The sequence below is a fragment of the Archocentrus centrarchus genome, chromosome 16, assembly GCF_007364275.1.
Source record: "Archocentrus centrarchus isolate MPI-CPG fArcCen1 chromosome 16, fArcCen1, whole genome shotgun sequence".
In the NCBI taxonomy this organism is placed as follows: Eukaryota; Metazoa; Chordata; class Actinopteri; order Cichliformes; family Cichlidae; genus Archocentrus; species Archocentrus centrarchus.
The window spans coordinates 22,344,583-22,596,060 of NC_044361.1; the positions used below are offsets into that span (position 1 = coordinate 22,344,583).

At 40.9% G+C, this 251,478-nt stretch overlaps 13 protein-coding genes and 1 pseudogene across 18 annotated transcripts; 8 read left to right on the forward strand and 6 right to left on the reverse strand.

The window, feature by feature from the left end:
• Positions 1 to 1,043: 1,043 nt before the first annotated feature.
• setd2 (SET domain containing 2, histone lysine methyltransferase) lies at positions 1,044 to 25,451 on the reverse strand. Of its 3 annotated transcripts, none has more exons than XM_030749434.1 (22): positions 25,059 to 25,451; positions 23,524 to 23,645; positions 18,017 to 18,038; positions 13,917 to 17,885; positions 13,676 to 13,806; positions 13,363 to 13,491; positions 12,960 to 13,083; positions 12,782 to 12,859; positions 12,587 to 12,684; positions 12,286 to 12,418; positions 11,378 to 11,512; positions 11,155 to 11,283; positions 9,990 to 11,063; positions 9,814 to 9,862; positions 9,483 to 9,738; positions 8,633 to 9,365; positions 6,290 to 6,412; positions 5,573 to 5,709; positions 5,343 to 5,454; positions 3,692 to 3,766; positions 3,465 to 3,566; positions 1,044 to 2,895 (listed from the first exon to the last, which is right to left on the reverse strand). In XM_030749434.1, the coding sequence occupies exons 2-22, from the start codon at positions 23,550 to 23,552 to the stop codon at positions 2,734 to 2,736; spliced, it is 7,800 nt and encodes a 2,599-aa protein (XP_030605294.1). In that variant the 5' UTR covers positions 23,553 to 23,645; positions 25,059 to 25,451; the 3' UTR covers positions 1,044 to 2,733. The 3 variants fall into 3 exon arrangements, with proteins under 3 accessions (XP_030605294.1, XP_030605295.1, XP_030605293.1); XM_030749435.1 differs by lacking the exon at positions 25,059 to 25,451 and adding an exon at positions 22,747 to 22,787; XM_030749433.1 differs by lacking the exon at positions 23,524 to 23,645.
• Positions 25,452 to 27,850: 2,399 nt separating this feature from the next.
• Positions 27,851 to 32,245, forward strand: rbm12bb (RNA binding motif protein 12Bb). The gene is made up of 2 exons (XM_030750424.1): positions 27,851 to 27,969; positions 29,916 to 32,245. The coding sequence occupies exon 2, from the start codon at positions 29,938 to 29,940 to the stop codon at positions 31,840 to 31,842; it is 1,905 nt and encodes a 634-aa protein (XP_030606284.1). The 5' UTR covers positions 27,851 to 27,969; positions 29,916 to 29,937; the 3' UTR covers positions 31,843 to 32,245.
• Positions 32,246 to 33,078: 833 nt separating this feature from the next.
• Positions 33,079 to 39,415, forward strand: gra (granulito). 2 transcript variants are annotated; one of them, XM_030750919.1, is made up of 7 exons: positions 33,079 to 33,143; positions 34,380 to 34,462; positions 34,569 to 34,618; positions 35,583 to 35,640; positions 38,029 to 38,135; positions 38,232 to 38,290; positions 38,546 to 39,415. In XM_030750919.1, exons 2-7 carry the CDS (start codon positions 34,381 to 34,383, stop codon positions 38,571 to 38,573), a joined length of 384 nt encoding a protein of 127 aa, XP_030606779.1. In that variant the 5' UTR covers positions 33,079 to 33,143; position 34,380; the 3' UTR covers positions 38,574 to 39,415. The 2 variants fall into 2 exon arrangements, with proteins under 2 accessions (XP_030606779.1, XP_030606778.1); XM_030750918.1 differs by having other exon boundaries at positions 33,101 to 33,243.
• Positions 39,416 to 39,671: 256 nt separating this feature from the next.
• upp1 (uridine phosphorylase 1) lies at positions 39,672 to 45,787 on the forward strand. 2 transcript variants are annotated; one of them, XM_030750917.1, is made up of 8 exons: positions 39,672 to 39,826; positions 40,151 to 40,192; positions 40,569 to 40,680; positions 40,788 to 40,946; positions 41,081 to 41,195; positions 44,262 to 44,471; positions 44,573 to 44,719; positions 44,829 to 45,787. In XM_030750917.1, the coding sequence occupies exons 2-8, from the start codon at positions 40,155 to 40,157 to the stop codon at positions 44,978 to 44,980; spliced, it is 933 nt and encodes a 310-aa protein (XP_030606777.1). In that variant the 5' UTR covers positions 39,672 to 39,826; positions 40,151 to 40,154; the 3' UTR covers positions 44,981 to 45,787. The 2 variants fall into 2 exon arrangements, with proteins under 2 accessions (XP_030606777.1, XP_030606776.1); XM_030750916.1 differs by having other exon boundaries at positions 39,743 to 39,877.
• Positions 45,788 to 46,560: 773 nt separating this feature from the next.
• stmn2a (stathmin 2a) lies at positions 46,561 to 50,594 on the forward strand. The gene is made up of 5 exons (XM_030750332.1): positions 46,561 to 46,696; positions 48,364 to 48,459; positions 48,627 to 48,799; positions 48,945 to 49,136; positions 49,220 to 50,594. Exons 1-5 carry the CDS (start codon positions 46,678 to 46,680, stop codon positions 49,277 to 49,279), a joined length of 540 nt encoding a protein of 179 aa, XP_030606192.1. The 5' UTR covers positions 46,561 to 46,677; the 3' UTR covers positions 49,280 to 50,594.
• A 1,985-nt stretch (positions 50,595 to 52,579) lies between these two features.
• LOC115794534 (hairy/enhancer-of-split related with YRPW motif protein 1-like) lies at positions 52,580 to 54,678 on the reverse strand. Its single transcript, XM_030750094.1, has 5 exons — positions 54,510 to 54,678; positions 54,238 to 54,310; positions 54,062 to 54,145; positions 53,886 to 53,967; positions 52,580 to 53,775 (listed from the first exon to the last, which is right to left on the reverse strand). Exons 1-5 carry the CDS (start codon positions 54,593 to 54,595, stop codon positions 53,162 to 53,164), a joined length of 939 nt encoding a protein of 312 aa, XP_030605954.1. The 5' UTR covers positions 54,596 to 54,678; the 3' UTR covers positions 52,580 to 53,161.
• A 10,714-nt stretch (positions 54,679 to 65,392) lies between these two features.
• On the forward strand, positions 65,393 to 66,352 carry fabp4b (fatty acid binding protein 4b). Its single transcript, XM_030749510.1, has 4 exons — positions 65,393 to 65,554; positions 65,693 to 65,868; positions 65,960 to 66,061; positions 66,230 to 66,352. The coding sequence occupies exons 1-4, from the start codon at positions 65,482 to 65,484 to the stop codon at positions 66,281 to 66,283; spliced, it is 405 nt and encodes a 134-aa protein (XP_030605370.1). The 5' UTR covers positions 65,393 to 65,481; the 3' UTR covers positions 66,284 to 66,352.
• Positions 66,353 to 70,292: 3,940 nt separating this feature from the next.
• Positions 70,293 to 73,627, forward strand: LOC115794454 (protein FAM8A1-like). The gene is made up of 5 exons (XM_030749979.1): positions 70,293 to 70,788; positions 71,245 to 71,365; positions 72,512 to 72,635; positions 72,749 to 72,888; positions 72,987 to 73,627. The coding sequence occupies exons 1-5, from the start codon at positions 70,293 to 70,295 to the stop codon at positions 73,129 to 73,131; spliced, it is 1,026 nt and encodes a 341-aa protein (XP_030605839.1). The 3' UTR covers positions 73,132 to 73,627.
• Positions 73,628 to 84,937: 11,310 nt separating this feature from the next.
• Positions 84,938 to 97,440, forward strand: atxn1b (ataxin 1b). The gene is made up of 3 exons (XM_030750708.1): positions 84,938 to 85,262; positions 88,669 to 90,732; positions 92,204 to 97,440. The coding sequence occupies exons 2-3, from the start codon at positions 88,927 to 88,929 to the stop codon at positions 92,897 to 92,899; spliced, it is 2,502 nt and encodes an 833-aa protein (XP_030606568.1). The 5' UTR covers positions 84,938 to 85,262; positions 88,669 to 88,926; the 3' UTR covers positions 92,900 to 97,440.
• A 1,483-nt stretch (positions 97,441 to 98,923) lies between these two features.
• On the reverse strand, positions 98,924 to 142,417 carry itga8 (integrin, alpha 8). Its single transcript, XM_030750673.1, has 30 exons — positions 142,081 to 142,417; positions 141,593 to 141,723; positions 138,522 to 138,622; positions 137,664 to 137,787; positions 135,613 to 135,674; positions 135,097 to 135,142; positions 133,154 to 133,279; positions 131,663 to 131,707; positions 130,307 to 130,350; positions 128,864 to 128,920; positions 128,663 to 128,715; positions 128,359 to 128,564; positions 123,927 to 124,124; positions 119,395 to 119,440; positions 119,197 to 119,304; positions 113,689 to 113,744; positions 113,220 to 113,377; positions 112,921 to 113,052; positions 111,885 to 111,952; positions 111,196 to 111,343; positions 110,448 to 110,540; positions 106,750 to 106,829; positions 106,213 to 106,293; positions 103,927 to 104,032; positions 102,645 to 102,803; positions 101,073 to 101,189; positions 100,845 to 100,958; positions 100,606 to 100,707; positions 100,390 to 100,512; positions 98,924 to 100,303 (listed from the first exon to the last, which is right to left on the reverse strand). The coding sequence occupies exons 1-30, from the start codon at positions 142,269 to 142,271 to the stop codon at positions 100,214 to 100,216; spliced, it is 3,165 nt and encodes a 1,054-aa protein (XP_030606533.1). The 5' UTR covers positions 142,272 to 142,417; the 3' UTR covers positions 98,924 to 100,213.
• Positions 142,418 to 144,544: 2,127 nt separating this feature from the next.
• mindy3 (MINDY lysine 48 deubiquitinase 3) lies at positions 144,545 to 168,479 on the reverse strand. 2 transcript variants are annotated; one of them, XM_030750231.1, is made up of 16 exons: positions 168,354 to 168,479; positions 167,374 to 167,700; positions 167,023 to 167,102; positions 166,135 to 166,195; positions 165,820 to 166,026; positions 165,575 to 165,626; positions 164,756 to 164,870; positions 164,457 to 164,530; positions 164,232 to 164,311; positions 163,907 to 163,977; positions 161,829 to 161,909; positions 152,657 to 152,729; positions 149,143 to 149,215; positions 147,371 to 147,458; positions 146,446 to 146,517; positions 144,545 to 145,445 (listed from the first exon to the last, which is right to left on the reverse strand). In XM_030750231.1, the coding sequence occupies exons 2-16, from the start codon at positions 167,462 to 167,464 to the stop codon at positions 145,296 to 145,298; spliced, it is 1,368 nt and encodes a 455-aa protein (XP_030606091.1). In that variant the 5' UTR covers positions 167,465 to 167,700; positions 168,354 to 168,479; the 3' UTR covers positions 144,545 to 145,295. The 2 variants fall into 2 exon arrangements, with proteins under 2 accessions (XP_030606091.1, XP_030606090.1); XM_030750230.1 differs by lacking the exon at positions 168,354 to 168,479 and adding an exon at positions 168,218 to 168,350.
• LOC115795157 (uncharacterized) lies at positions 150,565 to 150,696 on the reverse strand (annotated as a pseudogene).
• Positions 168,480 to 168,499: 20 nt separating the features above from the next.
• On the forward strand, positions 168,500 to 196,151 carry LOC115794626 (probable assembly chaperone of rpl4). The gene is made up of 11 exons (XM_030750232.1): positions 168,500 to 168,874; positions 169,040 to 169,149; positions 169,263 to 169,409; positions 169,529 to 169,681; positions 170,468 to 170,577; positions 170,668 to 170,791; positions 171,808 to 171,900; positions 172,550 to 172,618; positions 179,183 to 179,236; positions 186,366 to 186,518; positions 195,339 to 196,151. Exons 1-11 carry the CDS (start codon positions 168,808 to 168,810, stop codon positions 195,519 to 195,521), a joined length of 1,263 nt encoding a protein of 420 aa, XP_030606092.1. The 5' UTR covers positions 168,500 to 168,807; the 3' UTR covers positions 195,522 to 196,151.
• A 6,109-nt stretch (positions 196,152 to 202,260) lies between these two features.
• Positions 202,261 to 234,523, reverse strand: LOC115794665 (G patch domain-containing protein 8). The gene is given in 6 exon segments (XM_075074431.1): positions 202,261 to 203,385; positions 203,387 to 207,122; positions 207,940 to 208,070; positions 212,905 to 213,042; positions 233,986 to 234,288; positions 234,472 to 234,523. Coding segments are annotated over 5 exon segments (4,320 nt in total). The 5' UTR covers positions 234,139 to 234,288; positions 234,472 to 234,523; the 3' UTR covers positions 202,261 to 203,223.
• Between the last annotated feature and the right edge of the window lie 16,955 nt (positions 234,524 to 251,478).

The window sequence follows — 251,478 nt, forward strand, 5'->3', positions numbered from 1 at the left end:
ACAAAGCAGGGAAAAGTTACAGAAATATGTAAATGTGATGGTGAAAGGCAGAAAGAGCACAGCTGACAAGAGATTCAACAGGCCCTATTGGTTTCACACAGTGTAGTTTAATATTCATCTTTTTCTCATCTTTCCAAAACCCCAAACACTTACGGCATTGTTTATGTAATAATGTTACAGTGTTTTATGACCTAGTAGTGAAAGGCAACAGTGAAAAGTTGTACTTGAACCAAATGGGAAGTCTTTTTTTTTTTTTTTTCTCCAGCTTACGTAAATGAAATTTATTGCTAAAGAACCACAGTCCCATAGACAAACGTCTATCATCTTTAGTCAAAGTATAAAGCCCCTCTGATGGGCTAGAGTAACAAAATTTGGACATACTTGGAATAAACTACCTCTTTTCAAGGGATTTAGCGTATAAGGATATTTCCTGTCCAAAACCCTGAGGGGAAATCATTTAAGAGGTATTTAATAATTTGAGGGCAAGACGAAAATAATCTTCAGGAGGGAAAGTTCTCTCTTTCTCACTGAGACACTATCTCCATTCCTGCTCCCCTTCTGCTGTGAACTCAAATCTGTTTGCCTTCAGTTCTAAGTGGGAGCAGGCATCGTGCATCGCCTAGAGCAGCATTACATGCCATCACACACTCCAGAAGGGACTGCTTAACTGCGGTCTGGAGCACACAGGCATGAGGCTGCGGAATGTGCATATACTGGAAAGGGGGGGTTGGGACACAGAAGAGAGAGGGGAAGCGCAGCAGCGCCACTCTACTCCTCACAGGTCTCCATATTTAGAGCGCACTGAATGTCTCTAATGAAGGCAGTCCATCACTTTGTTTCCTTTTAGTGGGGCCGAACATCTGGCTCAGCGCTATGCGAAAGTGCCATAGTGGCATTCATACCATATGCACCCTTTATTAGAGGCGGGAGCAGATCTAAAAATGGGATTGGGTGTGCACTAAGCTGTTAATCAATAAGCACAAGGCAGTCACGTTTGCTTAGAGATATTCTGATCTATTTAATTGATGCTCAAATGAACCTAATTCATTTTACAAAAAAAGGTTTATTATCTTTAAAATGTTTTTACACTCGGTATGACAATGTGCTTACACAATACTTACAGTTGGGTGAAATTTAATTTGTACATAGAAAAATAATAAAAAAACACCACCAACAATAACAACCCCCCAAAAAAACCCAAAAAACAAAAAACACAGAAAAAAACAAAACAAAACACATGAACATCTCCCAGGCCACTGAAATAAAATAAGTTGGCTGTGAGTCAGCGGGGTCCTAAGTTTGACTGACTGATATGGGAACTGCATCAGGAGGAATAAGCTGGTGAGGATGGATGGGCTCACTGTGCTCCATCACCCTACTTCTCCTGTGTACAGCTTTGGTAATTTTACATATTATTTACATTTTCAATCACCAAATGATAATCCATTTACAAAGTGTCTGCTAAATTAAGCATTCCAAAAACTATTATTCAGTATATTCACATATAAAGCAATGTACATATGTCGGACTTGTTTAATGCAATTTTATGGGATGCAAAATTGGTGACCTAATGCTAAAGAAACAACTTTTTAGTGCCAACTGTAAAAATCTCAGAAATTAAAGAGCGACAGTTTGTCGACCAAAGTGTCTCAACTGTCTGCTAGGATTAACTCTGGTAAAAAAAAAAAAAAAGACTGAACACACAGGATGTTTAGAAATGGTTAAAACTGCAACGCTACAACCTTCATTCTCAGAATCATTCCTGCAGGAAGGGGAAATCAGGCAAAACAAGTTGGGAGCGGGGCCGGATAAGAAATGGGATGGGGTGGTACACAGCTAAACAGCATGTCAAACATAGCAATCAAACCCTGCTTCCACTATTACACATTAATTGATAAAATTCAAGAAAAGACTGATCAATAACCCCTTTTTGTCAGCCTGATTGCCACTGATTGATCCCTCAGTATATTGTGAGCAAAAGCTCATCCCCGTGAGGGAAGATTAATTGAAGTAGGAGACATGGAAAATGTCGGGATTTCCATAAGGACCACTCTGACCTCAGGTTACATCATGCATTCATAAAACAACATAGGCTCCCAAGTCTTGTGGTTAAGAAGGCAGGGTTTGAGGAGTGGAAGCTTGGACCTCCACAGCCCAGTTAAAAGCAGCACCAGATATGGTCAGTGGCAGGGGGTTGAAGCGTGTACAGGGATGGAAAAAGGATGCTGGGGAGAGAGGGAGGACTTGACCATTCGGTCACTGATCCTTTTTAACAGTGGAAAGTAACAGAACTTTGATAAATGTGATACCAAAGCTGATTCCTGTGCACGATCCTCATTTGGGGATAGAACAGTTTAAAAATTGGAATTGAGGTGATCATCTTTTAAGAGCCACAAATGAAAAAAAAACAAAAAACAAATTGTTAAAAATAAAACAGTCAGTGAAAACAGTCTCTGTAGCACCCCTCAGTGTAATCCTTTGAAAACACTGCACCTGGAGTCTTGGGTTGTTCAGCAACTCTCAAGTCTCCCACAGTCTGTAGAATGGGGCTCCTGCGCGATCTGCAGGGCCCGGAGAACTTCAGCAGTGCAATTCATAGACATAAATAGAAATAAAGAAACTACTTCACTGTTCAGGCTGGACAGTTCATACATGTGGGAGTGAATGGAAAGGCAAATCTGTGCTTCTCCTGTGTTAGCGCAGACAAAGTGTAACATCTGTGGCCTGAACGGTTCAATACACCTCTGTGTCTTCCTTGGGTCGGTACACGGAGCCGAATCTCAGCATGTACTTTTTGATGTATTCCTTGGTCTTGTGCTTCACATTTTCATTGCACTCGAGGTCCTCAGGATTCTTGCAAGCTTTCAACTCCTTATTCATAACGCCGTGAGTTAGCTAGAAAACAGAGCAGAAGTTAAAGAGTTGGGCATTTTTCTTGCCCTCAGACAACAATAAACTGATATTGAAGTTGCGGTGGAGTGGCTAAACTCCTTTAGTGACTTTGCCCCTTATAATTTGAGAGAATACAATGCAGCAGTCTTTAAAAGAATAAAGCCCAAGTCGTCTTTCTGTTTACTGTGCCCATGTTCTCAGAGTCCTGGTATGTCCGAGTGGCACTCAGTGCAAACCACTCCTCACAATTCATGGGCCTACTGAGAATCATGATGGGGGACAAAAAAAAATTGCTCTTTGAAGAAATGCTGGTTGAAAACAGCTTTTTAGGAGGGGCTGTGCTAAACAAAAGAGAGAGTGATAATAGCTAGCATGTACAACTTTTGTTCTAGAGGCAGAATACAAAAGACATTTGGCTGGAGACAGAAATCGGAGTTCAATTATTTTGTTATGGTTTGGGGGAAAATTTGAAAACTTCCTGTCTAAATTAAAAGCTAAAGAACACTCTTTCACTGTGCTGTGATTCAGGGAAAACTAAATCCACGCATCAACATTATATTGTTCAATCTTACCTTCCTAGCCAGGTGTTTGAAATCTTCTGTGTTGCTGATGCGTCCAGATTTGCAGTCTGGCTTCCGATAAGGATTCAGGCATTGCACTATGAACTGCGACATCTGATTAACAAACAGGCAAAAGGTCAAGTTAAGGTCATGCAGGTAAAAGCGAAGATACTGACAAAATTCAAAAAGCTGGAGTTGAAAACATTGCTCTTAATGCTGTTTGCAGACACTCTGCTCACCTCTTTGCGAAATGTCTCTTTACTTTTTTTAGCCAGTTCACTGGAAGTGTCTGCTTCAGCTGTCTTTGTGGAAAACTGCAACAGCAACAACAACGACACCATAAGAGAAACAATTCATCGATAGGCTTGGGTGTCAACTAATATAACTTTGAAATACTGCAAACCAGAATTAGTATACAACATTGCAAATTTATTTTCTACACTGCAAACCCAACCCTGCACTCGCTCAATTAAATATAGCTACTAGCTGCAACAGCAGCTAGTGAAGTCAGTGGGCAGTCACACAGCACATGTTCACTAGTTACTTCACAAAAACCAGGGACATCCTGCCAGGGTGTTGCTTCGTCTCTGGCCCCAGCCTTCAATATCAAAGCCAAACAGGCAGAAGTTAACTGCCTACACCCACTAAAAAGTGGCGAGTATCAAGAACAAGCACAAAGGATTCGCACTCACACAATCTCTCTCTCTCACAAACACACACACACACACACACACAGTGCCATGAGCAGGAATCCAGACAGTGAAACTGAACGCTTTCCAAGTACAGAGCATGTGTCACAGTTTTGAGCCCTGGAGGTGGGCACCACCACTGTTGAAAGTCATATTAGCACATAGTTCATATCCATGCAGTGGTTCCTGGTTTAATGAAACATTTAATGAAAAACATGGATGTTTTATCTCAGCCTTGATGCCTAAATTATTCATGAAGATGTAACAGCTAAATCGAGGAATCTCTGTACGCGTGTCAGTGTGTTTTCTCTTTGCTTTTCCTCAACAGCTGTTTTATCTCACGACTTTGAGGTTGCTCAGATGATGGGTGGTCTCATTTCTGGGGTGCTGTTCACTGACAACATTAAGATTTGTGACCTCCTGGATGATGGTACATGCCTCTGTGCTGTCACCAGCTAAGATGACATAAGTTTATAAATAAACTTCCATGGACTCCCACGTCTACCTTTGCTGTGGGTTGCATGCCTGTGACTGTAAGTCTTTTTCAAAGAGACACAGACACAGTTGTGGAGTTAAACTATAAAACCAGAAACTGCAAATAAATGAAGGCTAGATCTTCCACATGGTTTCCATTATCCTTAAAGACAGAATAAAAAAATAAGGGGGGGGAGACAAAGGAGGCAGAAGAGACAAGACGAGCTTAGCCATCCCCTCCTCTGTCTGTCTGTCCTTTAGCTTCAAGGCTAAAGGACAGACAGCTGAGCAGGGGGCGGGGTGTACGGACACACTCTTCAAACTTCTGCCTCCGTGTAGATTCTGATGCGGCCATTTTGTGAGGCGTAGTCATCGCCAAGTTTATATGACTCGCCTGATCATGGTGTTGTGCAGAGGGCTGTTTTTTTTTTTCCTAGTTGAGAAACAGCTGAAAGCAATCACTGGTGCAGCATCTTCAATTACCTCAAGGAACAAACACTATAATCATGTTTTGCATCCAAGCGCAAATCTTCTGGGAAACTAACGAAAAAGTGAAGTGGATTCTCTCTCATTGTCAAATGAAGGAATGCAGAGTTTCCTTTCCACTCTGTGGCATCTGTTAATAAACCCCACTGTTTCTGTCCACCCACCCCAAATTAGAGGACAACAGCTATTTTTTTTTAATGTTTCATAAGCCAGTGAAGAGTGATCCATGCTAAAAGCTTACTTTCGAAGGATTTTCATCATAGGTGGGTGTTCCCAGGTCCATCTCTGATTCATGGTCCACACTAGTGTTATCACTACTTCCTTCCCAGGTTGGTGGATCCCATTGTGTTTGCCTAAAGTAAAATAACACAATTTGCATGATGCATGTGGGGACCTTCTCAAGGCACACACACACACACACACACACACACAAAAAAAAAAAAAAAAAAGACTACACACAGCTACACCAACCTTGTAACAACATGGTAGTAGTAGATTTTGCCTTCAGGGTCCCGAGCCACTTTCCAGTTAGGAGGTAGGACAATAGTTTTGGGTTTAGGGGGAGAGGGTGGAGGCAGGTCTATCACACTGTTGGGTACAATCATTTCCTGGAGGAGAAAATAATTTTAAAATAAGTATGAGCATAAAGTATATACATATAGCTTCACTTTACAGTGCTTAAAAAGGCAGCCACAATTACTGGCACCCTTCCATTTAAAAAGAGTAAATAAATAAAATGACATCTACTATTTTGTGATTTATACAGCCATTGTGTAACAACATAAATTAATCACTATAACAACTGTACATTAAAGTCATACATATTTGCATTCTTATAATCAAATGGGACCCATTTAGCTGTCCTCTGTCTCATCTTAAAAGGCACTTTGGACTAATGGAGCTTTTAACAGATGCATAATTCAGATCTATACTACCCCCATGTGGCCACAATAACACAGAGGGTTGCTCAAAACAACAGAATTAAACTGTCTCATAAAAACCCTTCAAAACAGTGAATATTTAAATATGCCCACTTCCTGTAAAAAAAGAATTAAAATAATACACAAGACTGCATAAAAATGTTAGGCAATCCTCCTGTTCCCCAGTTAACTAAAATCTATTTGTTTACAGCAGTGTGTCATCCCTCTGTTTTATGTATTGCCTCAACAGGTAAATATATATTAGCACCTGCTGCACAGTTTGAGATGTGACAATGGTGGTGACCGTGCCTCCCTGCTGCACCACCACTCCCTGCTGACCAGGATATACCGGCTGGCCATGTAGGTAGCTGGCTGTGGGCTCAGTGTACGCCTTCAAAAATAACAGAGTACAATCAGTACAATCACATAAGTCCTATAAAATTTAAGAACTTTATTAATTATACTGCACAAAAAAATTAAAGGAACACTTTTTAATCAGAGTATAGCATCAAGTCGCTTAAACTTCTGGAATACTGAGCTGGTCAGTTAAGTAGCAGAGGGGGTTGTTAGTCAGTTTCAGCTGCTTTGGTATTAATGAAATTAACAACAGGTGCACTAGAGGGGCACCAATGAGACAACAACCAAAACAGGAATGGCTTTACAGGTACAGCTACACCTCTGTAAGTCACTAATTTTCATTTCCATTAAATGGTGAGGCACCTTTCATTCCTAACACATTACCCAGCCCATATCAGTCTAGATAGCCAGCATGACTTTTTCCCCACTGAGATCTGACGTGTTTTCAAAGTGTTCTTCTAATGTTTTTTGAACAGTGTAAAAGTATGTGCTGCATTGGGTTGTAACTAGGGCTGCAACTAAAGATTATATTGGTAGTCGAATAATATGTCAGTTTTTTTAATCAATTAGTCAAAGATTATTTCAATCTTACCTCACCTGTTCAAGCCTGCCCACCTGTTAACATCACCTTGTTGTCTCTTATCACAATTAAAATGACCCATAAAAATACGAGTTTGAAACTAATCCAGTGTATTTTAACATTAAACAATGCATATTAAAGTGAATGCAATTTCTATTTTTAAATGAAAATATAATGTGCAAATAAAAAAAAATGGTCTCTGTCCAAAAGTGCAAATAAGGCTTCAAATTAAATTAAATCAAATCAAGTTTTTTCCGTCCAAAAAAGCTGAAAAGTTTACAAATGATTCAGTTCATACAGAGGTTTACTATTCAGAATGAACTCTAATATTAATGTGAGAAAAAAATAGTAGCCAATGTAGCTGCTCCTATTGTCCTTCCCTCGATAGCTAACATAACTGAAATGGTGGCGCTAAACAAACATCATCCACGAGAGCTTGTTTCCAACAGGTAAACTAACAGAAACATTACTGTACAAACATTAACAGGTATCTGCGACGCACTAACGTACCCATCCAGAGCGGACGTCACAGCTTCAGGGTGCCGGCGTTTATGGCAGGCCGTTTTAACATAAAATCCAATTCACCACACTTACATTCCATATATAATAATCTGAAATTCATTTATGACGTATTAGTAAATTAAGATATCTCTAATTACATTCTGACTAGTAGAAATGACGTCAGATTTACCATTGAGTTGAATGGAGGCTTCAATTCATATCTACAATGAATTACTATATCTGAAACACTATGGCATTTGGCAGGCTGTTTTACCATAAAATCCGTTTGTCTGACTATCCGTAATTACATTTAAGATATCTAAAACTACACTTTGACTATCCAGAATTATTACAATTACATTTTGACAAGTCAAAATTCCTTTCAAGATATCTCAAATGACGTCACCGGATTCGTCATTTGACGGGTCACACATCAGTATTTACAATTCAAGATATCTCAGACGTAATTATGACTAGTCATAATTACATTTTTAGATATCTGAATTAAGAGATTGCGTGTAAACCCCCTTGTGCTGTACTGAGCTGTCCAAACAATTGCCCGTAGTGTAGAATTTAAGGTGGCTGCAATGGTGCTGGCCATTCTGGACAAAATTGTAAGAATATCAAGATATCTTGAATGACACAAAAAGTGAGGCATCTTGAATTTACTTTATGATTAGTCATAATTTAATTGTAGATATCTGAAATATGTGTTTCAGTGGCAGGCCATTTTAACATAAAATCCGTTTGTCTGACTATCTGTAATTACATTTTAGATATCTAAAAATGCATTTTGACTAGACAAAACTACATTTTGACTATCCAGAATGGTAATTTAATATATCTGCATTTACATTCTTACTAGCAAGAATAATGATTTAAGATATCTTCAGTTACATTTTAACGATTCAAAATTCCTTTCAAGATATCTCAAATGTAACTGAAGATATCCTGAATTATTATTCTTACTTAAAAGATTGGTCAGGAAAACCACCATTTCTCAAATTTTATATATATATATATATATGTGTGTGTGTGTGTGTGTGTCTGTGTGTGTGCGTTTTCAAAGGGTCCAACAACTCTATGATAAATACTAGATATGATAGATCTAGATACTCTATGCCTTTTACGGTTGCAATGAGCAAATCTATAACCAGAGCAAGAAGAGTTTACCTGTATGACTGGTGTGTTGGCCTGGGGGTAGGGAGTGGGGATACTGTAGATGGTTTGGCAAGGCTGGCCCTGGTAATAGATCGCCGTCTGAGTTTGACCCTGTCCCGGGGCTGTGGCATACTGCTGTGTAGGCTGTGTCTGTACAGTCACTGCCTGCTGAGTGGTAGGGTCCCAGAGAGTGGTGTAGCTCTGTTGCCCCTGTACCTGAGGGGCAGACTGTGCTGGTACAGACAGGACTGCTACACCTGCATCCTGGGTTGCTACAGTTGGCTGGGCATACTGCTGGGGGTTGCCAGTGGCAAGGTTGTTGGTGGTGACATGCTGAGAGAGACTGGAAACTGGGGTGGTCTGGGGAGTGGAAGATGGAGAGGGCAGTCCCAGGTCTGAGACGAGCCGCTGAGGCGGAGTCTGTTCATAGCTGAGGGTCGGCTCCACTGAAGGGGTTGGGAGAAGTACTTTTCCTGCATTGGGGTTGGAAGGATCCACAAAAGTCTGTATGGGATATCCAGGTGGGTATGTGATGAAGCCAGGGCTGGAAGCATAGGCTAGAGCAGGCTCATAAGCCATAGTTTGAAGCTGTTGCTGCTGCTGCTGCTGTTGAAGTTGCTGCTTCTGGGCTTCCCGCTGAGCAACTTCCTGTTCAAACAGCTTCCTGCGCTCCTCTGTAGACAGTTTGTTGCGCTCTTTGCCAGCAACTCCTCTTGGTGTCTTGTTGCTGTTAGATGGGTCAAACCTTAGAAATTCAGAGAAGATGAGCACACTTGAGTACCAAAAATTCACTAGAATAGAGTTGGGGAAAAGTCAACAGTATGCTTGGAGTACACAATCCACAAATCACATGAATTCCTACCGTTCCTCAGTGCGTCGGCTGCTCCTCTCGTAGGATGAAGGTGGAGATGGGGAGCGTCTCCTCCGTCGCTCAGAGCTACGTGGAGTTTTGTCAGAGCCTCGATCACGGTCCCTGTCTCTGTCCCAATCTCGATCCCTGTCTCTGTCATAATCTCTGTCTCTGTCCCGTTCCCTCTCCTTCTCTCGCTCCCTTTCACGTTCTCGGCTGCCTGACGCAGCACGTGGTGTGAAAGCCATATCTCGATCTCGGCTGCGATCTGCCAGAAAAATTTAATTAGTTAAAATTATACAAAACATTTTAAAGGCAAAAATAAACTCTGGAATAACCTTACCTCTTCCTTCTTTATCCACTTGACTCTTCTTTGGTATCCTGTAGACCTCCTGAAAAGACCAGAGCAACTCTGACTTTAGAACACAATGGTGAGCACATTGCAAACATTTGGGTAATATACATTTCGATGCATATTTGTCAATGTTTGTCTTTGATGGTGACGATTTATGAATCTACCTTTAGATCCTTCCAGCTTTCTAGAAGTCTTGCAGCCATGCCACTAATGTCCAAAACACTGAGTTGGGGTTCCTGACTCTTCTCGCTCTCCACATCTGAGACGCCTTCCTCTTCATCTTGAGAAGGAGTTCCTATCACTGATGGATCCACAGGGGTTGCAGTGACCTCAGAGGGAATTGTGGCCTCTGGGGCCTCAGAGCCAGGTGGAGCATCAGCAGTTGATTCACCACTGGGTGGCTCACTGTTAGGCGGTGTTTTCTTAGCCTCTTGTGCCTCTGCCTGAGATTCCATATTCTCTGAAGGCTGCGCAGGTGGAAGATCAGAGACACCTGCTTGACTGGATTGAGCCTCTGGCTCATGGACTTTAACAGTGGGCTGGCTTTCTTCTAATTCAGCATTTTCTGTCACTGACTGGCTGTCCTGCATCTCACCACACTCGTGTGTTTCAATCGACTCTATTGGTGGATCCAGCTCATCTGCCATACTCTCGCTTCTGTCTTCTTTCATATCCGTGTCCTTCTCTTCCACAACCAATTCAGATTTTTCTTTCACCTCCTCAGCTTGAGGTTGATGTTCACTGCTTGAAGTCATCACTGCCTCTTCTTGTTTCTCTCCTATGACTTCTTTTACCAGCTCTTCCGCTGAATCTGTGTTTGGATCTGCAGCATCCCCCAGTGGGTCTGCCTTCAACTCTTTTCCATCAGGAAGCCCTGCATGCGAGTTTTCATCTTCTTCCTCATCATCCTCCTCCTCCTCTTCCTCCTTCCCATCAGATGCCTTGCTAGCATCAGAAAGAGCGCTGTCCAGACTGTTTTCGCTGATGATTTTAAGGCGTCGGTATACAGCAGGCTTGGACGCATCACCTTCTAGTTCTGGTCCCATTTTAGCGGATGAACCATCAGGAGTGTTAAGGGGAGTTTGGGCACGGGAGGTGTTCTCACTGGAGTAACCATCCATCTCAGCATGCTGAGGAAGAGTTTTTGTCTGAGCCCACCGCTGAATGAAGGTCAGGACTCTGCTCTCTTCCAACATGTTCTTAGTTGAGATGGGCAGCACACTGAGGGTCTTCATAATCTACAAACAAGATAGACTATCAGTGCTCAAACAGCAAGTGGCTGTATACAGACCATACAATGAGATATGATAACATTATGACATAGCTCACCTGTAATTGCAGTTTAAAGTTATTGGCACTGTTGCCTTTTGCTTCAGAAAGCTCTACCATAAAAATCCACAGCAAAGACAATCCATGATGGTCTAAGAACTGCTTCAGGCATGATGGATTTTGTGTATTCTGTGCAAAACAAACACATCACATTATAATCCAAAAAAACATGACAATAACAAAACCAACAATATAAACAAGATTTTGGCAATTCTGTTTATACCTGTATGAGCTTCAGACAGATGAGTTTCTGTTCCATGGTTTCCACTCGGACCATTAGTCTGCAGAGAGACACGACCTGTTTCTCATCATATAGGCCTTCTCCATTCTCCAGTAATGCCTCCAGCTCTTCATCAACCTGTGAAAGGACAAGATAAAAATAAACCTTTCAAAAGCACAATATATACAGTATATAGCTACAATGGTGGCTGCTCATATTAAATGTGGCCCAAGTTTCAGCTAAACAGTTATGTTAGAAGACGAACTGAGTGTCTGCACCAATGTTCAGAATCCAAAAATAAAAATACTGGACTTCAAACAAACATCTACTTTAAGAAACATGTACTGGCAGTGTAATACAGGCTGTGTTATAAATTTACTGTCGTGACTACCCCACCCTTTGACTTCAAAGGCCACTACAATTAGCCTGTTAATGAAGCATTAAATACCAAGGAATCAATTATCTTGGCGTTCTGGAACATGACTAGCACATTTTCAATGAATTGTTGAAGCAATTACTTATTATAATCAATAACAGAAAATAAACTGATCAGAATTTTTGGCGTTTATTTATTGTGTACAGTTAATGAGTTTACAGCTTCTGTTATTTTGGACATAAATAATTTTTAACATGTTTATATACATGATTATCAATTATATAAAAGAGAATTAATAACCACTAGTACACAGACTAACAGATCTAGCAAATCACTCAGCTTACACAAATCTGTAAATCTTTAAATTCCCTCTCTTTGTTGTTCTGTTTGCTTTAGCTGTGTACCAGCCACTAAAGTGTTGGAAACATTTAGCTGGCCTCCATACAGACCTGATAAAGCTGATTATACTTAATTGCAGAGCTGTGCAGTTTTTTTGGTCAAGAAATTACTTTTAAATATTACTAGAAGAACTGACCGTTGTGAGAGCACTCTTTCGACTGCGGTCTTTCTTCATCTTCCCTCCAGCTGCTCGAACACTAACTCTGTTCTCTCCACCCAGGAAGCCTCTGCAGCTGGGTGCGCCACAGAAGCATTTCTGTGCTTCTTTCCTGGAGGGCGAGATTAAACAGAGATTAAATTATTACAGTTAAACCATTAAATAAAAAGATTAACCAACCATTCTTTTTCAGCATACTTGAGCACATCTATTGATATATTACATGTCTAATGCATGCAACAAATATAGACTACACATAATAACTGAAGAGAAACAGTACCCATATCTCTGAAACTGGTAGTCAAATGTTAGCTCAGTTGCTGCAGTGACGGCCTTGGTGGTGAAGAACCCAACTCGAAGCTGGCCATTGACTGTCCACTGAAACAATTTAAAACAACAACAAAAAAAAACAAACAAGTAAGACAGCTGTACAAACTAAAAGAATATACTGAAGAGCCTTCTTTTGCCATCATACCTTTTGGGTTTCACAGTTGGGCTCACAGCTGTGGTTCATGAACCGAGAGCAATTACCCTTCAGCGTTGCATCAATAATCTAGGAGAAACAATACAGCTTTAAGTATTTCCCTCAGCCACCGCAAATAACCATTAAAACAGTTTACAGATATTATTTAATGTGTCAAATCATCATTTACCTCATTATTCTTCAGAGACATGAAATAGTAGTGGATGTTCTTATTGCGAGCATACTCTTTCACCCTTGTTTTGAACTCTTTGTGGTCCAAAACCTCACCGCAGTATTCCAGTACAAAGGTGTTTCTAAGATAATAAACAGTTTGACATGTATCATGCCTTTTTTCTTTCCACCCAAAACACTGACAACTTATACTGCAACAGTACAAAAACTTTTCCCACTGCTAATATCTTAAAATGTCTTAGGAAGCATTGTCTAAACCTTAAATTTTGCTCCCTTATTATACACAGAATTATGCAATGAAATAAAAAGCCTCATAATACATTGCAGTTTTGTTAACTATTGAATGTTATTTCCTAAAAATAATTTTACAATGTTATATTAAAAACCGATAAGTATCTTACGGAGCCAAGTCTTTAGCTGCTCGTAGACCCCAGCCCTTGTCTTCTGTGAGGATCACTTCAAAGTCTGCGTGCTGTTTCATCTGAAAGCGGCGATTTGAACAGTAGGCTCCATTCAGGCACCGTGATGAACTATGAAGAAAAAAAGATCAAGAGGAGAAAAGATGTTACAAAAAAGATGTAAATAATTAGAATAGTGGTACAAGAACAGAATAGTTGTGCAATCCTTTTAATACTATGGATATCCAAGTTTTTAATTAAGGAAACCTATGAACTATTTAATAATATGAAAGCTGTGCGACAATAATCTACTTACCACTCGATCATCAGCAGCCGGTTTAAACAGTCATCCCCACATGCTAGTACTCCCCTTGCCCGGTCCTCTCTGGGTAGCACTGGGCACTCGCACTGCATTCGTTTGATGTCTCGGTGAGATTTACTTTTTTTTCCTGCAAATTAAATTTAAAAACTTTCAAAGATCAAGTCTGAAAATGCTTTGCTAGTAAGTTATTCTTTGCATAAATTTGGATGCTCTGTCAATCTGAGTGGACGTCTTACCTCTCTGTTAGGTACATGTTCTCCTCAATCAAGTCAAAGTAAGGGGGCATCTTTTTAGACTTGGCCAACTCTTTCCATCTATTAGGATCTGTAAAATCCTGCAGAGTGAGTGACGGACGGTCCATTACAGATTTTACAAGAGTTTCCTTAGCGACTTCAGTATCTCCTTGCCGCTCCCTTTTAGCTGCAGGACCAGCCTCTGCCTCATTGTCTGAATCAGACTCTATCTCTGGACGCCTTTTCTTGGGAGGGCCCCTTCCTCTGTGTGGCTTAAAACTGTCTTCTCTAGAGGGATCAGGTACAGTGGAGCCCCTGCTATTGCTGCTTATTTCATGACCTTGCACAAAGCATGATGACCCTTGAGTGTTAGGCCCACTGCACTCAACAGCTGTTTTGCTAAAACTTGATTTATCCCCACTGTAGTCGTCGTGGTCATTAGTGAGGGAGTCAGGATGGATTTCACCTGAAAGATCGTGATCATTTACACTCGCATGGAGGTAGAGTTTTCTGCTAGTCTGCATGTTTTGTGACTGGTCGGTGCAGGAGGCAACACTTTGTCTGTGTTCTTGTTCTTGCCCCTTGGAAAAGGTTCCTGACAGTTTAGTGTTTAACTGTGGCCCATGGCTGCTATCAGGCTGCTGGTACGTACTACTAGGCTGTTCTGGTTGTGAAAAATCCCACCCCAGGCTGAATCCATTCTTTTCATTAATATTGTCAGCACTGGAGAAATCATCTTGTTGGTAACAAGCGTGCATCCGATCTCCTCTGCTCCTTATATCATGTTGTTTGTGCCCTTGCTCACACTGTTTGGAATCGTCATGTATGTGGGTGGAATCTGTGGGACTTCCATGGGCACTAGTATGACCAGCTGTGTAAGACTGAGCACTAATGGAGGTGGAACCCTCTGAGTGACTGGTGCTATCAATCATATTGCTCTGGGACTGACACAACACACGGCTACTGAGTGAATCGCTTATACTGGCCTTTGTTGTGGGTTGTCTTTGCTGTGGGCTGACTTGAATTGGGGTATCACTGATATTTTTGTCAGCTGCTGTGGGAGCATTCTGCTGTTCTGAAATACTCGCAGGTCCCCTCTCCTCTGTATTCACTATTAGACAAGAATTCTTTGGCACCACTACTACAGAGTGCAACTGTTTTATAGCCTCGTCACAATCAGAGTCATACTCTGAGTTATCACTATCACTGGCCTCACTCTGTCCTGATGCATCCTGACTGGGTGACATTCTCTTACTCAATTTGCTCTTGCAAGCGCTGTCCTTGGATTTGTTTTCGGAATTTTCATTATTCGAGCTCTGTGACGTTGTGGGCGAGTTGATCTGTGGCTCATCATTTATGTGTAGAGACTGATCTGTGTTTGATTTTTGAGAAGCAGACAGTTCTGAGTCACAGTGGTCGTTGCTGGTGCTGGCTTGTGAAGGCTCACTTTGGTCTTTGTAATTAAAGGTCACGAATGTGTTGTCTGATGGGATTTCCTGCTTTGAGATCTCTGTCTGCTTTACCAGTTTGGAATGTGTTTCAGCTTCCTGCTGAATATCATCTTTAATATCACAGTCTTGTTGACTATTATCTTTAGAAAATTCAATTTTTTTGACAGAGATCACCTTTTTAATAGTAGGCTTACTCTCTGTACAAACAGTTCTCTGTGAATTATCACTTTCTGAGGAATCTTGCCCAACAATATCCCACCGCGACTTTCGGGTACTGCAGCTGCCCTTTTTAACAGCATCGGTAGGTACCTGTTCTAGACAATTCTCAGACTGAAGACAAGATGAATCAGATTTGAGTGGCACATTTGTGTCAGACTCCTTAGTGACCATCTTAGCGTTATCCAGCTCAACATTTTCTGGTTTAGTGTTTTGCTGGACATCATGTGTGACAGCTTTATCCACTGAATCAAGTAGGGACTTTGGCCCAGGTGAACAGTCAAAAATGTTCTTGTCCTTATTGCACGTTGTACTGTCATTACTACTGCATAAATTTACGACAGATGCATTTGAGTTCACATGTGTTGGATTATTAGAGGAAAGGCTATCCTTCATATTAGACACATTTTCCAGGGTGGCATTTACATGCTTTAGGCTCTCACCTGAGGTGACATCAGAGGCAATTTCATTTTCTGTTTCAAGACCTGACGTTAAATCTGTTTTAAGCGACACTTCTTCCGAACTCTTACCAGCACAAGACCTCATCTCCCTATCATCTGTATTGCCATGTTCATTTCGAACTGGTTGGGAGTCAGATTTTTGTTTTGAACTCGGAGAGCACGATTCTGTTGTGGCTGCACAAGATAGTGCTTTCCCGGGACTATGAAATAAATCATCTGATTGTCTTTCTTGCCCAGTCAATTTCACAGAAGATCTAGAGGGGATCTGTTTTGATTCAGCCCTACTGCTTTTCTTTTGGGAGTTTTTGCAGTTCTCTAAGGAGCTGGAGCTTTTGTAGGATGACTGTAACTTTCCCTTGTGGTCCGCTTCAGAGTCACTGGGGCTGCTTTTCTGACGTTTTTCATATGTTTGAGAGTGTGTATGACTACTGGAAGATGAGGATTTATTGTTGGCCTCTGACTTGTGATGGGTGCTAGATTTACGATAACTGGAGTCCAGATCAGGAGAACCCTTGCGTAGGGTATCAGAGTCTGATAACCGCTTTGAATTCCTTTCGGACTTTGAGGATTGTGTTCTTTTATCCAACTCAGAAGAGTGAGGAGAATCTACAGATTTTGAGGATTTTTCAGATTTTGAGTAAGAACACGATTTTGACTCCTTATGTGAACTTGAGTGGTTGGATGACCTACTGGTGTCATTTGTCCTTGACCTGGTTTTTCTATGGTCATCTTCAGAGTCAGAACTATCCCGGGTTCTGTCAGTCCGAGACCGAGAACGTCTTCTGTCTCTGCGTGGAGAACTCCTGTGCGATCGCCGGTCTGATTCATGATAGTAGGACCTTTCAGAGCGTGATCCTCTATCACTTCTAGTTCTGTCTGATCTGGAGTGGGATGAACTTGTTCGAGAACCTCTTGATCTAGACCGTGATCTAGACCTAGACCTTCTGCGATCCTTCTCTGATCGGGATGAGCGTGAGGAGGTGTGCCTGGAATCACGGTCTGATTTAGAGTAACTAGAAGACCTTTCATAGTTCTCTGAGCGCTTTGAAAAACTTTTTTCCCTTTCCTCTGCATGTGAACCAGAGGAAGACTTTCTTACATCTTTGCTTCTGCTATCAGAATGCGCTTTACTTTTGGAATCAACTGATTTGTGGCTGGAAGACATCTGGGCTGAATCCCCATCAGATTCTGAGCCAGGAGGAGCACAATCTGACTGTGACCTGGTTTTCCTTTTGTGTATCTTATCATCCTGCTCAGTACTGCTGAACGTCTCCCCATCTTTTCCTGAGGAAGCAGCTGGTTTCTTGAGGCTTGAGGTGTCCCTCGTCTCAGAGGTTTCAGTGTGAGCACTTTCAGAGGGGCAGACACTGATGAGATTCTGGGGTACTGGGAATTCATTCTGAGATTCAGTGGTGTGCGGCTCTTCTGGTGTAACAGACGGTTTTTCTTCAGTCACAGAATCATTAAGAATTTGCTTCTTGAAATGCATCATTTTCATTTTAGTAGTGGGGATTGGCGTCTGAGGAGGTGTCTCTGCTTTTGAGGCTGGCAACAAGGGTGTCTGCCTTTGCTCAGTTTTGCTGTCTGTACCCTTTCCTGCTTTGTCTGAGGTTGACTGTGACAAGGCAGAATGCGGATCAGACTTATCAGGACTGAGAGGGACGAAGAACGGACTTTGGAGTGGCTTCTTTGTCTGTGAGAAGCTGAAGGACACTTTCTGACGACCCTGATCTTCTAGGTTGACCTTCATCTTGGTCCCTTTAGGCAAAAGGTGGTTGGATAGCATCACTCTGGGAGACAGGCTTTTGAGTAGAGCTGCTTTAGATAGGCCCTCCACCTTTACCTACAATGCAAGAGAAACCACATATAAACATGCCGCCTCATTTTTTTTAATACGCCAGTATAATAACGAAGGCTGCTAAAATTCTCAATAGACAAATATTTATACTCATTAGCTATATTTAGTTAACTTACCGATGCACCACTCCCTTCCTCTCTGGATTTACATAAGAGCACCATGGGAAAATAAGAAAGAAGAAAGTCAGAAATTAATTTATATAAGTCACGCATCTTAACATACAGAAAAAACACAACGAAAAACTTTAAGATGGCCAGGATGCCAAAATTCTCAAAGTAACCACATTTACCTGAACATGTTCTCTGTGCTAATGACAAATTACTTCAAAACAACTGTTGTCCAATCTGAAACAGTCTGAGAGTATATACACTGCTCAAAAAAATTAAACAAACACTTTGAAAACACATCAAATCTCAGTGGGGAAAAAAAAAAATCATGCTGGATATGTATGGACTGAGCAATGTATTGGGAATGAAAGGATACCATATCGTTTGATGGAAATGAAAATTATCAACCTACAGAGGGCTGAATTCAAAGACACTCAAAAAATCAAAGTGAAAAAATTATGCAGCAGGCTTGTCCAGTTTGCCAAAAGTTCATGGCAGCAACTCAAAATAGTTTGTATGGCCCCCATGTGCTTGTATGCATGCCTGACAACGTTGGGGCATGCTCCTAATCAGATGACCATAGTGTACTGGGGGATGTACCTGTGCAACCTCTGTAGGGTCCAGGGATCACCTCATGATACCCGTAGTGACACTGACCCTAGCGAAATGCACAACTAGTGAAAAAAAAGAGTCAGAAAACATGAGAAGGGGAAAAAATGTCATTGGCCTTCATTCCTGTTTTATGGGGGTTGTTGTTAATTTCAAGAACACAAAAGCAGCTGAAACTGATTAACAACCCTCTATACTGACCAGATCAATATCCCAGAGGTGCAATTAACTTGATGCTGTACTCTGAATAAAAAGTGTACCTTTAATTTTTTGAGCAGTGTACTTTCAACTACCTGTTATTTTTAACTCATTTCCCAATATTTGAAGTTCAAAGGGAATTTTATGCCATGTGTAATCATACTTCTGATTTCGATCACTTTAAATAAAGCGTCATATCAACAATTTTAAAAACAGTAGACAGGAAATAGGAGGAACAATCAAGAAAACCTCTAGAACAGATTACGACTCAGGGCAGCCATGTGATCATATTATTTAGTCTACTAGTGGCAGATAGGCAGTGTTAGGCAGCAATGGATTTGACTGGTAGGTAAATGAATGGAAGTGTTGCGGCTGTGAGGTTGACTGCCCTATAGAGATCACATATCTAAAGGGGGGGGGGGGGGGGGGGGGGGGGGGGGGTAATATGTACTAATGGGGGATGGGTATATGTACTATGTCTATATCAAGTCCTGTAAATTCCATATTCCTAGAAAGCATGATTTTGGTGTATAAGAATGTGACATACTTGGAATGTGCCCATGCAAATATGGTATGAGCATGCAAACTACAACAGGATAAACAGAACAGACATTCAGCCTTAGGGCCTGTCACTAAGAACAAGACAATGAGCTACTAAGTAGAGAAAAACTATTTTGCTAACAAAAAAGCATGTTCAATGAGATTACTTTCACAGTAAGAGCTGACTCTAGCGTCCAATATAAATGTTAAAGGTCTTAGTTATTTACATTGCCTGCTTAAGTCAGAAAACCATTTCTGTCAAACATAAATACAGGAAAAGTTTAACAATCTTTGAACTTTCAAAAGTGAGATGGGGGTGATTCACTTTTCACATGACACCATCCCTCCAAAAATAACCACTATGGTTCCAACAGATTCTTAGAGCTGAAATACTTGGAGGGAAATCAGTGAATATTTCAGTGAAGACCAAACGATAAAAAATATATCTAGAATTCAATGTACAGTAGAGCTACAACTAAAGATTATTTTGGTAGTCAAATAATCTGTCAATTATTTTATCAATTAGTCAATGATTATTTCAATCTTACCTAACCTGTTCAAGCCTGCCGATCTGTTAACATCACCTTGTTGTCTCTTATCACAATTAAAATGACCCATAAAAATACAAGTTTGAAACTAATCAAATGTATTTTTAACATTAATGTGACCATCACAATAAATGTCAAATAATGCATATTAAAATGAATGCAATTTTTATTTCTAAATGAAAATATGTGCAAATAAATAAAAATGTCCTCTGTTCAAAAGTTCAAATAAAGCTTCAAATTAAATCAAAAAGATTTTTTCATGCAAAACAACTGAAAGCTTGAAGATGATTCAGTTCATGAAGAGGTTTACTATTCAGAATGAACACCAATATTTATGTGTTAAAAAAAAAACAGGAGACAATGTAGCTGCTCCTATTGTCCGTCACTTGTTAGCTAACATAACTGAAATGGTGCCACTTAGCAGACATCATCTATGAGCCCTTGTTTCTGACAGCTAAACTAATATAAACATTACTGTACAAACATTAACAGGTATCTACAACACACTAACTCTACAAAATGTACCCATCAAGAGGTGACGTCACAGCTCCAGGGTGCCGGCGTTTTAAACACTCAGCACTGCAGTGATGCTGCCGTGGAAGGAAAGCTCTGCTTTGCACAGTCTGCATTCAGCTTTATTTTTGTTTTCTGTGAAACGCTCCCACACCTTTGACAGTCTGTCTCTACTTTCTTTCATTTTCTCCACCCTCCTCTCTGTTCCACCATTATGTCGTTCATGTTACGTTCTTCTTCGTTGGTATTGTTGTTACTGGCAGACAATGGAGGCAAAACTGCCCCCACATCTTCCTGTAGCATATTGTAGTTAGAAAATCCCATGATAAACGGAAGAAAATGGATAGATAGGTTTTAAAATATGACACTTCGACGATAAAAATTCCACGTCGACTAATTTTTGTAGTCGACGTCATCGATTACGTCAATGAATTGTTGCAGCCCTACTGTACAGGCTGTAGTTTAGGCTGACAGAAATGTGTGCTTTTTTAAACATATGCAGTTCAGATTATGTCTAGCTGTGCCGGCCTCGTGGGTTGACCCACATCCATCTTTAGGCCCCACTGATTTTGTCGCAAGCCAAATGTGATGTCACCACAGCCCTATCACCATTTACACTAGCACTGAGGGCACAAAAGATTCACTGCAATACTCTAATGAACGATAACTGCTGCCACTCAGAAAAAAAAAAATTTACACATTGACACTGATATAGGAGATGACAAAACAGGAAAGAAAGTGATTGCTGAGGTTTTTTCCCCCAAAGCTTTCTCCAGAAAGTCTCATCTTTTCAAATCTCTGAGCTCCTGCACTGATATATTATTGGAATGGCAGTAGAACACAACATGATCCGGCCACCACCACCTGTGCAAAGTTATAAAAACTGAGAGGTGTACGACCAACCAAAGTTACACCAAAGCACAGCTTGCATTAGGGGATGTGACATCATTTTTGGTGTGTGCCACCGTTCACGTGGGATGTAACAGCAGGTATAATAGGCCCTTTACTCAGTTCATTCTGTGCTAAACTATACTGAAGGACAAAACCTTCAGATTTCACCCCTTCTACTATGAGGTAGTGCAAGTAAGATTTTCTAGCAGAAATTAGTTTGTTTCATCATGCTTTCAATAGAACACTGAAAAAAAATCTGAGTTGGTGAGATAATCGTGGAATGACCATGAGTTCAAATACTTTTACACTTGTTCTGAGATGATTATGTTCTAATAAACTGATTCATATTTACTTCTAACCCCGAATTTAAATAAACAGAGCTCCAACTCACATAACACAGTGACAGTGAAAGTGAAAACTAGCCAACTCCTTTTGCCAGATTGGGTCATATATGTTAATGAAATACATATAGCTATTGCATCTTCAGCAGCTTATCTGCATAAAGCAGTAAATCATCTCCTATATTTGCATGGGTACATTCCAAGGTTTTTCACACCTTGGTTCATGTGACATTAATAGTGGGTCAACAACCACCTCCAAAGGAGACAACCCCCACTAGGGTTTAAACAGCTGGGACGCCACCTTTTGGTTTTAGAACTGAAGAAGCCTCTTGTATGTCACGTGAAACATCTCCAAAAACTTAAAGCCCGGTCACCTTGTTTTTGGTTTATTTTTTGTTTTTTAAGTTCTTGAGATTACCATGACCTGGATGACTGAGAACCTACACAGGCATAATTTTTGTGTCAGTGAAATATTAACAGCTTACTATGTCAGAGCATTGGCTTGCTGGTGTAGATGTAGATATAGTCACACACTACAGAACAAGGAGACTGGCACACCAGGGGTATTTTTTTTAATCTCTGTGCTGCTGTTATAGAGGTTTACATTTATTACTGAGACTAGTAACTGGTGTTGTTTGGGAACACCAGTTACTGAGACTAGTAACTGGTGTTCCCAAACAACAGCAAAAGCAAAGAAATGTAAGCGTTCAATATGTAAAAAGACTGTCAGTAAGTGACATTTTCTTTCTTTCTTTTTGCTCTAATAAAATGTGCTTGTTTTCCTTAGGCTAAGTTTGATATGAGTGATGGGGAAAAAAATTGGGTCATCTATTCCTTTAGGATTTCATTTTTTTTTCTTTTTGTCTGTGACCTTCAATATGAGACACATGCACAGGGACATTCAGCAATAAAGAAAGAACTCTGACATGGAAGAATGGGAATTAACAACTGATTCCTGTTAAGAACTGCTTCCAAAGTGCCTCGATTAAGTGCTTCTAAGCCAATCATTTTCATGAATTAGTGCTGGCATGTTTTCCTTACAGCTGCCCATCACAAGACAATGATTTCAAACTATAATAACAGTGGAATTTTTGCTCACCTCAGTCAAATCCAAGCCATTTTTTCTACTCTGTCTTTGCACTGAAAAGATAATAGATCAGTTACTCTGATGCTAAAAACATGAGTAGGCCAACTTTTTTCCCTGCAAAAATTGAATCTGGAATTAATAAGGGCAATCAATAAAAAATAATGGATTATAACATGAGTTTCAGTCAATATCTATCCCTTTGCAAACAGCATTCCATTGCATCCTCACAACATCTTAGAGTCACAAAGTGAGACTTTTGTTTCTAATTGTAGTTTACAATCATTATAGTTTATTAGCATTTTACAAGCTAATAAATAAAACTATAAAAATGTTTAAAAATTGTTTTTGCTAAAAGAAATGCATCTTTATATAACATTTTTTTTTCAGTTTGTTCAATATATGACTTGCTTGATTTTTTTTCTGCCTTTACTATCCTGTATTACTACCACAAGCACTAACAAACTATAATAACTATAGGAACTGCACAAAAACCCACAATCTAGACAATGACCAACAATTAATAAATAAACAGATGAAAGAATGTAAAGACACCATATTGTCAGTTGTCCAGATCAAAAAGTCCAGAACGGTTTTTGTTGCAGAACACTTTAGTGCTTGAATTGTCAAAAAAAACCCCAAAAAAACATGTTATTGTTCTTTGTATGAATAATAACATGGCTATGGATAGGACGAGGTAGAAGTCAACACGTTTTAAAAGTAGAGTGCCAAACTGTAATCATAAACATATGACAACTGGGTAACCATTCTACAGTTTCTGCTGTCTAATACCTGATCTCTGACTTGTGCAGAGTGTCCATAGAGAAACTCGTCTAGGATTAGTAGGCCTGAAGGCGCTGCTGGCCAAGAATAATCCAAATCAGAGAAATGAGCCCTCCAAAGTGACGCCACACCTGACAAAAAGAAAGACAAAGCAATGAACTAAGTCTCTCTGTATCCATAACAACTTTCAGCTGATCAGTCAGGAACTTGCACACTTTTGACACCATTAAAATCTGAGTAAAGTTCCTACTAATAACTTTTCAGTTTGTCCGGGTCACCCAGCATACATTATATATTCAGCACACAATGTCAGAAAGCACATTGTGTCACATGCATTCAACCGTTGCACAGTAACGACTTCTGCAGACGCCCCTTCCTTAGATTTCTGTTACCTATCTTTGCAATGTGGCAGTACCTCTTCTTCCTCCCATTAGACATGGACCCCCCCCCCCCCCCCCCCCCCCCCCCCAATTTTAAGTGCATTTGGCTGTAAATTTCCGCTGTTATCGCTTTGGGTGACAAACATATAGGAGGTTACACTTGCCCATTGTTTATTAACAGCAGTTTCATGGTCGAAGATAAATGGAAAAACATGGATGAATGCAGGGCGAGCATAGAAGATGCAGCTGATTACTGGACATGGCAAGAACAAACATGTGGACTACATAAAACAAAATGCTGTTTGCTGAACGACGACTTATGTGAATGTGACCACATCGACATTTTAATGAGACAAAACGTAACTTTGGATGAAAACTAAGTAGCTACATTAAAGGCATGGCCTGTGCAGTGAGTGTATGCTTCAAAACATGGCCTTTTAAAAGACAGCCACTTCGAGAATTAGCTAAATGGTTGCTATAAAGCAAATTATCTAATATTTCCGTCAAAATTACTTATACTACACCAGTATTGAAAAGGCAGAAAACACGTCATATATTAGTTATTAGACGGTGACCTTAACTTTATTCAGACTATAGCAACTCGGCTAGCTTGCTTATGCTAGCAAAGAGAGCTTTCATGGGCCATCTTTAATAACAGAATTAGCTCGTCTATTCCTTGTGTGTAACGTACGCTATTACTATCGACTAGATAACAATTGTGTACTTTGACATGTTACAAATATGACTTTCAGTGTGTTTTCGGCTGCCTGGTGGGAGGTAAACAATCACGTTTGTTTCTGTAAAGGGCTAGCCGAGGACATGGGCTAGCATCAAGTGGCTAACACTAGCTATGTTAGCTAAGCCTCGAACTGTAGGCTAACGTGGCTGTCGTAAACTTGTTCTACTTTGACCCCTACCCGGTGTGTTAACTGAAAAATAATTGGAGCTTTCTCGAAAGTGTGAACGCCTTACCTTTCTAGTTGTTTTACAAAAAAGAAGGGAAGATTTGACACACATTTTCATTTTAGGATACAATGGACCCCATAGTGGAGTCTGTGACCCGGCTTTGCTAGCATGTTAGCTAATGTTTTGTTTTGTAGTGAGGTGGTTTCGCCAGAAATAACGTCCCGCTAACCAAACACGACCGGCTCACAGGGTACTCACTTTACGAAGTGTTTAAGGTCACAAGGTTCCCCCATCTTCGAAATCACCAGTGATCGGCTTTCTAAAACATCAGGCAGCAACCTATACCGACGTTAAATCCATACGGAGCTGTCGGAAATGGTCGTCGGTTCAGTGGCTCCGCTACTGCTGCGCCCTAGCTTCAGCATGGGTGAATGGTGGTGCGACCGAGCTAGCATGCGCTCACATAGTTGGAGAAGAGTTGTGGAGGAGATCTATAACGCAAATGATCACGAATGTCGAGCCTTGGGAAACGTTTAAATTACACGGCTGATACTCTGATCCCCTCCCGAAATGTTTTGAGCATCTATTTAGAACACTTTTTGTTCGTCTCAGCAACTAATCGGAGTGCCTCTCGGTCTGAAGCTCCTGTGTTCAGCATCACATGATGTGGGCGCACAGCTGGCGCGAACCCCGGAGCGCACTGCGGCTCAAACAGTGTACCACATAACACCGAAAAGTAAATAAAGATATTTAAAAATATATATATATATCGACCTTGTTAGAAAGTATGAAATAGTGATTAAGATTGAGATAAAATCTCAATAATAAAAATCTTACTGTTTTGAGAAACATATTTCATGCTGAACCCCAAAAAAGGGAGATGTCAGAAATAATTACAGTTAAACTAAAAAGAAAGCAAAAATTAAAAAATAACTTAAACTTTAAATGAAAATATACAGGAAATGTCTTTCATTTGGATAAAATGTGTTAATACAACAACGAAGAGCCATTCTTGAGATTTTTGAGATCAAGATGTCAACACAAGTGTGTGTCACTGTGTCTTTGATTAGCTTCTACTTTATTTCATAGTAAATGTTTTTTACTGTAAAAACTTACTTTATCTTTTATATCATGTATGTAGATATTTAATTAATAGATTTTTACCTCTTTTATTATTTCATCTATTTTCTGTTTGTAAAGGTAAAGTTGCAAGGAGTAGAGACAGTGAAGGTAGAAGAGTTTAAATACCTGGGGTCAACCATCCAAAGCAGGATGATGCACAAAAGAGGTGGAGAGTGCAGGCAGGGTGAAGCGGGTGGAGACGAATGTCAGGGGTGGTTTGTGACTGAAAGCTAGCAGCAAGAGTGTAAGGGAAGGTTTAGAAGATTGTAGTGAGACCTGCTATGATGTATGGTTTGGAGATGGTGGCTCTGACAAAAAAGATGGGAGGCCGAGCTGCAGGTGGCAGAGCTGAAGATGCCAAGATTTTCATTAGGAGTGACCAGGATGGATGGGATTAAAAATGAATACATCAGAGGGACAGCTCCGGTTGAGAGGTTTGGAGAAAAAGTTGAAGAGCCAAAGCTGAGGTGGTTTGGACATGTGCAGAAAAAAGACAATGGCTATACTGGACAAAGGATATTAAATATGGAGCTGCCAGTCAGGAGGAAAAGGAGAAGACCACAGAGGAGTTTTCGTGGATGTAGTGAAGGAGGACATGCAGAGTGTTGGTGAGACAGAGGAGGATGCTAGGGATAGGGAGAGGTGGAAGTAGACGATCCACTGTGGTGACCCTGAAGAGAGCAGCCAAAAGAAGATCTATTTTCAATTTATTCTCAGTTTCATACTCTTATTATAGCCTGTTTTGAGGATGAATCTACTTCTTTTATGGTTTTTCCCTTTTCATTTATTTGAACTTGCTTATTATTGCGTATTCTTTGCTTTGTTTTATTACTTTTTGTTGTCTCTTTTCAGGCTGCCAGTGATCTGTGAAGCAGTTTGAACTGTACTAATGTAATGATATGAGAAATACTTCATTTATTCCATATTTTGGAAATTCTTACAGCATCAGTTGAAATTAATAAGGATGATGATGTTGATATCTGGCGGCTGATTCTCTGCCAGACAGATATACTGTATTATCGAGCGTGAGAGCATGTTGCATGAAAGATTTCCCACATATGTCCTTGTGGCAGTGGAGCTGAGAAAGTGTTCTGCTGCCTGTCCAGTAAGTGGTGCAGAGGGTTGTGGATAACAGTTATTGTATGCATACATTTGTTCAGTGACCCTCTCAGCACCACAGCTTGAAAACTGTCCACTTGCAGTCAATCACAGAGGTAGTTTTCTCAGTCAGTTTATTCAGTCTGTTGGTGTTATCAGCTCCAAAGCAGTAGCAGTACCAGCAGTATTCTGTACTCATCACAATTGACCGATTAAAAAAAAAATAAATAAAAAATCTCCATCATTTTACTGCACACACTGAAGTATCTCAGCTTATTTGGGAAATAAACATGCATGAAAACAAAACTCAGGCACTGGAAAAGTTTGATTTATTGACAACCAACAATAAACAACGCTATAACAATAAACATCAAAAGGTATACTAAATCATTTTTAAAACAGTAAAATCAAGAAAATACAAAAAAAAAATCAAACTTCAAAATACTGTGATAGCGGAATATAATTTCTCTGCTATCAGCACCAGCTGAATGTAACTCTGGAGAAGGCTGTAAATATGTTGAACTTCATCATAGAAAGGACAGAAGGCACAGAAATTAAATGGGAACTGACGATTAGGTTCTGAACGGGCTACTAACGTTTTTATACAGAAAAGCCTTAGTATTAGCGAGGCAAAAGCTTCTAGTCCCAGCCTGTGCCCTTTCCCCATCTCTTCTCCTGCTTTCCTGTCATAACCTACACTGTCAATAAAGCCGCTGTGGCCAAAAAATAAAACAAAAAGCCTTAGTCGCGTCAGTAACGTTTCCATGCCGGTACACTAGATGGCAGCGTGCACCTTCGACCTCGATTGGCAGCACGCCGTTTGAGGAAGAAGGAGAAGAAAGCCATTTTCCCTTAAATTCTGGCAGGGGAACGAGAACGCAGAGCTTAATTGTTCTCAATATCTCTACTGTTCTCGGTATTTTAACAAGAGTCTTTGGTTGTCTTCTGTGTAAGTTTTGCCGTTGGTTACGTGGTTATATCTTGAGAATATATATTTTTAAGTTTCATCGTCATTGCTGCTGGTCGGTCTCGGTTATCAAACGAGCTAGCGCTAAAGCTACAGGCCTAGCTGGGTGTAAAGCTGAGTGTAGCTAAGCTCGACATTTTGTTGTTGGTTTGAGTGGCAAATGTGTTTGTGAAATGTCAGCACTCACGTTGGCTAACGAACCACGTAAGTTAAATAAATTGCACACAAGGTTACGACCATTACAGGTTGTGTGTATGTTTTTGCGTATATTTTGTCAGCGGTGCATTGACGAGGACGTCCCCGTGTCAGTAATGGCGACGTGGCTGCTGTGTGCTCTGAGCACCGTGCTTTTGATTAGCTCCACGAAAGTGATACAGATAATTAGTAACTTACTGTACACGTTGGGGGGTTTCACTACACGGATGGCCAACCTGGAAACTTCGTCTTTACTCCTTTTTCCTTCTTCAGTGAGTGTTTTCCAGTTGTATCTTCCAAAGTATCTGGCTAAGCCTCTCTGAGATCTCCTGGCTGTGCATGAAAGTAATGCATCAAGATGCCATGTTAGTTTGTTGTCTTCTTGGGATTGGTGGTATAAAGATATAAAATTATTTTTTCAGTCATCTGGTGTGTCTGTGGTTATAGGTAGCCATTGTACCACTGGGTAAACAAGCTGAGGTACTGTGTGATTGCATTATGGTTTAATGGTCTGGAACCGAGCAGTGACCCAGGTTACCTCTGCGTAAGGATGAGCTCATGAAATCCTACTTGCTTCATTTAGACAAGGCTGAAAAACAGTTGTTTCTGCAGTGAACTGAACATTTTGGAATCACTGGGAGAAGTGGGATCAAAACAGCAACATAGTGGAGAAACCTTGATGAGGAGCAACATCTGGATTCCAGTATTTTTTTTTGTCTTTTTTTTTCTCCTTTGTTCATCAGAAACATGACAGACTAGATGGACCCATCGGAACTACTTTAAAACAAGAAATCTGAACCACTAATAACACAAAGGACTGCACCAGAGGAATGTGATTGTTCATCATGGAATTGTTTTTTGGATAAAAGATCAAATCCATAATTCCATTTAATTATGATTTGAGGTGGGGTCTATGGTGGGAGAAGCATGAAAGTTTCTAGCTGAATCAATCAGCTGGTAGAGTTTAGAAAAAAAATGTTTTGCACAGTTTTGAACCTAAAATATGCATAATGCAAACATTAAGGGATCATTGTAAGTAACAGCAAGTAAGCAGCTAGGACTTATTTGCCCAAAATATGGAAAAACTGCTGCTTTGGACTTTAACCACTGTTAGCTCTAAAGCAATATTGGAAGGGTTGCAGGGTTGATTAGACAGCGTTGTAAATGTACAGCCCAATATTTTTCAGTGTGAGAAGTCTGAGTCTCTGATTTGGAGCTGCTTTGGGTGGATCATTGCTGGTGCAGATGAAGTGGCAGTAAAAGATTGGTGATGTTATGCACTGTATACAGTGATTTAGTCCTTTGTTAAATCACAGTGCCAGATGAACCTTTTTCTGTAAAGTGAGTTTATTTTTTTTATTTATTTTTTTTGCGTGGACCTTGAGTCAGATATTTTATAGTCAGCAAAATTTTATTTGGAAAGTGGGCTGCATCTTATTTCATTAATTTTGCTGTGATTTCTACATAAAGGCCTTCAGTCTTGAGGCTTTGCTTTCTGGAACGTGAGGTGGATTTGGGATTAACTGTTGCTGGTAACCTCTGTGGCTTTTATTTTGCTATCTTGGGTGTTTTAAAAGTGGCTGTTTGGGGCATTAGTGTAATGGTGTCTGTAATGCCCCTGAGATTGCATTGCTATTTAGGTTTTATGGTGGTATATTGAAATGCCGGGAAATTTGCGCGGAGCTACAGATGCTCTGTTGCAATAATATTATTTTATATCCTTCTGTCTACAGGTGCTGTTATTTGTGCTTCAGCATGGCGGTCGTCATCCGTTTACAGGGACTGAGAGTCACAGCGGGTGCTGAGGATATTCGCAGGTTCTTCACTGGCCTCAAAATTCCGGATGGAGGGGTGCATATAATTGGTGGGGAGCGAGAGGAGGCTTTCATTATCTTTGCTTCAGATGAGGATGCAAGAAGAGCCATGACCCGGTCAGGTGGGCTCATTAAAGGCTCACCTGTTACATTGCTGTTAAGCAGTAAAACAGAGATGCAAAGCATGCTTGAAAGAACTACAAAAATTGTGGAGCTGGATCAGAAGAGGCGACTTGAAGATGATGTAAGACATCCTCGCAGGTCTATGGACCCCGAGATGGGCAGGAGATCAGGCAGCAGGTCAGGTGACACACCTCCACCCCTGCTTCAGAGCGCCTCAAACACAGATGATGTGTTTTTGTTTCTAAAAGGACTGCCTTTCTCTGTGACTGAAAAGGAAATCTGTGACTTTTTTAGTGGGATACTTGTTGAGGAAGTTGTTTTGGTTAAAAATCGAAAAGGATCGAACAATGGGACAGGTTTTGTCAAATTTGCAACGAGACAGGATGCAGTGGAAGGGTTGAAGAGAGATAGGGAATACATTGGATCAAGGTATATTGAGATCTCCACGACAACTTTAAATGATTGGTATCGGGCTACTGGTGGAGTGCAGACAGCTGTCATGGGTGACAGTTTTCAAAGGGGGAGATCACCCATTCCCAATCAGAGGAATCCACAACACCGTGCAAGGTCACGATCGCCTGTTGCCCAGAGACACATAGCTCCTTCTGATGAGGAGTATTGTGTTGTGTTGGAAAATCTGTCATTTGCAGTGGAAAAAGAAGATATAAAACAGCTTTTTCATAATGCAAAACTTGAAGATGACCAGATCCTGCACTTGATTGACAGAGATGGGAAACGAAAAAGATCTGCACTGGTTCTGTTCAAGAGTTTGCGTGACTATTGTGAGGCTTTGGCTCATGAAAAAAGACAGTTTCTCAATCGACTAGTGCATACCCGTCCAATCTCAAGAGAGAACATGATTGCCCTTCTGAAACCTCAAGGTGTCACTGTCCAACCTTCTGGAAACTCTGAAAGATTTCAGGAGAGGCCTTCATCTTACTCCAGTGATCCTTATGACTCTGAGAAGATTTGCATATTTGTGCGGAACCTGCCTTTTGATGTGCGAAAAGTTGAGATTATCGACTTCTTCCAGGGGTTTAATATCACAGAGGACAATGTGCATGTGCTACAGGATCGAGAAGGTGCTGGGGTTGGAAAGGCTTTGGTGGTTTTTGGATCTGAGGCAGAGGCTATGAGGGCACTATCTCTGGATGGACGGCGGTTTCTTGGGTCAGAAGTCATACTAAAGTGCATTTCACGTTCTCAGATGCAGCAGTTGGGTGTTGATCCGCCAGTGGTGCAAAAGCCACTGTCGAGAGGGGAGCGGTACTTGGGCAAGAGCGGTGAAGCATCTTATCGCAGTGGTGATGCTTCGTATTCTAACTTCAGGATTCCTCGTGATGGTGATGTAACAGTGACTAATGCACGGGACCGCATCCGTGGAGGCTTTGATTATGAGCCTCGTGCAGTGCGGTCTCGGTCTCCAGAAGATAGGGGTAATGGAGTTCATGACAGTTTCCGCTCCCCAGTGGAGCCTTTTGATGCTCCCACTTGTGTACAGTTAGTTAACTTACCTTTCCAGATCAGAAGCGAAGAAATCTATGATTTTTGTTATGGATATCACATAATACCTGGATCTGTGTCGCTGCAGTATGACCAGAGTGGAAAACCTAAAGGCTCTGCTACTTTGGTATTTGAGTCTCGTCGGGAGGCATTAACAGCAATTGAAGAACTAAGCGGAAGACCAATAGGGCCGAGAAAAATAAAGCTACAACTTGTGTGAAAGTCACATTGCTTTTCATTGGAAATGTACACAATGTTGTTCTGAAACAAAGTGAGTTTAAAAACTACTGGCTTGTTTGGGGGGAGGGCGACTGCTGCTGTTGACATGGCTTTATGATTCTGATTATAAAACCTTGCATGTACTCAGTCGTATTTCTTATTGTGATTAGAGTTGTTTTTGATTTAACCTGAGTGGTAAAAGAAATATTTGATAAATCTTTTTTGTTTCAGCTTATAGCAGTGTAAATGTATGTTCTATTTCATCTCACTCTTTTGTACAGTGTGTCATTTTAAAATAAAAATGCATACATTTGATTTGTTCACATTAAATTAGGACCTGCTGACATAAAGCTTGTCTGTAGAGGATGCAGGTTAACTGAATAAAAACCAAACTTTTCAATTTTGTTCAGTGGTGTGAGCTTCTTTTGTTTCCTCATTGAAGACGTGATATTCAGTTTTTATTTTTTACGACACTGCAGAGCAAGATCTCAATATGATCGTTGGTGTGTCTGTATTTCAAATATTTAGCTATCCTTCTGGTATAATTTTTTTCACCATCAGCAGCAAGTAAAGCATTCAGTGTATGAGTGTGAAAAATGCAAAGATGCCAGAACACAATTGCTATTGCACTGGTTTAGTTTCATAAGTCAGTATTTACTGTTTTTACATTTTAAGTGTTCACGTTTGGCTACATATCCATTTAAGACCATTAGAAGTACTTTTATGCTTGTTGGCAGCAATTTGTAAGCAGCATTGGGAGAGCTACTTAATGACCACAAACCATGGGAGGAAACGAGTTGGTTAAAGGATCAATTTGAAAATGTAGATCATGGAAAAAATTATAATTTATAAGAAGGATCATACAAAAGGCTTTAGTTTTGTATATAGTGTTGATCAGGAAGTTAGCAGCTGGCGGTAGACAGCAGTAATTTATATTAAAACATGTTCTGTATTTGCGTATGTGATTTGCTTACCCAGCCTAAACAGCACTAGTCCAATGTGAGGTGGCTACCGGACAAATGCATTGCCTGGGTGTGGCTTCACAACGAAGATGGTTCAGTGACATTATACAAATAATACAATAAAGACATCCCCCTTTATTGTTCTAATGTTGCTTGTAGGTTCATTATGCAACTAAAAAAATATTAAACATTATACAGATATTGATTGAACTGCTTATTGTATTGTATTATATGCATCCTTCTCAACTAGTCTTTCGAATTGTGCGGTTGAACCAGAGTTAATACACGCTCGGGTTTTATTTTGAAAGTTAATACAGGAAGCTTTTACGACGCAGTTGAGGTGAGGAGGCAGAATTCCACGCTGAGGGGTTTTTTTTTTTAGAACTAGAAGTAAATAAACATATCCTTGTAAAATTTTTAAAAAAAGACTACTTCGACAGGTAAGATTTCGCGCTACGAGTTTCCAGCGTTGCTAGCTAGATTTTAATGGTAGTTTATGAGAGTTGAAACTTTTGCATCATTCAATGTCAAGTTGCGGTTTCCATCACTTGTGTTAGTTTTCTGCCTCGTCGTGGGGGTTTAACGTTATCAAGCTATGTGTAGATACGGTCCCAGCCATTAAATAAGCACGGGATTGTGGACGCTAACATCAACCGCTAACGTCAACGTTAGCTGCTCGCCGTTCCCTTGAAGCTTTACGCAGATTCATTTTGCCATAAGTGCGTTTCAGTGGATAACAGGAACGTTACACCTGGCTTTAAAAGTTGTTTCTTTAATGCAGTTAAACAGGGAATTTTTATAAAAGGCTTTGTACCACTATTGTGGACAGTTTCACAAAGTTTGAGAAGTTCGCTTACACCCAGCGTGATAAAGTTAAGCTAATAACCATGTTAAGTACACACACGAAACAAACAAAATCCACAATTTTATGCTAGCTATTACACTATATTCAACCAGGACATCTAAAATGAGTGACTATGTGTTTTTTTTTCAGTTAATATTAAGAACCCAAGTAATTTTTTTGTTGTTGTTAATGTAATGAGCTATCTTATCTAATTATTTTATATAATTTTCTGAATGCTAAACATTAGGAGCTTGATGTTGAAACCCTCTAACCTTGACTAAAATGACTGAGTGGGGTAATTTATGGCTATTCCGTTTTATATGGGAATGCTGTTTAATTTTTAATTGCTCTGTCCGTGTTTATCATACCTGCAATTCTTCCATTTTTATGACTGATGTCTCACTGCAGTTAATGGTTTTCAGTCATTTTAAACAAAAGATGGAAAAAAAAATAGTTTGAACAGAATTTTTCTTAATTATTAACAAATGACAATAAAAAAAGCCAATAATGTCAAAACAAAATTTCAAGGGTCATAAATCATGGGCCATTTCCTGACATGCAGCCTTGGCTTTGGCCCACTACAGGATTCCTAATGGACTCCAAACTCCTCTCTGAAAAACACTGAAAAGTAATATACAAGTGACTAATGTCTCCTTCTATAAATGCAACACTTCTCAGTAGGCCTGTAGAAATTAGTAGGCTTAAAGCATGTTTGAACCTTACTGACACCAGAATGGAGGTATCAAGGAGAAGAGTCCTTCAGAAACACCTGGAGCCAGCGAGACCCCTGCGTCGCTGCATCCATGCTGACAGTTGTAAGTCATCAGCACAAGTAAACAGGATCAAAGGTGTGAGTTTGAAATTCATGTTGGAGTTCATATTTAATGACTGTTCATATGAGAATTTTATCACTTTATTTAGACCTACCAGTACATCCTGCTGCACATTCCCAGCTGTTCATGAATGAAGAGGTAAGAAAAAAAAAGGGGGACAATTTTTATAGTCAGCACTGACATGCATCAATTATTCTAGCAATGACAAACACCTAAAAGTCTTTTTGTAAATATCCAGCTTCTTCACGCAGGATTTAGTTGAACTACAGCAAATTCACAGAAATATAGTTTTGTTAAACTAAACCTACTTCCAAAACAGTAGTTTAAACTACATTTTTACCAAAGAATGAGACTCACAGTGTATATGTGATATGAGCACAATGCAAATACCAACAGAAAAAAGTATAAATGTATTAAAAAGTTCTCACTTTTTTACAGGTCATTCATAAACAACAAAAGAGTATTCATTGGGAAGTGCGCAAATTGTTAGCTTTGGCTTTGGATACTCTGTCCATCAGGCTCTAGCTCACAACTATGAATACAGGTCTTGGAGTGTAACATATTTGCCATAGCTATAGTGGTTCTTTGACAGGAAACGATTCAGGGGATTTACCTAAGATTTTGTCACTGTATGAGTAACTTAAGCCACCTTTTTAAATGGGCTACACCACTGGTTTGCAAACGTTTTCTGGTATGCCTCACTTCAAATTAAAAAAGGATCCAAGTTGAATTTTACTTAAATTAATATCAGTACAATAATATCAACAAACTCCCTTTTTCATTCAACATAACTTCACTTCTTGTGTTTCCACCTGGGTTTCTGTGACCCACCTGCAGTGGTGCCACACCACCAAATGTGAACTCCAGCGCTACACAAAAATGACACATAATATACTAGTTCTTAAATTTTATTTTAACTTAGTTGCTTATTTCAATTGTTTGTAAAGCAGTCGCAAGTAAGAATTTCATTGCTCAGCATAACCACAGTGTTTTGCGGTGTACATGACAATAAACTTCTTGAATCTTGAATCTTGAATTGAAGTAGTTGATTTAAGCAAAATTAAGTTTTTCTAAAACTTTTCTGAAATATTGTTCTTGACAGACAAATATTGGTGTGGAGCAGTTGTACAAGATTGTCAACCTCCAGAAAGAGAAAAAAGGTACGGTCTTTTTTTTTTAAGTTTATGGTTTTTTTACGTCAAAAATAAAAATCACCTAGAAGTGACTCTTTCTATCTGTAGTGCTTACAGTTTCAAGGAAAATTTTTGAACCCTTTAGAATTTACAGGATTTCTTTGCTAAATATTGATAAATGGGCTGATCTCTTATCAATCTTAGACATACAGTACCAGTCAAAAGTTTGGACACTTACCCTGGGTGAGTGTGTCCAAACTTTTGACTGGTACTGTACATAATTTTACTACCTCGTCTTCCTTTGGCTGATTCCTTTCGAGGTCACCACAGTGGACCACCTGCCTCCTAGCATCCTCCTCTGTCACACCAACCCTCTGCAGGTTCTCCTTCACTATATTTATGAACCTCCTCTGAGGTCTTCCTCTTGCCTGGCAGCTCCATGTTCATCATCCATTGTGCAATATATATCATCTCTGTACGTGTCCAAACCGTCTCAATCTTGCCTGTTTAACATTGTCTCCAAACTTCTCAGCCCAAGCCGTTCCTCTGATATACTCATTTCTAATGCTGTCCCTCCAGGGCTTTATACTATGAGTTCAGCATACCCAGGGTGTCTTTCTGTTGTCAGAGTTGTCACCCTGACATTGGCACATCCCATTGCACATTGGGATAAGCGGTCACACGAAGCTGGTGATCAGCTTGCTAAGTTAACCCAGGGTTTCCCCCTGCACACTTAACATGAAAGGGGTGGTGTTTGCAGCATCTGACCAATCTAAAAGGGGCTTTTCACCAATCGTGTGACTCTTCTTCTACAGAAAATGATCCCTGTTGGTGCCACCTACTCCAGAGACCATATCAGATGATGATAAATTGGTGATCAGAAATCTCTAAAAAAAAAAAAAAAAATTTTTTTAAATCTAACTGCAAAATGCAACACTGTTGCAAAAACCACATGCAATTAAAGCTACAGAAACTCATTAATCTGGTGATTTTAAATTTAATCTGAGAGCTTTAAGATCAAAGAGGTAAAATAAACATTTTAGTTCATTTTATTTATTTTGTTACTGACTGCACTCTCTCAGTGCTGCTGTTGTATTTCTAAGGTGATGGCTGCACATTAGAGCTCTGAAAGTTTAAACTGGATACATTTAAACATTGGCAGTGGCGCAGAGGGTAGGCACTTGCCTTGCAGCTGAAAGGTTGCACGTTCGAGCCCCTGTCCCTGCGCTGCGTTGTGTCCTTGGGCAAGACACTTAAACCACATTGCCTAACGGTAGCGCTGGTCTCTGGCTGCATGACCGCAGACGCTCGTCTCTGGATGAGTGATCTGGAACATTGTGTGCCTTGTGTGCACAATGACAATGAGTTGAATCTAACATCTAAAGCTTACTGTCCCACAGCCTGATAAAGGAGATGTAGAAATCACTTCGTCAGCAGATCAAAGTGAAATTAATATGATTGATTGAACAGGTATTTTTGGTGTGTGTTCTGTGTTCTAGTAGCTGGAATTGCAGCAGTGTAAAAGATACTCAGCAGCTGAGTACCAGATAACCTGTTCCAGAGATGGTTAGGTTCAGAGCATAAGTTACAATGGTGATGTACCCCAGTAAGACATGAACCACCTTCGTAGTACAGAAAACCCAGGGTTAACCCCTGAGTTACCTGGATAAGACAAAATCCTGCTTCATAGTGCAGGCCTCTGGTTACAGTCAGTAAATCGTAGCATCTTCAACTCTGCCACCTCCAGCTCAGACTCCTATCCTTTTGTCAGAGCCACCGTCCCCAAACCATACATCATAGCAGGTCTTGCTACCATCTTGTAAACCTTCCCTTGCACTCTTGCTGTTATCCTTCTCTCACAAATCTCCCTGGCACTTGTTTCCACCAACTCCACCCTGCCTGCACTCTCTACTTCACCTCTCTTGTGCACCGTCCGTTGCTTTGGATGGTTGACCCGAGGTATTTGAATTCATCTACCCTCACTACCTTTGCTCCTTGGAACACCACAGTTACACCTGTCAACAAACCCTGAATTCATCAACTCCTCCTTTAGCACCACCGATCCCCATCAGGTGTTTTGTGTCACTGCTGACGAGGCTTTCACAATGATGAGGAGGAATTCTGGACCAAAGGCATCACAGATTTTTTCCTCAGTTCAGTTGATATTCTGTGGAATGACCTCAAGAGGGCCTTAAAATCCAGTAATCACAGAAATAAACAGCTTGTGCTCGATGTAAGATCAGACCACATTTTATAAGAAGCCAATGCAGATGTGTTGGTGAATCTCAAAGGATCACAAACTTCTTTTAAATTTTTTGGCAACTTTATTACCTTTGAACTGAGAGGTTATTAAAGTATCAAACAGATTCTTTTGGATGTGGCTAACGTGAACTCTTCTACTGTTTGTATCTTTAGACAGAATATCTTACACAAGGGATTTCTTAATTGCTCTGGCCTGTTGTCCTGAGGCCAAGAAGAAGCCAGATTTCTTGCCAGAGCACCCGATAGTGTTAACTGAGGCAGTAAGTGTTATATTGTTGTTGTTTACTTACTAAATGGTCCAAATAATAAAACTTGTAGTGTTTGGATTTAATAACGCTTTTATACAATCTTAACAGAGAGATCCAAAGCACCTAAGGCTCCATGAAATGAGGATGACTGGTGGGAAAGATGAAATGTGAGTTTAATATTATAAATTTGTTACCACAGTTTGACTTTATCATACTGTAGAAAGAAAACTCAGTATAGGTTATGATGTGAATGGAATGCAGATTATTCTTTAAAGGCTAATATTAATATTGCACATTTATAAAACTAATTAAGTTTTTATTTGTATTAACATAAAGCACAGAAAAAAAAAAGGAATTCACTCTGGTATTTTGTTAAAATTAATTCACTAACATAAACATAATTTGTCACCTTCTGTTTTTAGGGCAGCTGAAGGGCTTCACTCACCTTGAGAAACTTGTCTTGCTGTTTTGTGCAGTGTTTGTGTTTGCTGTTCTTTATTTCAGTTTAATTTATCTTGTGACATTTTTTATTTGCCTATTTATTATTTTTGCATGAGTGTGACAACAATTTCATTTTCTGATATCACCCTGAGAGTGCTGTGGTGTATTCACTCTGTGTAAACATGTTTTTGAAACATATAAAAAAAAAAAAAAAAAGGCTACTTTTCAACGGCGGTGCCAATGTTTCATTTAGAGAAACAAACCTGACCTAAAGTGACTCTGGGAATTATGTTTATAATGTGGGGGTTACATGAGCATAGAATGCTGACATTTTTTAGTATGTGTGGTTTTATAGTAATAGTCTAATCTTAGTGTTGTAGAGATCAAAACACTTAATTAGTAGTTCTCCGGAGTAAAGATGAGCATTTTTCTACAATTTGATTTTGATTTTCTGTCCTACAGTTCTGCTGTTATCAACCTGATTCAGCAGCAGCTTCCAGCAGAAATAACACACTTGTGTGTCGTACAGCTCGTGAACGTATCAGAGCATTAAACAGCTTAAGAAACCGGCTTAAATGGGGGGACAGTCTTGCATCAGTCAAACAAATACGAACATGAACACTAATGAAAAATTTGATGCTTATCTATTGGTTATGTGTGCTGCATTCATAAAACGATTGTTTGCCAACATATTTGCAATAAAAAAGATTAATGGTCAGCATGAAACCTTGTATTCTTAAGTTTAGGTGAAATTGTATTTCATAAGAATGAACACTGTCTTGCATTATCTTTTTCAACTTTTTTTTTTCAACAGACTCTTCAGAATATAAAGAATTTCTACACTTTTGGTATTCAAAGATAAAACCACCAAATCCCACTATGTGCAGTGTTTTTTTTTTTTTTGTTTTGTTTTTTAATCCTCTACTCAATGAATTTAATCCTTTTTCAGCCTTTTTCATTTGGTTAAACTCACCCACGCAACAACAAATTCTGGGGAAAATGCAGTTTTTCACATCTGCGGTTTCCCTGCGGAAGTCCTTTCATAGCGCCGCAGTGACTGCACATCTGTGGCACTTTATTGACCTCTGTACGTGATCGGAGGCTAGTAGTCAACAACATGAGTGGGTGAGGAGACTCGTTGGGACGGCTGTGACTCATGTGATGTCACGCCAGTTGGGCCGGCTTTTAGCGTAAACGTCAAATCTTCATAGTGGAAAGAGAAGCGGAAGAGAAATCGCTCAAAGAGCAAGCATCTGTATCAGGTGATTTTACTATTGTTTTGGCTTCGAGTATCTCCTTGGCTGATCTTTAAGGTAAAGATGAGGCTCAACACTTTTTGCTTTGCTTTGCTTTGCTTTGCTTTTTTGCTACTATTGCTTAATAACGTGCCGAGTGTGCATTTTTTGTCATTAATTATCCATGGTGACAGTTAATTTTAATTAATAAGCCTTAATTGTGCGAATTTGAGACCTGGGGGATGTGAGAGAGGAATCCTAGGCAAAGTGTGAGCCTGAGCTTTCTCAGTTAGCAGTTAGGTGTTGGTATGCGGTTGTTTCATTCTGCTCACTGAAAAATTTGGTTCGCAGGAAAATGGACACGAAGGACGAGCGAAGCGCGCCGTGGAGCAGGTGAGAAGTTCCAGTTAACATAATTTCGAACATATTTGTTTAAAAACGCAGGTACTACTCGGCAAAACCGCTTGCCGCACGTCTTGTGCCAGCTCATCTTGGAATGAGGAAGCTGGGGTCGGACAGGATATATGGCCATTGATCTTTTTCCTGAAAGTCCTGGCGGTTATATTATTATTAACGATCACCGATCGCGATGATTTTTACAGAACTACACATTTGGAATACTATCCTGTGAGCCACCCAACATACACAATTATTACTATGTGATTTTTTTTACTATGTGATTCAGTGTTATAAACAATGGAGCAATTCAGCCTGATCATGAGGTTAAAACTGAACTTTTCATATCTGTCCTTTTCCCCCCCTCTTAAAGCCCTGTTCATATGCACAACCCACACCTTGATGCACTAGAAGAAGACATCCTCTACCACTTCAGTCTAGGAACTGGAACTCATAACCTACAAGAGATGTTTGGTGATGTCAAAGTAATGATCGTCTTTGGAAATATAACATGCCATATTCATCTTTATTTAAAAAGCTTTGAGCCTGTCTTTGTCTGTCCTTATTTGTGTGTGTCTGCGGTTTATTGTAGTTTGTTTGTGTGGGTGGGAGTCCCTGGAGAATGAAAGCATTCATTGAGTACATGGCTGCTGAGCTTGATATGGAAGACCCCAATTTGGAGTATCCGAATATCTGTGCTGGAACGGACCGTTACGCCATGTACAAAGTTGGCCCTGTCCTCTCTGTCAGTGTATGTAAAAACACTATTCTATATATAACTTTGTTTTTCATAGGATTGTTCTAAAAATGTATTTGTATATTTACTTGAATACAAGACAACCTCCCAAACTTCATTTAAAAATTGTGTCTTGCTTGTTTTTGCAGCACGGCATGGGCATCCCGTCTATTGCCATAATGTTGCATGAGCTAATAAAGCTCCTCTATCATGCAAAGTGCACAGATGTTACAATTATAAGGATTGGGACATCAGGTGGAATAGGTAAGTGTATTTGTTTGTTTGTTTTTGTTTGTTACTGCCATATCAAGAACAGGGAAAGGGACACTTTGGAACTGTGTACTGTTCAGCATTAATTTATAAATCAATACTATAGGCTGGCTTGTGATAGGATCAGTTGCCATGATGCTAATTAGATGCCATACCGGACCTATATAAAATATAAACACTGCAAATGTTCTCAAAACTAGTAGTTCCTGCTGTAGTAGGTGTGTCCAGGAGGACATTTGCCCTGATGCTACAGACACACACATACACAAACAAACATATAAGACTTATAAGGTGAAAGCATTTCTAACTCCTTATATGAAGTAATTAACTTGGCACAAAAGGCAAGGAAATTTGTGTTTGGTCAATTTTTTCCTTTGTTGTAACAATGCGTCTTGACAATTAATCTCATACCACTGGAAAGCCTGTTTATTTCCCTTAAATGGTGCCACATTTGTAAGGAAGATGCATTTGAGGGTTGAGCAGCAGAGTTGAGTATGGGGTTTGTGGCCATAAAAACTTGCCAAATCGTCTCTGCCAACGCCAAACAGCTTATTCAGCTATTGACTCTTGTTTGGTGTCATTTACTGGACTAGATGATTGAAATCTGAAGTGATAAGACATACTGGCAATTTGAAAGCTTATTCATTTACCAACCAGGGCCTCAGTAACATGTGGAAGAACCATACACAGCCACAACAGTCAGGCATGGGTGTTGTCATCAGAGTTCGGTCCTAGACTTTGGAGATATGGGAATGCCACTGGTTGCAGAATCTCATCTCGATAGCTCTCTGCATTCAGATTGCCTCCAGTGATGACAAGCCTTGTTTTCCAGTGAGGGAGATGCCGTCCTACAGCATCACGCTGCCTCCACCAAAAGCTGTTATCTTGTCGGTGCACATGTTCAGATTCCAGTGCACGTTACTGACACCAGTGCAAACTGGCCTGATGGTAAAGGGCAGTCATGGCAAGCCACCTGGCAGCCTTATGAGACAGAGATTGGCTGTATGCAGTCTGTTCCAGATTGTCTGGGTTGTCAGCCATGTTGTCCTGCAAACCTTGAAGACTGCCTATGGTTCCTAAGTGCTGACAGGGTGAGGAAATGGTCTCCTTGTGGTGACATTGTCTTTGGGATGGTCACTTCACAGCCTGTTTTTGACATCCCCCATTATATGAAACTTGGTCTTCAATTTGGAGGTGGTACTAGGGCCCTACCATGACTGCCCTTTACCACCAATGTTATAAAAACTGTGCAAGATGCAGTCACAACATTTTATCAGAGTATATTTGACATTAGAATGAAGGCTTAGTTTAAAGATTGGAGTGGCGTGAGAAGTCACTGACATTGCAGGGGGAATGATCCTATAGCAAGATGGTCATTAGGTTAATGATTATATTTCTCAATACAGGCAAAAGTAAGACAAAGGTTACTGTGTTATTAGTTAAATTTTAACATAGATCAAGGTCTGACCATATTTTATTGAGTGCAGTGGAGGCAGAAAGTAGAAGGGCCGAGAGAGAGATCAGGTATTACAACTAGTGGGAAAAGTAAGGGAAATTCTGTTAATATACTAATGTTCCTGTGATTGTGTCACATGTACTTTCCAGTAGATGGAATGCGTGATGACACAATAGATGATAACAGAGTCCTTTGTTTTGTTGAAAAGGACACTTTTTCTATTTTTTTTATCCCAAGCAACAGCCCAAAGACCCTTAAAAAATAAAACTACAGAATTAAAAAGTTTCCATAATTGTTTCTTACTGATTCTCTTCCTTCCTTCCTTCCTTCCTTAAAGGGAGAGCAGCTGATCTTTTTGGCTTTCTTCCCTATGAAGGCTGTTTTTGAAACCTTGGCCTTACGCAAACACTGACAGGAAGGTTTGCGTGTTGTCCTGTGTTTTTTTTTTTTTTTTTTTGCGTTTTTGGCCACAGCAGCTTTTGTAGACAGTAGAGAGACAGGAAATGGGGGAAAGAGACAGGGGAAGACACGCGGGCAAACCGGCGATGGGCCGGGATGCGAACCACTAAGCCACCCAGGCGCCCCGAGGGTGTTGTCCTGTGTTTTCCCACATACAAAGAATGGAGAGGTCTGTCATTTTTATTGTAGGTACACTTCAACTGTGAGAGACAGAATCTAAAAAAAAAGTCCAGAAAATCACATTGTATGATTTTTAAATAATTTGCATTTTATTGCATGATATAAGTATTTGATACAAAAGAAAAACGGAACTTAATATTTGGTACAGAAACATTTGTTTGAAATTACAGAGGTCAGCTGTTTCCTGTAGTTCTTGACCAAGTTTGCACACACTGCAACAGGGATTTTGGCCTGCTCTTCTATACAGATCTTTCTTCAGGTCAGACCAGGTCTGGGCTGATTCCTGATCTTTCTCAGAATCATGCTTACCAAACGAGGTGAAATCTTGCATGGAGCCCCAGTCCAAGGAAGACTGACATTCATCTTGTGTTTCTTCCATTTTCTAATAATTGTGCCAACAGTTATTGCCTTCTCACCAAGCTGCTTGCCTATTGTCCTGTACCCCATCCCAGCCATGTACAGGTCTACAATTTTGTCCCTGGTGTCCTTAGACAGCTCTTTGGTCTTGGGCATGGTGGACAGGTGTCTTTTATAAAGGTAACCAGTTCAAACTGGTGCAATTAATACAAGTAATCAGTGCAGAATAGGAGTGCTTCTTAAAGAAAAGGTAACAGGTCTGTGAGAGCCAGAATTCTTGCTGGTTGGTGGGTGACAAATACTTATTTCATGCAATAAAATGCAAATTAATTATTTAAAAATCATAAGTGTACGTACAATAAAAATGACAGACCTCTCCATTCTTTGTAGGTAGGAAAACTTGCAAAATTGGCAGCATATCAAATACTTATTTTCCCACTGTATATGCTCTACGAAGTACTTTAGAATAAGAGGTCCAAAAATCTTTTGAACTTAGTAAAGTTTTATTAATCAATCACAATGGTTCAGTTTACATGAAAAATGCCTTTTAAACAGAGCAGTACTTTCAGTCTAAAACTGGATGATCTCACTTCTTTTTTGGCTTTCAGGACTTGAGCCTGGCACTGTTGTTGTCACCAAGCAGTCTGTGGATGCCACCTTTCAGCCCAAGTTTGAGCAGGTGATCCTTGGCAAGACTGTGGTGCGCAATACTGATCTGGACCAAAGCCTGGCTGAGGAGCTGCTGCAGTGCAGCAAGGAGCTAAAGCAGTTTAATACAGTTATAGGCAACACCATGTGTACACTGGATTTCTATGAAGGTTTGAGTTCTGATACACTGACGTGTTAGCGAGTCAGCTGTTTGCCAACATCTACAGTCTTTAACAGTCTTTCTGTGTTCTCTATTTGATCACATACACAGGGCAAGCCCGTTTGGATGGTGCCTTCTGCTCCTACACTGAGAAAGATAAGCAAGACTACCTCAATAAAGCTCAGGAAGCAGGCGTGTATAATATAGAGATGGAATCATCAGTGTTTGCTGCTATGTGCAAACTGAGTGGTGTACGAGGTAAGAAAATTCAATAACGGCATCGTAGTCCTGATTTTCAGGGTCTGAAAGGAGCATGTTGTCCTAAAATCACACTGGATTCTAACTTTTTATTTCTCTTTGTGAAAAGCGGCTGTGGTTTGTGTAACGTTGCTGGATCGGCTGAAGGGAGATCAGCTGCACAGCCCTCACGATGTCCTTCACAGTTACCAGCAGCGTCCTCAGATACTGGTCGGCTACTACATTAAGAAGCAGTTGAAAGCCAAAGCGCAACGTAGCTAAATGCAAGCATGCAGTAGATTCTTGGTATCATTCCTAGCAGCCATACATACCTTTACATATCTCCACAAGACTTAAATGATGCCTCCTCTTTATGCTTTGACACTGATTTAGTTGATACACATGATATAACAACAGGCACTGCTACACATTTGTTTTCTTTTCTATTTAACTTAAGTACACTTTGACAGAGAATTATTAATGTAGCACTCCATCTTAGTTAAATACACATGTAATACTTATTTAATTTAAGGTTCGCTTTGTTTTACTGGACATGCAAAGTTTCTGCTCCATAAATCTTGAACCTGAAAATAAGTTTTAGTAAGTCTAAGTTTACAATGGTGCTATAACAGAAACACCTTTACAGCCATTATAGAAATTTTGATTTGTTGGAGATGTATTATTATTATTATTATTATTATTATTCAATTTTTTTACTAAAGACTTTGTATATTTGCTCATAATGTCCGTCAGAATGTAAACACTCCATTTGAAAAAGATTTCTGATTTGTGCTATAAATAAAAAGGAAAGCCATATGCAGTCTGAAATTTTACATGTGACTAGAATAATTCTTTATGCAATAACCACCGTGGCATGAATGAAATGTAAAGTTTGTCATTTGTGATCTGCCAATGTTTGCACCTCCGAAGAAGTCTGGCGAAGTGGTGACTATCATCCTGACAAATAAACAAGCCAAAGAAATGACTAAATGGTGTTCCTTAGTGTGATATGTACTGTTTAATCATTTTGGATGATAAATTATAAATAAAAGAAAAAGATTCCTACATTTAATTTGTCACTTAAAAATAGCTTTATGGGAACCTCGCTTTTAATAAGGATAAACTCCAGTGGTTTTAAGAAGTTCAGCTGGTGTCACTGGGTACAGTTTCCACAAAGATCTGCTGAGACTGAAGTTATTTTGGCTACTTTGATCAGAGAAATAACTGTAGTACACTCATTCCCTCTTTTGTCTAATACTGATGATAAATGACACATTAAAGGTTAAGATAAAACAACACTGAGTGATGGCGAATGTCATTGCTTATATTTTTGATCAACAGGCATAGCAGCCTACATCCGCTCATGCCTTCCTACATGCCTATATTCTTTATATATGGCTAACTGAAAAAGTTTAATAGATATTTTCCACTGCCATCACTTTTACATGAAATAGCATGTAAATGCAGGTGTTACTAATCACTTTAGGCCTAATTAAGACTTTTTGTCTAACCTTTACTAATTAGTAACTCCTGTTAATACTCCTGTAACGTCCTACTGCACTATATCATGCAGCATATATCAATATATCAGCAGGTTGTGGAAATGTGTGTTATTGCCAGGATGATAAATCCTCTTCACAGAAGGATTTTTTTCTTTCTTTGGTAATTTGGGTACATTGGACAGCAGGCCTATATTTTTGCATTATTAACCTGGATCATTCTCAAGTAGACCATGTTATTCAGCCTTGAGTCTAAATAACACATTTGTTATTCCGTGGCGTGTCAGTATATAGCCTGTATTGCATGCTGAAAACCGCGCGGCACGTCAGAGGTGGGTCTGTTTGCGCGCTCCCGTGCGTGCCCACCTCCTGTCTGCTATCCGATCCTTACTCGGTCTATTCGCTGACTCAGTGCCTTAAACAGCATCACCGCTCACCAGAACAGCTCTACAGCATCCTCTGCGGAGAAATACATTAGCCATGGCCAAAACAGCAACCGGTAAGCATTAGTGTGGACGGGTTCAAATGGATTAAAACAGCATGGATGGATGGATGGATGTTCAGGTGCATGATTTTTGCGGAAGGTCTGTGTCGGCCCGGTGTAGCCTACCGGCTGGTGGTCGTCTATCTGTTAAGGCTCCACAAAATAAATAAATTAATAAAAAAAAACCCACTCTTTTCCATTATTAGAACTAAATTGCATTAAATTATCGTCTGATATATTTCTACTGATTATTGTCTCATCACAGGACTCTATTGATGACACGAATGTGGGCTCACGCCGAGCATCCTCTGTCGTTAGGTTACTGAAATATCTCCTATATTATCCTACCTATGTGAACATATTAATTCTTGTGTAAAATATGTGTTGTAACAGTGGGCAATTAAACAATACGGATTGCCCGAGAGAGATTTATTTACCTTATAATGCTGCACCTGGGGTTCACGCTACAGCGGCCCCAACATGCAGCATAATGCAGACGGACCCCACCCAAGATGCTGGGTTGCCGATCATTTAGCCGACACCAAAGCAATGGGGGCTTCATCTGTTTGACTTTTCCATTCCGTGGCGATAATGAAAGGTGCACATTACTATAATTATTATTATTTTGCGTTTTTTGGTCACTGAAACGTCTTCTGAAGATGATTGTTTCATCGGTTCATTTATGAGATTGCACCTTTTTCGTGTCTTTAGCTTTCCTTACCTATTCCGTGCCAAGGATGCGCCAGCTGTGGCAGAAACGCTGCAGTTCATTTTGGAAAAATGTATTATTGGTATATTTTCCAAAAACATAGGCATAGTTAGCACACTGATATTCAGAACTAGATTACATCCTACACTAGTCATCTCTTCTGATGGGCAGCTATTGTAGTAGGCCAGACATCTAGCAGGGGTTTGTTTGTTTTTGTCTACATATTTTACAAAAAACTTAATATAAGAAGCCAATTATTCTGGCTGCTTATATATTTCATAAACTATATTGTTCCGACTGCCCTCATTGTGCTGTGTGTGGTATTATAGATGTGTAGTGGACTAGACAGGTGTATGGCAGGGTGGGAGGCAGGCCAGCCCTGCAGCAAGGGGTTGCTTCACAGGCTGGCCTTTGCAGCAGAAGGCTTAGCAGCACTCACAATCTGTAGTCCTCTTTGGGCACTTTGTCAAATATGGAAAGAGCACAAAAAAGTAACAGAATTGACAGTAAAGGTTAAAAATAGTCTGAAGATTTGGTGAAAGTTAATTAAAAAAAAGAAAGTTTGGGCCATTAATCAGCTGTATTTTATGACTATGAATCACAATGACCTAGGTGCATCACAGAAGAGGTGCTTCTTATTATCATGAGGGAACTGAATAATTTAAAAGTTTGCAAAGGAATATTTGAAACAGCTGTTTCATTTCCTTAATTTAAGCTCTTATTTTAACTTCAATAAAAGTAATGCTTGGTATGCTATTAGTTTGATAAGGCTTACAGAATACATTCACCCAATGAATTATTAAGCGGTGTGGCACTTAGATACATTTCATACTTTTAAAGGGATCATTAAGGCATCATTAACTGGTTTGTTGTGCATTTTCCTTTTCTTAACAAGTAGTCAAATTAGAAATCTCAACTATATGTATTCATTTGTGACAATGTTTGTTGTTTTATGGTTTTCATGTTCCTGCAGCATACAAAGAGAAGATGAAGGAGTTGTCTGTCCTCTCCCTTATCTGCTCCTGCTTCTACCCAGAGCCACGCAACAAGCTTGTGTGCGAGTTTGAAGGTATAAATCAGCTCAAATATGGATTTTCTTTTAGATTAAACAAATTTGTTCCACGTGGATGTTTTCTCTAATAAAGATCATAGAAAAAAAAAGTATATGTCATTGGACTGATACAAAATTATATATTGATTTTTCTGCCATTAGCGTTATAATTGTATTATTTACAGACATGGAGGTGAAACCTATAAACAAGCGGGCCTCGGGACAGGCCTTTGAGGTGATTCTCAAGCCTTTGTCTCCAGTGTCAGATGTGGCCCACAACCTTCCCTCACCCCCAAAGAGGGATATCTCCTTGGAGGACATTGAGAAGAAGCTAGAGGCAGCTGAAGATCGGAGGAAGGTGAGTATTACACCTGTTTCAAAAGGCTTTAGTTGTTCAAAATGTTTTAAAAAAATAAAGTAGACATTAAACTAGGGAAAAAGAATAATTCCCACTACACTATGGATCCATAAATAATTCAATATGAATACTTTTGTATATTTAGTACCAAGAGGCCCAGGTGCTGAGGGCTTTGGCAGAAAAGCGAGTACACGAGAGGGATGTGTTGCTAAAGGCCATGGAAGAGAACAGTAATTTCAGCAAGATGGCTGAGGAGAAGCTCCAGATGAAGATGGAGCAGATCAAGGAGAACCGTGACGCCCATCTGGCAGCCATGATGGAGCGTCTACAAGAGAAGGTGAGTCGTCAGCTCAGCATCAAAGGCGCTGGCCAATGTCCTGGTGAGTAATCATTTTCATTGTGCTGTTGTGATGTTTCCAGGAGAGACACGGAGCTGTGGTGCGCAGAAACAAAGAGCTGAGGGACGAGCTGACAGCATGAGCCTCACACAAGTCCAGACTTCCTTGATCCATCCATCCACCCAGTCCTGTCCCCTTCCACAGTAGAGCCTTCACCCTCTTCGTAACAGACACTCAACCCTGGAGGCTGAGAGGTTCAAGAACCTCACCACTATATCACAACACACCACGCCACCAGTAGTCACTATTATCAGTATTATCAGTGGATACAAACATGAATAACACTCATCTTGAGAATTGAATGGATTTGTTGATTTAAAAGTAAATGAAAGAATATGGCTTTTCTTGGCTTTTATTTTGTCAGTACTTTTTTCTATCTATCTATCTATCTATCTATCTATCTATCTATCTATCTATCTATCTATCTATCTATCTATCTATCTATCTATCTATCTATCTATCTATCTATCTATCTATCTATCTATCTATCTATCTATCTATCTATCTATCATTTTCTTTGTCTTTGATTAATGTTTAATTCTTGAAGTTTGACTACCATCATTTTCTTGTGGAAGCCCTCAGTGGTGTGAGTTGGCTGTAGACAGGTATTTGCATTGTTTCCCAATGATGTCCTGATAATGATGTTTCTGTGTCTTTTGTGAAGAATGATGGTTGGTGTTTCCAGATTACAGACTCGGCAAGATATCAACGTATCTCATCTGTATCCCTCTCACACGCACCTACTCATTCTCAACATGCACACTTGGAACTTAACAATAATCTAAACCCCACAGATACATAAAAGTCCACTTCCTCTGAAATGAGCTTGATAGGTGCTTTATTGTTATTAAGAATGTCTATGCCCAGTGGAAGCAACTGTTTATACACTTGCAGATTACCACTTACCCTGACAACGCCATTTTTCGACAAATCCATCTTTACCCAAATGAATAGCTCTGTTAAGAACATGGTACTGGGGATAAATCTTATGAAGTTGTGAATGTTATGACACCATACTGGTATCATGGATAGTGTCTTGGACAGTAGAATGTGCTGTTGCTCCCATCTTGATATTGATAGTGTGAACATAATGTATGTCTGTGTGGGTGTGTGTGAATGCAGATTTAACTTGAGGCATCATCAGCATCTTCTCTTATTTAGGGGGTTAGATAGAGAATGGATGCAGGATGCTTTACATTCAGCACACTAAACTAGTCTCTTTTTAATATACAGTCCCACTGATATCTGCCTGCATCTTCTGCTTCTCGTTTTTCTCCCTTCATATATTTCTCTGTGAAAGCTTTGCTGAATAAAAGTTTGGGGTTCTGTGAACATGGCATGCACCATCTAAAACTTTTCTGTAAACTGCCAAATAAAAGAACCAGTTATCTACACATCCTGAGAATTACTCCTCCTGTAGCTTACTTTTTTTAATGTTTGTTCCAGTCTGATTTGAATTGATTTTTAACATCTGGACTAAACCTAGTCCTGGACTACAGTCATATGAAAAATAAAGTACAGCCTCTTTCGAGGTTTCAAGGTTTTTATGTCTCAGGAAATATATATATATATATATATATATATATATATATATATGTTATCTGACCCCCAGGAGATCTTGAAAAGAGGTAAATACAGCCTCAGATGAATAACAACACATTATATTACACCATGTCATTATTTAACAAAAAAAAAGCCAAAATGCAAAACAATGTGTGGCAAAACTAAGAACTCCCTGATTGTTTCCATAGGAATTAAGAGGTAAGTAGCAGCCAGGTGCTGCTAATCAAATGCCCTTGATTAACTGATCATGAGCAGGTGTGAGCACCTCTGTAAAAGCAGAGACATGTTGATACAGGCAAACGTGAACTGAAGACGAGTCTTCTATTGACCATTGTAGGAAATCCAGCAAAACACAAAGTCCAAAGGAGTGACTGGAAAACCATAACAACTGAAAACCTAAAATCAGAGAAACATACAAACTGAAATGACCAGCCAGGGAAACACAGGAGCAAAGGAACAGCTCAAAATGCTGAGTAACAGACCCAGGACTATGACACAGCACCACATTTGGAGAAAACCAAACACAGCATATCAGAAGATACCAGCTGTCAGCATGGTGGTGGCGGGGCAATGATTTCAGCTTGTTTTGCAGCTATAGCACCATGCAGTCATTGATTTGACCCTCAGCTCCTCTGTACATCAAAGTATTCTAGAGTCACATGAGGCCAACTGTCTGACAGCTAAAGCTTGTCTGAGAATAAGCTTATTCCATATCTAAGAAACTGAGACCCAGTGTCCTAGTAAAGGCTTTTCACCACCATTGCACTGATTTTTTTGGACAGCATATGATTCACATCATTTTTATACTCATCTAATTATTCAGTGAGCCAGAGTGCATTATGGATGGGGCCACTATTTCCTCTCAGGAGTGAAATATTTCATCACATTTTGTATCAAACTGCAGTGACCCTTCCCTGTAAGGGGAATAGTGGGTCCAACTCACCCCAGCAAAGTTCCCCCATGGCACACCTGAGGCCCCAAATTTCACCAGGTTCAGTTCTTCAAATTGTAATGACACTTTTCCACCAGTAGGTGGCAGTGTCAGATTTATTTTGGACATTAACAGCGTGAACCCCACACTCCTCCAAAGTGGGCCAAACGGAAATATATACAAAAATTTTAACACTAATACTGACTGGATTAGAATCTGAAATTCCTCAAAATCCATAGTCTAATCTGCTTTGTAGACATTTTAGTTTTCATAATCTAATTTATTATTTACAGCATGTGATTTAAGGCCCTAGGGGAACAAAAGACAGACAACAGATGCATCACCTGAATGCCCAGTGTGCTTCACACATGCATAAAACTGAGCCATTAAAACAATGAACCCCTTAAAAGCCGCGTCTCTAAAAGACAGCACCTCAAATGCTGAGCAGTGATTTATTGGTCCAGCTGCCTGAGTGTTGTTACTTTTCAACCTCTTTCCTCTAATCTCACACTGTTCACACTATTGTCTCCGTTCCAGACCAACCCGAGCTGGTGAGGTCAGGGCAACATTGTAAAGGATTTCCTCTGGCTCTTAATGATTTCCTGTGTATTCATAAGGGCAACAATGCTGTCGAATTTGGTTACTTACCTGGCACACAGTAAAGGAATTGCCTTTCAGTCAATAGCCAGGACCTCATTAGCTCATGATTGAGTTCTATGAGACTGCAACAGAAATGCACCTGCAGATTATATGTCATTATAGGAATGTGGGCTTTACAAGTAAAGGTGTTTGTCTGCTTCTATGTAGGACTTGGCTACATGAATGTAAAAAAAACAGCAACATGATGCATGTAATTAAAAAAAATCAAACAGGAATGAAAGAAGCAAATGCAACAGAAATATACACTGATTTATAACCATGTTTTATATATTTAGAATCAATTTATTGGTACAAAAATATTACAAATAGATACAAGAATCCAAGTTTCCAAACCTCAAAAAGTTAGTTTCCCAACAATGGTGCACATAATATGCATATTTATTGTCACTGTAGTTCTAAAATCATAAAAAAAAAGCTGACATAATTAAGTTAATCTATGTTATGCCAGTTGTAGATATTTTGATGTTTCAGTATATGGCCTATAAAAACTTACTTCTAAATTTGTGCTTACTGTAAATCAATCCATGGCTCATATATCATACCATTACAACAATCCTCAACCTGGAGGCAGTGCACGCTAGCTAAATTAGTTTTTGTTTTTAATCAATAACATAAAAATCTTTTTTTTCTTGTTAAAAGTAAATGACAGAGGAAATTACATCCTCCAGCAACCTCTCCAACTTATTCCTTATGCTTAATAAAATGAAATCAGTTTTGTTCCTCTGTATTTTCTTGCTATAAAACAGTTAAAGCAGTCTGTATGTGATGGTGGGCACAGCTCAGCTGTTGCCTTCAGTCTAGTGATTGGCTTCAGAAGGCCCCGATCTCCATACCCCATGGCCTGTAAGGTTTTGACAGTGTGGAGGAGGGACTCACGGTGCTGACGGCCGTCGGGGAAAGGAGAGGGAAAGCACTAAAGGAGAGAGGGAAGGCTGAAAGCGAGGACAAAGATGAGACCAGTGGTGGAGAAAGCTTAGTTGTTGGTATGGGAAGACTGAGAGGTAGTGAGCCATTGGAAGGAACCCTGAGGGACTCTGTGGGGGGCATAACACCGAGTCTGGATGTCCCAGATGTCTCAGCGGAGGAGGAGGAGGAAGATGATGAGGAAGAAGAGGAGGAGGAAGGGGGCTGGCTGCTGGTGGTTCTGGATGCAGGTGTCCTGCCCTGGGGGTGCTGTACAAGGAGAGGGTGGGGGAGATGGACAGGGGCAGCCCCAAAGGCAGAGCCCCAGGCTAAGTGTTCCAGTCCAGTGTGCACCTCCCTCTGAGAGGCATAGTTGCTGAGGTGGGACACTAAACGCACACGGAGGGAGTCTGTACTGTCCCGACCCTCTACGACGCTCAGGTAGCGAGCGGTCTCTGCCAGGCACTCCCTGAAGCCCAGGCTGCGGTAATCCTTAGCAAGAGCATGAGCCTCAAAGTAACCTGCAGGGAAGGAAGAAATATGTTTAAAGGATATCTCATATTTATTAATAAGGAAGCTGAAACATGGATTTATTTATCAATGATCCAATGCCAAAGAAAAGCTCTGCTACCTTTCCCACCAGAAGCATGAAGCATCTTCAAATGGTCCACTGTCATTTGGAGTATTTCTGCTTTCTCCAGTTTAGCTGATCCCTGTAAAGACATTGAAATAGTATCACTTTCTGTTAGCTTATATATTGTTTATCAAGAAAATTGTGTGTACCAAATAAGATTAAGAATTATGTACCTGTTTCTCAAAAGCACTTGGCACCAGCCTTCTCAGCTCTGACAAACTGTTATTGATCCGGTCACGTCTCCGTTTCTCAATAATCTGTGTGAAAAAATATTTTAACATTGATTCAGTCATTCAGATGATAAACTTTGGACTGTATTAAACAAGAGCAGGAAACGCAGTTTACATACCCCTCTGCGCCTTTTTCTGGCTTGGACTTGTGTGGTTGTGGAGGGTGACATCGACCCGTGGGAGTCAAGTTGACTGAAAGATAAAACAATCATTTTATCTTTTTATTTTAATCAGTTTTTTAAAAAAAATAAAAACAACAAAAAAACGAAGGCAAAGCAATACATTAAAATGTACATAAAATGAATAGCTGCAGGCAATCAAGCAAAAACTATTCTTACTTAAAACTGATCATATAGTTTAATTTTCTTTTATTAAAGGAATGTTAACGTACCCATTTTCATCCCCACTGTCCTTCTCCACCTCAACGTTGTCGTCCAGGTCGCTGTCCGATGAGCTGTAATTGTGGCTTCGCTTCATTTTGCCTTCAAGCCTTCAGTCTCTCCTTCCTGGGAAAGCTCCAGAGGCGCACAGACAGCACGAGGTCTGCGCCACAGCTTAAAACGGTCTGATCTGCAGCTGCTGTGATTATTTTGACACGGCGGAGAAGAGGGCGGGGTGCCCGGAATGAAGTGGGCGGGGCTCTGCAATACTTGAGCCAGTTGGAATCGAGCTGACGCTTGATTGACAGGCGCCTTAAAAATATCAATGAACAAGTCTAAGGGCTCACAGATCATCATCCTAATGAAGGTAGTCTGATGAAAATCATATTTGAAATATATATATAAGTAACGGATTCAAGTAACTGTGACATTTTAATCCAGATCTGTGAGGTTTTGTGAGCTCAGACTGGAAAATCCCAGGTCCCAGTTTTCTCAGTGATGCCCCACTTCATGAGTGACCAGAGCCCAGATTTGTCTCTGGCATTGTGGAGGACGGATGGTCTATTAGCTGACTGTGCTCATCTATGTGGTTCCATGATGCTACTGATCAGCCAGGAGGCTCCGCAGAGCTCCTAGGAAACTCCATCCTCTCCACCTTCTGCAAACACAGGCAGACCTTCCCATGGAGTCATTCACCCGCTGGTTGAACATTCTTCTCTCTGTGGTGTAGTGTGAAAGAGAATCACAAATGTTTTCATAAGCTTGAGCTACATGTAGCTATACAAACTATAACAACATGCAAAGCTACTTCAGGCATAAAAGATGAAACATGAGGGGCGCAAGGGTGGTATGCAGGAGTATGACAGGATGACCCTACTAATGCACGTGGGTCAGGGGGCAAACTATGAAACACAGGAGCTTTCAGTTTTTGTGCTACTGTGTAACTGATTCCTTTAGGCAGATTTTTTTTTATGGGGTCTGGGATCTGGTGGCTGTGTTGCTTTGCTTCCATGGTTTGCCATGGTTTCTGTCTTTGGAGGGAAGGGTGCATAAAAGTTGTTCTAAGTGACTGCTTTAATTGTATGATGAAGCAGTTCTGTCTTGATTGGATTGGTCGCCTCCAGAAAAGCAATGCCTTCATTCATAGGATGCAAAGGCTTGATGAGTATGAAAACTATGCAAATCATATACGATGACCCTCACAAGCCACAGGATCTTCTGCTGGGAAAATGATATTCATCTTCCCAGTGGAGTTCGAGGACTTGGAGAAGTTGTGCCAAGCTGCACTGATGCTGTTCTAGCAACAAACTGTGGCCCACTAAGAAATGATGACTTTTACTTTAATTTGTAACCAGTATGTATATTTACACATGTGGGATGTTAGTATTGTACCTCAGGACATATTTTAGGCATCTGCACTTTATTTGATGTTTTACAATTTCTGTAACAGTTTTAGATATTAGTTAGTTCTCACATTGGTTTGATTCTTTTGTGTCCCATGAAACCCAAAACAGTATCTCCTATCCTTTCATGATTTTAAATTTGAATTATTCTTTTTGGTGTACAAATATATGATATTTAAACTAATAAAACCCTTCTTGGGTTAACTGTGAAATGCATAGAAACAGAGCTGAAAATAGGGATGTTTGCCTTAGATGTTGACTTTTTAATGTTTCCTGCAGGGCAGTACCATGTTGATCTCACATAATATGATGCATCGCTTTATTTAATCTACCCAACAATATGTGGTTAAAGTTAGTAGTTAAAATAAGCACAACTCTATACATACTTCACAGATTTAAGGCTCTTTGATTATTGCAGTGTAGACAGTAATGAAGGAGGACTATCAATCCATATACATTGTATATTACACTAAAACATTCACAATTAATATTTTTCTGCAAAATACTACTGTTTACTCATGATACTTTATGTAATAATACATAGTTAAGTAAGTTTTTCAGTGTAGGACTTATTTTATTTTTGCATTTTGGCTTTGCTACTTTCATTTAAGGATCTCAATACTTCTCCACCATTGTGCTGTATAGGCTATATCTATGAAAACATGAATAGAATGTAACATTTGTACATTTACTCAAGTGCTACATGATGGTGCAATTTTTAGGTAACAGTACATAATTGAGTATTTCAATTTTGTGCTATTTTATGCTCCACAAAGTAGGAAATATGATGCTTATATATCATTTGTCTAACAAATAAAATTACTGGTTACCCCACAGATAAAACTTTTCTGCATATGATATATGGTAGGCTGTGATCCAGTTGAACAAAGGGTACTTTTATGGTCATATTATAAGTACATTTAATTGCTACATCTGCAATCATTTTCTCTTTGTAATAGAGTATTAGTATTTATTTATTAAAATGCAAAGATCCAGCACCATCATCTAACCAGGCATTTGAAAAATACACAATTAACCACAAAGAATGACTTGAAGTTGGGATATAGTTCCTGGTCTGACATGTCTGTTAAGGCTATCAGTGGGGGTGCAAGGCCCTGCTCTCTTTAATTCCACTACCTTGTAGAGAAACAGCTGTTTCTCTACTCTGTCCATCAGGTCAGTTGTTAACTTTGTACGATGGGAGCCAGACAAGTGCGGGTGAGAGCTTGATTCTAGGGAGCAACTGGAGGCTAACACGCTGGTCCCAGAATGTCAGAGGGGCTTCAGTGGTGACAGATACAATGTGCAAGCTTCAGTCATTCTGTTGATGCAGTGAGCACGGATGAGCCTTCACGCTATCCCTGACGCACAGATACATACACAGACCCCCCACCCTATCCCATCTCCTCTCCTTGTCATGCCTACCTTCAACCATTTCATGCATTTCCACATTCCCATACTCCCACTTGGTGGATTTATAGATCCTAACATGTGTTTAATCCAGTGCTGAAAAATACTCAAGGCCTGCCTGCTCCCTTTTTGGACATAATTTCTCATGCAAGAATCAAATACAGATCCATGAACTGTGCCTTCATGGCCTTTCCATGACTCTGCTAAATGTCAGTCTGAATGTATTTATGCTCACTCTTTGTACTGTTTATGATACTATTATGGAAATAGGGTCATTATGCCGACACAAACCACTCTACTCACACCTGACCGTCAAGGTCATTCACATTAGTTCTGACATTCCTGTGGCCCATTAAACATAATTGCGCTTCGTCTTTTAAAAACCTTGACTTTTCACCTGTGGTATCACAACATCTCCCTGCCTTTCCCGGTCCACGTTTGGTGATGCTGGATGTGAATGTCCTGTTCTATTTGAGTGTGTTTGGTTTTGGCTCATTTGTGTTTGACTACCATCTTTACATTTAATAACTCCAACAGCTTACCAGTCTGCCCATTGACCGTGGGCGTAACTCAGCACCAATTTCAAGAAAGCACTCTCAAACCAGTGCCAGGAAGCTAAAAGGTATAAGAAAGCATTTGTTTGAAACTGGCGTGTGCCCAGCTGCCTTCCTCAATCTTCCCTCAGGTTTCCCTTGGTGACTCTTTGTGTGCAAGAGCACGGCCTGAGTGTGTGCTGGTGTGTTTGCATGTGTTTATGTGTGTGCGACTGAGAGTGTGCAAGTGTGTTTAGGAGGTGCTGTTTCCCACAACCCTGATCTAATTCCGTGGTAACTCAATCTCCGTGTGAGCGCTTCCCGGCGAGTGTTCTCCCACCCGTCGGCCGTCTCTCTGGCTGGCTGAGTGGCTGAGTGTGTCTGACGGAGGCCGGCTCAGTCCCATTGGACCCTCCACCCCCACCTACTGCCCCTCCTGCCTTCATCCTACCCACCCTCCCATCAGGATTGATTTACTATGTCAACCGTTGGGGCTGTCGGCAGCAGCGACGCTCACAGCCGTGCCTGCATCCTGTGTGCACACCATCCTGACATCTTATACCTGTCATTCAGCGACTGCTGCAGTGAATTTTGGATTTGTGTGTGTGGATGGGGTGGGAGACGTTTGTGTATGTGAGATAATTTCCTCATCCGTGTTTGGGTAAGGCTTGCAAAAAGGTGTGAGTTTTGCTGCCTATTTACACGTGATGTGACATTATTATGTAAGGCAAAGCAAATGCCACCCATGCTGGTCCTAAACAGGTTGTCTGACCGAGGGAAATGTCTCCCAGACAGCTTTCATGCAACAATGTTATCCTATGGGCCACAGTTTCCTGTCTGTCCCTTCTCTTTCTAGTCAGCACCCAGGCGCTATATTGGGCAGGCTTGAGACCCATTCCCATTGCTTAACCGTAATACACCCGCCTTCTCATTCTTTACTTTCCTGTCTTTGTTGGCATCCACTCTGCTTTTTGCTTTTTGGATAGGTAAAGCCAAGGAGGATGTGTTGACTTCCCCCTTTCTTTGTTTAGCAAAGTTTGTTCGCTTTTTTTTTTTTTTTTATGAGGACATCTCCGCAGGCCTCAGGTCATAGTACTGACAACAGGATTTTGGCACCAGCTGCCAATTACAGTGCTTGGAGTCAATTACAGGGCATGGACAGCATTTAGGAAAGAATTAGACAATACTTTGAACTCAATATGGATGACCTTATGAGCTGGTTGGAAAAAAAAAAAAGATGATCTGAGTCATTCCTGAATAATAAAATTTCTTTCACCCTTTTTTTCCACAATGCTGCACACTCCTGTACAAAGGCCCCTCACAATTATATTGTTCGTAAGGTTTATCAGAATGCTTCAAATTACCAGTTAACTTATGCAAGTTCACAATGGGGGGAAGGCAGATCACAAGACTGGTTCCCAAATAAGCGCAACAGGAGACGGCACGTGATGTCCTCACAGAGAAAGGAGGACCACGGAGCAAGCTACTTTTAAGGCCACACATTGTGCTGCCACAGGAAAAACATTGTTTGCATATCAATGGTCTGTGTGTGTGTGTGTGTGTGTGTGTGTGTGTGTGTGTGTCTTAATGTGGAGGACTTTGGGGGCTCTAATTGAAATGTATCTCCTGGTTTACATCACAAGCAAACCTCACTGACACCAGCCATATGAATTATTAGTCAAGTCAAGCTGTAGAGTCTCTATTTCTGTGTCTTTGTGTGCATGTGTGCGTGTGTGTGCACAAGACATGTTTGGTCATTACCGTGGGAAATCAGTGTTTCAGAGCAGGTCTCTCTCTGAAGGTCAGCTATCATGTTATGAGTGACTCTTTACATTACCTCAAACAACCTCTTCCAAAGTATTTTTTATTTTTTTTGTCACTCACATGCAGATTTATTTTCCCTTCCCAGTGCAATTCCAAATAAAATCTGATTAGCAATGGGTATAACCACCAAAAATTTTAGACATAATAGAGAAATTGAAAAGAAACATTTTATGGTGTGTCACAAGTTTATCGAAAAGGGGGGAAAAAAAAGTCGTCTTTTTTTTCGAGAGCCGGCTCCTTTCCCAGTGGATGCTCTGTGCCAGCTGTCTGCTCTGCAGTAAAGTACTGCTTTCCCAAGCTCTGACCTGTGGGAAAATCTGTTGTGGCCAGTAATTGATTCCGCCCTGCCAGCCCCATTACTCTCCACTGCAGTCAAACTGCCAGTGATCTGCAGAAAGCCTGTTAGAACAGCACCTCTTATTCTTTCTCTCTCCACTCACACAAGCATGCCTCAGGAAACAAGCAGGTCCGACTGTTACAGCCAATATTATTTTGCTTTCTGTGTAATTTTGCTCTATAATTCACAAACATTTATTTTGTTTCTGTCCATTCTTAATTATTATTATTTTTTTTATTGATTTCCAAGTTCTAATTGCCCAGTGATTATGTAAGCATTATTCATTTATTCATTAGGCAACACAAAAAAATCCTTTAATTATTGACCTTCATTTTCTCCACTTTTGTTTTTAGCATGATTTGATGAAAATGGCAATTACACTGAATGTGTCTGTTGTTTCTTGGTCTATTCTTTAAATGTGTTAACGATCATTGAACTGACACGAAAACATAGAGAGCACAATTTATTAAAGAGATGTAACAGATTATTAATAATTCCTGTCATCATCTCGAAACCAGTGTTTTGTTTGGGGGGGAGTTTTTTGGGGGGCTGAAGAGATGGATGGTAAACTCCCTGAATATGCCCCCTCCTCTCAGAGTTAGTCATGAAATATTAAGTGCAGTCATCTGCTGAGATGGTTGAGTTGCTTGCCACTGCCTAACACTTACCACATGTCTAAATAAAGGTAAGTGCCCCCCCCACCCCACTTACAATTAATCTTCAATTAGGGGTCTTGCTCTGTGCTGTTGCATCTGTGTTTCCCAGTCTTGCAATGGTAGGAGGGGTGTGGGGTGGGGGTGGGGGTGGGGGCATGGACTGTGCATCTGTATGTGTGAGTGTGTACAGGAGGGGTTACATGAGCATTATGGAGGTTTGCAGGGGACACATGTATTCACATGATGACCATCTTCTAAGTGCCCCAACTTTTGCCACATTGATTAAATTGCAACAATCTCAACTGTTCAATGTGAGATGCAGAAAGACATAAGTGGCCTCAAGCCAGTTATTCTCATGACTCTGTAGACTTTATATAACTACCAGCTGAGGGGTGCACTTTCCCATGTTGTAAGGGGTCAGGAGGCCATCCTCTAAGCTCTGTGGCAGTTGTTTTTCACACAAGAATTCCAACCCACTGTTGGATGATCTAAGAGAGCATAAAAGAGGAGCAGAGAACTGTACAGTATGCATCACTTTAGCTCCTGGTGACCCCTCCAACCCACTGTACTCTGCACCCGGTGGCTGTGCCCCATGGGCAGCTCTCCCTGCACCTCTCCCTGTATTGACAGAACAAGTAGCGTCTGTGTGAGAGGCAGCCCCACGTCCCCCTCCCATTCCTCTCCAGCTCCGCTGTCGGTGTGCAAACCAGAGGCCTGAGGCGCAGGGAGCGTGTGGGATGAAGAGATGAGAGAGAAGATCAAAGCAGGAAGCATGAAAAAGCTCAAAGCACACAAGCGAGAGGCACCTCACTGACCCCTGCCACACACACACAAACTCACACACATGCAGACACACACACACTCTTCATCCTGGCTGTGCAGAACAGTCGGCAACCAGCCTCTGGTTCCCCTAGCAGCCGTGTAAAAAGGCAAAGAGGAGAGGGCACGTCGCTCAGGTCGTGTGAGCCTTTCAGCAGATGGTTTGGTCCTGCTGGGAACCTGACCTAAACTGATGCCCGCTGTTGGTGCCAAAGGTGTCGCATATCATCAGTTGTTTTACATTTTCATTAAAAAAAAAAAGGAAATAAAATGAAAACAAAATGCAAAAATCTTTTTGAATGAAATTATTTCTTTATTTAGGAATAGTTATGAATTTGTTGTATTCTTAAGGCATTTGACAGGAATTTGACACCTACAGCTGAAGAAAAATGTTTCCTTAAATCCAGTGACTCAAAGGTTTGGATTCATGGACGAAGTCTTTCATTGATTTCTGTTTAAGGGAAAATTAGCCCCTACCTCAGGCAAAAGCTTACAGAAAAGGCAATTTAGGCTTAAAAGAAGGGAATACAATAAAACGAACACAGCCAAGAAGGAGATGTAAAAAGTCTTCCTTGATGTGGAAATAGATGTGATATTTTGTGTCTGCCTAATGTGTCACTACTCTGCTGCATCCTCACAGTACTCAACATGATCAGCTGTGACCCTAGTTTTACCTGCTGACATATATAAAGTTGTAGTTTGGGTTTTAAACCAGCCCAGTCAGACTTGCAAGCTCCTCCTTGGCCCTGAGGATCCTCTCTCCATTATTCATGAGTCCTCAGGTTGGACCCTGGGAACAAGCTGAACGAGGCCCTGTGTCAATACGAAACACTGGCCGCCACAATGGGCTCTGCCTCCAACTACACTGTTGACAGACACCAACACAAAGGAGCTGAAAGGGGTCCCCCTCCGTTCTCACACACACCGAAGAATGAGTCAGTGTGCTGCCGCTCAGAGCCGTGTTTGTACAGTATATACAGCTTTTGTTCATGGTCACTGTTCTCCCATCAATGGGGACTGAAGTGTTGATGAAAACCAGAAGGAAGGGTCTTCTCTGTGGATGCCAGCGAGAGTTCATGTTCATTAGATGGCCACTGTGCCTGCTGGATGGCACCTGTATGTACGCAGAGAAACCCCAGGTGATGGCACATACTGGAACGGTGAACATTACGTGATGTATCACATTATTACTGGCTGTCACTGAAGTTAATAACAAAGTAATGCTTACAGACCATGAAATCCAATATTGCAGCCATGTAGGAGTCTCATTACAGTTTTTCTATCTATCTATGTCATGCTTTGATTTCAGCGTTGCTGGTTTCATATTAATCAGCCACAGACAAAATTACAATAGCATGCAGAACCCGGTGTCATAGTAACACCTAACAGGCAAAATCTTTTTCCTATGATTTCACTGCAGAGAGGTTTTGTTTCCATTTTGCACCCACATTCAATTCAGCCCTACTTTATTATATAACCACAGGAGTTTTGGTATTTTTGTTTTTAACTATTTTCAGTTATGATGAAATTAAATTGTTCTCATACTGTGCTAAATGTCATCGTAAAGTCAAATACTGCCAGATAGATGTTTTATTCCACTACAAAACCTCACAAGATTCTTCAGGGTTTTTATTTTATTTATTTATTTTTTAGCAACCATTTCATACCTTGCAGACAGTGACAAATCAGTTTTACATTATTTCACAACACGCCCCTTTGTCCCCAAAAACTATTGCAATGCCTTTTAAGACTTGTGAAGCAATTTAATGATGGGGGGCACTGATGAGAGAATGAATCCACATCGATGCGGCACTCACCTCATCCGAATCCGTTTTGCTTTGAGCATCTCCGGTCTCTGTCTTACTCTTTCCCACTTTGATCATGTTGAGACACTTGTCAGCAGCACTTTGGAGCTCTTAGATCAGCCCAGTCTCAATAAGTAAATAAATACACATCTATTAAGACTGAAACACAGAGCCTGTATTGTATTGGTTGTACTGGGATTAGTTTAGTTTTTTTTTTTTTTTGCATTGTGCATTTTTTTATGCTACCTCAACACACAGGCCACTGGACATATCTGGTCTTTTTTTTTACCATGTCTTATTCACACAGTAAATACAGTCTAATTTCTTTACATTTTGCTGGGATAATGTGGAAATATGTGCAATGATTTAGTGAAACATGAGCAAACATGCATGGAAATACAATGTATAAGGCAAAAACAGAGTCTGTACAATTCTAACGAGATTGAAAGTCAATATTTTGTACGACCACCTTCATTCTTCTGAACTCTCTCAGTCAAGCTTTCTTGTAATTTCTTGAAATAATCTTCAGGAATAGTTCTCCAGGCTTCTTGAAGGACATTCAAAGTTCTTCTGTGGATGTGGAGTGCTTTTACTGCATTGGCAGTGTATTTGGGATTGTTGTCATGCTGAAAAATGAAACTGCTGCCAAATCAGATGGTTTCCAGAAAGTACTGCATGGTGGATCCAAATTTGACAGTACTTTTCTGTGTTCATAATTCCATCAGTTTTGATAAGATCTCCAACACCACTGGCTGAAATGCAGACCCAAACCATGATAAAACCTGTTACCACTGATTTTCAGTCCAGTTCTGGTGTAATTTGGCATACATCAGTCTTTTCTTCCTGTTTCCTTTCCTTAAGAATGGCTTCTTGACAGCCACCGAGACCATTTCTGATGAGGCTTCAGTGAACAGTAGATGGATCAACTGAAAGGCCAGATGCATCTTCTAGGACCTTTGTCAGGTCTTTGCTGGATTTTTTTCTATTTCTTAAGGACAGGACTTTCATACACTGTCCATCTGCTGTAGATAGTTACTTTTAGGCCTGCCACTTCTTTTGTCCTCCACTCGCCCTCAAGATTTTTAAGGAAACACTGCACACCATGCTGAGATAATATGCTAAGTTTTCAGCTAATAGTTCTTCGGGAATTGTCTTGTTGGTACAAAAATACTATTTTATGCTGTTATGTGTAGACTCAACACTTGTCCATCCCTTGAGTTAGGTGCCAGTTTTATGCTTGCATGATTTATAGGTCGGTGTTAAATGGTTTTTTAAAAACAAGGATTGCAGTGAAAACAAGTGAAAAGGCAACCAATGTCCAAATCAAAGCTTTGAAACATCTATAGCAACCTCAAGACCAGTTTTTAAAATGGCAAGTCTGGCTCCTTGGAAGCAAAATATGAAGAAATGGGGGGTGGCTTTTGCACAATGCTGTATGTGGAAAATATATTTTAGTATAAAAATACTACAGAACTGACCTTATATTTCTGCATGATAATGCACATCCACACATACTGCGCTGTCTGTGGAGTTTGGTAAATATACCTACAACACAGAATAGGTTCTTCTAAGTTTTAATGCTTTTCATATGTCGCCACCTACTGGTTAAAGGCAACGTAATCACATCAAAGTAAAGAACCGTGTGCCAATCTGTTCTGTTTCCAACTTAACATCTTTTTGCATTTGTAGGAATATACACTGTAGACATATGAAAACATATGAATGTTACATTACATTCGAAATGGGTAAGTTTCACATAAAAAAGCAAAAGCTCTTGTGTAAATATAAATCATATTTTTGCACACGTACACACGTACATTGTTTAATAAAAGTAAAAAATTTAATTTGCCTGCATCTTTCATTCTGATAGGGAGACATTCAGGTACACAGAAAATATGGTTTGTTTGTTTTTTCCTTTTACCTCATGTTTCAATGCTGAAGCCAGCAAACTCAGGCTAAACTGCGCATTTCAGTCCCATCAAACATTTCACCTAAATCTGATTTGAATCCACGCCCCCTTAATCTGCTAATTTCCACGGCAACCTCGGCACCTGCTGTTGATTGGTGCGTCCAAATCAAACCCGTGCTCGATCAGGCTACATAAAGGCTTTTTCCCAGCTCGTCAGTCTCTTCGCGCTCCACCAGCAGAGATTTCAAATATTCTGTGTCTGCAGCCAGGGCGTCATTTTCACCATCATGGCTGAGCAATTTGCTGGAAAGTGGACTCTTGTTAACAGCGAGAAGTTTGATGACTACATGAAGGCAGTCGGTAAGTTTGTTCATTTTTCTGGGGGAGGGGATACAAGCTGTTACATTTGAGCAAAGCAATTTCATTAATGGGGTCAGCTGCGAAGTCGCATATTGCATTTTAAAACCGCATCCTAACTGTGGCCTTCCTGTGTTGCAGGCGTGAATTTCGCCACTCGGCAAATAGGAAACCTTGCAAAGCCCAATGTGGAGTTCAGCATGGGTGACGATGGCTTTATTACACTAAAGTCTGTGACTACGTTCAAGACCACAGAGTTCAAGTTCAAGCTGAATGAGGAAAGCGATGAGGAGACCCCCGATGGCAGAACCACCAAGGTGGGTCATCTCAGGAAGAACCAAGCTTGGTTTGACACATTTGAGGTGTGGCTCCCCTGCACCCTGTTTAAAATGTCTATTTTAATCTCAGACCACTGTCACACTCGAGGATGGCAGACTTGTGCAGAAACAGGCTTGGGATGGAAAGACCACAAGAATAGAGCGAGAAATTGAAGATGGAAAACTAATAGCTGTGAGTTACTATTTAACTGCCATTTAAGACTGTAGTTTACTCTTTAAAAAAAACAAAACAAAACATGCAGTATGTATTTAAGCCTAACACAAAGCTGTAAGTGACTCAAAGCCTTGCTCCTGGGCTTTAAGTGGACAGATGTCTAACATTTCAACCTTGTCTCAACAGAAATGTTACATGGATGATGTTGTTGCAGTGAGGACCTACGAGAAGGCAGCTTGATGCTGTTTTTGTGATGAGCTGCTGTGCATTGACTTCAAGACAAACATGCCAATAAAGTCTAAACTGACACTTTGTGCTGTGTAATTCATTACTGCAAAATCTTGTATTGATCAAACTATTTTCAGGTGCTCACGAATGGCTTCAAGACCCCTAGAGTGATTTTTAGACTTGTGCATAATATTGCTAGTTAAATGCTAGTCACCCCTGCTTTCTCAGCATCCTTGTCATATTGATCTCTTTAAGGGTTAAAAGACTAGACTACTCTAGATGGTAGCTCGTTTTGCTCACCTTCAAACCTTAAAGTAGCTTTTTATTCTAAAATTGCTTTCAAAGTCAGTCTAATCACCTGGTTTAACATACTGCAAATTAAACCCTTGTTTCCAAGTACCATGTGACTGGTTTGGGGGTTGGAGTCTCTGCCCCTTTGTGGATGCATTCCGATAACCTGTTTAAGTACAGTATGTAACGTTGCAGGATGTTATGCTTCCAGTTACCTTTCACTATGCTTCACTGGAAACTTGGTGCCAGCTGCATGTGCAACAAGAGGCTCAGAGTTCAAGCTTGGCTTTGATTTGTAGAGGTAGTTATGGAGTTGTGAAACATTTGTAATTTGTGTGTATCTTGAGCTTTATATCAATAAGGAAGCTGGATAAATCCAACTATAGAGAAGGTAGGATTAAATAAATGCATTTCTTCCCACTCTCAATATGTGAACTGAAAATGGGGGTGCAGTACTGGAGTGTATACTTTTTTTCATAAATTACTCTGTATATTTACATGATTGAAATAAATTGATTTGAAAGGTCCAAAATCATGATGGAAATGTCTCATTGTATGCATGCGACAGTCTGTTAGATGACACAAGCAGGATGCTGCAGTTTGTTTTTTTTTCTTTCCCCTACTATGACAAATTTGTAAATCATTCTAAAGCAAAGACAATATGCCTAATCTTAAAGCTAGAGGGGAAGGGGGTCACAAAGGCCTTTTGTTTAAACAAAGGGAAGGAAATCTAATATCAGAACAGCCCTCTTATGACAAGGTGGGAAGGCCAAATCCATGCTTCGGGTTTGAGCAGTGACCTAGTGTTGGATGCAGACGCAAAGTTCAAGCAAGTGCACATAATTAGCTTTAATTGGGGTCATTTGGAGTTGTACATTGAGGCATAAATCCTCCAAAAGATTTCCAGGCTCTAGTGAATGACCGCGGCGGTCAAGCAACAATGAGCATTGACTAGTGACAAGCTGTGTTGTTTTCTCAAGTGCAACATTTCTCATATGCACAAATAATTTTAAGTGTTTTGCCTGCACAAAGAATATAAGTGTGTTGTGCAGCATATAAAACTTTGTGCAGTTTTAATTATCTTGTTTGTATACATGACTCAAATACAAATATCTGAAGGTTTGTGGAGAAACTTGAGGTCCACTGAATGAAAAAAAACCATTTTTGAATACCCCATTGTTATGGATTAAGCATACTTAGGGTAGTGTGTGGGTGCAGACTTACTTTGAAATGGCTTTACTCCCTTAACAGAATGACATGATCAGCTGGTAAATTCTTTTGTTCATTATGAAAGGATATGGTGACCATGTGCACACAAATACTGTTTCAATTATTTCATTTCTGTCTCATTAAATAAAAGCAGGCTCTTGGTTATGATGCAATAATCCCTGAATCTAGCATGTGTAACAAATAATGACAGATGGTTTCAGATGTTATATCAGTGTGAATAAGTGTCATTATTTACCATTAAACAATAACCACCATGGATTTTAATCTCCTACATAATACTCCAATTTTTAAAAAGCTGGAATAATGTGTGAAATGTAAATAAAAACAATGCAATGATTTGCAAATCTCATGAACCCATATTTTATTCACAGTAGAAAACAAATGTTTAAACATAGGATAGGGCCGTGTTTACCACTGTGTAGCCTCCCCTCTTCTTTTAACAACAGTCTGGGACCAGCTGCTGGACGTTTGGGAGAGGAATCTCGTCCCATTCTGGTCGGATGGAGGATTCTAGCTGCTCAACAGTCCTGGGTCTCCTTTGGTGTATTTTTTGTTTCATGATGGGTTTTCATTTGGGGAAAGTTCTGAATCGGTTCAGCCTCTGGACTCTTCTACTATGAAGCCAAGCTGTCGTAATAGATGCGGTATGTACTTTTAGCATCATCTTGCTGAAATATGCAAGGCCTTCCCTGAAAAGGATGTCTGGACGGGAGCATGTGTTTCTCTGAAACCTTTCATCACTGATGGTGCCTTTCCAGATGTGCAAGCTACCAGTTCCATAGACACTAATGTGACCACAGAACAGTTTTCCACTTTGCCTCAGTTCATTTAAAATGAGCTTTGGCCCAGAGAAGACAGCAGCCTTTCTGGATCATGGCCACATGTTCACTTCTTCTTTGCATGATGGAGCTTTAACCTGCGTTTATGGATAGCATGGAGAACTGTGTTCACAGACAGTGATTTCTGGAAGTGTATCTGAGCCAATCAGGGGTGGGGAGTAACAAAGTACAAATACTTTGTTACTGTACTTAAGTAGATTTTTCAGGTATCTCTACTCTATTTTTACACAAATATCTGTACATTCTGCTCCTTACATTTTCAAAACAGGCTCGTTACTTTAGAATTAACGCACCTGAGAGAAGTTCAACAAATATCAGCAAACACACTCGGGCCCAGTTTCCCGTACAGGGATTATGTCTAATCCTGGACTAAATACTTTTTCCTATTTTGGTCTTCACTGACTTTTTCCTTTTAGTCTAGGACCATGCTTAATCCATGACTGGGAAACCGGCTGAATTTGTTTGCGTACAGTTTGTCACACAGCGAGTCTGCTAGTTAAAGGTCTAGCTGGTGTATTTCCAGGGAGGGAAAAGAGACAGAGAAGTTCACTCAGAGAAAGATGTAAGAAAGAGGACAGGAGAGGAAGCAGAGTGGTTAGATTTAAAAGTAAGGACCGCTCTTTTATACCAACTTTATCCTCTCAGTGTAGTTGATGGGAGATAGGCTGTGAAACAGATTGTTCAGTTGTGTAAATCCTCACGGAGCAGCAAACCACAGAGCAGCAGCACAGGTCAGCTGATCCCAGCCTGCACACAAAGAAAATCTACTGGCGCTCACAATAGAAATTATTGTGAGCTGGGATTCCTTTCCCCTTGTTGAGCCACTACAACTGATCTTAGGGTCCCCTTAGGGTTTTTTGGAAGATTGGTGAACCTCTTTCCATCTTTATTTCTGAGAAAATCTGCCACTCTAAGATGCTCTTTTTACACCCAGTCATATTACTGACCTGCTGCCAATAAACCTAATTATTTGCAAAATGTTCCTCCAGCTGTTTTTTTTAGTACCACTTACTTTTTCAACCTTTTGTTGCTCTTTCCCAGCTTTTTTTTTGAGATGTGTTGCTGTCATCAAATTTAAAATCAAATATTTTTCATGAAATTGTGAAATGGCTCAGTTTAAACAATTAAAATGTTTTCTGTGTTTCATTTAATATAAAGTGTGGGTTTGTGATATTTACAAATCTTTGCATTCTGTTTTTATTTATATTTTACCGTGTCATAACTTTTTTTTGAAAATATGGTTGTAATTCTAATCATTGGCTAATCTCTTAAGTGCTAGGAAACAACGTGCTAATTACAGATGGACTTATCCGAGAAAATCCAAAAGTAACTTCTAGAAATGTTTTGCTGCCGTACGTACTAATTTGAATATTAAGTGAAGTGAACTTGAAGACCCCAATGTCTTAATGTCGTTGCAGCTTCTATCTCGCTGAAATGCTGCACCCTTGAGGTTGATTCTTGTAAAAGCAAGCAATAATTGGGCGCTTCCACTATGCTGGGGGGTGGGAGGAGGCGTAACAGTTTACCGTGAACTAGAAGAGTATATTTTTCTTTTTTAAATAAAAAAAAAAAATTAATTTCACGCCATAAGAATTCTTATTAATAATGTTTTCTCACTCATACACATTTATCTTGTCTTCGTCCAGAAGAAATCTGTCCGAATGACGTTACGTGACGCAACGACATCAAACATGGCTGACAAAGAAAACACAACTATGGATGTCGATAAGAAAACTAATAAGCCTTGTGGTAACCACGTTAAGCCATTAGTTGACGAAGTTACACAAAGAATAGACAACCAGAGCAATACTGAAGGCAAGAAGGACGCCGCAGACAGCTGTACCACGACACAATACTGCGAGAAACTACAGGCATGGATGTGGCAGTACTACAGTGGGTATGTGAACTGGCAAAGCTGGCTAGCAGCGTCAGCCATGTCCTACCCTTATTGTTTACAGCCACCCAACGGAACTTCGACAGCTCTTGAAATCAACTTCCAACACTGGCATAACAGTGCGTTTGGTCTTCCGTTGTCTCCTTATCCACCTGCGGTCGGCTCCTCGAGCGGCCGTGCAGGTGAAGTCGTCGTCGGGGCAGCAGCGCCCGCTCAACCGCAGCAGCAACAGCCGCAGGAGAATGGAAATGCACCGAGACCAGGTAAAAGCTGCTAAACTGACATAATGTACGTTTACAGGCAACTGCCACAACTCTATAAGTATGCGGAAACACCCCTGTCTACATACTTCCATGTACCTGTGGCCTTACTACCACTCTTAAGACAAAATACTAATTATGTAGCATATTTTGATTATTGTAGACAATAGTGTGCTTTTGTTATTGTGTCAAAAGTTAAAGTGACAGTGTACAAAGTGATATCTCTTGTGGTCTGGCTTCATCCCAGGAGAACAGGCAGTTCTCCGCTGAATTGTTTCCAAACTCCAAAGGTCCCTACATGTAAGGGTTGTTATGACCCTCTTACACTGAGGGCCTTTAAAAACAATTGGAAAGCAGTCCAACCTCCTTTAAAACACACACACCCGTGCACTATAATTTGGCCATAAAATGTTGTATACATGTTAGACTTGAACTTTTTTTTTTTCTTCTGCTCTCCAGGTCGAGAGTACAGTATTCCTTCCCCTCTTCAAAGACTAATGGCTGAGATGGTGGATTTCTTCATATTGTTTTTCATCAAAGCAACTATAATCATCAGTATTATGCACCTCAGTGGAATCAAGTGAGTTTATGTCGTTTATGGTTTTTCATCCCTTTAAGAAAGACACTCTGGCTGTAATCAGATTAACATAAAGACATTCTCCTTACCCCACTAACTGCACGTCTTTGGACTGTGGGAGGAAACTGGAGTACCTGATGAAAACCGATGCAAATACGGGGAGAACATGCAAACTCAACACAGAAAGGCCCAGGCCAAGGTGGAATTGAACCCAGATCTTCTTGATGTGAGACAACAGCGCTAACCACCGTGCCACACCGTGTTAGTGGGGTTAGGTTAATTGGTGATTCTAAATTGTCCATAGATGTGAATGGTTGTCTGTCTGTCTCTCTGTGTTGGCCTTGCAACAGTCTGGCAACCGGTACAGGGTGTACCCTGCCTCTCACCCTATGACAGCCGGAATAGGCTGGGATAAGTGGAAGAGGATGGATGGATGGATGGATGGACATTCAGTTTTATTTTCCCCTTCCCAATTCCCAGTGCAATTCCAAATAAAATCAGATTAGCAATGGTATAACCACCAAAATTTTTAGACATAACTAAGAAAGTGAAGAGACATTTATGTGGCTGTGTCTGCAGTGATGCGGACGCTGCACCAGTCTGTCATGGTAAAGAGGGAGCTGAGCATGAAAGCAAAGCTGTCAAATTACCGGTCAATCTATGTCACTACACTATCACTTTGGGTAGTGACTGAAAAAATAAGATTGCGAATACAAGTGGCAGAAATGAGCTTTCTTTGAAGGGTGGCTGGCCTCTCCCTCAGAGATAGGGTGAGGACTGCAGCCACTTGGAAGGGGCTCAAAGTGTTTAGCCGCTGCTCCTCCACATCAAAAGGAGCCAGTTGAGGTAGTTCGGGCATCTGACAAGGATGTCTAATGGGTGCCTCTTTGGAGAGGTGTTCTGGGCATGTTTCACCGTGAGGAGGCCCCGGGGCAGACCCAGGACATGCTGGAGAGATTATTTCTCTCGACTGGCCTGGAAACGCCTTGGGGTCCCCCCAGACGAGCTGGAGGAGGTACCTGGGGAGAGGGAGGTCTGGACTTCTCTGCTTCGGCTGCTGCCCCCATGACCATGGCCCCAGATAAGCAGAAGAAGATGGATAAAGACATTCTTTAAATCAAGAATGTCATCATTTTCTTTGCTTTTCAGAGATGTTTCCAAGTTCGCCATGCATTTCATAGTGGAGGAAATAGATGAAGACACGTCAATGGAGGAGCTACAGAAAATGATGCTTGTTGCCCTTGTGTATCGGATATTAGTTTGTTTTTATGAGGTGAGTGCAAACGCTTTCTGCTGTTATTGAGGCTTGACAGGGATGTCAGTCTTAAGTTTGTGGAAAATTCACTGTATATTTAAGTGACAGCTGCTACACCTTTCTCTTCTTAGATCATATGCATTTGGGGAGCAGGAGGAGCCACTCCAGGAAAGTTTCTCATTGGACTCAGAGTTGTGACATGTGATTCATCAGTTCTGGTTCAGCCAAACAGGGTTCTCGTTGTGCCAGCAACTAACGTTTCTCTTTCTGCGTGAGTATTTTGTTTTAAAGATTATCTGTCAGAAATCTCAGTGCATATGCAAACAGCCTCACACCATGTAACAGTACTCTTTCTGTTTCCCTGTACAGATCGACTGTCCGAGCCTTGAACAAGAACTTTTCAATTGCCTTCTTCTTCCCAGCTTTCATCACACTTCTGTTCTTCCAGCACAACAGGACTGTGTATGATATGGTAGCTGGTACAATTGTTGTCAAGCGATCCAGGGCAAGATGATGCTGAACAGAAGAGCGCCCATATAATCAGGGTTCTAGCCAGTGGTTGATCGCCCGGTGGTGCACCGAGAATTTCACCAGTTCGCTATGGGAACTGTTTGTTTTTTACCACAGTTAGCAAGCGGTCATCTGATACCCAGCCTCCAGTTGTTCAGTCCTCTGATATCGCTGGGCTGTTTTCTGGCTAGATCCCTATTGTAAAAACTCTGAACAGGCACTGAGTGAAGTTTTTCTTTAGTTTTTTTTTAATAAAATGTGTACTGAACTCAGACACCTCCCTTTCAAGGTATTGTCAGAGCACAAGAGAATTGGGATGGTTGCAGTGAGTTTGTTTTGTTTCTGACACACGCTGTATTTCTGCATGTATGTCTACATGCTGCTTTAAAATCAGTTCCTGTGCCAAATGTCTCTTTTGAACACAGGAATAACGATAGTATCTGCCGACTTTTTATTAACAGAAGATTTGCCTCATTTTTAAAATTCTTTTTCAGATTGGGGGGGGGGGGGGGGGGGGGGGATGTCTTGCATAACTCAGTATTTAAAGCTTCAGTAGGCAAGGAATCTAAAGAAGCCCGGATTATTTAAAAAACAAAAAAAAACAGCCAGAATGTGAAGATGATAAGCCCTCCTCTTTCATCTCTATTCACTCTGTTTTAACCCCCTTCCACCTGACAAGCATATGCATATGTATGTCTTTCATATGGTGACTCAAACCCACTGTCCCAGGTGAAAGTACTCTACTTAACCTGTTATGCCACTGCATCTAATATCCCCATGTTGCCATGCTTTAACATGTACTTCTAGGTCATGGATCACTTTTCCAAACTGTTAAGTGTCTGGTTGTTTTCTGGGGGATGACAGTTGTGACTGGCTAAGGTCTCCTGGGGTTAAATTTTGTAAAGCATGAAAACAGACCTGGGAGGAGGTGCAAGACTCTAGTTCCCTTTCTGGCTGTTTGAGGTATTATGCAGTTTTGTTTTTTTTTGTCCAAAAACATTTTGCCTACTACAGCTTTAAGTTGTTAATCCTGCATTAATGAGATTATACCTTCAGTATCTGTTTGTATTAAATGCTTGTACTCAGACTTGTATGTTCAGACTTTTGATTTTTGAATCGTTGACCACAGTGGGAATCATGCATTGTGCTCAGTTTAGTGATAATGTGTGGTTATTATTGCCTCATGTTATACATGATTACAGTATTTGTTGCCAGTCAAAATGAAAGCAGAGGAGTAAAAAAGAAAAACCTGAATACAAAAATGGAAAACATACCACGGGGACATATGATACCACAATAGGCAAAATGCCTGCTCTGTGCAAAGGTGATTCAAACTACCATGGAATCATAACCACTTAAGATTTTACTATAATCCATACTAATTAGCTTAATTCGATAACAGTGTAAATTTACACATTTAATTATGAGACCTCTTGAGAGGAAATGTTTCTGCTGAAAACAATAAAAAATACAGATTACGTACCAAAAATGCCATCTAGATGTATTATGATGAAAATTACTGTCCAACATCATCACAGTCTTTAAGTGGGCGACTTCAGTTGTGAGAGGATTGCACTGTAAAAATGGCAGCTCACTGAGCCTGTTTTTCTTATTAGTAAGAGTTTGGCTCCACCTAGTGTACATCTGTTGATCATGCACACATCAGACTTGTGCCTGTTGTGATGAATCATGGAGGTCACTGCACTGTAAGATGTGTACATTCCTGTTTGTGTGATTTTCATTCATCCTCGCAGAGAGTCAGTCACTGTCTGCCCGTGACATGAATCAATCTGATCCCAACAACAGCTTGACTCAGCTTGTTTTTGAGACATTTCTTCCATACTTAGACTTTTCTGGCATGTCACATGTACTCCGAGGGGACTGTGGAAGCGCCAAGTGTTGGCAACTGTTGACATGGTGATTGTGTTAGGCCCACTAAGTGGCAGTTTCAGCTGACAGCCACAGATGGTACTCCCAGATTATAGAGTGACTTTCCCCCACATGCGGCTGCCATGGATCATGCCATAGGGAATAGAATAATATAGCTCATTTTTGTAATGGGCTTTATGGAGTACCAGAAAGTGTGGGCAGACACTACCCAACAATATTACTGTACTACATTCTGATGAGTGAATGTAGCTCAATTTGAAGTTGGGGCATTTTTGTAATTGATTTTGGTATTGACATCTTCTGGCTCGTATCCAAAAGAGAGTGCAGGAGAAAGATTTTAGGAAAGCTCAAGGGGACATTCCCTGTAATTAATGACAAATTTTTGTGTTTAATTTCTTAATATTTCACAAAACCTCTCAGCTATTGAAGTAAATTAAGACCTAGCTTGCTCGCTTGTAGTTTAAAACACCGCGGGTGTTCGTATGTAAATCACACTGATGATCGCCTACACTTCCATAAATGGAAATGTGGCACTAAGCATGGAAGTGTTGGAAGAGATCCCTCATGTAGCAAGTGTAAAAATAAATGAAAATGTCCCTTTTTAGAAGTTTTATCATATAAAAAAATATTTATATTATGTCCTTTGCTTAAATATATATCATCTTGTGCCACTAAGAACATGAAGGGGCATAATGGAGGTCAGAGGAGGTGAGCTGTGTGGAAAAATGTATAGCTCATGGAACTTTTTTTTGGTGTCATGCTTCATAAATCTGCTTCCTTCCTGCCACATGGCATGCCATACGGTATTGAGTTGATGCAGTCTCCAGCCTGAGTTCCTGCCACTCTTTCTGGAAGTCATGAACAGGCAGCACGGATGGCTCACAGCTATCTTGGATAGTAATGAGTCTGTGTATGAGCAATGCCATGTACAAGCCAGAAGGAATAAGGTAAACAGTCTGGGCTCAACTGGACTAAAATATTCCCAGGGTTTGTGTCCTTACAGCCATAATTTGCTCATTAGATCTTCCGCAATGGCAGGTGGTCCTGCTGCTCGTCATACATAGACAGCAGCAGGCTCCAGGTGTTGAAGTCGTGGAAAGGTGCTGTGGGCTGAAATGCTGCTCGCTGTTGATGCTTTTTTTCCCTCCCGGTGTCTCTGTCCCTGTTGGTATTCTTCTCAAGTGGAGTCAGTAATTACAGGCTGGCTGGGTTCTGCCTGAGTGGAAAGGGCTGTTGATGAAGAGGAGACCTGTTGACTGGGGAGGGAGATAAGTGACTGCTCTAATGCTGGAGCTGTCATAAGGTAACACATATTTCATCCTCGGATAGATGGATGCAAGTAGAGGTGAAAAAAGAGGGACTTTTAACCCTTTGAGGTCTAGGTTTAAGAGAAGTAACCTGTGAAAAATTGAAAGGTTTTCGATGCAAAATGTGAAAAAGAGGCTGCTAACCTCTGTGGGATTTGCTCAGCTAATTAATGTTTACAACACTGAAATTAAATACATTCAACAGCCACTTTGTTAGGTACACCTGTTCAACTGCTCTTTAATATCTAATCTGCCAGTCACATGGCAGCAACTCTATTGTATTGAGGCATTTAGGTCTGAGTATTTCAGAAACTGCTGATCTTCTGGGATTTTCCCACACAACCATCTCTAGGGTTTACAGAGAATGGTCTGAAAAAGAGAAAATATCCAGTGAGCGCCAGATTTCAGGGCGAAAATAGTAACTCAAATAATCACTCATTACAACCAAGGTATGCAGAAGAACAGCATAGGAAAATGAGGCTACAAATCACACAGGCTTACCAAAACTGAACAACAGAAGATTGGAAAAACGTGGCCTAGCCTGATGTGACTCAAGAAAGCATGGATCCATCATGCCTTGTGTCAGCAGTTCGGGCTGATGGTGGTGGTGTCATGACGTGGGGCATATTTTCTTTTCTTCCTGAGCATCATTTAAATGCCACAGCCTACCTGAGTATCGTGGCTGACCATATCCCTTTATGACCACAGTGTACCCATAGTTCAGCAGGACAATGTGCCATGTCATAAAGCTCAAATCATCTCAAACTGTTTTTTTTTTTAACATGTTCACGAGTTCACGGTACTCAAATGGCCTCCAACAGAGCACTTTTGGAATGTGGTGGGATGGGAGATGCTTATCATGGATGTGCAGCTGACAAATCTGCAGCAACTGTGTGATGCTATCATGTTAATATGGACCAAAATCTCTGACGAATGTTTACAGCATCTTGTTGAATCTATGCCACAATGAGGCAGCTCTGAAGGCAAAAGGGGGGTCCAGCCTAGTAGTAGCAATGATGTCCAGTGGATTCTATATATACACTGATCTACCACAACATTAAAACCATACAATAATCTGTAGGTCACATTTGTACCACCAGTGATTAGACTGGGATCTTTGAATTTAGAGGATGGGTCAGTTTCTTTAGCTGTTTTTGCAGAGTGCTGGGGCATATAGTGCTCACGGGGAGGCTATATACTGCTACATACTTGTATATCTTCTATTCTGTTTTGGGCACTTGAATGTTTTTTAAAGCTTTTTCAAAGCAGATTGTTTTTTGTTTTGTTATATGTCTCACCTTGAGCCACACATAGTTGCCGCTTCCATCCAGTCCCTGTAGTTATTTTAGACAGCTGTAATAACTGTTCAATCACTAGCTCTTTCCTCAGAAAAGAGTGGCTGAAACATTTGGAATATAACATTTGGAATACATTCTTTGTTTTTGTTGCAATTTTGATGAAATTAGTCACCCCTATATTTCACATATAGACTCTCAGCTTAATCGGCAGTGTACCACTTGTGGTTACTGCCTTTTACAATGGCAATAAATTATGAATTAACTGGCTTTCTAGGATAGCTGAAGAATAAGAATGATGTGAACTCATTTTCCAGAATAGTACATTGCCTGTGCAGGAGCTCATTTGCCTGTTATAAAAATAGATGTGAATATGAGTACAAACTCTAGATGAGTGATGTAAAAGCATACAAAGAGACTATGAATGTGTCCGTTAAAGTGAAGCATTCATACCATTTTCTATGACATAACAGTAGGTTTCTGGGTTTGTGTTTCTGAATACAGTAGATTTCTGCTCTAGGCAGTGAGTGGCTTGAGTTGTCAAGACAACCACAGATACTGCAGAGAAATTCAGCCTTTTCTATCTTTCTTAGATTATGAGGGTTTAGAACAAGATCAGATGTAAACTTCCTGCGTGTTTGGTGAGGAACTGATGGGTAGAAAACACATCTGCCTCTTAGTATCATTTAAAAAGCTGCTTGTCTTCTGTGACTTCTTCGCTGCAGTCTCCTTTATGTCAAGAGAGACTGCATCTTGGTTACACTTATGCACTTCACCGGGCTAAGAAGGTGTTGAATAGGTTCGCCTGAAAACAGCTACTTTATCCACAGCAATCTAGAAAATAGAGATAAAAGCCAAACATTTGCCCCAACATTGAAGTAATTTAGTTTGCTGGGCTTACAAAAATAAAACAGTTGCGAAATATAACTAGAATAAAGAAAGCAGCATGTGTTTTGACCATAATGCACAGCGTCATGTTTGGTGAAAACCAAACGCAGCATATGAACACAAACACCTCATACCAACTGTGAAGCACGGTGGCGGAGGGGGTGATGATTTGGTTTTCTTTTGCAGCCACAGGACCTGAGCATCTTGCAGTCATTGAGTCAGCCATGAACTCCTCTGTATGCCATCTCCTCAAAAGCTAAAACTTGGCAGAAACTGGGTAATGCAACAGGCCAATGATCCCAAGCACAGCAGCAAACCTACAAGAGAATGGCTGAAAAAGAAAAGAATCAAGGTGTTGCAATGACCCGGTCAAAGTTCAGACCTTGAAATGCTGAGGTGGGACATGAAGAGAGCTGTGCATAAATGCGTGCTCACAAACCTCAATGTACTGAAGCAATGCTGTAAAGAAGAGTGGACCAAAATTCCTCTGCAATGAAGTGAGAGACTGATAAAGTCATACCCAAACCGGTTTGGTGGGATGACCGCTCCTGCTAAAGTTGGTCACTCTAGTGAGTCTCAGGTGTTTGCCAGTGCATATATTTATATGCATATACATTCATACATAAAATAAGGTGAGGCCACACGAACATTAAATGGTGAACAAGTTTTACATCCTTTATTCTGTTTTTATATCACCTGTGTTTTGTGACATTTTTTAGGTGAAATAATAAAGTTTGTATATTGTTGAAACTATGTTTTATGGATAGGAAAGAAAAGACAACATACTGAAGTGTCTGTCCAGCTCTGAACTGCAGCAGAAGTGTCACAGAAGCTAGTAAACTGCCCCCTGCTGTGTGAATCTGGTATTGCGCCTCCACTCCAGTAAGCAGGAGGAGCTGGCAGTCTATCACTGAGGTCACTGAGGTCACTGAGGTCGATGATTGATTTCCTTACTTGAATATTCAAATGTGGCACTAGTAACAAAGGAAATGTGTCTGTGTAGTAACTTTGGCTCTGTCATAGTGTTAAATGTAAGAAGATAATATTATTAGGGAGGTTGTTACTCATTTCTCTTTCCCGTCTTGCCTCATAAAACACCCAGCAAATCTCTTGCAAATGTCTCTGGAAACTGTGATTAAAGGCCAGCAGTAACTTTACTTCCTGGCTCCACAATGTGCTTATTTATTTATTTATTTATTTATTCACAATTTGGTGTCTTTCTGATTCATTTGGTTCGTGTGTTTGAACGAACCCCACTGAGTTCCTGCAGTGGCTGTATTCCTCCTCCACAAATCACTCCCACCCAATCCTTTAGTTGCCTAAACTATGTTCTGGAGATGTGCGTAAGCAGTGGCTTGCTATTTTCAGCTGAATGAAAAGAGTCTTGGCACTTGGACTCAGGATGAAATCTGTTTTGTTCTGCTGAATTTGGCTTCCACCACATGCACAGGATCTACATGAAACAGAGTTAAAGAATTCAGTTTAATGGTGTCCTGCAGTAAAACCGCAACCATCTGACTGAAAGGCATGACTTTTAAAGTACCGTTTGTCGCCACAGGAATCTGTTATCCTTTGCACCATTAATATACATTGTAATAACGAGGACAGAAATAATCGCATTTTGATGGAATACGTTTGTTTGTAAGATGAAAATGTTAACACTAATCTTTCTGATGTAACAGGTTGATTAAACGGTTGTCTACTCCTCCACATCGAGCATCAGCCGCTTAGACTATGATTCACTTTGCACTCTTGTGTTTTGTAGGGAAAAACCTTCTGACCCTGAATTAACAAAACATTTCCTGATGTGGTATTTTAAAGGACAAAATGACAAACACATAAACATCATGGCTCTTTTTTTTTTTTCTGTAGGCACATTACCATTTACTGAAATCTATGACTGACCTTGATATTATGAAAACTTTTAAACAAACAGGACACTTTTTTTCACTGACTTGTTTTTACAAAGGCCAAGGGTAAATTTTTTTTTTTTTTTTTTAACATTTCAGTGCTTCATCCTCTCGTTTGCACGTCATTCCTTTCATCTTTAGATATCCAAGGACTCTGTTCAAGGTCACTGTGAATGCAACAATTGCTCTATTGTAATTAAACCTTCACTTTTGTGATAATCTCTCTCAGAAGCCCAAAATGTACAATATCCCCCTGTTCAAAACAGTGAAAACTGAGTAGCTTTAATATTCGCACACCTCTCACGAGAGCACGCACCCAAAACAGATGAGGACAGGTTGGTTTCACCTGCCTCGTGGACCTGCTTTCCCTTTGCTCTTTTCATTAACTGCTAAATTCACTGGCTTTCAATAGGCTCTTTCAGCATGTCATGCTACACCACCACTGAGCTACAGCCACGTTGCCACCCATCTTTCTTAATGGGGACTAGAGACTGTGGAGCTGCCTTGTTGCCATGGCAGCAAGCGCTTTCACATTCTCCCCACATAGAGTGGAGTATGCATGTTGTCCTTCCAAACTGGAGCGCGCCACAGCAGAGACAGGTCTGCTCTCAGACAGGACTGAGCCAGGGTTATTTACCTCCCGCTCTGATACCAACTGCCCTCCTAATCCCACCACCCACACTCCACTTTCCATTCTCTTCATTACTTATGCACAGCATTTCCCTGTGGCTGCTATCTCACACTGAACTTTGCTCCAACAGGTACTTTTTTTTATATTTCTTCAAGCTCGGTTGTTATTTTTCACAGGAGTGTAGGACTAGTTGTTTAGATGCGGGGAAGGAGCCTAAAAATGAAATTAAAAGCTGGTGTTTAATAAAGATAATGTTAAGAATAATACATAAGTAGCCCTTTGACTGACTGGTAATCTCCCCAGGGTGTACCTGGCATCATACACCTCAAAGCTATGGTTGGCACTAGCCCCCTGCAACCCTCTAAAAGACAAGCAGGTACATGGATGAATAAATTATGGTTCTATTATTAATAGATTAAGAGAAAATTTCTAATATAAATCTCAGCGGCTATCCCCAACTATAAAAGGTAACCAGACAAACACGAGATTTCTTCAAACATAAAAAAAAAGCCTTTAAAACAATAAATCCTTGAATTGCTGTTTGTATACTTGTTTGTATAGAATTGGATTTGTATAGTTTCTTGCTTTTTTGGGGGGGTGGGGTGGGGGGTAAGTAATTAAGACTTAAAACACTGACAAAAATGATTTTAAAAGCCTACAGAGCTTCACACGCATAGAAAAGATGAGCAAGATTTGGATTTGTTTTTGTGCAAACCTCCTTATAATCCTATTGTAAACACTACATTAATAACCACTACAGTTGCACAAGTGTACTTGCTGATTAAGTTAATTGTGGGTTTATTGAAGGCACAGGACATCTCAAGAGTACTGAAAAGGAACCAGGTAACCCACGTATTATACTGAAGTACAATTTTGAGGTATTTCTATTTCATTTTGAATGCTACTTCATCCTTCTACTATTACAGAGCAAACACTTTCCACTTCACTCTGCTGCCCTGTACATCTCCACATAGATAGTTACTGTTATTATGTAATTATAAATTTTATTTTTTAAGTATTTCTGATGGCACTACTTTTGCACACAACTGGTCCACCTATTTGTTATTTCCAGGCTAGACAATTGTAATTTCTTACTATCAGGCTGCTCTAAAAGTTCCACAAAAAGCTGTCAGCTGATCCAAAATGCTGCAGTGAGCGTACTGACAGGTCACTTTTCTCCCATATTAGCTTCTCTTCCTTGGCTCCTTTAAAATCCCACTTCCTACTTGAATAATCACGCCCATATCATATCTTAAAAACCTGATAGTATCATATTATCCCAACAGAGCACTTTTGCTCTTGGACTGCAGGCTTCCTAAATTTTCTGGTTTCTAGAGTTTTTAAAAGTAGAATGGGAGGCAGAGCCTTCAGCTATCTGATCCCTCTCCTGTAGAACCAGCTACCAATCTGGATCCAGGACACAGACTCTCTTTTTATTTTTAAGATTAATCTTAAAACGTTCCTTTTTGATGAAGCTTATAGATAGGGCTGGATCACGTGACCCTGAACCATCCTTTAGTTATGTTGCAATAGGCTCTGTATGCTGGGGACTTCCCAAGATGCACTGCCCCTTTCTTCTCCACTCCCCTCTTTTCACTTACCACATAATTTACTACTGCATGCTAATCATAGGGGAACTTGTGAACTGGCGGTATATAAATAAAACTTAATTGAACATTTTTCCTCAAGCAGAATTTTGAATGCAGGATTTTTGTAGTAATGTTTATTGCGTTGTGGAAGTGCTGTTTTACCTCGCAGTTTTGCCTGCCCCCCCCCCCCCCCCCCCCCAAAAAAAAAGAAAAGAAAAAAGAAAAGAAAACCAAAAAAAGAAAAGAAGTTCAATTTCCCACGTCATGTGACCATTCGTATCAGGCAGGCTTCCTCGTGCTGTGTGTAGTAGGAGCACTTTTGCATGTCTGGACATGTCTTCTGCATTAGTAGATGCTCGTTTAGCCCCGGTAAGTGGTGTAGATGCAAAAGAGAATGCGGGTAATGATGCTTGGATAATTGTTTGCTCGACACTCACCACGTTCAAGGTAATATGATGCATCTCTTTTGCGGAAAAGCTAGACTTTAAAAGAGTTGCCCCAGAACTTAAATTGGAACTTCAACATGTTTAGCTGTGGAGTGAAGGTCATACAGTGTTACTGCCCGCAGCAGGTGAAGCCCACTTGAGTTTTCACGTTTTTTTTTTTTTTTCCGCTGAAAGCCACTGAGTGTGTGAGAGAGCAGAGTCAGTGTATAGGAACGTGTGCGTTTAAAAATGGAGGGATGCAAGCATAACGCATTGTTTATTTGTTGAGACGGTGAAGTGCTGTTGCTACAAGAGCTCTATTACTAGTGCAAGTACTGTAGAGGTAGTACTACTGATACTGCAATACTGTAACGGCAGATCTTGTTATGGTTTCGAGCACCCACTCATTATGTGTGCATCATACTGAGAAATGCAGCTTAGACTATGCAGCTAGGCTAACAAAACCTACCTATCAGGTTGGACCACAGTAATCAGCATCCAATATTATTCAGTGTCTGTGAAGATGTCAACAGGGACTCTATATTCCTGCTCCGTGGTGAAGACTTTTCCTACATACTAATGCGAGGGAAACCTTTGATCAAGATACAAACAGCCAGACACATTTGACACCTCTTTATGCAACTTCACGCTTGATTTGAGCTCTTCTATACAGTGCACTTTCCCCCCTCCATACAACTTAAGCTGGATTTGTGAATTCTGTGTCAGTTCACTTGTCTGACATTAATTCAGACCTTCAGTTTCCAGAGAGCCGTTTCATGGTAGTGCAGACCTGTTTCTTGTAGATTCACAGTGGGGTTTTGCCGTGTTGCTTTCGGTTCCCTTTCTGTGGGGATAGTGTAGTTCCTGAGGTTTGCATTGCCTTGGCAGCTTCTTTGTAGTAATATGAGTCATTGTAGGAAGATGAGGCTGTATTTTCTTTTTTCTTCTCAGGTTCATCAGCTGCAAAAACACAGCTTCTGTTTGTGCTTCTGCATGCTCGTGGTCATTTGTCTTCCAACTCCCTGAAGCTTCCTGCAAACAGTGGCTATAGAGTATATCAGGATGTAATGCCTACATAGATAAGTTTGCCTTCATGTTTTTGCCTGTGCAAAACAGAAATGACAACTTTGTGCATTTCTCAGTGTAATAATGGGCTTATTGTAACAGTAGAGATGATTTGCTTTGTTCTGTAGCCTATATTTTCTCTAGTCTGAGTTGCCTGCATGTCTCTCTGTTGTGAACTGCACAGGATACGCAGAATACCTTGAGGAGGACCCAAATGGCCCTCCCTGCCTGCACCAAGGGAAATATCTTTGGGAAGTCCTGGTGAGACCTATGACAGGTTACTTTGAGGCATTTTGCAGCTGAATAGCGGCTGAGAAAGTGATTGCAGGCCAGCTCACAGGGCAGATTAGGAGATTTGGCTCTGCAAGAGGAAAAATGCATATAAAAAATGAAGAAGTACAAAGAGGTGCATTAACCAAGCTTTAGTGTACCGAGCAGTGCAATCTTCTGCTGGCTTGTGTATTTCTGCATGTATATTTGCAACGTTAATATCCCACAGTTCTCATCCATGAAGTATCTGTCTATGCAAACCCTGAATCTCCAGCTCTCCCTCCCTCCCTCCCTCACCCTCCGTCTGTTGCGCCCTCCCCCTCCCTGCTCTCGCTCTCTCTCTCTGTGTGAGCGTAGTCTGGGCGCTGAGCCAAGTAGAGTGTGTTTTTTTGAATGAATACCTGATGCGGCTGATGAGGCTGGCTGGGGGAGGAGCTGTGTCAGTGGAGTACTGCGAGAGAAAGAAAGAGGAGGGAGGGAGGGAGAGGGAGAGAGGCAGAAACACACACAGAGTGAGTGAGAGAGAGAGAGCGAAAAGCAACCAAGCAGAGAGGGAGCTGGCGGTCTGGTGGCCTTGCATAACACACGTTAGAGCAGCCTTGCACGTAGGTCTTGGTGCGAGCTCTAGAAGTGGGGAACTTCCTTTACCGTCAGCTCGTTGCAGGGGCAGCATACCCTCCAAACCGGAATTCAGAGAGAGGGAGGCCGAGCTTTACAGCACAGGCTCCAGGAGGGGAGAGCAGCACAAAGGAGAGAAACGGGAAGAGGAGTCCTAGGAAACACGTCTCTAACACAGACGCACACGCACTGACAGATAGGAAGAATCCTCGGACATGCTCTGCAAGCAGTGGCTGTGGTGAGACTGGTGAGCTATTCTTAGTACTTTAAACAGAAGAGAGGAGGAGGAGGGAGGGGGAGGGATGGGGGGGGGGGGGGGTGTCTCTCTTTTCTTCTTGATTTGTGGCATAGTAGTATTTTCTGCCCTGCTACTACACTCATGCGCTCTCACTGTCATCCTTAAGCCCCCAGAGGCTACAGCCACAGCATCTGTCCCCTGATCTGTCCACAGCCACAGTCAATCGAGATTGGACAGCAGTGACCACGCTTGTTTGTAGGGGTTTTCGCTGAGAGAGGGACGCATGTTTGCATGTACCCCTCTGCTTACTGGGATCAGTACGTGTCAAGCAGTGATGCAGAACTCTGGAGTCATTGTGAAGACAAACAGCCTAAACCCCAATGCCTGTTCTTACTGTCTGCTTTAGTCTGCCACACAGTCAGTCCGCCTCTTAAAGGCGCAGGCACCACCGTTGTACAGAGAAGGGGACAGTAAAATGGCTCTTTTTAATATTAGAAAAAGCAGTACACTGTATTGATTCTCCCTGTGGAGGAAGCAGCAATAGGTGAGGTGAGGTCCTATTTGCGTGCAGCAGATCACAAAAAATGGGCGCATATTGTCTTCCACAATACCTCCCCCTTCTGTTTCATGCCAGAGCTCAGATTGATAATGATGTTTTTGTTTTCTATATATAGCCATTTGCTATACAGGGTATTCACTAACTATCTGTGTCTGCTCTAGCAGGTGGACTATGATATACAGCAGTCTTGACAACAGGTTCATCACCCCAGGGGTCATATCATTAGCTTTCTGTATAAATATTTGACTAGATCTCAGGATATTGTCACCAAATAATTTCATTGCCTCTCTGCATAATCTGGCTACAGAGTAATGTTGCTGCTGTGAAGCTGTGATCAATGCAAGGAGTAAATAGTGGGTCTGGGAGAAGACTCAGAGCTCTGGCGGAGGAAGCAAGAGGCGGGGGACTGGAAGAGCTGGCAACTGCTGCATAAGAGAGGAGATGTAAGTCTGCTGGGGGGCCTCTCACCTGGAGACAGCACAGAGAAGAGGCTGAATGAAATCATCTCATCCGCACAGTGACGGCAGACATACACCGCTGCACAAACCTATTTCTGTGGTTTGTGTAGCTTTTTTTGTGTGGGAGTGTGGAAAAAAAAGGATCTCATGCAAAAGGGTGGCTCCATCACTCAGCCTGAGCTGAAAAGCATCAGTGTGATGAGTGGAACAGAGACTGTCCTGTCCACCCTCTCTTTCTCTCTCTGTTGTCATCCCTCCATGCATGTCTTAAAGGTGTCAGTCCCAGTCCAGGGTACTGACTCAGGGATCCCATGCTGCGTGGCTCGGTGTGACACTCACATCTTGAAAGCTTGCCTTTGTTCTCCATAGTATTGCATAGGCCTTATGTTTGTTGGTGTCAGTGTTCTAATAATAGCCTGACACTGGAAAATCTAGAGAGGCTTTGGCTGCTGAGCTGTATTCATGTGTGTGCGTGTGTGTGTGTAACTGTGTAGCGAGTACTGTGTCCAGGAAAGGAGAGACAGCTTCCTGTTTTAGTCTGTTGACACTAATGGTGTGTTTTTGTGGCATTCGAGAATCAAAGCACGCTGGCTTTGTCTTCCAGCGCTGCTATAATGATAGGAGGTCCTTGTGCTTCAGATGTGATGTCATTACGGTGTTGACACGGTGTTGCTGAGGTGGGGTTGTTGCCACTGAGCGATGCTGCACAATGTTTCTCAGACTGTAGCGGCGGCTGCGTCGCTGATCAGGGATCTCTCAGCGAGGCGGGGGCAATGGCGCTCTGATGCTGCAGGCGCTGCTCAATGTGGGTCAGGAGAAGCAGCATTCTCTTTTCTCCTTCTTTTCCCCTATTATTTCTCCTTCTTCCCTATTCCTAATCTTCTTTTGTCTCTCCCCTTGCTCCCTTGCCTCCTTCCACATCCTGTCATTTTGCATTGCCTTTCTCCCTCTCCTCCCCCTCATTCTCCTCTTTCTGTTTCTGCTTCTCTCCATCTCTGCTGCTTTCCCCCTTTGTTACATCTGGTGGCTCTACCACTCTGTAAGGCTAGATAAATTGCACGGGGTTGTCGCTGCTTTTGGAGACAGTGACCTTGTCAAAGCCAGTGTCAGAGGTAGATGTGTTTGAGCAGAAAAGGACCAAGATGGTCTTGTTTTTTTTTTTTTGTTTTTTTCCCCTACCTCTGTTTTTATGTAACATGTCTGTGGTTGCCTACTGCTGTAATATGAAAATACGCTTTAGCATTGTCAAATAGTGCAGCTTCTATAAAAGGAACACAGGAAGAGAAAATGAATACCTCCGGCTAATGAACAACTCAGTCTTTAAAAAAAAAATTAGTGCAAAATACTGTATATTATTATATTTTGAATTAATGGAAATTTTGTTTCCTTGTATCGGCATGTTTTACTGATATAGTATGTACATGTGCAGACATATGAAGCTAAATTGTATCTTCGACTAACCATCAAAGTTTCCCACCCATTGTTTAACTTCTCATCTAACTCAGCTTTCCGTCTGTTCCTAACTGGCTAAACTGGACAGTTACCAAACTCATTCATTGTTTGTTTTCCATTCTATATTACACTGAACTTTGATACACTTTACAAATACAGTATAGATGAATGCCACAGCAAAAAAAGGGCCAAATTGAGACTCTTGCAGAATTGTAATACAATCAGATTTCAAGGCGTATTGTTTTCAGTTCATTTTCTAAAGTACCCCCGATGCAACACAAGGTCTTAGACTCTTAAAATAAAGACAAAAACACATGCTCCTCTGAGGCTTTTTCTCTGTGCTGTTATCCTTTCACTCTGCCCCGCTTTCTTACACTAGACCCTGGAGCAAGATAACAGCCAATAGCAGTGCACACAAGACTACACACAGACGCACAAACACAGCAGTTCAGAAAACTCCTGCCTGGTGAAAACATGAGAAACCTTTTTCACATTATGTAAATGATGACACACAACATTGCACTGTACTTTCCTGCGTGTTACTCATGGAAAGGCAGGCTGAGGGTTGATCTATGACCGATGAATCTGTGTAGATCCTTGCAGATAGTATTTGGACTACTCACTGAGGAACACGTTTCCTGCACAGACTGCACTACGTGTTATGTTCAAGCACATTGACTGACACAATTCACATGCAACGCTTACACCAGCTGCCACCTAGTGGCAAAACATAGAGCAACACCTTCACAAACATGGAAGCACCAGGCAAGCGTTTTTGTGTTTGCTGTTTCCACATCTGCAGGAACATTTTGAAAATATGGCTAATAATCACAGCCTGTGCTGACTGAGATATTTCTGCAGCGCCATTAGACTAATGAGATTGAATTTTAATTTAGGTTTATTTGTATAGCCCAAATGCTGATTTTTAGCTTCTCTCTGCCTTCAGGTTCCCATCGACATCGCGGAAGAGGCGGATCGATCAGAGATGATTCCTCATGAAATCTTTGGAGCTCATTTTGTGAGCAGGAGTGACTCCATCTTCTCTTGTGTGAGACCCTGAGCTGTTAAGCAGTGAACACAAACAGAGGCAGAGTCACAGAGCCCAGAGAGGCTGGCCCTGCATATAACCACTGAGGAGAGGTGAGAAAGTAGCCTCAGAGGGACCTAGACGTAGTGCCAGGAAGTATTACTACACAGTGGCACAATGAAATCTAACCAGGAGCGGAGTAATGGATGCCTTCCTCCTAAGAAGCGTGAGATTCTGGCTATGGAGCAGAGGCCAGTGGTAGTAGCCACAGCAACACCACCCGCTGTAGTTGCTTCTGATAGTCCCCACACAGAAAACCTAGCATGGCTGGCCAGTGTAGCCAGTGAACGCTGCAAATCCAGGGAGGCAGAGAGCCCTAGATGTCCTGTCTCCTCGACTTCCTCCTCTTCTCCCTCCACTTCTGTCCCTTCTTCGGCCACTCCTATATCTGCCCTGCCCTTGGCTTCTCTACCTGCAGTTTATCCCGCAGCCCTACCCCAGCAGGCTGGGACAATCCAGTTTGCACAGCTGGGACCTAATGTTCAGTTTATCAGCTCTGGGCCCTATGCAGGATACATATCCTCTCATATCATCTCAACAAATGCTAATTCTGTGCAAAACAGCTCTACTATAGTTGGACCACGTCACCAGCTGGATGGTTACACCACTGCCCTTATCTCACCCAACACTAAAGGGGAGCAGCAGTTTCAAATAGGCCTCTCCCCCACAGAACTGGCACCTGTGTCGCTCCCAAGCTCTCCGCAAGTCACCAGCCAATACATCCATCTGGATAGCAGAGCACCTCTGACTGTCAGCGGAAATGCCGTCACCTCACCTACAGCCCAACTTCAACTCCACCCTCACACAGCCGTACTCCCCCAGACGCTTACCCTTGCTCCTTCCCAACTTGTGGTCCAGTATGCAGATGGTTCAGCGGGAAAGAAACCAGAGGGGCATGCTAAGGCTGTGCTGAATGGGGAATTGGAGATAGCCAAACAGGCAAAAGCCGCTAGTCAGCCAGCAAACCATCAGCAGGTCCAGAGTTATGAGGCCAGACATATCCTCCTACCTGCTGACTATGGCCAAAACCCTGCAGGTCTCCAGACCTCTTTGGTGCTTGTGGCCCAGCCCAACCATGGAGCTGAACATGAACCTGGCTCAAATAAGCTCTCCTTAGTCCAGACTGAAAAAGGAGGGATTTGTTTGGGGAAGCCAGTGTCCAGACCTTCATCTTTTGCCTCCCTTTCTTCGTCAGAGGTGGTGAAGTCTGTTCCTCCTCATACTGTCATCCAGACCACTTTACCCCCTGAGGAGCTGCCAGCCAGTCTGTACTCTTCCACGCAGGCACCCATCATTGGCTATATCACAAGTGCAAACCAGCATACTGTCAGCTACCATGCAGCACTGCCTCCGCACCTGGTCATCCCTAGTGGCCAATCTCTCCTCATTCCAGTCAGCAGTGCCAGTAACTGCACAGAAATGGAGGTTAGTCGTACTGTAAGTGCCCTCACCGCCACCACTACCCCTCAGATATCCACCGCCATGCCTCATGCCTATCTGGCCACGGCCCTGTCCAAGTGTGAGGCATTAGGGCCAGATGGAAATCAACCACCACCTGCAGTTGCACAGGCTCCAGCATTGTCAGTACTGCCTTCAAACCAGGTTCCTGAAGTGGTGGCTACTCCCTCTCCGACCCCCACTCCTGTTCCTGCTTCTGCTCCTCCTGCCATCCAGGCTTCCCCCTCCGTTTCCGCTTCCTCTTCTCCTGTGGCGCTTCCTCCTTTCTTCATGCGAGGCTCCATCATCCAGCTGGCCGATGGAGAGCTGAAGCGCGTGGAGGACCTCAAGACAGAGGACTTCATCCAAAGCGCTGAGATTAGCAGTGAGCTCAAGATTGACTCCAGCACCGTGGAGCGTATTGATAGCGGGCAAAGTCCTAATGCTGTGGTTATACAGTTTTCTGTAGGAGAGCTCAAAGCCCAGGTAAATAATTTCACATTTGTTTTATTGTTTATTTATTTATTTAAAGTTTTTATGTGTAGCGTTTGAAATCTCCACTCTTTGGCACCCCCTGGTGAAAATATAAAAAAAAAAAAAAAACACTGTGGGAGATGTGAACATGTAAGATAAATAAATAAATTGGTAGCAGAAATCTGTAATGCATCCAATAAGATATATGATGAAACTGTTGAGAACATTTCTGAACAATCCAATAGTTATAAGGAAAAGGAAAGGGACGTACTTTAAGCTGTAAAAAGTGTTTCAAAATTCATCCATAATTCAGAACTGAAGAAATTAAAAACACTGCTGCATATACCAAAAATAGATTTTACACAGCACTATGTTTGAAAGGCTGAAAGTCATTACTTTTATAGTTGGATGAAACCATGCATGTTACAGTTGTTTTAAAAGCCATATGGACTAGAAAAAAATCTGACAGAGAAATGTACATGAAGTGGAATATTTATACTTAATAGAAAATAAACTTGGCAGTGCTCTTCCAATTTTGACACTTTTTTAAAGCTACTTCAATCAATTCAATTCAGTTTTATTTACACAGTGCCAAATTACAACCACAGTTGCCTCAAGATGCTTTAAGAGAGAGAAAACTCCAACAATCAGATGATCCCCTATAAGCAAGCACTTGGTGAAACCCCCTTTTAACAGAAAGAAACCTCCGGCAGAACCAGGCTCAGGGAGGCGCAGCCGTCTGCCTCGACTGGTTGCGGGATGAGGGGAAAGAGAAAAGGAAAAAAAGGAGAATCATACAGTAGATATAGCATCTATGTACTCTTTTTAGTAGTTGTATTAGCCAAAGTATGCATATCACAGAGTAAACCGATAATGTTTACATAGCATCAACCAACACTAAACACACTGTAATTTTATCCTGTGTCAGTTCATGTTGTTTTGTCCTCACTGATCATGTTTCATTGCCAATGCAAATCTATTGATGCCATTGGCCTGGGTAGTAAAGCATTTATTTTTCAGTTGTAAGGTAAGCATTTCAACTCCAGGTGCCTTCCACTTTTTTATTTGCTCTTTGCCCTCGCCTCCATCTCAAGTGAATCATTTGCTGTCCTTGTGGCTCACTTCTGTTCAGGTGGCACAATTTGACAGCGAGCTACCATCCATCGTACTGTGACCCGATGCTAAAGCAGAAATAGAATTCATCCACTTTAACTACTATTTTATGTGCTTTTTCTTTTTTTGTACTACAAAAAATGTAGTAGAATAATGTGCCAGATGTTACGTATTTGGCTTAGGATGGTGACCTGTCCACATCTCACTCAAGGACAGTAAGAATAGGCTCCAGCTCCCTTGTGACCCTAAGTTGGAAAACCAGTTCAGAGTATGGATGGATAATTGAAGCAGATGGATGGATGATTGCCAGTTTTCAGTTTGTCTTTAGCAGAAATCTGACTGTCTCTGTTGTGCTTGTTCTCCTATCCAGGTATGTGTGGAGGTGCTGGTGGAGTACCCTTTCTTTGTATTTGGCCAGGGCTGGTCGTCATGCTGCCCTGACCGGACCACACAGCTGTTTGAGCTGTCCTGTGCGAAGCTGTGTGTGGGGGATGTGTGTGTGTCTCTGACCCTCCGTGGCATGAGGAATGGTTCTCTAACAGACAGCCCAGCTTTGGGAAACAAGCTGAAGCCTGGCCACCTCTCTGACACCTGTCACAGCGTGGACCCCAATGTAAGGAACAGTATGAGTTCAAACTCTGTGGGCAGTAACAGCGGTCTTCTCATGAAGGCTTCCAATGCAGACAGACTGGAGAGGCAGCAGGTCACTGGACCAGGTTCAGGAGTAGAGCTACCAGCAGGATTGGGAATACTTGCAGGACAGGCAGAGGGGATCTACAGAGCTGGACCTGTGCTGGCAATCTCGGGAACTGGAGAAGTAAGACAGGAATCAATTAAAACAGACATGTCTACTCTGTCTAAACAACAATGCGGTGAATCAGAGAGACCTGCAGTCCGCAAGAGACGCTGGTCAGCACCAGAGCGAGACCAGACTGAGAGAGCTGAGGACGAGCCTCCTCTGACTCTGCCCAAGCCCTCCTTCCTCCCTCACGAGGTCAAAATCAGCATAGAGGGCCATTCACGTACAGGGAGTGAAAGATGCTTGAACAAAAGAGTAGACTGTTGAGAGAATTTGAAGGAATTTTAAACACTTGCAGGTTGCTTTGTGTTTAGCCCCTCCTCCTTTCTCTCTATCCAGACTACTGTAATATAGACTGAGTTTACGCAGTATTTACATGTTTTCTTTCATACAAGTCTGATACATATAATTAAGGACAGCGGAGCACCTTCATAAGTGGTATCACACACAAGATCAGTGCAATCAATGCTGAAAGCAAAAATGAATGCAGAGTGAATGTTGAGTACGAATGGCTGGCAGACATCTGAGAGACATTTGATTTGCGTGTTACATATCATAAGCTGGCTCTCCGAGAGATGGAGACATGTCGGATGCAGGTCAGTTAACCATTTAACAGATCCCGATGTCAGTTTCGTAGAAAGTCGGTAAATATGTTTTGGTTCGGTTTGTTTCACTGTTAATTTGGTTCGTGGTGGCATGAGTGGTAGCACAAAAGAGTCAAAGAGAGACCTTCTGATGTTTTAATGAGAACATGTAGTCATAACAGCTGTAATTTCTGATGTCACATCCGATGAGGCTTTGAGTTTTATAATATTTTTTCTTTTTCATACCGTTACAAATGCATATGCTACTGCAGGTGGCCTTGTCCTTGTGTGTCACTGAGTGTTTGTGCCTGAGCGTTGGTCTGTGTGTGTGTGTGTGCGTGTGTGTGTTCTTCTTTTTTTTTTTTTCCGTGTCTGTCAAACAGACCACAGGATTAAAGTGTGTGTGATGCTGGAAGTTGTGAGCTCAGTTGTTAACCTGTAAATCAAGACTGATAAGGCCTGAATGTAAACCACTCCTCAGTACTGACTAATGAAGTCGTACATGTGCTGTTTGCCACGCCACTCACAAGTATAGGTGACAGCAGTCGCACATAGATGCATTCCTCTGGTGAAGTTCCTTTATTGACTTTGCCTCAATACTTTGACCTTGAGTTTTAGTCTCATACTCCCTTTCAGCGACTGCACTGCATTCACTAAATTATGTCTGTCTTTGCCTGTGGCTGCTGTGTACAGTGTTTCAAATCCATACAAATAGAAATACCTTGATTTTTCTCCATCTAATTCACTCCTGATACTGCAATACAAAACATAGCTGGCTAATTGTATTTAATAACGAGGCACCCAAAAGACACAGAGCAACATTCATTTGGAGTGATTTTCAGACAGCCAGGAAGAAATAAGTCCACTTTGTTGTACTTTTTTGCCTCAACCGCCTGCGAAGGGTAATGTGTGCATCATCAGCTAGTTGCTGACTTGCTCATCTGCTGTTTGGTGCTGGACAAGCACAAGCTTTTTCAATAACAACGTCTGGCTGCTGTAACTGAAATCAAATCCCAGTAAGAGTGCTGAGAGTGTGTTGCAGGCAATAACACCCCAATATTAAGCTGAAGGATGCTGGAAAGCTCTGTGGATCTGAGAGGAACTGCAGCCGGGTGGTAGTTCCCTGTGGGTTTGTCACCTTGAACGACCCCTCTTATCGGAGTGAGCTTGCTTTCTTTACAGAATCTATGGCCTTAGATTTGTAGTATGTACCTAGTTCACAGCAGCACATGGTTCTTAGGGTGTTAACATTAAAACCTTAAAGGCGGTGTGCCTTTCTTAAGCCCATACGTGTATATCAGAGCACTGCTGTCTTGATTAAAACAGCAAACTTTCTTTCTGGCAGTAGGTTAGTGTACATGTTATTTCTTTCTTAAAGAAATATCCTACAGTTCATACTCAGGAACAATATGTGTCTGTGTCTGTGTGTAAGCAGCCAGTGTATGCAGTGTGTGTGTGTGTGTGTGTGTGTGTGTGTGTGTGTGTGTGTGTGCGTGCGTGCGTGTAGGCCTGACACAGTATGTGTATGTCCACAGTCACGTGTATGTGTATATTTTGACAGCAGCACTTTGATGAAACGTCCGAATGGAGTGCGGTGGCGGTGTCCCTCCTACTCAGCTATTAGATATTATGAGGATAACTGACTGTTTTTCATCACATCACATGTCCTAAAGGTTTATCACTGAGAGAAAAACATTATATACCGGGGCAGGGAATGTAAACACACATTGGGCAAACTTTATTTTTGATGATTTATAGAGCTACTATTCAGAGAAAGAAAGAGAAATGCAGAGTTAACTAGCCAGCAAGTGTTGATCATGTACAGTGAATTGTAATCTAGAAAGTGTACAGTGTGTATTTAACCCTCATGTAGCCTATGTACTGTATGTGCCACAGCGCCTCCTTCTTCAATCATTCCATTAATGCACCAAAACCAAGTGGTCCTCTCGTTTTTGTCACTTCTGGTATTGATCAAATGTTAATGAATGTGCTATACCTCTTCATAATTAGGGCCTCCGCAGAAATCACTTGATTTGCACACTGTAACATGCAGTATGTGTGAATATGGACTGCAGCTTATCATAATAGCCATTAAACTCCTAAAAGGTGTTTATTGTAAACCCAAGTAACCAGACTGTTCTGTTTGTGTCTGACTGCTCAGGCTAAACACTGCCCAGTGACTGTTCTCCTCCAAAGCTACGTGGTCTTATATCCTTCACTGTTACAAAGCAGAGCTCCTGTTTGATCCGTTTGTTTTTCTTACTGGTCCGTGTTTGTACGTTCCTAAAACCAGTTCTTTTTCAAACTACAGACCTGTAAGGACTCCATGACACAGACAAATCTTTGAAAGGTGGAATTGATGTTTAAAAGAACAGAGTGGTTTTACTCTACATTTTTCTTATTGTCAACAAATCCCTACCCCCCCCCCCCATCTGTGGCATCAAACCTCATGCATTCCTGCTGAATACACAAATCCTTAAGAACCAGGTGCAGGTTAGTTTCAAAGCAAAAATAATTTCCTTAAATAGGTGGGGGCTATTTAAGAAAAGGATAATACTCATTGGGAACTGTGCCATAAGGCCAAAAGTATCGGACCACCTACACATCGCAACTACAGGAGCTGCTCGGCTCCTGTAGTTGCTCGGCAACTTTTGCGCACCATACGCCTGAGCGCTAGGCGACCCCTGCTCTGTAATGCTGCTTACAGCTGATCGTGGAATATCCAGCTAGGAAGAAATTTCAGTGCACTCTTTAGAATGACCAGTTCCCCCATAAGTGTTTGTAAAAGCACACTGCATGACTAGGTGCTTGATTTTATACACCTGTGGCAACTGGCCTGACAACACCTGGAAGATTAAGAGCAGTGGTCCAATACTTTTGACCATATAGCATATTTCAGGCTGTGCATTTCTACATTAGGTGCTATCTTTGATGAGTCTGTGGCCCTAAATAATAACAAGTTCATTATAATGACAGCATTTTGAAGCATTTTTGAACTGCAGGATATGTTAATAGCACAAAGTAATAAAGTATATAAGGTTACACAGACTTCTTATTGATCTTCACGTTTTCATGGCTTTTGTTGACAATAAGAGAAACATATTGCCAACCTTATGTTTAAAAGCCCTGCAGGGCCGCACAGTTATTGTTGGTAGTTAGTCTTCTGCTCAGCTGTGTTTGCTGTGAATTAAGTGGTGACTCTGTGTATTAATAAGGTTAATAAAGGTGAACATTATTGCACCCTAATAGGGGCAGAATCTGTACCTGCCCCAGCACTTAAAAGGGTGGTCTCCACTTAACGTTTAAGCGCTTTATTGTATTTTCTAGACTTTTTTTTTTCACAGCAGCCATTATGACATGAAATGGTAATAAACACAGAAATCATTAATTATAACGTTGCACCTAAATAGAACAGAAGCTTCATTAATACCGTTCATAACACCTGCATTTTCCAGCTAATTCATGCCAAAATGGCTGATGTGAAGTAGGTCTATATCACGCTGTTGGAAAGGTTTAATAACAATATAGACCTAGCCCTTCTGCTCACATATATGCTCAAGCTGGACCCCTTAAAATATGTAATTTTCACAGCCTTTCTGTACAATGTTGAATATGGCATATAGGTGCTGCATTGTGGTGATCTATGGAATTGCACTTTGACATGCGTGTGTGTTTGTGTGTGTGTGTGTGTGTGTGTGTGTGTGCGTGTGCACGAATGGCAAGAGGTGTTAGTGTAACTAACAAACACAAGTAATGTACAGTATGTCTGAGAGGAATTGTACGCTACCTGTACAACATCTCAGCGATTTGTAAATAGCCAAAGTCTTCCATTATAATGTTGGTATGACCTTGTTGCCAGTGGAGAGGAGAAACACTGATCCCCTTGTACAGACCTTTGAAGCGATGTTTAATTTCTATAAATACGTCATCATTTATTTGACAAAAATACAAGATACTGCTTCACCTAAGATATTTTCTTTTGCACCAGCTCAAAAACCCAGGAAATAACGGGAGTCGAAGACTAAAAAATATTTTGTAATTTGGGTCTGTTTGGATAAATCTTAGCTAAGATACAGTATGTCCTATATGCGTATATTATGTAGTAAGTATCAATAATGTTCCTTTATTTTGATGGTGTTGATATTTGCTAGTCAGAAAACTGTTAAATCTTTACTCCAAATGTTTGATTTTACATTTGATCAGATATATTCAAAGAAATAAAGAGATAAGAAAGAAAAATGCAGCATGTGTCCTTTCGTGTTTCCTTTCTGCGAGAAGCCCAGGTTCATCCTACGACACCCCACTTACTGTTTGCAAGTGGGGTTGTTTTTGTGTTTGTGAGCGAATGAGGTAGAAAGAAAGGCTCCTTTTGGCTGCGTTTTCATGTTCAACTGTGGCTTGCCATCTGTGAGAGTATGATAAATGTTTCCACTTGAGATATATCTGATCATGCCTTCACCTCACCTCTCCTGCTTTGATATTTCTGACAACGAACTTTCATATTCTGAATACCAGTCAGCCCTGAAGAGAAGCTCTTTGAAGATTGTGATTGCAGAAATCTTTGGTGCTAAATAATAAAATCACTTTTCCTCTCTTTCTTATACTAAAAATGGGTCTAGTGTGGCTGCCCATTAAGTCTCAGTTCATACTGAGAACATGCACTCAGGCCTGCAGATTAAGATTACATGCAGATCACTTACATAATATTATATTTGTCTGATAACCAGTCAAATTAAATGAGCAGATTTAACTAATTTGAAGATGCTGCAGAGAAAATTAATGGAGAAACTCCAAGTGTAGTGAAAGGTTCTATATCAGAACTGAAAATACTGCTCTTAACAGATGTTTTTTTGTGCAAGGAAAGTGACTTGAATGCAGAAATCATGCAGCTATTTATGAATCTATATGAGTGAAGGCTTGGAGAAATGAACTGTATACAGAGCAGTTTGTTTATACCATTGTTAGTGTCTACGTAGAATGCTGTAAATAACTAAATGAATTATAAAGGGGGTAACATAGTGGTGCTGTGGTTAGCACTGTTGCCTCATAGCAAGAAGATCCTGGATTTGAATTCGCTGGCTGGCTGGGGCCTGACGAGTTTTCATGCTCTCCCCGTGCTTGCGTGGGTTGCTTCAAGGTACTCTGGCTTCCTCCCACAGTCCAAAGACATGCGCGGGGTTAGGTTACCTGGTGATTCTAAATCGATTGTAGGTGTGAATGTGAGGCTGACTGGTTGTCTCTATGCACTCCCCTGAACTGGATAAATGGAAGAAAATAAATGGATGAGCTATAAAACCCATTGCATGTCATCATCATGCTGTATGCAAAAATGTGTGGATCGCCATGGCGTTATTCAAGGAGGGTGCCACCAGATGGCACTGTGTTTCCTTGTATAGCATGGTCTCCTGCCACGGACATTGCTACACTGCACCACTTGGTGGAGCAAGAGTCCTTCCTGTGATTTGGAGACGTCAGACTTAAACACAAAGGACTGAAAGATCCAATTCAATTGTTATCCTTGGACTCAACACTAATTTAAAACATTTTAAAGAACTGTAGAGGCTGTCATATTGCTTAACCTTGCTTCTTTGACAAGGCACAAAGCTATTGTACATGATGCACTGTGTACCATAGAAGATTATGCGACTGAACATTTATTTCATTTATTTATTGTTTCTGTGCTCTTTGCAGGAAAACAAACCCCCATAAATTTCTTTAACTTCTAACTGGACACGGCGATGTGAAGTTGAGCAATCAATCAGTAATCAAGCAACACTTTATTCTAAGAAAACTTCACACTCAATACAAAAAAATCGAAAACAGCTCAAACATGCACATGAACATTTCGTTTTTAACTCAGGGGAATGCTGATGTTCTCACCACTTTGTTCTGCCTGCCTGTGCATGATACAGATAATTAACAAACATTAAATGTGCTGTTAAGTAATACACAGTACGTGCAGTAATGTACGCCGTCTCAGACTGTGTTGTGTTTTTGATATGGACTGTGGCTTTGCAGCAAGTTTTTGAAGTCTTATCAACTGCTATTTTTTTTTTAAAACATCCAACATGACAAACAAAACTCTAATTATCAGGACAGAGCTTCTGCTGTGAATATGTGCTCTGTTCCTCAAAGATAAATTTTATACTCACTATAAGACAATTATAACTTATTTTGTTGTTACTGGTCTCACTTTGTTCCTTTTTTTTTGGATTGCTATGTATTAGCTTAAAGCAGTCTAAAGAAATGCTCCATTCAGCAACAATAATATCACAATCACTTACAGTATGCACACAAACAATGGAAACATTAAGCTCTAATAAAATAATGCCAGTGTAAACAAGCTCACAACGCTCAAATATTGCACATACATTCATAAATATACATTTCAACTTTGTGCCTTTTTGTTTATGCTTGTGGCTGAATCTTATGTGTGTGTGAACTTGGATAAATTAAGTCTGGTGGTGACAGACATCAATAGCTGAATGACACAAGTGACACCTAATAAACACATACATATAGTACCCGGGCGTGCGCGCGCACACACACACACACACACACACACACACACACACACACACACACACACACACACACACACACACACACACACACACACACGTGCATAGATCTAAATCTCTTTGTGCCTCACTTACACAATCGCACAAAAATGTGCAGTTACAGACACATTTAAAGCACTGTTTTCATAACAAAGTCCATACTTTCTTCAGTCCTGGTGCTTCTTTGCATTGTATAAACAAAGGACGTGTGTGTTATTGAGCCTGTTAAGTGTGCTGGTCCCACTCTGTCTGCTTTGGTCCCAGTTTGTGCGGCGCTGCACTTCTTAGTCTGTCCTTTCAGTCCAGTTGATTCACAGCGAGACCTCCAGCCAAGGAATGTAGGTCCCGACTAATGCAGATCTCAGATCTGATTTAAGTCATTCAGAAGGTGCACATCCTTCCCAAACCACTGTCTTACAACCAGCAGCTGTCACGTCTTATGCATCACCTGTTTGATCAGACGTCAGCTGCTCCTGGTCGGAGATGTCGTCATTAGCAGGTGGCCGTGCCCGGTCAAAGAAACCACACTGCGGGAATCACAATAGCTAGTTAGTAAGGTTTTAATAATTAAACTATCGCAGTGGGTTCTGAGGATGGTGGGTGATGTGTGTACCTTCCACATGGCTAATGTCAGTATAGCCAGGACTAGCAGTCCCAGCAATATGGCCAAGATGATTACCCAGAGTGGAACAGCAAATGACACATCAGGAGTTCCCCATAACACCAGAGTCCCCATCTACAGAAAAAAAAGAATGCACCATCAATAAATTTCTGCTTATTTCTTGGAGCTTGGCACAAACACTCATTTTTATTGCTCTCTTTATCTTACCGCAGTTCTGTGCTGAGGCAGAGTGGGGGGTTGGATGCGATAAGGCATCGATGTGACCACGAAGGACACAGTAGAGTTGAGAACGTAGGGGTCATTGCGCCGCTTTAAGATAAAACAGTTATTATTCTAAAGGTGGCATGTTACATATCAGACCTTCTTTAGGGGTCATCTGAGCTATTTTATGATAACGTGGAAGGAAAATGAAACAAAAAACACGAAGAAACAGCAAAGATACCGACCTGCAGGAAAGTATGCGCCCAAAGTCTCGATCGAATCTTAACCACCGCACTCTGCCCACGATCCAACCGCCCGACCACACACATTATCTTCAGACAGGAGACGTTAGTGCAGTTCTGCATAAGGAGAGGATTGGTGGAGGGAGAAGAAATACATCAAACACCACCTGCAAATCACTAATGAACATTTGGTTTAGTTTGTTTTCTTTAGAGACTTCGCAGTTGGCTCACCAAGGTTTTACTGTGGTAATCCGGTGCGGTGCTGACAGATCGTTTGTGGCGGCGAGGAGGCGTGCTGGTGTTCTTCAGGAAGCCCAGTAATTCTGGTGTGTCCTGGAGAGCGGAGATCTGAATCAAACAAGGAGACAACAACAGAAATAGATAAGTTATGAAAGCTTATTGTTCAAGCAAGTGAAAATGATTAGTAATGCTTCCTCCATTTCAGCCAATTACACGTTTACATTTACAGTATAACCAGATTCCTGCTTCCAGGAGTCCATCAGACTTTAAAATTGACCTTGAAAAAACTCTTATGGGAGAAACTAAAGTAAGAAAATGAGAAAAACACTAAAGTACTAATCCTTGAATCTGTCTTCTTGTATATAAGTGCCTTGTAAATAAAATTGCCCTGCCTTTTTTCAGTCCTTACAGTTTATAGTGTTACATTAATCATATTCCAATATGCGTTAGTGTATTCTGAGGCCATCTGTCAGTCGGGACATCTTATCAAACACAGGTCGTGGTGGCTGCTTTATTGGGACTCTGTTTGGATACATGCAAAACAAGATGTTTAAGGTATTTTAGGAGATAAAATAAAATTACACAAAACCTCCAGCTGTGGAAAGAAGCAAAAACATTTAGAAATCTGATCACTGATCTTTTGTCGAAGGAAGGGTTGAAAGCGATTTAATTTCCTTGTCGTACCATGAAGCTGAGAACAGCAAAAAGCAGACATGAGCGAACAACCTGACACTCTTCATGTCACAACTCTGAGATTACAGATGGAGAGATAGAATGGTTTCTTCTCCAGGTTTTATTGTATAATTTAATTTAATTTTTTGTAAATTCAACCCATTGTGTAGGACGTGAAATTATCGTCACTCTCTCACTATAGCAGTTATTCCTTTTTCTTCTTGCGGCTCAGAGGTTAGCAGCTCTGCCTTTTAAGGCACTTAGAAACAAGCCACAGATGCTTGACTAACTGATTTACTGACTGTCAGTAACACTGTGGGTGAAATGCCAATTACATTGAAGGAATTTGGAGAGCATTGCATGAATCCTGGAATAACACTCTTCGCAGTCAGGTGAAAGAAGTAACTACTGTAATCAGTCTCCTCAGAGGAACCGACACATGCTGCTGTTTTAATAGATGATTACACGTTCACATTTTCAAATAACTGCATGTTTTCTTTTCCAATTACCCAACATGTGATATCACAGATACTGGAAACAATTCCAGCTCTCATTTCTGCTTATAAACATAACAATCCGTCTTCCTTGTATGGAGCCAGTTGGAAAAAAAAAAAAAACATAAAGAGCAGCAAGAACACAAAGAGCTTGAAGTGAGTGGGTATGATTGGTGATATTAAGGGATAGATAAGATATAAGCAACGTTATAAATGAAACAAAATGCAGGTAAGCAGATTTATATGAGTAGGTATGACAAATTATCAATTAGAAATGCACACTGTACAAACAAAAACATACTCATTCTTATTATTAGCAATATATCCATGTTTGGGTTGCATATATGTCTTGTACACTGTATACTGTGTACAGTATATTTTTATATTTTCATGTTACCTGCAGACCGTGTGGGTTAAGGCTGGTGTTTGTCCGGCAGCTAACTGGTCCGTCAGTTTTAATCTCCATGGCATACAGCAGGTTCTCATCACGGAAGCGAGACGGCCAGCCAACATTAAGCTCAGCCTCTCCAATGCTGCTGGGACCGGAGTTATGGAGCTGAGAACGAGAGTGAGGCGGCAGGAAAAAACAGGGAGAGCTGTCAGTATTCTACAGCCTCGGTCTCAAGTGGCCAAAGCTCTAATCAGGTTATCATAACTGTGGGATGATGAAACAGGCCACCTGTGTTTTCATAATAACGAAGATAATACTAATGCAGCCTTGAGTCTCTCGGGATTGAAATACAAGACAAGTAAAACCTACATCATCACCAGGTTCATCATTCCACGTCTAATTTAGGATGACTGAATTATGAGCTTAAATGAACCATCAATTCAATAAACCCTCTTTTGTAACCCCCCCCCCGGTTTTGTCTATCTCTCCCTCACACACACACGCATATATATCCTTGCACATACACACACGCTTATACACACGATCATTAACACTGAAGCAAGTCATCCAAACAGGACATGATTCTGGGGCTGGAGGGCAGGAATTCTGCAAGAGGGGAAAAAAAACTGTCCTCTCTAACTAGAAGCAGCTGCCCACTGGGAAAAGTACGGCAAATGAAAATCATTATCAGCTGCGAGACAGGCCAGACACTGCAGCGCTCCGGTTCAATGAAGCTGCCGTCCATTTAAAATAAAAAGAAATCACATGCACCTATTGTTAAGTGTCGCCAGCCTGTCTGCCACTCTCCCTCCTATCTGTTTGTCTCTGATTGACCTTGTTTTTCCTCTCAGTAATTATTATTTATGACACGATGACCCCTGCTAAGAATGTTTGCATCCATCCTCCCTCCTCGCCTTGTTTCCTAGTTCATTCTGTTTCCCTCTTTCTTGCTTTTTCCTGTCTTCACAGCAGTAATTACTCTTCAGCTGGAGACCTTTGATCAGCCACAGTTTAATTCTTTATAGAGCTACTGGTGTTACTGTGTGTGTGTGTGTGTGTGTGTATATGTTGCTGTTTCCATTATCTTACCAAGCCCCTACCCTTGCTGTAGCCTAATCCACAACTTTCCGCACCTATTTTTCTGGCTTTCTGAGCAGCACGATTAAAACAAAAGAGCCCACCTTTCAATTTCTCAATCTCTTCGTCTACAAATTCATCCTTTTCTTTTCTTCCTCACAGCAGATTAGGCTGCGCAGCTGTGTTTCAGTGTAAGGGAGAGCCTTTTTACCTCGTAGATGTGTGTTACTTGTGGTCCAACATCATCCTCTTTGACAGGCTTCTCTTTTGGTTCCCAGTTTGGGAATGGCAGCACCACCTGAGAGGGATGAGACACCCTGGAGAGGAGAGGGAAGAAAACAGCTCGGTGTAATGATGCATATACACATGAATAGATTTGAATTTGTTTGAAGTCCACCTGAACATATGAATTCTGACTTAATACTTTTCTGTTTCTATTAGAAATATGTTTAATGATAGTTTCATCACAGACGTTATGGTTAAGAGAGACTATTCAACACACATCTGACATTACTGCCTGATTATCCAGTGGAGCACCACTACTAACTAGCTTAGTTTTAACATACACTCTTCAGCCACTTTATTGAGTTGTTCAAGTACACTTGTTAATGCAAACATCTAATCAGTTCACAGGGCCAGTCAAGAAAACCTGCTGAAGTATAAACTTAGCATTAAAATGGGGATGAAAGGTGATTTATGTGACTTTGAGTGTGGCATGTTGTTGGTGCCAGATTTCCCCACACAACCATCTCTAGGGTTTACAGAGAATGGTCTGAAAAAGAGAAAATATTCAGTGAGCGGGTGAAAATGCCTTGTTGATGTCAGAGGTCAGAAACTGGCCAGAGTGCTTCAAGCTGATGGGAGGGCAACAGTAAATCAAATAACCACTTGTGACAATCAAGGCATGCAGAAGAGCATCTCTGAATGCACAACACATCAAACCTTGAAGCAGATAGTCTACAGTAGCAAAAGACCAGATCAGGTGGCTTTGCTATCAGCTAAGAGCAGGACACTGAGGATACGATTCACACGAGCTCACCAAAACTAGATAACAGAAGATTGGAAAAGCGTTGCCTGGTCTGATGAGCCTCGATTTACGCTGCAGCATAGAGTCAGAATTTGCTGTAAACAACTTGAAAGCATGGATCTATACTACCTTGAATCAAATGTTCAGGCTGCTGGTGATGTGATGGTGTGGGGGATATTCCATAGTACCCACTGAGCATTGGTTAAACACCACAGCTTACATGAGTATTCTTGCTAACCATGTCCATCCCTTTATGACCACAGTGTAGCAGGATAACACACCATGTCACAAAGCTCAGATCATCTCAAACTGGTTTCTTGAACATGACAATGAGTTCAGTGTACTCAAACGGTCTCCACAGTCACCAGATCTCACTCCAACAGAGCACCTTTGGGATGTGGTGGAACGTGAGATTCACATCATGGATGAGCAACCAACAAATCTGCAGCAACTGTGTGATGCTATCATGTCAATATGGATCAGAATCTCTGAAAAATGTTTCCTGCACCTTGTTGAATCGATGCCTTGAAGAATTACGACAGTTCTGAAGGCAAAAGGGGGGTTCAACCTGATACTAGTAAGGTATACCTAATGAAGTGGCATTGTCAGTAATATAAAAAAAAAAATCTGTTTTGCAGTTACTATTTATTAAAAAACCCAATAAATAAAAGAAAAATGTTTTCCTGGTGTGGAAATGTAACTACTTGCAGGCTCTAATTGCCTCCTAATGTTGACATTCTGATAATTTCATGGTAGTCTAAGCTACTGTAAGTGGGCAAAAATGTTTACATTCCCAGATGCAGGCGTAATGTTTGTAGCTAAGTGGACATAACTGAGCTAGTTTAGCAAACAGCCGCACTCCATGATGAGCTTAATTAAAATATCTTACTTAATTTTCATGGTTTAAAGTAGACATCACATCAGAGTGAAGCAAACACCACACCCACTAATAACAGAGAATTAAAATGGAAATTGCTAAATCTTAAATGTACATGTGAGGAGGGATATTTTTACAGTACAAACATAGAAGCATGCCCTCCTCTTGCTTATACCAGGTCCTGCTGTGTTTGTGTGTATGGCTGACCACACACAAACAACAACAAGCAAGGCTCCAAGCTTTGAAGTGTGCGCGCATGTGTGTGTGTGTGCGCGTGCTTGTGTGTTCTTCAGCAGGCATATGGGAATCCATGAACATGCCAGAGGCGCTAAGGTTTTCCATGTACACGTGATTAGCTCAAATTTATTCCTAAAGATGTGTTTCTCTGCAGTTTTTTTTTTTCTCGTCTGTATATGAGCAGGGGGCGTAATTCAGGATTTCAATAATATCCTGGAAAAAAAGAAGTTTAGAATAAAACCACATTAACATATTAACAAATTATCTTCAGGAAGCGCACACACGGCAACAAACCATTTTATGACCCGTGTCTCAGAGAAGAGGCCACAGTCTGGCATACATAATGCTTGACTCACCCACGTAAATCGAGCTGAGCTTGGGCAGTGACGGACAGATTCAGACTGACCAGGTTGCTTTCTGAGTTATCTTTGTTGGAGCTGTGGAGATGTTCATACAGTTAAAACAAAAAGGCTTTGTTTGATACAGTGCAAGCAAAATCGAAACTCAATATGAACTCATAATAAAGCTGCATTTTTATGTTCAGATGACACCGACAAGAATTCCCCCAGCAGAGGGCTCGCAGAATTCAACCATCTGCATCTAGTGATGTGAGATATTGAAAATAATGCTGTTAAGCACACAGTGGGCATTCTGTGTAGAGCTTGTCTCCTGTCTGGAGCTCCTCGGGGCCATCTGTATTCTTCTGCGTCTGCGGTTAGTTTCATCAGACCACAGACGGCAACATGATCAGGACAGACACAGAGCATATTTACATGGCTCAGATGAAATACAAACAACTCTTTGTGTGTGTGTGTGTGCAAGAGAGAGAGAGAGAGAGTGAGGGACAGCGAGGATGGTTGCGGGGTATGAGTGTGTGCTAGTGGGTGTGTCACCTGTGGATCTGTAGCTCAAAGCTGATGTTTGGTCCAGCATCTTCCAGCCTTTGGACTGAAAACCTCAAGCCAACAGACAGCTGGAGAGCACAAGAGCATAAAAATAACACAAAAAGAGGGAGAATGTATCAAAAACATGACAGAAAGAAGGAGTGTTGGGGTGGGGGGCTGTTAAAGAAGGATGACAGAGAGGAAGAATAGACAAATATATTCCATCTGTACATTAAAAAAAAAGCCACATCAGTTTTTAAAGAGAGTAAAGCCCCTGTTAACTAGATTTCCTTCTGTGTTCTCAAAGGCAGATTTGTGTCAGAGTTGTGTGTCGATAGCAGCAAGAATCTTAAACGTGAAAAAACCCAGACTACAGACACACAGACACATAAAAAGCCACAGTTAAGTTTCTTGTGTCTCCTCAGTTTAAATCCTCTGTCCTCTGGACTAACTCAAAACACATGCAGGAATTAGTTCATCATCGACCGCATGTCAGCGTGCACATGTGTGTACATGGTTATGTGAGTTCTACTGAACAACAGGTCAAGCACATGGATCAGAGAGGAAAATGACAGCCTGCAGACATGCACTTCAAGAGGCAGGCCTGGGGGGGAGGGGGAGTGACCGTGGACTGTGGGACTACAAAGTCAAGCTATCTTTATGGGACACATTAGAGTGACTGGAAGAGATGGGCCAGGCAGAGAAGCTCTACGGAGACAGACACCAAACGAGAACGAGCCGTTCGCAGAGAGGGTGAAGCCGGAGTATGAGGCTCAGGATCTGTCTTAAGAGCACCTGACAATCTCTGCTTGAAAGGAGGCACTAAATGTTTGTAGTTGTGTCCTTCAGTCGCTGTGGTCAACTTGAATTTAGATCGGTAACAAAATAGGTCGTACATTTTCACAGTGCAGAAAAATCCTTAAAAACATCCACCAAAAACTTCTCAAAGCAATGCATCGTTGTTCTCTCCTCTGAGGATGACAGCACACTCTGTGTATTCCAAAAAAATTGAAATTTGGCTAAAATGCTCAGCTCCTGTGTTTGGCAGCCACAACGCTTCGCGCAGTGTGTTTAGCCATAATTTAACATGACAATGATTCTTTGGAACAACAGAGTGAGAAGTGGTTTATGCCAATGAAGTGATTTGAGGGTTTTCCACTGACACTGTAATGCATTTTGTCAGCATCAAAAAGTGGTCACTATTATTAAAATTTCAACTGGCCACAGTGACCGTGCTTAAAGACAGATGAAAGTGCAAACTTTGAACAACCAGCAAAACATTTTAGATGAGGGACACTTGAATGCAACCCTGTGAGGTATGCCTTAAGTTAATGTTCAAATCAAGAACATTTGATCTACATCATGGTGTGACTAGTGCTTACAAACTCAAACACAAGACCATGAATCCCGTTAAACTCGTGCAATGCAGGAATTTGATTGACTTTACAGATGTAAAATGAAAACTGCCTTAAGCCTGATCACCTCTCTTTAAACTATATACAGTTTCTGAACAAAAGTACTGGGCCACATAAACATCAGTTAGGTGAACTGCTTGGCTAATTACTATGAAGCCCCTGGTGCAGTTTTTGTGCTGACATTAATATCCAAGAACACAGCATAAATGTTCGAGCCCTGATTTCTAGAGTAGTAGAGTTTGCATGTTCTCCCTGTGTCTGTGCAGGTTCTCTCCAGGTACTCCGGCTTCCTCCCACAGCCCAAAGACATGCCACAAAGAGGAGTTAGGTTAACTGGTGATTCTAAATTGGCCATAGGTGTGAATGTGGGTGTCAATGGTTGTCTGTCTCTCTGTGCTAGCCCTACAACAGACCAGCGACGTGTCCAAGGTGTATCCTGCATTTCACTCTTTGGCAGGTTGGATAGGCTCCACCCCCCCACCCCCCCATAACTGGAAAAGTGTAAGAAAATGGATGGACAGATGGTTTGGAATGCTGTAATTATTGAGTCAGCAGAGCATTGGCGACTTTTATGCACCATCCGCCTCAGCACTCAGCGACCTCGGTCTGACACTTTGTGGTTGAGTTGCTTTGGTTCCTAAATGCTTCCACTTTGCAGTAATACCACTTTCAGTTGATCATGCAATATCTAGGAAGGAAGAAATCTCAGGAAACTGGCTTGTTGCAAAGGTCACATCCCATTACAGTACCATGGCTAGAATTCAGTGAGTTCTTTCAGAATGACCCATTTTTTCATAAATATTTGAAAAGGCAAACTGCATGGCTAGGTGCTTGATTTTATATACCTGTGCCAATGGGACTGAAAACTGAATTAAGAGATTAAGAAGTGTGTGTAGGGTTGTTTAAAACAGAAATGTACTCAAATGTGCAATTGCTTCAATTCAAATGGTGAAACAAAAGAAAAAAGAACGCTGAACCACTAAATTGGTGTGTGTGTCTGCTTTTGCCATTCTTTTTTTTTGCCACAGTGACTTTTTGTTAGCAGTGGCGAGAGACAGGAAATGGGGGAAAGATACAGGGGAAGACACGCGGGCAAATTGGCGACAGGCTGGGACGCGAACCCGCGCCGCCCGCACCGCAACGCGGCATATGTATGTGGTCGCCGGCTTCACCACTAAGCCACCCAGGCGCCCCTGTTATTGCCATTCTAAGTAAAATCTGTATTTCTGATAAGATGTGATTAAGACTGAAACTTGTGTTAGATCATTTTGTAGTTTGGAAACTGTGTGCAGCCATTACTCTCTCTATGAATACTTTTCAACATATGATGTGTATAACTGCATAGCAAAAATGCAATTAATTATTTTGTATTCTTCAGTTTTATTTTGCTTGAAATCATTAATTTAAGAACTGCAATTTTGTGAAACACTAAAAAAAAACAAAACAAAAAAAACAAAACATATCTTCAAAGTAGGAGTCCACTTAAGATTGATACATGATTATTACTAAACTCAATGAACCAAGATTCAGACCTACAGAGAAAGAATAATGAAAGAGATGCAGGCAGACAGATGAGCACAAATACCAAAAAGCCAAAAAAAACAACTTCCTTTCAGACGTGTACCCTAAACTCATGACTCCTCGTGTGGCAGAAGGATGAACACCAGTGATGAGAACTATTTAGCTGCACAATACAACCAAAATCAGTATGGGGTAGATGGAGGTATGTTCTGCATCAGCTCATGGATTCCTGAATGTTCAATGGGCCAAGCAGAGAGTTCAATATGGGAAACATCTGGATAGCACACACACACACACACACACATACACACACATGCACGCGCTTTGTCCCTTTAACGAGCTCTTGTTATGCTCTCCTCCCCCAACAGTGAAACATGACCACATAATTGATTTATCAGAATGCTATGTGTCACCTCCAAAGAGCAAATAAACCCCTCTGCCAGCCTTCATACACGTCATGCTTTGTAGCACATCTCTGTATATCTGAGTGGTAGAATTTCATGTAAGAAAGGACTTTACTTGGCTTCCTGCATGTGTTTTAACCACGCAAAACTGAAATGGATTATTATTACACATGCATGCACGAACTGAATGCAGAGCCTACCCATGAGAGCAGACTGTGTGGAATGGAGGTCAAGGTGAACATCAGTAATCACTGGAAAGCATCAATCAAGGTGAATTAAACCTGAGCCGTAACAGTTGTGGCTTCTTAGCATGGGTGTTTTGTTGAAACATTTGTGTATGTTTGCGCTCTTATGTGCAAGAACTCACCTCTGTCTCGGCCACCATTGGGTTCCCGAGGTCACACACCACCATCCTGGAGTCATTGATCAACTTGTACTCACAATTTAACTGAGAGAGAGACTAGAGGAGATCCAAGGTGAAGAAAGAAAGAAAGAAAGAAAGGGACAAGAATGGTGAATGAAAGTGACAAATAGGGAGCAGTGAGAGTCAAGTGGTGAGCAAAAAGACAAAGGGAGGGAAGTATAACACCATCAAAGGGGGAAGGGCCCGAGGGGTGAAAAATAGAAGGAGAGAGGGAGGGGGAAGACATGAGAGGAAGAGTGATGAATGCTCTGACAGTAACAATGTCATCAATCAAACAGCCCCATTACACACTCATTAAAGCACACACGTGCAAACACACACACACGCAGACATAAACACACATACACACACAGAAGTTGACCCCATCCATTTCCGTGGTCACTAATGCAGCTTGTAAATCATAATAGGGGCTGTTGAGCTGTTGCCAGTAAAGCATACCCGACTGATAGCCTTGCCTTAATCACGCCTAACAAACACAAACCACAAAGACACAACAGGATGTGATGCCAAACTGTAACTGAAGCCTCAAATAGCCCACTTCCTAGTTTTTGAACTTGGCTTCAATGATGATGAGACAACAATTTTGGTCTTATCTATTTTCAGCATCCACCCTTCTGGCCCTTGACATTAAACGTGGATAATTGATGTCAGACAGATCTGTGTGCACTGTGTGTAAAGTGTGTGTGTTTACCTCCACCCTGCGTTCTACTCCAATGTAGTCAGCTTCAGGTGGAAGCAATGTGTAGAGCTCTGTCTCGTAGGCTCCCTCTCCTCGGTTCACCGCAGTGATGGTCAACATGACCAGATTGTCATCTCCGATCACCACCTCTGTGCTGTCCCTGTGTTTGTTTTATTGTAGGAAGAGGTAAAACAGGAGACAGAAAATCAAACACTTTTCTGCCATTAAATAAAATGAAAACCTAAAACAACTATTGTGCTATTTTTTTCCATTAAATTTAAGTTTATCATTTTCAGGACTGAACTTCATGTGCAATGTAATCCGATGCAAAGAATGCAATACCTCCAACCCCAGCGATAACCCCACCAGCATGTGTGTGTGTGCATGTGTTAATCAGTCAGTAGAGGGTGACAGGATGTTTGCATAATGCTGCCATGGAGATATCGAACAGCTGGAAGCACTATGGAGAATAGGTTAATTCACATAGGCAATATGAACACAAACACCCACACAAACACACTCCATGGTAAATGGGGCTATAATGTGAGCAACTTCAGTGTAAACTTTGCTCATTGTGTGAGGAATAACAGACGCACTAGCTTTGGTTTCGCTGTGCATGCATGTGTGTGTCTACATTTGGCTGTCTGAAGTGTCGAGTGTTTAGAGGCTGAGGTCAGAGAGTGCGGCCGTGTCAGTCTTACACGCTGGCAGAAAGCTGGAGGTCGGGGATACAAATATTGTCATCGCCGCAGTCGAGGAGGATGTAAGCCTGAGAGGAAGAGAGGCACAGAGAGAGGGAGTGAGATGACAGACACACACACACATTCACACTGAAGTTCTGCTATACTGGTCTTTGGCCCATTTTGTCGCTGCCACTGTTGGTCATAGATCTGGATCGGCTCTGGCTGTTGTTCTGTCTCCCTGCGGTTATGATAACAGTCCTCATTTGTGGCTGTGTTTTTTTTAATTAAGACACTTAATGTCCAGCATTAACATAAAGTGCAATCGAGCAAGCTAATGGGAATGGGAACAATAAAATAAATCCTTCTTATTAAAAACGATAAACAATGTGGGCAAGGCCTCTCTTTTTAACGTGACCTCATATGATCCGTGACTTTGCAGTGACACAGTTCAGCGCTGAAATCCAGAATGAAGGAAAAACATCTTAATATTTATTTGAACTAAATTCACACGTAGGAGAGAAATCAAATGAGCACATATTTTTCCATCAGGCATTCTTGTTTGACAAATAAATACCAAGCTGGAGCTTCCAGTACAGCAGGTCTTTTCTTCATTTTTTTTATTATTTTTATTTAATAAATATACTGCTCCTTATTTTAGGACAGTTAAACTCTGGATTATAACAGTTTGATCTGCAAACATTAGCTGTGCTGCCTTATATCAGGAAATGGTAGAGGCCAAGGTGATACTAGGTGAATCAGATCTTTTTTACTTGGGAGGAAACCTTTTTGTGTCCAAGGCAAGCATTTTAAATCAAGGTATGACTGAATGAAATATCATTAGGGCTTAGTGAAGTTGAGTTAGTTTAATTTTTATAGCCTCAAGTCACAAATTACAAATTTGTTCCATACGTCTTCACAATCTGCACAACATAAAACACCCTCTATATTTTTTTTCAGATAAAGAAAAACTCCCCAAAATAATCCTTTAAACGGGGTCAACTGAGAAGAAGTCCTTCTTTGATATACCGCACTGTACAACGATGTGTACGCTTACCTGCTCTTGGAGGAAGGTGCTGCTATAGCGGTTAAGAACAGGTGGAAGACTTTGGCCAAGAGGAGGTGGAGCCAGGCTGTAGTTGAGAGCGAGTGAGATGGGGCTCAGTTTGTCCCTGAACTCATCCTCCTCCTGAAATAAAGTAAAAGAATGAGAGAAATGTGCGCTGTCAGTCGAGTTTAAATCCTAAATTGAACAACTGGTATTGTTGATTCCTTCGCAAGAGCTGCAACCTCACATACAAAGTTCATTAATTATTGCTTGTATGTATGTTTGTGTGTATTGTTTGAATTGCTCACTCTGAGATAAATTGTGTAGCTCAGGCATGTACGTGGGCGGTTGTGACCCAGCCTCAGGATTCCCGTGTGCTGAGGCTGCTGGCTGTCCAAGAAAAGAACTCTCTTCACTCCACCCCTGGTGCCTTTGAGCCAATCTAGCTGCAGCTCGGCTCTCAGGTCTGCACAGAAGACAATAATGAAGAAGGAAAAATTAAATTTGAATGAATAGCTAGAGGATCCAGCCAACCAGACACTACTTAGCTCTGGGTGTATGCGACTTTCCATTACTTACGTAGTAAGGTACCATTTGCCTATGCATATTTTTGTGTCTTCTACCTCCTCTATTGTTACTCCCACCCACCACTGCTGCCTTTGTTCTCCGCTCTGATTAGTATGGCAGAGCAGCTGTTTCTCAGCAGGAAACTCTAATAATGATACAGTGTGTACAACAGAGCCAACTTCAACTACTGCACCGTGCACAGCTGCTTACCTACAGAGCTGGGGATGCCCACACCACTCACGGCTGCACAAACATCCACTTTGAGGCTACAGACAAGAACATTAGAAAGAGAGAGAGAGGAGGTAACAGATTATAAACATGCTCGAACCTTCTGTAGTCTTACGGTGTGCTCTGGGTGTAGTTCTAATTAATTTGCTGTAAGACAGTGCAGGCCAGTCCTATTTATATACACCACTGGCAAATGCTGCATTTTAAATGCACATGTAAAATCAAGCACCTCTCACAGCAGTGACTCATCAAAGAAAACATGATTGTATTCATTTATTTGTTGCAGGGGTTTTCTCCACACTTACCCACCCAAAAATCTGAATTACTAAGAAAAAAACGTCCCAAAAACAAGGAATTGCTTCCTTCCTGTATTCCAGAGGGCAATGGGAATTACCCCAGTGACCTATCATTAGTCACAGATATGGGAGACTGGGAACACTTCTGCATTTCCTCTATTTATGTGGGTATTACCCTATATGTAAGTGTGTTTTCTGAGCGTGCATGCGTGTTATCACCTCTTTAATCAAGAACAGGAACTCTCACACAGGGAGGCCTGCACTGTTAATAACCACTAATCTGGGGAAGCTTACAGATGCAACGCTCCTCCTCTTACACTGACAACTCAGCAATGTGAGCCACGAAGTGAATTACAGTACTTCACGTGATTATTGTTTCTTTGGTTTTAGTTCACAAACACTAACAAGCAAAATGCAGATGGTGCAGATTCCTGTGTTTGCTAATAATTAGGTTCCCAATTAGATGACACAATGATGATGAGCTAGTTTTTCTTCAAGTGCGATGCAGATGTTAGTCTGCGTGTGTGTTTGTGCGTGTGTATAAAATGCAGGTTCTCTTTTTTAAAAATTGGCCTTGTGAGCCATTTCAAACCTTTCTAGGTGGTTTCACACTTAGTCAGTGTGTGTTGCACGTGTGCGGTTTTGGAGGGTATGCTCAAGTGTGACATTAACAAGCACTGTGTGAAAAACTTAAGTGCACGCAACACAGAAATGACCCCTAGTTTACTGGCAACAGCCCTGGCTCTGTATTTAGTCATTATTGTATATAATTTTCCACAAATGCATCTGTGCTCACCCAGTCTGCCCTAAATAAATCACAAAGTTCAGCTTAAATGAACTGGTATTCTACATCAGAGCTGCTTCTGAGGTTGCACAGTGTTGGACCCCCCCCCGGACCATTATGACATCCAATTGGGGTGGGGGTGGGGGGTTAATGGTTTGTGTTGTTGCTGCCCTTCTTTTTTATGAGTGTTTCTCTTGGCCCTGGCCTTAAGTGTGGCCATTTGGTTCATATATAAATATTTTGATTTCCAAGATGGCCGAACAACATGTTGTCCAAAAAGTTTTTTTTTTTTCTGAAATAACAGGTCCTAAAACTTGTTACTGACTAGTTGACTATTTCTCTTTTCAGTACTCCTTTATCCTCTTTTCCCAACCCCAGCTTGTCTCTCATCTTTACCACTACACTCAAATCAGAGAGCTCAGGATGAGAGTTTTTGAAACAATAATTAACTGTTTATGCCTGAAATAAGTAATTTTGGGTCTTACAAACAAGCTAGCACATCATGCCATTGCCTCTTGGGCTGATAGGGAAAACATGTTATGGCTCATTAACAGGACAGAGTCCTCTTTGCAACTAAGAAAATCAGTGGTTGTCCAGAGATTCCACTTTTTTTTGCTGTCAGAGGCCGACTGCAACTACTTGCAGCCACCACTTTTGATTGCAAGGCAATTACACAGGCCACCTGGTGGTAGGCAACCTGTCTCCAAACAGCTGAGGTCTGACTCAGGGTGACTGCAATCACTTTCAGACAGATTGGTGAAGGTTTGCAAATAACTGCTGTGTAATATACAAATGCAGAGTGCCAACACGTTGCAATCAATCTGAGTCAGTCTGCTGCAAGTTGTTGGGGATTCGACTCAACTGGTTGAGTTGTATTCTGGTTGTATTCCTATACAAAAACAAGGCTGCTGGACTTCTGTGTATGCAGATGGCAGAAGATCTGCAATCATAGCAACAGTTTTCTCACAGTTAATCGCTGTATTTTCATAAACAGATTCCATATAATTGCCAAGGTGACCCCATTCAATCGCAGACTCCATCTTATTACAATTTTATTGCTGTCTTGATGCAATGAAACTGTTTTGAAGATGGCATCTGACTGTGAGAGATCGCAGAGCTGGTCCCCGTCAAACATTTCAAAATGATTTTGGTCATGCAGTGGTTCAACCACTGTTTTCCCTATTGTCACTGTAGCATTAGCAAACAGTTCCCTACTTACAAATCCAAAGGAAGGTTTATTTTTAAACACTGGTTGAGAGTCTTAACCTGTTTTTCAAGTAACAACTATATTTTCTAATCATGAAAGCTGGAAATGACAAATGTTAAAGAACAAGGATCTTATCTAAAAAATTATGCCAATATAATTGATGTATTAAATCTTTAATTTTAGTTTCTGCTGAGCAAGAACCTGTTTCATCTAAAGCTACCATCTTTGTTTTTATTTTGGGGAAAAAAGGCAAAACTTTTTTCCTCTTTTGATCACGGAACAGAGAGAATATTTTAGAAGACAGTGGAAATACTTCAGACAAATAGTCAGTGTTGTTATACCACCTTCAGCATCAAAGACCGCTGGGTAATTATTTTTCAGGAAATCAGATACTCAACTGTGTGACTGAAATGTAATGGAGATGCATAAGGCACAAGCTGGAGCGTTCTCCCTTCATGCTTCTTTCTAGTTCTCATCGCAGGGAAATAATTCAAATGTCTCTGAAACACAAGCGCCTCAAACAGCTCTTAATTCTATTGCTTCTGCTTGAATGCACTGCGTGTTTGTGTACGTCCAAAGTCCTATTTGATTCCATACCTCGGACCAAAATTTTAAAGTGGTTTATTTAAATAGGCTGAGTTTTGTTTTGACAGTATTCCACAGTTTAAAGCTCTGTGTCAATCCAACCCAAACCCCTTTCCTTTTTCACTCACTGCCAATATTCACACACCGCTACGCAGACACCACGATGGCATATAGCCGAGCCCACTTCTCCTGTCCAAATAGTCCTGCAGCAGTTCCTGTCCCAATAAGCTGGGACCTACAATACAGCGTAGCAAAGCCGCAGGAGCCTTTAGACTGGCTCCCCTCAACTAACTCACCCCCGGACTGTTCAAAGCCGGCATGCCCACCCCCATGAACAATAATATAATCAAAACAGAATTATGCCGTTTCAGATTAATTGCAGAATCCCATGAATCTGCAGTTCCAGGTCATATGAGTATTCTTTTTCATTGGGCCGCTTATTATTGCAGCGGAGACACAGACAAACAGACTCTGGCTGATGGCAGACATCTAAAGTGCAGGGGTGAAATATTTGTCACATCGGTCAGTGAGAGTGTAATTTGTAAAATGGGAAACTTTATACTGCATAGCATATTATGATACAGTATAAGCAGGATGGTTTTTGTTACAGATCTGAGGTTCAGTGGGACTCATTACTCTTATGTTTACTTAAGACTTTGATCCCTTTAACTTTAATTCACTGGCACATGCAATCACACATCTGCACACACATGAGTACACACAAGGTCTGCTTCTAAACTAAAAATAATTTACACCTGAGTAAAGGTGTTAATGCTGGAAAAGTGACCAATTTAGGTACTCAAACCTGCCACGCTTCATTTTTAGCTTGACTTTAAGTGTGGATTTGATTGCCTTCTTCCCACAATGGCATGCCAAACGGAAGCAGCAGTGACCCAGCTGTAAGAAATTACAGCAGACTGTGGACTGTGGTGAAGAGATAGAGACATATCTCACAAAGCAAAGGAAATCAAGTTTTAAGTCTGTGGGAGAGAGTTTGCCTGTTTAATTGTAAAATGTGCTCCAAAGGCAAAATATAGCTTTCTGTAATGATCCACATTCCTTTATTGTGCTCTTGTAGATTGGTAGATTGCTATTTTTCTTTCATTTTTGTTTATTTAACCTTGAAAAAAATCTAATCGAGATCAAAAACTCTTTTTCAAGAGGGAGCCCGCCAGGAGGGCTGCATGAAAACATTGGTACAACAATAAATACCCAATTGATATATAAATAGCTCAGTTTCCAAAAGTCAGATTGAAAGAAAACAACAGCAGTGAAATTAGAAGTATATTTAAAAGGCTTTTTGAACAGCCTCCTTCAAGCTCAAGGAGACAGCATCTGACCAGAGTAGCACAGGTTTCAAAATATATGTAACATTTATGTACATAGGTAAGGAGAACGTAGCCCAAGAAGTTAATATTCATTCAACCACCTTGCATACAGAGAACAGTGAACACACTGCCCGACCAAAAGAAGTCACCACCTGGATTTAACTATGCAAATATGCAAGAGCCTTCCACTGGATAATTACTGCAGTGATTAAAATGTTCCAGCTGGCAACACGTTATTTAACCCCAACTGATGCAGTGAGGAGCTTCTTGTTTCTTATGCCACAACCTGTAGATGTGGAAAAGATGTTACTCCTTTACAGAAGGATCAAATTATTGTTCTGCATCAAGCAAAGAAAGCAACAAAAGAACCGGGTTATGAACTTCCCAACACAGAGGATAGTGGTGAACCATCCTGAAGGAAGAAATGGGGATGGAAATAAGTCTTGAATGATCGTGATCAGAGATCGCTTAAATGTTTGGTGAAATCAGATTGTAAAAAGATCCACAGTAAAACTCACGCTCATGTTTAATAGTGAAAGTAAAAGCATTTCTACGTGCACAATGCAAAGAGAATTCAAGGAGTTTGGGACTAAACAGCTGTGCAGCCTTAAGAAAAATACTTATCAGTGTTATTAATTAACAAAAAAAAAGTTTCAATTTGCTGGGAAGCATAAAGATTGGACTCTGGAGCAATGGAAAAAGGTCACATGGTTACCCTGTACCAAAGTGATGGGTGCATCAGGTTAAGAAGAGAGATGGATGAAGTGATGCACCCATCACGCCAGCTGTACTGTGCAAGCCTGTGGGGGCAGTGTCATGATCTGGGGTTGCTTCAGTTGTTCAGGTCTACATTCAGCAATGTACCCAGAAAATGAGGTCAGTTGATTATCTTAACATTACTGACTGACCAGGTTTTTTTTCCGTCAATGTATTTTTTTCCCCCAGTGAAATGGTATGGGCATATCTGAATATGATAAAGCCAGGATTCATCAGGCTCAGATTGTGAAAGAGTGTTTCAGGGAGCTTGACACCATGACCTTAACCCCACATCTTTGTGATATGCTAGAGATATGCTCCCATCATCTCTACAAGATATTGGTGAAAAATTAATGCAGCTCTGGACAGAAATAAATGTTGTATAAGCTCATCAAAACGATGCCATGGTAAATGTGCGCTGTCATCAAAGCTGAAGGCAGTCCAACAAAATATTAGAGTCTGTGACTTATTTTTGGCCAGGTAGTGTATTATTAATGCATAGTTATGAATTGGGATAGGAGATGCTGTTTTTACCAGGTAACCATGATATTCATCTGAGGCAGGTGACACTGTCGGTCATCGGGGTTAAGGATTTTGGGAGTCAAGATCATTTCAGCTTCCACAGATACTACAGCTTGAGACCTGCATACACACAAACAAACAAATGCACAAATGCGACACAGTCGGAAACACGAAAACCTGGAGAAACAGAACACCTTGAACATAGCTTACCTGTACACTGACACCTCGCCTGCGCCAAACGCCCCCACGATCAGATCTGCAGGGAGAGAGAGAGAGGGAGAGAGAGGGAGAGAGAGAGAGAGGGGGGGGGGGGGGGGGGCAGAGAGCTTCAAAGAATGCCACAGATGGGACTGATTTCAAAGTCTCCAGTAATCTTCATCAGACACAGACTTCTCACATCAACTACACACACGCACCCAGGCACACACATACTCAGACTGTCATATAGAATTGATATTCTGATATCACCGTGCTTTTCCTTTCACATATGACCCTTTTCAGACTCAATTCATAAACAAAACTTGCACGAATATGTGTGTGCATGTGTTTTCATTGCGCATTTGTGCTGTCAGACAGGGACCCCACGCTGCATTCCAGGGCCATTAGAAAGCTCACATCGCTCCAATCACATTTTGCTAAACAGCAACATTTCCCAACTGCCTGCACAGCAACTAATTGTAAGCAGCACTAGATTTCATCTATATGTGATTTTTATTTGTTTTCATGGGTTTTGTGATGAACACACTTTTAATTGGCTCTCAAAGTTTAAAATAGAGCCGGTATTTAATGGCTGCGGTCGGGGGACACATACCAATGAAAGCCGCACGCCGACACGGACTCACATATACACATGTACAAGAGGTGATTAAAACAATGTGAAACTGAAGAGAGGCACTTATTGGATTTGGGCCACCACTGCCAGATGCGGCAGAAACTTCAGCTCTGTGATGTTGAGAAAGACTGCACAGTGAGAGGCCACTGGGGCTTCGGCAAATGACTACTTTCATTATTAATTAATCTCTTATTATTCTCTTGATTAGTTTATTAATTTTGGGCCTTTAAATAATTTATTCTCCGTGGCTGGATACAAAGGCAAAAGTTCAAATCTTCACTGTGGAAAAATTAGATCCCATCTAGAATTTCTTTGGTATATAATAACAAAACTGCAAAGACAAACTGTAAAAGATACCTAATGGGTTTTGTGTTGATAACTTCATTAATCAGCTGATCATTTTAACACAAATATCAACTATAAGCTCCACATGTTGTGGTAACCTGCTGCATGAGGACAATGGAAGGAAGCAAGTGGAAGTGTACTCTTGTAACCCTTGCTTGTCATTTGCTCTGCCGTTCGTCTCCTGTGTATTTAAGAAGAAAGGGACTAATTGAATCTGAGAGAGGCACATCTGTTTCTGCCTTTGGCTGCAGTCACAGAGTCCCCCTGAAACCACAGCATTAAACATTTAGGCCTTGTCCCTTTTCCCCTGGGATGTGCTATGTCACTATATAAGTGTGTGTGTGTGTGCATGTGTGTGTGTAAGTGCTGCACTAAAAAGTCTACAGTGAGAAGGGCTGTGAAGATGTGGGTATGTTGGAGTTGGAGAGGTAGAGAAAAGGGAGGGAAACAAAGCAGATGAAGGTGGAGGTGTAGAAAGAAAAGGGTGATGGAGGCTCACGCATTTGGTCTTTAAATCATAATCTGTGAAAGCCATCAGAGGAAGGTGCGTTTTTGGCAGAAACAGAGGAGCTGAGAGGGACCACCTAGTCCATCCAGCTGTTTTGGTTACGTAACCTGGAAAATAGCTCTACTCATGTCATAAGCTGGTTGTTTTATTCTAACGCTTAAGTTTGCTAAAAAAATGCTGCAGGCTTATTTGAGGTTCCATTTGACGTTCCAGTTCCGTATACACAGGAAAGCTTGCCCACCACTGTTGATTTGAGGTTGGTATGTGTACAGAGACCCGCTGAGCCATAGCCACACAAGAACAGGCTGCATCACTCACTGATGGCCATTTCTAGGTGCAGGTATGGTTTCGGTAACTGAGCTGCTAGCTGATGGTGTCTATCATGGGCTATCAAAACACAACCTCCATCCAGAGTTTAGACAGACTGTCAAGCTGTCAGTGGCTGTATGCCCTGAAAGCTGCAGGGGACTGGACATGATGATGAAAAGCCAAAGATCAATGGTACTAAGCAGAAAAAGAGGTGGTTTTTAAGAGAGAGAGATAGGATTTCCTTATTCTTCTGTGCATGTGTGGTATTTTAGGACAATTCAATAAGTTGCCAGCTATTATACATATTTGAAACATACTATTTTTACACCGCAGAGCAAGGTAATTGCCTGGGCTTTTTCTGGATTGCATAAAATGGCAGGTTTTGTTTAAAATGCACCTATTATACACTTTATGCTTTTGGTTATTTTTTTTGTCCTATATGTACAGTACTGTTAAAGAGGTCCGATATCAGTTCATGTGCAAGTAATCCCTGTAAATCAAAAGCTCAGATTACACTGAATGCTCTGTTTTGGAAAGTTTTTTTTTTCTTTCTTGGCTCTGTAATGTGTCAGTGGGAGGTTAAATCCTTAATATGATGATCTCAGGCACAACAGCTCTGACTGTGAGCCCAGAAGCCCCACCCACCTGCTGTTCAAAAATCTGAGAGGGGCAGCCAATCAGAAACAAGTTAGCTTAAAGGTAGTGGGGTCTTAAGCTAAATGGTTTGTTTCAGAGAGTGGCTAGAGCGCGGGGCTACACCAAGGCCTTGTATAAGATAAATAAGGATTATCTGAACTCTTAATAATGCTAAGCTATTCTAGCAGAGTCCAAGTATAAAAATATGGAGCTGGAAATGAGCTGGACACAGGATATATGAGTAATAAGGTAAAGGTGCACTTTGTTGTTGTTGTTCTTTTTTTTTTTTAAGAGAAAAAATACATGCATGGAATGAGAATAAAGATGGTCACTAAATATTCAAATTGACTTGGAGGCTTTAATCAATTTTGCACTTTCTAGCCAAAGAAACAGAAATCAGAAACGCCAATATGTGTCTTTAACTGTCAATTTTTTCTCTTTAACCCGTTGACTGAACCAGAGGCAATGTGACCCTTACCATACACAACAGACCCCAGCCTTTTTAATCCAAAATGTGCTCTGATCAGATATGCCTGTGATTTAACAAAACTTGATTTGAAGCAGTAAGCTGTATGTGAGCCATTTTGATTCCTGTACTGCCTCCTTTTTCATGTTTAGTCTTATCTACCTTTCATTTAGTTCTGGGCTACATGATTTGAAATGCAAAGACAAACACATGAAATAATTCTTGAAGATAAAATCCATAAAACTGGAGCACAGTCATCATCCTTCTTCCTGTGGTCGACTAATGACATTTAATCACAATGAGAGGCACATGGCAGCTGTAGCAGGCCTCCCAGACGCCTTTGCAGTCCTCTCATAACGCTGATCAAACGTCTCAGGCTCCTTTGAACAGTGTGACTTTACTACCCTGCCAACGACACACCGTGTGCGTGCGTGTGTGTGCCTCACTTCCGTCAGCAGGCTCTCTAATGACAGACGACACAAGCACTGCAGGTCTGTGTGTGTGTGTGTGTGTGTGTGTGCATGTTTATGTGGCGTGTTTGTGTGTATGTGTGTGTGTTGGCAGAAATCTCTGCCACCCATGAGTTTCTTCTCTGCTTACTCCTCCCGAAGGGCCTCCACCAGTTACAACCTGTAATTCCTGTGTGTGTATTTATTGTACACCGATTTTAATTCTGATCTCTGATTTGCAGTGGGTCTGCGCAGGTCTAAGTATGACCTGGAGCCTGGCCCACGCTCAACATACACTCTCTAGCTGCCAGTGAAACTGATCACAAGCCACAGATGTGAACGTGCGCGTTATTTCCCTTTGTATCCTGTTTGTGGAATGAAGAAATCTGTTATTACAGCAGAATGAAAAGGAAAACTGGGAAAGCGGGTGGGGGCAAAGAAAAAGGTGAAACTAAACAAATTCTCATTTTCAGCCTAATCTGTGAATGCTTTAAGCAAAATTAATGCGGAGAGCAGAACGGCTCCAAATTGGGGAGAAAATGAGGTAGTAAAACCGTGGTTTTACAGACCTGCTTTGTTTCGTATCTTTTTGTGAACTGAAAACTTGTGTGTTCGGTAAAAACCTTCAAAATGCCCTCCTTCCTGTTTGTTTTAATGTTATAGTTTAGTTTTTAACATATTTGTAGAAGTCATAAGGTAAAGGTGTGTGGTATAGTACGAAGGTGCCAAAAAAGGGTAGGGAGTTGCTGCATGTAATTTGATTGAATGCTGCTTTGTCTGCACGCAGTTTTGAGGTTATACACAGAGGCTTGTAGGTCTGGCAGACTGAACATGCGGCGAATGTGTTATTATGCTTCCTTTTTTTTTTTCTCCCAGTCTTATGTTTTCTCTCCTACTTGAATTCTGTAAATCCCTAAAGAATGGATGCGGCAGCAGTTCATGGCACACATCCCTGTACCCGCTTCTGATGACTTTACCAGAGAAGAGGAGGAAAGCAAAAGGGGAGAACATAGAGATGGTAGTGGAGGAGTGCATGGGGGAACAATGAAATGTGGAGGTCAAGAATGAAGAGGAGGGAGGCTGTAATGAGAGGAGCTGGAAGGAAAGTAGAGAAGTGAAAGAATGCAAGCCTGAGAGAGAATTTTGATTATAACACAGGGAGCCGAGTAGAGAAGGGCTGATTTGTTGAGTATTTACCAGGGTACTGATTGTTGTCCATATCTTGGCCTCCTCTCAGAGTAAATCCAAATCCAGGCAAACTGCCACCGGGGGCGTGGGCCGCTCTCAACTCTTGGCTGAGTGTCATGCCTTTTGTGGCTATGGCTTTGTTTCCGTTAAAGATCAATACTCGTCCTCCACGCTCCTCACCTCCGAACGGACAGCCCACTGCCACGTCTGAAGGATGACACACACATATGCATGGTTTAGACATCAACAGGGTTAAAGTCCCTCGGAGACAGAAGCAGAGGAAATTATACAGGTACAAAGAAATGGAAAGAGAAAAGGAAAAGAGCTTGACCTTGTTAAACTGAGCTGGGTCATTTACTTATTTTTTAACTTTTTAAAATTTATTTTTAATCTTGGCTCAGCTTTATCTTTCCTTATCTCTCTAAACACTGTTTATCTCATGCTCAACATGGGAAACATTTGTTTAAATAGGAAATAAAACAAGGTAGCAAGTAGTGGAAAGAAAGGAAGAAAAAAACCCATCAATCCATTTTCTTAACTGCTTATCCAACTTAGGGTTACGGCAGGGATGGAGCCTATCCCTGCTGTCACTGGGTGAGAGGCCAGAGAAGACTGGTGAATAACAGTTAACCCGTCCAAATGTAAACACACCTGCCTACCAGCACCTCTAAACAGGAGCCATTACCACAGCATGCTTTTAAATGTCTGAAACAGTGCATTAACAGTGCTCTGGGAGAAAATGCCGTGATGATGTCAGAGGTCAGAAGAGAATAGCCAGACTGCTCGGACCTGATAGGAAGGCAACAGCACCTCAAATAATTACTCATTACAACCGAGGTATGCAGAGGAACATCTCTGAATGAACACATTGAACCTTGAAGCAGATGGAACACAGCAGCAGAAGACCAGACTATGTGCCACTCCTGTCAGATAAGAACAGGAAGCAATAATTCACCAGAGGTGGGAAGTAACGAAGTACTTCGTTGCTGTACTTAAGTAGATTTTTCAGGTATCTGTACTTTACTTGAGTATTTATTTTTCTGACTACTTTTTATTTTTACTCCCTACATTTTTACACAAGTATCTGTACTTTATACTTCTTACATTTTCAAAACAGACTCCTTACTTTAGGTTTAACACGTCTGAGAAAAGTTTGCATTTCCGTTCAGTGTGCCTTCAAACATCAACCGATCTGAGCCTAAACGGAGGAAAAATAACATATAAGAGACGATCGTACTGGTGTATCCTCCATCACCGGGGCTTATCACATACAAAGAGGCAAAACCGTATAATTAATGCATCATTTATAGTGCTATAATCAGGGGTTACAGTGGGCCAGACTGAGGGCCAATGTCCGTAAGTTGTGCTCGCGGTACTTCAGCATTTAGCAAGGACTACTGAAGAGGAGCGAGCATAAAGGGAGTAACGTGTGGCAGGTAATATTAAATGCAACGTTTCTAAATGCTTAACAAATATCAGCACAAAAAGTGTCTGCAGTTTGTCACACAGTGTGTCTGCTAGCTAAAAGAGCAACTGCTGTATTTCCAGGGAGAGCAAAGAATGAGCGATAACTTCACTCAGATGGAGAAAGATGTAAGAAAGAGGAGAGGAGAGGAAGGAGAGAGCAGCAGCACGTCAGCTGATCACAGCCTGCACACCAACATCATTTACTGGAGCTCACAAGAAAAAGTTGTGATTCTTCTGCCCATGCAGAGCCACTACAGCTGATCTTAGGGTTCATCCACCTTCTGAATCCCACTGTAACCCCTGAGTATGCTCATGTTTGTGTTTAGGTGGAGGCACAGTCACCCTCTACTATGGAGGACACAGAGAATAGAGCTTATTTTAAATTCCCTTTCACAGTTTGTGCCCTACATAACAGATTCAAGCTGAGTGCATTCATTAGAATGAAAATGTAGATTGGAATAACATTTGTATTCTCATGTATTATTTTATAGTATTATAATATATAATGAGGTTCAGTTAGCTTTACACCAAAATAGTTGGAAGAAACATCTTCCAAAGAGTTACTTTTACTTTCTTACTTTAAGTACATTTCAGAGCCTGTACTTTTTTACTTTTATTTAAGTAAAGACGTTGAACCAGTACTTCAACTTTCACCAGAGTAGTTTTTAACACAAGTACTTGTACTTCTACTTAGGTACAGAACGTCAGTACTTTTGCCACCTCTGCAATTCACACAGGTAATTTGGGCTCCTAAATACCAACTGAGCATTGTTTAAAAGCCAAAGGCTACCTGAGTATTGCTGCTGACCATGTCCATCTCTTTATGACTCAGCCATCTTCTGATGGCTGCTTTCAATAGGATAACACCATGTCACAAAGCTCAAATCATCTCAAACTTGTTTCTTGAACATGACAATAGGTTCACTGCACTCAAATGGCCTCCACAGTCACCCGATCTCAATCCAATAGAGCACCTTTGGGATGTGGTGGAACGGGAGATTTGCATCATGGATGTGCAGCTGACATATCTGCAGCAACTGTGTGATGCTATCATGTCAATATTTCCAGCACCTTTTTGAATCTATACCACACAGAATTAATGCAGTTCTGAAGGCAAAAGAGGGATCAGCCCAGCAAGGTGTAACTAATGAAGTGGCTGGTGAGTTGAAAAAGAAAGCCGCACCTAAACGCAAAGACAACATTAAAACAGAGATATAAGCATTGGGATACAGTAAGCACCTGCACAGATGAAGCAGAAACAGATTTGAGTTTATTCTTTTACCTCCAAATTTCTATGTGTTACACTGTCCTGCATTAAAGTGCCCATTAGTACTGTAACCGTCTAAGCACCTTGAGATATCCTGTTTGTCTCCGGACCCCCTCTCTCTCAGTCTAAACAACTAGTTCCACATGAAGCAGATTGTGGGGTAGAGAGGATAAATGCAACCATGTGTGTATGCAAGTGTACATATGAGCCTGTGTAGGAGTCTGTATGTCTATGTGTGGGTATGTGTACATAACTGAATAGCTGTGTTAAAAAAAAAAGTCCTCACATAATGTAAAAGTCACTCATGGGCATTGCTCAACAACATCCCAGACAATGCAAAAAAAAAAAAAAAAGAGCATTAAGAACACCCACTGAACACCCACTGTGATCAGTGAGACCAAAACTACAGAACTGTTACTCAGACCCAAACAGGCCGACACTTTGCAAAAAATACTGACAGTGTTGACCGATAAAAATGAAAAACAAAAGAAACCACATGGAAAATTAAATTAGCCAAATTGCAAAGTGTTGACAGTTCATGGCAAGTAAAGCCACAGAGATGAGACAAAATGGGTATGGTTCCACTTTTAAGAAGAATTTTGGAAATGGAGTGACGATGATAAAGTGGAAGAGCTCATCAGGAGGAAAGCGATCTGCCACCAATTATGTACAGACACACATGAGGACACAGGTATGCTCAAATGTTTCAGTTTGACATTAGCAAAGAAAAGCCTTGATCACAGTGCCTCCTTTGAGACTCTGCACTGTAATTCTGATGAATGAAATTATCCACAGATGAATGTGTGCTCAACAGATTCACTCTACACAAGTATTTTGTGTCCATAGCAGAAGTCTCATCTCAGGTCACATCAGTGACCGTCAGAGACCTGCAGCTGCCAGACAGCAGATGCTATTTACATTTCTAGCCAGAAAAAACCATCGGTATTGATCCAATGGTTATTGATCTAATGGTTAATGACTTTAAAGGGGTGGTAGGCTCGTTAACACATGCTGCCCATGAATAAATAAAAGACAAATCAGTGGGATTGATGTCGTACGAGGCCCAGATGTGGCTTCATTCATTCATTTTTTTTGGGCTCCAGGCTGTATGGTGTGCATTTGCGCGTGTGTGTGCATGTGTTTGTGAGTGTGTGTGTGTGTAATCAATGTTAGGATAAAACAAACACACTGAAGAGGAATGAACTCCGGGCTGCATGACAAAAACTCCCAGATGATTTTATCCCAGGGCACATCTGGTGAGATTAAAAATAACTCAGAAACGGATTCATACACGGCCTTTACCGGATCATCACAGGAAGACACCACTCACACAGACAACCTTTCATTGCTGCACTTCCTGATTGGCAGGAGAAGTTTAGGTTTTTCTCAAATAGCAGCATCTGTTAGGATTTCCTCAGTCAGAGACATAACAGTGCAAACAGCACAGAAACGGAAAAGGATTTGTTCCTTTATCACGTTAACCTGAAAACACTGGCCCATAAAAGAAGAAGAAGGTTCATGCACGGTGACACAAAATCTATCAAAGGAAACTGTTGGATTTTCTTATCTCCATATCTGCCCCTGTCCCCTTCCCTATCTCCGCTTGGATATTTTATTTGTTCTGATTAGGTTAATCCATGTCAATTTATGTTTTATCTTATCTTATTTTCTTTTCCTTTCTCTTTGTCTCTGACGGTCTCAGCCTACCATTGTATCCATCCTGGTTGACATCTCCCAGTGGTGCGATAGCTGTGCCAAAGCGTCCAAAGGTGTGAGTGCCGGTGAGAGCGACAGGTTCAGAAAAAGTAAGTGGAGCCAGCTGCAGGTACAGGTATACCCTTCCCACCTCCCTGGGTTTGCTCTCCATCTCTCTTTCCATAAAGAGCGGTGCTCCGACCAGCACATCATCCATCCTGGGAAGACAGGGTGCAGATTCAGTGATCATACATAGGAATAGGAATAGGAATAGGAAGTGTATGTGTCTGGAGTGGTGGTGAGGCTTCCTACTTACTCATCTCCATTTATGTCAGTAACAGCCACAGAGTAGCCAAAATAGGAGGCCATCTGACAGGCAGACAAGGAAGGAACATTAAAGCCAACCAGACCCCAACAGAGTTGCATGAGTTTCATCTAATACTGATTTCATCCATCCCACTTAATATACAGCTCTACATTATGATAGACTGAGACTGTGATGTGTTGATGTTCCTACCTGTTCCCCTGTGAAGTTCTGGATGAAAGTCATGTTGGTAGAGTTGATCATCGCCACCTAAAACAAGCAGACATCTAATAAGGCACTGGGTTTTGTCCGTGTAGCGTACCAGCAAACATGGTAAAGCAGTCTGACAAACAGGCACATAAAGAATGTTGGAAAAAAGTCAGAAACCGCATAAAAAACAGTTTTATTTAACTGAACCCCCACCCCCACCCCCCTGCCCCTTCCCCACCACCATCTTCTTTGTGCCTTTACCATTTTCCCGTCATCCTTCTCTCCTTCCCCCCATTCTAACCCTGGTTGCAGGGAAAGATGGAGGGGGGGAGGCTGAGAATTCCTTCATAAGAACTAAAATAACAACCACATGGAGGGAGCCAGGGGCTACACATACACATACACACACACATGCACATACACACTCACATGTGCAGGAGGATACAAGCTGACCCAATCACACATGTCTCAAAGACATACTAAAGAGGGACAGACTTATGAACACACACACAGATGAGGATGTGTAAACAAAAATATTAATTCAACAACTTGAGATTTAATTTTCCTTTGCTCTCAGCTGTCAAATATGTCACAGAGGAAATCCGATCAGGCCTGACAGCTTCTTCAGTGTCACGCGTACCTGCATCGCTCCACCTACTCCACCAATTATGAGCTACAACCACCTCCTCTGTGGCATTCAGTCTCTACATGAAGGAATATTCTTGTAGCAGCTACAATTTATTTTCAGACAAGGAACACACACTGTCACAAGTCATGTGGTAGTGCAGGGTAGAGTCAGGGGTCTTTTGTGTGTCAAAGAGGGTTAGTAGGGTTACGTGGGGTCACTGGCCTTCATGTGCAGCAGAAGCTGTGTGTCATTACACAGGATTGACATAGTCAGCCCTGAGGACAAGGTCCCATCCAAGGAAAAGAGGAAAACTCCAAACTCCAAAAGCAGTGAAATTTCAAATACTTTATGAGTGCATGTTTGTTTCTGAGTGCAGGTTTTTCACACATCTTCACAATAAAAGTTTACATGCAGATGTAAAACAGATGCACGACAAATTAAAGGAAAGATCTGCATTAAATATCTCATTAGGCTACCAAATCTCCAATGATGTCTAAGATTTCTGTCCATAAGAACTCAACTCAGTGAATGAACATCACTCTTCTCAAAGATATTCCTTTAAACAGTGTTTGGTCACGATAGCGGCTAGCATCCAAAATCCCCCACATGCAATCAGTTTGTTCAAAATCTAGTAACTGTGAAGGCTATAGCATATAATATGTCTTATTATTAAAATATTGCACATACTTTAAAGAGGCATCTATATTTGTTTGGCTTTCCACTGTTTTATTTTTCTTTTTTGGTCTCCAGTTGGTTTGATGCTACATGAGAAGAAACTGGCATATCGTAGTCTAATCGCTTTTTCTGTCTATACTCACATATCCAAAGTTCTGTGCTCCTCTTGGGACTCCAGCTAAAAGCTCTGGAAAACATGAAAACAAAACAAAGACTCAAATTAGTGCGAGAAAGATGCACACAGAAAAAAAAAAAGGCACAACAGAAGTTTGCCTCAAAAGCCTGAAACCCCCACCCACCTCACAGCCAAGTGCTGCTGAGAACAAAGTAAGCGATTGGGTGCTCAGGCTCTGCGTGTATATTGATTGATGAGAGCAGGGCTGTGAACTTATAGTGACGATCTGAGGGTCCCACCCAGAGTGAGAAGACAGAGTCCCCACTTCCTGCCTTCTGGCTCTACTCAACAGGCCAAACCACGAGGCTATTAACCAGTAATTCCCAGATTCATCTTCACTCAGAGTTCCCAGTTACGACCAGTCCTCCAGTCTGAAGAGGGTTTAGGGAACAAGACCACAACAAGCTTTGTACCACAACACAGCGCATCAACAGGCATGTGTAACCTCTTTAGGCTCACTTTAAGACTCTCTGACATGTGTTGCGCTTTAGGCAGTTCAGGGCCTTTGCAGGGTTGGTATGGGGGTATGTAAACACAAGGTTGCCCCGTAAAAATCCCACTAAATGCTGATTAGCAAAGTGACACTGGGGAGGGGGTGCATGATGCTTACGAGAGACTGAGTGGTGGTGCTGTTTAAAGAGGAAGCAAAAAATTGGTTTAAAAAGTAATGTGGTAAGACTGTGGTTGAAAACATTTTGTTTTCTTGTTTTTTTTCTTTGATAAAAGAGCAGCGCTTTGGTTGAAATTGCTTGTGCATGTTCTATTTCTAACACACACACAAGGTGATGGCATGGGAATGAACTTCAGCAGCACCTGAAGCGAACCAAAGGTTACCAGTTTAAAGTGATTTGTACATTTCTAGTAATCGTAACTTATCTTAATTTAATTTGGCCTAAAAAATACATATTTGAAAAGTTAAATAAAGATGAACTCAAAGGCAATCTCGCAAATCTTTTATAAAAAAGTGATGCGTGCATGCCTGAAACCTTTTTTTCCACCTAATATTTCAAGTCCAGACGAGATTCTGGACCCACTCTAGACCTGAAGAGGTTTGCGGAGTCTGCCAATAATCATTCTAATCAGTCAAAATGGGGGACAGGAAATCCCTTTATCAGTAGTCCTTGAAGTCCTGTCCACTCGGGGTCATGACCCAGACATACAGAGACAGTTTTAATTACTGCTGCTAAGTTCACACAAAGGCAAAGTCACACAGCTGTCCACTCTACCGCTCAGATAGAGTGCAAACACGCAACATTTCAGACGGTGCTGCAGGAAAGGCTGCTGATGTTCTCAGTAGGTTGTAATGACTTGTTGGGTTTCTCACCTTGTTCAGAGTCTCCTGTAAACTCGCCCACTGCCACAGAGTAACCTATGAAGAAATGAGTTGCACACTTGGTTGAAGCTCATATGCAGTTGTCTAATATTATTAATCATGTTATGGTTTTGCGCATAGAGTCAGGTCCATCTGTATTTGGACAAAGGCGTACTTTTTGTGGGTTTGCCTCTGTACACCACCAGAGTGGATTTTTTCAATCAATATGTAACTGAAGTGCAGACTCTCAGCTTTAATTCAAAGGGTTTAACATTAACTGTTTAGGAATTGCAGCCATTTTCAGAGCCTCAAAAGTAAATGGGCAATCTAATAATTCTAAATATAAAGATTATTTTTTGTAGTTGGATGAAAGTCCTTTGTAGTCAACGACTGCCTGAAGTCTGGAACCCGTGGACAAATGCTGTTTCCTCCCTTGCCCCTGCCACCTTCAGCTGCAGCTTGTTTGTGAGTCTCTCTGTCTTCAGTTTGTCTTCAGTAACTGAAAAGCACGCTCTGTTGGGTTGAGATCAGGTGAGTGACTTGGCCATTGAAGAATATCCTGTTTCTTTTCCTTGAGAAACTCTTGGGTTGCTTCTGTGAAGCGCTGCCTGATCAGTTTTGCAGCATTTGGCTGAATCTGAGCAGAGTCTACAGCCCTGCACACTTCAGAATTCCTCCTGCTACTTCAATCAGCAGTCACATCATCATTAAACACTACTTTTCTCTTCCCATCAATCTGGTACAGGTTCATCTTGGTTTCATCTGTCCAAAGTATTTTTTTCAGAACTGTGCAGGCTCTTTTAGATTTCTTCTGGCAAAGTCAAATCTGACCTTCTTGTTCTCGAGTGTAACCAGTGGACTGTATTGTCTTTATGAAGGTTTCTCTCTGTTGTAGACTTCAACAATGATACACCAACTTGGTGAGATGTTGTGAAAAGCATTTTCATAACCAAGGAAAGAATTCTGCAATCATCCACTTTAGCTGCCTTCTGTGGTCTTTCAGGCCTTTTGGTGTTGCTGACCTGGCCAGTGCATTCCTTCCTTCTAAGAATGTAAAAGCTTGTGGATTCTGCCTAATGAATGTCTCCTTCACTTGTATCAACATCTCTCTGGACCTCATATTGAGAGTTTCAGTGAAACGATACCAAAGCAAGTTCTACATTGTATTTCTGCTTAATTTGTCATGAAATGATGAAGGAAACACCTCATCTGGTCATGAAACGGCTTGTCAATCAGCTGTCTAATTACTTTTGAACCTCTAAAAATGTAAGGTCATGTATAAAAATTGTTATAACTTCTAAACAGCAGATGCAAAGCTTTTGTTAAGCCCCTTGAATTAAAGCTGAAACTCTGCACTTCAATTGCATCTTGATTGTTTGATTTAAAGTCCACTCTGGTGGTGTACACAGGCAATAATTACAATAATGCAATAATTACAAAAACTGTCTAAATAATTATATACCTAAAAGTAAGTTTGTGTGTGTGTTTGTTATTGCATGTTACCAAGGTAGCTGTCATCGTGTGTGTCTTCAGCAGCTCTAGTGTGCTTCTCTCCCGAACCCTGTCTCAGCACCGCCTTTAAAGAGTAGCCATTCAGTATCTCGGCTATCCCTGCTGTCATCACCTGACCTGCTCACATACACATGCGCACGCACACGCACGGATAGAGAAAAATAAACAATTTGAAAGTCACATCTGTTTATAGATAGTGGCCCTGCTGTCCACTGCTGTAGATAACTGCTGGAGCTGGACGGCTTGCTCCACATTAAAGATGCACAGAGCGCACGAGCCTCTCAGAAGCAGAAACATTAACATGCAGTGTTCGCAGAACAAAAAAGCTCCACTATTTCTCCAGTGCTCCTTTAAAAACTCTCAAGATCCTGCCCTCTCCACATTAAGGATTCTGAATTATAGGCATGCGCGCACAAACAACACCCTTCCTCTGCTGTTGAACAAGAGGTCAAACAAACAAATGATTTTATCTGTGGCCGCCTTCAACCTTCCATAAATCCTCCTTAATGTGTGTGTACTGATGGGGAGGGAAATGTGCCCTCTTAACCCTCCCTTCAGCTCCTCTCCCAGCCCTTCATCCTCCCTCTCTCTCACACTGTGCTGAGTTTATCTCATATTGCCACGCCAAATCATTATTAATCTACAAGCTGATTGCGGAGATAAACTGTTAGTAGAGATGCGTAAGTCACTGCTGCTAATTTGAAGTTATTTTTCATTCGGCAATAACAAGATTTTATATGAATTACTTGTAGGAGGAATCAAGCTGAAGGCTGAAGATAATTGTTGTATATTAGAGGCCATAAAATCCAGGCTGAGTGCTTTTATAAACATTTGGAGGAAGTGTTTTAACTGGAGGCAGGCTGCCGTGCCATGCTGAGGGCACAGCGAGAGAGAGCAGTCCATTAGGGTGTCTGTGATGCCTGTCTAGTGCAATCTTGTATGCTCGAGCATTCATTATTTAACAGTGTGTAACAACAGGATCGCTGATGAAAAATATATCAGAATTTTTTTTTAAATGCATTTCTTTCCTTTCTCTCCTTTTTGAAAAAAAAGAAAACACATTGCCTTAAAACATTCTTTTTAAAGCGGCTGATGTGCTTCAGAGGTCAAAGATCATTAGGTTACAAAGAAAGTAAAGAGAAATGAGTTTGTTCAAGTGATGAATAACTGTCTCCTTTCTCCTTGCGAGCAGCTGCACAACGTTGGCTAACACACATACACATTCTAACACCTGGAGTAGGGGGAGTAGTGCTACACTTCCACAGCTTAACTATGATGCACTCAAGATGTGTCTACACCTATTAAGACACTTCATCCCTCTGCTTAGACTACCCGTGCATATCCAGCAAGCTAAATGACCTCAGCACTGTCCTTATCAAGGAGATAAATCTTTCTTCTTCTTCTCTCAGTGTCTGAGTCTCATCAACATACTCCATCACTTCTCTCTCTGTCATCTCCAAAGCCGTGCTCTATCACTCAGGCCGTCCTGTCTGCTCTCTTTCTCTGCCACTCCTTTCCTTTGTCCTTCTCAAACCTGCTCTCTCTGCTTGAGGCTTATCCTCTCCCCTCGGAGCTTTTCCAAGCTCCTCTGAGGAGCAGAGGGGCAGTTCCTCCACTCCATTACCCCCGATCAGCTCATTACAGAGCCCAAACACCCACTTCCTGTTACACTGTTACAGAGCAAGGCATTAAGTAAAGAAAAAAAGAGAAGGAGGGAGAAGAGAATATGAAAGGGTCAGAGAAAGGGACACGTTTCTTTCCACCTTCGCTTAGGTAAGATTTGGAAAGTGAGTCCGGTGTCCATATGTGTGTAGGTGGGCTGTCCTGACTGCTAAACTCATCTCCATTCTTTTCTCTGATTTGAACACTTTCCCACTGATGAAATCACTGCAAGAGAGCCCAAACAAAGGTTTACACACTGCTGTTTTAGTTACCTTGCCAGTAAAAGCTTCCAGGTCCTCCTACCACCAGCTTTCCTTCCTGGAATGGATACAGTTAAACAGGCTTAGTCATATAGCAAGAAATTTGTCATTAAATTGGTGCAAGTGTGACTAGAGTTTTACAAAATTTGTGCAGCTGTGTAAGTGTGCTCATATGATTCCCACTGTTATGCCTGTTGACATCCTGCAGAGAATGACAGCTTCCTGTACAGCAGGGTTAAGGTTGCACCATGAGTCAAAGGTCAAGGTTCATACTGACTATACAGTGAAAGAATGCATGTGTATATGGTGGTGTGTTTATGTGTGTTTGTTCAATTGTGTTAAGAGGCGATGGGTCACATCAGGCATGGAGGCTTCTCTGGGGACAAAAGGTCTCTGATCTTCCTAGTCTCCATAAATTTTGATGGGAGTCTTGCGTTTGAAACTTCTCTGCGTGAACTCTGAGAAGGGACAAATTGCACGCAGGAGGTTTTCTGGGTAATAAAGTCTAACTGCTGCTGCGGTCTTTACCTTGGTGAAATCCACACTGAAACCAGCCTGGCAGAATCCCTGTCCTTCTGGGTCTGGATCATCTGCAAGCAACACAAACACACATGCAAAGATTGAAGCATGTCTCATTCACCCATTCACACACATTCATACAAGCACTTTCTATGTAACATTCACACATACACAATCACACTCCGATGTATCGGGACCAACTCCAAGGATACTTTGGCACATATCTATGTGCCAAAGTATCCTTGGCACATAGTATCCTTGGAGTAGCCAGGGATCAAACCACCAACCTTCCAATTAGTATTCAACCTGCTCTACCTCCTGAGTCACAGCCACCTCAGACAACAGAAGCATCATCCGAATGAGGAAATTTTTACATATTTTGGGGACACACTTTTGCATATGTGAAAAAAATGCTTGCACATCACAGAGAGAGAGAGTGCAATTAAGCCTTACCCACACGGGAGGGGAAAACAGTTCATCGCTCTCCACTGTTTTGCACAAAGGTTCTTTCCTATCAAGTCTGCTTTGCCTCTGTGGTGGGATATGCTCAGGAGAAGTTTTTATAAGCACCTGCACAGTGAGGCTGACTATTTTCCCCTCTACTAGGAGTGTTTTTTTTAACATGCTGCACTGCACTCTGTCTCACTGTGAATAATACAGGCTACAAGTCTTAACAGGGAAGATGTTAAATTAAAAAAAAGAGAGAATTTACGATTCTGCTGTATTAATGCTGAAAGGTCTGACAGTATTACAATGCAACAGTAAATTGGCACTTTTTTTTGTCTTAAGACAGTTACCTGGAGTTCAGCTGTGCCAAAATCATAACCTCTAACACATGAAACCATCTAACTATAAAAATCCCTACTGAAAAAACTAAACATTTAGATAATGAAGAGAATTAAGCACTTAGAGCATACATAAAAACGTAGAACCACTGAGGTGTGTTTCTGTTTAAAGTACTTCATCTAACGGTGCGTGAACACACAAAACATATGTGCGAATCATAAATTGTGCTCCATCTCAGTGGCCCCCTGGGATGAAGTTTAATGATGCATAACTACACAAGTGCACATATAAACAATGTGTTATTGTCTGAATGGTTGCAGATTCATGTTCAGATAAGGCAAAAAAAAAAAGCTGCTGGATGTCAAAAAAGTTTAACTTGAAGACATGATGCAAAAATACTTCCCCTGCACCAAGAACGGTGCAGAATCATTCCTTCCTCAGGCAAAGCTGAGTTTACAACTTTCAACCAACTACCAGAGGGGGTATAAGTATGAATGTGTGTGCATGTGTGGACAACTGAGGCTGAGTTTTCTCTGCTGTTTATGATGTACCACCTGATAGCCTTCATTTCTCCTTATCATGCCGGCTCATATCGCTGCACAAGGTGAGAGAGGTCACAGGAAAAAAGTGAGAACGAAAAGAAAAAAAAAAAAAAAGAATCCCATAAATCCCATTTACAGAACTGATGACAGAAAGAAGAGGACCACAGAGAGAAACTGATAAACTGTTAGAGAGACATATATATTTTCAGGTTACTGTGGCAACTTGTAAAACATCAGGGAAAGTGATTTATTGCGGAAGCACAATTCCCTACCTTCCCTACTTGGATCTTGCCATGCAGACGGCTTTTGTTTTGTTCTTCCTGGTTTTCAGATATCTTTGTAGCCCTTACTGTGATGGTCCCAGGAGGGAAGCTGGAGATTATTACTGCTCCAAGCAGTGCTCATTTTATTGGCGGTGGAAATCTCAGGCATATATCTCAAAACTTGGCCGCGTGAAACCAAGAGCTATCTGCGTGCGTAGCAATACCGCAGATGACGAATGTAAGTTTTCATGAAATTTTAGTGAATATTCATTTTTTACTATCTACCAGAAAAAAAAAAATACACTTTGTGTATGCCATCTCATATCGTGCTCCTTTACTGGTAGAAGTGATGTGGTTAATTTAATGTTTATCCTGATAGGAGGGGCAGAAGCAGAAAGCAAAGGGAGGGGGATGAAAGGAACAACAGGTTGATGGAAACATTTGCAGACAGGGCTGCGGAGTGACTCACTGGTCCTGCATGGCGAGTACTCCGCGTAGGCGCTGAAGTTCTGGACGGCCACATAACAGGTCCCGACGGGGTCCTTCTCCCCACTTATCTTCACTGTCCGCCAGTGGTAGAGAGGAGCGCATGCCTGTGGAAGAAAAACAAAACAAACAACAACAAAAAAAGAAATATCCTGTGTTAAAAACAAATGCCCACTGCAGTTAGTTTTGTTTATTACCCATTTGGAAATTCCCTTTCTGTCCATGCAACTGTCAAATAAATACAACCACAACAGAAAGGACGTTACAGGAAATACATTTAAGAACAAAGTGTCCCATAGCAACAGCACGACCATACGCAAAAAAACAAAAACTGTGTGCATCACAACGCGAGTGACAAACACTTCATTTCACCTGGATTTGTTTAACCGAGTTATGCTGGAAGGTATGAAGGAGAACTGGCCACAGGAAGTTCGCAAAGGCGGTGTCTTGCACTCCCACCCTGTTGGCGACAACTTGTTTTCACCACAGAGAGAGTGTGATACATCTCTGAGGATTGCTTGTCCTTACGCTACCACACAGGACCATTTATTTTTTAGTTTATGTATATCTTTGTTAAACTCTTGCAGCCTTTGCAGGAAATTTTGGTGCACTCTTGCTTGAATTCCCTCATTTTCCTCAGATATTCATATTAGCTTACAATTTAATAGAGTCACCATTAACAGATACTTGTTTTTTTTTTTTTTAATTTTCCCTCTTGATCTGAAATCAGTTAACATCTCTTTAGTTTTCTTGGGGTTTAAGAAAGAAAAGAGTGTAGAGGGAAAAATCTGTGTGGAACAAGTAAAGGATTCAGATAATATCTGACTTCATTTCCACTCACCACCACTTCTCCTCTGTGTGCCCGGACCGATGCTCCAAACCACTGGTGCGACTTAAACTCCAGAGGCTCTCTGGTACCATTTACCTTAATCATTCTGTTGTCTGGAGAGAAAAATAAAGACGCAGAAAGAGGGCACTGTAAGAGGATTGAAACACTATTTTGTAACGGATGGCAGTAAAAGCTGATATTGACCATGTCTGTGTGAACTGAGGCCTCCTCTAGCTCTGCTTGTGAGCACAGAAAGCATTTGTCCCAGACATAATCAAGAACAAACAGCAACATCATAAACAGACTAATAACACAGATCAAAACAACATCTGCCCCCCACAAACAGACATTTGTCAGACTATGGAGGCTTTTTTTTTTTTTTAAGTTAAAGCTCATAAAAAATAACAAGACTTAAGAAACTCATTCTAACCCTACACAGATACATAGCCCCCCCCACACACCCACGTTTGTACATGCACATTATTAGAGGTTTCCCAGTAGAATCACAATTATGTGTCAGACTTGGTGTTAACTGTGTATATGTTTGTTTTTGTTCTGTTGTTGGTATTTTACAGTGTTAATAAAGCCCAGCGGGGACTCTTTGGAGCCGCGCAGACCTCTCCTCATTAAACACCTTCTTTTAACAAGCACACACTGAAATTACAGGCAGCCAGGTGTACAGTACAAGTTTTGTCAGTTAATGTTAGGAATTTTTGAATCTTACTTTTTGTCTCCTGCCATTTATGTCTCTTTTTTTTAAAGATTCTCATTTCTAATAAAAACTCCCAATAAAAACCAATCATTAACATTAGAATGCTGAAAATACAGGTTAAATTAAGCATCAGTGCCACTTTTAATCCCCCAGTAAAGGCTGAATAATAGTAGATGAGGGTATTGAATCAATAACTTTACCACATAAAACAGAGATCATGTTATGCGAGGTGATCCTTCCAGATGTGCACGCATTTTGTGTTACTGTGAACATTAGTTAGAAACATCTTTTTATTTCTTGAAAAGGAAAAGAGAATTTTAAAAACGATTTTAGGGTTTCTAAATGAAAACATTTTCTGGTAAAGTGAGAAGCAACGCATCAGCAGAGCAGACATGAAGCAGCGGAGTATTCAGCTTTACTTTCCAGACTTCTCGACTCATATGGACATGCAATCTATCACTAATCGGTGACAGCACATCATCCTCTCTCCCATCCACTTCACTTCACTGGCATGACTAGACACATCTGCATAATGTCACTGAAACCATGCACATGCATAATCAAGTACACATGAAACTGATACACGGACATTAACCAGTGCAGTGCACCGCTCTGCTGCTGATACTTTGCACAGTGTGCATCAGTGTGTGTGTGTACATATGTGCCTCCTCCTAGTCTGGTTTATACCTGTAAAAATATGTCTGCTGTAATTCTAGAAATATCCACAGTGGCCACAGTCATCATTCAACTTGTGCATAACCCCCCATTGTAGTGCAAAGATGCACACTTGACTTCACACACAAATTTGTTCCACCAGGTTTATACCTCCATCCCTCAAACCTGAAATTAACCCCCAGAAACACTTCAAATTAAAACCACCCCCCTCTGTGAAAAATAACTGTAATTAGCTTCAGGGAAAACAAAACATCTTCAGCTTTATCTTCACGGAGCCCTGATTTAGTTCAGGCTGAACACTGAAACAATGCTTGTATCAGCTGATCGGCTATCAGCAGTTACATTTCCACATCAGCTGCTTATTGATAAATTATCTGGTCATAGTCACGCTGTGGTATTTATAATATGACAGCGTGATGATTTTCACACCAGTATCACTTACAGCTGCAGCTTCATCTTTAAATGAAGCTTTTTTCTTATGAATTGAAGGTTTTAATACTGTTAACTCAGTAACAATCTACTGTTGACGTACATGTACATCTTTCTCTGGATTCTTTCGGATATATTAGATCTGCCCACAGCACTATAAGGGAGCAGAGTTACTCCTATCAGTGATAACTCTACTGATAAGTTAGTTTCTTCTCTAGCTCACTTTTTGCGGTCATCATAAAGATGTTAGAGGCTCTTGCAATAAGGGGGTGAGTGAGAGAGAGAGAAAGAGAGAGAGAGCGAGAGAGGGGGAGAGAGAGAAAGAGAGAGAGAGAGGGAGAGAGAGAGTGAGAGAGAGAGAGAGGGAGAGAGAGAGAGAGAGAGAGGGGGACAGACTGATGGAGGGGAGGGGAAAGGAGACAGGGATACATTTTCAAGATCTAATAAAAAGCAGACCTCGCCCAATCCCCCTTTCTTCCGAAGGGGAACTAAATTCCCATGTGCATTCAGTTTACCCCTCCTCTCTCTCTCTCTCTCTCTCTCTCTGCCCCTCTTGCACACATGCCTACTACTCAGACAGAAAAGTGTGCATCAGAGACATTAGACCCACGAACAAAGGCTCCGCTTCCGGCGCCGCGCGAGCAGGCAGCCAGTTTCAGCAGCTCCGCACTCATTTCGTGTTTTTTCTCATTTTGTTTATTCTTTTCTTAGTGTGAATTATTATATTTTTACTTATATTTATAATAACTGCGGCTGCTGTTACACCCAAATTTCCCCTCTGTGGGACAATAAAGGCTGTTTCTTCTTCTTCTTCTTCTTCTGTTGATAATATGCTGAATACCATGATCAACATGATCTATCTGCCATCTATCCTTTTTTTTGTTACAGGAAGCTGATGAGACCCATATGTCTTATCTCTCTATTTTTTTTTTTTTCATGCAACTTGCGCCAACTTAAACAGACACACACAGACGCACAGGTTATAAAACTCCAGTGGTTTCAATTCCAGTAACATCTGGGGCCACCTATGATTTTATAAGGATTCATTGCAAGTGAAATAAATGATAGTTAAATTTCATCTCTGGTATTAACTAAAATACTCATATGAGAACTCATAAAACAATGACTGTGGCAGCGTATGTCTCACAGTTTGTCCAAATTAAACAAATAATCCTTTCCGTGTATTGTAATGAAACCAGGAGTTTATCACAAATTTATTCTGGTCCATGAGAGAGAGAAGGAGGGAACAGGTTTCAGGTTAACTCACTGGAGTTGTCAAAAGGTATCTGTCTGCAGCTTTCAGGCAGCCCAGGCCAGGGGCAGTAATAAACGGCTCCGGCCTCCATGATGCCCGGCTGGGAGGTGTTCGCTTTGGGAGCCCCAACCAGCACACTGATCCTAATGGGCAAAAGAAAAACCAAGACACATGCAAGACAGTGTACAGTTCAAACAGGTAAAGCATAAACTCACATACACAGGAGTTCCTATAATTATATTCTGCTTTGTGTATAGAGAAATTTGAGTAATTTCCGGATAATCTGTCACACTGAAGTATGATGTACAGGTACATGTACAGATTAAGCTCATGGCTTTTCATTACTTTCCCCATCATTTTATTTCTTTATTATTTTAAGATTATTGTAAGGCAGTGTGTTCAATTTGTACAGGTACAGTTTAAGAGGAACTTGTCTATCAGATCACAACTTCTGCAGGACCACGGTGGGACACAGCTTCAGCCCTGATGTTGCCACTCACGTGTTGCTGTCGGCGGCAGCTCGGTAGAAGTCCACAGAATAACCAAAATAGCTTCCATCGGGCCCCCTGTAAACTGTGGGTTGCTCTGCGTAAAAGTTAAAACCCCAAACTCCGTTTAGCGCGGACAGCACGGACAGCACACCCAGAATAAACATCCCAGCAGATGAAACACTGTCCCATCCACGCTCCATCCCGAAGAACCGCAAGCTGCTCACTATTCCCAAAAACGAGACACAGAGAGAGATTCCAAGGTGCAGGTGAGGTTCGCTCGCGCTGTCCCGAGTTTAAGCCCGCCAACTCTCCCTGCGCACGGATTCCTTCATGCACTCTGCTGCGCTCGCCCAGAACTGGCTCTTGACACCCTGAAACCCCCAGTCTGCCCAGAGCCTCAACTACACAGCCGCGCCCCCGCCTTCCGCACAAAACTTTACCCCCCACACGTTACAAGGCAAAAAAAAAACCCACATCTGAGCGCGCAGACGAGACTGGCGCGTCCCCGGTCCCCTTATGGAACAGCAATTTCTCCGCGGCACCCCGAAACATTAACTAATATTAGACAGTGTCGAGCACGCGCAGAGATTTGGCGAGTGCGCTCGCAAACGCAAAGATTGGTAAATTAAAACACATTAGAGCCTACTTTTACGGGGTAACCATGCCGTTAAACAGGGCTGCGTTTCCTTCCGCTGAGAATAATCACTTGTAATTATGTCAGTAATTATTACGTCGGCTTGCAGGAAAAAAAAATATCTCTGCATGTGCTAGTTTTGGGGTGGTTACCCTCCAACACCCGAAGATAAAACATCAGGCTGCATGCGTCAATCTTTAAAAAATAATAATATCCTGAAAAAACAACTTTTAAAGAGGTGACAGACCACGCCGTGCAATATATTACCCCACCGCACGTCTGAGCATTTTCTTGAAAAGAAAAAAAAAAATCGTTCCTTGTGCGTCTCTGGACAAAAACAAAGACACGAAACTGCCTTTTATTACCAGGGAAGTTTGTTTTAATTAAACCGAGCTTTATGGCATGTTAAATACTACTGGCAGCCTCACGGGGTTGTAAAACTGCTGCGGACACGCACAAAAGCGGTGTGTTTTCTGTCAAGATTTTTTTTTTACCCCAAAGGTGAGAAGGTGAGGTAAAGCTACATGAGAAGAAACCAAACCTGCACCTGCCAGGTAAGAAAACTTCCTCACATTCACAAACTCTAGCTGACCCAGTCTTCTGCTTCATCCCCTCAACTTGATCGCCTTACTTTGTTCTTTAAATTTTTTTTTTTTTTTAAACCACCATAGTCTTGCTTTACTTTGTCTGCACAGCTCTCCGATTCCTTTTGTGTGTCTGCGTTTGTGTGACAGAGAAAATGAGTTACGGGAGAGTCTCTGTTCTTTCTCAGCTGTTTCAGAGTAAATCTAAGACGAACAGAGGAAATCAAAAATAGAAAACATGAGCAGACAGGAGCAGACACAGATGTGTTTCTTTTAGCTTCACTTACACAAGGACATGACAAGGATGATGGAGTGAGGAGGCAGCAGACGTCCTGCTCTTTTGCAGTCTGTGTAATGACACCATTCTCCAGGTTTTAGAGTTCAGTCTGAGTATCTAGTGTGCTCGCTTCCATCTGTAATCATTTTCTCCACCGCCTTACATCCAATAAAATTAGCACAGATATCTCATGTCCAAAAGTGGAACCATTACTTCACATACTAGTCATGTTACTTCCTGTCAGTCTGCCAGTGTGTCCTGATCAGATTTACTGCAGGTCATTGTGGATTGATTGCTGCACAGGAACAGTGGTGGTTTATATCTTACACACTTTGTCCTCATCCTTTTCTAAAAACTCACAAGACTATTAAGTGAAGCATTATGTCAGATTATATCCACATCCTTTCTCCATTACAGACACGCCCAGTTAATGCAAAATACCTCATGTGCATAGATGCGAGGAACAAGCATTATGAGCATCCACGTGTAAACATATAAATACACACACATATATATATATATATATATGAGGTAATGCTATTGTCAAGCTCCGAGTCGAGACTAAGCACCTAAAAGGTGTAAATTATCATTCTGCAAACACTCACCACTTGTTTTAAATTATGATGATGCACCAAAGTGTGAGGACATGCAAGACATAGTGCAGACAGTCTCATTTGTCTTCTTCTGGGACAGTTTTGAGTGAACAGATACAAACATTTTTTTTCCTGTCTTAAAAGGATCGGTCTGTTTATAGAAAGGTCCTTAAGTCACCGTCAGTGTCTTGTAGCGTTAGTCTCTAGGGAGCACAGAACATTAGTTTACATGTGATTATAGCGATGAAGGTTCTGACCAAGCTCAGGCATCTGGCACCTGATGCTGTCTTGTCCCATGTTGATATTTGTGAGAAAACACACACCCACACACACACACACAAGGGGTGAATGTTTAGGATTTTCAAGCTACAAACCACACAGCAAATCAACGAAAAAAAAAAAAAAGTGTTTATTTCACAACTTTTGAGTGTGATAATAAATACATGAGCACTTGGCCAATATCCAAGTGTAGTGCATGAAGCACTCACACAGAGCACCTAAACCAGCTCCATCTTGGTTAAAACACTGAAAACCTCCTTTCATATCTCTGCGTCTGGGTTGGTCCCCTTTTACGCTGTAAACTCTAAGCAGTCCGTCTCTGTGTTCTCTTATGTGGAAGGCTTTGGTAGGTTTTCCCTTGAACAGTCCTATAGCTGGATTAACAGTAGTGTTTCACAGTCAACTGGCTCTACATGCAATTCAGCATTTGATTTGATGACACGCTCCAGTCGAACTAGTTTACTAACGGTCTACTACCAAACTGTAGCAGAGGTGTCAGCACAGAGCAGACCTGTAAAAATAAACAGTCACTCTTTTTTTTTTTTTTTTTTAAATAATCACATCATAAACATCTTCAGTGTCAATTACAAGCACTGATGTACAGACAATAGCATGAAGTGTGGAGGTGAGTTTGTGTAGAATGTGAGAGTCAGAATGAAAGACTTGATCTCTGCCTTTAATGGTTACTCCATGAACATGTAACACTCGAGTGCATTTGTGTTTTTTTCTTGTTCTCATTCATCTGTGTTGTATGTGTCTCAGTTTTGTAGCCTGCTGACCTTTTGGGGTCATTATGCAGAGAGACATGCAGTGACACAGTAGTGGTCCGTCTGCATATGCAGAACCACACCAAGCTGCTAGTTTAATGATGGAGAGCGGTCGGTAGTCCACAAAAGCTCGATGTAGGGCCACTTGGTCTGTAGGCAGCGCTTCACTGGAGTATCATCCGTTCGCACCATAGGGTCCTCAAAACCAAGCACCAAAGAAGTCCCCTCCACGTATTCAACCTGAGAGTACAAACACATGCAGGTTAATATACAGCAAATACAAATTTAACAGAACACAAATCATCCATCCATCTTATTCCTCTTATGTAATTCAGGTCTATGAGTGCCTGGAGCCCATTTCCAGCTATCATAGGGCGAGAGGCCCTTGAATTATCAATTAACCTAATTCCGTGCATGTCTTTGGACTGTGGAAGGAAGCTTGGAAAGAACCCACGCAGACACAGGGAAAACATACAATCTCTAAACAGAAAGGCCCCAGTCTGGATTTGAACCCAGAGCTTTCTTACTATGAGGTGACGGTGCCAACTACTGAACCACCATGTTAACCCTAAACACAAAACAGTGCACCTCAATTCTGACCCTTCCTCTGAAGGTGTCAGCAAGTACACAGCACAGTCTTACACAGAGACACAGACACACAGTCAGCAGGTCTGTTATTGCCATTTGAAGCTGAAGGAATGGAAATGCCATCACCACCTGCCTTGTGTGTGAGTAAGTGTGCACTTTTGTGTGGGCACACATGGTACCATTCCTACAATTTCAGGTAGCAGTATGGGGGGAAAAAAACTGTTTTACACACCAGGAAAACTTGACCGATGAAGAAACCGATATTCTTGACTGCTAGGTTTGTGCAAAGCTACCACTGACATCCGCTGATAATCATCCATCAAACTAATCCTGCCTAACAAGCCTGTGTTTGACCATTTATCACGGAAAGGCTGCCGACAGTGGCCTTCGTGTTGAAATGGCTCGGAGAAATAGGAGGCTAAGCCAGGGGTTTTTTGGATGGATGGACAGGCTATTAGGCTCGCAACAGCTACTGTTTATTTTGGAGTGGCCGGCTGCCACCAGCTGTGTGTGTGTGTGTGTGTGTGTGTGTGTGTGTGTGTGTGTGTGTGTATGAATGATGACAGGAAAAGAGCAGAGGTAATTGGGAAAGAGACAGAGAATATGAAAGGGAACCACAGCCATTAGTTACTGTGAAAACCTTGAGTCTTACCCTCTCCTTGTGGTTCGACTGTTTAAGTCCATTGTAGTGGTAGACGGGAAATGAGTCTGGGATTCCTGAATCCTGAAAAACAGGCACAGAGTGAAAAACATGCAATGCTGTTGACGAGTCTCTGAGCAATCTTCTCTCACTGAGATGGAGGTAAAGACCCACAGAGCCAGAACATTTGCCAGCTGAAAAGCGAAAGTCAAACAGTCACACCTCTGGCTGCAACCAAAGCTCAATGTTAAATCCCAGGTGTTAAACATAAATGCGTGCGCAACTCCAAATACCACAAAGCAGCCAATGCTACAAAAATGATCAAGCAATAACAGTGAGCCAAAAATACTTCCCATGGCTTTGGCTTGAAGGTGCAGAAATCTAATTGGGTGTGTTTTTTGAGAGCGTGTCCAGCTACTCGTGTTTATACGGTATATATGAAACTCTAACCCTCACCCCAATCCCACATGTGTCTGCGTGTGTGTGTGTGTGTGTGTCCAGTTGGCTAATGGTAGTATAATTTTTTTGTGGCTCGGGGCCATTCTTCTGGTGAGTCCCTAAAGCCCTGATCACTTTAACACAGTTCCCCTCTATCTCTCCCCTCTCTGTCTTTCTCACTAGCTCGGCCCCATAAAAGCATCTTACCGCTCTTTCTCAAAACTTCTCAGCAAGCAGCATCATATGAAGCTGAGCACACACAGACACATGCATTTCACATGACACCACAGGAATGTTATTGGCATAATGCTAAAGCAGCAATCCACATATCCTTTGAGAATAGACAAAGTGTCACCCATATGTGTTTGGGCACGACTCCCTCTCCATATGTTTTAACTGTGATGTGGATTGTATAGTGGGTGGAAGGCATTTATCATACAGTGTCTGTATCATAGTAGTGGTAGTCAACCTCTGCGCACATGCACACAAACACACATACCTGATCAGGAAAAAACTCCAACAGGAATGGGCCCAGAAGAATTATGCCCAAGTTCTCTGGATCCAGCTTACTTTTAACCAGACTCACACTAAGAAGGAGCAGAAACAGAATATTAAAAAAAATAAAAAGGGAGTTAACATGCAGTGAGAAAAGGAAAACAGTATCAGAAATCAAGACAAAAAAACCAAAACAATCCCAACAAAACATATTTCAGTAGAAAGGAACCATAAGCACAAAAAAAAAAAACAAGTTGTATGAAAGCTGATCCAAATTTACAATCACCTCATCACTCAGTGTGGATTCATGATGCATGTTTTGGTAAAGCATGTGCATATTTTCACAAATACTGTGGTACAACTAAATATACCTCTGTCCAGACATTCCTATGTGTTAGATCAGTGTTATTATTATCCCACTGTGATATAAAAAAAAAAAATCTGATCAGACTGCCCTTTTAAGGCAGTGAGGAGAAAAGTGAGGGTTATACCCAGACAGAGGGAAAAGAACGATCATTTCTTCATCTGCTGATTTTTACCAAGGGTACATCCAGCAGGGGAGCATACAGAGTAGATTCACTGTCACTGAGCAACCCGAAAGCAACCTGAAACACTACTAGCTTCTAATGTCCTGCTCTGTAGCTGACCATTTGCACCTTTTGTACGGAAGAAAGAAGAACATGATGACAGGAATCAAAAAAAAAAAAAAGAATCTCACTATCAAAAGGTTGTTCTGTGTTGCTGGGGCTCAGCAGGGGTTTATAGTGGGTTTTATCTGTCATCTCATGTCCAGTTAATTTTTAAGTGACAGTCATGCAATGTTTAGTCTGTTGACACGGAGTATGCAACAGCTATTGATTTCAGCTGATTAATAAACTCTGTAATATTTGGTGAAGATTTTACCTAAATGTTATAGTTTAGTCTACTTTAACTGTCTGTAGGTGGACATCTCTTGTAAATGTCACTGACACTGGACTGGACTTGCTCAAAAGAGAGTGAGGATGCAATGGCGATAATCTAAGTGTATGTAGATGGGAATAAAGAGACTTATTTGTATTCAATTTATAAAATTAAATTTGAATTATATAGAATTTATCCATGTTTTTAAGATCTTGAGAAAGAATAATTTTGCCAACCACAATAAGAGTTTTAGAGCTGTAGCCGGACTTCTGCTGCCCACAGAGATGGTCTACCACAGCTGGTAGACAGTCTGGTGTTTACTTCAGAACGTCCAGATACTCCTATTAAATATTGATGTAAAAGATGCTATTTTTAACATAGGAATCCCGGTGAAATCTCTGTCGTTGTGTGGTAAGGAATGAGACTCTCCTGTTAGCACTGGGAGTCTCCCCTCAGTTTGCTGTGTTTTGTTGTGATGTATCGGCCATCTGGGGGCCTGTAGACCAGATTAGCGGTCTGGTTACTTGGCAAGTCCAGTGACTACAGCATTAAGGCTTACTGTTCCTCAGAGGAGAACGTGCTTCTGTTGGAAGCGGTACTTTAAAGCGTTTCCTCAATCTCGCAGCCTTTCTTCCTGCAGTTAACGATCTCCCTGTAAGCATCAGTTTCGAACTTTCTTTCTTCCCCAGCTTTTATAGCGGGCTCTCTCTGGTCTTACTTTATAGCAGCCTGGTAATGAAACATGAGCACGGAGCTGCTGACCTGGCCTGGCTGTGACTTAGGAGGCAGAACTTTAGAAGCTCTACAGGTGCCACATGGACACACAAGTGAAAGAAACACACACAAACTTAAAGCCTTGAACATGCAAGCACTTACTACTCAGGCTCTGAGACAAGGTCAAGAGCTTTCATCACATCCTCCAGCAGAGACTCTGGGATGAAACCATTATCTAGAGATAGAGAGAAAGAGGCATAAGAAAGAATGGCTGACACTAGACAAAACATGAGAGGCAGACTAACAGAAAACCAGGCATAGCCTTCACCAACACACACGTGGCATAAGAACTATTTACATCACAGGCTCTGGGCAATGAACCCATCTGACACACATTTCACACAGACACCTTGTCTTTTCTCTCTGACCTACATTCCATGACCATGATGATCGCTTTACCTGAGAGCAGAAGCTTTAAGCACTAACATGTGTTTTTGTCCAGTTCTGACCAGTTTGTGTCATTTAAACAGCAGCTTGAGAGCCTGTGTGGTCTGTTGTTTAGAGACATGTGTAAACCCCAAATGTGATGCAAAGAAGATTAACTGGCAAGTGTGCTGCTAGTTACGCTCTCAAAAACACAATCTCGCCCTTTCAAAGCCAGAAGATGTTTTCTTACAGTGACAATGAGCTGAGAGGGCAGACAGCAGGGACAATCACAAACAAATGTTTAAAAAATATGCAGTGGGTTTCTGAGTTTGTAGTTCTTGTGAATCACTGTAGTGCGTGTCAATGTTTCTGGCGCCCTTATTCCAAAACACAGGGATCTGTACTGACTGTACATGCAAAACAGACAGATTTATGGCCCTTGTACACTGCACTCAGCTGTACAGTGCATTCTTCTTTCATGTGTGTATACGTGTGCCTATAAGTTTGTGGGTGCGACTACTGTAGCCCACGCATGTGTTTGTTTGCACAAGTGTTTGCGAGAAAAGACCATATGGCATGCAGAATGTCCTGGCAGATGATAGCAGAAGTGGATTTGACAACAAGCAAAATGGTATTCTGAGCCACAGGAAGAGATAAATGAACAACAAGGAAAATACAGACGATGGATATGTTTACATATTTGTTGTAAAAGCTGTTGGAGCCAGCTTGTCGTCAACTGGTCGGATTTAATCAGGCGGTAATATTGCATTACACCCCATCAGGACTGTGCCATATTATATTATCTGCAATAATACCGCTATAAAGGTGATATAGAAAAGTAATGCTGAGAGATCACTGCGTGCCAGCCTCTGATGATGACTTCACACCTAAAAAAGGGAGCGACTTCATCCACCAACAAATCACAATACTTTAAAAAAAAAAAAAAAAAAGCAAGACAACTGTTCCTGAGGCCAAAACACTGCTGAGTACAATCAAGCTCCGAAAGGGGAGATGTTAGCAGCTGGTGATGTGCGACCCAGATGTAAACAAATTACTCCACCGAGCATCGCTGGAGCACTCCATAGCTGTGCTCCATATGACAGGAAGAGCAAACGGTGGATGGAAATTACTGATGCAGTTACATAGCAGAAAAGCAGGGCTTTAAGCAGCTGGTTAAATAGCTCGACCCGAGATACAACATCCCGGGCAGAAAATATATATTTTTTCAACTAGCAATAATCGCGCCTCGGATAAACCTCATAGGCTACGATACTGCCACTGCGCAAAGCTGGGCAGAAAATATTTTTATGTGACAACACTGTGCAGCTCCTCAAGAGTTACAAGATTAAGTCACTTTTGGTTCCCAGCTGCACACTTTAATAATAAAAAAGTTCATGCTCATGTTGTGTGTACGGCTCCTGACATCTCTGTATCGCTCACTTCACTCTCTTCTATTCAAGCAGAAGGAAAAACATTGCACGACAGATGTTAACACTAAATGTTTAATTGCTGAGCATTTTCTTGTCTCCAAGTGAACATAAATATCTAACAATATAATCCTGAGGCTGTGTAAATGAACATTACACACAAGATTTTCATTTCTACTGACATGACAAACTGCTGTCTTTGCTGTCAGTGTGCCACTCTGTGTCTTTCTTGTGGTCTTTGACACAGTCACTTGGAATAAAGGAAGTTTAAGAAAATGAGGAGGAAAGGAGAAGAAGCAGGACGGTTGACTCAGCTGTTAGCTGAGCTGATCTCACTAACCTAAACAACAACAATGGAGATCAGAGGAGGGAAATAGCCCCTTATTCCCTTTGCAGAGTAATGGTGATAAGAACAAAGAAAAGACGAGCATGGCAGTGGAGGTTATGAATGCATCTGCAAGCAGGAAGAAGGGAAGAAAAAGACAGCGGGGCCAGGATGTAATTTTCTTAGTTTGTGTGTGTAGCTGTGCAAGTAAAAGTTTGGATTAACTAGAGTACATCTGTGTGCCAGGTTTCATAGCACCGGTTTATTAATAAGCAAATAAAGTATAGTGCTCAACAAAAACATGTGCACAGCAGGCGACAGACAGAAGATAAATAACACGTGGACTGTGTATATAAACCAAGCTGAGATGCACCTATCAATACTTATATTGGATAACGGTCAGATACAGACTCAAAGCTGGTTCAGGTGTGAGAGGCAGTGAGCTGATCTATTAAATTCAAGTCAGTGTTACTCTATGTTTACTATGGCATCAGCAAGAGGGCACCCATAAACTCTTACATTCAGCTAGGAGAGCTAAAATAACATGGACAGAGCTAACAATAAAAGGGTGAACAGTCTGGATGTATTCCACCTTTACTGCTAGAACAAATTCTGTTTCGCTATAGTTTGTGACATAACTGCAATTTAGTCGCAAACAGTCTGGAGAGTTGACAACAACACAAAAAGCATCTTTGACAGTTAATTTCTTTTTGGCTTCTCTCTTCCTCTTTTTTTTTTTTGTCAAGTTTAATACTTGCTGGAAAGCTTTTGTTAAACTTATAGGAACAAGTCAGCTAAATTAATGTTAGAAACACTTCATGCATCTCTGGTCTGCCCTGCTTCATGTGTAAGGAAGCGGGCAGATAGTGAAACAGACACATACACAGGCATGGTGAAACAGTGAGCAGAGGAAGCTGGGAAAAAAACTACTGCAAACATACACCGATCAGGCATAACATTATGAATATAGACAGGTGTAGTGAATAACACTAATCATCTCTTCATCATGGCACCTGTTAGTGGGATATATTAGGGAGCAAGTAAACACTTTGTCCTCAAATTTGATTGGTGTAAATGAAACACAGGAGACTTTCACGCTGTGCTCAAAGGAAACAAGTGCAAAAAAATTAGGTCAATAGCATGAAAAAATGCCCATTAAATATTTTTTTCCTTGGTCCTGTTACATTTTTAAAATGATACTAATTTGTAATTTGTATTTATTTATTTAATAAATTTTGTTTTCGGGAGACAGACACCCTCCTCTCTATTTTTAAGATTAGGCTAAAAAAAAAAAAAAAAAAAAATTCCTTGTTGACAAAGCTTATAGTTAGTGCTGGATCAGGTGACCCTGAACCCTCCTTTAGTTATGCTGCAATATGCCTATGCTGCTGGGGAGTTCCTGTGATGCACTGACTGTTTCTTTTCATTCACCTCTTTTTACTCTGCTTACACACACTCAGATTAGTGCACCCCAAATACAAACACTTATTTTTATTACCTTCAGGATCAAATGACTGGAAGACCCTCCTTGCCTGTTCTGATGGAGACTCTGGACCAACCAGCGACATCTCCTATTGAGAGAAAGTAAGGAAAGAAGAAAAATAAATGAAAGATAATAAAGAATGGGAGGAAATAGAAAATCAGCATGAGAACATCAAGAGGTTTATTCTGAGAGTGACCATACACATAAACATTTGTATCTAAAGTGAGGCAATAGAGAAGGAGAGGAGGAATTAGATGAGATTTCTGTGATTTCAGATGATCATCTATATATATCTAGTAAGAACAGATTTCAATTGGTCCTGCCAATGTTGAGCTACACTAAGCCACCCCAAAGAAAAACAAAAAACCCCCACCAAAAACCTAGATTCTAGACATGCAGCCAACATAAAGCATCACTCATATCAGTGGGTTTGTGATTGGCTGTTGGTACATTAAGCATTTCTGCTTGCTTGTGTGAGTGTGTGTAATGTAAGGGGCCTATGCAATCACCAGAGATCATTGGGTTATTAACTGATTTGCTGATAAAGTTAGATGGCTTGTTTTCACTCCAAACACACAGTCAGGAAATCAAGTCTTGCATATCTAGCTTGTGATTTATGACAAGCTCTACAGTGTTTGCATGTTGGTAAAGTTTAGAAAGAGCAGTGCTGACAGGCAAAGCAGAAACGAGGAGTTTTGTATATGCATCTACAGTATAAGTGGCCGATGCCTCGACTGTACACGTGATTATATGAAGCCTTTATTACTCTTTCTATACAGAGGGTGTTGGAATTTTTTTTAAAAAGTCCTTGTCAGACTGTCAGACTCTGAAATCCTTCTTCCCACTCCACTCCACTTCACTTTCTGAGTTTGAAATTGATCATTTGTTTAACTTTGCAAAACCAAAAATTTGACATCATGCACTAACATCTCCAGAAGCGCATAAGTGATAAAGCAGGCAAAGTTTTGACCCCTTTTTGCACACAACTGAGCTCTTAAGAGAAAAATCAGGGAAGTAGTTTGACCCATAAGGAGGATATGACAGCAAGCTTTTCACCCATTTGGAAGTATAAACACTTTTGCCTTTGCACACTGTTGGGCGATATGTTTGAAAACCAGGTTTGTTTTAAACATACTGAACCCTTAAGACAGTACTTTAACCCCAGAGACCTGTGACAGATCTTGCTGGATTAAAATGTCCCGACTTATCATGTATTTAGGTATTATTTGATATTTTTAAACGTAGTGAGAGATCTTGCCAAGATCACACAGGTTTAAGAGTTGAATAAACACGAGGTTTCTGATAAGCAATCACTGAAAGCAATCAGTGATAAGGAGTGCAAAGGTAGGTGTTAAAGTGTCCTATAAATATTTGGCATGAATAAACATTTAGAAGAGTTTAAGAAAAGAATTTTTTAAAAAAGGGAAAAAGCCCAGAGGAGATAGAGGGAATATTTTCTCAAGAGAAGATAAAAAACAATGATACTCATCCTGCAAAACTATTCTTCCTTATGAGACTATATTTATCCCAGTGAATCACTGGACAAACACATAATGTTTTGGGAGAGCAAATGAACCCTCCACATCTCATTAAGCCAGCCTTTATTAAAGCTTGAGCCTCAGATCCACACAGGCTGCTTGGGTTTCACAGTCCACTTATTACTGTATTCAGGGCTTACTTGGAGGGGGTGGGGGGTGGGGGGTGGGGTGGGGGGGGGTTGGTGGGACACATCCAAGAAGAGATGACTTGCAGCTGCAGGCTCTTCGGATGCAAAGAAAAACAGTCACACACCAGCAAATGCATGCACACACACTTTTCTGTGACACAGTATAGCAGGGGCTCGTGATGTGTTAACATTACAGGCTCCATAAATCTGACAGAAGATTTGTCATTAGTTAGATATGTCTATGCTTCACTTACAAGAGTGGACATGGGATCCCAGAGGAATAGAGTGCTGAAAAAGTTCTTATGGAGTTGACCAAATGTCTGTATCATGAAACATGAACTGTTTTGATAAAATGCAATTAAGCCCTACACCCTAACTAAGAAAATATATCTCTCTGCAAAGATGAGAGGCTTAATTAACTTCATAAATCAAGCTTCATGAACTGGAAGTCAGTTTCTTATCTTCCAGGGCAGGACGGAAACATTTGTTGCAAAATCACCTGATAATCTAACATTTATAGGATGAGTACACACCAGGACACAGAGACTAGCACTACTAAGTGGGTCATTGGCAGAGTAAACAAAACATGCCATTATGGCCAACCTATACACACAGACACCAATAACAGCACAAGAAAGAGAATAAGAAAGACTCATGTGAACATTAAATCCATGCACAGACACACAGACTTATATAATGACAGCAAAGACTACATGACTGTTTGTGATGACAGGTCTGCCTGGTTATCTTTGATCTGTGTTTTATTAGAGGCCTGGGGAAGATGCTGCTGAGCTGGAAAAACATGTTATGGAGCTAACAAACTCTGCAGGGAAGTGTGTGAGTGTGTGCGCGCATATGTTGTGTGCCTCACAGTTTCACGCCACTCAAACTAATTGTGCAACAGTACGTGTCAATGTGCATTTGAGCGTCTATGTAAGAGGTAGCATCACATTCTGGTAATAAAGTGCTGCAGAGAACCAGTGCGATGATACTCTGCAACATTAATGTAAGGTCCAAGAGGTAAAGCATTGCTCATGAAGGAGCACATTCCAAACTCTGCAGTCCAATCTTTTTTTTTGCACAAACCCATGACCTCTGCAACAGTGCAAAAACAAGCTACTCTGAAGGAACAAAGTAAGAACAACACAAGCAATCACAAGGGCTTAAATACACAATGTAACATAGAACATCTACTCCAAATAAAACCGGAATACATTTACTGTAACCAAATGTTTCTTTGCCAAAAAATTTCAAATAACCGGAAAGGGGTCCTGAGTAAGCATTCAGGAATGTGTGTGTGTGTGTGTGTGTGTGTGTGTGTGTGTGTGTGTGTGTGTGTGTGTGGCTGTTTAATCAACTGTCCTGGTATGTGTCTTATTTTTAAGATTATGAGCATCAGATAAGAAATAACAGAAAGGAAATAAAATTGTTAGATCTGATCCAAAGATTTTAAGGCTCTATTAATACAATGTGTAATTATGACATAAAAATGGTCAGAACGCAATTTAATTTTTAGTATTTCAGGCTTTAAGTTTTTCTCAGTTTGGAGTAACTCTTTGGTATTCTTCATGATTACAGCCCAAGATTTACTGCAGCATGCCAGATAAAGGACTCTTGTAAGTAAGCTTGGGTGATATTCATGTAACCCTCTTTATTACTTGTATTTATGTTAAAGAAACGTTTGCTGGCTACTGCTTTCACCTTCACCCCAATCCATCTGTACTCTGAGAGGCTCTCTTAGGTTGACATCTCATGCCCTTCCTTCTTCCCCTTTCATTCTTTCCCCTGCCCAGTTCCCCCCTCTTCACTTACCTTTTTTCTGTACTAAATAGGTACTACAGTTTTAGAGCATTTCCTCCCCCCCCCTCCTTAACTTTTGTTCCATTTTCTGGCTGCCTTTCAGCCTTTATCTCCACATGCATGTAGCTACTTCAGGTAAGACAGGTAGACACAGCGCTTTACTAGAATTACTCTCTTTCTCACCAGTCCACCCAAAGAGCTATTGTGTGTGCTGAGAGGCTTTGAGTGGCCATAGAGTGCATCTGAAGAGATCAGTTTCCAAACAGCAAAGCAGAGGTCTTGGGTAGTGTCTCCCATCTTGTTCCTAACAGGTAACAACAGACTCACTACATGACAGGCTGAGGAGAGTCTGTGTGTGAGGGTTTGTTGCGTTTTGTTTAGTTCACCTTAACTAGCCTGTGTCCCAAGTGATCATGTATACAGGGAACAACAGAAGTTCCAACTCTCTTGCTACATAATGAGTGAATTCAGTTTCAGGTGTGACAAACAGGACAAAGCATTGATTTATGGAACTGTCTTGGATGGGCAAAAACGTGTCTCCCCAGAAGAGAAAGGAGACACCAGAGAATAGTTATGTAGTGTAATGATGGGTCTTATAACAAAGACCAACACCACAGGGAAAAGGAAGAATAATGCAGACATACACTGACAAAGACAGACTTTTATCCTACTACAAAGACCTTTGGTCTGACCTGTCACAGATTATTAATGACTGTTAATGTACACCGTTTTGTTATTTTGTGTTTGCGTGTGGCCCGCACCCACTGATCACATGGAAAATAGAAGTTAACCATCTATGACTGAAACACATTTTCACAAGGTCCTGCACATTATTTTCCTGTTGCTGTTTTAAATATTCATTGTTGAGGAGTGTACTCCGTATTATGTCATTTTGCATGCATGAGCTGAATCAGTTAACAGCATAAATGAACGGCGGTTCATTATTCACTTTATTACCTCGCCCATCGATAGGTGGAGAGAGGTTGTTTTCAGTCGCAGAGGTTGGTCTGTCTGTCTGTCTGTCTCTTAGGAGGATAACTCAGAAAATTATGAACAGATTTCAATGAAGGTTTTGGGGGTGATACAAGGAACAATTGTTTAAATTTTGGTGGTGATTTGGATGCAGAATTTTGTAAGAATTCTTTATTCGTTTGTGTATATATAAAAAAAATGTAACCAAAATTTATAAAACTTTGTGAAAATACTCTTTAGAACATATGATTTTATTTTCAAGGGCCAAGGCCAAAGGTCAAGGTCACCACATTTTTTCCCCAAAATTAAAAAAAAAAAAGAAAGAAAAAGAAATCCCTCTCTTATCATTAGTGAAATTTTAAAATTCATATCTCTGAATTTTTCATGAAATTTGAGGTATCAACAGGTATCAACAATGTGGATAATTTGTTGTATTTTTATATTTTAAATTCAGATATAATAATGCAACATGAGCTACAAACCCTACACAAAAATCATGTACACATATACAAATGTTTGTTTTTCTTTTTTCCATTTACTTGTTTTTAGAGCATTATGGTACATATTATGGTACATAAACTGAATAAAATATATCCAGACTATATATGTCATTATCTGTTCATGTGGATCTCATTTTTAAAATAATCTTAAATAGTCTTTGCGATCTAGTAATTTATGACAGAATATAACAACATTGGGTGGCAGCTATTAGTGTAGTATTGTGACATAGAAAATTTGGAGTGGGCGAGGTACGCGCTCTACTGAGCGCCCTTCTAGTTTAACCTTGAGTTCAGAATATTATATTAAAAATTACATTGACTGAAGAAGACTGTGGGATGCAGTCGAGATATCTTGAAAGGAGTGGCAAGTTAACTTTAACATAAAATATTCAAAACTCAAAGATTTAAAGCGCATTGCAATAGCAGCACACTGCGATGATTTAAAGCCAACTGTTTCTGCACACAACTTCTTGCTCTGTACCAGTCCCTGAAAGACAGTCTCTGTCTTCGCAGACAGAAGTTGGAGTCTTATGGGACACAGAGCGCCACAACGGCTGTTCTCTCTCCCCTAGTAAATCACTGACCCGAAGCACAACTACTGTACACACATGCACACACATAACTCCCTGGAGAAGCACAGATACAGCCTGTGAACCTCATCACTCAGTGAGGGCAAAGTAAAGAGCGATGAGAAATGTCACAGGAGGCTACCCCCCACCTCCTTTCCTGAGTGACCACCACACTGCTCTTGAAAGTACATCCTTCCTTTCTACTTCCTTTCCTCCTCTTTCCTTCCCATGAGGGACCAATAATCTGAAGAGGCTGGCTAAGGTGTTCTGGGGAGTCCTTCACTTGGGCAACAGACCAAGCTCCAGCTGCTTCAAAGAAAAAAGGGAAAGGAAGGAAGAATCTTTTTTTTTTTTTTAAAGAACATACTACATGATATGTTTCATCTGTCACACATCCTTCTTCTTCTTCACTTTCTGTCTTTTGTTCTCTTTTTTTCTGGCGTCTCAGAAACTCTTGTCCAAAAACAGATCCCATTACATGCCATTATACACACTCAGACTCTCTCACACATGCGCATACACATGAATGCAACCGAGAACAGAGTGTGAGGGGGGGGGGTTGTGGGTATGGATCAAAATTGGCAGAATGGCCTTTGTGTAGGTAGATTAGATAAAAACACTAATGGCATTAAGCTGATGGCCTGAAAGCCATAGTCACACACTGACAGCCACTCAGGGGAGTACACACCCGTACCCAGTAACAGAAAGAAGGAGCCACTGACACATCAGAGGCGCGGGATCAGGTTTTCTGTTTTTGTGGGTATGGTGCTATATCGGAGCTAAAAGCTACATAAGCAGACGTGTATTTTTGTATTATAAAGCCGAGAAAAGTACATTTCAAATTAGCTCGAAACATAGATTCCCTTTGCAGTAGAACAAGGTCACATTTAGTAAGAACTACCAACAGAGGACCTTTGCCCCACATCTGCCCTCTTTACCTCAGGCTCCAAGTTGTAGAGCTCATTACTATTGGCATAGTATACCATTAGCCATGTATATTAACACATATACATGAATGAGTGTGTTCCAAGTGTGTTTCTAGTGTCCACTGGTACAAATATGAGAACATTGGAATCATATTCCCTTCAAGAAGCCATCCACCTGAAGCAACACATACACACACAAACACACACACACACACCTAAGTCTAATCAGGATTAGGTTTCCTGTGCTCTGGAATGTGTGTGTATATGTGAACATGTCACGAGTGCCGGGGGAATTGTAGAAATTGGTAAATCATCTGTTCAAGCATGACAACTTTAGGTCATTGCTGAGCCAACATATGATCCACTCACATAGCAGGCATGAGCTTATTCCCGTAACTGAGCTTTTAATCAATGGTATATTAGCAGGGTAGCGTTATGATGGAGATGATTGCTTGGGTTTTTTTTTTTTTTTCTCTTTTCTCCCCTCTCTGGCGCAATTTTCCCAACAGCAGGGCTAATCGATTTGCTACAACTGAAACTGCCAGCTTTAATTCACAAGCTATAGCAGCATATTAAATTACATGTCCACTAATGGAGAGCACTTGTTTGAGTTTATACTCACATGCAAATGCACACAAGCCCAATGGCACAGTAATTCATTCATACTTTGTCCCAAAAGCATTTTTTCCCCCTCAAATTTCCAACAGCATGTTTGGCCTCAGTTAGGTTGGGGCTGCCTTGTTGCACAACCCTGTGCTCCCTACTCTGGTGGAGCAAGGCTGGATCCTGTAGTGTGATTTGTTACTGAACACAAACCTCCAGACAGCCTCAACTTGTAAAACAGTCTCACACTCAATATTACAGTAATATACCAGCGCATCTCCTCTTCCTCTTGACAATGTCCCATAGGTTCTCTATGGAGTTCAGGTCAGGCGAGTTGGCTGGCCAATCACGCACAATAATAACTTGGTCAGCAAACCGGTAGTTTTGGGACTGCAGCCAGGTGCTAAGTCCTGCTGGAACAGGAAATTGACATCTCTATAAAGCTTGTCACCTGATGGTAGCATAAAGTGCTCCAAAATCTCCTGGCAGATGGCTGCTTTGACTTTGGATTCGATAAATCATAGAGGAGCAACCACAACCAACATCGGCAGATGACATGGCGCCCCAAATCATCACAGACTGGAAACCTCACACTAAACTTGAAACATCTTGGGTTCTGTACCTCTCCACTCTTCCTCCAGACTCTAGGACCTTGATTTCCAAATGAAATGCAAAATTTGCTTTCATCTGAAAAGAGGACTTGGGACCACTGTGCAGTTCTTTTTCTCTTTAGCAGTGGTAAGATGCTTCACACACGATCACTGGTTCAAGAGTGGTCTGATATTAGGAATGTGTTGTAGGTCCTTTCCTGACAACATCGGCCTCAGTCAGCTTTTTGGGAAGCTCTCCCCAGTTCTTGAATTGACTTTTCCTGACAATCCTCTCAAGGTTACAGTGCACCTTTACCTACCATACTTTTTCCATCCAGTCAGCATTCTATTAACTGGCTTTGAAATGGCACTCTGAACAGCCAGCCTTTTTAACAATGACCTTCTGTGGTTTGCCCTCCTGACAATTGTCATCTGAACAACTGTGAAGTAATAGGTTTTCCCCATGACTGTGGCTGCATACATTGAATTAGACCAAGAGATACACAATATCAACTCAAAATACTTTAATAATCTGAAATAACGGACTTCAGATTTTCACGATCTATAAGCCAGCTTGAAATATTTCCCTCAACATGGAATTAATGTTGATTATAAATTTACCCTTTAGAAATAATTACAATAAAAACTTTTTATAATACACGCTAGTATGTGGGGACATCTGGGATTATGAACATGGAGACAACTATAAATTCCCAAGTACTAACAAAACAGACAGCGGGTACATGGATAGATGATCATTCTTTATCTTGCTGAAGCCTTCATTTTATCTCAGTATCTCCTTTTTAACATTTATTCAGATTATTCTGGTATCTTTGGTTTACAGCAAAAATTTCATACCAAGCTACTGCCAATTATGTCCCATTTGGCTATTACTAACATTTCTTGAGGTGTTATGGAACAATCTTACATCCACAGGGAGTTATTTCTGAGTGTTGTTTCTGAGACTCCATAGCTCTCGTGACAACTTTGTACAACAACAAAAAAAAAAAAAAAAAAAAAAAAAAGAAAAAAAAAGACGTGTGCCAGAATAGGAAAATCTGGGATTCATATTGATGGATTTAACTTGACAGTGAAGGTGGATAGCAGTGTAGACTCTCACTGGTGCACAAACTCAGCAGTTTACATCACTGCAATACTTGAAAATAAACCACACACTGTTTAGTTGATCGCAGATGGTTGATAAACTAAAAGTTTGCGTTTGAGAGTGAGAATGAGAGAGAATCAGGACCACGTCTGTGTGCCAGCATTTGTTAAGATCCTCTTTGGGAATTGAGCATTTTTCCCCTCCGTACTTGTTAGGTGAAAAGCCAAGAAAGCGCACCGGCCATATATGACTATCTCCTGTGCTCATTTTTCTCTCCCCTCCCTCTGTGCCTCTGCCACCCCCCAAACACTGATATCTGAGCTGCACTATTTTAAAAGCACCTTCCATATTTTGGTTTTTCTAACCTGCTGAGAAGACTGGTTTATATTACACATTGTATGTCTCTGCTTGTGAATTATGTGCTACCTCTCCAGTGGACGTGTGTATTGAACTTGCCTTGGTGAAAAATACAGAGAGGTGAGTTTCACTGCCAAGGATCCAAATAGGGAACTTTGGAGACTTGAGGAATGCCCCGACCTGAAACACACACAGAAAAGGAATGCAGAACCTATGAGAGTCTATTTCACTAACTTCCACCATAAATCAGTAATCAACTAAATCTTAACATGCAGCTTTTTCAGAAATACATTAATATTTGAATAAAATAAAAATAATTACATATTAATATTTGATATTTCTCAAAACCCTCAACAAAATATCCATAATGAAATGCACTGTATAATGACAATCTCCATGAATAGCATATAAATGAGCTGCTTTCTAAGCTCCCTCTTAAGAGCTCTTTAGTTACTTTGGCAACCATCTCTTTGCCACTAACCTATTACAGCTGCTTACTTACTTTACCTGTTTGCAGGCTTCATATCTCAACTTGAGCTATTTTTGGCTTGCTTATATTGATAAATGAACATTCCTGTTTTTCAAGCCAACTGAATTATTTTGTGGTACAAGCATTTTTATAATTTCTTTTATGATCTGTTTTTAATAAATCAACATTACAGTACATGTGTTCCAAAAATAACTGCTCCTTCCAAACACACCATTTTCTCATGGGAACACAAACTGTGGTCTGTGTTTCACAGTTGGAAATGTCAGAATCACAAGTAACAATAAAGTACTTGTGTATTTATTTGTAAATACTTGTAGTCCTTTCAGTTTACATAGTGGGTGTCTCTTTATTTGCAGTCAAGCTTTATTGAACGAACACAAATCCTCTGCAAGCTCACAATCAGCAACCACTGGACAATTTGTTTATACTTTTAAAATATACTTTGTGAACCTACGTCCCCGTTTCCTAAAAAAAAAAAAAAAAAAGTTGGCAAGCCATGTAAAATGTAAATAAAATAATAATAATTTGAAGCCATTTAAACCCAACAGCTAATTGAAAACACATTAAATGCTGAAACTGTAGAAAATTGTAGTGGTTTTTGAAAAACAAAGTTGGGACAGCAGCTTTAAAAGGCTGGAAAAGTTGGACAATACTAGACAATCACCTGGTGGAGCATTTTATAACGGATTAGATTAACTGGAAAAAGTTCAGTATCAAAAAAATATAAAAAGAGCACCCCAGAGAGGCTGAGTCTTTCAGAAGTAACAATGTGGAAGGGATCATCATTTGTTGGAAGCCCATATGGTCATACTGTTAAATAATTCAAGAGTGTTTCCAAATATAAAATAGCTAAAACTTGGGGCATTTTACCATCTACAGTACGCACTGTGGTTTAAAGACTCCATGAATCTGGAAAAATATCTGTATGTAAGCGACAAGCCAGAAAACTAACATTTTATGGCAATAAGGTCGGCACTATTAAAAATAGACACGATTGTGTCTTATGAGCTGTAAATCAATATATGAGCTCACAAACAATTTTGTGGCTGAATCCACAAATGCTGAAAACTGAACTATGCAAAGAGAGAAAACAAACAGAAACACAGTTGCCTTCTCTGAACCTGAGCTCATTCAGGACGGACTGGAGTGAAGTGTCTGACAAACCCACATTTGAAATTCTGTTCTGAGATCATGGACATCATGTCCTCTGGGTAACAAATGGGATGGATTATCTGGCTTGTTATCAGCATGCAGTTTGAAAGCCAGCATCTATGTTGGTATGGCATGTGTTTGCATTAGTGCATAAAGTAAGGGTAACATGTGCTTCTGTAAAGAACCATTATTGCTGAACAATATATACAGGAATCAGTGCAACATATGCTCCCCCACCAGATGATGTAGTTTCCAAGAAAGGCCTACTGTAGCTTGTTTCAGTAAGATGCCACCAAACCGCATTTTGCACGCATTACAAAAACGCATTGGCCAAAACAGCCTCCCTGCAGTCCAACCTGTTGTTGAGCATTTAAAAAAAAAAAAAACATTTCCAAGCTTCAATATTTGATGTTGGCTTTGTGGAATTTTTTTAACCACATGTAAGATTTAATTGACTTGAAAACAATGTGTGTTTGCTGACATTTCAGACAACTTCCCAACTTCTGAGACAATGAAAGTGCATCTGTGTCTGTACCTTGCAGTAGCGCAGTGATTCCATAAGCGTGAGAAAGCCAACAGATGCCTGTTTATGAATTCCATGTAGTTCTACAAGACAGGAATGGGGGGAAAAAAAAAACAAAAAAACAAAAAAACAAAATGAGAATTCTGCTGATGTCAAACTGGTATTAATTTGTGTTTTTGTACAATGCTCTGAGGTTTAAGAGTTATGACAGTCTGGTGAACAAAGTTTAAATGCAGGACCGCAAAAGACTTCTGCAAGTCTTGTATGTCTGCATGTTTCTTTTGTTTGGATTTGCTGTGTGGAAGCATGTCCGTGCAATATTTAATTGACATCTTACTCATTCCAGAGCATTCCCTGTCTCCATCCCAAACGTTAGAGACAGCATGACCGGTTACCAGAAGGTTCACCAGGCTCTGACTGCAAAAGACAGGAAAAAAAAAAAGAAAAAAAAAAAAAGACATTAACCAGAAAATATATCTAGCACTACCACACGAATAAGTTATAGCAATTGTTATGTGACCAACTAATGCAAACCACAGGTGAAGAGGTTTTTCTTTTTTACCTTCCATGACCATGTACAGGGTCTATGAGAGGCTCCATTGTGTCCTGGATCTCATTCCTTATATTTTCTATGCCCTGCACAGACATAACCACAGGAAATAAATCATTACATTTTTGGTGAAAATGATGAATCACAGTGAATTAATGCATGAATAAGTCTTATTTTGATCTGCTTTTTTTTTTTTTTAAATCACTTAATTCAGATTTCTTAATAAAGCAGACATACATCATCAACATAATTCCTATTCAAGTGTTGCACAGTTGTACCCATCTCTCTGTCTAGCTCTTTCATTTCTTTACCTTAGTGAGAATGACAGAGTAAAGGAAAAGCAAGACTCCACAGCACCCCCTCCAGGTGTGGTAGAGAGACAGCACCTCCTCTCTGAGATCGGCCACTGACACGACAGTCCGCTTGCTGCGGGAGGCAAACAAACACTAGAATGATGTACGAAACACTCAAAAGACAAATGTGTTGGGCTTCAGGAGGTGTCAATATGACAAATGCACTAACTGAGTTTGCGATGCCCAGATGCCCTTTCACAACTGGGCAGGTATCAAATAAATGAGAGGGTGAACAATAATCTGATCTTCTGTTTGGAGCCACTTCCCTCTTTTTGCTCAACCTTGGAAAGCTTGCTAGTGAAGCGATCCATCTTGGTTAGCGTGCACTTCCTCACTGTGAGTCAGCACTACTTTTTTGCTGACTATGGTCTCAACTGCCAGTGCGCCATTTGACGAAATTTCAATATTTCTCTGGCAAACCCACCATTGCATTCATTTAGCTTGTGTTTGTGTGGCAGACAGTGTGTGAGTAAGGTAGTTTTTATTTATTTATTTTTTATTAGGCAATCAGTGAAAGTGTTGAGTCAGCAAATTGTGAGCAGAGTGAAAAAGCTAATACCGATGTGAAAGCCAATTCTTGCAGACTAGATGAATCTAGTGGAAATGTGTTGTTCTCTATTCCAGTAATGCATATTGACAACTGTCCCAGCATGACTTACTAGGTCTAAATCCCTCCAGAATACCCACAGTATTACTTAACGTCAGGATTTTATGGGTGAGGATGGATATTAAAGAAGCCAGATGTTACATGTGGACAGAATATTTAGTGTCACTTACTGAAGAACACTGTGAAATTGCTCAAAGCCAAGCTCCTCAGCAGCCAAAGCAGCTAGGCACAATAAAACACAGAAACCATAGTATCAGAGGATGACACAGCAAAATACCGCATCAAGAGGTTAGTCATTAAAAGTTTCTATTTAGCAATTAAATGGTAAGACAAGGCTTCATTTAATGAGTAGAAATATTTATGCTTCATTTTCAACGTGCATCTTTGTTGGGAATGTGGCAGACGTAGGACTCACTGGGTTGCTGTTCCTGTGGTGGTTGACTGCTTGCTGGCTCTGGCATGTCCTGTGTTTGCGACTGTGCCTGCGTGATAGTTTGTGTGCTAGTGTGTGGGCTCTGTCCCTTGGCCCAGGTCACCAGGCAAAACCCTGTGGAGGTGCTGGAACAGACCGTCTCCAGGATTTCGCTTAGCGTCGAACAAAGTGCCGTTTTCTGCTCCTCCTCTAACAGACACAAACATAAAACTTGTGGGGTTTTTTTGTTTTAAAAACAAGAAATACAACTAGACCATATAATAATTAACAGCAAAGACAATGCAATGAAGAATCTACCTGACATTTGTCTCCAGTTGGAACTTTCTCTATTAAAGAGAACATTTTTTAAGAGGAAAGCCTGCAAAGAAAACCTCATTATACAAATTTGCAAGAAATATTCCATGATGCAATGTGCTATAATTCTTAGGCAATCATAGACTAACAGAAACTGATATTTACTTTACTTTTTATCGGCAACCATTTTTTAAGAGGGTGGGCAATTATTCAAAATTTATTTCTGATCAAAACAAGACAATCATGATTATAGTGTTGCACTCATTTTTCACAATGTTGCTCTCCTTTTGTCTTATAAATCAAATCTACTCCTTTCTAACGAAGAGACCTATTATGCTTTTCCTTAATGGTGGATGCTTACATAAAACAAGGAATAGGTTTCAAAATATCAGGTCAACGTATGTGCACATAATACATCTGAGCCAAAAGCTCAGGTGCTCTAAAGTGGGCATCCCTAATATGGTCATCTCAGGCAAGCAGGTCTGGCTGTGAGCAGCCCTTCCCACCTGCTGTATAAGACAGAGGGGCAGCCAAACAGAAAATGGCTTAAAGGAAGGGTAAAGGAAGCTAAAAGTCTTTTATGAACAGTGGATGAACTGAAGGACTACACCACAGCCCAGTGAAAGATAAAATAGGATTATTTTAAACATTAAATCAAGCAAAGCTACTTTTATAGAGGCCAAGATGGCAAGCATGGAGCTGGAAATGAGCATAACAGGTCTCCTTTTTCTCCTCCTTAAAAGCCCAAGATCACTGCTCACCACACTGTGGTATGTTTAGTTCAAGTTGTATTTATTATAATCTCAATATTACCCAAAATAACAGCAATAAGGATATTTTTTTATCATAACTGAGCAGGACAAATTGTAAGAAGACTGAATAAGACCTTACTTGGACAGGTGCAATTACAGCACATGGTCCTCCTTCAAACTGCTCCAGTGCTGTGTGCTCATTCTCACTAAAAACAAATCCTGTGACAAACAGCAAAAAGAGTTTATGTCACCAAGAACTTAAAAAACAGATACAATTGCATCAGTACTCACACTGAAGGCCACAGACCAAAATTATGGCCTAAATTGCTACATGCAGGTTGTCATACTAGCCGCAGAGAAAGCAGCACAGCATTCTATAGTTTAACTGTCCTTCAGCTAGGATTTCACAAGAAATCACCTCTTGCACTCTTAGTTTTTGTTCTCTGGATACAATGCACTCATATCACCATACTGAGACAAAATATCATACCTTGGGCCCATCTACGGAAGATAGAGGCAGACACTCCACTGGAGGGTCTCCCCCAAACCAAATCCACCACATCTTTATTTAACTCTGACATGTTCGCTTTCAGTGTTGGAAGATCCACAGTCAGTCCCTCTTCAGTCTAACAGCCACTTGGGGACAAAAGAGGTCTGTTAAGGCCAACTTGCAAGTTCGCCTTGGTGTTGAAAGTCCACTTCTCCAGGCAGGTCGAGCCTGTGGCATTGGCCACAAGCTGCCTGTGCACGACAGTCTGACTGCAGTTACTGGCAGCAAACTGGCGGGTAGGAATGACATCAACGTAACCACAGCAGCCTACCAAGTGATAGGACAGAAACCATGCAGTCCATGACAAAAATACAGGTTAAGGTTACTGTCCGTAGTGGAAAACGTCTATTAGCAATGGTAACTTACTTTCACGTTTACACTGATAGCGTCGCGATTTAAGATTAAACTAGTTTTTAACTTCGGTAAATAAATTAATGCCAAGTTATACTTCCCGCGATTATTAACCGGCTAAACATCCCACAGTTCTGTTAACGTTAATATAACAGATATTTAATATTTAAAAAAAACCCTGATAACTGGATAACGACTTGCTTATTTGTGGCGTCATTGTTACCTTGTGAGACACTTCAGAAATTAATGCACACTTTTAGATTTTAACAGCTGGATTAGTTTGGTAATGTCAACAGTTAGCATTAGCATTACTACTAGCAGCTAATCTTTCATTGCTTTGTCATTCAATTACTTTCCACATTAAAACGATGCCTAGAAACGTGGTATGAATTTGCAGTTTCTCATTAGCTTGATATTAATGGACCTTAATTACCTTAATACACAGTCCGGTAATGAGATTCTGTATTGATGAAATTTTCTGGTAGCAATTTCACCGTCAACCGCCTGTCATTCGTTTATTTACAACAGAATTGTGTGAAAAAAAAGAAAAGCGCGTACAATTGACGTACCTCCCCATTGGTTGAAATCCAGAAAGTTCTAAATGCGTCAAGGGCTGCGGCGTCAACGCGTTGCCTCAATAGTCTACAGACATGTCAATCATATCGGAACCGCCCACAAACCGAGAGCCGTTTAATTAAAATAAAGATATCCTTAGCGACTTGGATAAGGAAAATATACGTTAAAAAGGGTTTGATAACTTCGCTGTTAATTCATACATTTAAAATACCCTGACCGATAATATTAGACATAATAAATACCCCTGTTCTGCGTTTCATTTTACAGGCTTTATTCAGAACCTTTGGTTTTTTGTCCACTACCCCACTCCGTACTGCTCGGCGCATGCACACTATATACTTTTAGCTAACTTTGACTTGCTTTCCACGCGTGTTTAGATTCTTACTTGGGGAAAAGTGTAGTTTGAGGCCAGGAGCTTTGGAAATATAGGACGCGTTTTTCATCAGAATGGGTGGTCAAGCTAAGGGCAAAAAGAAAAACAAACCGAAGAGGAAAGACAACCGTCCAAACCGGGGTAAGTTCACGGATTTATCATTTTATTTTATTTACAGTGCATAACGTCAAACTCTTAAAGACCATGTGGTTAGAGAAGGACTATTATGTTTTGTTTTTGTATTTTTTTGTGAAGCTCAAATAAGACGGAACTAATATTACACGTATACTTATAACATCCCTGTAGATGGAGGATTTGTTGGTCTGTCACCTCAAGAAAGGATGAAAGTAAGAATGCACGAAAAAGCCAAGAAGAAGACAGCTGAGAAGTACTCAGTACAGCAACTCCTACAGAAGGTAACACTTGACAACATATCCACAAAGACAGGACCCAAATATGTCATGGCCTCAACATCTTTTTATCCTTTAAATTCTATTTCTGAGTTTTTCTTGTTTGTTGTGTTGTGCAGACTGAAGAATGCATGGACAGTTTTGACTTTGAGATGGCTGGCCTTTTCTGTCAAAGAGCCCTGGATGTGGAGCCCACTAACCTGCAAGTTCTAGACATGCTGGGACATATTTACTCTGAATTAGGAGACACACAGAAAGCTAAAGAAATATCCTTTCTTGCTGCATGCATGCCAGTAATTGAGTAATTTCATAAACTGCTGTGATAATTTCATTCTGCTTTAAAGCACTGATTGTTGTGACTTCCTTGACCTTCTCTCTCGCTTAAGCATTTCTGCATGCTGTGGCGCTTAGCCCAGATGTTGGCCACGGTAAGTACATGTACCTGGGACAAATCCACACAGGCCAGGAGGCTGTAGACTACTACACCAGAGGAATACATGTCCTACTGAATGCATTGGAGAAACAAGAAACGACAACAGTAAGTGATTAAACATACACACACCTCTCTGTTTGTTTGGTTAAAGAAACTGGATGATACCTAGAGGAAATAACTTTGTGTTCAAGGCTTAATGCTCCTGAATATTTTTCATCTTCACAAGAGGGTGCTGTTGGACAGTGCTTGTCTTAGTGACTGATGGCATTGTTATGGCAGAAATGTGTCAAATTTACGAGTACCCTGTAGTGTAACTGTCACTCCAGACCTGTGTTACTAATCAGAGGTAATTACAAAACACTACATTACAATACACTGAAAAAAGAAAACTATGAAAACTATGTTTTTTTTTTGTTTTTTTTTTAACTAGTCATAAAGGAGATTTTTGCTCATTGAATTTTTTGCACAAGCAATGATAAAATATTTTCTAATTTAAATTAGAATAAAGGGAAGAAAATGGAGTACAAGAATAAAATGAAAAACATTAGGATATATTGTATTGTAATAAGGGCAAATACATTAATTTACATTCACTTGCTCAACATATTCCTTTAGATCAACTTTGTAACACCTTGTTTCTTAATATCTGGCTACATACCAGATTACAGCATTGATTAAAAATAGAAAAAAAAATCATTGGGAAGCCTCTGTTATTTTCATAGAGATGTCTTAAATTTAAAAAAAAAAAAAGTATATTAACTGGAAGTGTCACAAATTAGTATGTCAGTACTCAGTAATTGTGACAATGAGTCAACATGAACAGTATCAGAAAACTTAATGAATAATATAAATGCTAGAAACTAAAGAAATCTGCCCTTTTTATTTATGCAGGCTCAGGCTGGAGCTGCTGCCCAACCAGATGAGGACCCTGAACTCCCCACAGAGAAGGATGTTAGCGTAGCCTACTGCTCCATCGCTGAGATTTACTTAACAGACCTCTGGTACTAGAGCACAGAGAGCTACACACTCGACACTGATAAGCCCGTTTCTTGGTAATGTTTTGAGAATTTCTTTTCTCTGTGTGCATGTAGCATGGAGGAGGGGGCTGCAGACAAGTGCAGAGAGTTCATAGAGAAAGCATTACAGTATCACCATGACAACCCAGAAGCTCTACAGCTTATGGCCAGTTACCTGTTCAGTACAGAGAGAAACCAGGTCAGTCCGCTCGCTCGCTCTCAAACATGTGCACCTACACACTTGAGATGAGTTATCATCACATTAAAGCAGGAATCTGCTGAGTTAATTATTCTGAGCAAATTGAATTGCATGCCATTAATCAGCAGATGGACAGGTCATGCCGATAGGAATGTTAATTACTGGGAGGATCATTAAGGTCATATAGTCATCTGATAAAATGTGAAAAGATGAGGGAAAAGCATATTGGACTTGATTTAGAAAAACAATGCCACAGAACCTTTTCAGTGTAACACATTTGACAGTGAGTTTAGAGAATATCTTAATTAAAATTTCTGTATTTTTGCATTGCATATACATTTTTTCATATGTAAGCGACATTTAAAAATGCTCTTCATTTAGCAACCACTGTTCATAGAAGGCATTTAAGTCAAAGACGTGTTTCCAAAGTATTTAAAAATGTGTACTATTTGTGCATGAAATTGAAATATGGTCTGAAATTAATTATTGGCAGTTCTGTCTGCCTGGATCATTCTCAGTATCCATTGCATTTTTTTTTTTTTTTTCCTCCAAAGAAGAGGATGCAACAAACAACATTCAGTTCACCTACCGGTGTTTTTGCAAGCTATCTGTAGTGGATATCCTCAAAACCTAGTTGAATAAACCCAGAAGTCTCTGTAAAAAAAAAAACAAAAACTCTCCATCCACTCATATTACCAAACTGAGCAAACTAGAATCTGTAATACGAGCTGTAAACTGTAGGGGACAGGCGGGTTCCAGTCTCACCTCACAGCTCGTCACATGCAGTGACCAAAGTGTCTATTTTTTTTTTTTTCTTTTCAAAGACAAGAAAAAAAATAATTGTTCTTAAATTAATCCAGAGGTTCTTGCGTTCTGTAGATCATACAGTGGGATTAGTCTGTCGGAACGGAGTTTTGTGAGAGTGCATTCACCAATTATGTTTGCATAACAAATGAAATGAAAGCTATACATCTTTATATACCTTTTTATATTTATATGCATTTTTCTGTCTTCAGGAAGGCAAAGATTACCTCTTGAAGAGCGTTGGAATGTGGCTACCCGCCCAGAAACACAGTGCAGCTTCTTCCACCACAGGCGAAGACATTCAGGTGAGTTGTAGCTGTGGGCTGGTATTTCTTTCACTTCCATCAGCGCCAGTAAAGCTCCCAGTTTATTTATAAAGTCCTATTAGCTAACAAGATTGTCACAGTGTGTGATGCAGTGTGCGTGAACATAAGGACACCTGTACAGATGAAAAATAAGAGCTAAAGAAAAGCTGAAAGAGGGAACACATACTTCACAAACCTGTATGCATTTGTGTGAGGCTGAGCAAAGAGAAAGCAGATATTAAAGGCAACATCAGGAGGGGTTTTAAAGGATAAGTAAGCAACGTAACCAGAATTTGATAAAGGAAAAATGGCTGTGATGGGTTTTGAATGGCTCAAAATAAACGGCAAATTCAAATAATAAAAAAGTGATATAAGAGGGATTCGAGTGATGACTTGATACAATAATCCCAGTGACACCACTCTTGTGACTCTTATCTTTAGGAGCAGGTTGATCTGAACACAGCCCGCTGACACTTTGGCTGTGATTAACAGCCACATAGCTGCAAAACGTTTTGTACCTCGAAATTGGATTGTGTTATTATCAGACAAAGGAAGAACTATGTTTGTGTATGCCTGTGTAAGCACTCACTGCAGAGGTGGTTATATTGTCCGGTGTTCTTTTTGTTTTGATTTTTTTTTTCTCCTCCAGAATGAGATCCCTCCGTATGAGTCTCGCATCACCACGGCCAAACTGCTCACTGAGTCAGAGGAGTATGAGGTAAAAATGTTTGCTGTGTGTTGTGCTCGTACACTCGCTTGTTGTTGGTCTGTGTATGTATCATGGTGGGAGGGCAGCCTGGCATTTTTGTGTGTACGTCCGTGTGTTTGTATGCTTTCCTTTCTGGTGAATAGCACTGAAGGTGGCAAGGCCATGCCTGGTCTTTATCCCTCTGGAGTTTAGTGTCAATAATTGAAGAGTGGTATTTACAAAAAGGGATAGGGCTAAGGGGGGCACATAAGGGTGGAGAAACTGGGAGGAAGAGTAAAATTAAAAAAAAAGAAAAGAAGCTGTGGTCTGATGAATTGCTGCCATATCTTGAAACCGCATACTTGTCTACTAAATCACTCATGAATTACCAATATTAATGGCCTTGATTTCAGTGGCTCACTGCCTTCAGTACAGTTCTAAAACCCCTAACACTGTCAGTAAAGCTTGAAGTCATTTTCTGTGATTACTGCCACACCAACAGCAGTTCAGCTATTTTCTATTGTGATCCAATGATTAATTTTCAGTCACTCTTGTTGGGTGGTTTATGGTTATTACTTACAGGAAATGAGAACAGTGTCCTTTTTTTTTTTTTTTTTTTCCCCTCGCTCACACCCAAACTGCTCAGCTGCAGTTATATCTTTGGGTGCATGTGTGCGGGAGATGGGCTGTCAGGTGTATCAGTAAAATGACAACGTCTCGGTCCGCAGTTTCTGACATGTCGTTTGTCTTCATCCTCCTGGTGGTGTCATCAAGCCCGAACCACAAACCGCACCCATTCTCACTGCTTTATAACGTCAAATGTTTTGCCATGTGCTCAAGTATGTGTACATGCACCCACCCACACACACACACACACACACACAAGTTAAGAGCTATTTGGAGTTTCTGGCAATTGATTTTAAGGGTGAAAGTAGAGTAAAAGCAAGCAATTTTCTGTCTGTCTCTCCCAGACTGGGATTTGGGACTTGGATTTGATAGGAACATCCTCTCAGCTCTTTGCTTCCGGTAATTCTCTGTCACACATAAACACGCGCATTCTGTCACTTTTATGTTTATAATCTCTCACTAAGAAAGATCTATGCACAACTTTAAACTCTGCATCCTTTGTGTAAAGTTGTGTGCTTCCAGTAGAGTTATTAGTTGGAAGGCTATCTTTTGGAAAAAGGTGCCAAAATATGACCAATTGTCTCTTTCTCCCTATTGAATATTTTGTTTGGTCTCCAGAGCTGGGCCAGGGTTTTGAAATTAGTATTAATATGTTTGCCAAAAGAACAAACAAACATATTAAAGCATTTTCAGTTTTGTTTTCTGTAACTGCATACATGCACTTCTGGTAAATAAATGTTAATTTTAGAATGGTAGAGGTACTACATGTTCTTTGCCAGGAACTCCTTCTGTCTCATGCTCTTTTTCTGGACTTTTCTGGTTTATGGATTGAATTTAAATTTACTAGGACACAATATAGTAATGATAGTGGTGGGGTTTTTTTTCCCCCCTTTCATCAGATTATATGAGTATATGATAAGATCCTGTTAGTGGGGAAAATGCCTCTGTAGTGCGTAGTGATGACAGATTCCGGCATAAGCGAGAAGCATACTCAAAGAGCGAAGACCTCCAGCAATTGTCTGCTCTTATTTTCTGAAAACAATTCAGATCTGCACCAAAATTGACTTGGTTCTTTTTTTTTTTTTTGCCCCTGCTCCATCTCTCCACCAGTTTTCATGCAAATCAACCCGATGGATGCAGCAAAATCATGCTGAAAGAGGGTGGGCAAACATTTTCAACTGAGACTGTCTGTAGTGGGTAGACAGCTTCTCATCTCTTGTGTGGACTTTACTCTGTGACAGTGCAATCAGAGCCTCACACGATATATGACCTTTGCTCAATGAAAAAAACCCCGTCCTCTTCCCCTCTTTTAAAAAAAATTTTTTTTTGAAGCTTTGCCACAGTTAGATTTCATTATGATGATCTGGTTGTTACCACAAACCCAAAGTGTGTGTGAATGTTACTAGTATGTTTTGAATAAACGGTTATCTTTTATAATGCAAAGTCTGGCTTTCAGTTGTGTTTTGGAGAAAATCTTTTCAAAAATTACACCCCACCCCCAGTTTGTAAGCCAATGGCAGAAAAGCTCAACTTTAGTGTAAATTTGGCAGAGCATATAAAAGCATGAAAGCCATGTCACAGACTGGTTTCAGTAGTGCTCCATTATTGCTTATTTTCCAAAATGTAATAGAAAACATTCCAAACATTCCACGGTGGGTTAAAAAATTCCTGAAAACATCAGTTTCACAATTGCTGCTTTTCACTTCAGTCAACTGTTTCTGCAAAACATGGATCTGTGCCACTTAAATTAGAAGAGGGGGAAAAAAGTCACCAAAAAGACCTTTGCAAGTTTTTTTGTTTTTTTTTTCCTCCCTCTTTTGATTAGTTGAATGCAAGCCAAGTTTGTTTGTGATTTCCAGAATTGAAATAGATTAAGAGCTTGCACGGGTGCTTGAAAGCAAAAGAAGTGAGACAAACATGTCAGTTTTATTGTAAAATATCCCCATATTTTTGAGAGCGCTTGCTGTGCTTAAACAGGTTTATTACTGGTTTGATGGATGGAAGATTAATTGGGTTTTCATAACAAGATTTTTTTTGGTTTTGGTTTTAGTCACGTTTAATCAACAATTTTTGGTTCCAGCTTCTAATATGGAATACTTTTCTGCTGTTTAAATTCTTTATTGTGTGTCCATTTGATAATTTTGAACAATTTAAGGACTTATGGTCCCTGTAGACATGTTGCACATTGAAGTTTCCTGACATTTTATAGACTAAACTGAAAACAGTCAGTGCAGTGATGAAGCAATTATGCCAACTATTATGGGTCCCATCTTCTCCAATGTGAAGTGGTGTTTTATATGGTAGTAAATATTGTAAAAATTTGTCAAATCACTCAACGTTACAAAGTTTGTCAACCTTTCTTAACATTTTGTTAATTAAAAATTGTTACAGAGAATATGGGTTGGGGGAATCAATGAATTATGATAATCAAAATTTGTCCCTCATTATGCCTTCAGAACTGCTTTATTTCTCCATGTCATAGATTCAATATAGTGCTGGAAACATTTTGGCCCATACAGACGATCTCTGAATCTCTTGTTCCACCACATCCCAAAGGTGCTCTTTTGGTTTGAGATCTGGTGACTGTGGCGGCCATTTGAGGACAATGACCTCATATTCAAGAAATCAGTTTGAGATTATTTGAGCTTTGTGGCAGGGTGTGTTGTCATGCTGGAAGCAGCCATCAAAAGAGGGGTACACTGTGGTCATAAAGTAATGGTCATGGCCAGCAGCAATGCTCAGGTGGGCTGTGCTGTTTAAATGATGCTCAGTTGTTACTGCGGAGCCCAAAGTAGGCCAAGAAAATATTCCCCCACACAATTACACCACCAGCAGCCTGAACCTTCTTTATAAGGCAGCATAGATCCATATTTTCATGTTGTTTACTCCAAATTCTGATCCTACCATCCAAATGTTGCAGCAGAATTCCAGACTCATCAGAACAGGCAACCTTTTTCCAATCTTCTGTTTTCCAATTTTGGAAACCCTTGTGAACCATAGCCTCAGTTTCCTGTTCTTATCTGACAGGAGTGGCACCTGGTGTGGGCTTCTGCTGCTGTTATCCATTTACTTCAAGGTTCGAAGTGTTGTGCATTTTAGTGGTGCTCTTCTGCATACCTTTTGTTATAACAAGTGGTTATTTGCATTATTGTTGACTTCCAATCAGCTTGAAGCAGTCTGGCCATTCCCTTCTGACCCCTGACATCAGCATTTTCACCCAGAGAACTGCTGCTCACTGGATATTTTCTCCTTTTTGGATCATTCTCTGTAAACCCTGGAGATGGTTGTGATGTGAAATCCCAGTAGATCAGCAGTTTCTGAAATACTCAGACCAGCTCGTTTGGCATCAACAACCATGCCACGTTCAGAGTCACTTAAATCACCTTTCTTCCCCATTCTGATGCTCAGCAGGTCATCTTGACCATGTCTACATGCCTAAACGCACCAAGTTACTGCCATCATTGGGTGATTAGCAGTTGAACAGGTGTACTAAATGAAGTGGCTGGTGAGTGTATGCCTTGTGGCAACAGTGCAGCAAGTGTTTCCCTACTGTAACACATGCAAATATTACCGTGATCACCCATCACAACCACTGATCCACTTGCAACATAGCAGACAGACAGACGGGCACCCTCCTGTGACAGCCATTCAAGTGTCTCGCAGCTCAGTCGTCGCACAAGCTGATGGGTGGTTACGCACCTTGTTGTTGTCACTCTTGTTTGCTTGTATCTTATTTATTGAATGTTTCTGTTGTTAAAATGCTTCTGTTCTTCTTAGCTCACAATGTGTACAGCTTGTACTTTTCCTATATTGCTTGCAAGTACAGTTAGCAGTGACATCCCCAGGATTTATTTACTTAAGTCTAGATGTCCCTGTTTGCGTGCATGTGTGTGTGTGTGTGTGTGTGTGTGTGAGAGATATAGCTTGCCCTTGCTTGTAAAGTGATTTGTCTTTCTCTTGTCTCTGCCGTGCGCTCCAGTAAAATGATTCCGTTAAACAAAATTGCCTGAAGATTACATAAACGCAGAAATGGACACACACACACACACACACACAATACAGATGCCCACAATGGACATTATAAATGAGTTCCTCCACAGAGTGCAGCTTTTTTTTTTTTTTTTTTTGCTTCAGCAGTTCTTAAAATAAGGAGGACATGTATGTACCCCCTTGCATATGCTATTGGTTGTGTCTCTGTAGTGCACTGTTGTTTTTCTTGAACCACTTTTGTGGTGCTTATTAAGATACTTTATTTATTTATTTATTTTTAAACCTCCCTTCCAATTTTCTCACTTTTTTCCTTCGTAGTACACCCTCTTTTCTCCTTATCTTCATGGGAATATTAATCTTGTTGTTGTTTAGAGCATGAAGTGGCCTAAGAAGCTCTGAATCTTTAATCACTCGCCCCTGGGCTGACCGGTGTAGTTAGGAAGATGTGCAGTTGGACCCGATATAATGGTTATCATTGCTCACTTATCCTGGCTCCCAGATATCTCTTGTTCTATTTTTGTAGCTCCAAAACTGCCTGTTCTATCACTTGTTTAATACCCAAGCAGATCTTTACTCCTATCTCTTATATCTAGTGCTTGGCTCAAATTACTGTGTTTGAGTGTGTGTGCGCTTTGTGTGTCTGTCACTTTGTGGTGATACAGTGAAAGTGGATAGTAGATAATTCGGAAGCCGGACATGAATCCATTCATCATCAGCTGGGATTAGATGTTTTTGTTTGTGTATTTTTAATCAGTCATTAATTAATTAAGGACAATGGTATTTCAGCTGATAATTGGTCTGGCAATCAATCAGCTGACTCCCTGACATGCATATTTGCACCATCTTAATGAGATACTCTCAATTAACCTGACTCCCCTTGCGCTATGGAGGCAACAGACCTCTTTATCGCCACCGGAACGGCATAGACTTAATGAAAAGAGCAGAGAACTCCAACAAGCAGGAGGGGGGGGAATTAGGAAGCTCTCCAGCTAATAAGGCTCCCTTAACAAGAAACAAGTGCTGCTTGTTGTGCTCATTGTTGTGTGTAGATTTCTTTGTGGCGTGTGACTGTAAAGTGGTGTGTGTGTGAATGCGCAGGTACGTGCGTGTCTTTTATTCTTGCCCTTCACCACGGGTGATTGGCTAACAGTCGCCTCCAACCTGAAGTAGACAAAAATCAATATATCATCACCTGGGGCCACACACACACACACACACACACACACACACACACACACACACACACACACCAACCACAGGTTCCACAAGGAGGGAGACAGAGCAAAACAAACACCCAGCCTACTTTAGTCAAGGTCTGATTTCTGTAATGGAAACTTCCCACAGAAACTGACCCAGACAGTGCTGTGACAAAGGTCAGCTAACATTAAACCCCTTTGAGACTTCAAACCGCCTCTGCAGGACACTACAGAGAGGAAATCAGACAAATACTTGAGAGGAAGGGGAATATGGGCTCTGGGTAAGGTTGATCTTTAGGTTATCATGCATCTTAAGGAGTGGAGGGGGTTACTATGAATATGTGCTATTGACGGCTCTGGTCTCTCCCTGCTGCTCCGCTCTAATAAAGACAACATGCTGAAAAAAGGAAGGAAAAAAAAAGGTGATAGTAGACAGTGGCTAAAGTAACTATTGACTGTGTGATAAGTACTTGTAAGTGTGTCTATTGACAGTCATGTCTGTTGTCTTGTTGATATTGATGATGTTGTGTATGGGATGCTGACCTCTTCCATGCTTATCAAACCCTCTGATCAATCTGATTGATTGTGCTGACTGGAAGATGTGCTACATTGTGTGCAACAATATTACCTTTACTTGTGAATGTTTATGAGTCAAGCTGAGAAGAGAGTGAGTACTGATGAATTTGTATGGGATTAAAATGACTGTAATATGCCTGTTGTCTGGTGTTTTTCCTAACAAAGGAATTTCTGTTAAACCTCTGTTTGTCTCTTTCTGAATTAGATGGCAGTTGATGTGTTGGAGGGTCTACTGGAAGAGGATGATGAAGTTGTCCAGGTAAGCAGTAAAGTTATGTCCCAGCTGCTTGGCTCTGTTCAAATTTATGAAGGTCAGCTTGGGTTGCACTTGTGATTTTCATTGTATTTTTGTGTCAAAATGTTTTATGTCTCTGAACTTGGAAATTTAGGTTTTTTTTTTGCTTGTATGTGAATGTTTTCTCTTTTCTTTTTTTATGGTGTCTTTCCATCCAGTTTTGTGAGCACATTTTTCTTGTTTCCAGCCTGGATACCAGCCTAGTGGTGTGTCAATTGAGAGCTGTTTGCTTTGGCAGTAGAAAGGATAAACCAATCACAGACTTTTTTTTTTTTTTTTTTTTGGGAGGATTAACTTCATATGCTACCAGACTGTTTGACGTCTGATCAAAAAGTCATACCAAAATCTTACCTGATTTAAAATTTGGCCAATCTCACATTTAAGGTCATAATCATGGGCATGTCGAGGCAGCCTACTGAATGCATTTGAATTTTAGATCAATGCCTGAAAGTCCTGTTCTGATCAGTAACACTGTGATTTCACCTTGTGGAGAGAACAAACATTTTCAGATGCTGACAGCTTCAGAACCTTTTGATTACACCTTTTGCGTACCTTCCTACAAGCTTGCAAACAGCAGAAACAGTCGTGTATGGATCAAAGTGTGGATGTGATGGATGCATCTGTAAGTGATCCTACCGAGTTAATTGAACTGACAGATTTGCTGAAATGTCTTTAAAAATTGGCACCTTCTGTCAAACTCTATTTCAGTTTGGCTGAGGAACATAACCAAAATACCTGTCATCCAGTTTAAAAAAAACAAAAAACAAACCATGAACACAACATCAGGCTAAATGAGTAAACTTTGGTAATTCTTAAATTCTTAAAAACTATAAAGTATATACATTACAGTCTTGAGCCGCCACTCTTTTCTCTATATTTTGGTTCCAAGGGGCCAAATTTGGTTGTAATTTCTTTAAGATGGTGAATTGTTCTCCAAGCTTTTTGAAGGTCTTTCAGATTTTTTCTTTTTTTTTTTTTTTTTCCTTTGGACATTTTCTGCTTTTTACTCATTTTTAGTCTAGTCCTCATACTTCATCATTTTCCCTGGAATTGCTTTGTTAAGCTACTTAAAACTGGCATATGAATCATGCAAGCACACAAAAAAGCTTGACTCAAGGGATGAACCAGTGTTGTATCTACACAACAGACAACTTGGCAAAGAATCTTTTTTTAAAATTGTATATTTAGGTACTTTGATACTGGCAGCCTGTCACAAAATCACATAATTTGTTCCTATTTCTTTAGTTAAATCTATGAAAAATGCCAAAGATAACACTTTGACAGGCATAAAATATATTTTTTCACACCAGCAAGGTGGTTCCCAAAGAGCTATTAGCTGAAAACATGATGTGCAGGGTTTCCTTAAAAATTTTAAGGAAACTGGAAAAGTCGAGGATGAAAAGAGAAGTGGTAGGCCTAAAAAATACAACAGATGAACAGTATCTGAAAGTCAAGTGATTAAGAAATAGGAAAAAATCCAGTAAAGACCTGGCACAGGACCTGAGAGATGCATCTGGCCCTTCAGTTGATCCATCTACTGTTCACTGAAGCCTCATCAGAAATGGTCTCAGTGGAAGGGTGGCTGTCAAGGAGCCATTCTTAAGGAAGGGAAATGGAGCGAAAAGGCTGAGGTATGCCAGATTACATAAGAACTGGACTGAAAATCAGTGGCAGCACGTCTTATGGAGGGATGAATCCAAATTTGAAATTTCTGACAAAGAACAGACCAAAAGGCAGCCAACATCCAAAGAAGAGCTTTGAATGTCCTTCAAGAAGCCTGGAGAACTATTCCTGAAGACTGCTTAAAGAAATGAAAAGAAAGCTGCCTCAGAGAGTTCAGGCTGTTTTGAAGAATAAAGGTGGTCACACCAAATATTGACTTTTAAGCTTGTTAGAATTGGGCAAACTCTGTTTTTACTTTATATATTGTATTTCCATGTATTTGTTTTGCATGTGTGTTATTAAATGACTACACCTATTTCCTGTTTTCCTAGCAATATGTAAAGAAATGAGGGGTGCATCAAGACTTTTTGCACAGCACTTTACGTGTGCAACGAGAATCATAATTCCACAGGAATAAAGATGTCTTTTTTTGAGTCCCCTTCATAGTCCTCTCACATGCAGTCTCATAATACAGTAGAAACTGCTGGGTCATTACAACACAAAAGCAAATCTTTTTCATTCTAGTGAGAAGGAAAACATCTCAATCTATAAGCTTAGACTGTATATAAAAGACAAATGTGGACTCCAGGTCCGAACAGTGAAGCGGTGCCTTGAACCTCCAGCAGGGTGTAATTCCTCTTGTTTGTTTGCTAGTTTTAAGTCTTACTGAATAGTAAGTGTCTGCGTCTACAGCTTAGTTCTTTCTGCTGAGCTGCTGTTTGTGTTTTTGTACAAAAAGTATGTATACTCCCTGCATTTGCATTACTTTGTCTCAGCACTTATTAACTTTATTGTACCTACTCAGCCAGGGTTCCAAGTGTGCTGAGTCGAGACAAAAATGTGACGTCAGCAGGATACATGCCGCTGATTGGCCAGGCAGTGAAGTCGCTAGATGAGTCATGAGAGCGACTCCTTCACAAGAATCACACCCATTGTTTTTGAAATCCGGGAATGAGGGAAATGGCTACACACAAACCAACAAAAACAAATGTTTTTGTGCTTGTTGGTTGATGAAAGAATCCAGATGGAGCCTCCGTTTGTGTTTGTGTTGCATACAAGAGCCTTGCAAGTGCCTTGCTGAGATGGTACTCAATTGTAATGGAAAATGAATGAAACAGAGTAGAGTAAAGTTGAGCCAAGTCAAGTAGGTACTAGTGGAAAAGAGGCGATAGTTTAGTGCTGAACTTATTAGAGTGAATTGCAGTATTTCTGTACTTTAATATGAGCTCTGTGCTGTCAGTGTGCTCAAAATCCCCACTGCCATTACAATAGAAAGCAAAGGTGTGCCACTAAGTGTCAGGCAGAAAAGCACGGCCGTCTCTCTCTCTCTCTCATTCCCCCACTCCCCCTCAGGCTCAGCCTCCCACACACCCCTCAGCTGACAGATTGAGAGCAGTCATCAGGGGGCTGAACTTTTAAACTCACTTCAGAGATGCACTGCTGTGACACTCAATTTGAGCATGCCCACAGCCAATCAAATATTGGTACTGTCACCAGTTCTGGTGGTCAGAAAGTGTATTGTCTGATCACAACACGGGCACATTGCTACAGTCATGTCTGTGACGTCAGGAATGTATGACGGGCACATTTAACAGCGTTATGTTCTCTCTCGCTCTCCCCCTTTCTTTCACCTCTTTGTCTTACTTTTTCTCTTATTTCTCTCTTAAGTGCAGCAGATAAGACGTTTGCTCTCTACTCCTTCTTCTTTCTCTTGCATATCTCAAAGTTGGAACCTTACTTATATAACGTTAAGTCTGCAAAAACAAGTGCGCTAGTTCCTTGCAAATCTTGTTTCAAAGGTATTCCGTTGATTCATGATGCTTTTGTTCTTCCTTCACTAGCACCATATGGAAACTGAGATGTGCCTTCACTTTGAAATTACAATAGTCCCAGTGATTTGATTGACAGACACAAAATTTATTTTATTACATGTGCTTCGGTCTGGGGTTGTAGTAGGACACAGTGGATTCTCTGAAGTTCTTAATTAGCTAACTTTCACATGTTTTAATTCTGAGTGTAGATGCTCAGGCAGTCTATGCCACAGATGCAAGTATTTCACAGTGGACTATCTGCACAGAATTTCCTAGCATTGTTTGAAGTGTTTAAAGGCAGGCTTCTAATTTTTAAAGTTAAAATTTTGACTTTAAGTGACCCAATTACACTTTTTCTCACTTGAATCTATACATTTCATTCTAACTACTGCATTCAGGGAAATGTTGTAGTGATAAAAATGTCGTACTGCTGGGCCTGCAACAACACTACATTTATCCAGTGCTGCTGCTGTTCTGATAAGTATGGCTGCAGGGGGTAGCCTCCCACTCAGCATGCTGAGTGGCAATTCTGAATTCAGTGTGCCATGCCTTGATGTGTTTGTTAGCTAAATGGTTGATTTGGCAGGGGTGCTGGTCCCTACTGCCTCTGCTCTCAGTGAATAATGAATAAAGCTAATATTTGTTTCCCGATGCTTGAAGAACAGTGGGTGGGTGATCTTTGGCCTTAGATGGGAGGCGATCACACCTCCAAGTTCGCTGAGAATTGGACGTGAGAATGTTTAGAGGTAAAAGATGTCTCAGTGTTTGAGATTATGCAGGAGCAAAAGTGTGTTATTGTGGAAAAGAAAGAAAATGAGGTGCTTCTGTGTGTTACAGCAGACTAACCTGGTGTTCAAAATATACCTTCCTTTTTTGAACTCTGTGGAGCAATGAGTCTATTTTTAAATATTGCTTGAGGCTTTTTGCTATGTATTTAACTAAGGTAAGTCTTAGTGAATTGTCTGATTTTCATACATTTGATGTTACACTTTAGTGAAGAGTTGTGTGTTTACAACAGAAGACAAAGTGTCTTCTGTTGCCTTTTTTAATGAGCAGTTAAACAGATACACCTGTTTTAACTGCTCATTAATGGAAATACCTAATCAGCCAATCATGTGGCAACAGCTCAGTGCATTTGGGCATGTAGACATAACCAAGACAACATTCAAAGTCAGGACAATAGAAGATTGGAAAAATGTTGCCTGGTCTGATGAATCTCAATTTCTGATGTGATCTTTGGATTGTAGGTCAGAATTTGGTGTATGTATCCTTGTATCACCTGTTCAGGCTGCTGGTGGGGGTGTAGTGATTTGGAGGATATTTTCTTGGGCCCCTTAGTAGCAACACAGCATCATTTAAATGTCACAGCCTACCTGAGTATCATTACTGATCATGTCCATCCTTTCATGAAAACAGTGTACCCATCTTCTGATTGTTGCTTCCATCAAGATGTTTTGCCATGTCACAAAAATCCAATCATCTCAAACTGGTTTCTTGGACATGACCGTGAGTTCACTGTACTCAAATGGCCTCCAGATCTCAATCCAGTCGAGCACTTTTGGTATTTGGTGGAATGGGAGATTTGCATCATGGATGTGCAGCCAACAAACCTGCAGCAACTGTGTGACGTTATCATGTTAATATGGACCAAAATTCTCTGAGGAATGTTTTCAGCGCCTTGTTGGTTCTGTGCATGAAGAATTAAGACAGTTCTGAAGGCAAAAAGGGGGTTCAAGTTGGTACTCACAGGGTGAGAAAAAACAATGTTAGTGGAGGCATGAAGTATAATTGTTTTAGCATATGAACTAGTACTTCAAATTGCAGTTTATCTGATCTACTGTAGTGATAGAAGATAATGTATGCCTTAAAAATATATCTTTTATTATATTATTCTCACATCGCAAATCTTTTGGCACATTTATTGATTTAAAACTGGTATTTAAAAGCTTGATGCAGTAAATGAGTATTACACAACTGAACAGATGTTTTTCTTCTGAAGTTGATGCAAGTAGTAAGTAGTAGAAAATCCCTGTTTACATTTTAGAAGGAAAAGAAAAATACGGTGCTGTGAGAACATTTAGAGACTTAATGGAGGTGAAATGGCATTTATGTAACACTGTTCTATTCCTATTCATGCTCTCATAAAGGTCTTTATTTAATGCATGCATTGCATAGTCTATCATGCATTGGGATTTTTTTTTTTGAGAGGGGGGGGGTTACTCAAGGATTTTTGGGAAATTGAACTGTCAACCTTCTGATTGTTTGACAGCCTACTCCGCCTCCTGATCCAAAGCAAAGGGGGAGGGGGTTTTCACAAACTCATGACAAAGACTTAGTCATACAAATGTTTTTTGTTTATTAGTTATCAGCCGACTCCTCATGTAATCCAGTGGGTAGTGATCTGTACTTTGCCTGATCACGTTTGACCCTCAAAGTAACTTTAACTAGTGTGAACACAATGCACAGTACCAGCCAAAGGTTTGGACACACTCACCCATTCATTTGAATGGGTGAGTGTACCATGCTCTGAGCCAAATGAAAGAGATAGGCCTGTTCAGTTGGCAGCCAGATAACCTGACTAATTCTAAGATGGTAATTTTGGCTATGATAGCCTTATAACAGTCTGCGCTAAAGATCACTGCTTATCTTTGATTTAGATGCATTAGAGCTGTTGTTTATCTGTGATATCAGGGTTTATCCTGGCTCAGAATAAGCCTGTAGGATGTGACTACATGCTTAGGCTCGAATGGTCTTGGTACAGTAGAGGCAGTGAGTCAGTGTTACTTTATTTGAAGGAAATCTGTGCATATTCCTCTTTCTCTAAGCATTTGATATACAGAAATGTCTATGTTTGTGTAAATGAAACCCCAATGATCTCAACTTCTAAACCAGTAATTATAGTTATTCCCAGTAATTTTTTTTTCCTTTTTGTATTGTCACTTACAAAAAGCAAAACATTGCAGGGTGTGCCTTTTAAGCTCTTGTGAAATCTCATGTAATGGATGGATTCCAAAAATATAGAGACTCCTTATTTTTGCTAGTTCTTAAAATCTTTGGCTATATGTTTGGGATTGCAGAAGCATACTTGTGATGAACAGTTAGATAAACAGAATATTAAAACCATCCTCTAATTTAATATCTAGGGCAATACTACCCACAGTGTAAATTGTGAAGATGATAAGAATTTAAATGCACAGAAGTTATTTTCCTGAGGGAATCCGTTTTTCATTATGTTAAATTATGTTATAGTTTACCTTTTATTACACTAATTGCATCTTTTGCTACAGAAAGGGGGAAAACAAACAAACTGATTATTGTCAAAACAAGAAGTTTGAAGTTAATGTGAAGCTACACTGTGTGCTTATGGGCCATCATTTGTAAACGAGTACATTATGGCAGAATTTTGTCAGGGTGAATTATTATGAGTGACTGATTGCCTGTGCGAATCTGAGACCGTTTCTCCATGTTAAATGTGCGAAACCTGTTTGTCAAAGAAGGATGTTGGATTTGATTCTCTGAGGGTCAAAAAAAAATGTTATCCTTGTCACAGCCTACTGTCACTCTGTCTAAATCTTTGCACTTCACACCACATAAACTGTCTTTGTCTCTGTGCCTCACAGGTGTGGTATCTCTCTGGCTGGGTGTGCTACCTCCAGTTGGAAAAGGCAAAGGAGCAGCAAGAAAGGGAGGGAAGAGAAGCAACAGAAGAGGAGAAGGAGGAGGGGATGGCATTAAAGGAGGCTGCCAGATCATACTTGACTAATGCTAAAAAGGTAGTCTAGTCAAAATAACCTCATTCAGATCTGTTTCTAAAAAGCTGGGATGCCGAGTAAATGGTAAATAAAAACTGAGAGCGGTGAATTGGAATTATCCAAACCCTTTATTAATTTGAATTTGGTACAAAAAGTTAATAAAAGGTTTAGTTAGTTCCTTTGGTGATGCATTGATGACCTGTGCTCACTGCCAGTGGTTTTTGGAAGTGTTCCCGAGTTTAGTTGCCACTACACAATCGCATTTGTTTTTATTGCAGTCCTGACTAAAGGCCTAAAGATCGAGGCAACTCAGTAATGATTTTCAGTCTGGTCCTGTGTTTACGAAGATTACTGCAAGTTCGCTGCGTATTTTATTGTTATGTTACGTAGGTGATGAAATCCTCAAATCCTTTGCAATCCTAAAAAATTGAATCATTTGTTCAGAGTCGTAAATAACTCCCCCAGCCTGTCTTGGAATCTACTTTTATACCCACTCATGATACCGAATATCTTAATTAAGATGTGTTCCGAAGGGTTTCAGCATTTGATGAGTCTTTGTACTACTTTTATTCATCTATAAGGTTTAATTGATTTGCTCCTGCCACTCCCCACGACCCTCAATTGAATAAGTGGAAGAAAATGGACGGATGAATGAGTTTTACATAACATCCCAACTTTTTTGCAAATAGAATTGTAATATCAGCCCTTAAACCTAAAGCTCACTTCTTATGGAATGATGCAGAAACAATACAGCTGTCAATCATCTGAAGATAAATGATTCATTCTTTGACATTGCACTACCATTGGTGGAATCCCTTTAACACTTTACTGAAGGATTTGGTGTACTTTTACTTCACTGGAGCATTTCCCTTCCAGGACATTTTGTACTTCTGCTACACCACATTTATCCATCAGCCCGAGTTCCTAGTTATCATAGTCCCATGGCTCCTCATAGTTCAGTTAATCGCCTGCAGAAGTTCAGGGGGAAAAAGTAATTGTCTCAAAGGTGATTTATTTATCTTACCTTACAGTTAATGAAGTAATTTTCTAGTTAGGCAAAACTAAACAATTGAAGATGCCACTCTTAGCTGTGATGAACATTTCTTATTTTCCTCAGTAATGGAAATAAAATATTTCTGAATAGATCAAGAAAACAATCTTTGTCAATCTGTAATTAACATACAACTAGCTGCAGCGCCATACAGTGTTCGCTTTAACTTGTAATAGAGCATTTTTATGTTCTACTTTGACACGTTTCCTTTGGTAGGGTCTGACGAGTAATTGTGGGTACAGATAGTTATATCCAGCACACTGTCACAATAGTTAATTCTTCTGAGAGCTGGTTGTCATAGATGGGGTACATGCAGTACTGTGAATGTGAGAGGATCCTAGCTAAGCTTCATTGTTGCTGCAGAAATGTCTTTGTATAATCTCAAAGAAGTGTAAATATACCCCCTACACTCTTTCCTATTCCCCCTCACACACACGCACACACTAATTCATTCTGTCGTTCTGTCGGGGAGTAATGCCTCTATGGAGCAGTGATTCATGTTAGTCTAAAATCCAATAGGCTTGTAAATCAGACAACACGGAGTGACGGATGGCAGGCCCCACCTCTGATTTCTTTTTTTTCTTTTTCTTTTTTTACCCCCTCTTTGCTTTCCTCTCCATTTCACCTCCTCACCCAGCTATACACCCTTTTTTCCTTCTCTCCTACCCAGTCATGTTCTTCTAGAGATGAGTAGGGGCAGCTTAGTGGCAATATATTGATGTCTGTCTCTGTGGGCAGCAGAGTATTGACAGGCCTATCTAACAGGCTTCCACTGGGGATGTCCACAACTGAGATGGGAGTGAGGTGAGCTTGGAGCTGCCAGCGGGAGAATGGCAGGCACTATGGGGATAAAAATACGTGTGTGCATATAGATTTGTACTGCCAGCTTTCTGGTGAGATTTAATAACAAAAAAACAAAAAAAAACAAAAACAATTGGGGAAAAAAATGGAACTGAGAAATAGGGTCACTTAAGTGCTAAGCCATTCTTTGCATGGAGAAGAAGCTTGCAAAGGAATAAAAAGGTGAACGACTGGTAAAAGAATTGGGTGAAGCACCAGAGCATGACAAGTAAACAGCAAAGCAGTTTCTTTGTAGAGTGAGTGAAGCAACAGACGCAGAATAATGTGAAAGGTAAATGCACAAGGACCTTGAAAAGGTGAGATGGGATGTGGAGAGAAAACGGCACCCTCATGGTGCATTTTAATTCCACAGCTTGGTACACAATGTGCAGATGTGTGCATCTGTACATTGTGTAGTTGAGATTTTTTTTAATTTATTTATTTTTATCAGAGCTTTTGTTTCTTACTGTGAGTGTTTAATTATTAGCGATGAGTCAGTCTGCTAGGTTAAATGGGCTCCAACATGGAAATGAGGCCTCAAAGCCCAATGGCTTGTTTTGGCACCCATCCACTTCTGTGCATACTTTATGGCTTTCCATTTGTCTGTGTGCACGCAATATACTGAGAGAAAGCATTCAGGCATTCATAAATGCTCTTATGTTGATGCATATATTTAATTGTGCTTGTGTGAGCCAGCTTGCATGTTTATTATTTGTTAGGAAATTCTTCATCATTCATCTGTTTTTCTGATCGATACTTGTGCACACTCTCACACTGCATTCAGCTGTGAGGCTCTACAAAGGAATGATAGGCAAGAATGGATGGGTCAAGAGGACAAATAGGAAGTGTAGGAGGGTGAGCAGGATTGGAAAAATAAGGCGTGTGGGGGGGGGGCAGATTGGATGCTGGGTGTGTGTAGGTGCAGGGCGTGTAGCTGGTGAATAGTGGCTAGGGTAAAATCAATAGTAAACCGGACGTGAAATGGAATTTGAGTCTCAGCCAGATAGGGTGCGATTGAAGAAGGATCTGCAGTGTATGCACAGAGGACAATGTTATATATGTGTGTGAGTGTGCAAAGAAGCTGCAAGGCAGGTAGGGCAAACAGAGGTCAAAAGCTTTACTATTTGAAGTGTCTGAGATGGTATCCCATGAGCACAGATTGTGGGTAGGATTGTGGTCTAAGGTGTGCTTGTCATGTAATTTTAATGCCTTTCCCTGCAAGACTGTTACTGGGGGACTGAGATGTTAAGGTGTGTGTGTGTGTGCGCGTGTGTGTATGTGAGCTTGAGGTCAACCCTCTTGAGATGTCCAGCTTTATGTCCCTGTTCACATTCAAGAAGCTCTAATTAGGGGTGGACAGTATAGCCTCAAAATCAGATCATATTTCAAGAAAATTTGTGATAATAATATTTCTGACAATGTTTGCAGGCAGCAGCATTTATAAGTGCAAGTAAATGAAAAGCATTTTACATCCTTCTTTTCCAGTGAGTTACTGTTATTGATGACACACTACCTAATTCAAAGTGTGAGTCTAGTGAGACAAGGTACCAGCAGCTTTATAGTGTGATAGTAGTGACACAGCATTATATCCAGTGATACAGCTTAAAGTCAAATGTAAGCACAAAAGTAGCATAGGTAGTGTTTTTCCTGGAAAGTCAGAGTATGAAATAAATGCCAAATGCATTTGTTTAACAATAACTAAAGTAACAGACTCGTAACTCTATATATAGTAAAATGATGATGTATCTTTAACTAGTTGCTTAAAGCCCTCCTTTGCCACCATGTAATTGGTGTATCAGTAATCAGTAATTTCCATCCACTGTTTGCTCAACTAGGAAGTACAACTAGCAATGCTTGGTTAAGTCATTTGTTTACATTTGGGCCACACATCACCAGCTGCTAGTACACTATATTGCCAAAAGTATTCATTCACCCATCCAAATCATTGAAGTGTCTGAGTGGTAGACTATGTAAAAATCACAGAGTGGGGTCAGTAGATCATCAACTTTCTGCTTAGTCCATTGCTGCAAGCCTCTGAAGTTCATGTGGCTTTCAGATGAGCTCAATAACAGTGCGCAGAGAGCTTCATGGAATGGGTTTCCATGGCCAAGCAGCTCTGCAGTGATGAATTGCGCTTCTCTATCTGGAAATCTGATGGATGAGTCTAGGTTTGGCAGTTGCCAGGAGGATGGTACTTGTCTGACTGCATTATGCCAAGTGTAAAGTTTGGTGGAGGCGGGATTATGATGTACAGCTGTTTTTCAGGGGTTGGGCTCGGCCCCTTAGCAGTAAAAGGAACTCTTAAAGCTTCAGCATGCCAAAAGATTTTGGACAATTTCATGCTCCAAACTTTTTGGGAACAGTTTGTGGATGGCCTCTTCCTGTTCCAACATGGCTGCACACCAATGCACAAAAGTAAGGTCCACAAAGACGTGAGTATGCAGGCCAATCAAGTTCTTCCACACAAAACTCAGAGTCCTGACCTCAACCTGATAGAACACCTTTGGGATGAATTAGAGTGGAGACTGCAAGCCAGGCCTTCTCGTCCAACATCAGTGTCTGACCTCGCAATGCTCTTCTGGTAGAATGGTATAAAAAATTCCCATAAATACAGAGTTGAAGCTGTTATAGCTGCAGAGAGTGCGCTGACATCATCTTAAACACTATGGCTTAAGAATAGGATGTCACTAAAGTTTATATGCATATGAATGCAGACGAGAGAATATTTTGGCAATATGGTGTATCTCCTCCGTCACAGCCGTCCGTCACCGCAGAGACGGCATCCACTCAACGGTGCTTTTGCCTCAAGTGGTGAGACATGTTTGTTATTTCCATCTTTACAAAGAACTGTTTTCTTGCATTTTTTTTTCAAAGTATTGTGCTTTGTTGGAGGTTGTTGAAGTAGCTCCCTTTTTAGGTACTAAATTGTCATCAGGGGCAGACACGTGGTTGCTCTCAGACACACCCGGGCTTTTCTCTTTGTTCTGCACACTCGTGTTCATGTCACATAAAAATTTATTACCGGTATTAACGCGAATGATATGACACAGCCCTGGATCTAATCTCAGCCGCTGTCGCACTATCACTAGTGAAGAATTGTGCTGATGTTTGTCTGGCAGTTATACAGAGATGTTAAGGGGAAGAAAATGTGTTAAAACAATTATTTTAATTATTGCTCTCATGCTTTGGGAGTGCTGTGTTTGGGAAAGAAAAGGGTGGTAATAACTGGATTGCAGATACAGAGAAACTTAAGTAAAGGGCATGATTTTGGCATTATTCTTCAAAATAGTATATACACAAGTGTGTATGTGTGTGTGTCAATGCAAGTGCAAGATGAGCGTAAGAAGACCTGTCTATCTCCTTGACAGGAAGGTCATTTGGCTAGAGTGTAAGTGAAAGAAGGCAAAAGGAAAGTGCACTGAGGGGAAAATAGTTGGGAGACAAGCTGGGAGAATGAAGGTATTACCAAATGAAATAAAGGGTGAAATGAAAGAGGAAGTTAAGCACAGGTGTGGAGCAAAAGTTGAACAATGATGGAATGATTAGGCTTTTACCGTGTAATCAGCCTGTTCTTTTATGCCATATGAGTTGTAGAAAAAAGGTTTTTTACCAAAAAAAAAAAAAAAAGAAGGGAAAATATATTTTCTGTGAAGGGTACTTTGGTGCTTGTTATTAGACTTTTGTCCACTTCGTACTGGACATTACTGATAATGCATACTGGACCATATCATAGGTGCATCCAAAGAACAGCACATATAACGTTGTTGTCTTTGCTTAATTGTAGAATTGGATTTATGCATTTTGACTTTTTATTCATTTCTTCATCATTTCATACTTCAAAACAAGCAGCAGAAAAGTTCCTACAGGTTTTGATATAATGACCGTAAAGGGATGAGGCTTCATTTGGCTCGGGAAGCACCATTGCTTATTGGAATGAGCCTAATTCAGTTTTGAGTTAAATTTCACAGGCCGAGTCGATTCTTTCAGCAGTGATCGGAGCTCATGCTGTCATTATCACGAACTGGAACTTGCCAGCTCTTCTCAGAAATTTCTTTGCTGAGTGCTGCCATGTTGATTTATACTGGATCGTGTTACTAAATGTCTGGGAACCTGGAGCCTAGTGATGAATTATAACTTTCAATTCATTTTTCTCCAGTTCCCAGGTGAACATGCACTGGCAACAGGCATAGCAGGAACATTCTTGAACTTTAAGAAATAATATACACTGCTGTTGCATTTTATGGGCATGTAATGTTTTTCAAAGATCCTTTTAAAGATAATTGACACTTTTAATTAAAAGTTCGCTCGTTTCAGGAATGTCACATGCTGAAATAACAAAAGTCATAAGCCATAGCACAAGGAAAGAAAGTCAAGGCTGAGATGGGTTGGACATGTGCAGAGGAGGGATGGTGGATATACTGTTGTTAAATATGGAGCTGCCAGGCAGGAGGAAAAGAGGAAGACCTCAGAGAAAGTTTATGGATGTAGGGAGAGAAGATGTGCAGAGGGTTGGTGTGACAGAAGAGGATGCTAGGGATGGGGTGAGATGGAGGCAGATGATTCACTGTGACAGCTTCTAAAGGGAGCAGCTGAAAGAAGATGACTGGTTTAAGCTAAATACTAAGGGCTCAGATGTTACTTGTCAGTGTTGGTGAAGATGCTAAAAAGCTGAATACCAATAGTTTTACAGGTATGCTGCTGTAAACCCTTTTATTGGACAAAGTTTTGATTATTGTGCTAATAAAATAAAAATATAAAAATCAGTGACCTCAGTCATAATAATTTATGTCCTGGGAGAACTAAGTTTGGTGCTAATCCTTTTGATAGATGGCAAGATGTATCATTGAACGTGTGGAACAACCAAGTCATTGGTCATTACCCTCTACCTTCTCGAACGTATGTACAAAATTTAGTGGCAAGTGATCTAATAATTGCAGAGATATTTCACCCTGGAACCACAAACGTCAGGAGGCAATGGAGCTGTATTCACATCCGACAGACGGATCAACATTAACAACCTTTGAAAAACAGCTAAAAGGGAATAGCAAGTGCACATCGCGAAAGATCTGTCGGCGCACTACTGCGTGTGCAGGTGTGTAATATGTTGCGTGCATGTGTGTTTGAGTTGTTAGGTCACTATTCAGGCATGCCTTGGGCAGTGACTTAGGGTTTAAAGTAGAGCAAAGTGGACCATGAAAAAAGTTATACGATCAGCCGCATTCCCCCTCCTTCTTCAGGCAGCTTTCTGAGCCGTGAAAGGGAGAAGAGAAAACATAGGCTGTTGTAAATGAGAAATGCTTGTGTGTTTTTTTTTTGGGCGATGGCAGTGCTGATCTCAGCAGCACTCATTGGGGAATGTGTAAAGAATAGCTCCGGTTTGTTTAGCTAGCTGAAAGTATCACATTGAATAATCGCATCCTGTCCAGCAGACACAATGTGCTATTGATTCGTAGTAAATACATCTACATACAAATACTATTTCCAAGTAACGCTCGGTATTGTAGAACAAACAGCACGTTTGCAGATGTTCACTGTATCCGTTAGATTATTTCCTTTATGAAAGACATCCACTGCCCACTACCTTTTACCCAAGGCTGCAGTGTGCAATTATTCTGGGTATTGAGCCAAGTCTGGTATAAACCCATCCCAACTTTTGTTCAGAGTGTTTGGTGTAGAAAAACATCTCTAGGCATTTCATAGTGACACTGGCAGAATGAGAGTCTGCGTGTGTATGTGCGTATGTGCGTGGTGCTCTAAAGAGTCTGAGAGGGTCACCTCCCCTCTGCATCAGACCCTGTGCCTGGACCTAGGTCACACTCCACCTCCTCAGAGCTCCAACCTGCAGAGACAGCATCCACTTACACACACAGACACACACACACACACTGCACATTCTAACGCTCCAAATGAGTTCCCATGGGACTGCGTGTCTCCTGTCAGGACCTGCTGTTGCTTAGAGACTGGTCCTGGGGCAAAGCAGTCACACACACTCTTCTTCACTCTCCTGGCCTTGTTACACTTTTAGTAAGAGTGATGGCACTCAGCTGCTGATTGTCTGTGAGCACCAAACACTGTATGCTTATGTCTTAACTACATTTTAGTAGACAAAATAGACTGATCTTTTAAAATTATATAAATCCACTAACCACCTTTTTTCTCTCAAAGTTTTGTTTCTGGAAAGAGCAGCATAAATATGAGTCGCTGCATCTGCCCTCCCATGTTTGTGTAATGTATTCACACACAGAAACAGTGTTACGCTTGCTGTCCGTATTGGTAGCCCGAGCAGTTTTATCACCCAGCACCATTTTGAGCTCAGTAATTACACACAAGCAGAGTATTTTCCAGAGATAAATCTGCTAGCTGTTTAGAGAACAGGACTTTTCTATCTTGTTTTCTCGCGCCGTATTTCACTGAGACAACTTTGATTATAAGTATGCGCTTGCACACATACGCCACATAAACCATATGTGCTTCAATTCAGGATACGTTTCTCTGCGTCTGCGTGTGCATGCATGGTGAACGAGGAAGATAAATGGTCTTTTCTGAGTCCTCGACTGAATTGTGCATCAAATGTGCTGATTTTCCAAAATAAAGACAAAAAGTCTTTACCAGCGTTTTGTGGGCTGCTTTGCTGACAGAATGCAGATGCTGTTGGATATTTCAGATGTCCTAACCAGCACTTAGAGACTTAAAAACTCAAGGCTGCTTACCTCCCTCAACTCGACTCTTGCTTATAGATGCTGTAGTGACCCAAGAATACAGCTTCTGCTGAGCACTTTTCATTCACCATATCATTTCTGTTTTTGCCTCCACAGTGTATTTATGCATGTCATATTTGGTTCTCAGCATTTCTGCTCTATAGCCTACTTTTCCAGTCTACTTACTACTGTATTATACACTTGCATCATCCTTTTTTTTTGTTTTGTCTTTTTTCTTTTTCGTTCTCCCAGCTGTACAATAAGCTGCGATGTGATGACCAGCCGATGTCGGAGCATGTGGAGCAGCTGCTGGGCGAACTAGGAGGAGAGGTGGAGGGAGAGGAGGGAGATCCAGTTTTGGATGAAGATTTTGAACCCTGTAGTGATGATGAGGAGGAGGCGGAGGCGGCTGCAGAGGCACCCATGGAACACTGACCACACCTCCTTGCTTGTACTCTGTGATTTCACTTTTCCCCATCATGTCTCCCTGTAGTTCTCATGAGAGCTCAAAGGTGCCTTTTTTTTTTAATGGTTTTCCTCTCTCACCTGCTTATCAAAGATTAAATCTGAAATCCACAGATATGCACAAAAGAGCGGCATTAAAAGCAGCAGTCTCCTCAGTCTCTTTCAATCAGTTGTTTAATACTTTCACTGAAGTCCATACTTGAGTAATGCTTCCCTTAATCTCCTTGACAGATGTTGGTGAAATAAATTAGTTTTAAAGCTTTACATCTCTCTAGCAGCGGAAGCTGAGCACCTTTGAAGGCATTTACCTGTTATACGCACCCACGCTTGGTTTCAACAAGCAAATGTACACGACACATACAAACAAAAACACAAAGGCAGAGTGTTAATTACTTCAGCTCTTCCTCATTACAACAGCAGGAGTGTTCCCCTCTGAGAGACTGCAGTGAGAAATCTCATGGAAAAATTACCATCTTTACATGTAACTCTGATATTCTGAGTTTTTGTGCATTTCTAGAATATTGTATTGTAATATTCTCCCTTTTATAGCTCATTGAATTCAACGAAGCATAAAAAGAATTTGACTACCTTAATCAGAAAGCGATTCTCTGTTCTTAACCATTGAAAGTGACTTAAACCCTTTCAGACAGGTGAAATGGACAGCTGACTTTTCTTTTAAACCAGCTTTCAAATACTTAGGCAGGGGTTATGTGGTGTCATACCTCAATAACGGACAGAAGCTTTTCACTGTCTTTTTTAGAGCTGAGTGCAGCAAGGTGAAAAGAGAGTTTTGATAGCTGAGTGGGTGACTGCTACGCGCATTGCTGTGTGTGCGGCAAAGATAATTATGTTGCTTCAACAGTTTTATCAACAGCAGAGCAACTCAAAGTGTGAGGCATTCACAATATGGCAATTAACTCGATGATGGCATGTTTGAGAGCTAATACATGAAAAATTTGGATAGATGTTTTCACACTACAGCCTGGTAATATCCCTTTATTGTCTTGCAAACACACGTGCAGTCAATCGGTGTCTCTTAGCTGCCTCAATTTTAGGCATCTGTTTGATTTGATTTTTAGTGTGGAGAATGTGTGTCTGCATGTAGGTGTATGAGCTGTGACTTTTGCGCTTTGATATATTTTTGGTGCACGTTGAGTTTTTCCCTCCCTAGATGCCTTCAGCGGGGGGACTGCTCCATGCGACATACATTCAGTAACACACAACCTCCACAGAGTATTTCTCCATGCGCCACGCCTGTTAACAAACACGACACACCACAGGCTTTCGCTGCTGCACGGCCCCTTTGAAGAATTTCATAACCGGTAAATGGGAACGTTATCTGAGATCCTGATCCCGATAGTGACCCAACTGCAAGCTGAGAGGTCTGTTTGGGAATACAGGGGTTCAGATAGTGTGAGTTGATAGTGCATGTTTGTGTTTAAGGAGCATAAAATACACCTCAGGAGAAAAGTTATAGATATAATACTGTGTGTGTGTGTGTATTTGTATATCAAGCAGATTATCATAGCTTAATGTGATCTGACGTGTTATTTGTGGACTGGGCTTTGCTCAGAAATATCCCATGTCTGTGATGTTCAGTACATGGTAATGTACCAGTGCAGGCCTTGAGGAACGACTACCTGGAGCGATGCTGTCATCTAGCATTTGCCTTTTATAATTAAAACAAGCTCCAGTGTATGTGTGTGTTTTTTCTATTTGTGTGTGTGTGTGTGTGTGTGTGCGCGCGCGCGCGCGCGCGCTGTGGCGTGTGTCCATGTGGCTCATTTGCGGTGCAGTGTGATTAATGACTCCAGGGGCGAGTGAGCACTGGCGGTCAGCCCTTTCTGGTTATTCTGAGCTGACCTAGTGTGAGTGGGCCATAGTCGACACAAAGCCTTAGGTGATCTCAAAATCCTTGGCCATTCTCTCACCTGTACATCAGTTTCAGCACCGCAGGAATATTTTCTCTCGCTGAGAGAGGGGTGTGCAGATTCTACACAAGGACACACATTCAATCACCGGTAAAGGACACTCGCTGTTTGCTCGCTTTCTTTCCAGCTCCGGCTGGAAATTACTCTCTGAAAGGCCGGTATGGGTCTCTGTGCGGTCAAAAATACAGTAATAATCATACTTATATTAAAACATTGGCATGCCTGTGATCGATAAAGTGGGATCTTTATGTTAGAGATGAAAAATATCTAGAAACTAGATTTAAAAAAAAAAAATTGTGTGCATAAGTAATGTCTGAGGTGCAGGCAGCTGTTTTTTACCTGCATGCAAAAAATGTCTTTGGAGATCTTAGCACCATGTGTTCAATCTCCAGGGAAACCAATCCATAATTAGTAGTGTGTGTGTGTGTGTGTGTGTGTGTGTGTTTTTGTGTGTGTGTGTGTGTTTTTGTGTCTTTTTTTTTTTTTTATTTAATAATCGACGGTAATGAGATGAGCGGAGGGGAGAATAATCCTGGATTAACAGCTTAAAAATGCATGTGTTGTCATAACAACATCCTGATTGGGAGTTAATCATTGAAATACAGTCACACAAACACTCATTCTCACACACACACACACAGATACATCAACTCAGGAACCACCAGTTGTCCGTGCATCTGTATAGCTGTATACCACTAGCTGTGTGTGTGCTGTTTATCCTGTGTCGCTGACTTAATTAGAGAGTTAAGCAGGGTGCTCCTCTGAAGGGATTAAGGGGGAAATTATCAGAATCTGGAGACTTAATGCTGAAACCAGTTAAACGGAAGCAAGAGGAGGGGGATCAGAGCTCAGAAGAGAAAAAAGTTTGAGAGGCAGTTCTGCTGTTTATATACACATTCACATGTTCATTTATGTAAACTGTCCCCTTGAAGTCACGCTTAAACGCTCACATGTAGTTCAGGGTGTACAAGCAATTTGTTCACCCTTTCAAAGCTGCCGTTTGGGTGTTTTCTGAGTCATGGGCTCTCTCGTTGCTGGAGAGGCTCATGGATATTCTAGGATGCTAAGCAAGAGCCGAGGAGGCGACAGAAAATCAGACAAGCAGGACAAAGACGATCGGACAAAATCGACTTTACTGACTTTAGGATTGACAGGAACTGTGTGTCCCTCATCCCCGTCACGTTCGTGAAGCTGTGGCTGTGCATCCAAATTGTGAATTAACAACATAATGCAAGTGATGGTTATCTAACCAAAGGGTTTTCCTGACAGCCTCTGTGAGAAGCCATGAATAAAGTGACCTTTATCCTCTGCTGTGAAGCCATTTCCTGTATAGAACAGTTTTCTAATGGATGCAGTGTGTGCCCTAAAAAGCTCTGCTGATGAATTGGCGCACAATAACCACAGCTTTGTGGGACTTGTATGATCATTAAAAGATTATTTAGTGTTTTCTAATGAAAAATGCTTTTTCACTTGTCAGTAAGGCACAAGGTTGTGTCCATTATATGATTTATTTGACTCTTAAATGTTTGTTGAAGGAAAACTATAAGTTTTGGGTTTTTTTCTCATTAGTTTTCTGGAGAAACTCTCACAAATAACTCTCACAAAAGTCATCTTCATCATTGATCTGCGTTTTTGGTCAATGTGGCTATTTTAGACTCTCCCATTGCTGCTATTGTCTGAGGATTGAATGTGCTTGTGCATCTCTGCACGCTCACAGTTTGTGTGTGTGCGCATAGTAATCTTTGGTGGGAACATCTGTCTCTCAGAGATAACATAACCGAGGAATTAGGCATGCTGTCTTACCACCGAGCATCACATCTCACTATTACAGCCCCCTAAATTATACCCTATTACACCTCTCTGTGTATATGTGTGCGTGTGTGTGCAGATGAGTGTAAGCAATGTGCTGACAGTGTCATGTCCTTGGGGGACTGTGCCACATTTAAGAGTATCACTGAGCCCACCACCTCCCCTAATCCTTAAATCCATTGTAGACCAAAATTCACAGTTATTTCTACATAATACAAGTCCTACACAAACAAGTCTTGACTCAACGAGAGAGCCAAGCAAATAGTAAATGAATGAAATAACACAAAAAATAGAATAGCAATCTCTATGATAAATTGGCTTTTTTCTGGTTCAGAATTATACACAGCAATATGATGTTTTTGATGTAAAAGCTCTAAACAGCCTGAATCCACTTAGCTTTCCATATATTACACCTGTCTGAGCAGTATCTCTTATGCATCAGTGGTGACAGATTTCTCTTTGAAGTGTACTCTTTTATGAGAGTTCAAAAGCTCACAAAAGTTAACAAGGTGATGCATCAAAATCACAGAAAATTCAGAATCCTATATGATAAAATATGTGATTAAAGGATCATCTCACTATTCAACTCATGAAAAGGAGAATTTCAACTTTTTTTTTTTTTTTTTTGCTTGAATGTCATTTGGAGTTGGAATATTATCCTCTCTGTTAGTATAACACCTACTCCTAGGAACCACAGAGATCCAGTGAAAAGAGGAAAATTGGAGAGAAACTGTATTACAATCTCTTTTACAGCTCAAGGAAAACTTTTAATGAATGTCGGGAGGGGGGGCTCTGTAATAACACCACAAAAGCACATTGCCCTGTAAAGGGCTGTGCAGTACAACAGCATACAAACATGTAAATGATATGGTCTCTGAATGAAGGGAATTGAGATGACAAAGTGTAATGGTGCCTTTTCTTCTGCACAGTCAGAGAACAGCCGGGGGAGCTGAAAGCAGCCCCACTGACCTGGTTGAATCAAAGAGAAGGGTAGGAGGCGAGACCACAAAAAAAGGAAAGAAAGGAGGCGAGCAAGAGACGGGGAAGTGTCTCATTTATACAACACTGCAATTTGGGTCGATGGAGCATTTCAGTAGCCGTGAGGGGCTCTTTTTGCTCAATGCAATCTATAGCCTACCCGCAATCTAACAATCAAATGCGGTGCCAATAGAGGCGACCCTGCCTCACCAGTGAGCTCTCTGTGACTGCTGGTGTATTTTGACTGAGTGCCAGCTTTAGTTTTTATTCCTCATTAATTCTCAGAAGCGACTGACTGAAGAAACTGCTTCCTCTCTGTCATAAATCAACTCACACTCCTGAGTGTGTGTGTGTGTGTTTGTGCGCACACAGCAGCAAAACATGTACACACCAGGGGGTGAATTTTGGGGCTTAGGTAATGGTTTAATCAGTCACTGACAGAAAGTACAGTGATATTGTGATTGCTAATTTTCATGTGACCCCAGTGTGGATGACTGTGTGTGTGTGTGTGTGTGTGTGTGTGTGTGGGAGCTTAAAAATTTTGTGCTATAATAAAGTGAAGATTCTGCTATTGCCTCACTATTCAAGGATAAATTGGCTTTTAAAATAACATGCTGTGTTTAGTGCTCAATTTCCACCTTTTAGGTTCTTTGTGTGTGACTGTTTCCATGGATTTCCCCATTAGAGTTATGAACTGGAGCAGATTTTCTTTCATGTCATCTCTGTGATTATCAGTATTGGAGGACTGAGAAGTTGCAGCACATTTGAGTATCTCTAAATTAAACTCTGGGAAAGAACAGAGTAATTGTGTGTGTGTGTGTGTGTGTGTGTGTGTGTGTGTGTGTGTGTGTGTGTGTGTGTGTGTGTGTGTGTGTGTGTGTGTGTGTGTGTGTGTGTGTCAGAGAGGGAGAGGTAGCGATAGAAAGGTTTGATGCTGTAACAGCTGCTAATTATTGCTGCTCTATATTTCACACAGTCTGTTTGATCTCCCGTCCTGTGGAGAGAGATAGGGATTCTCTGTTTCTGTTCCTCCCAAACTCGCACACTTTACACACAGGCTCAGGGGTCACAAGGAGGAGAAAGCAGGCTCGTGCTCTAATTACTGAATCTTTGCAAGAGATGACTTATTTGTAGCCAACACTTCAGGACAGAAAGTGTGCATTTTGTGTACTGCTTTTGTGCCGGCTTTTATGTCGCCCCTTCTCGAAACCCCCCCCCCCCCCCCTCACGTGTTGGGCTGTGTTCACTGATATCATGGAGGGCAAATCAATCCAATCTCTCAAAGCACTCTGGGTAGTCTAAGCCCATAGACCATCTGGATGCCGCTCTGTTCTCTTCTGTGTTCTGCTCCCTGAGTGCCGGCCGCTGCAGTGATCAACTATTTGGCAAGCAGCTTTGACACATCACCAATCACCAGGCTTGAATACATAGCAACAGTTACCAGCATCCATAACCCTTGGCAAGATATGTAAGAAATTCATCTTTGTGTGTGTGTGTGTTTTAATGATTGAATTTTTTTTTTTTCTCTTATATTTACATTTAAAAAAAAAAAAAAAAGAGTTTGTTCTGAAATAGCTACATTTGGTTGAATAGATTTGGACAAAATGGTGAAGGACTAATAAGATGTACAAACTGAAACAAAGGGCAGTCATATCTTCTACAGCTGACACAAAAAATATCAAAATTACTCTTTCTTTAGTGCCACTGGGATGATCAGGATACATAGTGATAGCTTTCCAAATCAACAAATTGCTGCATTTAAAAAAAATGATAAAAAATGTATCCTGTTTTAAATTCATGTGTGTGCACTTATTTTTGAGACCACTGTAGAAAACCACACAGTATTAATTCTTAATGTCAGTCTGTGTTGCAACATGTTGCTGTCAACAAGAATAAGACATTAAAAAAAACAAACAATAAAGCACATTTATTTTCACTCACGCTTTATTGTAACTTATCAGATTCATTCATTTCTGTCTTATAAACTCGTTTGTTAAATGCTTTGTGGAGGAAAAAAAAAATGATGTCACACATGGTAGGTTGTGTAAAAGGTCTATCACCGAAGCCATGAGGTATGGGATAAGCATTGTACTACTGGTCAAGGTTAAATTCACAATTTATTTTAGTGTTTCTCATCATTCTAATATTATCATATACTGTCAGAATATTTACACTATAGAGACAAAGCAGGTCTTTACATGTGACAGATATGGAAATTAGATGTTGTTCTTCCTGCTGCGAGTGTGCGTGTGTGTGATCAGAGCTACCTCACGCACACGCACATACAGTATACACCAAGGTTAAAATGTCTTTGCCATATTCACCGGCCCCTGGAACGTTATTTATGTTTGCTGAAAGTCACTCTCTAACTCAGATAACCTGTATGAAATGGAGATAAGGGGAGAGTATTATCACTGTCTCTGTCCCTGGCATGAAGGATACTTCAAAAGGCAGCTGGTCTGTCTGTGGTTCAGAAGGAAAGAGAGAAGATGACACAAGCTTAGCTTGTCTTTGAATAGCAGGTGCACCTTTCTCTTTATTCTGCTCCTGAATGAGGAATGATGGAAAAAAGCAAAGGATCAAAGTCTGTTTTTTTTTTTCTTTCACCGTCTGTTTTAACACAGCAGAGGCTAAATGGAGAAACAAAATCTCATTTGAAAACAGTCAATAGTTTGGCTGTTGGTGTGTATACATGCGAGTGAGTGTGTGTGTGTCTGAAGGCATATGTGCAATAAGAGTTGGAGTTGATACTACTAAAAGCACTGACACATCCCAGTTTCAAATAGCAGGCCTGTCTTCAAACCAAACATTCCTTCTTTCTCTCTCCCACAGGCCAGTGCTGCCAAGAAAGATTAATAAACATGGCACCCACTCTAAAAATCATAACGCCTTCTGCTGAAACTTCACTGGCCACGATCTGTCCATGATAGGCTGTGGATTCAGGGGTTGCAGAGCTACTGGGGAGAGTGGAGCGATTGGGGTCGCGTGGAAAGTGGGTGACTGGGGAAGCAGAAGGGTGGGAGGATGTGACAGGAGGATGGAGGGAAACAGGGAGGAGATGGAGAAAGGGGAGAAGTGAAGATGATGAGGGAGGGAAGGGTGGCAAGGGGGGAGGGGGTGAGAAAGATGAACTGGTTGTGGGTGGATAGCAGGAGACGGGGATGAGCTGGAAGTCGAGGAAGAGTGAGGGGGCATAGATAGGGCTGTGTGTTGTACAATGATATGGTGGAGATTGGACAGAGGGGGAGATGGTGTGAGAGGGGTGAGGTTAGGGACACCCAGAGCTATGGGCTGACTGAAGTTCTCTTGTGGGGTCATGTGTGGAAGCGGGAGACTGACCTGGAGGGTGTGGTGCACTTGCTTTTGCATTGAATCTGTATGAATTACCTGGGCTTGAAGCTGCAGAGGTGTGTATTGTGCCTCTGAAGTCCCACAGTTCTCCGCCTGCACATTGTGTGTGTAGTTTGCCTGTGTGTGTTTCTCTGTATTTTCTTGTATATTTTCCAGGACTTTCTGCATGTGCTCTCTTGCCTGCTCTTGCAGCAGACGATATTTGCCCATCTCCTCCGCAGTAAAGCTGATCGGCGGAGCAGTCTCTCCACCTGTCTGTTCGGCATCAGTTCTAATCTGTGATGGGCAGACATTTGGCGTGCTGCTGGGATTTGACCCAACCAGAGGACATTTTTGACTGTCACTGGTTGCTCCAGGATCTGTACCGCAGCTCTTCGCTTCCTTGTTTCTCTCCTTCTCCTGACTCTTCTCAAGCAGCCCCTTTTTCTTTCTAGCCTTTCGCTGAATTGCAGGTAGTTTTCCTATAAGAGGAAGAAGCAACCTAGAGGGTTTTTGTAGTAGCGACTTACTGGGAGATAGTGCTGAAAGAGTTGTGTCTGGGCCTCTTGTGTTGACAGAGGCAGAGGGCCCTTGGCCAGACTGTGAATCCTTTAGCTGTGACGGACTTCTGTCACAATTATGTGTGTTGACACTTGGAACTGTCGGAACAAAAGTGGATCTGCTGGGAGATGAATGTGAGAATGGGCTTGAGGAAAGGGCAGATGAAATAGACGTAGGGCTGCTCTGCTTTTTTGGCTCCTGACTGGCCTCTGCAGCCCTTGAGGACGTCTTGCAGGAGCTAACTGTCAACCCATCCACAGTGACTCCCGAGCAGGTGCTACTCCTGCTCCACTCCCAGCTCAGCTCAGACATGTTGGTGCTGCTACAAGGGCTGCAGGAGCGTGGGCTGTGGCATCTGCTGTCCTGTGTGTTGATCACACTCTCGCAGCTGTACATCTGTCTGCTTGTCCACCACTCAGGGCTTGAGAAATGTGTTGAACTTGAGCGTCTGGTGCCTGCACATATCCTCACACCGCCTGGGCTGTCAGCTCCTGTCCTGGAGCCTGATGTGGACCTGTGTGCCCCCCTGTCTTCCCAGCTGTCACTGCTGCCCCATGTCCATCTGTCCCAGTCTACATCTTCTGTACTAAGATGTCTGCGTCTTCTGCCCCAGCTACTAGGACTGGGGCTAAACCTTGCAACCTTATCCCACTCCACTGCTCTGCTTCTCGAGCTCCACCCAGTCCTTGACCTGACCTCCTCACTACCTCCAGGACAGGCCCCTCTCATCCACTCCCACTGTTCTGTACCTGAAATCAGGCCTCTGTCTCTGCCACCTGAATGTCCTTGCGTTTCCCTCCCCCTCTCCTCCCAGAATTCACGATGCCTCAAACTCTTCCTCTTACTATGAATGAATTTCCTGTCCCCATGGAGGAGTTTTCTCTTTTTCATCGAGCTGTTAGAGCAGCTGTTGTCAGGGTAACAGCAGTCAATGAAACTCCTGGGGTTGCTATGGTGAGCCCTTTCCCAAAACAGCTTTGAGTTACATCCTGGTGAGAAGGAGTGTAAGGAGAAGTGAGACCGCCAGGGAAAAGTCACCGCATCTCCGTCTCGCTTTCCCTCCTTCTCGGTATCTCTGTCTGCTGTGTGCCTGGTGAGATGGGAGTAGACACTGGAGTGTTCTGCCTGCTCTCTGTCTGGCTGTGACTGGCATTCAGTGCTGTGGCTCCTATGAGGCCTCCTCTTCCTGACAGAGACAGATACTGGCTCAGCCTCACATCTCCCCAGGAGACAGCTGCTCCCTGCTCCCCCCACCTTCCTCATCCTCGTCTCTCTTTGCCTCCTTTTCTTCCCCCATCTCCCTCCAGTTTCTCCTTTCCTCTCTCTTCCAGTGGAGACTGTAGAGACAACACTCCTCACTTTGCACCTTGCTGATTGGCGCTTGTCTGAAGTTTTTTCCTTCTCAGCCCTCTTTCTCTTTCCCAGCTTGTGTTTCTTTGTGCTGGCTTTCCTCTTTTTGCGTGATACTTCAGAGACACCCACATAGGGCTGTGGAGCATTGGCACACTTGCACATTGTCTCACTCCCACACTCACACCTGGATGGGCTGATGCACATCTCCTCTGTGCCAGGCTGGGTGACAGACTCTAATTTACAGCTCAGGGCTGTGATGGCTCTCTCCCTGATCCCTCTCGCACCCTCTAATCTGCCTCCCGGAGGATTCTGGAAGTTTGTGTCAGAGCTGTCACTATGAGTGGGGTCAAATGAATGGGGAGCTGCCCGCATGCAATTCTCCATACTTAGCATGCATCTTTCTTTTCCTGGTCTTGTTTCTGATGATAAAAGGTTTTTGTTCTTTAGGAACAGGTGTGCTTCTGTCTCCACATCGATATGTTGCTCTGCTTTGAAAATTTCCTCAGCTTTTTTCTCCCTGTGTGCTCTGAACTCTTGTCTTATCTGTCTTTGTAAACAAGACTGAGTGTCTGGTTTAAGAATAGCTGGTACGCATGATTTTGATTCATCTGAAAGAGAACACGGCTGATTTTGTTGTGAATCCTTCAGATCCTCTGTGAGTTTTTCTGGCCGTTGAAGGTTCAAGCAGAGCGGGTTGCAGCTGTAGGAGATGTGTGGTTGAGACTTGGTGAACCTAAGTAAACTGACAGGCCATCTCAGACTGGTAGAGCCATCTTTCCCAAGCACACACACATCCTGACTCACCTCCCTCTCGCTCTCTGTTTCTTTCTTTCCCTCTGACTTGCTGTCTGTGTGTTTGGTATCCATGTGTGCTACTGCTGGTGCTATGCCCCATATGGTCACCTGAGCTTGTGATGTTGAGAACAGTGAATCATGACTCTGATTATCAGGTGCTGCTGTGGAAATAGGAAAGTGTTCTTTTACTATGTCTCTTTTTTCAATCTGTTCCTCCTCTCTTATGGGCTCTCTTGGGATCAGCTGCGTGTCACTTGGTAAGACACCGTCAGGGCCAGACTGATCCTTTTCACTCTCACTGTGTTTTCTCTCATCTGCTACCCCAATTTCCCTGTCGATATCTTCCATTATTCCCCTTATCCTTTCTTTCATTTGTTCCCTCTTCTCTCTCTCCTCTTCCTCCAGGTCTGAAAAAACAGAGGCAGAAGGCTCCAGCCTGGGCCCCCTGCGTGAGAAACAGAAGGATACTCCAAGCCTGCCTCCCACTCTCCCCTGTGAAGAGAGAGGCAGCTGGGGATACAGGCTGTGGCAAGACTGGGGGCTCGCTGCAGGAGTGTTTGTATCGGCTGTCTCAGTCACTAGTGGGGATTCTGCGAGAGCAGTGGCCGGTGGTGCTTGGGAAACAGAGTGGCATGGATCTTCTGACGGGTAGCTGATAGTAGTTGTCCTGGGTTGTGTAGAAGTGGATCTCTGGGGCTGGCCCAAAGGTTTAGGTTTGTCCTTAGGGCTGTGGTCTCTTTGTCCCACATCTTTATCTCGCTGCTGACTCACAGCTCTGACTGTGCGTCTTAGGCCATAGGTCCTTCTTTGGACTCTGCAACAAGATGTGATAAGACAAGAATATGTGACTTTAGTTGATAATACTTGACTAAGTTTTTCTGGCATGCCTCTAGATTTACACTGAACCACTCACCCTGGCATCGTTTTTCAGTGAGGTTGTGCAACAATGCAAACATTTCTACAACACCTTAAAGCTGCTATTAAGATACTTCCTCATGAATTTAATGTAGTCATGAAAACATAAATTGTTTTAATAACATGGAAATTTAGGAAGTTTTAGACAAATAGATGGCACAATGAATAAAAAGCAAAAATATACCTTTAAATTTGAGTATACACTCTACCTTTTATAATGGAAGAAAGAAAGAGGAACAAAGGAAAGTAGTCATAGTAATGCTGTTCACACATTGCCACCTGATTATAGGAAACACATTTAATTGCACAGGGAATAGTGGCAATCAAGTTGATTATTGCATGATGCATTGTCTTATTGTACCAGTTGTTTTGATTACTTTAGGTGAACAAAGCCAGAAGCAAGTTTCCTCTTACAATTCACTTTGCTCATTTTATTTAGTAAATGCTGATGCTAATTTTTCGCTAAAACCTTATGTCCTCCATCTAAAAATGAATCAGATGCTCCCAGTGTCAGCAAGGATGTGTCTTCATGATATATTTACTTCACCTGTGGCCTGGCTAAGCCAGCTGAGTGCTCTCACATCTGTGGATGCATCCATCAAACCTATGAAATGTTGACTGGATGTGACACACTCTAACCCCTCTGGACTCCTGCCCCTGGTCTCATTACACACAAACTGCCACAGACTTGCACAAATACACACTCCCCTGCTCACCGCTGAGTTTCCTGTTGCAGCTGTGCGAGCTGGTGCAGACGCCTAAGAGCCTTCTCCTGTTTGCGCTGGTCCTTCCACGATTTTGAAGCTACGTTACGAGCAAACTCTCTGTGCTTGAGCTCCTTCAGCCTCTGCAGGAAATGGAAATAAAGAATGATAGAGAGGGGGACAGAAACAGTATGTGGGGGGTGGGGGGACAACGAGCGATGCAAGAGTGGGACAAAGAGGAGGGTAAGTGAGAGTTAGTTTTAGGAAGCTCTCTGCAGGCAGCTGTCTTTCAGACCACACACATCAGTCAGCAGTGTTTGCAGATGTTCTCCGAAGCTCGTGTCCAATTAACTCCATTCAGTCTGCACGAAAGGATCCTTCCTTCAACACACAGCTTGAAACCAAACATCCCAACTAGTGAATAGTAGATTACACAGTTGAGATGAGTGGAATAAGCACGATGATGCTGCTCTTTCTGAGTAACATTTTTCATTTTGGTCAGCACCCTTCGTTCAATGACACACCACAGATTCAGTTTATTAGTCATCACAGCTCAAGTAGAGGCACTTTTGAACCAATGAAATAAACAGACGATATTTGTTTGCTGATGTTAGAATGGGCAAACACAAAGGCACACATTTAAATGCTGTAAAGGCCAGTGATTTATTCTGGAAAAATGTGGGCCTCTGTTTTATACTGAATATATGTGTGCTTTTTCAGCAAACTGGTTGGTCTTTACCTCCATTATATTACAAGATAATTAATAATTAGCTCAGCTTTACCCATGTGTGTATTTATATGAACTCATATGTCTGTAGCCATAGGTGCACCAGTTTTCTTGGGGAAACAATGATTCATGCGCCTCTCTCTCCAGTTTCCTTTTCTAACACACTTTAATCCCTTCTTTATCCATGCTTGGCAGGTATGTGTGCACGGACGCTGGTGTCTTTCTTGTTGTCTGTGAATGTCTGAAGGGTAAGGAGGGACTCTGGAGTTTGGGGATAGCTGCAGTATCTCACACCACCATCCGTTCTATTTCCATTCTTATTCAATCACATATTCCAGCGTATCTCAGCTCCTTCACTGTGCAATCCAACCACAGCTTACACATCCAAGATTTGTTGTTCACAATATATGCTCTTATCCTGTACTATAAGTTGCGGCAGGATTACATCACACTCACTTTTAGATTATGTTATACTATTATCCTATCCACCCATACAATATGTATCACACACAAACACGCACATGCATGCACCCATCAGATTAGCCCCTTACGGATCAGATTTATTTATACAGTCACTCTCTTTCACGCAGATCGTGTGCAGGAGCTGACAGTTTTCAGGTTAATCCCAGCTGAGTCTTACACAAGCTGGTGTCTTTTTACATTATTGCTCAATGCTTAACATCCCTATGTCAGCATACTGAAGACAGCAATAAGTATGTACCATAGAATCAAGACTTGTGGGCTTGAATCCCTTAAACAAAGTGTAACTTCTTGTGGATTGTATGTAGATGTGAGCAATCATATGCTAGTGTACATCAAAAAGCTTTGAGTTGTTGGGATGCCAATCAGATTCTATGGGGAAAACTAATCTTGTTCATGCAAGGAAGCACACATAACTAGAAGGGCACTCAGCAGAGCGCATACCTCGCCCACCCAAAATTTTCAATGTGCCGATACTACACTGCAGTAGATACCACCCAGTATTGTCATACTGCATCAGGTTCAGCTATATTTTGGTATTAGTTGCATGTCACTGGCTTTATTTCTTACTCTACAGGAGTGAATTATTCTTTGACCTTATAATTTGACCCGGAATCCTCTTTAGATCATAAACAAACTTTCTTATATGACAGAACTTGTGGTGAACTTCATGTTGCACCTTTTTTTGAGAGAGAGAGAGAGAGAGAGGTTCCAGGTTATTCTTCTCTCTTAAACCATGTCCTACTGCAGGCAAAGCTGAAGCTATATTTAGAGACAAATAAAATATTACACAAAGAACTATTTTAGCTGAATACACAGGACAGACATATTTCAACTTTAAAGTGGATACTTCTGTCTTCAAAGTTGATGTCATGTCCCCAACTGCAGGAAATGATGTTCCTGCTCTCCAACATGCAAGCCTAGCTATGTGCTGTGAAGCTCAATGCGTCTGTCAAAGCTTCGATCAATATTCCTTTAGATGTGTTAAGGAGTGCTCAGGCTGAGGCAACTATGGATGAGTCAGAGTTGATTCATATCCGCTAGGGCCTTAGAATGAAGGATGATGTATTCTTAGGTAGCATTTGAGGGGCCATGCTAATGGGCTGATTGCCTTTTATTTAAAAGGGAGTGTAATTCTGTTGTAATGAGCAATTTCTGTAATCAGCAGTAAATGCTGATAAAGCCCTGTATTCAGACATGTTTATCCCTGAATCGATGACAGGGAAAGAAGACAGAGCAAACGCAATCAGCTTCCATTCTCCAAAGCCAATACTCCTGCAGGGAAACTGTCTTCAGCTAGAATTTCATCTGTTGTCTGCTCCGTGGGAAGAGTGTACATGTATTTCTGTGCTTGTGTGTGTGTGTGTGTGTGTGTGTGTGTGTGTGTGTTCCTACAGCGCCAGTGGCTACTGTCAGCTCAGTGCCTCATGCAGCTCGTTTCATGTGCCTGCCGCTGGCTAAAACAAAGCATTAACATTGGCCTGCAGTTGCCTCAATTTATTTTCAAAGAACAATGACAGAGGAGGAACAGTCTTATTTAATGTTTATTTCATGATACATAGTGTGGGTGTTCAGAAGTGGGAAGCGGCTTGGCTTGTTTGAGAGACTGCCTGCATTTGAGGATGAGTGTGTGTACACGGGTAAGTGCATGTCTGCATGTTTGTGCATGCAAGTGTATGCTTTGGCATGACAACAGATAGCTGTAGGAAAACGAGCTATCAGAAGAACCTACAGCTTGTTAGTCCAGAGTGGAGGTTGTGTATGAAAATGGATGTGAAAGCAGAATGCAGAAGAAAACCTGCTGCTGAGGCTTTTTTCTAATGGTCCATTGGTCTTATCGTGTCCAAACCGGAATAATGGAATCATACTTAAGCTATGACTAATAGCTCTGTTTTATTTGGTACTGAATATTTTTCTTTTTGAAGGAAGTACAAACTGAGGAATAAAGTGAATTTTAGAACATTATTATGTACCAGATACATACAAATCAGCTGCTCTGAGATTTGGCCCAGAGGAAAAAAGAACTTTTCTTGTATCATAAATTTAGCGCTTACAAGTCTGCTGTACATCTACAATACTTCTATGTTGTATTTATTTAATATAGCCACTTTGCTTTTCATGCAGTAATAGCTCAGCTGTTATGTTTATGTTTCCTGAAAACTCCCGGAGTCCTTTTGAAGCGCTGATATGAAACACTGCATTATCACCTTTCTATTAAAAGATTTGCTTTGCTTTTAATGCTGGGCTAAATTACTTTTCCAATTTGGTTCACAGAGACATTGGACTCCAAATTGCCAAATTAGTGTGCTTTTACTTCTATTATGAATATTTTGATATTTCTGACATACAGAGCACAATAAAAGCCAGCCAAAGGCATCCAGCTGTGCATGCAAACTGCCAAGCAACGGCACAATCAAGAACAACCTAACTTTCCAATGTTTATCTTAACTTCACTGTCTGCAAATATCTCTCAAAACTATGTCTGAAAAATGTAGTTTATTGAAAGGTTTCTGAAGCATATAATGCAAATAAGCATCACACTAACCTCTCGGCTATGAGGGGAAAACCCAGCTGTGCCACATGGCCAGTAAGAGAAATTTGCCCCATTAGTAACGCTGGCGACTTTTCCATCTTTAGCCTATGGTGGTAATGCTGCGTGTTTAACCAGAATGTAACATAAAATTTAATGATTTACAAAATGTGCTACAAGTGAGTAGTTATTGGCATTGCTACCGAACCACAATATTTCAAAGAATGGACACAGTCTCACATCTTTGCGTTAAAAATAAATAGAAAATAATGATTGAGAAATGAAGCCTCTTTTTTTCTTTACATGTTAATTTAGAAGTTTTGAAATTTTAGGAAGGACAAAAAGTAAAAGAAAATTCTGGACTTTAGCCTGGTTTCACATGCTGTGTGGATAAACGTATTAATAATGAGTTTCCTTACACCTCTATCAGGTCATAATGATGTCACTTTAATAGTATAACACACAAAAAAAAGGATTTGTGAATAACTTTTCACTTTATCCATATAACAGATTAAATATAAAATATTTCCTTATGTGGGTTATGCCAAATTTGCAAAGTCATAACGCACATTGTGCAGTCATACCTTCCACAAATTGGGTTTTAATAATGTCAGAAGAAAAAATAAAATTTTTGTTTAATTATCCATTTAATATTTGCAAACATACAGCATATACCCTGATGTACCAAAATACGTGCATATGTACTGTGTATGTCTAGTAGAAATTACAATACCATCATTACTCTACTGTGTTTATACTAGAAACTCATTTTTTTAAATTATTATTATCTTTTTTATTTAATAGTCTTTGGGAATTTGCTTTAGGTTCTATGGCTTCAATTATTCTAAGTTGGATCAATGCAGTCTATTTAGTTTTATATCAGCCTGTTCAAATGGAAAGCTAAAATATAATTGCAGTGCTAGGTGTGTGTGTGAGTGTGTGTGTGTGTGTGTGTGTGTGTGTGTGTATAGGCTGCACATGTTTGCTTGTGCGCTTTCTCACTATGTGTGCTTGTAAGAAATGATGCGGTTGTTAGACTCCTGCTGTTACCTGGTGAGAAACCGTGCCCAGTGGGGAGACTGACATGGACATGTAAAGCAGCTTTCCATCAAAACACATAATGCTAACACACCCAAACTCTACAAGAAGATATGGTGAAAAACAAAACAAAACAAAAAGACTGCTTGTGTGTTAGTTTTTGTGCCCCTACATAGTGTGTGCGCGCACGCATCTCATGTACCTGTTTGTGTGCATGGTCGTAGGAGTTGATGTGGTTGTCAAACTCCTGGTGTCTGAGGTACTGCTTGTCACACAGCTCACAGTAGAAAAGAGCCTTCAGATCCTCCACCGAGCAACCCAAAGCCCTCTCTGTGCATTCCTGGAGAAAGAGATGGAAAGAATGAGTGAACACATTGGAGGGATTGGGAAAGAGAAACGCGAAAGACTCGAGCTGGAGGCATAAACAGACAGAGATATAAAGGGTTAGCGAGGTAGAGATAGAGAGCAGGAGGAGTGGGGGAGGGGGATCAAGCGAATGGAAGATTGTTAGCCATTTAAAGGAAATCTGCATCCCAGAGAAATCAGCAATAATAGCCTCCTCATGTGCTCTGCATAAAACTGTTAAACGGCTTCCCATTAAAGTATGTTGCCTTTGCTGCCACTGCTGGAGGTTGGACAAAGCCACTGAAGCCCTGTGCTCATGGCAACCTGAGCCTGGGGACACGTTTAATACAGCCGCTATAATAGAAACTTGTGTAAGTGCTAAAATGGCAAATTGTCTGAATTTCTCTGCGAGGAAACCAATGTTTGACAGACGGATGAAAAAACTAAGCATCTGAAAACCACAACTTGGACTTTTTGTACAGACAAATACACACATAGCCATGCAGGTAAATAGCACATGGATAGAGATACACATACACAACCACTATGCAAATGGCACATGGACCTGAGGGAGTAAATCGCTTGTCTGCATGCTCACATCAGCCAGAGGGCTTTTTTTTTTTTTTTTTTATGGTCTGAATACATGCACAGTGTTGTGTACAATAGATGTGTATGCTTGCTTGTGTGTGCGTGTTGAGGAGTGTGTGTGCATTCATGCCATGCTCTGCTTCAGAATGTAATTTCCCTGAGGCTAGGGGCTGCCAATAAACACTATTGAATTCTGTTCTACACTGACATGATGGGAATTTAATTTGAGGTTGTCACTTCTTTCTCTCTCTCTCTGCTTCTTTCCTTCCTTCTGTCCATCTTCTATCTCTCTCCCTCTCTTATGTAGCACTTATTCTGTCCCCGCCTTTTTATGCTCCTCCTTCAAATCACTCTTCTTCTCTTTCACTTTATATCCCCTTTCATCCCTTCTATTTGCCTTTTTCTCTTTCTGGCATCCTCTTTTTTTCTGTTTGGTGAGTCCTGGGTCATGCAGTGACAGAGTCTATTGGCCCCAATTTGTTTCAGTAATATGCCTGCGCACAGGAACAGAGGTGAGAGGAAAAGAAGGTGAGGATAAGAATTGCAGGCAAGAGGAGAAACAACCCCTGCCTGCCTCATAAACACACATGCAGACCCGCACAAGCGCCTCAGCATTATTATTGCCAGTAACAATCATCATTAACCATTATTTGCTACATCCAGGTAACTTTACACACATACATTAACCTGGAAAAGAACTTGTCCTTCCTATGACCATGCGGGAAGTTATTTAGAGTGGGTGAAGGGGAGGGGAGACTGAAGGACAGGGTGGCAGGACTCTCCTATACTAAAATCAACAGAAAGGTAACTAATATACATTGATCCTGTGACGTTCCAAGAGTGCGCAGTATTGATCTGCCTTGCAGGCTTAAGTCACTGCAAGAAAACGATCTAATCACCTAGAGCAGTGTTCATTTGAGTACTGCTGGGGTGATAAGATTGAGATAACGAATGCTGCGAATTTGTCATCTGTAGGGCTTATGCAAGATTACATAGGAACTCTGTAAGTGAATGTCAGTGGATGTGTGTACATGTGAGGTTGTGTATATTTTTGTGTGCCTTTCCCAGACCCTTTCTTCTCACCTCTCTGTGTTCTGTCAGGATAATTACTTTTAACAATGAGAAATATATATAGAAAGACGCGAGGAAAGGTGTGAATGCATCAAAGCAGAAACGTACGCTTGTGCGGGCATGCGTGGGCCAACTCAGAGGCCATTTGTTTATTTCGAAGGCATCTTGGCAAGTGGCTGCTCATTTTTCTGCTAAATACTGAAATCAAACACACCGGCTTTCAACTGATTTAAATGTACGGCTCTCATATACTGTAACTTTCCACTATGGATACACTTACAGAAATACATCTACGTAGTTACCCCCCTGTGCACGCACTTATGCATGCACAGTCACACACAGTCTGTCAAGCTGATATACCACTGCCAAATTAATCTAGACCTCAATTTACCTCACTAGCATAAATCTGTTTGCAGAATAAGCACAATTGATGTTTCTGCAGACCTGAATGGACAGTGATTGTTTACATGATTATGCATGTGAGTGTTTGTGCAGGGCTGTGAACATCCATGCTTTTTTTTTTTTTTTTTTTCCTTTGCGCTTATCCACAGTTTGTAGGAGAAGTGCCAATTTATCTCTTTTCATAGCTGAAATTGTGCCACAAATAAGAGTCATTTTGGACCATGACCAGAGTTTCAGACACACAGTTTAATGTCTTTGAGTTGCTGTGGAAATGAACAGGTCACGCTTAAAGTGTTTTACAGATGTGGTCTGTCAGCATTTGAGAATGCGCGCACTGGAAACTAATGATATACAATATATTCATGAAAAATGCTCCAAAACATGAATATCCTTTCGGGAATATCTTGGAGTTCTATGGATTTAAACTGTGGCAGCACCTTTTCTGATGCACTGCCATCATTACAGTTCAGGCTGCCCTTTTTTGATGACTCCTATGGTATGTAAAATCAAAAATGCTCATTAGCTGTGAACTCTCTGTTCTGAGACTTGTGGAGATGATTTTCAAATAACCATAACTCTCTCTATATGTTTTAATTCTTCATCTCTGGGTTGACCTTCAAGACTGCTGAACAGTACCAAAAATAAAAGAACCATTAGATAATATGCTTATCACTGTAATAATGTAACTTTTACTTACATCTTGACACTGATTTGAATTCAGGTGGAACCATGTCAAGGACAAATAGGTAGCTGTATGTAATTATGAGAACAGTTTTTTTTTTTTTTAAGTAATTAATTCATATTCATATTCCTGGCTAAAGGCAGCTGTAAGATGGTTCATTCACTGAACTGAATTAAAGCAGCAAACCATCCAGGCAATAATAAGAAACTGCTTGCAGAATAATTAGTTCTCTTTAAAAATACAAAATGTACTCAGTGGGTCATAATAAAGCATTTGGCGTATCTCTATAATACATTATAACGTAAATATGACTCTTTAAAAGCCACTTGAGCCAATTTCAGTGGGGTAATCAAATATTTTTAGTCAAGAGAACAAGTTTAAGTGGGTGTGTGTGTGGTAATGAATTCTGAAAAATCAAAGAAAACTGACTGAAAACACGTTACTTGAAGCTTTCATTTCATGCTCAGAGTGGCAAACAGTGGGAGAAATAGTCTGAAGTCATTTACAATTTGCAGTCTGCATGACTGACATGACAATTTGTTATGATTGAATCAGCTGCATTATAATAAAGAATTAAAATCTCATTCACTGCCTACTGCCCTTGAGCTAAATTGTTTCTATTCACTGGTCACTTTTTTTTGTACGTTGTAATTAAATATTGAACAACATTCTCATGGATTGCTACATTCAACCTAGAGATAGCATGAAGGATGGCTTACAGGATTTTGGACTGATATTATGTTAAAGTAATGCAATAAGATATTATTTTGAGAGCATTTTGCTTCCTTAATCTAATGTATGTATTGCTGAAACTGGTTGTTTGGGTGAGACGAATGCAGAGAGATCATGACCTCCTTCAAGGACGTCATGAATTCACTGCCAGGATTATGCAAAAACTGTCAGGGCAGTTTTGATGAAAACTGGTGGAGCATGGGTGAAGGAAGAGCATTCATTTTTGATGAGGATCAAGGGATGAAGACAGTCACACTGTCTTGTGAACAGGCATGCCTATTCACAACTGCTTGGGGCCCCAGGCCCTAAGGGGGAACCTCAGATTTTATCCTTCCCCAATCTGCAATGACATTTTAGCAGGAAAACTCCCTAATGGGGCCTCTGCTTAGAGGGAGTGCAAAGAATGCCAGCTGTTTCAGATTGTGAGAGTGTGCTACTGAGTTCTAATAGGCTTTATTGTAAGTTGATATTTGATGTTACTCCTTGTTGTTTGGATCTTGTACATGGTTATTATTTTTTTAATAACCGAGTATGATGTTTGATCGGGGTATTGGCATTTGTTGAGGTCGGCACTCTGTGTGCTAAATCTGATAAGAAACGCAGTTTTATTTTATGGAAGAAGTTAAGCGGCCAGATTAAAAACAGTATGTCTACACTTATCACATAATAGCATGAGATATACACAGACAACATAGAGATACTTATATAAAAATGTTGTAATGGCATTTCTGTAATTTTGAAGAATTAGAGTTGGAAATATTTTATGTACTTCGTTACTTTAACTTCTGCCTCTCTCTTTCTTTGTGCATTCACCAGTGCGTTTAAAAAATAATGCAAATACACACAAATTCAAGTGGAGAGCACTTGCACAGTATTGGCAAACGAGTGCAAATTTTGCACCTCCTCAAAATTATTAGGTATTTTGGCTCAGACCTGCTCGAATGTAACTGATCAGATGTGATAATTGTTAACAGCACTGCAACACAAGCTTTAATCGCAATCTTGGTTCAGTATGAAATTCAAAAATAGGGCGAAACAACACTCATGCATGCATAATAAATCCACGACGAGAGAGAGCGAGCCTTGTAGCAACACAACCGATAGAAACAGATTCTCTCTGTTCAAATATATTAACTTCCACTGAAGAGAACTTCTACTGCAGGGGGTGGAGAAAAAAAATTATGGTAAAAACTTCATGAATATGGTCAACTTTGAAGAAAGTATTGTTATAGAAATTACATTTGCAGAACTGGTACAGACACAGAGCATACAAGATTACACGCCAATTAGCAGTTTCTCTCTTTATAACTCCATATATTCATGTGTAGGGTTGTTAATTCCTCTTTGCTTCTGTATGCTGTCTGTTGTATGTCTCAATCTTACTATTAGCTCCTATGTTTGAATTTTTTTCAGTAATGTGCTGCTTATTTTCTTATTTTCTTATTTTCTTTTTTGTGTGCCTGTTAAGTATAAAAGGACTGATCACTTTATTATTAGCCGATGCACCTGTTTGTAATTTGCATAAATTTGTGTATGGCCTGTGTGGAGCCTGACCCCTGATCTCTTTCTGGCTGAATTCTCTGTTCTCTTCTCATATGTTTTAGGGGTGTTTCAGTAGTAAAATAAATAAATAAAGAGAAGAAAAGAAGGTTTGCGGTGAGAAGCAAACTATGATAAAGAGACATATGAATTTATAGAACTTCCAATTGTTACTATTGCGTTGTGAGAACAATTCAATAAACAATTTAAAAAACGTTTATCAAGCCCAATTAAATCTTTAATTATCTTCCGCTATAATTATCACCCTAACTTAGCAACGGTAATGAACAGAAAAAATGAATTGAAATTAAAAATAATTCAGCAAATTTGTTTGCCTTCTGCCGTGCCCTGCTCTCTCAAATCATTTACATTTATTTGCCACTCTTTTCGCTCTCCACCTGTATCTAAAGTGCTCCTGTGACATATTTCTGTCAGACGCATTCACACTCGCACAAGTGCCTGGCAGTTTAGTGTGATTTCTTGCCATTCTTCGGTAGCCGGTGACAGTTGTTGACCCGAAGCCTAAATTACTCATTACTGTAATGACCTGTGGAGCTCAGTCGCAGACATTTTTGTGCACAAACATGCATGCCAAGCAGGATAACTGAGTGTTAATGAGCTGATATTTGCAGCCCCAATGCATCTCCTTTGACTGCCTTTAATGGGCCTCTGTGGTCTGTGCTACCCACCCATTTTTCCATTTATTGTGTGTGTGTGTGAATGTCCATCTGTATCTACGTCCTATCTTTATAGCGTTTTTGTCTGTGTGCAACCGTCTGATATTTTTTGTACGTGTGTTTGCATATCTTTGTTTACTCCAGATCATTACTGCCAGTTAGAGGTATGGCCAAAACAAGTAGATTGAATAACCATAGCCAAAATCACAGATGTGCTGACCATACATATGGTCATTAGGGTTTTTTCACAGCCAAATGGACAGATGTTTTAGTACCAGTGAGTTTTAAACTACCAGCAGCTTCTGTGAAAGAGAAACTAAAAAGGCTAAAATAATTCAGAAAGTGAGATTACAGCATATAAAAGTACAAACTGTATTGCAGTGATCTTCTGTCAGCTGTGCCATGATTCATTGTTTTTTTGGGGTTTTTTTGTGTAAATTTTTTGCTATCTGAAGCACAGTCCTCTACACCATGACATCACCAGTGAATACCATGAAGTATAACAAAATGTTACATCTCTCTGACCTTTTAGCTGAGCTGCATGCACAAACTAAACTGAATAAGTAAATAATAAGGAGATTTTATTTAATTATTTTCCCCTGCTGCCTTTGTTGCTATTTTTGATAGAAAAAATGAATTCTGTCCTTAATCTGTTTGTTACACCTGATTTTTCTCTTCAATTGTCACTATATATATATATAGAGGAGGGGGGGGGGGTGTCACTGCCCCAAGTGTTTCTATTACCACAGTGACCCCTGTTACCTTCACTTTCCACATCCTCTCTAGCTCTTCTCTCAGCTCCTGGTATTTCTCAGGCTTTTTGTGTTCCTTCGTTTTGATGTTGCCATCACTTGGTATTGTTATATCTGTTGCTATGGCTTTCTTCCTCTTCTTGTCCACCACTACGTCAGGTTGGTTAGCCATCACCAGTTTGTCTGTCTGTATCTGGAAATCCCACAGGATCTTAGCTCTGCTATTCTCAACAACTTTTGAGGGTGCATCCCATTTTGAACTCAGGACTTCCAGGCAATTAGCCATCTATCTATCTATCTATCGATCTATCGATCTATCTATCTATCTATCTGTCTATCTATCTATCGATCTATCGAGAGGATAGATAGATAGATGCTTGTCTGCTCTCTTTAAGGACTTTAAATGAAAAAAGGAAAGGATACATTTTCAGTTTTAATTACACATTGGATGAAACATACATGACTTCTAGCTTTTTTTTTTTTTTTTTTTTTTAAAGACCTTACATATGGATTACTGACTTGCTGTACCATAATCCTTAAGAATGACCATCTTCTGCTCTGTAAATGCACAGTACTGTGCAAAAGCTTTAAGCCGCCCCCTCATTTCTTTATATTTTGCTTCCAAGGAACCAACCTTTCTTGTTATTTTTTAAAGTGCTCTTGAGCAGTAGTTCTTCATGCTTTCTGAAGGTCTTGGAACATTGGCTGCTTTTTCACTTATTTTCAGTCCATCAGAAGAATGTTTGTTTGTTTGTGTGTTTGTTAAGCCACTTAACACTGACCTATGACTCATTCAAGCACAAAAAATGCACCTAACTCTAACATGACAGACAACTTTTTAAAGAACCAAGTTTAAGTTGTATCTTTAGGCACTTTGTCACTAGCAGGCCATTTCTTTATTTGAATCTATGAAAAAAACCCAAGACAGCACAGTCTGATGTATTCTTGTCAAAATTGATGGAATTATGAACACAGAAAAGTACTGTCAGATTTTGATACAATACCATCTGGAAAGCATCTGGTTATTGACATCTTCATTCTAAACACACTGCCAGTTCAGTAAAAGCATAAATGGATAGAAAAACACAAAAACAGTCATGGATTGGCCTCCCGGAGCCCAAACCTCAACATTATTGAAGCAGTGTGGGATCATTTTAACAGAGAACATAACAAATGGCAGTCAACATCCAAAGAAGAGCTTTGAGTGTCCTCCAAGAAGCCTGGAGAACTATTCCTGAAGACTACTCAAAGAAATTAGAAGAGAACTTAAAGAGAGACAGGCAATGAGAGTTAAGACCTTGAAGAATAGTGATGGTCATGCCAAATGTTGACCTTCAAGCTTGTTAGAATTTAATCATAATGTACATTAAAAAGCCTAAAATTTGTCACTATCAAAATACTTTCAGGCTGTCAACGTGTGGCTTTCACTCTCTTCTAACATTACAGCTGTACAGAACAAAAAAAACTGCTCTAAACATGTCTGTAAGAATCTGTTCTCTTGATGGATTTTAAGGCAATACCATCAAAACATAAAAGTGAAAAAAATAAACAACTGTATTCAAAAGCCTCAAAATACTTCACTGCTTTTGTGTGGGGCTACAGTAGGGAGCCTGTAGCATATCAACAAATCGCACCACTCTCCTGTTGAGGTCATAAAGCTATGATTAGTCACAAGGCCCAACCAAACGATCACTCAGCAATCAAAATTTAATTCCCAGTCCATCACAATGCAAGGCCAAAAAGCCCCACTGCTGATGTGTCCACCCCTCCCTGCCCTCATCCCCTCTGTCTCTTTCTATTTCTCCTCCCTATTCAACAGGGCTACCTTGTTTTCACGGAGTTATTCATGCGCTATACCATTGATCAATCCTATTCTGTGCCCACATTTAAAATCTGTCCACCTCTCAACATCGCCAACCTCCTCTCTCAATCTCTCTGTGTTCATGCCATCCTGAATGCAGCGTGAACTTAGCTACTGGCTTGTGCGGTGTGAGTTAAACCGATTCACCCAGACAGAGCATAGCTTACAGAAACAAAAAGCAGGGGACATCTTAAGACATTTTCACCACTTGAACAAACCCGTAGGTGCTTTCCAGGATTTTTTGTGGATACAATTTGTTTTTGTGTGGGATCAAGGCACAAACACAAAAGCATGAATGCCTGTATGTAAATTCCTCAAATACTCAGGTGTTCTACAAACTGTGGTCTCCTCTGAAGCTTTTGAATGTATTTTTTATGATCCTACTGCTCACTTGCTCACTGTGCTCTTCAAGGACTTGAATTTGTTTCTGTAAAAACACAAAGATTCCCTTCCTGTTCTTTCACTGCACATCCATCCAAACCTCTATTTTCTTCCGCTTATCCCCAAGGCGAAAATCATATACCAATTACAGGGAGACAAAGGATGGCAAGAACAATGGTGGGTGAGCTGAACTTTACCCATCGTCTCTCCAGTTTCTAAATGTGTATAGTGTCAACGCTTTGTGTGCAGCCTGCTTTTGTCGACTCTTGTTTTTCTCTCCAAAGCGGCTTTGATGGGTGAAAATGATACATTATATTCCCCAGAGTATTCACTCACCCATCCAAATCATTGAATTCAGGTGTTCCAATCACTTCCATGGCCACAGGTGTATAAAATCAAGCACCTAGGCATGCAGATTGCTTCTGCAAGCATTTGTGAAAGAATGGGTCGCTCTCAGGAGCTCAGTGAATTCCAGCGTGGTACCATGATAGGATGCCAGCTGTGCAACAAGTCCAGTCGTGAAATTTACTCACTACTAAATATTCCACAGTCAACTGTTAGTGGTATTATAACAAAGTGGAAGCGATTGAGAACGAGAGCAACTCAGCCATGAGGTGGTAGGCCACTTAAAATAACAGTGTGGGGTCAGCAGATGCTGAGGCACATTGTGCACAGAGTTTGCCAACTTTCTGCAGAGTCAGTCACTACAGACCTCCAAAGTTCATGGGGCCTTCAGAGTAGCTCAAGAACAGTGCGTAGAGAGCTTCGTGGAATGGGTTTCCATGGCTGAGCATCTGCATCCAAGGAGGAGGGGGAGGGGGGGTTATGGTGTGGGGTTGTTTTTCAGGAGTTGGGCTCGACCCCTTAGTTCCAGTGAAAGGAGCTCTTAATGGTTCAGCATACCAAGACATTTCGTACAACTTTACGCTAAGGTTCATAAAGGCATGAGCGAGTTTTGTGTGGAAGAACTTGACTGGTCTGCACAGAGGCCTGACCTCAGCCTGGGATGAATTAGAGCAAAGACTGTGAGCCAGACCTTCTCATCCAACATCAGTGTCTGACCTCACAAATGTGCTTCTGAAAGAATGGTCAAAAATTTCCATAAACACACTCCTAAACCTTGTGGAAAACCTTCCCTGAAGTGTTGAAGCTATTATAGCTGCAAAGGGTGGGCCGACATCATAGTAAACCCTATGGATTAAGAATGGGATGTGAAGAGCTTTAGAAGGACAGACTGGTGAGATCTGATGATCTCTTATTCTTTCACTATTTCCCTCCGATTGCTCCACCTCTCATTTCTTTCAGTTGTTCATATTTTGTATTCCTCCAGTTTTTTCTCCCTTATCGTTTTTTTTTTTATCCTTTCTACACTAAAAACAGTTGTCAGCTATGTCTTTCAATCTGTGTGCTTATTAGGCTTTTCTCCTCTCTCGCTAAATGTCACCTCCAATATTAAATGCGTTTTTTTTCTCCCAGCTGGCAGAAAAAAAAGTGGAATTATATGGACCATACACTCTTGACATTTAAATTACAGACACAATTGAAAATCCTGCATGGATAAATGAATACACAGCACTGTTAAGTTATTACACGCACAAACTTAGAACACACACTCTTTGTACTCATGCGCTGTCAATCACACTCCTGTCTGTCCAGGCAAGGCAGCTGACTGACTGCTTCAAAGGAGATTGAGGAGGATCTGTTAAAGGGATCAAACCAGAGCTGTAATCTGTCAGAGTGCGATGATACAGATTAGAGTGAAAGACAAGTTAAGAAGATGAAGGTAATCAGTTTGGGAAGCGACAGATTTAAAGAAGAGGATTAATATGATCGAAGATTACATACTACTCTTAATGCTCGAGTAAATCTCGCCAAGTCAGAAACTCGCAGATGAGTGGCGAGTACGTGTGAGAAATGAGTTGCTGATGTCGGTGAATTGAGGAATGATTGCTCTTTCAGACGTTATGATTGCAGATTCTTTTGGAGTTTTTTTTTTTTTCCTTCTTTTTTTGGTGTAGGTGAACATTTCTATGTATGTGTGCGTGTTTGCTTTTTTTGTGGCTCATTTGTGCCATCAGAGGATAACGCAAGTGTGTCCAATAAGTGAGTGATCTTTTCTGTGGCACATTACAGTAGGAGTGCATGGATGGCTAGAAATACTACAGATCACAGGCTGAAATTGGAGACAGTCTGGGGACTTACACGCCAGCTGAGTGAATTGCTCTGTCATGCACAACAGTCCAACTTTTTGAAAGCTGGTTTTGCTGTGCTGTATGATTTTGGGGCAGTTAAGACCCGATGCTAGCCAGGATTGAAATCCCGCCAGGACTCTCTCTGCTTTCAACATCCTGCTCTCCACATCTATTTCTTTCTCTGGGTGTCCTGGCTATCATTCCTAACTTATATCGAGCCCCCAGTATGGCTGCATTAGTATGTATGGCCATGTAGCTCAGGGTTTAGAGGTTTATGTCCCCTAATAGACAGAGATTTGTCCTGTCACACCCACAAAGAGCTTACAGCGAGAGACAGAGGCAGAATGGCTCCTTCCACTCTGTGTGTTGAGGGTAAAGAAAGAACATTTATGTTCCTGTCTTATCTGCAGAGAGAAGGTTTCCATTTCTCTATAAATCATAAAGCCCTAATTTGTATCTTTCTCTTCTTTTCTCCTACACTTTCCATCTTCTCCTTCCCTGCTCTTGTTCTCTCTCTCTCTATCCCCTTTCTCTTCCTCTTTTACTCACTATGATTGGATTAAGACCAAAGAAACAGAGTGTGGAGATGAGGAGGGGATGAGAGCTTATTAAGCATGTGAGAGGTGAGATGACATTAAGCTGTACAGAAAGAGATTCAGGAAGGGGTGTGTGACCACATGCGCCAGTGTGTGTGTGTGTGTGTGTGCGCATGTGTACCGCACATTTCTGTATTTATCCCCGCAGAAGGTAGGGTGAGAAGAGGGAGGAAGTGAGGCGTTTAGCTGTGGAGCACTTTAATCAAGGGGTGAGCAATCCTGCATGACCCACTCTGTCATCCATTATTGATGCCTGCCTCAGCCAGGCTGATGAATCATTAAGCCACTCATAAGGCCTGGGAATTCTGCCGCCTCCTCGGCCGATGACACTCATTTACATAAATCACACGCTGCTATTTTTCACACTCGTCGGCATAAACACAAACACACACCCACATACAGCCAAATACACTAAGTTCAAACATGTTGGTTTGCTCGCTGATGTGCATGGCACATACCATTAACACTCCCCCCATACCTGTCTTACCTGAAAGAAGCAAGTTAATTTGAGGTGGGGCTACAGAATTATAAAGGTTATACTGTACAGGACTATAGCACTCAGCAGCTGCAACACTGGCATACCCAGAGATTAAAGACAATATCTTCTAAATCCCATGGACTGCACAGTACATGCGTTGCCCTTTACTCGATGACAAACACATTTTGCATTCAGTTGAAACAATCATGTAAAAAATGCATAGTTACAGTAAGTGGAGAGAAGCGAGTGAAAGAGAAGGAAGACAAAAAAACAAGCAGAGAGAAAAAGATCTTACAGAGTTTGAGTTTACATTTTGCCTCTGGGTTATATGGCAGAGAAATCTTAGGGAAATTGATGAGCAACCATGGCATGCAGGCGCACACGCACTCACACGCACGCAATACACCAATATATTTCTTCTCATCGTTGTAGGGTTTCCCTTCATCTCCTCTCCTCCCCTCTCCATTCACCTCCCCTCCTGCTGTTTCCATGTCTTCCCATTCACTGTTGAGACTAATCCAGTCCTACAGGGTAAGAATATACCTCACAGCAAGGGTAAGAAAGCCCCCGTAGCCGGCTCGTTCAAAAATGCAGAAACGCAAACATGCCAAGCATACATGCACAATCAGACAGAGGAAACAGGCACGCTGCCCATAAAGCCGTCAGCCAAGGCCTGGTGTCGGGTAGCTGGAGGCTGCTCGCAGACCAGTGTGATCCTGCCATCCTGGCAGCACACAGCCAGGGCATTTCTGCACAATGCTAAGCTGAGCGCCTGGCATCTCCAATCTGCTAAATGCAGGAATGCTGCTGCTCATGATAATTGTGGTGGGTTGTTTTCTCCATCACGGCTGATATGAAGACCGGTTGAAGCAAACGGCATGAATTATTAGTGTCTGCATCATGGCTCGCGCTGCTGGTGGAGGTAAGTCTGATATAATTCGATGCACTGTTACTGATGCATGACCGACTCTGCACTATCAGAATGTCCTAGTAGGTCCTATCTGCTGTAATACATTAAACATGAGAGCACACCAGAATGAACACACATGGGGATTCACACGATGTTATGATAATACTACATGCATTTTTTGCCCTGCTAGTACTGATTTTTTTAGTATGATTTTTCCAGGTTCACAGAGATTTTAAAATAAAGGTAATAGCTCAAGTATGCCCTTTTCATCTTTCTGAATCCTTGATCCCAACTTTAACTTTTCTCTCTTCTTTTGTCTGCTAGAAGTCAGAGGAGAAAGGTATGAATTTCTAAATGCATTTCAAGCACCATCATATTCCATCATAATAATAAAGGATACTACATCCCCATTTTCTAGACAATAGACAAACCTTTAACTGTCTTGTTACAATTTTTTCATATTTCAGGGTACCAACAGCACACAGTATAGTCACATAGATCGATGTGCACCATAAGAGCCTATTCTGTTCAAGGCACAGCAAAGCAAAACATGAAAGCCTTGATCTTATGTCAACGAATTCAGGGAAGTAAAACTTGTTCATATGTATTAAAATTTCTCTGCCACTTTGATCTTTAAATGCAAAGTGCCTGCTCAATTTCTTTCAGTCGTAGTTATTTTTATAAATCATCCTTATGCACATGAAAAGTGGGGGAAAAAATATGATGTGAAGATCAAGCTGTGAAAGAAATCCAAGTTTCTTTATTCAGAAGGAGCCCCTTGGTCCTTGTTAAGCTGGGAGAAATTCCAGGGCTTCTGCTCAGCTAGGAGGTGCTGGTTCACAGCCTCTCTTTCAGTGAGTCATCTCTTCTTCAGAGGAGAGATAATTAATTTGTCTGAGCTGCTCTTAACCCTGGCCTCCGTGTCAGCAGCCAAAACGCACGCAGGTAATCAAGAGCACAGGTGCAAATTTGTGTAATGCAGTGTACATGCAAATATGCAGCCTGTGGTAAGTGTTACAGCTACAGCTCCTATATGAACGAATGAATCCAGGTAGAGTGGCAGAATAAAAGGCAGAAGAGTAAAATGGAGGTTATTGAAGAACAGAGACAGCAACCATCAAATAAAGCACAGCCTCTCTGCTCTTTCGTTCCTTGAAGGATTTTTCAGCAATATTGCTACTGCAATATTACTCCCGTCACCCACACACTCCCATACAGGCATACTGTACACACATATGCACACAAACACACACACAGCATCTCTCTCTCTCTCTCTCACACACACACACACACACACACACACACACACACACACACACACACACACACACACACACACACACACAGACACAATTCAAAGGCCTAAACAGCTGAACCTTTGACCTGCTAAAAAATGAATGGGCTTCAGAGATGAGATGAAAAGCAATAGGAGATTGATATAAGAGGTGTGTCAGGGAGAAGGGGTTGAGAGCAAAGGTACTGGCTAGAGAAATGGGTAGAGGGAAAGACAAAAGCTAGCTGCACTTTATAGTTTAAAAGACGGGGGGCAAAGTTTATACTGCAGAGGAAAATTATGTTTTTTTTTATTCCAGATATTTTTTTTCAGGACTTGCTCAATGATATACTTTCGATAACTATGATTTGGGTATTTGTGTGTATGATTTTTGTTTTGAGCGTGTCTTTCAGTTTCTGCCTGAGCTGGTGTTCCAGATGGTTCATCAAACATCCCGTAATTATCAAACACTCACTAATTGTACGTGAGTGTGTGTTTATGTGCTGGTGTGTCTCCAGGTGATTATCTGAAGCTGTGATCACTAATGACCACACAGACAAACATCTGTCCCCAGGTAATATACAAAATGAGAGCTTCACCATCTGCTGTGCCCGCGTGCAGGCACGTATGAGTCTACATAACTTTTGTCTTTCCTGCAACATGCATTTAAATGCCAGAATCTGAGCTTTAAAGGTGTTTTGTTGTCTCATTTGCTTTTCTTTTACCATAACGATTATAAAATACTTTCCTATTCTTTGCCCTCTGGACAGGCTCACGCACTCCCACATAAAGACCATGCAGGTTAAATCAGCCCTGCAGGCATCTTTGCAGTTATGCCCTCAAAGCCACAGATATTGGTCCCAAACAGGAATTAAGAGAATCTTCCAATTCAGAAAGAAGTCAGGTAGAACTTTCAGTCCAAATGGAAGGTTGTAAATGTGTACAAATACGTGTTCTCATGGGTGAAACACCAAATGCTTTGCGATTGAAAAATACTTTTTGTGTAAGTTCAAATGGTCGTTGAATTCACACAAGTCAAGGTTTTGTGTGTGTCTGAGTGTGCCCGCGCGCTTGTGTTGTCAGTGGGTAGCAAGTCAAAGAGACACAAACAAAGAATGAATCAGTTGTCAGTAAAATAAATAAAGATCATCTCCATCTCCGATGAACATGCACCACAAAGCTGGTGACACATAGGAGTAGAAGCTCAAAGGCACCTATAGATAAGTAGAGGCTGAGTGTGCTTTAACATCTTGCATCTCCTTCATTTTTCCATTCCTGAGGGCACGCTGCACTATTGTTAAGAGACTGGCAGGTTATGTCACCTCAGACACTGGGTTCATTTACAAGTTACACAATGCATCACAAACAAACAGGGAAGAAACTTGCTTGGTAGAAGAAAAAGAAGCTAAGCTAGAGCGGGGAAAAAATGAAGAAAGCCTGAGAAGCAGTCTGGAAAAGCCAGAAAATAGTGAAGCAGCAGAGTATATGCAGCACTTTTCCTCTGGGGAATCATCCTGGTTATCAAGTAGAGGTTATTATGCTATGAAGCACTAATGAATTCATTAGCTAAATGAAATGTCAATAAAGGCTTGAGAGAGTGTTAAAATCGATGCCAACTGTCTCTTTCTCCTGGTCCCTCTCCTCCTTCTTTTCATCCTATCTCACCCATCTGTCCCAATTATCCACCTTTCTCCCCAACACACACTTGCACACACACTCTCTCCAGAGTGTTGAGCGTAAACTGTGATGGAGGACATTAGCGGTGATCAGTGGGAGCACTTTGCAGTGGTCAGCAGAAATGGTCCAGTCATACAGAACTTTAGCATTCAGCAGCACTCACCTGCTCACTCTCAAACTGCTCTAGTACCACTTAATGGCTGACTTGGTGCATGCGTATGTGTATGTGTGCAATAACATTAGACTTTATGTGAGCGACTGCAGCACTGAGAGCCTTGACTCCAAAGCTGTGACAATATAACAAGTCAACAGCTGCTTTTGATCTTCTCTCACAAACGTTTTTTTTTTTCAACTCAAACTAATATTTAGCTCTTTTTCTTTCAGACATTTGCTGAACCACAATTACCACCTTGATCCTCTCTTCAGAGTACTTTAACACTGAGCCTGGATCGCTTACTATTATGATCATCATTAAAGGTGCCTGGGTTAGATTCCTGTGCAATGCATTAACATCCCTGAGCAAACTAGCAAGCCAAATAGCAAACCGGCTGGCTCGTCTCACCTCTGTCCCCTCATGATGGCTTAATATTTAAAGCTAACTATTTGGCTCGCTCTGAACATGGCACTGTTTTTGTGCAGCTCAACAGTTGTTTCAAGGTAATTGTTCAGGGCATACGTTTAAATGCCACCTCATTTACATAAACACTGTTCAGCTCCCTGTGGAATCAATGAAAACAGGAGGAAGCAAACGTGGAGTCACATCCACATCAACACACACACACACACACACACACACACACACACACACACACACACACACACACACACACATCCTGCCGCATTGGCACTCACTTTGACACAGTGCTGGATAGCCAGTGATCTGTTTCCTGCAACGGCAGTGAAATATACATCAAAGTGGTCTTCAGTGGATGAACAGTAAGTATGCACACACACACACACACAAAGCACACATCTTTTCGCCCCTACTGTCCTCCCCTCAGTGCTGATGCTAAAAACAAAAAAAAGCCCCCAAAACTTTGAGGTGTTAGTAAGAGTTTTAAGAGTGACTCATCAGTGATGATTAAGCAATAATATACACACAGGATCCGAAAGTTAGAAACGTCCAAGGGGATCTATCACAGTGACTAATTGGTAGCAATAAAGTAGTAATGAATAAAATCCAAATCTAGACCTACCAAGGCACACTGTAGGGACACTAACTAGGCAACAAAACAGTAATTTTAACAAACATGATGTTTTTTTTCTTTCCTGTGAAATAAGGGGGCAGTGTGTCCATTGATTGGCACCCAGTGTTTTCTTAATGCCGCCTTATCAAAGTGAAGACACGAGAAGTTACCCCTGACAAATCCCAGCCGTAAAATCCTTTGTAGTCCACTGATCTGAGCTAAATCAAAGAGCAGCTGCTGTTCTGGCTGGCGTGGCACTCCCTACAATGGGATGGATGGGAGCAAAAGATGCTGCTCAGCATGTTTAACCACCTTGAAGAGATGTGTTAAATTCCCTGGCTCCTGGCTGAAGGTCTAACTTTCACCTAACACAGGCAGTCACATTTGAACCCCTTGACCACAAGCACTGATTTTGTATCATGCTGACAGGTTTGAGCCTTGTCTAAACTAATATGGATAAATCTGAAATCAAATCTATATATATATATATATATATATATATATATATATATATATATATATATATTTTTTTTTTTTTTTTTTTTGTGACCTTCTAAACCTGCTTGGCCAGCATTTTGCAGCTCTGATAACTTTCCACATGTAGATTTATGTTCATTAGTTTGGACATGGCCTTGCAGGTAAATGATGTTCTTCGTACCATGAATAACACCCGAAAAACACAGCTTGGAGTGTGTAAAATATATTCAGCAAAATTCAAACTTCTATTTTTACTTGTCTCTGTCTGCTCACATGGAGGTCAGATACAGTTAAGCCTGTAAGCTGCTATGGATTCAGTGTTTTTTTTTTCCTCTTTTCTTCTTTTTTTTTTTGTCAGGAACGCTTGAATCTACAGTATACTACGGGTGAAAGGGAATCTTCAGAGCAGCTGCTGCTCATGTTTTTTGCTTGAATGGTTTTCTTTGATGGGATTTCTTCTTTTTGATGATATTTGAAGGGTTACAGATTTGAAATATGGCCTGTAGAGACTCCTAATTTTCAGTGTCAGATCTGATTTGATGGTTCCCTGTGACAGTTCAACTCTTTATAATCATAGGCCTTTTATACTGGAGCCATTACGTTGTGTAACAGCAGGTAAATCACAGGTGTGAATAATAAAAAGGCGATGCCTTGATTCAATTTAGGCACTTTGGTTTTAGTGTCTTGGCATTGTTTTTGCTTTTATCAGCCATATATTGTATAAACCAAGTAACATTTGTGAATTTTTCCAGGACTGCATCTCTGTGTTTTTATTTTAATATCAATTTTCTAAATTGCTCACTGTTCTGATTTTCAGCAGGTGAAAAATTCCAGTATCATTATATTACAAACATATTGGCTTATATTTGTTGTATATACAGTTTGTTAGTGTTATATTGAAAATAGAATCAAATAGGATCATTGTTTATTACTTATCAATTTGTTATGTGGGTATTAGGTTTTCAATTTTGGGATTCTATATTCATTTCTTAAATGTGGAAATCTGTCCCATCTCAGCTTGAGTGCGATTCTTTCAAAGTACTTTTTAATGACTTTTCACTTCCACTTTTCATCTTATTAAACACCTAGTGATAAATCTGTTTCCGATATTGCTTTGCAATCGCTTGGAGAACAAGACACACTTCTCTCTCTTTATCGTTCAGCGACGGTGCGCCCGGTGAGAAAAGAAGTGCAAGTTGCTTTAAACGTTCTCTCTGAGTGATCATGTTACTTTTTAATATAGCAGAAATGAGAGCACAGCCTATGTGTCCAGCCATGTACTGTATATTACTGATTACTTAGCAGCTACCTTGAAACCACAGCTTGAGTCCTTGCCACCATTTGTTTAGCTGTGATATGTCTCAGCTTTAAGCCTTCATCATAATGACCCTGATGAAGGCTGGGAGCTGAAACGTGTCGTTCAAGCAGCAAAGTTGCTCTGTTTACTACACCTGCACCACTGCGGGAGTTTTGACCTCTTAAGAGTTTTGCCTCTCCTCCATACAACTTTGAAGAAAGTAAAACTGCACCAGAACTGTTCCGGAAACCTCTAATTTGCTTCCATCTATTTTAAATCATCAAAAACTTTACATCAAGGCTAATAACGGACAACATATGTGCCTTACACAACATGTCCATTATAGGCCATTTGCACCCAATATATAATTTGGGATTAAATAGTTTTAGACTTACTTTCTGGTGATTAAAACAAAAAGATGACTGATCATCTCATTGCTAAGTTTAGGACACTGCTAACACACAAGGCCACTAGCAGATTTTGGTCTGTGCTAAACTAGTATCCTTTCGCAAATGGAAACTCATCTGGGCTGAAAGTATCTTGAAAGTTTGACAACATTTTAAGACATGGTACACTCTAATGGGTTACTTATCCCAAACAAGTGTCAAGTAGTTCAATGAATCTTCATAACATGCCAAATTTGGAAATGAATGGCTGCCCGGGAGCCTATGCATTCATTAGTATAAAAATATAGACATGCCTAAAATAGTCATTAAGCTTCAAATGAATTCAAGTAAGAGTTCCTTTGAGAATTATACTGATTTCTGAAAGGAGGCTAAACTTGTTGCAGGAGCATTAAAAAGGCAGCGTTTAATGATCTTGCAAGAAGATAAGGGGGCAAATATAACAGAAGCTCTCATGTGTAGAAACTGAGACATGTGCTGGGCATACTGAGTCTAAACTGTGTGACAGACTCACAGACAAGTCATTTCTGTGTGTTTAAAAGTTTGCAAGAATATTTGCGAATACAACTCATTGCACCATCTCTGCCAGTCTGACTGTGTCTGCTCAACACTGTTCGCTCATTCCCATCACACAGTGAACGCGGGCCGAACATGACAGACTGGTAATGACTTCAGTATGAACACACACACACACACACACACACTCGCACAAACACACTTATACACACATACCAGCTGCTCCTTTCCTCCTTTCTCATCAAACTTGTCATCAGCACCGCCAGTTTGTCTCGTCTCACATTAAGAGCTCATGAATAATGTGTGATTACCAGAGACCCTTGGAGCAGCTCCTGGATGTACAACACACAAACGCAAAACATAGGCTACACACACCCTTAGATATGGCGATACAGAGTGCACCTTAATTCACACGGTCTACAATATCACATACATATTTACATTTACTGCCATTTCTCTTTATACCTTGTTTTCACTGCTCTCTTACTCTTTTTTTTTTTAATTTCTTTCTGCTACACGCATTTCTTTATCTATACAAGTGTACACACAAACATCTACAACCCCTCAAAAACACAGAATGAAAGGCAGTTTACAATTGAATACCAGTATCTTGAAGAAGAAATCATGGGCACCATGGAAAGGTCAGAAAATTGTACTCTACAAGCCTGGGCAGGTCTCGCTCTCTCTCTCTCTCCCTCTCTTTCTTACACACACACACACACACACATGCACACAGAAATACAAACACGTACAAAAACTCCCCAGGTAATTAGGCTTATTTTCGTCGGGGCAACTCATTTCCTCCTCAAAGAACTAATGTAATTTGATTCGTTTAATTCCCACAGCCATGAGAGGGAGAAGGGGGCAAGGAGGGACAATAGCTTCATGGCTGGATACACAAATTCTTCTCTGCTTAAAATATTCACATCTCCTGTCCTCCATCAAAAAATCTCTTTTACGGCTCAGAAACTGAAATTATTACCCCATGCAAAAAATATTCACCTATTCAGTACTGTGTGACAGTATGACTGGGTCTGATGGGCGCTTGAGTTTTTCTCTGCCTCCTACAGTTTCCATAAACACACATTTATCTCACTGTACTTGCAGGGAACTTTCTATGACATCACTTAACTTTACATGCGTTAGAAACCCCTGATCTCCTTATCTCAGAAAGAAAAAGTGAACGACTCCGCTTGAACTAGCGAAATTTCTAGAGAAATCTGCCAGAGTCTGTACGCTGTCCTACCGGTGAATCACTGTTTGCGGGTGGACATAGCGGTCCTCTGAAGACTCCCTTGACGCGCCTGAAGTGTCCATTTCTCAGGTGTGTGGAGCTGATAACCAGGTAGTAGCACGCGCTGCACGCCATCCCGGGGGCCTCGCGAGGTTTGGTACCCATAAAGGTTTTTCCAGGCTGGTCCTGCGTGTCGGCTGTGTCCGATGGGCGCCAAGTCAAGTCCTGCTGAGAGGCTGTGCAGGTAGGAACGCTGTCGGAGCTGTGCGAGGGAGGGTCTCTCACTCCTCCTGTCCTCTGTAGGGAACTCTCTACCTGCGCGAGAAAAAAAGACAAGAGAGGAGATTTGCTCTTTATTTAGACTGTACCTGCTTATTAGATGTGTGTATGAAAATGCGTGAACGCATACTGCAAACAGTAGAGGCAAAAGAAAGAAAAAAAAAGAGAGAGAAAGACAGAGAGGCAGTTTAAGAGATGAGAATTGTGTAGTCTACTGACCGGGCTCTGATGCTGGAGTCTGCGTTTGGCATCCTGTCGTCGGCCAGGCTTAAATAAATGAATGAGCGCCTGTAGAGTGCCAGAGGAAGAGAGGGATCCATCCAGTCTCTGTTTCACACACACTCCCTCTCTCGCTCACCCCTCCTCTCGCTCTCGCTTTCCCGTCTTTTTCCCAGTCCACTGGTCCAGTCTATAAAGTGTTTGCAGCCTCAGCCAAACAGCAACAGCAGCACCCCAGTTTGAGTTCTCAGTAAAGAAGAGAGGAGCAGACACTCTCGCAGGTGCGCCTTCTCTTCACGCACCTCCAAGAGGAAAGAAAGGGAAAACATCTGACCCTTCTGCCCCCCTCCTCCTTCCTCCCCTCTGCTCTGTATTTATTGGCAGAGTGGTTTACAGTCACCTGTCTTGTGAATGAAATTCCGCGGTGCTTGGAGGGAGGGACGGTAAATCCATCCAGAGCAGTGCTAGTTGTTATTATCGTTCTCCAGCGCAGGCAGGTGGAAGTGACTCAGATTCTTTCTCAGAAACACACACACACTTGCACTCTCTCCTTTTCTCCCCCTCCTCACCCCCACGATCTGTTTGTGTATGAGTGTGTGCCTGCTTCTCTCCTAGAGGGTTGCACCGGACCGGATTTCTGTCTGCTGTAGACTATAATATGCAGTCCGTGTCCGTGTGGGTCTGGGATAGACGGGGATCACTTCAGGGCATGCTCTGCTTGAGTAACTCCGAATTGAAGTCCCCCCACCACACGCACTTTTCCCATTCTTTCAGCTTTTCTTAAAATCTTGTTGTGCGCATCGACAAGGAAGAGGGAATATATTTTATTCACAAACTGTATATCCTTATATACGGTTTAAAGATTTCTGCAGATGACCCACCGACAGGCGCCTGTGTTTATGTCCATCTCTCCCTCTCATGTCCTCTAGTCCATCCTCTCCCTCTCTCTGAAGGCATCAAAGTTAAAGCCTCACGCTTTTATAAGATCCTGGCATCGTCTGGAGGGAGAGGGAATCTCACTCGCTCGCAACCTCGGGGCTGATGATTTGATTACAAGATAAAAGCGAATTTCCCCGGCTCGGCCTGTCAAACTGCACCGGTTGCCGTCAAAGAGCTGCTCGGAACAAGCGGCAGCTGAGCCTCATAGTCTGTCTCAGCGGCGTATGGCGCTGTTCCTTAACGCGGTGCTGAAATTAAACCGCGAACACCCACAGCAGTGCGCGGCGCGTCATGCATATTCAGCCTGGGATTAGGGTGCCTTTTGTGCTCAACGTCAACCCTGAACGCTGCAGACAGCTTTGGATTTTAGAAGTAAACACGAGGAAGAAGGACACAGAGGGACAAGTCAAAAAGTGGGACGAAAGTCCACTTTGCTTTCTTTTCGCGTCCTCTGAGTAGGTGGATGGTAATGTACACCCACAAAGAAGTTAAAACAAATTCTACTTTGCATTAATACTGGAACACTAATAAAACCGGCAGATTCAGATGCTCATCATCTAACTTTTAACAGTCTTCATACTATTATTATTATTATTAGTGCAGCGATCAGTTAAGCTTTAAGGACCATAAATCCTATCAAAATCATAGCAACACACACACACACACACGCACGCACGCACGCACGCACGCACACACACACACACACACACACACAAAGGGAAGCCTTAACAAAACTGTTTCCAGTTCCACATTAAAAACAGCAGAAAAACCTGTTTCTGTGGCATTTGAGCTTCCAAATATTTCTACTGCACAAATGTGCTTGGTCCATGTACTTTTGGAGCTCTTGCAATCATCATGACCGCAGCAGCCTCCTACTCTGTCAAACTGTGCTGGCCAACCGACTCATTCTCCTATTTTACAGAATTTTCCTGCTCTTTAGTAAGTTTCTGTTTATTCCTAGAGGCCAGTTTCCTAACCCCCACCCCCGTGGCAGCATCAATATATGAACTGGTCTCAGATGTGCTTGCGTTTTGGGTTAAATTCATTATTGTTCAAGAGAGTGTGATGCGGCTCCTTACTCCTCTGGAACTTTATAATGGTCAATTGAGTGCTTACTGCTTGGCTGATATATGTAATTACATTTACCTACCCAGTGCAAGTCTGTATCACATGCAGAGGTTTGCCTGTGTGGGTGTGTGTTTGTGTTATTTAGTAACAGCAGACAAGAAAACAGTCTATTTTAGTTTTTCTGAGCTTACAACAACCCACCCCTGTTTTTAATATGATGCATGCATCAAAACAATACAGAATGGGAGGCCATCTATTTTGTGATATAAACGTAACCTTGTGACTTCTTTATTGAACTTTCATTCAAAAACCTTTTCAAAGCAAAACTTAAATTAAATTTTATTGATTCTCTCTGAAGCACATATTGGTCTCCAGTTTAAGCACAAAGCATACAGAAACTCATGGTAGATGTTTTAGATTTTAGCTACAGGCTTCTTGCACAGACCATATCTCAGTTATCGCAAGGTTTTCAGTCATTAAATGCAAAAATTTCTATCACTTTATGAAAGAAGTCTATCAGAAATAATGATTTCTTCATGTATAATATTTTGTGTAAAGTCTATATTTTCACATCTCGGTGTTGTGCATGTTTACTTTTATTAACTTGATGATATATGGTGACAGCAAAATAAATTTGACATATAAATCCTATCTGTGTATGGTCAAGCTTTTTTTTTTCTTCAAAGGAGTAGGTACTTGGACTCATGAAGCCAATATTTCTAAAGTGTTGGCTAATCATGCATTTTTCTATGATCATGCACTTTATGTAGTGTCTTTTCTCTGCTCATTCAAATGTCTCTCTTTACATGCTGTGAGACAAACACTGTGAAGGATTTATTTTCTGAACATCCTGGGGTCAACAGTAAGTGTTTGAACATGTATTAAGTATGTGGCTACATAATAAAGACTGTGAAATTGCCTGTTTCCTCACTGCTCTGCTGTCTAAATTCATACATCATGTTGTTGTCGTAATTTTCTTCTGCAGCCACCTCTGGTCATAATAATAACACAACTCCCTAATGACAATAAAACTGACTGGGCACCAGGAAAGCCTAGGCACACATATAGTGATGTGAAAAGGAAAGTTTTCACAGGACTCTTTGCAAAAACAAAATACACAGCATAATTCAGCAGGTTGAAGAACCACTTTTGGCAGCAATAACATGAAGTAATTGTTTTCTGTATGACTTTATCAGTCTCTCAGGTCAGTGTGAGAAATTTTGGCTCACTCTTCTTTACAACATTGCTTCAGTTCATTGAGGTTTGTGGGTATTTGTCTATGCACATTTCTCTTAAAGGCCCACTGCAGCATGTCAAACAGGTTGAGTTCTGGACTTTGATTGGTCCACTGCAGCACCTTGATTCTTTTTCAGCCATTCTGTTGTAGATTTGCTGCTGTGGTTAGAATCATTGTCCTGTTGCATGACCCAGTTTTGGCCAAGCTTTAGCTGTGAGACAGATGGCCTCACATTTGACTCTAGAATACTTTTGTATACAGAGGAGCTCATGGTCGATTTAATGACTGCAAGGTGCCCAGGCCCTGCGGCTGGAAAACAAGCCCAAATCATCAACCATCCACCACTGTGCTCGACAGTTGGTGTGAGTTGTTTGTGATGCTGTGTTTGTTTTTCACCAAACATGACACTGTGCATTATGGTTAAAAATCTCCTCTTTGGTCTCATCTATCCAAAGCACATTATTCCAGAAGTCCTGTGGTCTGTTCAGATGCAACTTTGTAAACCCTAGCCATGCTACCATGTTCTTTTTAGAGAGAAGAGGCTTCCTCCTGGCAAACCTTCCAAACAAGACTTCTTCTAATTGTACTGTCACGAATGTTGACATTTAACATGCTAACTGAGGCCTGTAGAGTCTATTATATTCATATATTATCAGCAGTTGGCTATAGGATGTTTCACAGGACTGCATAAAATCCTGTGAAAATTTTCCTTTTTCACATATCTGTAATTGCTAGCAGGTTTTTGTATGTGTGCTGTGTCTAGGAAGGAACCAATTGTGTATATTTACTCAATTACTTCTCCCGTGTGCAGTTTTGAGGTACTTGTGCTTTTCTTTTATACTTTTTCTTTTGTGCAACTTTATACGTCTAATCCACTATATTTCAGAGAAATACTTTCTACTTCATTGCTTTTATCAGGCAGTTTTAGTTACTTAACATATTTTTACATAATGGATGACACAACAAGCTTTTTAAAATACAACACATTGCTAAAAATGTTCTCTGTTTTCAACCTTGTTGGCTTCTGACATCTTACAAAAAGCAGCGGGTAGTTAGCGAGAGTCACATTTCAGATGTCTGAATTGGTAACAGCTTCAGCAAATATTGTTCTTTTTCCCTCTCAGCCTCTTGCATTGTTTCAGCTCAATAAAAGGTCAATTGGTCAAATATCTCATTAAAAATCAAGGACTGGACAGAAAATCCACAAAACGAAAACAAATTTTGTGCATCTTCTTTCCTCTCCCATTAGTCCTCCTCCCGACCTCTTAGATTTATCTGGTGTTCCAATAAATAAATCTGTATATGAAGCAGTTCAAACTAGTTTTATCTCCAGCAGCTAAAACTGGAACAGGCTGCTTACCCACTGATGCTTCCTTCATTAATAATATAATGATGTCATTTCAGTAAAAAAAATATACCAATCAGAGTCACCAGAATAGTTCTTTTGCTTTAATATTTTAACTACATTTTGCTTCCACTTATTTTGTTACACTTGAGTAGTATTTCTCAGGCACAACTTTTACTTGTAATCCAATATTTTGAGTAAAGATCTATACTTTAACTTAAGTAAAGGATTTGATTACTTCTTCCACCAATGGCTTTTTTTTTTAGCCACTTTACTGCCTGAAAATACTTTTTCCTTGACATGAGAAAAAAAGAAACCAATTTCACGCAGGAAATTACCTTCATGCTATCTTCTAGCAAAAGCTTTAGTTAATGTCTTACACACTTAAGCACTGCTAAGTAATGCGTTTTCTATGTCCTGGAGTGCCAGTGAAAGCAAAGCAGCAGTAATAAGTGGAACCTAAACAATAATGTAATGCAACACAACAGTGCAAACCCTTAAAAATCTCTGATGGTGTCTGATAAACAAGCTTCGTTGCAGTTATTAATAATGTTAATAGTAATCCCAGGGATCAGACAGCACACAGTATGCAGAGGTGTTGTGCACTGATTCACTACCTGCTGGATATATTGGGCATATGTGCAGACAGTTGGGTGGGGGTGGAGGACTATTTGCACTGATCACCCACAAGAGGAAAGCCAATGTGTATATTTTAAACACTCTAATTCCCTGAAGTACGTCCCCTCTCCCTTGCTCTCTCACTGCTCCTGGTGCACTCATTACTGTTGGAAATGATGCAGTAATACTGAGAGGAGGGAGGTGAGTGGGGGAGTTGGAGCAAGAGACAGACAGTGAGAGAGACAGAAACAGAGAGAAAGAGAACGAGAGGGGGAAGGCAAATTCGTGGTGGTATCTATTTTCCCCTGTTGCTGCCTCTGGGTCTTTTTTTTTCTCTCGCTCTCTCTTCTCTCCTTATAAACCTTTGAAATATTACAGTTAGGTTTTGGGCACATATTGCTGTCTTTTATGCGCAGTGGATGAGATTGCTTCTGAATGTATTATGATCCAGTATTGGTTAAGTGTGTGTTTGTGTGCCCATGGTGTGTCTGTGTGTGGGACACTCAAAGTGTGTTTCCTCTAAACACCCACCATGGCATCAGTGTGAAAATACTGAGCAAAGAATATGTATACATGTGGAGGCAGATAAATATTCTGACAGAAGCATTTCTGTACCACTCATATAAACAAGACCAGAGTTCCATAGAAAGGGTGGTTAAGGGTGATTTCTTTTAATGGCTAAATATTGCATGGTTCAAGGCAAAAAGAAATGCTTTTTCAGTGCTGCACTTAGTTTATGAACACAACATACCTGATCTCTTGAGATACACCATCAACTATGAGTTGTTCTGACTGTACTTTATGTTGCTGGCAATTGCTTGCAGCACCCAGAAGAAATTCAGATAAACACAAAAATATCTTAATGGGAGATGTTCTCCATACCTTTTAGAGCAACTATGTTCTGATCTAAATTACAGTTCTGCAGCAGACTGCTGAACGAATGTGGTATTTTCTGCTTCAACTTAAGTACCTTGAGTTCATATCAAAGAAGCAATATATATACCAACATAGAGATAGGGGTGTTACAAGAACCATGTACTAATATTGTGATAGTAATGCATATGTGATAATATCCTAAGTAATTGTGCATTTGCATTTTGTATACTTTAATTGTCCCTCTCAAGCAAAGACCCTCTCAATTTACTTTAAATGTGTGAATGCAGAGACTGTACAGATGATAACCAAACCTCCAAGATCTAGGGACTGCAAATGATCTTCAAATGGTTAAACATGTTTGAGCAGTCTTTTCACATTTATTCATTCTGTAAATGTTTTGTGAAGTTTAATCTATGGGCGAACCTGAGAGTTTGTTTTGAAGCTTATGCTCTTATTTTGAAAGAGAAACTATAGTGGAAAAACCAGGGAGAGGACTCAGTAGTTGCACAAGGTTTGTTCATGTTTATTTAATCTAATATGTTATGTGGAATCATATTGTTACTTGAGGGAGTCCATGTGTAGAGTAACGAGATGCTGTAAGCACCTATTGGAGTGACTAGAGGCGCTGTAGTTTTGTCATAGTTGTATTTTAATTTACCAGTGAAGGTATCGGCAACCTCAATTTAATGTCTTAAATAGGATTTTTTTTTAATGTTAAGATACGAACAAAGGCTTGCTTATTATATGTAAGCTAGAGCTCAAACTTGATGTGCAAATTATAATTTATGTGCAAATAAAGATAGATAGATAGATAGATAGATAGATAGATAGATAGATAGATAGATAGATAGATAGATAGATAGATAGATATATAGATAGATAGATAGATAGATAGATAGATAGATAGATAGATAGATAGATAGATAGATAGATAGATAGATAGATAGATAGATAGCTTTTTATTGTCATTGCACTAGAGTGCAACGAAATTGAGCAGCAATCCTTAAGGTGCCTAAACCCAAATAAAAACATTCAATAACTCTAAAAACATTCAATAAACTGCAGATTATTGTACAGGGCCTAAGTAGCTTAAATAAATAAATACTTAAATTAATTAATTAATTAAATAAAATAAAAATTCGTTTGCGTGTGTTTGCAGTATTCAATTCCCGTACAGCACTGGGGTAAAAGCTGTTTTTCAGTCTGTTTGTCCTTGATGTGATGGATCTGAAGCGTTTTCCAGAGGGCAGCTGTTGGAAAAGATGATAAAGTGTATGTTACATTAATATTTTCAGTTGAGGATGGTAATCTTTCGTTTTGTTTTCCCTAGCGCTTACGATGTGTTCACTGAAGGCTTTCAACAAATCAAAACAGCACCAAACGATCCCAGTATAATTGTTAATCCATAGTTAGGTTACTTTTATAGCTGCATTTAAAGTTACTCCAAAAGCCACATTTTTGTGAATGGCCTTTGACTCCTTAATGAGTGGGTGTGTCTAAACAAGTCAACACTGACACCTCCAGAGAAAGATAAGTATGTATGTGATCAGGCAGAAGCTTGTTTGCATGTGCAGTCATCTGAAGAAGAGCATTTTCACACACTGGGCGCCAGGTAAACCCAGGCACACATATAGTGATGTGAAAAAGAAAACGTTTTCACAGGACTCTGTGCAGTTCTGTGAAAAACTAAATACACTCCGTAATTCAGCAGCTCGTAGAACCACTTTTGGCAGCAATAACTTGAATTAATTGTTTTCTATATGATTTTATCAGTCTCTCATATCATTGTGAGAAATTATGTCCCATTCCTCTTCACAGCTTTGCTTCAGTTCATTGAGGTTTGTCCTACTGCAGCATTTCAACCATGTTGAGGTCTGGACTTTGACTGGACCATTGCAACACCTTGATTCTTTTTCAGCCATTCTGTTGTAGATTTGCTGCTGTGGTTGGAATCATTGTCCTGTTGCATGACCCAATTTTGGCCAAGCTTTAGCTGTGAGACAGATGGCCTCACATTTGACTCTAGAATACTTTTGTATACAGAGGAGCTCATGGTCGATTTAATGACTGCAAGGTGCCCAGGCCCTGCGGCTGGAAAACAAGCTCAAATCATCAGCTTTCCACCACTGTGCTCGACAGTTGGTGTGAGTTGTTTGTGCTGATATGCTGTGTTTGTTTTTCACCAAAGATTGCATTATATCCAGACATTTTCACTTTGGTCTCATCTATCCAAAGCACATTATTCCAGAAGTCTTGTGTTTTTTTCAGATTCAAATTTGAACATAAGCCATGCTGCCATGTTGTTTATAGAGAGAAGAGGCTTCCTCTCGACCATTACAAACAAGCCACACTTGTTGAGTCTTTTTAATATTTTTTCATATTTTGCATGCTAACTAATGCCTGTAGTGTCTGAGGTGTGGCTCTGTTTTTTTTTTTTTTGTTTGTTTGTTTGTTTGTTTTTGTGCAGTTTCTCTGAGTCTGACCTTGGTGTGAATTTTCTGGGACGTCCACTCCTGGGAAGATTGTGGCAACATACAGCTGAATGCTCCAGGCCAGCAAAGTGCCTAAACTCCTGCTTCTATAGAAGTTGTCACACTTGATCAGTTAAACAAGTGCTTTTGATTAGCAGCATCTGGCCGCTATTTACCTTCTTAATTCCTATGGGAGCATAAAGGGTGTACTTGGTTTTTCCCAGGACGGCATGTGAAAATTTTCTTTTTCACATAACGTATTTCTGAAACTCTGCCACCTTTCTTTCTTTGTAAGGTCTCTGTTTTCCTCCTGCTTCAGTTTGATGCTGATTTCTGCATGATTCTGCCTCACCATGGCTCAGCATGACATGCACTGTATACTAACTAAACCTTTTACTCTGTTAACTTGGTATTCAGAATTCACAATTGCCTAATGTCTTTCCAAAACAGTATTCTAAATTCACCACAACATTCATGTATTGTTTTTAAGGTGATGTTAAGGTTAAAATTGCAGAATTATTTGTCTGATGCATATTTTGTCCACTGAATCTTTTGTTATAGGTGCAATAGGCATGTTTGTTGTATTACTGTTTTCTCTTTGTTGTAGTATTAGGAATAAATGTTGTACAAAATGTAAAGTTGTATAGAAAGACATTGCCTTTGTTCTTCTGTTATTTACAATTCACTCTATAACAGGTATGAGATGCTTTCAATCTCATTTTAAGTTGAATTCCCTGCTTAGGTTACTTGTAGTTACTTTAATCATAAAGAGAAACTCTAAACTTTATTAAGCTGTATTTGTCTCTGAGGTTGTCACTGGATACTAGATTCTGATTAATACAACACTGCTCCATTATCAATCAAATTTCCCTACAGTGCATGTAAGTTTGCATATATTAGTATGCGGGCACCGCAATTAGGATCTTAATATGCATGCATTTATTTATCCGTGTGTGCCTGTGAATGCTTAGAGCTACTGCTCACTGTATTTATTTGTCTGTGAGCATGAGTGTGCGTATTGTTACTTGTTACTTGTTAATGTGTGTGCAAAATCTGTGCATTTGCACACTTTGAGTGCAAGCATTTGTACTCTCACCCAGTGTCGGTTTCCAGGAGTTTGCACCAGTGAGAATATAAAATGCCATGAACAGTTGTGTCTGCATATGGGCAAAGCCATGCACACATTGGTCCTTCAGATTGATGGGAATGAAATATTCTTTAATCTAAATGTAAATGGAAGTGAAATTTACCGGTGGGTTCTATGCAATTACCGCTGCCACAATTTATTAGAGTTGTGTTTGTGTAAGGTGGAGAGCAAGAAAAGGAGAATATGAGAGTCAGAAACAAGGAATTGGGGTGGAGGTGAAAATAAAGAGAAGAAATGCAAGGCTGTGGAAGGCCTATTGGAATGACAGAAAAAGAAAGGGGATGATTTATATTTAGGTATGGTTTCATGCTTGAGCAAAGTAGGTGTAGACTCATGCTTAAGTGAGAGGGAATAGGAAATGAGAAGCCAGTCAAATCTCTTCAGAAGGGTCCGCTGAGACAGAACCCTGAAGAACAGGAGGGGACCAGCCTTAGCAGGAAGGAGGGGAGGATAAAATATGGGACAGACTTTGGTCTGGCCCAGCTGACAACCTGACTTAGATGTGAACTTGATATCATGGGCGGTGGTCAATTAGTCACTCTCTAGTAAAGTGTTCTGATGATATGTGTGATATATGGATAGTGTATGAGTAGTGTTCTGTCCTGACCTGAACCCTGCTGGCCCCACAGTTGAAGTGAAATGTTGTCAGAGGCAGATGCACTAAGAAAGATGGACATCATTAAGGTGTGCTGCTGTTCAAACACTATTAATGAGACTGCAACTCTTACTCATACATATTTGTAGAAAGTGTTTACTTTTATTTGTGCATATTTTTCATTTAGTTTCTCGCTGTGCATCTGTATTTGCATGCACTTGCTCAAACTCCTTCTGCCACATTCCAGTGGGGAAAAGTTTGAAGACGTAGCTTTAATGCACTTCAACAGAAATTCATTTCACATATCTCACAAAATCCTCTCAGCACCTCCACTTCCCTCTTTTGCCCCTTACTCCCCTCTGCAGCCCTCTCACCTCCCTTGGCTTACTCCCTGGAAGCTAATTAGCATATATTCTGCTGCAGATGAAAGTAATGGCCTTAGAGTTAGCACTGATACAGACATACACAAAACCAAGACCAGAATGGATCATTATCTGTCCTGAGTGTGTGTTTGGTGGGACACACACACACATGTGCTTCCTTGGCCTGTTTTGTGAATTTCTCTCCTTTTGTTATTTGTGTTTGCAAGTCACTGCATGTGTGCCGTGAACTTTTACTGCATCGATCAACCCCATACTTGTTCGGCATTGTGGAGCCCTATTCAAAATCCTATTCATTACATCAAAAGATGCTGCTGTGTCTGGCTGTCTGAAAACGCATGAATATGTTTCTCTTGTTTGTGACAGTAGAGAGTTGTTTAGAATGGCACTTAGCTTATTTATTGGAATATCAGTGGTGCTTTGTAAATAATACATAAGGTCTGCTGATGGGGTCTTTGCTTCATCCCAGAGGACAGCGTGAAACACACGGAGGAAACACACACAGCCAATTTTAGTCAAACAGAGGAGCACACTCAAGAGTCCTCTCATCTACAGTTATTGTACTTCAAAGCAATGACAGTTAAGATTAAATACAGTGTTAGAGAGCACAGAGGCTGCGCCACCCTACATCAGTAATTGTGTAGGTGGAGATGAGAGGAGGGGGGTATAAAGGAGAGGAGGGAGTAAGGAGGATAGCTATCGTAGCGGTCCAAGCTGATTTGGAGAAGCCCTTATCGGGCCTGGCTTGGTGCCCCTCTGCTCTTGGCTGCCAGCAATGCCGAAGAGTGCCTAGCAGGGTCAGAGGAAGTGAGGTCATGTGAATCACAGACACCCTTAAAGATCCACTTGGCAGCAAATAGTAAATTCATCACTGAAGGTCAGACATGCACCGCCTAGAAGAGAAAGACTGGTATTTTGCTGGGGTAGAAAGATAGAAAGGGGCTATAAGGGAAGACAGGGAGTAGGGTAGAGAACCGTTTCCATCTTTCTTTCTTTCTATTGTTCTTTCGAAACAGAGAGAGCAGTGCAGCTGGTGCAGAGAGCAATATGTTGCAGTAACATATAGCCCACCAAGGGAGCTTTATAGTGTTGTTCTTGTGCTTGTGCTTGAAAGCAGAGATACCATGCAGATAAACAGCAGCTGCTCCTCTATTCATTTCATCCTTTCTTCCATCCAGATGCGCACACAAACACCTTTTAATCTCAGCAAAAGAATTGTATTTCTCAGAGAATTAAGCACAGGCTTGTATCTGTATATCTCAGCCCTGGAGTGTGTCATCCCAGTGGTGAGAGCTTTTGGAGCCAGAGGACCAGTACAGTGACCCGACTCAGCCTGCTTTAATCTAATCAGTCTCTTCAACTTCCTAATAGGCTGGTTTCCCAACAGTCTGCTCCACTGGGACAGTTGCTGCTTTTATCTGTTGTATGGCTGTTTACTCATCAGGGGTCAGCAAGCTGCCTCACTTTCTGTACAAGGGACCAAAGCTACATCACAGGACATTACATTCAGGCTTACTGTGATTAATGTGCTAGGGTTTCCACTTTTGCGTTTACTCCATTCGCAAGTGTGTGTGTTTGTGTGTGTGTATGCTTGTGCGCCGGCTTTAATGTGCATGGCTGAGTCTATCAGCTGGACTTTAATCTAATCTGGTAGCAACCCTGCCACGGTGACCTGTAATGATTTAGAGCTGACCCCATCTCTCTAACTCAATACACTCGTTTCCACTCAGCTGCAGCGCGCACTTGTGTGTATGTGTATAAGCGTAAGATCAAGCTTGCTTATATGTTAATGGAGAATGTGGCTGTGTGTCATAATGCCACCTTAATCTTGCCCCTCACATGCTAAATCATCGATCTCCTCATTCACACACTTGAGTTCCTACAAAAAGCAGGACATACACATCCACTGTTATTCTCTTTCTTCCGTTTCCTACTTGACCTTCAGTTTGAGTTTATGGGAATAGCTTCCAATCCTATAAACAGGCCACAGCCTAGCCCACACACACCCACACACACACACACAACACACACACACACACACACACACACACACACACACACACACACACACACACACACACACACACACACACACACACACACACAGATAATGGTTATTGGATTCATAACTGGGAGACTCCTATCCTCATGCTCTCTGTGCAAGATGAGAGGCGCTGAAATGAAATTCTCCCACAGAAAAGCTCTGCTCTTACCTGGGATTTAGAAAAGCTCTTGTGGGACTCTCTCTCTTACTCTCTCTCTCTCTCTCTCTCTGTCTCTGTCTCTCTCTCTCACACACACACACACACACACACACACACACACACACGCACACACACACACACACACACACACAACTCAAGGCTAGAAGAAGAAGTACACCCAAGGACTGAGAAAAAGAGTGGAAAATAAGCAGAGAGAGCAAATGAGAGTCTGAAAGACATCAGGGGATTACAATGGGGTAAACTAGGAATGGCAGTGGTATGACAGGGAGGGGAAAAGAAGCTATGAAGGCACTCAAAAAGACATGAAGTGAACTGAGTGTCAGACAAAATTGATCTGTCTGTCCAAGAGGCTGAAGAGAGGCAGACTAGGTGACCAAGAACAGTCAAGGGATTTAGAGGAAGAGAGAAAAAAAAAAGGCAACAGAAAGCTCAGGCTGCACCCCCCCCCCCCCCCCCCCCCCCAAAAAAAAAATCCAACAAAATAGATCATTTGACACTTTATAATAACCTATAAAAGTCACATCATCATCATCATCATCAAAAAAAGGCGAAAAAAAAACCACCCTGAAAAGAATTACCTTAGTAACCATACAGCTGCTCACTTCATTTTATACCTAAAAAGAAACTGAAACATTATATATGCAACTGTTATTATGCTTCAAAAGAATCATAGTCTTCTGAGGAACCACACAAGCATGGATAGTAACAAAAAACACAAATTATGGTAGCTATAATTACAGCAGTACAATAAATAACTCAAGTTACTACTCCCCTAAGCATTATGCATTGGTTAAATTGAGACCCTGACAAGACAGTAATTCTCTCAATTACCTGCCCGAAGCAATTAAATGGCTGCCATGACTGTGTCCATAAAATACTGTGTTTCTTTCACAGACCGTCTTTTCTGTGTTGTTAAGCAGAGTCATTACATTTGAAAAATGATTTTTGTTGATGGAGTAAGTGTGGCTGAAGAGAGAGGGAGAAAAATGTGCTGCTGGAAGAATCCTGTGAAGGATTTCATGAAGTTACTATTTTAATTATGTCAGAGCAGGGAGAACAGAGATGAGGTCTCAGAGGCCCTCTTGCTCTTCTGTGCTATCGGTCTATCTTTTAATTATCCACCACTCCTGTATGGAAAGCAGAAGGTTGCTGTGGAAAGGCGGAGATAGTAGAGGCTTACATTCTCTCATCATCTGCCTGATAGAGAAGTGTGATGACTTAACGATCAAGTCCCCTGTTTCAATCTCTCTCTCTCTCTCTCTCTCTCTCTCTCTCACACACACACACACACACACACACACACACACACACACACACACACACACACACACACATCTATCTTTCATGTGTCTAATATTGCAGTAATGGAATATCTTTGTCATTTGAAAAAAATGTCTCTTAAACTCTCCCTCCCATCTCTCCCAAATAACTATACACTCACCTCTGTATACTATATGCTTACTGGGGGGATACTGAAATGGACTGCAGAAGAGAATAACCCGACCTAAAACTCTGACATTTGCCACCTCAGGGACAAAGTGTTAGTTTGGTGTGAGAGAGAAAAAAAAAAAGAGGAAAGGACCAGCATGGTGGGGCAAACACGAGGGGCACATGAAGAATGTTGAACGCACCTTCAAAAAACAATCTACAAACAGCTAAATCTCTGTTACAAGGATACATTGAAGGAAAGCATTATGAAATCTGTCACCAAACCATGACTCACTCTCATTGGCCTGATATTTAACTTGACCCACGAGCCACTGCAGCTTATTCACCGTTCCCCTGTAAAAGAAGGCCTGCCTTTGTAAGGTCTGCCACTGAAGCAGATGATCTTAAAGGACAACGCTGTTTTTTTGTTTTTTTTTAATTATTATTATGAAATATTTTATACGTTACATTAAGTTTAACATTTTGCAAACGTTGCTATTGTGCCGGAGTCATAGTTCTTTTCATTTTTAAATCATATGATAATTAATAAGGAGATACCCGAAATGTGTCTGCATTGTCTAATCCATCACTTTGAACGTCAAGTAGACACATTTTTTTCTCTTTGTCGTTTTTTTGGTATTTTCATTTACATGCAAATCAGAGGAGAAACGCCTGCAATGCATTATCAGGCTATTGTAAGTTCTGCAAAAATAGTGCTGAATTATTGCTTACAGTGATGGATTGCACAATTCAAGAGACTGTACTAAATAAGTGTCACCTGTACCTGCTTTGAACAGGGTATGGTAAGCCACCCAAATCTGTTTCAGAGCACCGTTTCCTGCTTTAGAATTTCAATAATTTTTAATTTTAGGTGATTGCACCATCATACATATTCATTCAGTGATTTAAAATAAGTTTGTGTTTTAAATGATCATGCACTAATTGAGACACCACAATCATCTCACCATGTTGAAGTCCTTTTTTAAAAGCAAGAGAGGTTAGACAGCATCAGAGAAGACAGCGATTGCCTTTGATACCCAGCAGCAAGTTGCTTGGTTTCTGGTCTGGAAAATACATTAAAAAATAGCAAAACTGTACAACCCAGTCAATTTGAACTTGGCCACCATTTTGAATGTGTGAAAATATAGGATCAAGTGAATAAAGCCCCAGATACACAGGCTTAGAGACCGGTGACCATCTAGCAACCACCAGTTGCTAGGAGAAAAATATTTATTCCCCAACCAGTTGATGAAAACCTGTTTCCCTAGTGACTGCTGATTGCATCATGTCTAATATGGTGGGCAACTCTTGAACAACGTGTGTATGACATCAGGAAAAACCTCTACATACAAGAGCAAAAAACTGTCAAAAAAGTGGTTTGTATTTAAAGATTTAGTTGCAAACACTTTTATTCCTGTGCAGCAGTGCTGTCAAACTCATTTCCCTTCATTTACAGTCACTTGCAGCCCTTTCTGATCTCAAGTGGGCATGCTCAGTGAAACCATTTAAAACAATTTCCTTTTAGAATAAAGTAGTACATTCTGAAAATATTTTACATTTAATAAAACATTTACAAAACAGACAGTATCCCTTCCCAGCTGCCCTACTCCTTCCACATCAGGGGGATATGCTCAGTCTGGGAGCTGTTGCCAATCCTCATTTAGGCCGGCACTAAACCACAGTCTCAGGCATTGGTTGTTGCTTACCATCTATCTGTTATTCTCCATCAGTAAACATTGTTTAGTTGTGCTACAGTAAGTGAACTGCAGTTTCAACAGTATGTTTCGATCTTTCCACATTCAGTTAATCTACTATAATCACAAAGCTACTGCTGTAACTCACAGAAACTTGTTGGCACAGCCCCTTTGCTTAAGCGTCTTACTCGGGGGCAGGCCAGGCTATAGGTAATATCTTCATCAGTAGGAAGGCTGTAAAACTGACAATGATTCAGACCTCTGGCTCAGATGAAAATGACTTGCATCATAAATGCTTCCTGGTGCAGAGTATAGTGAAAAGTCCCAAAATTATGCCTTTGTTCCCTGTAATTTTCACACTTTGAAAAGCCATTCAGTGGACCAGAATGGATCCCGTGGTGTGGCGTTTGTGCAGTGTCAAACACGCAGTGAAATTCACCAAAGCATAAACTGTAAATCTCTTGTCTTAGAATCACAATTCTTTCAAATAACAAATAAATTCAACCATGATATCAATGCTTAACAGAGACACGTGTGATCCAATTCAGAAAGAGTTTATTTGATATTTATATAGCAACAGCACTGGACAGTTTTGAAGCAGGGTTTGGATTTCTAGGACTTGTACTATCAAAATACTGTTGAGTGCTATTTTAAGCATGCTGTTTATGCCAAAACCTTGTCACATTCTCGACACTGTAAATGCTGTTTTGTGGGTAAGGTGTTCTTTTTTCTCCAGATTACTCCTCTAGTTTTCTCTGCCAGTTTTTTGAGGTCAAAGAACTATTTTGTAAAATTCAAGATGAATTTATTGTTTGTATTGTATCAGGAAGTGAGTAAATCCATGTGTGGGAGGAAAATGTGTTTTCTGTGTGCACATATATGCTTGCTTGTTTACTATTATTCCTAATCTATAATTAATCATTGCCCTCTCCCTTGCTAGCTTTTGTGAATAGCCACTCTATCATCTCTCTCTGTCTTTTTCTT

Coding starts and splice junctions, on each gene's coding strand:
- atxn1b (XM_030750708.1), top strand. CDS start 88,927: ATGAAATCTAACCAGGAGCGGAGTAATGGATGCCTTCCTCCTAAGAAG. Junction 90,733..92,203: donor TAGGAGAGCTCAAAGCCCAG/GTAAATAATTTC, acceptor TCTCCTATCCAG/GTATGTGTGGAGGTGCTGGT.
- upp1 (XM_030750917.1), top strand. CDS start 40,155: ATGGACACGAAGGACGAGCGAAGCGCGCCGTGGAGCAG. Junction 41,196..44,261: donor TGGGACATCAGGTGGAATAG/GTAAGTGTATTT, acceptor TTTGGCTTTCAG/GACTTGAGCCTGGCACTGTT. Junction 44,472..44,572: donor TACACTGGATTTCTATGAAG/GTTTGAGTTCTG, acceptor TCACATACACAG/GGCAAGCCCGTTTGGATGGT.
- itga8 (XM_030750673.1), bottom strand. CDS start 142,271: ATGGAGCGTGGATGGGACAGTGTTTCATCTGCTGGGATGTTTATTCTG. Junction 138,623..141,592: donor GATACCTTTTGACAACTCCA/GTGAGTTAACCT, acceptor TTTTCTCTCCAG/ACAACAGAATGATTAAGGTA. Junction 100,304..100,389: donor TGACATTAGCCATGTGGAAG/GTACACACATCA, acceptor TGATTCCCGCAG/TGTGGTTTCTTTGACCGGGC.
- fabp4b (XM_030749510.1), top strand. CDS start 65,482: ATGGCTGAGCAATTTGCTGGAAAGTGGACTCTTGTTAACAGCGAGAAG. Junction 65,869..65,959: donor CCGATGGCAGAACCACCAAG/GTGGGTCATCTC, acceptor TTTTAATCTCAG/ACCACTGTCACACTCGAGGA. Junction 66,062..66,229: donor AAGATGGAAAACTAATAGCT/GTGAGTTACTAT, acceptor TTGTCTCAACAG/AAATGTTACATGGATGATGT.
- stmn2a (XM_030750332.1), top strand. Junction 48,800..48,944: donor CAGCTGAAGATCGGAGGAAG/GTGAGTATTACA, acceptor TTGTATATTTAG/TACCAAGAGGCCCAGGTGCT. Junction 49,137..49,219: donor TGGAGCGTCTACAAGAGAAG/GTGAGTCGTCAG, acceptor TGATGTTTCCAG/GAGAGACACGGAGCTGTGGT.
- rbm12bb (XM_030750424.1), top strand. CDS start 29,938: ATGGCGGTCGTCATCCGTTTACAGGGACTGAGAGTCACAGCGGGTGCT.
- setd2 (XM_030749433.1), bottom strand. CDS start 25,093: ATGGGGGAACCTTGTGACCTTAAACACTTCGTAAA. Junction 18,039..25,058: donor GACCTTAAACACTTCGTAAA/GTGAGTACCCTG, acceptor ATGTAAATCCAG/AGAGGAAGGGAGTGGTGCAT. Junction 2,896..3,464: donor TCAAACACCTGGCTAGGAAG/GTAAGATTGAAC, acceptor TCTGTTTTCTAG/CTAACTCACGGCGTTATGAA.
- LOC115794534 (XM_030750094.1), bottom strand. CDS start 54,595: ATGAAGCGAAGCCACAATTACAGCTCATCGGACAGCGACCTGGACGAC. Junction 54,311..54,509: donor GACAGTGGGGATGAAAATGG/GTACGTTAACAT, acceptor TTTATCTTTCAG/TCAACTTGACTCCCACGGGT. Junction 54,146..54,237: donor CCAGAAAAAGGCGCAGAGGG/GTATGTAAACTG, acceptor TTTTTCACACAG/ATTATTGAGAAACGGAGACG.
- gra (XM_030750919.1), top strand. CDS start 34,381: ATGGAGGTATCAAGGAGAAGAGTCCTTCAGAAACACCTGGAGCCAGCG. Junction 34,619..35,582: donor AGCTGTTCATGAATGAAGAG/GTAAGAAAAAAA, acceptor TGTTCTTGACAG/ACAAATATTGGTGTGGAGCA. Junction 38,136..38,231: donor CGATAGTGTTAACTGAGGCA/GTAAGTGTTATA, acceptor CAATCTTAACAG/AGAGATCCAAAGCACCTAAG.
- LOC115794626 (XM_030750232.1), top strand. CDS start 168,808: ATGGGTGGTCAAGCTAAGGGCAAAAAGAAAAACAAACCGAAGAGGAAA. Junction 168,875..169,039: donor AGACAACCGTCCAAACCGGG/GTAAGTTCACGG, acceptor ACATCCCTGTAG/ATGGAGGATTTGTTGGTCTG. Junction 172,619..179,182: donor CTGAGTCAGAGGAGTATGAG/GTAAAAATGTTT, acceptor TTTCTGAATTAG/ATGGCAGTTGATGTGTTGGA.
- mindy3 (XM_030750231.1), bottom strand. CDS start 167,464: ATGTCAGAGTTAAATAAAGATGTGGTGGATTTGGTTTGGGGGAGACCC. Junction 161,910..163,906: donor AATCACTGCGCTACTGCAAG/GTACAGACACAG, acceptor TGTGTGTTTCAG/GTCGGGGCATTCCTCAAGTC. Junction 149,216..152,656: donor CCAGTCATTTGATCCTGAAG/GTAATAAAAATA, acceptor CTCTATCTCTAG/ATAATGGTTTCATCCCAGAG.
- LOC115794454 (XM_030749979.1), top strand. CDS start 70,293: ATGACGTTACGTGACGCAACGACATCAAACATGGCTGACAAAGAAAAC. Junction 70,789..71,244: donor TGGAAATGCACCGAGACCAG/GTAAAAGCTGCT, acceptor TCTGCTCTCCAG/GTCGAGAGTACAGTATTCCT. Junction 71,366..72,511: donor ATGCACCTCAGTGGAATCAA/GTGAGTTTATGT, acceptor TTTGCTTTTCAG/AGATGTTTCCAAGTTCGCCA.